Source organism: Pelodiscus sinensis, chromosome 2 (assembly GCF_049634645.1).
Source record: "Pelodiscus sinensis isolate JC-2024 chromosome 2, ASM4963464v1, whole genome shotgun sequence".
Taxonomy (NCBI): domain Eukaryota; kingdom Metazoa; phylum Chordata; order Testudines; family Trionychidae; genus Pelodiscus; species Pelodiscus sinensis.
The window spans coordinates 229,055,871-229,344,126 of NC_134712.1; the positions used below are offsets into that span (position 1 = coordinate 229,055,871).

The following is a 288,256-nucleotide window of genomic DNA, read 5'->3' on the forward strand; positions in this document are numbered from 1 at the left end:
TATTGCTTACAGTTTGAGCAGCCCAAAACAAAGGCCAAGGTCCCACTCTGTGGGCATGAATCCCACTCAGACCAACTTGCCCCTGGTAGACCTGGTAACTTCCTTACAGGTATGACTGTCAACACTGAAAGTGCAGTCTGTGTCAGCAACCCTTGCTCCCAAGAGCTGAAGGACCCATTCTCAGAAAAATTTAGTGGTGTTTGGGGTTACTTATGAGGTTTCTTGAACCAATGCTGTCTCCTCTTCTTGCTTCTCACTTAATTATTTCTTACACATGAAGAGGGCTCATCACTACACTACTCACTAGGGAAGCTGTAGTCTGTGACTACCCTCTGTTGAAATAGTCCAGTACCCTCTGGAGTCCACTGGAGCATTTATTCAGGCCATTGCACTTCTCTTGGATGATACTCACCACACCAGAACCGCAGAAGCCATCATGCAAATGCTACAATAAGGGCCTTGATCAGCTGCCTAACACACGGCCAAATTCTGTTTCCTCTCCATGAAAACCAAGTGGTATGAGGCCATACAGCATCATCAGTTTCAGACTGGGCTGAATGGTGATATAGAGGATGAGCTGATGCAGGTCAAGCCACCATCCCAGCTTCATTTCCTGTTTAACCTACATATCAGATCTGAAGATTACCTTACTGAGCAGTGCCATGAATGTGGCCCAGCCCCTTCAGCCCTGACAATATCCTGCCATCCAATACCTCAATTGCACACCCTGCTCAAGGGCCCTAATCAATGCATGTTAATGAGGACCTCCCACACCTGTCTGAGGTTGAAAACCAATGCATCCTCTATGCATCCAAGGGCACCAACAGACTTTTCAGTTTGAGTTGATTTAAGTCCCACCATACTGTGACCATTCTGGGTCATTTCCCATGACCCCTGAATACATTGACAGGAAGGGACAGCATGCTTTTGCTTCCACTGCTGCTAACTATTCTCATTTTCTCAGGCCAAAGAGAAAACAAGTATCCTCTGCAGCTTATGTCATCATTTGGAGAATCCTTGCTGTGAGGGAAGAGGTCCACAGAACTGTGTACAGCCTTCACTGTTCAGCCTTCTGCTGCTGAAATATCTCATAAGCTGTCAATGCTATGACCTTGGAGGTGTATTTCTCATGGGAAATATGGACCCCGAAACCACAAATGACTGCTCAATTGACCTTCGGCCAGGCACTGAAAATCCCTATGGTTGCATCAGTCCCCTACCTGAATCAAAGCTTAAGGCCCTTCATATCTATCCGCAGGGGAATCTGCAAAAGGGGTTAAACCAGCATCTGCCTCTCTAGCAAGGGCCCCCATCTTACTCGTTAAAAAGCAAAGTAGATTAATGGCCCAGTATTGTCTACCAGGCCCTCAATAAGATGATGGTTTGGAGCCATTATCTGCTTTCTCTCATTCATGAACTCCTAGATTGATTATGATCGGTGTGAATTTTTACAAATTTAGACCACTACAGAGCCTATAACTTGGTGTAGGCTTGAGAAGGAGATGAGTAGAAACTGCCTTTCACACCTGGTATGGATAGTGAATACGTGACCACGCAGTTTGGTATGTGTAATGATTCCGCAACCTTCTGGCACTTTATCAGTGATATTTTCTGGGACATAATTGATCAGTTCATTATTATCTCTCTTGATTACATGCTTTTTTTTTCCAGGTGACCAACCACAGCACAATCAGCATGTACTGAGCATTTAAGAAAGTCTTAGCCAACACCATCTATATTCCAAGCCAGAGAAATGCCAGTTTGTCAAGGACACAGTTTCTCAGCTACATCATCTACCCCGAAGGACTGGCCATAGACCTAAGCAAATTGATGGCCATCACAGAGTTGGCTGCATCCATGAATACCCAGAGTATGTAACACTTTTGGGACTTTGTCAAGTTCTCTACAGTTCATCAGAGGTATCTCAGAGATGGGTACCCCAATCATAACCCTATTGCAAAAAAGAGCCTGTTTTTCTTGAACCGCAGAGGAACAAGCAATTTTTTAGCACCTAAATTCATATCGGTCCCCATTTTCATTCACCAGCCAGGAATCAATTTGTCTGTTTGAAGATGTCTACCTTCATGGTTTGTCCACAAGTGTAATAGCTGACTAGAGGTTCCAATTCATTTCTTGCATTTGTCAGGAATTTCTGTGCCTCCTGGACATTGCACCTCACACCTTGACTCCTTACCACCTTGTACTAATGGGCAGGCAGAAGATTCAATTAGATCCTGGAGCAGTATCTACATCACTTTCTAAATTATCACCGGGACAACTGGCTAGCACTTATTTCCCACACCAAATTTGCCTGCAACAATACAATACATGTTACAGTTCACCAGACCCCCTTTTCTTTGTGAATTATGGGTTCCACCCTCCGTATCCTCCCTCAATTCATCATGCCCACTGTTGCTGACTTTCTTACCAAGTGCATGAAGAACTTAGGCACTGGTTAAAAGAGGATGAGAGAGTGTACAAGTGCCATGCAGACTGACACAATCAGCTAACACCCAACCTCAAGGGTGTAAGGTTTGTCTATCCAAAACCTATGATCTGTCCATTCTTCCATGAAGCTGGACCACAAATACTTGGTGCCATTTGCAATCACAGAATAACTTAATCCAGCAGTCTTTTGACTCCAGCTGCTAAAATCTCTCAAGAGCCACTCTGTGTTCCACATGTTTCTTCTTATACTTTTCACTGAGAATCCCTTCCCATAGCGCACTACTCCTCCCCTCTACCAATTAACTGTGCAGAGTCAAGAGGAATAGGTGGTCCTGCAGATTCTGGACACCCACTGAGTCTAGGGAAGAAATTAATATCTGATTGAATGGTGGGATAGAGCCTGCAGGAGTATTTGTGGGAACCCATGGATAAGCCTAAGGTTTTACCAAGGATATTTTTAGTAAAAGTAATGGACAGGTCTCAGGCAATAAACAAACATTCATGGAAGCTATGACCTGTCTGTGACTTTTGCTGCTGTGGCTCCATGGTTTCCCCCACCACTGTGGTAGCCAGAAGCTATGGGGTTCCTCTTCTGCCTATGGCAGTTGGGAGCTGCAGGGTGATCATATTTTCCAAAGAGAAAAGGTGCTCGTCCAAGATGCACTCCCTCACCATAAAAGACTGTCATTTGTGGCTGGAACTCTGCCAGGGGCCCACTGAGGAGGCTGTTGCTTATCACTGGAACCCACCAAGGCCCCGCTGACTGCCAATTCCAGTCCCACAGGTCCTACAATTGAAGCAGAGAATATCACAGAGATCACTTGAAGTCATGGATTCCATGACTTTCATGACCTCTATGACAAACATAGCCCTACTCATGGAACATGTCCAATCCCAGACCTCCTACACACCTTCTACTTGGCCTACTCCACAATACTTGTCCCAAGTCTTCTGGAAGCTGGCCCCAAAAGGAGAGGGATGCTGTCAGAAACCAAGCCACCTAGGACCAGCATCTACTCCCTCACTGACTTCACTCTTAAGTAATCAGTGAGCCCAGGCACTTTGCCTTGGATTTGACAGAACAGTCACAGACCCTTGACAGTCCTGTTCATAAGCCTGGCTCCCCCAGTAGATCTGCAGCTGCTCAATATGTATCAGACCTACAGCTGCACTTGCTCTGCTTTCCTTTGGTTTCAGACCTCTGGATTTGATCCCCAGCTCTGCATCTGGTTTATACTCTGGTTGACCTTCTAGTTCTGGCATTGTTTCCATCTCACTGGTACTGATCCCTGGCTTCAACTGTGGTTTACAGCTCTGGTTTACCCTCTGGGTCCTCATTTAGCTTCTAGCTCCCTGAGACAGAACCTTGGCTTGTATCCCCACTGAGACCCAGGCCTAAATAGTAGGCTGAACTCTTGCTGCCACCATTATCTTTGACCACCCATGGCTGAGTTAGCTACTCTTGGTCTCCCCTGGCTGGCTCTTCATTTGGTCTCTCTCTCCTCCTCCTCCTTGTCTCTAGTTGTTCCCCTGTAGCTATCACCTCTCCACACTGCCTCTCAGTCCCAACCTCTGTGTCTGAACACCCTATTGAGTCGCCACCCTGCCCCTAAGCTAGTTGTCTCAGTCTTTTTGCCCAACCAAATCCCAATTCTTCCTCCTCACTCTGGCTTTTCGTCAAACATGTTCATATGTTCCATCCCTCAAGCTTCCAATTCTAGTCTTCTCTTCAGCTGTTCCTCTCAACTTAGTCTCTCCATACTCACTGGCTCTTGTCTAACAACCCCCATTTCCCTCCTTAGCTACTAGTACCTTTGCCTGGTCATTCCCAGTCCTCCTCAGTTCTCAGTATCAGTTTCTCTCTATCCGGATCTGCCTTGAGTCCCCAAACTCCTCCTCCCCCTCCATTTTGTGTCCCCTGCTCCCCATCCATCTATTACCTCTCTGCATTCAAATCAAGTAGCATCCTCCTCCATTCCTCCTTTGCACTCCCTGTACCCAGAAAATGTTGACAACACAGGAGAGCATCTACCTGTTCTGAGTTCTGATGGCCTGTCCTGGCTCTGGTCTCAGCCTTGGCATAGCCCACCTCAGCCCCAAGCTGCAATTTCAAGCAAGGTCTGATTTTGCTCCAGTCTCCTTGCTTAGCCAGTTCCTGTCTTCCTCTCTGAGGTCTCCCTCTGAATTCAAGTTACCCCTGCTCCCACTCTTTCTGTCTACACAGTCCTAGCCTCTCCCTACCAGCTGCTAGTCCCAGTCTCCTTGCCAAGTCAGTCTAATTCCCCCTGCTCACTATTGGCTCCTCATCTAATCTTAGTATTCCCCTATAATCATGATCCTTGTCCAAATCTACTCCCTCCAGCACTTGCCCTTTGTCTTGCTCTTATACCCTGTCTCCTCAAGTCCAGAAGCGTTCTTGTCTACACTGCCCAGGCATCAAAAAGAACACAAGACAGACAGTCTTTTTGCTTTCAGTTCTGGTACTAGAAGCCATGGTGTATCCCAGCAGTGGTGACCACTGGTTGCAGGGAGAGTCCTGCTTTTCCTCTGTAACCCTGGATTGGTGCATGCTCACTGCAGTGGAATCTTCAGAGACTTTATCTGCCAGATTCGAACAAGTTTTATTGCCCATGTGTGAACCACAATTTTGAAGCATTCTAACTTGGCTGGTTTTGCCAAATGTTTTATGTTCTTTCATAGGAACAGTTGCCAGATATGACAGTGACTCCTCTACAAAATTAAAATCCCTTGCTCTAAAGCTTAACAAAACAGTTGAAAATGTTTTGTGGACAAAATAATGCATTTTCCTCTCACCTTGCTTCTGGAAAAGCCTGAAACATTTTTGCTGAAATTTTCCAAACAATTCAGCCTCAGCTAGTCCATTAGCATGGAAAATTTTGAACCAAATTATAAAAATTTGGCAAAGTTGTACATATCTGAAATTCACTTCAACCATAGGAAGCCTGACTAATAAGACTTTGTACAGATGAAGTGTGGGAGGGTTGGGGAGACAGAATCTATCCGCTAAATCTGAGGTTGGGACGTGCGGCTGTGATGTTGCTCCAAACCTTCCCATAGCTTCTTCTTCACTTATGGTATGGAGTAGGAGCTACAGATACTTCATATCACCTATGTGTGGCCACTTAAAGTGTGATTACACTGGCCCTGTAGCACTTTCCCCCATTCCGCACAGAAAGCCAGAAGATTTTGTGATGTTTGAAATACTTTTATCTCCAGTTATTTTTCTAAAAAGAAACATCACTAAAAAATAAGAGTTAAATATTGTATTAGTACATCATTAAATTTGAGAGTTCTCACATTCAAGTCTGGAAACTCCAAGCATTATGATTTCTGTGGGAATGCTATTTTATCCACAAAGTTTCAATCTGTCCATTCCCAGTTAAATATAACCCTCAGTGTATTGCTTTCTATTATTAACCACCAAACATACAGAATGTGCAATGCGGCTATTGCTGGAGCAATATTGGAATCTCTCAGTCGAAGCTGGTGATATCTGAAAGTGGGTAGACAAAAGCAAAATGCAGAAATCAGAGCCAATGATACTGTGTTAGGCTTAAAACTAGATAAAATAAAAAAATGTAATATTAAAGTTGGGAACAACCAATGAAGATTCTCAAGAAATTCTCTAAGCATGATCTTTGTCTTTAATCTATCAGAATATAGGTTAGTAAAGGTTCTGATGCTCAGAATTCTGGTGAAATGTTCTTAGAGCCAGAACACTTCAATTCTACTCTTAGTCTGTGTATTTATCCACCTGGAACAACAGCCCCATAACACTGTGGAGGGTATAGTATAAGACTATTTCAAATGAAAAATAAATAATTGCCAAGCCATTGAACACTGAATGGCTTCCATTTTCAGCAATGGGCAGAGTCCGTAGTCCAGGGTTGTTTCATGAGAATACTGACATTACCAGTGCTTTGGAGATAATGATCCAGATCCTCTGGTCTGATCTGGATGCTTTGCACTTTTAAGCAGCTGTAAGCTGACTTAGCTATCTAATGGGCAATTGCCCTGCCTAGGGGAATCCCTGGATGACATTAAGATGCCATTGTAGCTCCTATACTACTTTTATGGATCCCAAGGAAAGGAGACAACATGTCCCTTAGAAAAGGTTATGGTCAGCAGTATCCTTAAATTCTAGCTACCCCAGACTGTTAAAATAGTCCCATGAAGCCTTTGGGAGCCAGATGTAAATTACAACAGCCCACAAGATCCAACCTGTAGTGGGGGCTTGTTTGCCCTGTTGCCCACAATGGCTTGCCACATTTAAACAGAGTTGAGGAGCTGGCCCAAGTTGTAAACATGTTAGTGGCTACTTTGCTAGGGACCTGCTATTACAGAATAGGTGGTGTGTATTTCACCCTCTCTTTATAGATACACTACATTGTTACATACCACTGTAAAACCCTGTCCTCAGTTACTTTGGCAAGCTATAACCACACAAACTGAAAAGTTCCATGCTATGTATCTGACTCAGATTGAAATGTTTTGGAAAACTTCAGCAAAAATGGTTCAGTCATTTCTGGGAACAAGGCTAGTGAAAAATCCACTGTTTTTCCATGTTAAGAAAATCAGACATTTTGAGAAGCGCTAATGTCTTCACTATTACTAGTGCTTTTGAGCTACTTTGATGTAGCTGGGCAAAGGCCATTGTCTGACCAGATTTGGCAGGTTGTAAGAGCAGTGTTCACACTGGGAGGCTGCTCTTGCTATTAGAAGGGGGCTCCGCTATATCAAAGACTGTGAAAGAGGTATTTTCTAATGAGAAAAACGATACCTTTAACATTGAAGTAATTCTGACTACCCCTTCATGAAACTAAATGGCATCTTCTGTTGGGGAAGATGTTGAGGCAATTGCTACATTGTCATCAAGAGATGTCTAATCATTAGGCTCTAGAATCATGTCCTGCTATTTTATGGTCCTACTGGTTCATCCTCTGAGAGTGTATCTGGGACTGCCATCAGTAAGTGCTCTCTAAACTCCAATGGTGCAAATACAAGAGCACCAAATCTAATATATTGAGGTTCCCATGACCTCTCTGAGATGTGTCCCTGTAAGAACACGTGGTCAGCATCCTGATAAGGGGAATTGCTAATCCTTCCAATAATCTGCATCAGGATCTCTAACACAATTTCGATTAGTTTATGGGTACAGTATGTGTCTATATGAACTGCATGGAACAGTTGGGTAGTGTTTGCCCTGGCACACTTTCTTTTTAGGTAATGGGAACTAATGTGGTATATTAATGTGTCTGTCACAATGCACATGACTATGAGATTGTGAATCTGGTTCTGAGGCAGTAAAGAAGAAACTTGTGGCCTTGGTATTCTTAACACTGAAAAGGGAGAGATGCACTTCTCTGTTGAGCCCATTGGGGTTCAATGAAGGAGTGTAAGGTCTTGAGAAATTGGAATGTGCTATGTGATATTTTGTCTTTTCCTCCCAATAGGGAAGTAGAAGGAAATGGCCCTGTGGTTTTTATACTGTTTTCTTTATCACTCCAATCCAGGGATTCTGGAATCTGGGATACCTTCAGAGATGATTCTAAATGCAGAGTTGAATGCTGTACCTCAGCAAATACCATTATAGTATATGCTGATGGGACTCAGGGCTTGGAAGCAACATCCAGAACCAACAAGGTCATCTCAGTTCGGGTATGAGCCTTCTTAAGGGGTTTGTTTTGTGCCATGACCTTAACCTCCAGCATAGATTTCAAAGGTGTTTTGGGAACTGACACTGATGCATCAGAGACAAATCCAGACCAGCATTTAGACCTACTGACTAAAAGAACGAGAAATCCTGTGGCACCTTATAGACTAACAGATTTATTGGAGAATAAGCTTTTGTGGGCAAAGACCTACTTCATCAGATGCATGTCGAAGTGGGTCTTTGCTCATGAAAGCTTATGCTCCAATAAATCTGTTAGTCTATAAGGAGCCACAGGACTTCTTGTCGTTCTTGCAGATTCAGACTAACATGGCTACTAACAGGACTCATATCTTATGTCATACTCCTATGAAGAGTTAGAGGTATTGGATCCAAAGACATGCTCCCATGAGGATTATCTATTCTAACAGAAACTGACACCTGTGAGAGTCTGCTGTGTCTAGAAATGGGATCCAGCAGGATAAGATTCTTAGGTTTTGCCGTAATGAAAGTAAAAGTCAGTGGGGCTACGTCTACACTGCAGGCTTCTTGTGCAAGAAAACTTGCAGAGTGTCTACACTGCACACGTGTTCTTGCGCAAATAAATATACAGTAAAGCGTCAGAACAGAGGGCTTCTTGCACAAGAATTATTCCTCTCCCTATGAGGAATAAGCCCTCTTGCGCAAGAGCTCTTGCGCAAGAAGGCAGTGTGGACGGGCAACAGGGGTTTCTTGCTCAAGAAACCTGTATGGCTAAAATGGCCATCAGAGCTTTCTTGTGCAAGAGAGTGTCCACACTGCCATGAATGCTCTTGTGCAAAATCACATCTCTTGCGCAAAAGCACATGGCAGTGTGGACATGCTCTTGTGCAAAACCTTTTGCACAAGAACGCTTGCGCAAAACAGTTCTTGAGCAAGAAGCCTGCAGTATAGACATAGCATGGGAGTTTTTGTTTCTTGAGAGATTAGAACAGATATGGGCAAAATACAGCTCAGGGGCTGGCCCAACAAACATTTCCCTCTGGCCTGCCATGACTCTCTGAGCTGCTAAAAGTCTCAGGGTGCAGCAGGGTGCTCAGGCAGGCAGTCTACCATGGCCTGACCACACCACTCCTGCCAGCAGCTGGCTGTCACTAGTAAAGTATCTATGTTCTTCTATGCACCCTTTGTGGAGGAGGGGGAAGCAGGTCTCTCTGCCCTGTACTGCAGTCTCATTTCTCCTTCTCCCAACTGACCTTCAGTTTACTTATGGTTTAGCTCTACCCCCTTTCACTGAAAGCTAATTAGCTATTTACCTCCCCAAATGCAGAGCATGAGGTGCATTTGATAGCCTTCCAGGTGATGGTGGTTGTCTTTTGAAAGGGCACAAAGAGCACTGCAAAGCAATTGCTATATGAAGCTTTTCACTATCAGAGCTGCATCAGAGGCACAGCCTATCAGCGTGAATGTTCAGAGGCCACTTGGAAAATGAGTGGATACTTTTGACATTCATCTCTGTGCCTCAGTTCCCTATCCATAAAATCGGGGTGATGATAATAATAGCTCCTTACTTCATAGGTATACTGTGAAAATAAACGAATTGTGACACACTCAGGGTATGTCTAGACTACATGGCTCCATTGACGGAGCCATGTAGATGAGTTTACCAGACATAGGAAAATGAAGCGACGATTTAAATAATCGCTGCTTCATTTACATCAAAATGGCCTCCGCACTGTGCCGATCAGCTGTTTGGCGGCACAGCGGGGCAGTCTGGACGTGCCACGGTTGACAAGGGAAGCCTTTGTCGACTGCTCCGGTAAACCTCATTTCACGAGGCATACCGGAGCAGTCAACAAAGGCTTCCCTTGTCGACTGTGGCACGTCCAGACTGCCCCACTGTGCCTCCAAACAGCTGATCGGCATAGTGCGACGGCCATTTGATGTAAATGAAGCGGCGATTATTTAAATCGCCACTTCATTTTCCTATGTCTAGTAAACTCATCTAAATGGCTCCGTCGACGGAGCCATGTAGTCTAGACATACCCTCATAGTGACAAGAACCATAGGGGAAATATAACATAATATAATATAGCTGGTTGGAAAAGTTTGATGGAAAAGTTTGACAATGAAACTTGCAATACTGTCAAAATCAAAACAACACCAAGAAACTGTTTTGGTTTTGTCTGTATTTTGGAAAAAAGCCCAGGATAAAGTTCCATTTTTACGTTAATGAAAAATCAAAACATTTTTCCATAACAAGTTTGTTAAATTGTGGTATTATGTTTTATTTTACATTTATAATATATGTCAAAACTGAAATTAAATAAAGAAATTTTAAAATTTTCTTTCACAGAGAGCTTTGAATTGTTCAGGTTTCATTCCAAATCACAACAAAGCTAAATTTCAAAATCTCCAAATCCAGGCTGCATTCTGGCATCTTCTGAGAGTTTAACTTTCTCAACTTCAATGTTCTTTCAGTGTAGCATTTGTATGTGTTTATCTGTACATAAATCTATTCAATAATGGATTTGCTATAGTTGTTTACTCATTAAAGTATTAATTAAAATACACTTCTTTTTTCAAGGAAGAAGTTCTGCTATATAAAACTGATGAGCACAAGAAATGTACAGCAGCAGTGATATATTAACCAATAGGCCAAGGCTTTGCACAGCAGCAAATAAAAGGCAGCCTATCATGGCAAGAGAGGACATGAATACATAGGTGATTTTGCATAACATATTTTTATTGTGATTTTTGTGTGTTCTTGTGGTTCTTTTGATGACCCCTGGGCACTTGGACACTGCATCCAGTGCATTCTTTTATATTTTTGAAGAGTTGCCTGTTTGCTGAATTTTGCATCCAGGAGGTAGGTTTGTTTATTTTCATTTCTTCTTGTCCAAGTCAACAGCTAAGGGTAATCCATCACTGCACAGCAGGAAAGAAACTAGGAAAAGAGGTGCCAAAAGCATTTGTCTAGGATTGGCTCAGCTGCACATCTATTTGGAGCGAATGGAGAAGCAACTCACGCACTAGCACTTGATGTAATGAAGATATAAAACTAATAGCCTTAAAATGTAAAAACAAGCTGTAGTTGAATAACCTAATAAATACATATAGATGTCAAATTAAATTGTGGATTGTTCTGTTTTCCTTAAATAATGAGGTAAAGAGAAAACTATTTTAATTGATTTGTTGGAACTGACAGTTCTCTGAAAAAAATCCACTCAATGTACAGTGGCAATCAACAGTTAATGTTGGGAATCATTAGGAAAGGGATAGACAATAAAAGTGAAAACATTATATTGCCTCTATATAAATCCATGGCATGCCCACATCTTGAATATTATGTGCAGATGTGGTCGCCTCATATAAAAAAAGATGCACTGGAATTAGAAAAGGTACTGAAAAGGCCAATAAAAAAAAAGGTATGGAACAGCTTCCTTAGAAGAAGAGATTAATAAGACTGGAACTTTTCAGCTTGGAGAACAGACAACTAAAGAGATACCTTGGTACTGCTCATTTACACAACTGAGAATTAGGCCCACTATGTTTAATACCTTAATGTTTCAGCTCGTATCTCATAAATTTGGCTCATACCTATTATACTGTTCTTAGTCTTTTTGTACAATGATTATTTTTTGTCATTTTTATGAAAAATACCAAAATCAAACAATTCAGACTTTTATTGATTTATTGTGGAAGTTATATTCCTTTTTTGATTCTCTTTATGCTAACACTGTTTATTCATGAAACATGCTATAAACTCCAAATCTAACAATTTTGCATATTTAGCACTTTGCATTAAAAGACAAAGAACAAAGGATACCTAGCAAGAAAATGTTTCAGAAATTTTAAAAAATATAAAATGAGAAAACTATATTGTGAAATAATCAAGAAACGAATTTTAAGTTTGTATTTAAAGATCCAAGTAAGCCAGCTGTATAAATATCACAACAAATAGAATAACTCCAAGTGAGAGCCATACAAGCAATGGCACAATATTTTGAGACAGGAAGAAGGTGGGTAATAAACTATTAATTCCTAGGTTCCTAGCTGAAAAATCATATTACAAGATAAGGACAATAATATCGCCTAAAAATACTTTACATAAATAATAAATAACAAGGGGGCTGCTCCCACTCCTCGCTACGCTTACCAACCTCCCTTTCTCTGGGGGTAGGTGTGTGGTTGGGGGGAGTTTGCAAGAGTAGGTTGGGGGTAGGTGTTTGGCCTGGGGGAGGAGGCAGGAGTGGGCTCGGTGTGTGGGGTCTTAGTGTAAGAGGTGAGGGCTGGAGTCAGGCTTAGATGGCGATGGGGAGGGGGACAGGTCAAGCTCAGAGAGGACATGACACAGCCCAACGTTGGGGGTGTGGGTTTGGGCGGCGGAGGGGACCATTTTTTTATTTTTAAAAATATAATATGCGAAAACTATATTGTGAAATAATCAATAAAAAATTTTTAAGTTTGTATTTAAAGATCCAAGTCAGCCAGCTGTATATATAACACAACAAATAGATTAACTCCAAGTGAGAGCCAAACAAGAAATGGCACAATATTTTGAGACAGCAAGGAAGAGGGTGGGCAATAAAGCTAAATCAGAAACAGAATGCAAGTTACAGGAGGAAACAAAAATGAACCATATGGAAAAATATTCATAACACATTAGTGTTTAATTAAATAATATGCTGGAAAGGACACTCCTGCAAGTCATCATAAACATAGAAAAGAGTATATGAAAATGTGCTGCTCATAAAATTGGTTATAATTAGAGGGCAAGTGGATTAATTTGAGCATTCACAAGTTCAGACTAAGGATGTTAAGGACTAGATGACTAGTCGGTCCCCCCCCTTACTACCTCTATCAGATAGAGGCAGCAAAGGTGGGGGGAGGGGGTACTTCAAAGGGGCAGCGCTGCACTGCTGAGCCTGGGCTCAGCCAAGGTGGCTTTTCAAAGGGGCACTGTGGAGCCTAGGGTTAGCTGGGGACTCCCCATTTTCTGGGAAAATGCCTTGTGGAACCCGGGATCAGCTGGAGAGTCCCCAGCTGATCCTGGGTTCCACTGAAATGCTGTGGGGAGCCCAGGATCAGGCTCCGTGCAGCATTTCAAATCTGCAGCACAGCATGGAGCCCAGGATCAGTGGGGGACTCTGAATCCCCTGCTGACCCCGGGCTCCATGCTGTGCTGCAGCTTTGAAATGCACAAGAACTCTTGCTGGGGACTCCTGTACATTTCAAAGCTGGCACACCATGTGCAGCCCGGAGACAGTGGGACTTCTCGCTGGCCCTGGGCTGTACGCGGAGTTCCGCATTCCTCCTTTGAAGAGCCCAGCAGGGGCTCTTGTACATTTCAAAGGAGGAATGCAGAAGTGCCTATCGACTAGTCAAGTACTCGATGGAAATTCCATCAACTACTCGACTAGCCAATTAACTGATATTTAACATCCTTAGTTCAGACATGACTGTAATATGAAAGTAATTATATTTTGATACTTTACTTTGCTACTGTAAATCATGGACAATACATTAATAAATATCAATGTGCTAACTCCAGGGTATTGTAAGAAAGAGCTACTCATCATCCAATATAGGAGCCCAGAACTAAAAAAGAAAGAAAGGTAACACCTCTCAAATAGAATGTAGTTGGAGTAGTGGTAAAACTTCTTAGATTGCATTCCTCCTTTCCCTAAACAGCAGTTTTTTTATGGAGACTTTTGTAAATCTACATGGCTGTTCCATACATTTTACGCACAGGGCATGGATCCCCAGAGTAAAATTGGTGTAAGACTTGAGAATTAGATCATGTTTGTCCAATTCATTAAATTTGTACAATGAAGTAGCACAATTATACCCTCCTACATAAAATCACAAAATTGGCATATAGCACCAACATGGATTAATTGCCTTCTAACAGGAGACCCATCTGTGACATCACTAGGAATGGATTGGGAGTGAAAAGTACACAAGACAAACAATATGGTAGAGAAGTAGTCTAGATATGTATAATTCTTCATATGTTTACAAAGAAAATTTCTAAAAAAAAACCCACACAAGACTGACCACCCCATGGAAGATGTATTTTATACTAGTGGTGCTTCGTGGCAGTTAACCTTAGTTTTCACTATGCTTAAGAATTATTGAGGCTGTGTTTAGACTACAAAGAAAAGTCAGAAAAAGATATGCAAATTGAGATACGCAAGAGAATGTCATCTACACTGGGCCAAATGTCGGGGAAAAAGCCTCTTTCGGAACATCCCTTCTTCCTTGTAGAATGAGATTTACTGGGATGCCGAAAAAACATGTCTGCTTTTCTGACATTTTTTCAGAAAAGCAGACGCGTTCCTTGGACATGGCACAGCTTTTCCGGGATACCTCCAGTATCCCAGAAAAGCTCTGCAGTTTAGACAGACCCTGAGAAGTCTCTTCTCATTCACTTGAGAGATTTGCATACTTATTTAGTTATTTTTATATAAATTGCATGTGGCATTTTTTCAGGCTCTGATAGAGGCTGCCGGGAAGAAGGCTGGGACAGGGGCTGCTACCATGAAGCAACGCTTGTCCATGGCCACCTGGGTTGGCCATGAACAGTGGCTGCTACATGGTAGCCTCCCCTGCTCCACCTTCCCCTGCACTGCTGTCTCTGATAGAAACAGCAACATGGGGAAGATGGGACAGGCAGCACTGAGATGGTCCTGGGGAGAACTGGCTTTTAAGCCAACTCCCCCCAGCACAAGCTCCTGCTTCCCCCTCTTGCTGCCTCTGAAATAGAGACAGCAAGGGGGGAGGGGAAATGCAAGTAGTTGACTCGACTACTCACTTATATCCCTAGTGCAGGGTGAGGTTGATGGCACTGGGGTACTACACCCCCACCAGCATGATCTGGCTGTCACCAGGTGGTGTTGGCCTGGTTGTAGTTAGTGAGGAAGGGGACACTGTGCTGCAAGTGGGACTGCGTGGTGCTGTACAGGTGGCAGGACTTGGTGACCCAGGTCATGCTGGTCTACATGCAGTACTCCTCAGCCAGCGAGCTCACATGTTGGTGGCCACCACAGTCATGTTGAAGGTGGCATTCACAAACTCAGACATGTAGTGCTGCAGCCGCCTGCTTGTCTCGCCTGCACACTCATCCATGGCAGCAGTGCAGCGCCCGGACAGCTCCAAAAGCAGCCAGGACAGTGCCCCGCAACGCATCCTTAGCTGGAACCAGCAAGGCCCTGCTGCCCGAGCAGCTCACATGGAGAGCAGGATGGGGCATGAGACCTGGCAGCAGTTGGCACGGGCAGGAGGCACGCAGCAAGAGGCAGCTGAGGACAGTGAATGCTCAGGTGGCTCCCACTGCTCTGCAGCTGTTTGGGCAGAGAGGAAGCAGGCCCAGCTGGAGGAGCAGGAGGCACAAGGGAGTGGGGGCTGGGTGTACAGTGCAAGCTGGGAAGTAGCCAGAGGAGGGGGACTTGAGTCTCAGGAGCGCGTGGGTGTACCCAAGGTGCTCTGTCCTCCAGAATGCTTGGGAGGGCAGACAAGCCAATTAGGACATGCAGGAGCCATGCTGAGGTGGGAATGGCGCAGCGGCTACAGCCTGTGGAACCTGTACAACAGCCCCAAAGAGAGAGGGCTGCACTCCATGCTCAGGATACAGCAGCAGGTACTCCCCTCCCCCCAACTTGTGGCAAGGCCACCCCAGCAGCATTACTGCTCAGAGAAATCAAACCCATTCAAACTCCATTTGAGTGAGAACCCCCCTCCCTGTGCCGCACTCCATGATGTTCACCCTCCGCTCGCTGTAGCAGGAGGCTGCAGCAGGAGACTGCAGGCTGCTGGACAGCCTCCCTTCATCAGAGTCTGCAACCAACTGTCCTCCCCCTGTGCCTGCTTAGCAAGGCACTCTCTGGTCCCAAGCTTCCCCTCTGGCACAGCCTGTTGATGCAGGTGACGTGATGATGTCATTCTATCATCCAGCAAGTACACAAGAAGTACTTGACTTTGTAATTATTTTCTTAACATAGTTTGCATCCCCTCAGAACAAAAGATTTTCAGTCCTAAAAGTTTCAAGATATTAGGTCCATAGTGAAAATTAAATTCATATTTAACTGGAATTAAATTTTTATAATATCATATGGAGCTGAGGACTAGATATTTTATGGTAGCTGGCCACTCTTTGGAACTCTTTCTAGAAAGAAATACACTGACAAACCAGGCTATGTTTAGGAAGAGCCGCAAAATACATCTCTTTGCCCAGACCATTACAAAATCCTAGAAAAGTACTCCATAAACACTCAGGACAAACATCATCTGTAGAATTACAAGCATTTCAATTTATTACTTGTGTTACTAATATCTTAGGGCAGTGGTTCAACCTATTTACCACTGTGGGCCACATAAGCAGCTCTCTATAGGCCACATCTACAGAATATATATGCTACCTGTCTAGCACTGAGGATGTCACCTGTGCCAAAACTGTGTGCTGATTGGTCCGCAAGTGGCTCAATGGTTGAGAAGCACTGCCTGACTTGAATGGTGCTCCCTATGGCTGGACGGTTGCTTGTGTGGAACAGCTTGCAGCACTGGGTTCTTAGACAAAATTAAAACCCTGCCTTATTTTTCACCATTTACATTATTTTACAATTTGTAGTTTACTCACTTTTAACAATAATATTTTACTAAAGGTTTTACTTGGATTTAATAATCCATTTCACTTTGTAATGATAAGGTACCATTTTGGGGGAGTTTCAGAAACTTATAACTCATAAAATGATTGCTATTATGATTTGTAATCCTTTTTTTAAAAGGCCTAATGGGCAGATCCTCAGCTGGCATGAACTGCCATAGTTTCATTGAACTCAATGGAGCTCTGGTAATTTTTACCAGCTAAGGATCTGTTCCTAAATGCTGAGCCTTAAAATATGCACTCTCAAACAATGCTAACACATGCCTCTAAATGAAGGCTGTGGCATATTTAATCATGTGAACACATAAATCTATGACTTACAAACACTTTTGAGACTGTGACTGTTCTGTACTTTTAATGCAATGAACAGAACAAATAAACAGTCACAAAAATTATTTTACATAGATCAGTTATGATAAAGTATTTCAAAAATCTGTGTAAGCTCATGTTTCAGCTTTCTCTGTCACTTTTCAGTTAGGAAGCGGTCATTTCAGTTTCTATAAAATGAGATGAGCATACGGGCTACCTAAAGGGATGTGACAAGGTAATTTAGGCCCCAGATTTAGTACTTTTTAAATTAATTTTTAAAATCTAATACAAGTAGAAATATTTTCTCTGAAATTTGGTTTTGTTCAGATTTAACCATTCACAGAAGTGTTGGCAATCTAAACATTATAGAACTGGTTGAGAGCATGAGAATGAGGAAGTCAGAATAACTAGACATAAGAGGGAATCTAACTTATTTTTGTTCTCTAAACTGAGTGAAATGTAAAGTGTAAACAAATAGCATAAATGGCAAAAGACCAATTAAATGCCTAAAATTTCCATTTTTAATAGCATAAGGTGTTTATTAAATAAAGAAATATGCACTTTATTGTATATGTTTATGAAATATGTTTTTGGTGTGTATAACCTCTCCACTCCTATGCCTCCCTTAGTAAAGCAGAGAATATAGTTTATTAAAAAGATATTTGACAAATTCTTTACATTGTGGAGACAGCTCACTTTTCTTCCAGATTTTTCTTTCTTGATTAGAGACCTGTAATAAAATATCAACATCGTTTATGTACATCATCTTATATTAACACTTACATTATATGTGCCTTTGAAGTACATGACAAATCAATCATTTACACTTCGTACCTCTTCCCATCAATTACATCAGCGTTTCCCAAACTATGGGCTGTGGCCTTGTACCAGGTCGCGGGAAAAAAATACTGGGCCTTAGCATGCCCGGTGGCTGCCAGCAGGGCCGAGTTGACCAATTTGATCGAATTGGGCCTCGCGCCCATGAACCCGGAAGTGCCAGCGAGTTACAGAGCTGGGGGCCCTGCTCCACCAATATGTGGAGCTGGGTCTCTCCCCCGGTTCTGCCGGGAGCAGGCCCTAACCCGTCCCTGCTGTGCACAGCTTCTTCTCGCCGGCTGCTGCTACCATGTGTGGCGTTGAACGTGGGCGGGGAGGACGCCCGGGCGTGATGTAAAATCACGGCCCGGGATTTTAAAACTCTTTGGAGGCACATTGCGGGGCTGCCTCTGGGTTCGGCCTCTGGGGCCTGAGCCTCCAGCCCCACAACATGGAAGGCAGAAGGCAGGGAACGGGCTTGTGCGGCAGCGGCGGTGGGGGAGGGAGAGGAGAAGGCGGCAGCGGTGGGGAAGGGAAGGGAAGGAGCTTGGGCTTGGGTGGATGGAGAAGGGGCTTGGGAAGGGAAGATACCAAGGGACAGGGTGCAGGAGAGACAAATGCCAGGGGGCCAAGTGCAGACAATGAGGGAAAGGGCAAGAGGGGAGGTGTCAGTGGGAGAGGGGACAGGGTGATTCTGGGAGAGGAGAAGAGAGGGGAAGGGCATTGGGGGCTGGAGGAGGAGGTGCTGGGAGAAGGCTTGAAAGAAGGGATGGGCATGAGAAAGGTGGGGATGGAGCAAGGCATGTGTGAGGGCACAGAGGGGCAAGAGGGGAATGGGGCAGAGAGTGGTGAGGAAGTGGGTATCAGGGGAAAAAGGGGGTAGGGGCAGTAAGGGAAGGGGGAGGCACCAGGAGGGTGCAGGGCTAAGGGAAGGTGCAGGTGCCAGGGGATTCTGGGGTGAAGCAGAAGGGAAGACACCTGCAGGGGAGGGACCAGCACCAGAGGAGAGAGGCAGGACAGGCGTGTAGAGGGAGGTGTTAGAAGAGGGGTAGCTTACATGATCAGAGTGGGGCTACTGGAGGAGTGGGCATGGGGGGGAGAGAAGGGCTGGTGATGGGGGGCAGGTTGCAGGAGGGCTGAGGGCGGTGAGACGGGCAGGAGTGAGGACAGCAGAGGAGGGTGTAGAGTTGGGGGGCAGCAGGCACCAGGGGAGATGATGGAGCAAGGAGAGGAGACATGGCAGCAGAGAGAAAAGGTAAAGGTTTATAAAATATTTATTAATAACTTAGTATGCTGCCCACGGCCAGTTTGTTTGTGCCCCGCAGTATAGTTTGGGTTTATGTGGGGATCAACACGTGGCTGGTGAGTGGAAGCCGAAACAAAAAAGTAGTCAGTGTAATGATCTTCTGTTGATGTGTTTTAGTAGTTAAATTCTTTGACTGTCATTGCGCATGAAAAGTGCTGTCACATCGGTAGAAATCGTATAAATATTGAATTTTATTAATATCAGCAGAACTGACTTAAATGGGGCCTGTGTGTTGTGTAGTCTTGCCTTAATCTTTGTATTCATGCCTGTCAGTGTAAGAGAAGCTATTTGTATATATTTCCTTGCATATGCAACCACACTTAAGTTGAGGCCCTCAGCATCAGTGTGGCCCCTGGGGCTTCCAAAGTTGAGTTGCCCTAGCTCATCTCTGACAGGTGTCTATCTAACCTGGTCTTAAATATCTCCAGTGATGGAGATTCTACAATCTCACTAGGCCAGCGTTTCCCAAACTATGGGCCGTGGCCCGGTACCTGGGAGTGGGACTGACCCGACCATATGTAGATCTCGGAGCGCTACCCCCTCCCCAAAGCACAAGTTAGTCCAGCCCAGGGATTCTATTGTCCCCTACCTCCCGACCCCCCCACACACACCCTCAAGTAATTGCGAACTGTCTGGCTGGTAGACACACTCATGCAGCCTGAGCACAATTACCAGCCAGGCAGTTCGAAACTACAAACTGATACATCTAGTAATAATAAAACTTACCTAATGAGTAAATACCAGACATGTTATATGTCTGGTATTTTCTCAGTTTGTTTATGTGTTTATATTTTTGGACTGCAAAAAACAGTGCTGAAAAAAAGGGTTCCAACTAAAGTAAAACGTTTGGGAAACCCTGGTCTAACCAGCTTTCTGTCTGTCTTACAATCCATTTATCCAATCCATATTCCTTAACTTGCTGGGAAGAATATTGTGGGTAACCATATCAAGCTTTGCTAAAGCTGGCACTGGGGGTTTTGGGAGGACTTAGAAACAACTTATTTGAATATTCATCATTTGATTAATAAATATTCAAATATGCAAATAAATGTTTCCAGTCCTCCAAAAGTTCATGAATGGATTTACTGGTCCCCGTGTCAAAAAGTCTGGGAACCCCTGAATTACATCACCATATAAATAAGAGAGGTCATGGAGGAGGAAATGACAAATATGTAATATACATTATGATTTAAAGGTGTTATGAATACAAGAGGAGCTTCTCTGCCATTTTGCACTTGGTATGTCTCTTCTTGGCCTCAGTTAACCTTTTATTTCCTAACATAAAGTGCTTAATTTAGTAAATCGGTTCATCCTTCTGGCTTGCACACCAAACAAATCCATACTTGCCAAATCTCTCCAGCTATTTCGAGGGTGATAGTGTGTGTGCCTGTGTTTGAGAGAGAGAGATGTGGAAGACAGGCGGCAAGACCTGCCACTAGTACTGTCTTTAGGGAAGGAGACAGGCCCATTTTGCGAGGGAAGCAGACTCCTTCATTGAATGTAACTTTTAAGCCAAGTCTCTCTGTTCTGCGGATGACTGGAAGGGGATTTTGCTTCGAGAATTTTGCTGTATACTTTAGTATCTCTGCCCACCGCATACCCCTCACACACAGTGCCCAAGAAAATCCCCCGACCCCGCTCCGCACGGTGCCCGGGGGGAAACCCCCTCCCGCACACTCATGCATGCTCCCAGGAATCCCCGCCTCTGGGGATCCCCCGCCTGCACACCCGGGGCCCAAGGGCATCCCTCTCCCTCCCACCCACGGGATCCTCCGCTCCTCCCGCATGCCCCGTACGCACGGGGATCCCCCTCCCGCACACACCATACCCAGGAGGATCCCCGCCCCGGTAGGGATCCCCCTCACACACCCCGAACTTACGGGGATCCTCCAGCCCCTTTGGCTGCCGATCTTCTACTCGGCTGCACAGCGCGCACCCCTCCCCGCGCACCCCTACTCCGGCACCTGAGGCAGGAACTTTTCCCTCTTCCCCGTTCAAACGTGCTGCCGTAAAGCACTCGTCTCCCCTGGCAACAAGGTTCCGGCCGAGAACTAGGTGTAGGAAGGTGATGTAAAAGTAAAACCACCCAGTGTCGTAAACCAGGTCCGGGGGGGAGGGGTGGGAGGGGAGGGAGGGGGAGGAGGTGACTGGAGCATTTAGACACAAGCGAGAGGATCATGGCGGATGGCCCCAGGTGTAAGCGCAGGAAGCAGGCGAACCCGAGGCGCAATAACGGTCAGTCAGCCCGCAGGGCAGCGGCCCGCTCCGCGCCGGCCCGGCTCCGGGACCGGGCTGGGCCGCCTGGAGTGCAGGGGGGACGGGAGAAGTAGAAAGTAATTTCCCTGCTGCGCCTCGCTGGGAGCCCGGCTCCCTCTGCACCGTTATATCCGCTACCTGGTGCCTCCCTCGCTCCCTCCCTCCGTGCTCGCTCCCTGCCTCCCTCCTCCGCCTAGTGGTGCCTCCTCGCTCAGCCGCCTGTCCGGGACCGTTACACGCTGCCTCCCCCGCCCGCCAGCGGCAGCACCAGCACCTTCCCCTGCCGCCCCCGGGGTGGCGGGTCCCCCCTCGCGGGGCTCCGAGCCTTTCGGGGCGCAGGGGGAAGGCTCGGTCGGTCCTAGCAACCCAACTCCCAAACTTGTTACCTGGGTGCGCGAGAGAGCGGGGACAGGCGCCTCCGCCCTGGGCTGGCAGCGTGCGCGCCCCGGCCCGGAGCGGGGCGCCCCCCTCGCTGCTCCTGGGGCGGGTGTCTCTCCCCCGCGGTACTTTCCCCGCGGTAGCGGCCCCGCTTGGTCTTGAGGAGGTGGGGGGAGCGCTGGTGTGAGGCGTTACCTGGGGGTGCCCAGGACCCTGCAGTGGGGTGACAGAAGGGGCTGCTAGCGCTCGGGGGTGGCGGGGCTGGCCCCGGCGGCCAGAGGGGAGGCACTGTTGCTTGCTGCAGTGTGTATCGATTTGTGTTGATTTGCGGGGAAAACATCCCCCCCACCTGCCCGGGGGACCGCAGTGAAAGGGGAGCCTCTCTCCCTCCCCCCAGAATAGCCCGCTTGCTACTTTCGGAGCCGCTTTTCGTGCCTGCAGCGCAAGTTTATTTCTGTTTGTGGCCGTTGCCTGTGTTGTTTCTCCTCCCTAAAAAAGTCCCGATGACTGCAGGATTGTCGGGACAATTAGGTTACATAGGAGTGGCGGGGAAGGGAGGGATTCTGTCTGTGTGGCTGGGGAGGGATTGTGATTCGATGAAGTTTCTTCCCTTCCTTTGGCTTTGGAGGTACCTGTTTGTATAATAATGGGTGGTAACGGTTTGGCCGGGGCCCCTCGGCTGTGTGTGTCTGAACTGCTGCAGTCTATATAAGGCATTACATTTACATTTCAGACTTAGGGGCTGTTTTTTGGTATGTGTGTTACTTTAAAACGCATTTTGAGGCTAAATGGGGGGGCAGTAAATGCTCATAACTCCTACTCCATGTTTAGCTTCAGAAAATAAGGAAACAGCTCTGTTACCGCAGTAACTCTTTTTAATAGGATGTTAAACGAGAGGTTTTGTAACCGTCCTTGGCAATTTTAGGTTTTATGTGGCATTTCCTGTGCAGGGTCAGGGATAGGAAGGGTTTCAGCTGTGCTTCTTACCGTGTGAACAGTTTTTTTTAATACATATATAAGTTTGTCAGGGTTGATGTTTCTCACTGCTTCGAATTGTTTAGATGTATAAATACGTATGTAAACATTGGCCTTTTAAGGGGCTACCGAGTTGATTTGATCGTCTGAACTCGTGGCTCTCCTATTTCTACTGGATCGAGATGTTTTGATTATGGCTAGTATCGGTGTATTTAAGATTGCAGTTTTTAATTTCCTGTCTTGCGTCAGTGCTTATATTTAGTTGATGATGTGGCTTTATTAAAGGTAAGTTTAGAAAGTGCTTTTCTCCTCCACCTTATTTAAAATGTTGATGATCAGAGAAAGGGGCTTTTCTTGTTGCTGACGACATGTGTGTGACATGTGAGTCTGAACCACCCAGTGTCTGTGCAGGAGCAGTAAACATGTTTACCTGAGAAGGAAAGAAAATGGATTTTATCTCAAAGATCCTGTGATATGAATATCATACTCTTAAAGCATATCAACAGATGACTTGAGAAAGGGGGGGGATTTTTCCCCGAAAACCTAGCTTTTGGAATCAACGAGAAAAAGAGGTTCTTGATCGCTGCAGCAAATGGCAACTTGTGCAGGTAGAAAAAAAAGATGGTGTTTAGTTTTCTCCTGCATGCATGTCAGCCCCCTCCTGTCTGCTGCTTTCATTCTCCAGGGAGGGATTTATTTACCACGCTTGCTGTCAAGTGTTTTTTCCTTTGTGCTTAATGTTAGAAAAACAGACTTAAATCTGTTTAGCACAAAACGTTTTGTCTGCACCGTGCATCGTTTGCAGAAAACAAAAGGTGTGTGATACCATTCAGGTACCTTGCATCTTCATCACTTTTGGCCCTCATCATTGCATCTTTTTTGTTATCAGAGTCCCTTTGATTCTTTTGTGTATTATCTTTTTAATTTTACAAATTAAAATAACTTCTTGAGCTATTGTGTGTTGAAGCATGAGATAGATTAGATGCTGGATAAACCCTCTGCTGAGAAATCTCTGTTATGTCTGACCTGCTAATGTTTACTGAAAAAAAAATGTTAAACCTTAAACCTTTAGCACAAATAAATAATTTGAGTTGTTTCTGTGGAAAGCTTCTAAATGCATTGTAGTCCGATAGTTAAATCTTCTTGTTGTTCTAAGATTAATGAACAGTAAATATTCTAGCCACTGTATTACTGGTCATGTGCAGTAAATTAATTTTTACTCTGTTCCTTTCTTCCTCTACATCTCTTCCCCCTGCAGGGCATTTATTAGATGTCAACAGTATATAGTTAGAACACCAAACTGTGTACTGTAAACTTTAAAGCTGTTGCTTATGTAATGGAGTCACACACAAGCTCTAATTGATAGTATCAAAAAAGTCATGGTAAATCAATTATGTAGTTTTTTTTAACACTTATGCTTTTCGTTTTTCTTCCCCTAATGGGAGTCCAAACTTAGGACTGCCATTCTGGTACATTAACACTGGACAGAAAGACAGCTGTACATCTTTCTATCTCTAGAGCTAAATCCTTTGCTGCCTTTTTGTACTCTGCTGCCAGTGATAGCTCTGTAGTAAACCAATATTTGACACTTTTAGTTAATTTCTCAATAAACCATTGGTTAAAGAACAGCATAACACATGTGAAAGGATCTAAAGAATAAATGTCTGTGTAGCGTTTATTATTAGAATTAAATTGCCAGACTATAAATGGTAGCTGTTTTTCATTTAGCATTTTTATGCTGGGGAGGGTGGGGGAATCAGGAAAAAGGTCCTGATTCTTCAGTCTCACCTTCATGGACATAGCTTTACAGCTGTGTACAAAGCCCTTTAGGAGCGAGTGGGTCTTGTGTAGACGCAAGACCTACAACAGTGTGGTTCAGATGAAAGGCTCAGGGCCTAAGCATACTGTTTTGTCCCATTAGCTTTAGGTGAAACCTCTTCAATTAAAGGCCTTTTTAGTATATTTAGCATGCATGTTTCTTAATTCTGATTTAAATACAGTAGAGGTATGGTTGTTGTTATAATGGTTGAAGGTGAATGTCTTTTCAAAGTAAAAGAAAGCAACAGCTATTACTTATTTCTGTCACACTATTTAAATGAATTTCTCCTGCTGGAAGGCTAACAGTCAATCAAAATACAGTAACTTTTGAAAAATGAGTTCAGGCAAAACTGCAGACACCTTGAGAGTGCTACATCTTGCATTGAGTACTTCTACAATTTTTTTCATGGGGTAAAATATTTTTCCATTTTAAAAATAAGTCTTGCTCCAAACAGAGACATGTGTGGAACTAACTAGCCACACAGTTTGGTCAAGTTTACAACATTTAAAAAGAAGGTGGATTTTTCTCTAGCCTTTCAGTTACAATTAGTCTCACGAAAACTTATGCCATAATAAAATTGTTAATCTTTAAGGTGCCACCAAACTCTTTTGCTGAAGCAAACTTAACATAGCTACACATCTGAAACCTTTCAGTTATAGTATTATATATTACTTCTAACAATAACAGACATTTTCAGGAGATCATTTTTACTTTAAAAAAGTTGATAATGACTAACCATTTTGCAATTGTTTTTCTTCATTTACATTTCATGATTAAATTTACTTTATAAATCTTCAGTATGTTAAAATACAGATTAAAAATAGCACTGCTTCCAAAATATGGTAGTCTGTTAACTTTTAAGGTGTTAACTGGCAGGATGTCAGGTGCTAGTGATACTTGGGATACTACATTATTTTTCATGCCTTTCTTCCCTTCCCCCTTTCCCACTAGGTATCATGTTTTCACTCCAACATTAAATTAAACTTGCAATTTGGGAATTGAAGAATGTAGCCCAAGTTAAAATTCTAAGTAAAGGGAACAGGTCTGCACAACTAGCTGAGTTAACTCTTTGAATCCAAAGAAATCCTGTGTCTCATTCACCAATATACAATTTTTGACATTAGGAAGACAAATACTGCAATTTAAAATCAAATCTAGTTTTCTCCTTTTTAACTTTCTTCTGGATTCTTTGTGTCTAGTATCAGAATGGCTATGGAGCATATTATTTGAAGATAATCAACTTATTACTTCTAATAGTAGAAATATTTTCACTTTAATTTTTAGAGAGCTTCTATAAGTGAACTAGTGATTTAATCAATGAGAACTGAAAGCAGACAGAACTTCTATGTAGAGGGATAGAAGTAACTCTTCTACATTACAGAAGCTTAAATTAACTTCCTCAGCTTAGCATCAGAGGGTTTTTTTGTTTTTTGTTGTTTTTTAATCAGGAGTTGAGATGTTTGGGGGAAGTGGGTGTTGAATTTACTTGAATGCAAACCTTCTGTTTTGAGTTACCTTTCATCATGTCAAATATTCCTCCCCATTGAGAGCATGATTGGAGACTGTCCATAGATCTCACTGAGCTTTGGATTAGGCTCTGTCTGAGTGTCCCATCTTCTGCTGTCTCGTGAACTTGGTTGTCAGTGGTTATCAGCCTCTTATCTGAGTCTCCCTAATAAATTAATGTAAAAAAAGCCTGAACTTTATTAAGCTATTGGTAAACTTGTATTCTGTCTTGGGGAGGATGTTAGAGAGAAGGTAGGTGAGGTAATATCTTTGTATTGGACTGATTTCTGTTAGTGCGACAGTTTCAAACTACACAGAGCTGTTCCTGTGTTGATTAATCTACTCTTAAAAGTATCCTCTGTTAAGACTTGTATTTTCATATTTTCTCTTCATTTTACATATTTCATGTATTGTGCCTTTGCACATGTGGAAACAGCTACAGAAATATGGGCTATTCAGCAAGGAATGGTGATGATGATTGTTAAACCATTATTTACAGTTAGGGATGTTACATTCTTCCATTATATCTTTTAAAAAAAACCTCCTATTCATCTGAGTAGGATTACAGTGACTGCGGTTTGGTGGCTAACTTTTTAAAAATTCCTGAGTAAAATATTTGCTTGAGCAGCTAGTCATAATATTGACTGAAAGAGACACTGTAAAGACTGAGGCTAGCCGGGTCTGCACTATACCTGGAAGGTAAGGTTAAGGTATGCAACTCCAGCTATGTAAATAACGTAGCTGGAGTCGACATACCTCTTGGTAGCCATCTCCATAGTAGGAGGTTGATGGGAGCTTTTCTCCTGTTGACTTCCTTTACTCCTCATGTCAGTGAGGAGGACCAGGCTGCCACTGACAAGGACTGACTCAGTGTTCGGTTTAGCAGAACATTACTAGATCTGCTAAACTGAATGCCAGAAGATCAATTACTGCAGCATTGATGTTCCCACAAGTGAAGACCTGGCCCAAGACTATCCAAACCTGCTGGTTTAAAAAAGCAAACAAAAACAAATCTCCCGGTGCTCAAACTTATAACTGTAGCCCTTATGCTAATAAAATGTCACTTTTAATTACTTTTTTGTTGTATTTTTGCAAAGACTTAGACAAATGAGAGTTGATTATGCACATCAAGTAGTATGAGGCACACCTTCCTTTGATCATAGAAGTTCATTGAGTGCTATTGAAAATAAAAATTATTAATGTTGTAGTGCTTAAAGGTCCAGGTTGTGGTAGACTGCACACAAACATGAAAGACAGTGTCTGCTCCCAAAGAGAAAGGACTCTGGAGAATTGGGTTCAGTTCCTAGCTTTGCTACACATGCCTTTGTGACTTTGAGCAAGGTGTCTAAAACTAGATTTTTAAGTATTGAATACCCACAAATAAGACCACAATTTTAAAAGATTATTTTTAGGTATGTAAACAAGAAACTTTTTAAAAGTTGCTCAACACCTAGCAGTTGGTTTTTTTTTTCCACATATAACGCAACTTTAAGACCTCTACAGTTGTTATGCTGACCTGTTTTGAAAATTGAGCCACTTCATATTGGTACCTACATGGCAAGTGAGCATTCTAGAAAAATATAGCCTTAAGTGATTTGCCCAAGGTGTGTCAGGTAGAAATGTGCAAGAATTGAATCCAAGTCACTTGAATGTTAATCCATGTTTTGCAATCATGAACATGTTTCCTCTTTGAAGGGAGAGCTTTTAAAGAAAAATGGTGACTCTGGAATAAAAATTCAGCAAATGCCTATTAAGTCAGTCAAAGGGGCTTCCTGAAGCATTTACTATTTGTATGTATTTAAGGGCCATTTGCACATCAATGTGCCGGCATTGTACATGTCAAGCTATAGTACTTAACTGAAAATAATTATTAAAGGAAAAAATTAGAATAGTTTCTTCATGAATCACTCTTCCTACATTTAAAGTCAAGGTGGAAGGAATGCGGAGCAAAAGTCACAGCATAACAAGCAATAAATCTATTGCAAAATAAAGTGTAGACTGGGACACCAATCAAATAAAATGAATGAGGAAACTTCACTGTAAAGAATGCTAACCAGTGTTGTATAAGTCTTTATTTAGGCAGTTAATATATGAGTTACACTGGGAAGGAGATTGCTTGACCTGCCCTTAGCCACAGTCCTTTGCTGACCAAGAAGGAGAATGCTAGCTTGAGACAGCAGCTGCCAGAAAAAAATGGTGGACAATGGTGGCAGCTATTTCCACCACGCTTTTTATAGTGGGTTGCCGACATAGGGGAACTTTCAAAGTAGTAAGAAAAATAACATTCCAGAATACCCACCAACAAATATGGTAGTGATTTAAAGGAATAAGGAGTTGGGGGAAAGCACTCAATGCAATGAGATGGCTTAAAGAAGAGACCAGGAGAAAATTGAGGTGGAGAGTCGAGTTATTTTTGTAAGATGAATGTGGCAAATTGGACTAGTAGTTCAAAGAAAATATTCTCCCTAAACCTGCGTCAAAAACCACAATGTGGAATTTTTTACCCAAAAATGTTTGAGAGTGGGAGACACATTTAATTTGTGTCTGTGTGCAGCTTCTCTTCATGCTGCAGTCTCTGATCTGAGCCCCGCAACCCTGCTTTCAAGACTGATTCTGGAGATTCCTTTATCTTCATTTTGTTCATTTTCCAAGCTTACACATAACAGTAACCATCAGCCAAACTAATTCTGGATTTTACTTAATCCAAAACTGGGCAAACATTTTCTTTGGTCTTGCCTCCTGCTCTGCTTTGCCCCAAAATAATTTTGCCTGAGTCTCTGTTGCTCCTGGTGTTATCTAGCACAGTTGGTTCCCAACCTTTTTTATACTGCGGACCAGCAAACTCGTTCAGAAATTTTTGGTGGACCAACATAGAAACATTTTATTTGCATATTAATTATGGTAATTAATTTTAAGAGGTCACATGTTGTTTTACATTACATCTGTATGCACACAATACATGTTGTTGTAACCTTTTTTATCCCCCTCCAAAATATTCATTTTCCACCTTAAAAAAACATACGTAACACATCGTTTGCTACCCAAAGTATTTTATTTCCATCACTGTTCAAAATCATACATAAGACATCGCTTCCAAAAGTATTTTACTTCCACCACTTCCATCTTTTAGCTGTTGTATTTGACAGCAGTGACTAGACACGATTGCCGCTGTCCAATTTAAAGAGCTTATAGCACAATCATTGGCTAAGTGAGGACATTCCCACTGAGCCAGTCATCAAGGCATGTACGTGGTTCCCAGGCTGAGGCACACTGCCAAGCAAATGGTTCGCATCCCGGTACCGGCCCACAGTCCAGTGGATGGGAACTACTGATCTAGCAGCAGCATCAGGAGTTGCAATCAAATGGAAATGATGTTCCCTCTTGGTAGACTTATTCTGCCATTGCTGCTAGGAAGCGATACAAGTAGCCAAAGTGAATCTCCAGAAGCAATTGATTCCTGTAGCAAATGGGTATAGCTAGAAGTAAATACATGAATATCTGTTTGTCTACCCATTAACATTTTCTCCTCTCAGAAGGGAATTTGATAGGATCACAATTTTCTTTCCCCTGTTGAGGAAGTGCTCTAGGTTGTAGCAGAGGTGAGGTGTGACCTTCTATGAGATTGTTGTGTAGCGGAATTTTAGAACTTTTGAGTTGCGGAAAGGAACCGGAAAACATAATTCCCACTGCAAAGTGCAACTTCAGTGAGTCATCCACAGCTATACTTAAGTCTTTTGAGAGATTATAACTAATTTAGATACCATTTGGTTCTAGTGTATATGCACTGTATAGTCTCAATTTCTTGCTAGTAATTATTTAAATTTTACAATACAATGTATACAGAAGTATTTCTGCTAATATCCTATACCTCTTAGCTCATCAAATAAGAGAGTGGCTTTAACTCCATGTATGACAACATGGGTAAACTATACTTGATCTGTTGGTTACAGGTAATGATACTAAACAAACCAGGACTCACTACTTCCATTTACAGATTTCTGTTCCAATTCTTTGGGGGTGTCAATTCAAAGACCTTATAAAATTCTACCTGTGCAGTGATGTGATTTAGTAACTTATTTAACACATGGTGATGAGTTGTGACACTTTTTTCTTTTAAGCCTTTTTCTGGGAAAGAGAAACTTTCCATCCTATACTTAGTGGCTTTCCCTACCTCCTCGCATTGTATACAGGAATAAATGGCTTGCATTTTTTTCTTGCAAACAGGCCTTTATGTGGGATTGGTGGGAAATATTTCCCTCCTAAATTGTGGAGCTTGAAACTGTTTTTTGAATGTTTTTAAAATCACCCCCAGGAAGTTCAGGGAATAATACGTTTCATATTGTAGTCTTTAAGTAATTTTCTTTAGGAGACTGTCCCTTACACTTCAATCTCTAACCTATCCTATTTGGAACTTCAGATTTCTCTACAGAAAATTCCTGAGACTCCATCTTCGGCATCCTACAGACATTGCTTCTTTTGTTCTCGTATAAAAGTCTTTGATATTTACAAAACTAAGGGAAACTTTTAATAGTATAGACTGAATGAAAGTTCTTTAAACCTATATCTCCTACCAGCCTCCACAAAACTAGGTATGGTAGCAGGAAACAACTAGACAGGCTTCTCTTAGTATTGAATAGTCCAGCAGACACAAGAACCAGCAAGTATTGAAACCCTCCCTTCTCCCCCCCCCCCCCCCCCCCCCACACCTCCCCTTGGCTGTCTTTCTACAATAACTGTTGGCTGGCAATATCAACAGCTTCAACAAATGGTTCTACTGCTGCTAAGCATATAAGAAGCTGTTTTTAAAGATAAATGACAAGCCTGACATTAAAAGCAGCTTTAGACATAGCAGCTTGCATCTAGTTCATTCCTTGTTTTCTGGCTTTCTTAATATTGAGTAAACGTTACTGTCTCATCTTAATCTGAGGAAGAGCTCTGTGGAGTTTGAAAGCTTTTCTCTATTACCAGAAGAAGTTGGCCCCATAAAATATATATTTTAGAGACAACGTGGGTGAGGTATAAAGCACTACCCCATCAGCTTCTTTCCATTGTGAAAAATAGCCGTCTTTGATCTTATTTCTCTTGCCCAGTTTTCAAAGTCTGGCAGTAGATTTATTTCAACTCAGTTATCAGTTTTTTTTTTAAACAGGATCTCTTCAAGACTATATCAAATATTTTGAAAGTCTAAATCTACTAGTTCCCTTTAATCCACTAATTTCTTCGTTTTAAAAAATGAAATTTAACTGGTAGACACTAAAAGCACCATGGCTTCTCTGTTGTGCCAAATGTGCTAGGTGCTTACAGACTAAACCAAAAATTAGGTCTTTGCTCTTATGCTGCTACGTTATTAATGAGTATGGAACAAACAAAGGACGGCAAGAGTAGCCTGATAGTATGGTTAAATAGAGCTGTCTTATTCCTCTTTAATTTAGCACCATACTGTCCAACATGCTAGTCACTAGCCACACATGACTATTTGGCTGCTTGAGTGTGGCTAGTTTGCTATAGCACGCTACTGCTTCATAACTGGTTGGGAAGCATGGATTTAGCGTTTTGATTACACAGTGGTTTATCTAATCCCACAGCTGGAGATGTTAGGATTTTATAGGCCTTTTGGAAGGCGAATCACAGGGAACATTTTGGATTGTGGTCACTGACCCACAGAAGGAAACAGTTGGGGGGGGCACATACAAGTGGGAAGTATAAAAGAGAAAACAAACCCTTACTGATGTGGCCCGTTGACTGAGAAGGAGAAAGACACTCCCTACATTCCCTTTGCACACCAGAGTATAGGGGGCCCACCCCTGGTGTACTGGATCCACCTTCAGGAATAGAAGCCAGAAGCATGGTGTAGTCAAACAGGTACTCGGGTTATGCAAAGAAGTCAGGGAACCAATAATTACTGGTTGGTTAGAACAAAGAAGTAGAGGGGTGTGCAGAAATACCCAGGAGTCGCTATCATAGGGTACCAGGTTGGATTGTTTAGACTGCAAAGACAGTAAGTCAGGGTTTCAAAGAGTTGAGCATTTTCTGCTGCCTATGTTCTTCCTAAGCAGGCTTTGAGGCAGGCTTGCTGCAGTGTACAGCCAGCACACATTCTGCTGTAAATGAGGGCGCCTTCCTGGATCTTGCCCCCACTCACGAAGTGAGAGCAGTATATTTGAAACAAATACAATTCTCATTTGAACGGGAAAGTTAACATGAAACAGTTTGGTGTTTTATTATGGAAGGACTCTTGAGACTTGAAAAATTTTGTTTCCAGTGTTTTCATTCACCTGAATAAAACTCTTGTCTGTCTTGGCATTTTGTTTTTATCCCTTTAAACTCTCCAGAGCTTTTTCAAATTTCCACATTGAAAAGGATAGCGTTTAATCATTTAAACTCTAGTTCATTGTCATTTAAGCACCAAGTTCTTGTTGTTGTTATAATATATATTTGTAACTCATATTTTAGTGGTATTTATGTTTTTATTTATCTCTTTGACAGGTATAGTTGATCATCTTCTTACTTCCTTGCTTCTTTTTGTTGGTCTAATCATAATTATTGTCATTCTGGATCCATCATTTTCATGTACATATGACTTTGAGACCCTTCCTGATTTCATTTACCTGGCTTAAGTACCTCTACAACAGCTTTTCCTTCAATCCTAGACCCTATTTTTATATAATCTTTCTCTGCCTCAAAATTCAATTTTTTTTCAATTTTTAAAAAGTGAATTTAGAACATGGACCCTATTGTTGATCTGTCTGTGGTCCACAGAAAGCTGCCAGGTGACTTGGTACTGCCTCCACCTCTTTCCTTAGACTTATTTCTACAGACATCCAGGCCTTTATGGTGTTTGAAGAGCCTGGCTGTGAATAAAAAGCTAGAGTCTAGAAAGAAATAGCCTAGATGCCTTTTTTGGAGCAGTGGCTTCTAGTGAGGGCGGGGAAAGTAGGAGGGGAACTAAAACCACTCTTGGAGACTATATCAGTTATTGAAACATTAAAAAAAAAACTTTTTTCCACATAGGAAATTGATGCAGCTTACATGGTCTCAAATGTAAACAGAATGATTAATATGATCATCATGGGAAGAGGGGTTGCCAATGAGACTCTCTGTAAAATGTGAGCCAAACTAATGAACTCTTGTGTTGAAGCCACAGTAGATTTCTGTGAATGACAGGTTTAACACTTATGAATGTGGCCAACTTATGTTTGTTACTAAAATCTCCCTACTTCTCAAACTGAATTCGCACTCCAAGACAGGAATGGGCAATAATTTTTAACGGGGCCACTCCAAGGTTTTGGAAAGTGGTCAAGGGCCACACTCTTCCAGGGTATTAATGGAGGAATTCTGGGGTCTGGGATGGAGGTTGGGTGCAGAAGGGAGCTTTGGGTAAAGGATTGGGGTGCAGAAGGGAGAATGGGGTCTAGGAGTTTGGGTGAAGGAGGCAGTTGTGACCTAGGGCATGGGACTGGGATGCAGGTTTTGGGATGTGACCAAGGATAGGAGGGGACTGTGATCTGGGGCAGGAGATTGGGGTGCCAGATATGGGAGGAGGTCTGAGTGCTGGAGGGGCCAAAGGATTTGGGTCTGTGGAGGGGGGGCAGAGGGCTGGGGAAGGGAGGGGCTGGGGTGCTGCATGCGGTTCGCTGCTCCACGTGGCTCCGCTCTGGGTATGAGGGGGAGGGGGAACGAAGAGAGGGAGAAGGCTTCCTACACTTCCCCTGCTCCCAGCAAAAATTCTTGGCTTATATTGGTTGGACACCAAGAGATTGGCTGATGAGAGCTAAGAGAGTTTGCTGGGGAGCAGGAACAGCATGAGAAGTCTCTCTTCTCCATTCCTAGCTGACTGGAACGGAGAACAACTGGCTTTATAAAATGTGAACTGATGTGAGGCAGCCACGGGCCAGATCCGGTGGCCTCAGCGTCTGGATTCAGCCCGCTGGCAGCCTCTTGCTCACCCCTGCTCTAAGACATGAATGTCCCAGTAGACTGAGTCTAGGTAAATGCGGATAGGGGTTGGGGGGGGGGGGGGGGAGGGAGGAATGTCCAAAGGCAGCTATGATCTTCAGGGGGAGTTGAATATGAGGGGGTAATAATTCTATAACTATTTTTGGATGTACAACTATAAAGATCACATGTAAAACTAGGGAGGTGGTAATGCTGCTTAACATAAACCTGGTGTATGTGGTTTGGGTTTTGGAATTGGGTTTTTTTGGTTTGTAGAACATTGTGCTGTGGTCCTCACAATTCAGGATGCTTATAGAAACTGACAATACCATACACATGGAAAGATCAATTGTCTGAAGTTTTTTAAAAACTAATATTTTAAAAAGATAATGGTGGAATACTTACTAAGATACAATCACTGCAGATACTAAATTTGTTAGTGGGAATTATGCAATGAATAAACCTCTTGTAAAGGAGGTTAACAGTGGCGTTTTCTGCCCAGGCCTCTTATTACTGACATTTCTTTTCTCCTCACTACATACAAAATGCAAGGTCACTCTGATGTAGCTGAAGGTACTGTGGGGTGTACTGTGTGATGAGTTCTTTCTCAGTTATCTAATCTCCTAAATGCAAACCAACTTGCTATGGTGCCTTTCAGACAGAACTACTGCATTTGTCAGTCTCTCATTGCAACTGACAAATTGGAGTTTGAGAGTACTGGGTTTTTTTAAACTTTATTTTCACACTAGGTTCTGTCCATACTGGCTAGTCCAAAACAGGTGAAAAACTAGATTTGCTGAGATTGTAAGATGCAGATACAGTAAAACTCTATCCTTGGTCTGGTCAGAGTAGGCTCTTTCAAACTATATAGCTTTTGTGGTGTTCTTTTTATGCCATCTCTGTGATTATTATTTTTAACCTGGAAATCTATTTTAACTCTACTGCCTTTTTCTCTTAAATCATAAGACTTCTAAATTTTGAATTTAGCAAGTGACTCGGGGTGGCTGTAAAAATATGCTCACTAGCATTTTTAACCTGAAAAATACAATTAACACCTAACTGTAATCCCTACATAGATGACTCATGCCCCCCCATCCTAAGGGTGAGAGATAGGACAGTCTGAATGGGAGGACAGGTCTCCTTTCCTGCCCCACCTTACTGTTGGGGGAAGTTCTGTCCTTCTGTTGCACTGCTCCCTGACATGTTCAGCTACTCTCTGTGGCAGCCAGGCATGGGTGGGAAGTGGGATGGAGTTAAAGCCAGATATTCTTGGGTACTGCCTTTGTGCAGCGCAGCAGTTACCTGCAAGAAAGCCTGTGTTGGGGAGGGGCTGTGGCCAGCTCCCTACCCAAACTCTGCCATTGTGGACAGGGGCCAAGTGTGCTAAGTGCGGAGGACCCTCTGGCTTGCTGGGCCCAAGTCCCTGGCAGCTGTGTAGGGGGAGAAGGGGAAGGGGTCACTACTTCTGAACAGAGTGGTGTGCCAGTAGGCATAAGAGATGGCTCTGCTCCTACCCCTTTTGCTCCCTGCCTGGGATAGTTCCTAGGGGAAGGCATTTGCTCCCGCATCCAATGCATAATTTTTACCAGCCACTCTATATCTTTTGTAACCACTTTGATCAGTTGCAAATTAGTGAGCTGCTACATTGGTCTAACCTAGGTCATAGCTTTTGTTTGTTAGTACAGGGCTTTGAGATCAGTTCATCATCAACCAATTTTTTTTTCCTGAATGAGTGATGAAGTTTTTTGGCCATGTTGTCTGTCCCACTGTTTTTCTGTAAAAATGAGACAATGTAGAGAACAATATACAACACCTTCTCCTAGTCTAGGACTAGCATAAGACATTGTTTCCGAACTGCTATCCCATAGCGCGTTATTTTTGAGATCTTCACTGCACCAGCAAGGTGTATAACTATCTTAAAATAAATTATCTGAGCTGCATATCAGCGGTTATCTCCTTTTTGTTCTGATATATTCTTTAAGATTGCATTACAGTAAACTTTGTATATTATTGTTTAAGTACTTGTGCTGGTGAAATGGGTTAGCAAATGGTTTCTTGTTTTGGTGTCACGTGGATTTATGTATGCCAGTTGGGATTACCACTTTTTCCTTTCCTCTTTTTCCCCCTCCCCTATTAGCCTGAAGTATAGTGTCTGTCCTCCTATTCTAGAGTGATTGCTTTCTATATGCAAAAGGAAATGGAAAAGCTCTTGAACTAGAATAGTGGAGAGAACTGCTTGTGGTGTTTGCCAAGAGGTAGGAATAACAGTGGATGAAATGGAACAATACTACTTGGGAAGATAATTGTTTCACTTTGTGATTCTTAATGAAGATGCTGAATCATTAAACTCTCAAAAGTAATCCTTCTGGAGAAAATTGAATCTACTGGGCCATATTCTAGCCTTTCCTCAAGCAACATATGGAGTTGCAGTGTGTGAGGAATAATTTCCTCATTATATGGCTGATACAAGTGACTCTGCTGCCCAACAGAACTCTGGGATTCTAGAACAAAGAGTGTGCTAGGGGACAGGAGAGGGCATTTTCATAGCATGCAGTCATATGCGGATTCTGGGCTGCAGAATAGCTTGTTAGGCTATCTTGAGTTAAAACAGCACACTGGTGCTTTAATTTATGAAGAAGCCAATTTAGTTCCTAGCGCAGTCTAGAATTTGGTTTGTGTAAAGCTGCCTTTCCTTTCTTAATCTTGGGCTGCAATGTCTATGCTGCATTGTTCAGGAAATGCGATACAGAATCTAGCTTATTGTAGCCAAACGCTATAGAAATTACATATTTAAATAAGGCCTTTATGTATGTACATCTGGCATCCAAAACTTATGCTTAGAATATTTTTAATAAAATTTGAATGAAGTCACTTTTAATCTGGAATAGAAGCAAATCAACACTTGAGGTTCTTTGCTCAATTAATGACTGGTTTCAGGGAACAATCTTACAACTGTCTGAAGTAACAGCTAGACTCACACCTGTGTCTTTGGTGGAGGGGAAGTGTGTGATTTTTAAAAAATTAAAATAATTAGTTTTCCTGCATAACTTGTGAAGGGGAAAAATAATCAGTTGCCATTTCCCCTTCTCTTTAACTCTGTAGCCATCCAGACAGTTAGGGTATGTCTATCCAGCAGGGCTAAACTCAAAATAAGCTATGCAACTTGAGCTACACTAATTGCGTAGCTTAAATTCAAATAGCTTATTTTGAATTTGGGCATGTCTACATAGCACTTATTTCAAAATAACGGGCTTCTTACTCCAACTTCTGTAAACCTCATTGTATGAGGAGTAAAGGAAGTCAGAGGAAGAATGCTCTATTTTGAAATAACGGGCTTGTGTAGATGTGCAGTACGTTATTTCAGAATAATGTCCATTATTCCGAAATAATGTTGCTGTGCAGGAATGCCCTTAGTGTTTCAAATTTGCTCTCTGCTAACTGGTTCCTTCAAAACCTGTTAAACAGTTTTGTAAAAATTGACATTTGAGGGTTTTTTTTTGTAATTGGCTATAGTTAGAAATTAATGTGGTGCAGCTGTGCATTTGTATCAGAGTAACAAAAGTCTGTCTGATAAGTCAGGATAATTAAATATGAATTGATCCAATTGACTAAACTTTAAAAATGAAAGAAAATGCTTTCTGTATTCTTAAGGAGAAAAAAGGCAGTTATCTATTCAGGGCCTGCCTTCCCCCATAATATTAGTTGTTCCATAGCTGAACTGTATTCATAAAAATTGGGATAACGATTTTTATATATTTCAGTTTTCATTTCATTTTTAAGGGGTCTTATTTGGGGTTTTCATTTGCACTTGGAGACAAATGTTGCCACTTCCTAAAAAAAGAAATCTAATCTTGCTACTTGATTTAAATGAGATTCTTTGTATTAAACTCTACCAAACATTTCATGAAATATTTTTGGCCAGCTCAAGCTCCCATGTCAGTGTCTCCATTACTGTAAAGAGGGTTAAACTAGTCCCATTTTAAATCCCAGTAAGCAACAGCTGAAATACTGCAAAATGACCTTTGACATAGGAACCCATGAATGCCCCAAGTATGATTTCACTTTCACCATGTTCTTTGTGAACCTGAATGCTTGTCAAATCAGATGTGTGTTTAGACCTTTTCACTGAATGTGCCTGGAGGGGGAGAACAAAGCACTGGGTCAGCTTGGCATAATCCCCACGTTTATCTTTATTCTGTTATAGTGGCTTGTGGGGGATGGGGTATCTATTCTTCCTAAAGTGAAAGTGCAAGCAGAGTGTAGTGAGGCTATCAGTCTTTTTTTTTCTAGGCTTTTTCTCAACAACCTAGCCGGTCTCCTGTGATTTACACACACTAACCTATAGCAGACTAGATAGGTTGCTGGTTGATTGAACAATTTGAATATCTTATGTGACTTTCTTTATAAAGACTTGAGCAACTTTATACAGTTAAATGGATATTATCTTAATTACATTTCATTTTGCAGGTTGTTAGTCAACTTTGAGTAAAACTAGTTTTAATTTTCAAAGCATGAGAGGTTTTGTCATGAAGTTGAATAGCAGAGCTCCTATCCTACTAAATTATTACATGGCTCTTAATAGTATTTGGAGACTTTACTCCTATTGTAGATTCACTTTGCAGTAAAGGATATTGGTTTCAGTATTGAGCTTGAGTAGTCTGAATCTGTAAACGAGCAATTGTTTGGTGAAGTATGAGTGGGTGGAGAAACTATACGACAAAGGGTCTAGTTACCTTTACAGTTTGTTCGCTGTACCTTGTACACTTTGTTTCAGAAGAAAAGCGCTATTCAGTGTCTTGTGTGAAAGACTGCTTCCCTACACATAGCTTGTGGGAAATTTCTCTTCAGCTTGTGGGTTTTCAACTTATGTAGAGCTACACTGAATGCCTTTGGGACGTGACTCCAAACAGCTGTCTTTTTATATAAAAACACCTTTAGACTGAGCATTTCCTAATTTGGCACTTTGATAACAAAAACAGAAATCAAACATCAAGAGATGGAACATGTTAGTCATTAGTTCTTTTTAAAAACTTACTTTTCAGAAAAGTGCCTTTCCAAGGCACTACTAAAGTAGCAAATTACTTTCACTGAGTGTTTAAATATCTTGCTTTACTTCTAGGAGGAAGGAAACGTGCTTAAATATAAAGAGTTATTTTAAGTGTTTTAACTCCTTCTGGAAAGAAATGGAATCTTATTGTTGTCCTCATTATACCTGATAGTTATCTTCACAAACATAAAAATTTACACATTTCAATACTGTATCTGGGTATTTAACTACTATTGAAAACAAAGGGATAATTTGTTTATCTACATTGGCACAACAGATAATTAAAAATTTTGTAAATAGAAGCTTTCAGAAGAATAGGTATACTTACGAGGTATATTTCACTCAAATTTAGATACTATTTTATACCCTATAATAGTTAACTATTCTTTCTCTGCGCCTACAGTCACTGATTGGTTTATTTTATTTATTTACTGTGGTCTTTTTTCCCACTGAAGTGGGAAAAGGTGTGGTGGGGAAAAGAAAGCTAGGCTCATTCCTGGCTAGTAGCTTCCTTCAAGAACTTAAGGACTTCTCTACACTGGCAAGTTTTGTTGAGGAAAAGTGCCTTTTGTTGACAAAACAGTGTGAACATTCACACTGTGATGCAACATTTTGTTGTGGGGAAAAACTGCCATTTTCATCTACAGCTTCCAATTCCATGAGGGACTTCTGTCTCTTTTCCCCCTCCTTATGTTGTCAACAAACATAGTGTGGACACATCAAGGCACTTTGTCACTGATTCTGGTCCCCAAGAAGTGGCCTGCAATTCCCAGTCAGTCCCTTTGGTCAGCAGTTTGAACTCTGCCACCCAGCAGCCAGGTGACCAATTACCCACTTCATCCCCTTGTGAGCCTTGCAAAATTTAAATCCTTTTTTCTGCTTCCTGAGCACCTGGAACCCTGTCCTCCCGAGTGTGCTGGCTCAGCATGCAGTGGTCCCCTGGCATCTTCCAGCAGCCCATGCCTGGCCCTCACACCAATGCTCCCCTGCTTGGACCCCCACGGAGCTTTTGGATCTGATCCATGTATGGGGAGAAGAGTCTGTCCAGTCCCAGCTGCGACTGATCAGTGAGTACTGAGACATGTATGGGCACATTTCTGGAACCTTATGTGAAAATGGGCATGAGAAGGACATGCTGCAGTGCAGAATGAAAATTAAAGAGCTCAGAGAGCCTATCATAAGGCTTGTGAAGTGAACAGATGTTCTGGTGCTTCACCTAAGAAACAGCAGGGCTATAAGGAGCTGGATGCACTCCTCAGAGGAGACTGCACCTCTACCACCAAGACCTACCCCAGAGGATGAAATTGTAGATGAGGACCAGAGGCTTCCCCCAGGGTTGCTGACATGGGTGGTTGGTGAAGGTAGGGCTGGGAGAGCTAAGTCCTCAGCCCCACCCCTTCTGCTGATGCCCTTTCCTCTCTTCTTCCTCCCCCCCCCCTCGGGGGAGGGGAGTGGGCAGGCGTGAGCGTGCCCCAGCTTCCGTGATCCTGGAGGACTGGGGGAAGTAGGAGGGAAAGTGGCATAGCCCCAGCTCTGGAGCCCCGGGAGAGGGGAGGGTGTGTGGTGCAGCCCCAGCCTTTCCACCACCAGGGAAGGAGAAGGGTGGGTGCTGGGGACAACAAAACTCCTCACCCAGAATGTCTACAGTGGGTCTTCTGGGGGTAGAGTGTGGGCTGGCAATTTGTTGTAGGAGATTTGCCTGTACCATTCATTAATCACTTGAACAGGAATCAAGACAGAGCATGGGTGGATTGCATAAGGAGCAAGGTGAAAGTCACAAGCCTGGAGAAGTTGTGCCCCGGTTTCCTGGCTTACTCTGAGCAGGGACATGTCCACAGACAGGTAATATTGTGGCAGGCAATTGTGGCATAATTAGGACCCTTTTTTTTTTTTTTTACTGGAAAGGGAATTTTCTAGCCCCACCTGCAATTCATTGCCTGTATGGACAGATTACACCACCCCATTTCCCCTTACTCACCATGATTAAGGAGCTTGGTGAGATGTATTACTTTTTAAGGGACAGTGAGTGAAAATGGTGGGAAAGGCATTTGTAGACATGAAAGGTTACAGCGTAGGTAGGATTTAATTGTCTTTCTGTCTTTCTTTCTTTCTGTCTTTCTTTCTACTTTGTGTCTAATATCAGAGACCTTGGCAGCTCCATTGTGCACTGCCTTGAAGTACTTGCTAAAGATAAGGTAAATGCCTTTGCAAAAATAGAGAACTTGGTTTGTGAGGTGCAGATGTCATGAACAGCACTTGGAAAGGGAACTCAGGACTTGCAAAGACAACCAGGCCTTTGCCAGGTAGGCCACTGAATGCATAACATTAGTTTCCTTCACGCAACTCAGTAGTGTAGATATACTTTGACCCTTCGGAGTCCTGTTTGGTCCAAGTTCATATGCCTATTTGTACCAGTAGCTGCTTTTCTTGTCTTAGAGGGTAATTCTGGGAAAGGATTAATACTATTAGGCTTTAGGACATTTCCCAGAGGAGGCTGATTAAAAGAAATCCAGCCAATTTCTGAGGCAGGCCTTGGCTCCATAAAAGCCCTTACTGTTTTTTCTCATTGATACTGGATGCTCTCTGAATTTACAAACCTTACCTCAAAACTACTAACCTAAGTTCACAAGCATGTGATGTTCTGACTTAAAGGAACGTAAGCCATAGTGCCTTTGTAGAACACCCGAATAACTGCCTTTACTCATTCATATCAAAGGTGCTTCAGATTATCTTTTCTATATTAGTAGGTCATGGTAAGAGAAACAGTGTCTAGTAGGTAGGGTTTCTGCAACAACAAAAAACCCTATTAAACTTAATTTGAAAACTGAAGGCAAAGAGCACTGGTTTTATCTGTTTGTTGTAAGAATGCTGCTGCTTACTGCATTCTGCATCTGCCTCAGTTTAGTCTTAAGCCAGTATTATGTGGGAAAATTACATTGATTATGTTGTGAAGATTTTTTTGTTCCTTAGATGCATTCAAACTAAGAACAATTGTTTAAAGTTTTGGACAAAACCACAAACCTTTCAATTTGTTAGTAAAAGAAAAGAACAAGCACATGTCTGGGTGAACCCATATACAGTTTTCACACATCTGCATTGATGTGGAGTGGTTAGCAATCCTTATATTCTGTATTTTGCTTGTGGATTTCCTGGGCAGCTGACTTGGGTGAACATTGCTGAGTTTGTTAGGTACTTCTACAGTGACTAGTTTGATGGTAGACAAGGGACAAGAGTGCTGCTTTGGTGGATGTGGCAAGATGATGGGTATCAAGGATTTTTTTTTCCTTTATATGTGTGTCTAAGCCATTCAGCTAGATTGGAAGGGAATACATGCCTTCTGTGTGCTGGGTCAGTGTAATGGCACACAAGATTGTTGCAGATCCAAAGCATGAAAGCTGCAATGCCAGCAGTATCAAGTATGTTTGAAAAAAAGAACCATTAAGTGTGTATTTATCTTGTGGTTGCAGGAGTACATTCTTACAAGATGGTACATGTTCTTGATACCACTTAAGTGTCATTGTAATGGAGAATTATGTAAGGTTTCTTTCTGTTTCCCTCCAGCAACCTTGTCATGATGCATCTGTAATAGAATTATTACTGACTTGCTGTTCTTTGACATATAGGAAAACAGGGTGAATGGCCCAGTAAATCTAAACATTTTACTATATTTCTCTGCTTTTGTTATGGATTAATTTCACTGATTGTACCTAGGTTGTTTTATTGGATTATTCCAGCATAATTTCTTCACACCAGTATTCACTTTGCTGAAGATCTACCTCAACAAAAATTTGAGTTCTCTCCAACTACATCTCTTTAGATATTTATACCGGGTCTGAACGTGAGCTACAGATTTTTCTGAAGATGAAAAGTCAATAGATATGTGGTCTTCCTTCTCAGAACAACTATTGATGTAATCTGGCGCACAGTCACTATTAACTAATACATTGTTGTCATATGATGATTCACTTTCAGAGTTGCAGATCATTTTTATAAGATCAGAAGCAGAATATTTTGCCTATTTGTTCACCATATTGAATTGTGCACCATAGAAAACTCCCTCAAGAGTTTCCTGAATCTTCAGTGTCTGGAACAGTATACTGTACTTACATAGAAAATCCCCTTGAGTGTTAGATATGCTCAACGCAGGGTGTGGACCGATGCTGGCTCTCTTTGCCTAACAGGCCTGAAAGGACAAACCTCACTGGAATACCTTCTGTGAGGACCAAGCAGCAACCTCTGTCATTGCAATACACTATCAATTAGTTTATGCTGACTACTACAATTCAAGATACTTTACTAGAAGCAAATATGTAGAGAGAACTACTGTAAATACTGGGTAATAGTGCAGCATGTTTCAGGTACACTTGTTTATCATATACCTCTGGATGCAGCTTTTTTTCATGTACATAATTCTGAGGAATAACATTTATATTTGCCTACATGACAGTGTCCTGAAATAACGTAGTTGGAGGCCATTAAGTCATGAGTTACTGCAATGTATATGCTTGTGAGGATACAACATTACCCTGCTAATGTGCATGAGGTTACAGTTATAGACTCGTGCAAAACATTGCAGTAGTACAGTCTTAATGTGACAATGGCATGATTGACAGTCAGCCTTCTTCTAAGGGAACGGTAGCTTCCAGCTCATACACTGAAGAGAAGAAAAGACTGATATGCCCACTGATCTCCTGATAGCAGCAGAGAGTCCAACCAGATCCCTAGACTGTAAATCTGACCAACAAATGACAGACATACAGCCTCAATTAAGGGAACAGGTGTTCTTGTCCTATCAAACTTCTTGCAACGATTTCCTCAAGAATCTTTAGTGTTTGCATGCTTTGAGGCATGGACTTTGACATTTGGTATGTGTTCTCTGTGTGGTAGGGATATGCTTTGAGTGTGCCTTTTGCTGTTCCTATGAAAAAAATTGGCCAAGTTATAAACCTATGAAAAATCAGTTGGTTTATGCTTAGTAGATACTACTTAGAATTCAGCAGCTAAATTTTCCAAAGAGTCCACTGTACTGAGCATACTCCAGCCCAGAGCTACAGGGGTTGAATAGAACTCTTCCTGCAATAACTGCTTCTGACTGCCGTAGTGCCAAGCCACTAAAATTTAGAGCAGGGAGATTTATTTTCAGTACTCTCCATGCTGCCTTATTTGTTTCAGAAGCTGGAAGGTGGCAATAAATGAGGCAGGGACAAAGGGTGGCCTGATGGATAAGCAGTTGGATTGCTTCCCTGGAGAACTGACTTGTATCCTTCAGTCACAGGGTTGCTATGTTAGTTTCTTAAACCAAATTTCACAAGTGATTGCAAATTGTCTTCCTCATTTTCTGGGTGTCTTAATTGAGGCCATGGGTTCTGACTTGTAGTTGAAACTGAAGTTGATGGGAACTGTGTTTTGAACTTATGAAGTACTCTAATACTAAGTACACTGAAAAATCTTGCCCTAGGTGTCTCAGATTAGGCACCCAAAATAGGTTTTGATCTTCATCTCTTTTCTTCGATTCCCCTTCTGTGAAATGTGCATAGTATCTCCCCTTCATCTCACTGTGGCATTGTGGAGATGCATTCACTATGGCTACATCTATACTGCACCCTTTTTCTGCAAAAGCTTATGCAAATGAAGTGTGAAGTAGAATATCACCACGCTTCATTTGCATAATTAATTAGAGGCTGTTTTTGTGCAAGAGGCTTTTGCGCAAAAAGGAGCTGTGTAGACTCCTTTTTGCGCTACCCCTCCCTCCCATCTTGTGCAACAGCCGTTCTTCCTGAAAAAGAGGAAGAATGGCTCTTGCGCAAGAGGGGGTTTCTGTGCAAAAAGGAGCCAAAAGCCTCTTGCGCAAAAGGCCCCTAATTAATTATGCAAATGAAGCGTGGCAATATTCTACTTCATGCTTCATTTGCATAAGCTTTTGTGGAAAAAGGGTGCAGTATAGACGTAGCCTATAAAGCACTTGGATATTCTAGTGATGATTGCCACATAAAAATCCCATGAGGAAACTTATAATTCTGTATTCAGAGCAGGGTTTGAATAGTATGAAGTAAATAAGGGATGAGATCACATAGAACAACAGTACTCCTGGGGGAACTCTGTGCCAAAAAAATGTAAATTCTATGTACAATACTTTACATTTTGCATATTTTGTCAAAAGAACGCTATATAGTCATGCCAATTTCAAATTATTTTGGTAATTTTGTTTCAAAATACTTGTCAACAACTGTCTATAACAATGTGGACAGACAAAAATTCCCCTCCTTGGGAGAATATTTTAAATAAATCCCTATGACAACCTGGTTCCTGTTTCTCGGCCTGCTGCTCCTCACAGCCCAGCTGAGCATGGTGGGGAGGGTCAGAAACCCACTGCCCATCTTCCCCAGGGCCCAAACAGCTACACCCCGCCCCCTCCAAAACCCAGGGATCCAGAGGGAGAAACAGCCTGATACTGGGTTTCCCAGACTTGTATGTCAAGATGCCTTCCTCCTTTATGATGTGCAGGAAACCCTCCAGCTCCTCCTCCCCACCAGTGTCTTATATTTATGATCTGTGGAGCTGGGCTCTGCCAAGTTCAGCAGCCTCTTCTGGTAGCTAGCAGCTCTGCTATGCCAGTTTAGGGTGGGCAAGAAAATTCTGTGCAGAACATTAATTCTGCATTGCACAGTGGTGCAGAATACTCCCAGAAGTAAATGAGGATAAAACAAAATATTGAATAGTTGCTTCTTCAGTGAGCACAGTTCATCCAGATCCCAAACTGATCAGCATTCCTTTGAAAGTCAGTGTGTGATCATGTAATGAAAGACCATATAATTATGCATATTCACAACATGGCCTTTTTATGGTTAAACGGCTTAACTTTTATTTTGGTATTTTCTAGACTTGATTGACTTTGCAACCTTAACATTCTTTTTAAGTAGTTTTTTGGAAATGATATAATTATCATCATGGCAGTTACATACTAAGAACAGTGGGGAATTTTGTGCAAAGACCAGTACTAACTTCCATGTATGTGGAAACATTATAGCTCATAATTTTAACTTTTCTCACAACTTTGTGTGTGCTGGGAAAGCTATTAATCCATTAAATCTTTTCTACTACATCATTTAAAAGAAACCAGTTTACTATTAACATTAATGAGCAATCAAAGTGATGTTCCGTTGTCTCTTTCCTGTTCAAATCTTGTGTTGTGAATATTTTACTTTGGGACCTGATGCACGTCAGTAAAAAACAAAGGTAGTACTTATTCTGTAGAGGATGCTTCTTTGTGAACCTGTTCTTGCCAGCCAACTATCTTCTGCTACTGTGTATAAAAGGAGTATGAACAGTGCCTAAGTTTCTGTGAACTATTGCATTTGTATAATGTAGGCCTTTTAACGCACAATATTTAAATCTGTGTCCAGCCTGCTGGATAAATAAAAAGGGCACTTGTAGGCCTCCTGCCATTTGTAGAGGCACTGCTATCCAGGCTACATCTAGGCTGCATCCCTCTGTCAACAGAGGGATGCAAATCAAGCATGTTGAAATTGTTAATGAAGCAGGGATTTAAATATCCCGTGCTTCATTAGCATAAACATGGCCGCCGCTTTTTTTCGAAACGGATCTTTTTTGAAAAAAAAAAGCAGTCTTGACTTGGATCTGTCTAAAATAAACCCTTTGTCGACAAAATGAGGTTTACAGAATCTGTTGAAAAAGGGTTCATTTTCGACAGATCTGCCGAAAAAGCTCCATTTTGGAAAAAAAGTGGTGGACATGTTTATTCTAATGAAGTGCAGGATATTTAAATCCCTGCTTCATTAGCAATTTCGACATGCCTAATCTACATCTCTCTGTCCATAGAGAGATGTAGTCTAGACACAGCCCCAAAGTATTTCCTCTACTAATAAGTAAAAACTGAGCTGTCTGTGATCTCTCTGGAAATGACTTAAACTTAATTAAAAATTGAATATATTTATAATCAGAATTGTTCAGAGTATTTATGTAATCAGTTTGATAATTAATACAAAACAAAATTGTAATTGGGAAAACTAGAAATATGGATAATTGAAGTGTACTAAGAATATAGCTGGAAAACCTTTTATACAACACTAAAATGGCATCAGGTGTGGAAGTGGAATATGACCGCCCTTATGCTGCCTGTGTGATAACGGTTCAATTATTCAGAAAGCGATAAAACTGAGGGAACTTTTGTTGATAGTCACTTAGTCAAGGATAGGCTAGCTCAGTGTTTCTCAAACAGTGGTATGAGTACCCTTGGGGTACTCGAAGTCGGGTGGGGGGACGTCAAAACAACAGAAATTTGGAGAAAATTGAATTTTTGTGTTTAAGTTTTACAGCGACTTATTATTTTTTGTAATTTTTACACCCAAAAATTTCATCACCTGCCCAGCTACGATTAAATTGTTTAAACAGATATGTTGCAATAGTAGAAAAAATTGTCTGAAAACTGTAGGTACTGGGGGTATTTTATTTAAAAAAAGTTGAGAAACGCTGGGCTAGCTAGTACTACTACTGCAAAATGCATTTATTTATTTTTAACCCATGTATGGTTAGGGCTTCTATTTCTTGTTTCCTCTGAAAGACACCACCTCCAGTACCAAAGTGCCCATAAGACTGTGCTGGGGAAGGAAGGGAGGAGAAGCAATTGAGTGGCAAAAACTTTTTTCTGAAGTACTTTGTTTTTTTGGGTTTTTTTTAAAACTAGGTATTTGAGACCGGGCCCTCAGTAGTTTAAGCTGTTTGAACATGAGAGTAAGGTTGCTGCCTTTCAAACTGTCTAAGCCCACCTAACAGAATGAGTAGAGGAGGAAGCCTGGCTAAGGTGGGAACACCATGTATCCTCCGCACTGAACCCCTCATCTCCAGCCCTACTCCAGAGCAATGATTTAAATGAAGCATGTACATTTTCATTTTATTTTCCAAAAAAAACAAAAAAAAAATTGAGTTAAAGACCCAAGCAATGCCAGATGAATCTTCTTGTTTAATATAAAGCAAAAGATAAATCCCATCTTTAAATAAAAATGGAGCTCTTAGCTATATTCATGAGCATGATTCATAATATCACATAACAATTAAGATAAGACAATAAAAGCTGCTACTCTGCAAATATGTTAGCGCATTTTACTCTCAAATGAAAGATAAGTACAGAATTTCCACACAAGAAAGGAAGAATTGTGTTAACTGTTAAAGCACTGAATTAGGATTATGGGGATAATGATTAAATTCCTGGTTCTGTTACAAGCTTGTGTGAGCTTGTTGCTTCAGTTCCTTATCTGTAAAATGGGACTCATGCTTCCTCTGTCTACTTACAGCTGGAAGTACTTTTGGTCAAGGGCTTTATGGCTCAGCACCTAGAAGAACTGTGGATTTTTCATTAATGCTAGTATGTCAGAGAAATCCCAAGATGAGTAGCAGGACTGACCATTTACAAGTGGAGGAATATATTTTTTTCTGAGTGGTACAGGTTTCACTTCTATAAACCGGGACTCTCTGATCCTGCTGGACATGGATATTTCAGGATCAGCCGAGAGACCCAGAATGCTGTGGGGCATGAGGCAGCAGGGAGCCCAGTGTGTGATGCAAGGAGATAGGGTGGGGTAGGTGGCTAGCACGCAGCCTAACTGGAATGCTTGGAGGGGTGGGGGGGGGGGGGGGGAGGCGGTGACAGGAGCCAGGAAACTGCAGTGCTGCTAGGGGTATAGGAGATGGATCTGGGAGCCAGCACACAGCTAAGATGAGCTGCAGGATGGGAGGAGGAAGAGAAAGGGGAGTGAAAAGCCTGGTGCACAACCCAGCTGAGCTGCCCAAGGAAGGTGGGAAGCCTGGTGGGGTGGCAGGGCTGTGGATGGATCCAGTAAAATCCTTCATCCGGGACCAGTCAAGTCCCAAAGGTGCCGCACCAGGGACATCCAACCTGTAGTGATCTAGAAATCCACTGATCCAAGAACCTCTTTCAGGGTATGTCTACACTACAATGTTAGTTCGAACTAACATTCATAGGCGCTACACTAGCGCTCCGCTAGTTCGAATTTAAATCGAAATAGCGGAGCGCTTAGTTCGAACTAGGAAAACCTCATTTTATGAGGATTAAGCCTAGTTCGAACTTACTAGTTCGAATTAAGGGGTGTGTATACATTTACATGGCTGCCGCCCTGAGCCGATCAGCTGTTTGTCGGCTCAGCGCGGTAGTCTGGACGCGCGGGGGTCGACATCAAAGGCATTTGTCGACCTCCCAGGTCCACAAGAGCAGATATGCCTCATCCCAGGAGGCATACCTGGGAGGTCGACAAATGTCTTTGATGTCGACTACTGCGCTGAGCCGACAAACAGCTGATCGGCTCAGGGCGGCAGCCATGTAAATTTAAATGAAGCGGCGATTATTTAAATCGCCGCTTCATTTTCCTATGCCTGGTAGCCTAATCGACATGCCTCTGTCGCCAGAGGCATGTAGTCTAGACGTACCCGTAGTGGTTTGACCCCAGTATGCTTTCTGAAAGCTGACTCAATCTAGTTACTGTAAATGATCCTATTTCCTCTCTTCCTCCCTCCCCCAAATTCTGTGGAGTCACTAAGTGCTATGGTATACCAAAACCTTCCAAGTGTAATGTGCCAGGTATACCATGAGAGAGAAATAAGTGCTGGAAACACCTTAAGCATTTAGTATTTAGTTTCTAGCATCTGGCACACTGACAGATACTAAGTATTCTTAATTTTTAATAGGAAAGGGTGCAGTTACTGTAGATTCAAATTCTTACACATGGGACTAAATTGCATATATAGCTTTTTCAAAGTTCCTAGACAACAGTACATTAGCCAATTATAACAAATTTTGCCACTGAGAGCAAAATTGAATACAGTACTCAAGCCAAAGGTGTGGTAAGTGTATCTGTGAACAAGCACACAATTACATTTTAATAATTTCAGTATTCTGTTCTCTTCCTGATGTAATCTAACATCTTAGCCTCTTTGTGTTCTATTTTACCGAACACTGCTGTATCCTGAGCAACAAATGCAAAAGATTAAGCCCTACACAGTAGGGCTTAACTCGAAATAAGCTATGCAAATTGAGCAACATCAGTTGCGTAGCTTATTTCGAAATTGGGAGTATCTACCCAGCATTTATTTTGAAATAGAGCACTTTTCCTCCTACAATGAGGGTTGCAGGAGTTGGAGTAAGAAGTCCTCCAGCTTGATAGTATTTTGACATTATTTCAAAATTACTGCCTGCTGTGTAGTTGCTGACTGTTATTTTGAAATAACTACTGTTATTTCAGAATAATGTTGCTGTGTAGACATACCCTAAGTGATGTATAATAATTAAAACCACTCAGACGAAGTTTCTAGGTAACTTTCAAACTAGGCATGGTAGTGTGTAGTCATTTACACGATTAAGTAATAAGCCTGGGCTTAGTGGTTAATTCTAAGTATTACATGTGCACACACACCCTTACTGCCTCTATCAGTTGGGGTACGTCTAGACTACATGCCTCTGTCGCCAGAGGCATGTAGATTAGGCTACCAGACATAAGAAAATGAAGCGGCAATTTAAATAATCGCCGCTTCATTTAAATTTACAGCTGTTTGTCGGCTCAACGCGGCAGCCATGTAAATTTAAATGAAGCGGCGATTATTTAAATTGCCGCTTCATTTTCCTATGTCTGGTAGCCTAATCTACATGCCTCTGGCGACAGAGGCATGTAGTCTAGACGTACCCATGGTTCCCACAGAGCCCCTACACCCCGCTTCCCACAGAGGCAGCAGCATGGGGGAGAAGTGGCAAGCAGGAGCTGGTAAATGCAGAGTGTCGGCTTTGAAGCTGGCTCCCCTCAAGCCACATGTAAATGTGTATTTGCTGAAAATTTCAGTGGATACACGTTTACACAAACACATTTTAACATTCCTACTTAAAACCCGTCTGAGTAGTCCATATCTTTCCAATATATATTATCTTGCACTTACCAACACTGAAATCCATCTGCCATTGTGTTACACAGTTGTGCTCCTTGGATTTGTAATGAGACTTTTTGTCTATTTAGAACACTTTCAGGTCACTTGCCATTGCAGCCTTTCTCACTAATGGGCATCATGGCTTTCCTCCTTTTGTACCTTAGTTGTTCCTTTAGGCCATTTCCCCTGCTGTCTTACTCACCTAGCTTCTCTTGCATTGAGCTGCCCATATCTTTGGCTCTTCCTTAAGCATGCACCACCTGCATTTCTCAGATCACCCCTCTAACCTATAACCCTGACTTAGACTTTCAGTTCTCAGGTGAATTATGGAGGAGGACTTTCTGTTGTCTACTGATTGGATTTCTAATAAACCTTTCTATATTTAGACAAATTCTTAATATTATCTAACATTCACCTGACCCCTCTGTACAGGTAGAGAGCTTTCAGATCTTTCATTCATCTGTTGACCCATGATACTCTCTAACTCCTTGGTAATGCATGTGCTTGGGAAGAAGTTTAGCCTTTGAGGGTATTATTCTAGCACCTGTCTCTAAGCATAGTACTCTTCCATCTAAAATTCTTGTATATTAGAGGCAAAATGACACAGCCAATTAGTTTTGAGGTAACAAAGCTAGTTGGAAAGAGTCCTATATTACAAAAGTTGGTTTATTTTTAGTGTATATGTTTAAAGACTAAAACTCTCCTGCTGAACCTGTAATCATAGTAAGTATTTGGTAAGAAGTATATCTTTTAATCTTTTTAATAGGGAAAGCTACTTTGAAGTGTGGTCTATCAACATGAACTATGGTTTTTAATAGATGTAAATTTTTAAATTTAATGGCTTTGAGCTCAGTGTATTTAGAGTAACTTGATGGATGTTTTAGATCAAGGAAAAGTGAGTTCATTGCTTAATTGAATAATTCACAAGGTACAAAAGCAGCTTTTCTTACTCTCCACTCCTTTCTCCCTATTTATATTCTCCCTTAATGGTCCCTTCAGAGTAAAAGAGAAACTTTGTTTGAATGTGCAAAAAGCTTGGATATGACTGCAGATCCAGCTTTAACAGACTACAGGCAGTCCCCGAGTTACGCGGATCCGACTTATGTCGGATCCGCACTTACGAACGGGGCTTTTCTCGCCCTGGAACTCGTGGGCGGTGGGACCACCCAGACGCGCAGTGGTCCCGCCACCACGTCCTCCGGGGCAAGAAAAGCTGCTCCAGGTGTCCCTGGTCTGCTAGGGACCCCTCCCAGCAGGCCAGGGACACCCGGAGCAAAGCCTTGGAGGGAGACCCCTCCCAGCAGACCAGGGACACCCGGAGCAAAGCCTTGGAGGCGCGGGACCCCGCTGCCTCTGCGGTTTTGCTCCGGGTGTCCCTGGTCTGCTGGGGGGGGGGGGGGGCGCAGCTAGTGCATCCCCCCACCCCCCAGCAGACCAGGCTTTTGTTGTGGGCGCCTGGGGTAGAGCAGCTGGGGTGTTGCCGGGTTGGTCCCGGGGGGACCTACCCGGCAGTGCCCTAGCTGTTCTGTCCCAGCTCCAGATTCAGCCGCTGTTGAAACTGATCAGTGGCTGATTCCAGGAAGCTGGGGGCAGAGCAACTCTGCCTCGGGCTTCCTGTAGTCAGCCCCTGGTCAGTTTCAGCAGCAGCGGCTGAATCTGGAGCCAGTTCCGAGTTACGTACAAATTCAACTTAAGAACAAACCTATAGTCCCTATCTTGTACGTAACCCGGGGACTACCTGTACATGGTAGTCAGAGAAATCTGTCTTGCACTGGTTCTATTAAACAAGGAAACTTAAATTGTGCTTAAATGCATATACATTTCATTATGAGATCCTAGTATTTCAGTTTATATAAAGTGTTGTTACTGATACTTTCAGTGGAAATACTATATTCTAAAAGTCTTCCCTGTTTATATTATATGTTTCATACAGCATATAGAACCTGTGTCTAGAGCAGGGGTAGAACTAGCACCACTTAATCCAGTGGTCCCCAACGCGGTGCCCGCGGGTGCCATGGCGCCCGCCGGGGCATTCATGTGCGCCCGCCGACAACCTGGGCCAGCCCCGCCCCCGGTGCACGGGAGGCGCCGGCCCCAGGCGCGCAACACGCACCGGCGCTGGGCGCGCGGCGCTCGGGCGGCCCCAGCCCTGGGGCACATGCGGGCGCGCGGTGCTCAAGCGGCGCCGGTGCCGGCCCCAGGCGCGTGGCTCAGGCGGCAACGCCAGCCCCGGGCCCACGGCACAAGGCGCTCGGGCGGCCCCAACCCCGTCCCTAGGGCACACGCCAGCGCCGGGTGCAAGGGCATCCCAGTCCCCTGGCGTGCCCCCAGGTGCCCGGCACGTGAGTGGCCCCCACCTCCTGGGCGCCCGGGAGCTTCTAAAGGTTGGGGACCGCTGACTTAATCCAGTTCTTATTGAGCCACTAAATTTTTTTCGTAGTGATCTTTAAGAACACTATAGGCCGAGGGATCTGAGATTTTTAAGAGATTGAATTAAACCGCGCGACTTACTTTTACCCCTCTCTTCAGACACCAGTTGGCTTTTTAGTGACCCAATGACTTTTCTGATAAATGAGACAATTATCAGAGTGCAAATGGCCTAAATTCATTCCTGACCTCATAAAGCTCTGTCAGAATGCTTGAGTTCTGAAATACAATGGCCACTCCTTATATTCAGTTTTCCAATTTAAGTGTCACAGATTTCCACAACATCAGTTTTTTGTGGACCTACCTTAGTCTGTAGAGATTATAATTTTAAAATTAAATTTCTCTCACACATTACAATTTAGTATACCCATAAAAATCTGATGCTTTGGATTGTTGAATGAAAGACTTGTATATTCTTTCCTGAATAAAATATATTAAATAAATTACTCTCTTACAAAACAGTTTAAATACTCCAGCTTCCAAATGTCTAATGCCTTCTCTCAGAACTCTTCTAATCTCCGGTCATTGCTTCTGACCTCAAGTTACTTTTTTAAAAATTAAAGTGTGTGTGTGTGTGGGGGGGGGGGGGGAGGGGGGGAGGGGGGAGGAATGTTTACTCTCATCCTCCTATTGCCAAGTGTACCCAAAAATCTCCTTGACAGTGTTCCAGTCCTATCCAGCTAGGGCCTTTAGGGATTTCCACCAAGTTGCTGCTGGTGTCTTTTGTCAGCCTTTTCAGGAAGCTGTATCCAAAACTTTGAAAGCTTCTTCACATTCTGTGTAGATATGTATACTGGTTGGACATCGTAACACTTACTGTCCTAAAGAAGCACTTAGTACACAGTTTATGGGGGGCAGGAAAGGTGCATGACAGCCAACTTATGCAGAGCTGGTTGTCTGCCTCTTCAGCTATCAATAACGAAGAGTTTAGCAGACATCAGCAACATATCTTGTACATAATCCCCCATCACCTCTCTGCAGCAGAAGCGTGCTTCTATTCAAGGGGAAAAGGAGTAGTGATTTGGACCAATTCAAAGTCTATCTTTGAATCCTTGAGGCTATCTTCACAGGACCTGTTGCTCTCTCCCTCAGCACATTTGGTGGTACTCCCTGATGCTGCAGCATCTGTTGTTGTGTTGCTTTCTGGTAGTGAGGATGGGGTAGCTCAGGTTTTATGCATTGAAAAATGACTTGGACCACCATTTTTTGGGATATGATTGCGTCTTTTATCTAAGAGGAAGGAAGGATGGCACTTTTGAAACTGAGGTGTTTTATGTTAGCATCAAATAGTGCTATTTTTCCCTGATGGCTTTGAGAAGGCAATTTCCCACAAGAGCAGATAGCATGAACCCCACTGTAGTTTGTCCAGTGTTGTCACTTCTTTTATGGAGGAGGCTCTTCATATGTGTCAGTTGTCTTTCTTGCAGGCATGGCAAGATAAGTACTTGGCTTGTTCCTGTGTCATCCTTGCTTATTAGCTTTGGGGCCCCAAAGAACTGCAGGATGTCCATGATCAGCCATTGGGAGGATGACAAGTGGACTTTGTGTGACTCTGCTTGTGTAGAACCAGGGATGTAGTAGAATGTTCGCATTACTTCCTCCTGCACTTATGAACTTTTTTCCTGTAGAAGGTGGAGTTTCTCCTGGCCACTGCCTCTCTGGCAGCTTGGTGTAGATTCCTGTAGCTATCTGAGTGGGTGGCTTGCTGCACAGGATGAACAGACATGGCTATGGGTCTTCCTGGGCATTGACAGCAGTGACTGCATCTTTTCAGAAATTCCCTCACAGCCAGTTTGATGCAGCTGCTAAGGCAAGGGATATGCCAGAGGACACCATTGCATGCTGCATTTGTGCTACTTTTGTATACTGTCTGTTGTTGCAAACCTAGCAGAGAGGACAAGGTGTCTTATTCACTTTGCTATGACAGCATGTAATTTACAAAACATTCTTGGCGGTATGATGTTTTTCAAATCCACATGTGGACAGTGTGCTATACTGACAACATGGACATTTTCAAGTGATGGTGCTGCTTCTAGTCCTTTAGTGATGTGCTGCTTGCTCAGACCATAACAGATATAGTCCAGTGTCTGTCTGACCATTGGCCTACATGTCAGTTGTTGGGTGAGCTCAACTATTGGATTGCATGTTGTCCTGAAATTCTCACACCATCACACAGATCTGGACACAGCTGATCTGACCATCCTACTGCTTTTTCCATAAAACAGTTCAAATACACCAAGATCCAACAATTCATTGGCAGCTACTCTGTTCATGCTAGTGTGTGCAAACAGACTGCTGCATGGAAGGGACTCTTGAAACAGCTGGCAGTGGTCCTGGCAATAGTACATGCCAAAGGAGTTTCCTGGGCTGAGTGCTTACTCCTATCAGCAGCAGTCTAATATGCAGCTACTTTTGCCCCTGCAGTTCCTCATAGTTGCAGAGCTCTGTCTGTTTTATATCTGCAGATACTCTAGTCCGTGAAGATAAATTTTGAATCCATACAGGGTTCTAGCCATGGTCATACTTTTTCCCTGGTGGTGGTGAAGAGCTTTAGATGTCTTACAAGCCCAGACAAGCCCACTATGAACTTGACTGACTTGCACAACACTCTGTGTAGTGTTTTTGAAATAATTCCTATCTGAAGTACATCTTCTTGAATTTGTTTCTATCTTGATTTAAAAATCTCTAGTGATGAAGATTGTGTGACAGCTGTTGGTAAGTTCTAATTGGTAATAGTCTTCACTTAAAGAGTTTGTACCTTATTTCTAGTATAAATTTATCTAATTTCAACCTTCACTTGCTAGAACTTGTACCTTTTTGTCTACTAAGCTCACTAACTTCCCATTATCAAGTTAGTTCCCCATAAGGTTGCTTAGAATATGATCAAATATCCTCCTCTTCTCTCTGATCAACTAAATAGGTTTAAGGAGCTTGCTTAGTCTAAAGCATATTTTTCAGTCCTTTAAGTATTCTCCTGGTTTTCTGAGCCCTCTCCAATTTATCTTTCTTGAATTATCAACATGCTACTAGACTACTGCATTTAATTCTAGTCACACAAGTGCTACATGCACATAATCTTCTCCCACTCAATATTCCCCTGTTTATGTAGCCAAGGTTCACATTAGTTCTTTTGACCACAGTGTCACAATGAGAACTTGCATCCATTCTGACATCCAAGTCTCTTTCAGCCATTGTTTTCCTGAATAGAATCCTTCATCCTATTTGCCTGTGTTCTTTGTTTCTGGATGTATGACTTTGTTTGCTTGTGCCAAGCTTACTGTGCAGTTTGCATTGCTCTGTACTGGTGATGTGTCCTCTTATTTGGTTATTACTCCTCCAGTTTTTGTATCCTCTGAAAACTTGATCACTAATGATTATTTCATTTCCAACTTTAATGCTAAATAGAATAGAGCCCAGAACCACTCCCTCTGGGACTTCACTGGAAATGAAGGGTCTCAAGATGTACATGGGAAATCAATCTGTTAGCTAGTTTTACTCCTTTTTAATTAGGGATGTAAATGAGTAGTTGAGTATACGATTAATGGAGAAGCCTAGGTTTATTGGTTAATCTTCTGGACTACTCACACTTCCACCCCACCCTTGTCTTGCTGCCTCTGATACAGAGCAAAGGGAGTGGGGGGAAGAAGGAGCGGGCGCTAGGAGGAGCCGGCTTAAAAGCTGGTTTCCCCCCAGCACCAGCTCTGTGGTGCCACCTGCCCCTGCTGCAGAGGCAGCAGTGTTGGGGGGCCGGGGCGGGAGGGAACAGGGGAGGCTGCTGTGAAGTGAGCCTGCTTCATGTCAGCAGTCCCTGTCCATGGGGGGGCAGGTCCCAGCTCCTCACAGATGGAGGCTGGAACAGCCTCTGGGAACCCTCCACCCCCCACGGACCGGGGCTGCTGCCATGAAGCAGGCTTCTCCCCCACACCCACAGCAGCTTCTGTCCATGGGAAACAGGGAGCCCACGCAGACAGGGGCTGCTGCCATGAAGTAGCCTCTGGCTGGGCCACCACAGCCAGAAGCTGCTTTGTGGCAGGCTCCTCCCCCACCCCCACAGCAGTCTCTGTCCTTGGGGAGCTCAGAGCCCCGCAGACAGGGTCTGCTGCCACCCTGTGCTGCTGCCTCTGTATCAGAAGTGGGTTGTGCCCATGAAAGCTCATGATACATGTTTTGTTAGTGTCTGTTGTATCATGCAAGCAAGGTAGTAACAAACTTCAACAGGCCTTTATTTAACAAAGGTGAAACTTCTGAACAAAGCTGCTGCTGCTCCCTTCTGTAGCTCTCACTCAGGCCTGGCCTATCTCCTTCCTGTTTCCTGTGCTTCCAGATTCCCAACAGCCAGTGCTCCCAGTTCTAATAATTACAAGCAGCATCTAAAACACCACAGTGTCTAAGGTGCTACTAGACTATTTAAGTTTTTCTTAAAGGGACAGTGTGTCTCTCTCACTTTCTGTGTGTGTGTTTGCCCTGTTGCCACTTTGGAAAGATGTTGCCTGTGTAGCCATGCACAAGCTGTACAGGAGAGCATGGTGCTTTCCAGTGGGATGGTGTAGCTTAATCATCTTGTTCAGTTTCTGCAGTGAAGTGTTTTCAGTGCATCTATTGTTTCCTCCCTCCTGCCTCAGTCTATGCTGCCTTGGAGAGTGTGAAGCTACTAACTACAGTGTGTTAACACTGGAAGGCTCAGCCAAATGCTAGTTGATCATTTTTGTACCAAGACCGTCTCTGGGAAATATTCCACCATCTCAACCAAATTTTGCAATCATCGTCGCTGTGTGCAGTATTAAATTGTTTTAAATGTATACTGCATATGTATATACTAACTTGTCCACTGAAAAAATTTCCCTGGAACCTAAACCCCTTCTCTCCCCCTCCCCTCCCAATTACATTTATTCTTATGGGGAAATTGGATTCACTTAACAGCATTTCACTTAAAGTAACATTTTTCATGCACATAACTACAGTGTTAAGCAAGGAGTTATACTGTATAATCTTTATTACTTCCTGGGGTTCTCAGTGCAGAGTTTCCACAACAGCTTCTCCAATGAGCAAACCCAAACCTTGGGAATTGGTTGTCCCTTCCTAACCTGTTTCGTAGGAGCAAACATAGATGGACACACAACATTTAGGCCACAAAGCCTGGAAGCACAGGGCCATCAAAACCAGGGAGGTCAGGGCAGCAATGTCCTGTCCACAGTCCAGTTGTATAAGTGCCCACCCACTTTCTAACTTAGGCAAAGTAACCTCCAGCAGATGTGGAGCAGTGGCAGCAGGAGCTGCACTTTCCAATCGTGTAATGAGCTCCCCTGCCAGGCTGTAAAGCACAGTCCCTGTTAGCGGCAAGAGCCTCTTCCTGGGGAGGGTCAGCAAGTGGGCCTTAGCCCTCACTCTGGGGCTCAGCCCCCTGCTCTTCCTCTTCCTCCAAGGCCCTGCACCTGACCAAATTGGAAGCTGATTTGGGCCATAATGAGTCACCCAAGAAGCCAGGTCTCTGTAGGAAATCCCAGACCCATGCATCTGCCCTGGGCAGCATGTTACAGGGGTTGGGGAGCCATCTTTCAGTATAGGAGTTGACTTTGTGAGGTGAAATTAATGAGAGATCTAGTGCCTGTCAATATCTGATGTCTTTTGCAAAAGACAGTGACTGAACTAACCGAGCCACTGCTTGTACTACAAGTTAAACCTTTCTGGTCTGGCAATATCTATGGTCCAGCATGATTTTAGTTAGCCAGATGTCTGATTATTGTGGATGTGGCCAAGTTTTTCATGGTCCCATAAAGTTTGTTTAGTCACCAATCCTGGCTATCAGTGTTCTGTGATATTATTTATAATATCTACTTTACCCCTAAATGTCTAAGAGCCCAGTAAGCAGTGGAAATGTTGGTAATGCTGCTAGACAATATTGATCTCTTGTGGTTTGGAAATTCACTGGTTCAACACCAGTCAGGTCCCAAGGGTGTGGACAAGATAGAGAGATTCAGCCTATATATTACATGGACATAAACTGAATCAATGTGTGCACTAATGCAATGAAAGAACATGCAAGACCAATCACTGTGTACAGTAGACTTTTTTCACATCCAGTCAATTAAGAAAGTAAAAACTAGTTCAATTTCTATTTGTTTCAAAATAGATATGTTCCCACAAAACATTTTGCTATTTTGGCAAAACATCATTTTCCAATTCAATTATTTTGTTTTGTTGTTGTTGTTTTTTTTTTTTTACCGTCTCCTAAACTGAACTTAATGGGTCTAAAAACTTACCAAATTGTATTCTTTTGTCTGGTATACTTTTATTTTTTTTTAAATGGGAGAAAGGTACCACAACTAACTTGTCAAGAGCAATACCTGCTGTAGCTTTTCACATCCCGTCTCATATGGCAGTTTCCCAATGTACCAGTTAGTGATATCAGGCACTTCCTGAGGGGTAAATAGCTTGTCAAACAATTATAGCAATGAAAAAGGGTTAAACTCAATGCACTATGAAATTATCTTCTGTCAGATGGTTAAGGTTTAATGTAAATAAAGTTGTAAGCAGAGTTCCTTGTAAGCTGTGTGCTCAGGAGAAATTCAGATGCTACCCACCTGATTAGCAGAGTGCTCACAGCTAAGTTTTTGTGGGGTTTTTTTGTTTGTTTTTTTGTTTCTGTTGGTGGTGTACATTTGCACTTGCTTCAGTGCACATAAAAATTATTCTGCATCTGGATGGAGGAAATATTGGTCCTAACTTTAATTATATTTATAGTAACTACACTATATAATGGAAAAAATACAGAAAAGGACACCTAGCTCATATGGAAAAAGTACAGGTGTCAAGACCTAATCAGAACACAGTGGCTACGTCTGGACTGGATCCCTCTGTTGGCAGAGGAATGCAAATCAAGCACTTTGAAAGTGCAAATGAGCCCGGGATTTAAATATCCCGGGCTTCATTTGCATAGTCACGTTCAGTTGCCCTTGTGAAAGTAAAGTCTAGCTGTGGTTCTGCCGACCAGCAGGAAACTTTTTCGGTAGATCCTCTATTACTCAACTTTACTTTCACTTTCGAAAGGGCTTGTGATCGGCATAGCGCCCGAACATGAGTATGCAAATGAAGCCTGGGATATTTTAATACCGAGCTCATTTGCACTTTCAAAGTGCCTAATCTACATCCCTCTGTTGGCAGAAGGGTGTAGTTTAGACACACCCAGTAGTAAATGCTAAAAACACAAAAGAGAAAATAGGAAAAGATAAGTCTTATGTTGCACCCCTTTCTTACACCTAATTTTGTATGTTTATATACCACCACAGGTATTCTGTTGCTCTACAGACATATGAAGATAATTCTTTGCCCAAGAGAGTTCACATTTTATTTTGAATGCATTAGATTATCTTATCCTGAGACATAGTTTTCTTTTGGAAAACTTGAAGGGCCAGAGTAATTTTGTAGTTGAAAGATGACTTGCTAATTACAATTGGGTCTTCTAAATTGGGTTCAAAGATTCAAAATATAAAACTTGCCTCTATTTTCAACTTCATTTATAGTAATAGAACTGTGGCCTTTTCATATTTAAGAATGTGACTAGATTTGTTTAAATCACTATGTGATCTGCCCTTCCATCCCTTGCCATGCAAATTTCAGGTAAATTGGCTTCTTTTTGCCTAAGTGATCAAAGATGCTCTCAGTGAGAACCCAAGATAGTTTGAGGTTAGTCTGATAGAGTATGTGGGAGACATGAGTTCAGAATAAAGGGCTGTTCAGTATTTTAGATGTTTTGTAGAAGTATTTTCCAATTTATCTCACAACTGTCAAGCCAGTTGTATGTGAGGGGAGAAGGGTTGTGAATATGGGGGAAAGGCTAAAGGACCATTGACTTAAACTTTTTTGTTTTTGTTTTTAGAAATTAGGTACTTTTTTATATTTTGAGTTAAGTTTATTACAACATGGAATTTGAGGTCTGAAATAATATGAATGATATTCTGAAATCCACAGCTTTTTCCTAAATTCTATAGTCAAGTCATGAAAGTATATGTGATTTCAGACACCTGTTGCTGAAGACTCTCTCCATAAAAGCTTTCTAAGAACAACTACCTTAAAACATCAAGAGGAGTTAAAATGTCATAGAACTACAGTAAGGATGCCTTTTTCCTTGTCAGTCCCAGTTGCTCTGTTGAATTAACTGATGGGATTTCTATGGTTCCTCCTTTCTTTTTTTCCCTCTTTTAGAAACCTTAATTTAGGATTTCCTAGCTATTTAGTGCGTCTGTAAAGGATTAGAATGTCGTAGGAATTAGTTTTTAATATATGAAGCCAATTGTTATATCAGTAACTATAGAATTTCAAGGCCAGTCACTAACAATTTTTTTTTTGTAGAGAAATTAAAAGGAAAGGATTAGTGCAAGACTCTTGATAGGTGAGCAGTCATCTTGCTAGTCTTTTACTATATATTAATTTGATGTGGTTTTTTTATCTTTTCTACATGCAGTGCTTAGACTTCATTATCCAGAAATGCCATTATCTCTCAATATATTTTAGAGCGTGTCAGTGTGTGTCGGTGAGTCGGTTTGTTCAAGACCTCCTCCTAAATGGTAAGAGCTAGGGCCACCACATTTGGTATTCAGCTTCCTCTTTTCCAAACTTAAAGCAAGGTCAGGGTTTGGTTGTGCCAGGACAACTGGAAGCCTTGGGAAAAGGACTGTTTACCATAACATTGTAAAAGGAAGGGCTGTTTGGAGGGATGCAATATGAAATTGGCCACTGGAGGCAGCTATACTTCAGAGTCTACTGGGTGGCAGCTGTACCACAGTGTACACAGTGATTGGTCAAGCTCTCTTGCTTGCCAGTGCTCTAAGTAGGTCCCCCCCATCCCAACCCCATTTCTCACCTCCCCCAACCCTTGGTCACAGTGCTGGGAGGTGGGGGAGAGGGAGGAGAAGTCTCTCCCCTGCACTCCAGGGGCCTTTCAAGGGCTATACTGAATGGGACTCCCGCCCTGAGCCTCTCTTCAACTTTCAACCCTCATTCTTGTGCCCCACCCCACCCCCAAGGCCCTGTCCTGACTCCTACACCCCCTCACACTACCAGCCCCCTGCTCTGAAGGACCCAGGCAATGCCTGTAAGTCTGCTAGTGGATAGATAAGCAATTTATTTTAAACCTAGAATTTCCTGGAATGGTGGTTTAACATAGTCAAGCATCTATAGCCACAATAGAAGTGCCAAAGTTCATTGAGCTGATCCTGACTTACTGGAGATAAAATAGCATACTGTTTGATTATAATTGAACATAATGAATTACCAAATAAAAATGACTTTTAAGTATATTCATAGCAAAGAGCAAACATCACCTCATTGTCTAGTGATGTATTTTATAAATTTTATGCAATACTATTAAAATGCTTTTTTTGGAAAGCATTTTCAAAAGGTATGTAAGTACAAATGCAGTTCTTTTGAACAGACATTTTAGAATAGAATTATATATATACATATATATATATGAATTTTATAAAACAGTTTCCTGTCTGCCTAACATTTTAAAGGAGATCTTTTTTAAATGAAAAGGTACTATAAGGTACTATGGGTGAATGGAATAGCTTGTGAATTTTGAATCCACTGGTTTTGCCAGATTTAGGTATCTCCGTTGGTAGTCATATAATAAGTTATTTGGTGGCTGAAAGAGCTTCACAAATTTGAAACTTAAAACTGTGTACTACATTCAATTACACTCTTCAGAATTCAGGCTATCACTATATTTAGATTACTAGTGTACTTCTTTGCATGTGTAAGTTTCTTAAATGAGGTAACTGGTATCCATTAGTTTTGTAGTACACTATGTAATTATTGAATTCAATGGTGGAACTGGAATTCAGCCAAGGGTACCCATGAGTACGTTATGGTCTAATTCAAGTAATTAACCTACCTATACTAGTTGCTTACATGACTCATCATGCCATGGTAGAATTGTCATATTTGCAATGCCCTCAAATTTTCTGCTGAGCTCTGAAGTTACTAATTTTACTGTAATGTAGAAGTTTCTATGGAACTTTAATACAGGTTGGACCTCCCTGGTCCAGCACCCTTGGGACTTGACCTGTCCTGAACAAGGAAATATGCTGGATATGGGAAGGTTCCCTGCCACTGGCCCCACAGCCCGCCACTTCTCCCTGCCTCCCCTCCCCTCCCCACCACTGGTTCTGCTTCTGGCTGTGGTTGGCCCACTGCTTCTAGGTGGCTGTGCTGCCAGCCCTGGCTGGGCTTTCTGGACACTGTTTTCCCCCATCCTCCTCCCACAGCTAAGGAGCTCCTGGCTGTACCATAAGGCACCCTTCCACACCACTGCCCCACCCACCACAGGGCTCCTGACACTCCCTCCCCTCCCCCCCTCCCTCCCCCGCTGGACCAGAGTGTCCTGTTTAGTGAGATAAAACAGAAGAAGTGGCTGAGGAGTTTCGTAATACTGCAGTCTTTCATCTCCAAGTCATGGGCATAAATGTGGAAAGGATAGTAGTGACCAAAGCTAGCTGTCAAACACGTTCATTGGCCTCTGTGGAACCAGATGATTTTAGTAGAGCTCTCTCTCACAATTGCCACTATATTTATTGTTCTTAGCAGAGAGACTGAAGAGTGCATTGACTTAGTTAATTATTCTCGAGCCAAAAGATGGTAGTTGAAGATTGCGGAGTGGAGGTTCATTGGCAGGGCATTGTAGGGAAGCTTACAATGCTGATGCCTGCAACTAAATATGCTCTCCAACTCATTTATGAAGTGCTATTTGAAAAAATGAAATGTTAAATGTTCCTTGTCTTCCCCATACCCCCTTACCAATATCTGTCACAATAGTTGCATTTAATGTTTTCCATTGTGTCCAGGTTTTAGTCAGTGAAGTTTTGAGAGAGAAATAAGGTGAATTTATGTCTAAATGAACACTTGATGGCAGGCCCAGCCTTTGGGCAAGGTGAACGAGTTGGTCACCTTGGGCCCTGTGCATTCAGGACCCTGCAGCTCCACGCATTCAAGGCCCTGCGCTGCCCAGCTCCTGGCCCCGCCCAACCAGCCGGGAGCTGCATGGCCGTGTGCCTCAGCGTGCTGCCTTTGGCTCCTCACACTCTTTGGCTGGGCCTGCTTGATGGCAATAGAATTGCACTAACCGTCTAGCTATCTTGTGGTATATATGTATGTCTCTCCATCCTTTTTGCTCTAACAAACTACTCAGTTCCTGAGAACAGTTAAGATGTTGAACTTTTAGTTTACACTAAACTTTTGCTAACATAGCCGTGATGTGCGATAAACGTAGCAGTACTGGCAAATGCCTGTAGTTTAGTTCAGGGGTTCTCAAACTTCATTTCACCATGCCCTCTTTCTGACAAAAATTACTTCATGGCCCCAAGTGGGGGGACTGATGTCACCCAAGCCCCATTGCCTTAGGTGAAGGGGCCAAAGCTTGAGGCAGAGGGGCCAAAGCTGAAGCTCAAGGGCTTCTGTCCAAGGTGGAGGATGAGCCTGTAACTTGGGCAGTAAGCATTGGTGGTTGGTAATGTACACAGGGGAAGGCAAAAACTGCCTACACGCCGGACCACCTAAGGCTGGGGCCGCCAGCGGGAAAGGCTGGGGCTGCAGTGCAGCAGCTCGGCTTGCCCTGCCCACCAGGGAAGGCTGGGTCCATGGCCCCAGAGGCTCTCCATTTGGTTAGGAAGGATCAGGCTGGAGGTAGGTGGGGCTTGGCTCCAGGGGCAGGGGTTTGGGCAGAAGGGGAAAGGCTGGGACTTACCTTCCCCAGCTGGGCTTTCACCTGTCGCCCATGGCAGTGGGCTTGGGCTTCAGCAATTCTAAACCAGCCTTGATGACCCCATTGAACCCAGAGTTTGAGAACTGCTGATTTAATTGCAGATACACTGGCCGAGATGCTTCCACTTTAGTAGCAAGGGCGATTATAATAGGGTAGCTATACTGGCAAAACCTTCCAAGTTGACCTGGCCTTACAGAAAGTGAAGCAGAATTTCTATGGAATTACATACCTTGCCCGTTTATAGTTCTGAATGCAGAAGATGGCATGACGTGCTTTTGCTAACAAAAGGAGAGAGAGAAAACTAGGTGTTAATGGTAATTTTTTTATCTGATAATTTAAAACTTTTTCAAGCTCCAGTCCTTATTTTGGAGAATAGGGTTTTGTCTTCCAAGGATGAGAAGATCATTTTACATTAATTAACTTGAGCCTGTTGCTAATAATTTTGACTTTTTTGTATACCCTCTCCTTCATTTATTTCTATTGTGATTAAAGAGGTGCAGATAAGTATATTTTACTAAATTTAAACAAAAATAACCTTGATTTGGTCACTTTTAAACTTCTGTATCTAGCTGTACTTAGTTGTTAGCAGCAATTAATGGCTCATGAGAGGAAGGGTGTGGAGGAAATGTGATACAGCTTGACAAATGGACTGTAACCCTTTTAGACTAAACCTGCTAGGACGTATGCATACTCAAGGCCACATGCTGCTTAAATTTTTATATATAATATATATATATGAAAGGAAGAGCAGCTGGTATATGTAGCTAACATAAGGTAGTTTGTGGAGCTGAGTAATAAAAGTTTTCTAGTTTTGAACCCTTAGGCTTCTGGAAAACTGCTTAGCAACTAAAGTTACAACCTGAATTAAAATAGTGCTTTGAATCTGTGAGGGGGAAATGAACTCAGACTAGGATTTTAAAATTAGTTTAAGAAAAACAATTATTTGATTAAATTACATATACTTTATAAAGCCTCTTTTTGGAGAAAACTATACATGGTGGAAAGTACAATTAAATAATCTTATACATGTTTAAAAACATAGGACAAATTTGTGTATTTTTCATTTGGAAAAAAATGAGTTACAAGGCTTGTATAAGAGGAGGGTTATTGTTTGGTTTTTTTAGTCAGAACTAGAGAACCTAAAATCACCATTTTCTGACAATTTGATTTCTTCAGTATCATACTAATAAAATTGACTTTATCTGACTACTGCCATTTTCTATTTTTGGCTAGCATTTTGTCACTGCTATATGATATAGACTTATGGATGTGCATAGTATGTCCTCATTCATTTGTGGTGCTTTGGAGGTAACAGGACTACCTTTTAAGGCATAATGCTGGCAGTACGTTATTGCAAGGTTAAAGGAAGCCATCACTGTTAACACAGGTTATATAAATGTCTTAAATATTTAATTAAAATAAAATTTAAACATTGCCAAGAAGCTTCAGCCCTGACTCATCTCTTGGCAACTGCCATTGTGAGGGTCAGGGAACAAAGCAGGATGCATGTCTCTATTCTGGGGTGTTGCTAGAACAGTGCAGGCAGAGGGAGCCACCTTCCCAGCAGAGTACAGGCCATACATTTCACAGTTGTGCCCCAACCCTGGAGAAGGGTAGGGGCACAAGATAAGATACCAGGTGTATAGGGTATTGTGGCCAGAGACTCCGTCCTCCCATTTGTTCTTTCCTGTGTAGTCTGAGCAATGGAAACTTACCAATGACGTTGGATGCTTGCTTTAAGCTATGTTGCTCTATAGAATCAATTGTGTTCATCCTTATGAATATGTAACCTGTCAATGTATGAAGTGCATGAGGAAGTGTGAATGAGAAAATGCCAATCATAAGTCAGTACAGCAGTGGTCCCCAACGTTGCGTAGCTGCCGGGCGCCTGGGGGCAGAGCCACTCACGTGCTGGGCACACAGGGGCGGGGCCACGCATGCGCCGCGCACACGGGGGCAGGGCCACCAACGAGCCACGTGCCCGGGGTCGGCACTGCGCATGTGCCACGCGCCCGGGGAAGGGGCCGGCAACGCACCCCAGGCCGGCACCACGCATGGGCCGTGCGCCTGGGGCCACCCACGAGCCACGGACCCCAGGCCAGCACCGCACATGTGCCCTGGGGCAGGGCCTGAGGCCGCCCACGCGCCCCAGGCCAGCCCTGACCATGTGCCGCGCGCCCAGGGGAGGGGCCGCCCATGTGTCCCGTGCCTGGAGCCGGCACCATGCGTGTGCCGCGTGCCAGGGGCGGGGCCAGCCCAGATGTTTCAGCGGGCACACACAAATCCCCTGGCGGGCACCATGGCACCCGCGGGCACCGCGTTGGGGACCACTGCAGTATAGCATATACAGTAATTCCTCATTTAACACGTGCCCGCTTAACACATTTGCACAATACATGACTTTTTTTAGGGAACTTTTTTGAATTACATGACCGTTCCCAGGATAACACGATTTCCCCAGCTGGCCCGTTGCCGGCGGCTGCGCAGAGCTTGCCCTTCCTCCCTGCAAAGCGGCGGAGGCTTCGCCACTCGCTGCACTGTTCCCTGCTGACTCTCCCTTGCCGGACACCTTGCCCCCTCTCCTCCGCCCCCGCTTGCAGACTGGTGGCTGGGTTTCCCCAGCCGGCCCAGTGGCGGCGGCTGTGCGGGGCTTCCCCCGCCTCCCTGCAAAGTGGCGGAGGGTTCGCCACTCACCGCATCGTTCCCCGGCCACCCGCCCCCCCCCCCCTTGCCAGACGCAGTGCGGGTCCCAGCAGACCCGTCACAGGGGCATACTTCCCAACCCAATCCCCTCCTCTCCTCACCTTCCCTTCCCCAGAGCCAAACACCTCCCCTCCCTGCTGTAACCCAGTCCCTTTTCTCCCCCAACCTTATGTCCTGGTCTCAACAGACACCACTGCTTGAAACGCAACCCCCACCTTTTCCATTATTTTCAGTGGGAAAACTGACCCTGCATAACACGTTTTCACTTAACACGATCATTTTCTGAAACACATCTATAGTGTTAAATAAGGAATTACTGTATTCCCTTTTATGGCTATAAGGAAGAATCCTGCAAAGTGCATAAATTGATGTAACGGGCAGCCACGTGTAGCTTTCCTCAGAAAAGATGTAACAGTATGCCAAACTCGAGACCAGACTGGAAGCAGTAGAGCCATCCTGCAGATCTGAAGGGACTCTCGCAGCCAATCTCCAGGTAGCTGTAGCCTGGTCAGCCTCAACCACCTGTGAAATCGAAAGCAATCTACCTTGCACCCACAGCCTGCATTCAAACTGCCAGCATGAATGTAATGGGTGGGTGAGTATTGCTGTACCATTAAGAATCTGCACCAATAAACAAACCTTAGGGCTACTCTAGTTCACCCTTTGTCTGGGCTTATTCCTTGGCTGGTTCTAAGGACAGGTAACAGGTACCTTTTAATGTTTATTTCAAAACAGCTAGCTTTTTAATATAAACTGATATCAGTATGTGAAATGAATCTTATGAATAAGGCTATGTTTTAGTCATGAGTATTTTTAGTAAAAGTCATGAACAGATAACAGGCAGTAAACAAGAATTCATGGCCCGAGACCTGTCCAAGACTTACTGTACTGCCTCTGAATAGAACTTGGGAAGTAGAGAGGCAGCCCTGAAGGTGCTCTGAGTGCTCAAAATGGGAGGTTGGTGGGACTGGGGCAGGCTACTTACCCAGCTCCTAGGAGGTAACAGCCTCTGGGTCCTACTTCCATGTGCTGCCTTCTCTGCACCTCAAGTCTGTTATACAGCTCCAGTTGGCTGGGGGCAGTGGCCAATAGGAGCTGTGGGGTTGCGTCTGTGGGCAGAGGCAGCATGTGGTATATGTGCTAAGAGCTGATAGAGGGAAATAGCTGTCACTTTTCCAAGAAACCCGGTTCCTGTTCTCCCACTCCCAAATTGCTGCTGGGCAGCAGGGTGTGGTAAGACTGCCCTAGCAGCTCCTGCGGCAGGCCCCTGCAGAAGTCATGGAGGTTATGAAAACTCATGGAATCTGTGATGTCTGTCACAAACTCAGAGCCTTACTTCTGAACAACGAGCAATAAGCATATACTACAGTTCTATAGATATAACACCTGTTAAAGCTGACAAAATGGAAACAGATTTTATGGTCAAAATTTCTGAAATATGGTGCATTGTGCGTTAAAAGAAAATATTTTGTGTGTGTCCCATATATCCATCTTTCTTTTACACCAAACTAATAATCAAAGGATTAGAAAAAATAAAATCAACTATATCTTAAAAGATCAACTGATTTACTTTATGTAAATGTTGAGGGTAGCACAATAAATGTAAAAATTGTAACAGACTATAAAAATACAATTCTTCATTCCCTTTTAAAATTTAGTGTGTGCTTGAATAACTTGTTAAATGCACAATTACAAATTGTTTGTGACCTAGCATTCAAGTTTAAGTTATACATTCAATTTGGACTTAAACTCCCTATTTGGATCAGCTTGATAACAAAGGTTAATAGCTAACTTCACATCAGGAATGTTTGGGAGTTGTCTTTGCTAGACCTCTGAAAGAAGTAGTTAGTTAAGCTTCATTGGCTATTGAATAGGGTTTTAGTGAATTGTTTGATTGCTTTATGTGTGAACTATGACTTTTATGACCTGTTTAAAACTAATTAACATGTTATGCTTTACTGGAAACAACTTGTGATTTTTGACTTTGAAAAGAATAGTGTAGTAAGAACTAAACCAATTTTATAGTAAGATTGCTTTTTTTTTTTAAACCAGAAATATTAAATCAGCACCAATGTTTCACTGTCTGGGATTTCCTTCTTGGAATTGCTGGCTGTGTAAACTTAATTTACTGTGTGAGTAAATTCACTGTTCTCTGGCAGCAAAGTCACAATAAAAGACTTTTTTACACCACTCTGTGCCCTAGAAGAAGTGTGTTTGTGTTTTTGTTTTTTCCCTTGCACAGAAGTCTTGTGTTGTGTTACTTCAGAATCAGTTTGTTAGAAATGAGTATCAGTTTATTCTTACACCATACCCTAGGACTATAAGAAGCACCCATTCTGTGGAACCCAGTCTTTTTTTTTTTTTTTTTTTTTTCTTTTTTCCTTAGCATGCTCCAAATCAGAGGTGGGCAATAAGACGGAGGCAGTTCACCAGGGTTATCCCCTGGAGAGCAGCCACCACTGTTTACCTGTGTCTCTGCAGGTGTGGGAGCTTGCAGTTGCCATTGAACAGAAATGGCAATTCACAGCTAATGGGAGCTGTGGGAAGTCACATGGACTGGGACACTGCTTCCCACAAATCCCATTGGCCAGGAATAGTGATTTGTTGCCAGCAGAAGCTGTAGGCCTCCATATTTGTGGAGGCTTAGGTAAATACAGCAGCTGTGGGCTGCCAGGGTTTAACTTCGGCAAATGGCAGACTGGTTATTGACCACCGCTACCCTAAACTGTCCAACCCCTTTTAGGATACATTTTAACCATGAGTCTTCTGTTTAAAAGTATAGCTTGTGTATTCGTTGCTGTTTGTTTGAACCACATGGCTGTACAGTATTTTAAGAAAGTTGCACATTCATTTTTCTGTAGTACCCATTCTCTCCCTTTCTGGATATCTAAAAATGCATCTAGCAACTAGCTACAGCATTTGAAGTGTTGGAAGATTCCCTTACAGGTGACCAAAAGTGCAGAATCCCAAAGAATATTGTGTATAATTATGCATTGTATGAAATAGCTGTTGTATGGAAATACTATCTCTACTTTAGGAGAAAAGGTCTCAAATGAAGAGATCTTGAAGCTGATGAGAAATAGCTGACTGAGTCATAATCTTTGTTAGGTCACCTTGCCATTTGGGATCTTTTAAAGTGCAAACTTCCTGTTTTTTAGCCTGGGGAAGATTACCATGGCGGATGGTAATCTTAGCAAATTGAATCTGCCACAAAGCAGATTAGGCCATTTTACCAAATTTAAAATTATAATCGGTTTATGTTATGATTTGGGAAATACTATCAACACAGTAAATAAATACAGACCATAAAGACTTAGGGTTTCTAGCTAGATTTTGCACTAATGTGTTTATGGTCTGTACTTATTTGTACTGTTAGTATTTACCAAATCATACTTTACATTTAAGGAAAGTGTTAAATTGACATTTTCATTATCAAAGGAAAATAGCACATTTTCCTTTGGGCTATAGAGCATGTAATATTATGACTACTGAATGTTTAAAAACATTTTGGTAGGGCGCCTGTGCCTTGATATTTAGCACATCATTTTCCTGTTTAATTGTGTGACTTTAAAAAAAAAATATTTATTAAATAGGGTTTTCCTAGACAATCTTTCTAGAGTGGATACTGGGGAGAGTTAGCACAAATTGCTAACATATATGCTAAGAAGACCAAACTTGCCACACTAGCATAGAGTATGTTATTGTGGTGACTACCTACTACTTAAAAGAAATCTGATTTACTGTAACTGGTAACAGAGCAAAGAAATTTAGACTCAAACTGCAAAAGCTAAGAATGATGGGTAAGAAACTCGTGGGGGTGGGAAGAACAGGCATTTGAACAGAGAAGAAAAACCATGTCATGCTTCCAATTTTGACATTGATTTAGCAAGTAAATGGGAGTACGTTTTTGGGAAACATACAGCTAAAATAACTTGTCTACTTGCAGAATATATTCCATTTCTTTGGAATGCAGGAGCCCATGACACTTCCCTAGTTTAAATTAAAAGGAAATCATGTAAAGGTCACGGGCTGTGATTCACTTGTAATGTTGTATACATTTGTTATAAATGAATTTTATCCCTAACATGCATCAATTGAAACAGCCATATGAAGGTGTGACTACTATTACTCATACTTCTAAAGCAGATGTCTTAGCACTGTCAGAAAGCTTCTTGTATGTGAGGTATTGTTATCTAGAGAGAATGCAATTATTTTGTATATGTGATATGTTTATCAAGACACAGTGGGTGAGATTTGTTGTTGAACTCAGTTCTGTTGATGGGAGAGACAGGCTTCTGAGTTACAGATTTCTTCTTCTGGTCTGGGAAAGTACTCAATCTCACAGCTACATACAAGGTTCAACAGAAAGTTTAGCATGAGGTCTAACAAAGTTATGAATTTAAATTCCCAGGTTTGTCTTTTGAAGGGGTTGTCCAGGTTTCCTTTGAGTACTGATATAGAATAATAGAGCTGGAAGAGACATCAGGAGGTCATCAAGTCCAGCCCCCATGCCCAACACAGCACCAATCCCAATTAATCAACCCAGCAAGGGCTTAGTCAAGCCAAGACTTAAAAACCTCTAGGAATGGAGGTTCTACCACCTCCCTAGGTAACCCATTCCAGTGCTTCACCACCCTCCTAGTGAAATAGTTTTTCCTAATATCCAACTTAGACCTATCAAACCTAGACCTCTCCCACCGTAACTTGAGACCATTGCTCCTTGTTCTGTCATCCGTCACTACTGTGAATAGCCTTTCTCCATCCTCTTTGGAATCTCTTCAGGAAGTTGAAGGTTGCTATCAAATCTCCCCTCACTCTTCTCTTCTGCAGACTAAACAAACCCAAATCCTTCAGTCTCTCCTCATAGGTCATGCACTCCAGCCCCCTAATCATTTTGGTTGCCCTCCACTGGACCCTCTCCAATGCATCCACATCCTTTCTCTAGTGGGGAGAGGAGGCAGAACTGGACAGAGTGTTCTAGATGTGGCCTCACCAGAGCCAAATAAAAGAAAATAATCACTTCTCTGGATCGACTGACAGTGCTCCTCCTAATGCACCCCAATATGCCATTAGCTTTCTTGGCTACATGGGCACACTGGTGACTCATATCCAGCTTCTTATCCACTGTAATCCCCAGGTCCTTTTCTGCAGAACTGCTACTTAGCCAGTTGGTCCCCAGCCTGTAACAATGCTTGGGATTCTTCCATCCCAAGTGGAGGACTCTACACTTGTCCTTGTTGAACCTCATCAGATTTCTTTTGTCCCAATCCTCTAATCTGTCCAGGTCTCTCTGGACCCTATCCCTGCCCTCCAGCATATCTATGTCTTCCCCCTAGCTTAATGTCATCTGCGAACTTGCTGAGGGTGCATTCCATCCCCTCATCCAGGTCATTAATAAAGATGTTGAACAAAACCAGTCTAAGAACCGATCCTTGGGGCACTCCACTAGAAACTGACTGCCAACCTGACATCGAGCTATTGATCACTACACATTGGGTCCGACAGTCTAGCCAGCTTTCTATCCATCTTACAGTCTATGTATCCAATCCATATTCCCTTAACTTGCTGGCAAGAATATTGTTGGAGACCATATCAAAAGCTTTGCTAACGTCAAGGTATATCACATTCACTGACTTTCCCAAAAACTACAGAGCCAATTACCTCATCATAGAAGCTAATCAGATTGGTCAGGCACGACTTGCCCTTCATGAATCCATGTTGACTATTCCTCATCACTTCCCCTCTTTCAAGTGCTTCAAAATGGATTCCTTGAGGATCCCCCCCATGATTTTTCCAGGGCCTGATGTAAGGCTGACTGGTCTGTAGTTCCCTGGATTGTCGTTCTTCCCTTTTTTAGATATAGGCATTACATTTGCCTTTTTCCAATCATCCGGGATCTCTCCCGATCTCCACGAGTTTTCAAAGGTAATGGCCAAAGGCTCCACAATGACATTTGCCAGCTCCCTCAGTACTCTCTGATACACAAATCCATGGGCTCAGATTTAATGCATGTTTAGCTTTTCTAAATAGTTCCTAACTTGTTCTTTCCTCACCAAGGTCTGTCCACCTCCTTCCCATCCTGCATTGCCTAGTGCGTTTCTCTGGGAGCTGAAGACGTGAAGACAGAAGCAAATAAATCATTGAGTACTTCAGCTTTTCCCACATCATCTGTCGCTAGGTTACCTCCCTCATCCAGTAAGGGCCCCACACCTTCTCTGATCACCCTTTTATTGCTAACATGCCTGCAGAAACCTTTCTTGTTATCCTTCACATCCCTTGCTAGCTGCAATACCAATTGCGCCTTCCTGATAACTCCCCTGCATTCTCGAGCAATATATTTATATTCCTGCCTAGTCATCCGTCCAAGTTTTCACTTCTTGTAAGCTTCCTTTTTGTGTTTAAGCTCACCAAGGATGTCCCCGGTAAGCCAATCTGGTCGCCTACCATATTTTGCTTTTCTTGCTGCGCATCAGGATGGTTTCTTCCTGTGCCTTTAATAAGGCTTCTTTAAGATACTGTGAGCTCTCCTGGACTCCTTTCCCATTCATGTAAGCATCCCAGGTAATCCTGCCCATCAGTTCTCTGAGGGAGTCAAAGTCTGCTCTATATGGAATAGGGATATAAGCAAATACTTGAATAGTTGACTACCTGAGTACTCGTTCTCCCCCTCCCTCCCCTTGCTGCCTCTGAGGGAAACACTCCGTAGGGAAACACTCTGAGGGAAACACTGTATTTGTTTTTTCGGAGGAGGTATGCAAATAGTGCTTGCAGTCGCATACCCAGTAAACTTCATTTTATGAAAGGGGGCTTTTGAAAGAGGATTTGCCCCCGCAACATTTGGGTTCGTGTAGACAGGACCAAATGATGGAAAAACCTCTTCTTCCGTTTTTTTTCCCAGAAGGTATGCAAATGTGAGCACTATTTGCATACCTCTTCTGAGGGGAACCCCCCCCACAATATAGCCATACCCTGATAGAGGCAGCTAAGGGGGGATTAGGAGAGGTGCTGGGGGTAAATGTCTTAGAAGCCAGTTCCCTCGAGCACCATCTCCACCGTGTGGGTGGGGGAGCAAAGGAGGCAGAGCCACAGTAATCCTGGCTCGTGTCATCTCTGGGAGCTACCCCTGCAACAGCTTTGAATTTTAAATATAAGAACTGGGCTGCCTTTGTGCCCGGCTCCTATTACCTTTAAACTGCAGAGCCACAGCGGGGGTACCGAGCACCTCCCCTTATCGACTAATCAGATAGTTGACACAGTTTGTATCAACTACACGATTAGCAAATTACCTGCTTCTTAACATCCCTAATAAGGAATGATCACTGTGAAAATTTTTGACCCACAATTGATACGTTGTTTTGCCTTTTGTCATTTTCTTGTGAGAGTACATTCAAGAGCATTGTGGGTGAAACCAGTCACTTAGTTGTTGCTGGGGCATTTTGTGAGCTTGGTGAGGTACACTATATCTTGCGAGATGCATGTGCAGGACTTGTGGATCTTGAAAGATATATTGCAAGAGATGTTGAACATTGTAGCAGTGGAGATATGTCTGCAGGTTTTGAATCTGTTGTTCCAGCAGGATCTTGTGTGGCTTTCAGTTGCTGTATTTTGTTCTGTGGGGAGTTTGCTTCTGATGATTAACCTGGAGATTTTGAGAGTTGTTTGAAAACCAGAAGAGGAGGCAGTGTCAGGATGGACTCCCCATGGAGTGTGGGTTAGTTCTTTGATACCCTATATGTGTTCCAATATGACATGGTACATGACTGAGGGAGCGGGGGGGGGGAGAAAGGAGGAATACAACCTTTCAAAAGACAAACCTGGGAGCTTAAATTTGTTACTGCTAGATATTAAGAACGACTGTCTTTATTAGCACACTGGATTTATGGTTTATTACAGCAATCTGGAACCCACTAACCACCTTTTTGTCTTGTGATTAAGGTGTTAACAGGCTACTTCATCTTGAATAGTCCCTGAGAATATGTGCTAATTTTGCATAAGTAGTTACCTCTTCGACCTTGTAGTCACTCCTGAGTACATTTTGCAGGCTATGTCTACACTACGGAGTGTTTCCAGAGGTATCCCGGAAAAACACCACTGCATCCAGGGAATGCGTCTTTTCTTCCGCCTTTTTTTTTTTTTTTTTTTTTTTTGCGGAAGAGCAGACGTGCTCCTTCAGGAGCCCTGTCTTCCTCCTCTCCCGAGGAAGAAGGGCTCTTCTGAAAGAGGAAGCATTTCCGAAATTTGGCCTATCGGAAAAGGTACGCAAATTGTGGGGGTGCAGTTTGTGTACCTTTTTCCGATACATCAGTGTAGTGTAGACATAGCCTCTGAAGGGAAGAAAGCTTTTTGTCTGAAAGCTTTTCTCACCAACAGAAATTGATTCCATAACTGATATTACCTCACTCTCTTGTGCCTCTGATATCCATAGCTACAACAACATTGCATATAACATGTTTAGGAATTTTTTATTTTTAGTTATTACCTTCATCATGAAGAGCAAATAAGATTTATTTTAACTTGCTTTTAAAGACTCAGACCTCACTTACAGCTGTAATACTCTATTTTTCCAATATAAGAGTTCAAAGGCAATTTAAAGAGTATATCTAACATCACTGATTAGAACAGAGTTGGACAAAATATGATTTGTGGGCTGCATCCAGCCCATGAGAGCCTCAGCCAGCTCTTTGTCTTCCCCGCCCTTGCTCGGCACTCAGTGAAGCCAGATACTGCAGGGCCATGTGCATCTCTAAATGCTGAGAGCTTGCAGGAGGGGGCAGAGACTTCTCACATTGCTTCCACTTCCATTGGCTGGTTTCTGGTCAATAGCAGCTGCCTGTTTGTAGGACAGGCAGCATGTGAAGTGCCCCTCTCCCCCTCGCCTCCCAGGCTCACAGTGCTTGCAGCACATGGCCTTTAGCTATTGTGAGCAGTACAGGGGTGTGGAAGGTAGGGACCTTAGTTAAGGAATCTGTTGGGCTGCTGGGTAGGAGCCACTCAGGGAAGGTCTCCTTGCCAGAGCCTACTTCTCCCTCCAACACTTTGCCCCCCCTCCTGCACACCTACCCTTGTAACCCAAATCTTCTGCACCCCCTGCTTCAGCCCCCATACATCTTCCCGGACACAGCATCTTCTCTTACACCTCTCCTAAAGTCACAACCCCCTTCTAGGCCTCACACTCAATCCGCTATCCCTGGTCACAGCCCTAATCCCTGCACCGCCTCCTGCACTCCTGCCCCAAGCTATGACCCCCTCCCAGAACCTGCACTCCCTCCTCGTACATCCCTCCCCCAAGGCCAGGATCCTCTCTTGCCACCCATACCCCAGGTCACAACTCAAGCCCCTGCATCCCTACCCCAAGTCACGCTCCCCTCCCAGTCCCTGCACACCCTCCTGTACCCCAGTTTGCTGCCCCAGGTCATAATCCCCTCCTTCACCCAACCTCCATCCCAGACCCTCTCACCTCCTTCATTAATATAATGGAAAAGTGCAGCCCTCGACCACTTATCAAATTTTTGGAGTGGCCCTTCGCCAAAAATTATTTCCCACGTCTGGATTAGGACATATTAGGAACTGCAAGAAAAATACAAGTTCAGTAGAGTTGTGACTTTTTTGAAGTTAATGCAACACTGAAATTAGTGAATAGATATCTTTAAAAATGTAGATGCATTTGTCCACTGGAGGGCTCCCATATTTTTTCCATTTGTGCAATAGAAACCTAATAAGTGAACTGCAATATGTTAAAGTTCAGATTTCGTACACTTCTTTGTTTATACTATGATCTGATCATAAAACTTAATGAAAACCATAGTTAATTTACTGTGGTAGTTCAACAGATATGTGTGATGGTGATCTTTTTTCCCCCAGAAGTCTTTAGCTATAAATTCTAGCCATAGATAGGACACATCCCATATTTTGATTTTTATAAAGTACTGTATGACTCTGCATGCATTCTTGCTAAGATGAAAGACGATGTCATGGTAGAGTCTTATTTAAAATTCTTTCCTGTTAGCAGGGGCAGATGACTGTTTTGCAGGGCCCCGGGCAGCGTAACTCTGCAGGGCCCCCCCTTTGCCACGGCGCATGCGCGGGGCTTTAAGCGCGGGGCCTGGGGCGGCCGCTCCGTTCGCTCTGCCCTGTATCCGCCCCTGCCTGTTAGAATGAGCAGTTCTATCACTAACTAGACTTGGAGATGTTAATGTGACTGTTAAGTGCCTGTATAACTTTTTCTAAAGTTGAGACTCCTTCAAGAAAACTTAGACAAAATAAGGGAATTTAATTTCAATAAAGTCTAAACTCTGGGTTTACTTACAATTATGATCTTAGTACTGACCTCTCCTATCAGCTACATCTTACACTATGCTAACTTGCCAGAGGATGGACTGTATTGCATGTAAAACATGGAGGGGATTTTGAAAATTTTCTGTGTTTTTTGCAGTAATTTTTACCACTAGATGTTGACAATACAGACAGACAGTTGGGGTATCACAGATCCACTCTTTAACAGGAAGATGGAGCAAAAAGCATGTCAGTCTCTCTTTGGCATTACATAAGCTGAACTTGCCTTTTGCACAAGTCCTTGTGCATTTTTTCCCGCTTGTGCTTATTTACATATATGGGATATCTGTGCCCCTTGTGACTTCCTCAGTAGCAGGATCCTTTTGTTTTGCATCTGATGAGATTTCACATTGAGACTCTCCTGAGAAATGGTAGCTTGAAGGCCTCATCTTGCACTTCTCAACAGATGAGAGAGAAATGTTTCTGGGTATAAGAGGGCACATTTCCTCTTCATCTATGCACATGCAGGGCTGGTTTCATTTTTAAACAAATCCCCTATAAAATATCCTATGTTCAGAAAACAAACCTATTTAGGAGTCACAGCTAGCCTCTCTGACTCCTGTAATCAGATAGTCACCATCCCATTTTACATCTGTCTCTTCTCCTTAACTTACATTGAAAGAAGAATAGGAGCCTTCTTAAAAATCTGTCCATTTTGTCCTAATTTGTGGGGTGGGGGTTCAACAACTCTGTTTTCAAAAGAAGAAGGCCTATTGCTTGACAGTGGTGACAGTAGTCTTTTTGGGAAAGGATAAAACTTCAAAAACTTGAAGGCAGAAATGAAAGTCAGGTGAAATTTTAAGTCACTTAATTTTACAATAGTCATGATAAAATCATGACAGCCAGCAATACGGATTTCTGATTGAGGTGTGGGAATGTAGTGAAGGACATTTTGTTTGTTGATTATTAAACCAAGAGCTAGGGGGCACCAAATGAAATTAATAGGTAGCAAGTTTAAAACCAACAAAAGGAAGTATTTTACCATACAACGCAGTCATAAGAACATACAGTCAACCTGTGGAACTCCTTGCCAGAGGACATTGTAAATACTCAGAATGTAACAGGGTTCAAAGAGAAACTAGATAAATTTATGAAAGGTAACTCCATCAATGGCTATTAGCCAGGATGGGTAGGAATGGTGTCTCTAGCCTCTGTCAGAAGATGGAATTGGGTGACAGGGGAGTGGAGGGGAATCACTTGATGAATGCCTGTTCTGTTCAATCCCTCTGAGGCGCCTGATTCTGGCCACTGTTAGAAGACAGGCTACTGGGCTAGATAGATCTTTGGTCTGACCCAGTATGGCTGTTCTTATGTTTGATTTACAGCTTTTTAGTTTAAACTCCCCTAATTCGTGTGCTTGAGAAATTAAAGCATAATTAGAATTTATATAATAACTTCCCCAAAACCTGGTTTACTGCTGAGAGCCAACAACTTCTCAGACCACTGCTGCTTTTTATCAGTGCAGAACTTTTTCCCAAATAATGTCCCAGGACTCAATTTTATATTGCTGCCCATATTTAGGAGACACCCATAAGAGCCAGCAATCAATCTTCCACAGAGCTTAGGCCAGCCTAAGTGCCAGCCATATGGGACAAATCTTACTTCAAAGTGAAACAACTCTAAATTAGGAGGATCTAAATTAGCAGTCCCTGACTCATTACCAACTATTTACCCATTCCTTCGGTCTGCAGCAGTGGCAAAGAACCTGTCTCTCTACAGGCTTTGAACTGCTGGGCAACCAGTGGGAATGTTGGGTGTTTTCACAGGGTGGGATGGGCAGGAGCACAGCCTGTTCCAGACTGTCGTGACAGGAACAAGGAGTATGTGCTCAGGGTTGTTTTCCTGCATCTAACAGGATGACTGTCTGGGAAAATAATGTAAGTCGCTAACAAAATTAAGGTAGGTAATGCAAGCACTTCACTGAGGGTATGTCTATACTACCCTCCTAGTTCGAACTAGGAGGGTAATGTAGGCATACCGCACTTGCAAATGAAGCCCGGGATTTGAATTTCCCGGGCTTCATTTGCATAAGCGGGGAGCCGCCATTTTTAAATCCCCGCTGCTTCGAACCCCGTGCAGCGCGGCTACACGGGGCTCGAACTAGGTAGTTCGGACTAGGTTCCTATTCCGAACTACCGTTACTCCTCGTGAAATGAGGTGTACTGGTAGTTCGGAATAGGCACCCTAGTCCGAACTACCTAGTTCGAGCCCCGTGTAGCCGCGCTGCACGGGGTTCGAAGCAGCGGGGATTTAAAAATGGCGGCTCCCCGCTTATGCAAATGAAGCCCGGGAAATTCAAATCCCGGGCTTCATTTGCAAGTGCGGTATGCCTACATTACCCCGCTAGTTCGAACTAGCGGGGTAGTGTAGACATACCCTCAGTGCCAATTTAAAAGGGGTGTGTGTGTGTGTGTGTGTGTGTGTGTGTGTGTGTGTGTTTATCAGTTATGATACTGTGGCTTTGTTGCACAGTTGTATGGGCTACCCTCACTTTCTAGTATGTTCATGTAGTTTTGAATATTCATTACCTTGATGTAGACGGAATGCCTACAAACCTGCCACAGTTGTTGATTTCACCTGATTCATTCATAGGGGAGATTTCAAAGACACAAGTGGGAGTTGAGCATCTAACTGCCCATTTGTTTTTTGAAAATACTCCCCTTCCAGTGTTCCCTATAAGTTGAGTGCTAGGGCAGCCACCAAGGAGCTATTCAAATGCTGCCCAGCTGATTAGCTGAGTGCCCACACCTGGAAGCATGTATTTCTACTTAGTGCACATAATTAATTCTGTACATGTATGGAAAAAATGAGGGAACATTGCCCATCTCCCCAACATAACTTAGATTAATAGATTCGAGGTCAGAAGGGACTATTGTGATCATCTTATTTGACAGGCTATAGAACTTCACTCAATTCCTAAAGCATCTTTTTTAGAAAAACATCAATATTGATTTTAAAAGTTGTTAGCTGCTATAGCAAAGACAAGTGGTTCACAGGCAACAGAATGGGTAGAAAATTATCCTCCTCCCCCCGCCCCCCCCCCCCAAACATCACATAGTTTGGCTATGAAATTAAGAGTTGATACTTCTCATGATGGTTACCACTTATCTCAAAGACACTTACTTCTCAGAGGCAATCAGTATCTGTACTACAGGTTGAACCTCTCTGGTCTGGTACTCTCTGGTACAGCATGATTTTAGTTAGCCAGATGTCTACTTATCATGGGTGTAGCCAAGTTTTGCGTGGTACTATAAAGTTTGTTGACAGCCACCAGTCTTGGCTCTCAGTGTTCTGTTATTTGGCTCTAATCTACCTCTAAATATTTAAGAGCCCAGTTGGTAATACTCTAAGACAATCTCGACCTCTCATGGTCCAGCAAATTCTCTGGTTCAGCACCTGTCGAGTCCCAAGAATGCTAGATTAGAGAGGTTCAACCTGTACTAGGAAGCAAAATAAACAGTCGGTAATTTTGTAACATGATCATGCACATAATTAGGAAAAGGAATGAAATACAGTGAAAGGATGAAAGGTACCCCACATTGCCATTTACATACTTACCTGGCTTAACATACCTAAATATTTGTCTCCATTATAGACACTTCTTCCATACCCAAGAGCTTTATAAATCATTTTGAATTATTCAAATTTAAGTTAGCAACAAAACCAAAATGAGTTTCCATGATAGAGTGTGTCCATTGTGACATGCAGTTTGAACTCTGCCTCACAAAATGGCAATTATTGTTGCAGACAGCAGTACAAAAGTACAAAGAGTTATAAGCTGAAAAGAGAAACAAAACTATAGGTAGCTTTAGATACTAATATATATGTTTCCTGTAAGCCAGAAGTAGGCAATGAAATGGAGGCAGTTCTCCAGGGTTAGCCCCAGCAGGCTGTTGCTGCTATTTTTCCCTGCACCTCTTGTGGGTATCAGCTAATGCAGCTCCTCTTGGCTGCAGATTGCTGTTCCTGATCGATAGGAGCTGCGAGAAGCGTCACAAATGGACACAGTAATTGCAAATATCTGCGGATGTGCAGATAAATATAGTGGCACCAGGCTAACTCTGGGAAACTGGGTGCTGCCTGTTATAAGTTGCATACTTGTGTAGCTGCTGAGGAGAGATTCAGGTGATTAGAAGAGTGTCCATATCTAGGTTTGTGTTCCTACTGGTTGTGCACATTCACAATACCTCAGTGCACATACATTTTATTCTACACATGGATGGAAAAAATCTGCACATGGATAGAAGAAATTTGAGGGAAGATTGCTAGGTGGCACTGCACCAGAAGCATATACTTATCAGCTGTAGGCTGGTTAAATTGCACCTATTTTAAAAGGGGCCACTTTAAATTCAGTGAGGCATAAAATTAAAAGGGTTAGGTTTAGAAGATAGATGCTAAGATACAGGATGGAGTAACTATGTAATCTGCAGATAAAATAATGTGTAGTGTGATGCTTTTTAAGCTGGGGGCCTTCAATACTTCACTTTATAAAAAAAAAAAAGTGCCTTGCTAAAGTGGTTGTAGACTTCCTTGGTTGCTCTGGTAGCACTCTGTTGGTCACTGAAGCAAGTCGTGGATATAAGCATCTGCATGAGAGTGTTTCATTAGCCGAAGCTTTGTGTTTCTACTCTTCCAACGTAAGCTCTGCTTGCAAAGAGAATTTTCAAACCCCATGTAGTCTGTTAGAAATCCCCATCCTGAGAAGCATATAGCTTTCAGATGAGTGAGGCAAATAAAATTTGTTTGCTTGTTCACAGGGCATCAGAGGAGTAATCAGGAAGGAGAAGTGCAAGAAGACACTGGGAAAACTAGGTTTGGGATGAGGAGTAAGAAGAGAGGAAAAAAGTTAGAATTAAGGATGTTAAGGAATGAGTATTTTGCTAATTGTGTAGTCTATACAATTTGTATCAACTACAGGATTAGTTAAGGGGAGACTCGTTCCAGGACTGCTGCACCTCTGTATTTTAAATGTAGTAAGAGCCCGACAGCTCTTACTACATTTAAAATGCAGAGGCACAGCAGTCCCGGACCTATGCGAGCTGGGACTGCTCGGTCCCAGCTAGTGCCAGGTCCAACATCCCCTGTTAGCAGTGGCCTGGCTGGCTGGCCATAGATAGGGACTGCTGCTGGAGCAGCCTCCCCCACCCCCACCCCACTACCTCTAATAGAGGCAGGGGGAAGGCAGGCAGCATTGTGGAGTCAGCTTAAAAGCCATTTCCTCCCCAGCATCGACTCCTGTTTCCTCTCTTCTCTCCCCCTCCTCCACTTGCTGCCTCTCATACAGAGGCAGCAAGTGGGGGAGGGAGCGAATAGTCAAGTACTTTACTCGACTACATAATAAGCTTATGCTTATTGGGTAATCAAGTATTTGACTACTTGCTTACATCCCTAGTTAGAATGGTTATAAATATGGAGAAATGGCACATGTGCTAGGACATGATGAGGGTGCAGAGTAGGGATGTAATAGTGTAAAAGCTTATAGGTTAATGCTATATACTATGCATTTCCCATCCCCGCTCCCCACCTGCCAGTAAATTTTTTTAGCAGGCTGGCCAGTAGCCTGGCTCAGTCCCGGCTAATGCAGGGTCCAGGGCCTACCCCCACTGTAGCTCTGCATTTAAAGTGTGTTAGGAGCCAGGTGGGCAGGCAGCTTGGTTCAGTTTTGGTCCATGCTGGGTCTGGAGCTCAGCCTCTCCCCTGGACAGAGGCTGCTGCCACCTTGTGCTGCGTCCTTTGTATCAGAGGCAGCAGCATGGGGTGAAAGGCAGCTTGTCCGTGATGGGAACTGATTTTTTTTTTTTAACTGGCTCCCCTTGCGGACCAGCTTTCACCTGGCACCCCATGCTGCTGGCTCTGATACAGAGGCAGCAGCATGGAGTGGTAGGGGGCACCTCGGGAGTGGAGCCTGAGTGCACTGGCTTCTGGCCCCACCCCACAGGGACTATAGAATAGTCAACTAACTGATAAGCATTCATAAGGTTAATCGACTATTCAATTAACCAATAGTTAACATTCCTAGTGCAGAGATCCCACCCAGTGATTCATTGCAAAGGGTCTCCAACAAAGCCGGTTGAAACAATTAATATAGAGAAACTAGAAATCACTATCCTTCCATTGATTAATTTCAGCAATGTTTATTGCCACGTTTAAAAGTTTCAACAAACTAATCAGAATTCTAATCTAAATTGGTGCTTTTTATGAAATCTCATGTCCTCTCTTCCTCCTTCAGTGTGCTAGCATTGCTAGTATACATCTACATCATGGTAAAATCACTGGCCTAAATTAAGAAGTGATGCAAGTTACTCACTTGTATTTCCCTAGAAGACCTACTTTCACCTATCTTGCCCATTTGTAAGTGTTAAATTGCACCACTTGCCTTTTCTCAATTAGTCATTTTAACTTTCAGGCTGGGGCCTTAGCTTCATTTTCTGATGTGTGGGAGAAGCAATAATCTCTGTCATGCTCTTGCATATGTACAAGAGGTATTTATCAAATAAGAGTTTAATGCCTCCTTCACTCCTCTGCAGTTCATAATCCATTTCCCCTCTTTCCAGCATTTCAAGTAGGACCACAAGGAGGAATCTAAGGAAGCTGTGCAGAGAAGAGATTTCTGGACAAGCAGAAGAATGGCTTGAAAGGAGGGTCAGATAAATATTTGTATTTAAAGAGGACATCCTCACTAAGAAAGGAAGGGTTTTGTGATGTGGGAGGGGTTCCAACCTGGAGCAGTGGGTTGGGGCACAGGAGGGGAGTTCAGGGTTTGGGCTGCATTAGGCAGTTTGGGTGTGGGTTGAGGCATGGGTGGGTGTGAAGGATACAGCCTCCAGTTGGTGCTCACCATGCCCAGCTCCCGGCAAGTGGCAACATGTCCATCACATCAGCAATGACTACTTGCCTTCTCTCATACCTAGCATGAGTGGCTAGGAGGAGGAACATGAAGGGGGCATCAGTTGACCAACTGAGTGGAAATGTAACCCCCATATGTTCTCCCCACACTCTCACTGTTCCCTCCATATGGCATGTTACCTGGCAGTGGGCAGGCACTCTGTCTTCTTGCTGTGCACTCGTTCATGCAGCTTCTAGCCATGCTGCTTAGCAGCCATCTGGGACAGTACAGCCAGTGCACTTGGCAGCATCCCAGGCAGGCAGCATGACTAGAAGAGGATTCACTGTGGCCATGCCTCTTCACTTCTGGCTCTGCCTGTTAGCTTTTTGTCTCCTTTGGCATTTTAGGGAGGAATATTGGACCATTTATGTCCCTCTCACACATTGCTCATGGCTACTGATAGCTGCTGAGGGACACTTGTGCTGGGAAGCCTCTTCATATCTGTCTGTTGCCCTGGAACTGAGCAGCTGTGAACTTCCTTGTCCACATCTGCAGAATGGAATTTTCTGTCTAGGTGGGGCGAAGAGAGGAACTGAAAAATATACTTTATGAACATACTTTGAATTTAAAGTACTCTTGGACAATCAATCTGTCATGCCTGTTGAGCAACTTTAAAATAAATCTTTATTTCACTGATTCCAATAAGTGAACCCCTGAAAACATGGATGGTTGGTGTTTCTTAACAGGCACAAAGTTGAGGCAACAGGAGGACCACAGTCTTATCTAGGGTATAGCATCTACAATTAGTGAACCAGCCAAAACAAATAAAAAATCCAGGCTGTTATAATGAAGTCAAAGTTTACACTAACTGCAGCTTTCCTTGAGTAACTTCTTTATGGACTGTTTTTAGTAATACAATCAATAACTTTGACTTCATTGACCTTGCTTTAAATTAGGATAAGAGGAAGTTGCATACCAAATATGGTGGCCCTAACTCTTACTGTTTAGGAGGAGTTCTTGAACAAACAAACTTACAGACAGATGTACTCATATATATATATTTTGAGTACTCAATAAAAGAATGCTATAGAATTGGTGGCGGAAAACTTTTAAATTTGCTGACTTTAAGGGTACATCTAGACTACAAGCCTCTTTCGAAAGAGAGCGTCTAGACTACAAGCAGATTTTTTGAAAAAGCGAGCCTCTTTTTCGAAAGAGTCTAGACACTCTTTCAAAAATGCACAGTTTGCATTCAATAGTGCCCTTTTTCAAGAGTACTTTCCAAAAAAAGGCGTTCTTCCTCATAAAATGAGGTTTACCATGATCAAAAAAACCTGCCGTGTTCTTTCGATTTACTTTCGAAAGAACGCGGCTGCAGTCTAGATGCAGGTGAAGTTTTTTCGAGAAAGAATACTCTGTATCCGTGTCCTGTCGTCTTAATTATGTACCAATCTATGATGCTTTCTTGAGGTACCCAACACCATAAACTACTGTATTACTCTGTCTCAGCAGGAGAGAACTTTGCTGCAGATTAAACTGTGTCAGTTCCCTGTCACGCCAGTTTGTCTCCCCCTTCAGCAAAATCCTCGAGACTCTGCAATTTTCAACCTTATCATGCAGGTAACATTCAGTGAACATTACAGTACTTCCAATACCTTTGCAGTATCCAGCTCTTTTGACTGGACACTCTGCTGCTTCCAAAGAGACAGTACACCTCCCTCTTGCCACCACCTGTTAGTTTAGCTAAGGAAGTCCATGTACTTTAATACACAGCACTGAGTGTATGAAAAAATGAAAAATAAGTTTATTAATGAAGAACAGATTTAAATGATAGTAAGCAAGGAGAACAGAAATAGAAAATTATTACAAATAGAGCAATAGTAAACCGTTATTTTTGTAGTGTCTTAGATTACAGACATGGTCTCAAGAAGTTACTTAGCTCTTAGCATTCTCAACACACATGGCTGGGGATCCACCTTTCACAGATTACAAGAGCACTGGCCTCTCTCATCCTTAACAATGGATAACCAGAAATATATAATTTGGTTGCTCGTTCTGTGAAACAAAGTTCATTGTCCTGTCTCAAAAGACAGGATGACCCCCCCCCTTGCGTTCAAACTGAAATCATGCTTTTTGTTTTCCCTTTTCCTGTTGGTTTACCTTAGATGCAAGTATACATTGTTGTCTTTTGTATGTAACCAAGACTTGTCTTTTCCTTCTTGGCCTGTTAGCCTTATCACTGTGTTTTACCACAGATGAAATATATGTATTATCCATTATCTCTGGCTTTCAATTCCTGATGTAAGCAGACTGGCCACTATACATTTCTTTGTCTTGGAAATACCTGGTTTGTCAGCTCTGTTTGTATTGCTTGTTATATACCTATTTTAGTCATCTTTCCAACATCCCTAGATAACTCTTACACACTAACTGTACACACAACACAAGAATATCAAAGTGTAATCAGTTTTCATTATAAGAATATATATTGTGACATCAATGTATTATTTGTAGTGAGTTTGTCAGGTATTGCAAAGGTTTTAGTTTGAGATAGTGAACATACTGAAGGCTCACAGAATCTCTCTCAGCCATAGTTTGTCATCTGTAAATTTTCAATGATGATTTTTATGTTTTCTTCCAGATCATGGATAAAAATATTAAATAGCATAGAGCCAAGAACAGTTGCCTTTGGAACATGTTAATTGGATGCTGATTATATTTTGAGACTGATCAGTTAGCCAGCTTTTAATCCATTTAATATGTACTAACTAGGAATGTAAGCAAGTAGTCGACTAACCGATAAGCTTAGGCTTATCGGTTAGTCAAGTCGACTACTCGTATTTCCCCCCCCCCCCTTGCTGCCACTGCATCAGAGACAGCAATGGAGGGAAGCAGGAACTGGTGCTGGGGAAGCCATCTTAAAAGCCGGTTTCCCCCCTAGTACTATTTCCGCGGTGCCACCTTCCCCCCCGCCCCCCCAACGTGGGAGGAGAGGCTGCCATGAAGCAGCCTTTACCTGGCTCGTGCCGGGTCTGGGACCTACCCCCACTGTGGCTCTACAGTTTAAATGTAGTAGGAGCTGGGCTGCCTGCCCAGCTCTTAGTTCTTTTAAACTGAAGAGCTGCAGTGGGGGGTAGGTCCTGGACCCGGCGCAAGCAGTGACTGAGCACCTTCCCCTATTGACTAATCATGTAATCGATTAAAAATTCTATCGACTACATGATTAGTAAAATACCTGTTCTTAACATCCCTAGTACTTATATAAGTCATATCATCATTACCTTAAACAAACAATCAATCTTTTAATAACATTAAAATATCAAGTTAAATCTCTGTATTTCATAATCTCAGTGATTGGCATTAATTATTTTACTTTCCTTTAATTCTATCTTAATCAAATCCCATATCAACCTCTCCATTATTTTGCATGAGAGTGATGTCCTACTCATAGGTTTCATTTATCCTTTTAGAAATTGGCACACTAGCTTTCTTCCAGTGTTCTGTAATTTCCCTGGTTTCCCAAGATTTACTGAAAATCAGCATTAATGGTCTAGTGATCTTCTTAATCAGCTCTTTTGAAACTTGTGAATGTGAATGATCTAAGGCAGTTTTAAGATCAACAGGTTAACTTCAGTAGCCACTGTTCAACATCCTCCCATGTTACTATTGGAATGGAAGAAGTGTTGTTATCATAGAATATGACCATATAATCTGTTTTCCTCCAAATACAGAATAGGTTTTGGTTTTTTTTTGCATTTTCTCCAATATCCGGGATAATTCAATCATTCCATCTAGCAATAGACCAATACCATTTTTAGGATTATTTTTATTCTTACTATACTTACTGTCCTTGATTCTGCTAGTCATCAACTTCTTTGTGCCCTGTACTTGCCTTATCAGTTTTCTACAGTTCCTAGTTTCTGATTTATATCCATTATTACTGTTGATTTCCCATTTCTTTCATTTGTTAATCTGTCTTCACTTCCCTAGTGAATCAGGCTGTTCTTTAACCATTTTGTCCTTTCCTTAATTGTTGCCTTTTGAGCATCCACTAAATAATTCCTAATTGAACAATACATATTTTCAATTTAAATTCTGTTTAAATTTTGAACATTGAGCTTTGGAGTTCTGCTTTGATTTACTTTTAGGAGCTTTGTCTTAGGAATAGGATTGGCAAAAGCTTGTGCAGGGCTTGCTAGAATATGGCCTGTGGGCCAAATGTGGTCCTCCAATCCACTGAATCTGGCCCACAAGCCAGTGAGCAGCCTCAGGGAGGCTCCCTGCCTGCTCCACCCCTGCATGCTGCTCAGAAAAGTGGGTGTGGGACCCTGATTGTGTTTGAACAGCTGAGAGCCCCAGGGAAGAGGGGAAGAGGCTTTGTGTGCTGCCTCTGCCCCCAGCACACTTGTTTCCGGCCAATGGGAGATGCCTGTTTGAAGAACAGGCAACACACGAAGTATACTTCCCCACTGTCCCTCAGGTTCACAGCTATTCATGGAAGTACATATTCCCACAGTCTGTACAGGGGCATGGAAGACCCCACTTCCCCACAAACCCTATGCCCCCTCCTGCACTCAGACCCCTCCCAGACCGTGCACCCCAATTCTTTGCTCATGTCACAAGTCCCTCCTGCCCTAGGTCACAACCCAAATCCCTGCACCCCTTCCCAGCACCTGCGCTCCAGTCCTCTGCACCAGGTCATAACTGCCTCCTTCAGAGTACGACCCTGACTCCTTTCCAAATTCTTGGAGTGCCCCCCCCCATCAAAAAACTATTGCCCACCTGAGCTAGTGCTTCATCAGCTTTTAGCGTTAGGCACTAAGTGCCATTTTGTTCATGGATAAAAGAATTGTGTGCAAGCTGTATTTGTGTTACGAGTAACAGCAAATAAACACAAATTGATTATTATAATTACTGCTGTTCATGATGGCTTTGGGTATATATTCTCACCCTGCAAGTTCTTTATATAAAATTAACTTGTGGAATAAACAGAGTAAGGGGGGCATTCCCTCAGAGTTCATTTGGAGGCAATGTTTGCCTTTCATTAATATATCAAAGGGAGACCAGTTTCTATTAGCCTGTAGTTATCAGCTTAGTTTGCGGCTTGTTATTTTAATATGCAAATGTTATGAGTTATGGGAAATTAATGTGGTCCAGACTGACATAAAAGTGCCTTTTGAAATTCTCAATATCCTTTCAGCTCAAGTTTCTCAGAAAAGTCATGTTCCTGGTGGCAGAAATTGGCCTCCTTTGCTATTTTTTTCATCATACTTTATTCTACTCCATTTCTAACATCAATGTGGTTTTGTTTCATTGTTACAGAAGATCTTTCCAACTCTGATCCCCATTGCCCAGTAACTTTTATTTTGGGATTCCTCCCTGTCCTTCTCCCTCCCCTGCTGCCAGTGGAAAGTAATTCTGATATTAGTCTTTTGCCCATCTGGCATGTAAATACCTTGCAATGCCAGTTACAGCACCATAGGACGTCTGTTCTCACTTTTAGATGACATTATGAACCAGAACAAGGTATCCATATCCTCTGAAAATGTAAACAAACTTGACTAAGCAATGGGCTGAGTGGACTTGTAGGCTCTAAAGTTTAACATTATTTTATTTTTGAATGTAGTTATTTGTGTACAATTTTTAATTTGTAAGTTCAACTTTCACGCTAATGAGATTGCACTATGATACTTTTATTAGATTAAATAAAAATACTATTTTTGGTTTTTAAAGTGCAAATAAGTTCTGTTATATTTCGGTAAGTTTTCTGTTCTGCTGTGTTGCAAGTCCTCTTTGCCAAATCCTGTCTGTAACAGACTGTGGTCAGTAACAGAGTTAGGTTGTGAAATTTTAAATTTGTGTCTGTTCTCATTTCTCTTGGCTCAGCCAAGTTGTCATGTATCTTGAACAGATGTTTACAATTGTCAGAAGATTTTGCCTGCATCCAGGGTCATTGGGCGTGAGTGAGATGACTCCTCTTTGATTGCTCAAACTTTGACTGGCCACTGCCAGTCAAATTCTCAGTCTGTTTTTGTAATTATGGAAGAAGTCTTGCTCCTTTTTGTTGTAATATTTTGTCCAGTTGTAATTTCTGGGTACCTTCCTCACTGTCATTTCCTTAGTCATAATTTTGTTTTTGTCCCACATTTGGTAAACCTCTTGTAAAGGAATTCATCAAGTGACTTTGCATATTGAAACTGTGGAGCTCTATAGTTGAGTAGCACTAAATGTGGATCTTCTCTTGCTTTTTTGAGCAAATTCTTCATTATACGCTGTCCCTATTCATCAAATCCATTGTTTGAGGCTATCTGGGAGTAGATCTCTCATGATGGAAGTTCTACATTTTAGCAGAGTCCAGGAATTTGCTATTTAACTATTCACTATCAGCTATTACTGTTCTTGGAATTCCCTTATGTGCAAATAATGATGTAATGTGCCCGACAAGTGTTGTTGCTGAGGTATCTGCAAGTCTGACTACTGGGAAATTGAGAAAGTGGTGCATTATAACTAGGTGATAAGTTGTTTGTGAGGTATCATTGGTTCTTGCTGCTGGGAATCTCTGTACTTTTGAATATTGCACACCGGAGCTCCCTGTAAGCCATATGCCCATAGCTAGGTTTTTTGTTTCTATTGGCTGTGTACATTCACATATGCCTTGGTGCGCGCACACCTGTATTCCACAAGCAGCTGGAAAAGATTAGAGGGAACATTGTTGCATACCTGCCCACTTTTTTTATGCCACTATTCATCTGGGGGAAAGAATACAACTTATCTAGCTCTTATTTTTGATTTGGCGATTCCCAGGTATTCTTTATGTATTCATTCCAAAGTTTTCCTTTTGTGCCTTCTTTTAAGAGCACTGAAAGTTGACCTTTAGTGGGAATAGTTAAATGGAAATGGTTCAATTTCCCCCTCCCCCTTTTTTTTCCTCACTTATATCATTACATGCAGCATTTTATCTTAAACTGTTTCTATCTTTGGTTCATCCCATATGCCCAGTTATACATCACGTGATATCATAACAAATGTTCATGTGTATGTTTATTGCTTGTTACAGATCATCAAGATGTATATTGATGGAGCATATGCTCTTGAGTGTATGTCTGCCATTACTAAGCAGCATCCAGGTTGAATTCAAAACCACCTTGACAAATTAGAGAATTGGTTTGAAATAAGCAAGATGAATAAAGACAAGTGTGAAGTATTACACGTAAAACGGGGGAAAAAATCAAATGCACAACTACAAAATCAGGAATAATTGGGTTGGCATTAGTACTGCTGGAAAGTTTCTGGGGGTTATAGTAAATCACAAATTGAATGAGTGAACAATGTGATGTGGTTACTAAAGAAACATTTATCATCCTGGGGTGGTTAACTGGAGTGTCATATATAAGTTATGGAAGTGAATTGTCATGCTTTGCTTAGCACTGGTGAAGCCTGAATTGGTATGCTGTGACCATATTTGGAAAAGATATAGGCAAATTGGAGAGAATCCAGAGAAAAGCCAAAAAAAAAGTTAGAAAACTTGACCTGTGTGGTTTAATGAACAGGCCATGTTTAGTCTTGAAGAGGAGGCTTATGGGATACCTGGCAAGTCTTCAAATATGTTAAGGTCTGTTTGAAAAGAGGACAGTTTATTTGTTCTCCAGGTCCACTGAAGGAAAAGCAATAAATAACTGGCTTAATCTGTACCAAGATAGGTTGAGTTAGACATTAGAAGTTTATCCTAAATATAAAGGTAGTTAAGTACTTGAATTGTACTCCATAGGAGGTCGTGGAATCCCTATCATTAGAGATTTTTAAAAACAGGTTGGGTAAGCACCTGTCAAGGATGGTTCAGGTTTACTTGCTCCTGCCTTTACACAGGTGGCAGATGGGAAGTGTCTTGTAGCCCTACATTTCTGTGATTCTTTGAGACTCCTGGATCCTGTCATAAATTTCTGTATTTTCAAAGGTAGTTATTGTAGCCCTGGAGGTGCTTCTCCAGACCCCTTACCGTGTATTGCAGTCAGTGGTTTGTGATCACTTTCTGATCTGAAACTACAACCATAGTGAAAGTAGTACAGTCTTGTATATCCACATATCAGACGGTGGTTTTTTCTTTCAATTTGTATGTACAGGTTGGACCTTCCTTTTCCAGCACTCTTGGGACCTGCACAGTCCTGAAGGAAGGAGTTTGCTGTTGGCCCCACAGGGATCCTTACTGCTCACCGTCCACCAGGATATTCTGGTCATGCAACATCCATGCTGGACCATGGATGTTGCCGGACCAGAGAATTCCTGTTATGAGAGTTTCAACCTATACTATGTGCAAAGTCTGGGCTTGCACTTCTGCATCTGCTGCGGTTAGAAGCAGAACAATATTTGGCTTATTCTCCAGTTAATTTGCCCTTATGGATTTCATTTACTGTCCAAATTGCCATTTGAACATTTTCCACAAATGTTCAGCTTTCCCCTGATTCCCAGGAATGGAGGGGGACTAAGCTACAGCTGTAGATTCATTTCCAAGTTAACTCTCTTTCATTGCGGTATCTTAATAAGCAGACTGATGTAAGGATAAACCCTTTATTGTTATTATTAAAAATAACTATGTATAAAATTAGCTAACAATTTTCACACTGCCTTGTGTAGCTGCAGCCTGCAGCTGCCCAGTCCTGGAGTTATTTGTTTCTGTTAATCAACAGGAAAAGTCATCAGGGAAATCAAATACTGCGTAAGAAGTGTACAGGAAATGTGGCATCTCTACCCTTTTTGGAGGATTTGCAGTATACAGATTTGAGCATATCATCGTTCTCTTCAAAGCTCTGCGCAACTTGCCTCTACATCTGTGTTAATTTTCTGTTAATCCTATCTTGTGTTGCTTTCCTTTCTTCATGCCCCCTTTTAAAATGTGTGTGGTGTGGTTTTTGGGGGAAGGGTGGTTGGTATACATTTTGCATTTTTCTGTTCATGTATTAGTCTATGGAATCCCTCACATTTAGAACTCTCACTTATTGTATGGGGAACAATCAATTTTTTCTTTAAAAACTTCAAATACTACTTTCTTAAAGCCTTTAGAATTAAATTCAGTTTTAAAATATTTTTTTCTGTCTCTTTATTTCTCAAGTCTGGCTTCGTTTAGTGTTACAAATTGTACAGGCCTCTGCAATAAAAGTTTTATAACATTTATAATATTGTATATGAAGAAGCTTGTAAAGACAGCTGATCTAATTAAAGCTACTCCTTCTGAAATTTCTTCATTGAACCCCCAAGCTTAATCAGAACAGAGTACTAATGGGTTTCGAGGCTGAGCTATAGAAACAAGTGGGGTTTTTTTGTTGTTGTTTTGTTAATTTAAAACACGGTAAAGTTAATCAGTCTCGGTACAGAAAGTTCTTCAAGTGCTTGCTCACATCCATTCAACATAGATGTGTGTTCCTGCCACATGCACTGGTGCTGGAAGTTTTTCCTTAAGCAGTACTGGTAGGGACAGGGATCCCTAGTGCTCCCTGGAGTGGTACATGCATGACTCACTATATAGGACGCCCCGGCCCCTCCCTCCTCAGTTCCTTCTTACCCTCCGTGATGGTGCTTTGGAACAGCTTGCTCTAGCCTTAGCTGAGAAAACTCTCCCTTTGCATTGAAGGTGCTAACTACTTTCTGAATGGTATCCTTCCTGCCTTATGGTCCACTGACTTTGATCTTTATGTACTCAGATTTAACACCCTTTCTCCTGATACATTATGCATAGAGGTAGGGGGTGGTCGACAGAACATCTTTCTCTCTCTTCCCCCCCCCCCCCCATTTATTTCGAGTTTCCTTATCCTCTAATCATAACTCCGGTCATCTGAAGAAGTGGGCTGTGCCCACGAAAGCTCATGATACCATTTACATGTTTTGTTAGTCTATAAAGTGCTATCAGCCCATTTGCTTGCTGTTCTTTTGCATTGTTGATAATTCTCAAGAACTACTAAGCACCTGTAAATTGTTGGACTTCCAATTTCCTTTGAAGAGACTCTGCCTGGGGGATGGGGCATGTACTGCCCTCTGGTTTCAAAGCTTGCGCAGCATGTTTCAGGCCCATGTCATTCAGCTATCAGCATGCTGACTGACTGCATTGACATCAAACTAGCTACAGGCATAAAGGGAAACAATAAGACCTTTTATAAATACATTAAAAGCAAGAGGAAGACCAAGGACAGGGTAGGCCCACTGCTTAGTGAGGAGGGAGAAGCAGTAGCAGGAAACTTGGAAATGGCGGAGATGCTCAATGACTTCTTTGTTTCGGTCTTCACCGAGAAGTCTGGAGGTGTGCCTAACGTAGTGAATACAAGCAGAGAGAGGGTAAGTTTAGAAGATAGGCTACACAAAGAACAAGTTAAAAATCACTTAGGAAAGTTAGATGTCAGCAAGTCACCAGGTCCTGATGAAATGCATCCCAGGATACTCAAGGAGCTGATAGAGGAGGTATCTGAGCCTTTAGCTATGATCTTTGAAAAATCATGGCAGACAGGGGAGATTCCAGAAGACTGGAAAAGGGCAAATATTGTGCCCATCTATAAAAAGGGGAATAAGAACAACCCAGGAAACTACAGACCAGTCAGTTTAACGTCTGTTCCAGGGAAGATAATGGAGCAGGTAATTAAGGAAATCATATGCAAACACTTGGAAGGTAATAAAGTGATAGGGAATAGCCAGCATGGGTTGTGAAGAACAAGTCATGCCAAACTAATCTGATAGCTTTCTTTGATAGGATAACGAGCCTTGTGGATAAGGGAGAAGCGGTGGATGTCATATACCTAGACTTTAATAAGGCATTTGATACGGTCTCGCATGATATTCTTATTGATAAACTAGGCAAATATAACTTAGATAGGGCCATGATAAGGTGGGTGCATAATTGGCTGGATAACCGTAGTCAGAGAGTTGTTGTTAACGGTGCTAAATCCTGCTGGAAAGGGATAACAAGTGGAGTTCCGCAAGGGTCTGTTTTGGGACCCGTACTGTTCAATATCTTCATCAATGACGTAGAAATTGGGATAGAGAGTACGCTTAAGTTTGCAGATGATACCAAACTGGGTGGGGTTGCAACTTCTTTGGAGGATAGGGACATAATTCAAAATGACCTTAGCAAGTTAGAGAAATGGTCAGAGGTAAACAGGATGAGGTTTAATAAAGAGAAATGCAAAGTGCTCCACTTAGGAAGGAACAATCAGTTCCATACATACAAGATGGGAAGCGACTGTCTAGGAAGGAGCATGGCAGAAAGGGATCTAGGGGTCATAGTGGACCACAAGTTGAATATGAGTCAACAGTGTGATGCTGTTGCAAAAAAAAGCAAATATGATTCTAGGTTGTATCAACAGGTGTGTTGTAAGCAAAACTCGTGAAGTCATTCTGCCGCTCTACTCTGTACTAGTTAGTCCTCAGCTGGAGTACTGTGTCCTGTTCTGGGTGCCACATTTCAAGAAAGATGTGGAGAAATTGGAAAGGGTACAGAGAAGAGTGACAAGAATGATTAAAGGTTTAGAGAATATGACCTATGAAGCCAGGCTTCATGAACTGGGCTTGTTTAGTTTGGAAAAAAGAAGATTAAGGGGGGACATGATAGCGGTTTTCAAATATCTAAAAGGGTGTCACAAGGAGGAAGGAGAAAATTTGTTCCTCTTGGTTTTTGAGGACAGGACAAGGAGTAATGGGCTTAAAGTGCAGCAGGGGAGGTTTAGATTGGACATTAGGAAAAAATTCCTAACTGTCAGGGTGGTCAAATATTGGAATAAATTGCCAAGGGAGGTGGTGGAATCTCCCTCTCTGGAGATATTTAAGAACAGGTTAGCTAGACATCTGTCAGGGATGGTGTAGACGGAGCTTGGTCCTGCCTTGAGGGCGGGGGGCTGGACTCGATGACCTCTCGAGGTCCCTTCCCTTCCAGTTCTATGATTCTATGATTGCCTGGGGAGAAGGACATGTCTTGGACAACTGTCGCATTTGCAGGTCCTTCAGTCCCAGAACTATTAGTGAAGCATTCATCTTAAAGCACTGGCACCACAGGATCAGTGGTTGGACTTGGCCCCGGTGCTTTGGTGCACGGTGCACTACCAATGTTGAAAGCTCAGCTCCAGTCCTCGCTCATGGTCCTGGCTAGGCCTGCTAGGAAGCTGGGCAGAGACAAGTCCCCTCATAAGGATAAGGAGACAAAGAGGGATCCGCCAGTGGACAGGCCAGAAAAGCCCCAGAAGGCATCGAGCCTGGCATCTAGGTCACCTTCATCAGTACTGGAGGTCCACCTTCCCTCCATGTCAGAGGCCTTCCAGGCCATATAGGACATAAGTGCTATGCTGGTACCATTCCAGATGCCGATATGGTCCTAGCAAAGCGGTAAATCACTGTTTGGCTCCCAATCTCCTGGCACAGTCCGATTAAGCTCTCCTATGGTGTCTGAGAGGTGGGCATCCTGAAGTCCCTATAGGTCTGCATGTGAGACACAAGGGCACGACGTGAAATCTCCCGTGTCTCCGGAGTCGGTGCACAGACTTGTGCAGGCATGTGCCCCCAGCACCAGAGGCATTGAAGGGACAATGACTCTCCCTAATTGCCACACCAATGTCTGGACTCATCTCCACAGCATCGGAACTATTTGCCATGCTGCAGATACTTGCTGGTACTGAGCCTTTCCAGCCATAGATGCATGTCCCACTTCTCCTGGTCCCCATCCTGGCACCATGGAGCTTCTCTCCAGCATTGTTATCCAGTCATGAGGAGTGGCTTTTCAGTGTGTCATAGCTCCCACAGACACTCTGTGCATTCCTGGTCTCGGAGGTCTCCATCAGTAGCATAGTCCTGGCATTAGAGTCACCGTTCCCGCTCCTCATTGTCGGCATCGGCGAGCATCCTCTCCTGCAGCATGGCTTTGGAGGTGGCCTCCATCCGGCAATTGGAACAACCCTCAGTGCTGTTGACATCAGCACCACTGGTGCCATCCCTGGGCATATTGCTGCCACCATCTCAGTGTCGGGTGCAATGGTGCCCATGGATTCCCTAGGGCTTCCCGGTATAGCCCCAACTTACTCGCTTGGTTGCTGGAGAGTCAGAGCCCCTTTCAGTGCTGCCGGAGTCTCACGAGCCTCGGGGGGACACAGGGATACCAGTTCCCCACTCCCCCAACAGATGGCTGCAACGAATGACCACCTCCTGCCTCATGAGGAAGGTCAACCACCCCTGGCCGCCACCTCTTCATCGAGGATGAGGCGGATTGTGGTTTCTTCCCCGGCAGTGCCCAAGGAGGACTCGAGAGCCCATCAGAACTTCCTAAGGAGGGTGTCTAGTGGCTCGGACCTTCAGGCTGAGGTGATGCAAGAGACCTCGGACTTGTTGTTCGGGGTCCTGGGTCAAATAGGGCCTGGCAGAGTGGCCTTGTGACTGCCTCGTGCAGGGACCAAGATTGGCAAGACACTATGGCAGACCCCCTCCTTCATCTCACCTATAACCCAGAGGGCTGAACAGAAGTACTTTGTCCCTGTGAAGGACCTTTACATCTACTCACCACACAACTCCCTTGTCATAGAATTGGTTACCCTCAGGGAGCACAAGAGCCAATTGGCCCTCACCCCCAAGAATAAAGATGCCAAACAATTGGACTTGTTTGGTAGAAAGATTTATTCTTTGGCCAGTTTTTCAGTTAAGGGTGGTGAGCCACCCAGCTTTGTTTGCCAGTTATAAGGTAAATACCTGGCAGGTGCTGGCCAGATTCAAGATTCAAGACCTCTTTGTCCAAAGCCTTCTGCAAGGAGTATAAGGCCCTGATCGAAAAAGGGTCCTCTGTGGCGCTGGTGCCCTTGCAGGTCGCATCAGATGCCGCCGACTTAGAGGCTCGCAGTATGGCTTCCACAATCTTCATGAGGTTTGCGGCTTGGCTTCTTCTATTGTCTTTCTCTGGGGGCACAGAAGTCCATTCAAGACCTCCCTTTTGACATGGGGCACCTGTTCCCACAACAGGTGGACACACAGTTGCATGGGCTAAAGGACTCCCATACAACCTGAAAACCCTAGGCCTCTATATCCCGGGTTTGAGAGGAAAAGGTTTAAGCCCCAGTCCTCTCAACCAAAGGGCCAGTATCCCCTTCCAGAGAGATCCCCTTCACACCCAAAGCCCTCCAAGCAGAGATAGGGCCACCATCCTCCATCTGGCCAATAATCGAGTAGCCAGGGGCAACCCCAGGGCAAGTGTTTCTTTTGAGGGTGCACCTGGGGACAACATACTGGACTTCCAAGATCCTGTACACCTGTTCTCCTTCAGGCTCCATCAACTTCTTGAACAGTACCTATCCTGGTTGCTCCAGGTGAGAGCAGTGCAGAGCGTACTGCCAGAGTTCGGGTGTGTCTAGACTACATGCCTCCTTCGACGGAGGCATGTAGATTAGCCAGATCGGAAGAGGGAAATGAAGCCGCGATTAAAATAATCGCGGCTTCATTTAAATTTAAATGGCTGCCCCGATCTGCCGATCAGCTGTTTGTCGGCAGATCGGGGGAGTCTGGACGCGATGCCCCGACAAAGAAGCCTTTCTTCATCGACACAGGTAAGCCTGGTTTCACGAGGCTTACCTGTGTCGATGAAGAAAGGCTTCTTTGTCGGGGCATCGCGTCCAGACTCCCCCGATCTGCCGACAAACAGCTGATCGGCAGATCGGGGCAGCCATTTAAATTTAAATGAAGCCGCGATTATTTTAATCGCGGCTTCATTTCCCTCTTCCGATCTGGCTAATCTACATGCCTCCGTCGAAGGAGGCATGTAGTCTAGACACACCCTTCAAGAACAAAGGTTTCTACTCTTGCTACTTTTTGATCCCCAAGGCGAAAGGGGGCCTACTGCCTATCTTGGACTTGTGAGGCCTCAACAAATATTTGGTCCGCCTCAAGTTTTGTATGGTTAACCTGGCTACTATCATTTCCAACCTGGATCTCAGGGACTGGTATGCTGCCCTCAACCTCAAGTATGCTTACTTCCATATCGCCATCTTCAAAGCTCACAAATGCTTCCTGAGATTCTGAGTGTGGAAGAACCACTACCAATTCATTGTCTTTCACAAAGTTCATGTCGGTGGTTGTGGCATGCCTGAGGTGTCAGGGTATACAGGTGTACACTTACCTGGTTGACTGGCATGTCAAGGGCCCATTGAAGCAAAAGATCCAGCACAACATGTCTCCTCCTGGACATATGCTGCCATCTTAGCCTGCTGATAAATGAGAAAAAGTCCTTCTTGGTACCAATTCAGAAGTTCATAGGAGCAGTTCTGGACTCAACCACAGCCGGAGCATTGCTCCCTCAAGAGAGATTTAAGGCCCTGTTGGCCCTCATTCTGCAACTTGAGACCACCCCCCCCCCATGATCACAGCATGAGTGTGTCTGCAGATGCTGGGGCATATGGCTGCTTGCACATATGTAGTGCCCCTGGGGAGGCTCAGAATGAGGCCCCTCCAACTGTACATAACCGTAAAACACTCTCAAGAAAGGGTGGTAACGGTCCTGCACCAAGTTGATAGAATCACAGAGTACTAGAACCAGAAAGGACCTTGAAAGGTCATCAAGTTCAATCTCCTGCCCTTATGGCAGGACCCAGTACTATCTAGACCATCCCTGATAGAAGTCTATCTAACTTGCGCTTAAATATCTCCAAAGATAGAGATTCTACAACCTCCCTAGGCAACTTATTCTAGTTAAGAAGTTTTTCCTAATGTCCAACCTAAATCTCTGCAGTTTAAGCCCGTTGCTTCTTGCCCTATACTCAGAGGCTGAGAAGTATTTTTCTCCCTCTTCCTTGTGACACCCTTTTAGATACCTGAAAAACGCTATTATGTCCCCTCTCAGTCTTCTCCTTTCCAAACCAAACAAGCTCAATTCTTTGTCTTCCTTCATAGGTCATGTTCTCTAGACTTTTAATCATTATTGTTGTTCTTCTCTGGACCTTCTCTAGTTTCTCAACATCTTTCTTGAAATGTGGTGCCCAGAACTGAACACAATACTCCAGTTGAGGCCTAATCAGGGCAGAGTAGAGCAGAAGAATGACTTCTTGTGTCTTGCTGACTACAATCCTGTTAATGCATCTCAGAATCATGTTTGTGCTTTTTTTATTTTTATTTTATTTTTATTTTTTGCCACAGCATCATACTGTTGACTCATATTCAGCTTGTGGTCCACTAGTGATAGAAATGTAGCCGTGTTAGTCTGGGGTAGTTGAAGCAAAATGCAGGACAATGTAGCACTTTAAAGACTAACAAGATGGTTTATTAGATGATGAGCTTTCGTGGGCCAGACCCACTTCCTCAGATCAAATACCCCTAGATCCCTTTCTGCAGTACTCCTTCCTAGATAGTCACTTCCCATTTTGTATGTGTGAGACTGATTGTTCCTTCCTAAGTGGAGTACTTTGCGTTTGTCCTTATTAAACTTCATCCTGTTTACCTCAGACCATTTCTCCAGTTTGTCAAGATCATTTTGAATTATGACCCTGTCCTCCAAAGCAGTTGCAACCCCTCCCTGCTTGGTATAATCTGCAAACTTAATAAACGTACTTGCTATGCTAGTATCTAAATTGTTGATGAAGATATTGAACAGAACTGGTCCCAAAACAGACCCCTGCGGAACCCCACTTGTTATGCCTTTCCAGCAGGATTGTGAACTGTTAATAACTACTCTCTGAGAACGATTATCCAGCCAGTTATGCACCCACCTTATAGTAGCCCCATCTAAGTTATATTTGCCTAGATTATTCATAATATCATGCGAGACTGTATCAAATGCCTTACTAAAGTCTAGGTATACTACGTCCACCACTTTTCCCTTATCCACAAGAATCGTTCTCCTATCAAAGAAAGCTATCAGATTGGTTTAACAAATCATGTCAATTACAAATCCATGTTGGCTGTTACCTAGCACCTTATTATTTTCCAGATGTTTGCAGATGAATTCCTTAATTACTTGCTCCATTATCTTTCCTGGTACACAAGTTAAACTGACTGTTCTGTAGTTTCCTGTGTTGTTCTTATTTCCCTTTTTATAGATGGGCACTATATTTGTCCTTTTCCAGTCTTCTGGAATCTCTCCCGTCTTCCATGATTTTTCAAAGATGAAAGCTAAAGGCTCAGCTACCTCCTCTATCAGCTCCTTGAGTATTCTAGGATGCATTTCATCAGGCCCTGGTGGCTTGCAGACATCTAAATTTTCTAAGTGATTTTTAATTTGTTCTCTTTTTAAATTTTATCTTCTAAACCCACCTTCTTCCCACTAGAATTTACTGTTAGGTATTCCTTCATCATCAGACTTCTTGATGAAGACCGAAACAAAAGTCATTAAGCACTTCTGCCATTTCCAAGTTTCCTGTTACTATTTCTCCCTCCTCACTGAGCAGTGGGCCTATCCTGTCCTTGGTCTTCCTCTTACTTCTATATATATTTATAGAATGTCTTCTTGTTTCTCTTTATGTCTGTATCTAGTTGGAGCTCTTTTTGTGCCTTTGCCTTTCTAATCTTGCCCCTGCATACCTGTATTGTTTGCTTATATTCATCCTTTGTAATTTGTCCTAGTTTCTGCTTTTTATATGATTCCTTTTTGATTTGTAGATCATGCAAGACCTAGTTAAGCCAAGGCAGTCTTTTTTAAAGGGACATTATTAAGGCCCCAAAAGCAAGCTATTCCGCTGCGTAGGAAAGATAGAAAGTATGGCAAAAGACTGTGTTGGCGTAACCAGGTCTTGCATGATCTGCCAACTCTCTTCAGTTGTTTTTCCCCTTAGTCTTGCTTCCCATGGGATCTTACCTACCAGCTCTTTGAGCTTACTAAAATCTGACTTACTAAAATCCATTCTGTCAGCCCTGGCCTGTTGGATGAGCCTGGACCAAGTCATGTTGGACATTCCATACCATGCTCAGCTGCAGTTGAGAGAGCTAATAGCTGACACTTCAGACTGGGGTTGGGGAGCCTATATGGGTCCCTTCACACCCTGGGTATATGGTCTGCTCAAGAGAGATCGCTCCCTCACCTCACAGGCAGGTTGGTGTGTTTCCTCTCAGACAACACCACTGCCATGTACTGCATAAACAGACAAGGAGGGACGTGCTCCCCAGAACTCTGCAGGGAGGCTACGAGACTGGGAGTTTTGCATCCTGCATGGCATAGTGCTAGAAGCCTGTCACCTTCCAGAAGTTTGGAACGCAATCATAGATCATGTTAGCAGAGAGTCCTCATGAGTAGGTTTTCCACCCTAAGGTGACTGTCTCCCTCTTCTACGGCTGGGGCTCTCCTCTAGTGGATTTCTTCGCAATGAGAGACAATGTGAAGTGCAGCTGGTTCTGCTCCTGGTTCGGCCTCAAGCAGGCTCTCTTCCAGATGCATTCTTGCACCAGTGGTTGGAGGGTCTTTTCTACACCTTTCTTTCATTTCCCCTCATCAACAAGGTCCTGCAAAATGTCAAGAGGAACAAGGCGACGGTGATCCTTGTCGCACCAGCCTGACCTCACAAGCATTGATTTGGGACACTGATGAATCTGGTATCCCATACACCCAGGCAGCTGCCACTGAGACTGGACTTGCTCTCCCTGGATCAAGAGTGTTTGCTCTATCCAAACCTCAGTTCGCTCCACCTGATGGCATGTGGACTCATTTCTCCATATGAGAACGGTAGCGAAGGTCATCCCAAACAAAGCTTCCTTTCAGGAAATCCTGGGCTACTTGCTGCACCTGAAACAACAAGGTCTTGCTCTGGCCACCATTAGAGTCCACCTGGTAGCCATTTCTGGGTTTCATCCGCCCATACAAGGTAGTTCGATATTCTCCCATGGTGTCACCTCCCAGTTCCTGAGAGGCCTGGAACGCCTCTACCCTCAGGTCACAGACCTTCTCCTCCAGTGAGACCGGAACCTGGTCTTGGTGCAGCTCACGGGTCCTCTGTTTGAGCTCCTGGCCACATGTTCCTTGTTGCTGCTCTCCTTCAAAGTAACCTTCCTGATTTGCCATCACTTCAGCTAGACAGTTGTCAAGCTCCGAGCACGGACATTGGAACTGCCATATACCCAGTTCTTCAAGGATAAGGTCCAGCTGCGGCTTCAACTGGCCCTTCTGCCCAAGGTGGTTTCTGCTTTCCTTGTGGACCAGGAAAATTTTCTGCTGGTTTTCTACCTTAAGCCTCATGGAAACAATGAGAAGAGGTGTCTCCATGCACTCGATGTGTGTCAGGTGCTGGCCTTTTACTTGGAGAGCACATGTGCCTTTCACAGCCCCACACAGCTGTTTGTGGCCTATGCAGAGTGTAGGCGGGGTTCCCCGATTTCTTCCCAGTGATTGTCCAAATGGATCACTTCCTGCATCTGCATATGCTATGAGTTGGCAGGGGCCCAGCCACTGGAGTTGATTAAGGCCCATTCCACCAGGCTCAGGCTTTCTCGCACGCTTACCTTGTGCATGTCCCAATCCAGGACATTAGTTGGGCAGTGACGTGGTCATCGGTACATAGGTTCACATCTCATTATGCCATCATGCAACAGGCCAGGGAGAATGCTGCATTTGGCAGGGCTGTACTGCCGTCTGCATTCTCATAACTCCTACCCACCTCCGCAGACACTGCTTACAATCACCTATGTTGAAGGGACACAAGGAAGCACTTGAAGCAAGGACAGTTATGTGTTCTGTAACTGGTGTTCTTTGAGCTATGTTGCTCAAGTCCATTTAGCCTGCCACCCTCCTCCCCTCTGCTGGAGTTCTGGCAAGAAGGAACTGAGGAGGGAGGTGCTGGGGGGCACACTATATAGTGTGGCATGCATGCATCACTCCAGGGTGTGCTGGGGACGTTGGCCTCTATGGGTACTGCTTAGGGAAAATTTTTTGGCATCAGTGCATGTGGCAGGTACACACATCTATGTTGAATGGACACTAGCAATACACCTTGAAGAACACTAGTTACAGAACAGGTAACTATCTTTTCACTTTATAAACTTGTTCCCCATCTCCTTGAAAGAGAGTACAGATGTGGCTGTAAAGGCGAAACCCTGACTTCTATATTGTTTTGTATTTTAATTAACTTGTGTTTTAACCTCCATCAATAGTCATAATAGGTTAAGGGAAAGCAAGTTATGTAATGTTTTTAAAAAGGTTTACATGGCATCTAACTCTTCAGTCTGGAAAGGATTTATTGCTAACATAGCAACCTCATTTGCTTTGTAATTTCTTGCTACTCTTTCTCATTAGGAGTTCATCCTCGTCTTGTAGCACATTAACTTTTGAAATCAAAGTGTAAACCATACATTGCTTGGAGATATTTCTTTAAGAGTATGACTCAAACAATATTTTCCCTCAAAGTTGAAGTCAAGAAACTGAAAATTCTACTGTCCAGTTTTATGGTTCAGCATAACATTTCTATAGTCCACATAATGCAGCACATACAGGCCCTCTGTGAATCTTAAAATAGATTGGTTGAGAATTAGAAGTTAATTTGAAAAGGTCAACAGAAAAAAGGGACTTCCTAAAATAAGTAAGGTAAAGAAATATTGTAATATTTTAAGTGCCTTCAAAAACAATTCAACTAGATTTTTGTCCAGTTGGATAAAAGTATTTATTTTAAAATTTTAGTCATCTTACTTGATATAAGGCTGTTGTCTTTCTGCTTAAATTAATCATTCCCATATGAAGTATTGGATGCAAACTGTTCCTTTTTATTACTGAATGATTAGGCAGTTTATTAATATTTAATTGATACAATAATATATCTGCATCTTTGATACTCTGAACTTGTTCATCATTAATACTGTATAATGCTCCCCCCCCCCCCAAAAAAAACCCACCAAAATACTTTTTTTTAACATTGACATGAAATTAAATACCAGATTTGATTTTTAGCTTGAATTCTAGTTTGATGGAAAGTTTAGCTTTAGTTAATGGTAATTTAGTTAATGGTAATAATCCAAGCAAAAGATAAACTTATTTTTTATTCTTTAGAATACGTTGGAACGCTAAGAAATTCAGGAAAATATTTGGGGCGTGTTACTGTCTTTCATGGCTTCTATTTAGAACAATATTTTAAAGATTAAAAACTACACACTTTGGCTAAAATTTTTCAAACCTTTTTGCACACCACTGGGCTTCTAATTCCAAATTTAAGCATCCGGTAGAAAATGTCTGACCTTCTATATGTGTTGCCCACTCTTGGACCTCTTCCCCTCACCCCAATAAAAAAAGGGAGTCCCGAGAACCTGCAATTTCCATTGACTTGTCATTAACCAAGGTATTTTCTTTTTATGTAGCTTTTGCTGTAAGCTTGAAGTTTAGGAAGAGATGGGGGGAGAAGAAACTGTAGCACTATCTCTGCAGAGCCTTGAAACCTTCTGTGCCCAGACTTCAGGGTTTAGATAGAACAAGTGGAATTCTGCCTGTTTGAGGGCATGAATCATGATTTCATAGGCTATCCTAGCTTCATAATTTGTTATAAGTAGATGGCTTCATCTGTGTTTAGCAGACCACTATTAAGAATCGTACTGAAAACTTAAGAAATGGGTTGTTTCACTTACCTGGTAGGAAAGGTGGTTTCTGTGGCAGAATTGTGGTAGGCAGCTATTTAATATTCCCCCTACATACTTTTTCATTTATTTACAAACTTGGCATTCACCAATGCAAATACATCTCATAATTGGGAGATTCACTGATCAGCAATCTATAAGATTTTTCACCTTCTGTCTGTCATGTTCAATATTAAATGTTTTTTTCCTTCAGGTAATGTCTTGGCCATAAGTGGACCTTTTCTCCTTCTCTCCCCACAATGATACTTGAAATGCCACAACAACAAGTTAAACAGAATTTCACCCTACTTCTATTCTCTCATGCAAGAATTTCATTGTTAATTTCTTAATACCATAGCTGAATGAACAGTAGTAAATTACTCCAATTTAATTTTTTTATCTAAAGTTAAAATGAATTAAGTTATTCTGTATAATGGAAAAGTGGAAGGTAAAGCAGTGACAGCAGATTTTCAAAATGAATAACTAGTAACATGAACAAAAATACTTGAATATCCCTTCATCCCCATTTTCAAAACTGGATGTCTAATGTAGCAGCCTCAGCCATATTTAAGAACCTAAATAAGTGACCTGGTTTTCATGAGTATTGAGCAGCTATACCACTGAAGTCAATAGGAATCACCAGTGTTTAGCAATTAGTAAAATAATTTTGCTTATTTAGTTGCTTAACTTTAGGCACCAATTTCTTGACCAATATGTATTCATATTATAAAAAAGAAATGCATATTTTACATGATGGAAGGAATAGTAGAAGAACATAAAGAATGGAAGCAACCTCAAATACATCTACTATGTTAAGAGAATGTTCTTCAAGGCGTGCTCCACCTTAGGTGCTTGGTGAACTAGTGTACCTAGTCAGACATCTTTGGTAGCAGTGCTCTCCGGTAAGCTATGCACACGGAGCAGATGGTGCACACAGCGCCTCTATTATGCATGCGCAGTAACCGTCCCTTCAGTTCCTTCTCTGCCACCAGCAGCCTTGGTCTGAACCACTGTGCACTCCAACTTAGATCCCCCTTTTTTAGAATTTTATAGCTTAGTTACTTATTAGTTTTCAATTATTTTTGTAGTTCATAGTTAAATAGTTGAAGTTCACTTTAACATTATTTTTTTCCTTAAATTTTTCAGTTGTCTAAGGCCAGTTTCACAGCCTTAACAATCCTCCTACCTGGGATGCTGGGTTCCTCAGGCTTCAAACAATTTCTATCTTGTAGGTGCTCTATTCCCATTTTATAGTGTGTTCAGGCACACACCACAGCTGACTGCCAGCATTGTAAGCAGTTGACCTCCCACATGTGGAAGGCCAGAGAGCCTCAATTGAAGCTGATGTCCCTGGAAAGTACTGTAAGGCCAGCCTCCAATCCAGAGTACTCTGTGCCACCTCAGCAGCACTCACCAGCAGCTATGACTGAAAAGGCAGCCCTGTCTACCTCAACTGCTCGAGACTTTCCCTAGATCTTCCCAGGAAGAGGTCTCACCCAGCGAGCATAGGTGATTCTCCCTTCAAAAAAACGAGGGCCAACACCTAAAATACCCCCTGCGTCTGACCCACTCAAGGGCTCAGGACAGGGAGGTACCAAGACCATCATCAGATCATGGCTCCCGAGGATCCAAGGACCTTTCAAAGGTGACTGACAGGGCCCTGGACAAGCCCAAGTCAAAGTCGGCCCTTACAGCACCGTCCGCCTCTGATTCTGCACCCAAAAGACCAAATCTAAGATGCACCACAGAGATACTCTTTTGGCAATGAAGCATACCAAAGTGTCCACCACATCATCAGTAATGATGCCCCCCAGTACCAAAAGCACAAAAGAAGCATGCTGGGTACTCAGTGCCACCAGCACTGTAGGTAGCTCTGCCGGTGTCATCGACACAGGCTCTGCCTCTGCTAACAACAGCTGAAGAGCTCAGATTGACGTTGGTGCTCACCACTCCGTTATTCAGCACCGACTGCACACTTGCCTCTAGCAAGTTTACTTTTCCACCCGGGCATACTCGGCACTGCCTCTGACAAGTGGTGAGGATGAGGAACCCATTATTGGAGCTCATACACTGAGGCACTGTTCACCCAAACAACTCTAGCTGCAACATCACCGTCAGATGCAGCCACCAGCTCCTTAATGGCAGATACTCCAGTGGGTTCCGCTTCCAGTCCCTGTGCCACCTAATTGGCCATATTGGCATCCTTCGGCTCCTTAAAGGACCCAACAGCCTCGGCTCCTGCAGCCTCAACCAACCACGGTCGTACCATCAAACACGGGCTCCATACTATCATTGGAAACTTCCTGTTATCAAGAGGAGGATGAGCCTCCTTTGCATGAGGATGAGTTCTTCACATCCACCCATGCATATATTGGTGTCTTCTCCCACCGATACTCTGATGCCTCACCCTCTTACTGTGGGAGATGACTTTAAATCCTTTGAAGAACTATATAGAAGGCTAGCGGTCATCCTCGAAGTCTCATTAGTTAGTTTATGTTGAGCCAAACGGAGGCTAACCAATATCTTACATGCCTCCCTGGCAGTTAAGTTAGCCCTCCCTATTCACCCAGCCCTCATGTACCCAGCTAAAGCGCTTTGGGAGACCCCAGCTACAATACCACCCATCTGCAAGAGGTCAAACTGCAAATACTATGTTGCTCCTCGAGGTGCTGATTTCTTATTCTCCCATCTGATCCCAAATTCCATAGTGGTCGATGTGGTGAACCAAAGGGGCAAACAGGCTGCGACTAGAACCACCCCTTATGAAAAAGAATGGAGATGACTTGACCTCATAGGGAGGAAGGCATACTCCTCTGCTTCCTTGCAACTACACACCTCGAACTATGCGGCCATGCTGGCTAAGTACACACACCACATTTTTGAGCAGATGACACATTTTATTGAAGCGCTACATGAGGACAAGAGAGACCCATTCAGGGCCAACATTAATGAGGGCACCCTGATAATATGCATGGCCCTTCAAGCCGCACTAGACTCATCTGACACCACTTCCAGATCTATAGAAACCACAGTGGTAATGAGGAGGTTGTCTTGGCTACACCTCTCCGGCTTCCCATGCGAGGTCCAGGCCACAGTCTCCCCTTTCAGGGTTCTAAACTTTTTTGCGGACACAACTGATGCCTTCTTTCACTCCCTGAAGGACTCTCGTGCTACCTTGAAGACACTTGATATTCATGTTCCTGCAATAAAATGTAAACAGGGCAGAAATTTTACTCAAAGGTATAGACCAACACCAAGCTCAGAAATGGTATGACAACAGGAGTGCCAGACAAGGAGACAAGGCTCTGACCAACCCTGCACCTCCCAACTGCCTACCTCAAGACAAACATTTTGAAGCTTAAGTTGATAGTCCGGTAACACTTCCTTGCTCCAGGCAACCTCACCCTTTTAATCTATTCCGGCAACTTCTAGAACCCTTCTATCACCAACGGTGGTCCATCATAACCAACAGATGGGTCCTGGACATTGTAAAGAATCGGTACTGTATCCCTTTTTTCTCCACTCCACCCAGCTTTCCAGTCCCTTTTCAGGGACCCATCTCACGAGACCATCCTTCCACCTCCTGTAGAACACCTACCCCATCTCGGAGCAGTGGAACTGATACCACAACAGTATAAAGGAAAGGGATTTTACTCCCACTACTTCCTGACTGAAAAGAAGTCAGGGAGGTGGAGAGCTATTTTCAACCTCAGGAGACTCAACAAACATATTCAACCACAATGATTGAAATTGGTCACACTTTCCACAGTTATTCCCACCTTGACCAAAGCCGATTGGTTATCAACTCTCTCAAATTTCAGGATGCATATTTTCACGTGCCCATTCACCCCACACATTGCAAATACCTCAGATTTAGAGTCACCAGAATGCATTTCCAATATACAGTCCTTCCATTCGGACTTTCCACAGCCCCAAGAGTATTCTCAAAGGTGTTAGCAGTCGTTGCTGCTCACCTACGCAGGCAAGGAGTCTCCATATTACCATACTTAGATGATCGCCTGATAAGAGCGAGCACAAGCTTAGATACACAGAAAGCAGTCTCTCTCACCAGATTTCTGTTTTACACACTAAGATTACAGATAAACCTCTCCAAATGCAAACTTTAGCCATCACAAATGATAGAGTTCATCGGAACCCACTTGGACTGTGTGAGGGCCATAGCTTCCTTACCTCAGCACAGGTTCCACACTATCAAGGACCTCATAATGGTCTTCCAGAACACCCTAAATAAGAAGGTGAGAACTTGTCTACAACTATTGAGCCACTTGGCTGCAGCCACTTCATTTGTGTTGCATGCCAGGCTGCATATTCAAACAATGCAACACTGGCTCAGGATGGTATACAATCCACAGTAAAATGCCATCACCAAACTGGTGTCTCTTCCAAACAGAATCAAACATACCCCATCCATAACCATCATGACAGATGCATCTCTCCTCTGATGGGGAGCTCACTTAGGCCTGCTCATGACTCGAGGTCAATGGTCACATCAGGAATCTAACCTACATGTAAACATTCTAGAATTCAGAGCAGTATTCAACACGTCAACACTTCCTACATCGAATAGAAAGGTGTACAGTTAAGATTTGTATGGACAGCCAGGCAACAACATTTTACATCAACAGACAAAAGGGTGGCAGATCCTACCTTATATGCAGGGAGGCTGTCCACTTCTGGACATATGGTGCACAGCACACAACATATTCCTACAGGTCTCAAATCTCCCAGGCAAAGATAATCTCTCTGCCGACAGCCTCAGCAGGAATTTGAAATCCAACAACGAATGTGAAATGGACCTGTTGATCCTACATCAGCAGTTTAGTTGGTGGGGCTTCCCAAGGTGGACCTGTTTGCAACTAATACCAACAAGAAGTGTCCATGGTACTGTTCACATGTGGGCATTGGTGAGCATTCCCTGGGAGATGAGTTTGCAATAAGGTGGAACACAACCTTTTCATATGCTTACCCTCCCATCTCCCTCATCTAAAGAGTGGTCAGCAAATTCAGAGTGGAAATACCTGTGGTAATCCTTATTGCCCTGGAATGGCAGAGATAGACTTGGTATACTTACCTGACTCAAATGTCCACGAAACGACCATGGCGTCTCCCTCTTTTTTTCCCTATCTCCTGACCCAGGGGAGCCTGCATCATCCTAATCTTCAGGCGCTCCACCTCCATGCTTGGTTCCTCAGTGGTTCACCTCACTGGAAACAACATGCTCAGAACAAGTACAACAGATCTTACTCAACAATCGCAGAACTTCATCAAGAAAATCTTACCTTTATAAATGGCCCAAGTTCTCACGATGTATGGAACAGAGGAAGTTGGAGCCAACCACATCTCTACTGAATGTTGTTCTGCAATATAAACTGGAACTGAAAGATTCAGACCTGTCCCTCAGCTCTCTTAAGGTCCATCTTGCAGCCATAACAGCTCTTTACCAACCTATTGATAGTAAATCTTTTTTTGCTTGTCCAATGACTAAACACTTCTTGAGGGGTATACAAAATACTTATCCACCTCATAGGCCCCCTACTCCTGCTTGGGACCTGAACCTGGTTTTACGGGCTCTCACAATGAAACCATTTGAACCGTTGGCAATGTGCTCCATGCTCCACCTCTCCATGGAGGTCGCCCTGCTGCTAGTGCTGGCATCTGCTAGGAGAGTTAGTGAGATCGAGGCTATAACGGCAGCCCCTCTATTCACCATATTCCACAAAGATAAGGTAGTTCTCTGTCCTCACCCAAATTTCTTCCCAAAAGTTTCCACTCATTTTCACTGTAACAAGCCCATAAACTTACCTGTACTTGTCCCAAAACTTCATGCCAACACAAGGGAAGCTGTGCTACACACTCTTGATGCCTGTCAGGCAATTGCTTTTCAATTGGACAGAACTAAACAATGTCAAAAATCAAATAAGATTATTCGTCTCCACCACGGAGAGGTCTCTGGGCATGCCGATTTCCACCCAGAGGATATCTAGGTGGATAGTAGAATGCATCAGTTTAGCTTACAGTAATAATGGATAGCCACCTCCTTTCCAGCTCAGAGTCCACTCAACTAGAGCCACCTCGACCGCCACAGCCTATATGCACGGTGTTCCTCTCGTGGACATTTGCAGAGTGGTAACATGGTTCTCCGCTCACACATTTGCAAGGCATTACACCCTGGACAGTTACCTCTCTAGGAGTAGTCACTTTGGACACACTGTCCTTAATACGGTGCACAATATTGTCTAACCGAAGCACCCGCCTATTTCACAGGTACTGCTTTGTAGTCATCTAAGGTGGAACACCCACTGGGATGCTCCCCGAAGAAGAAGAGGGTTACTCACCTTGCACAGTAATGGAGGTTCTTCAGGATGGTTGTCCCTGTGGATGCTCCACCACCTTCCTCCCCTTTGCTTTAGTCTGCTAGATTCTCCTTCAGGGGCAGAGAAGGAACTGAAGGGACAATTGCTGCTCATGAATAGTAGAGGCATTGTGCATGCCATCTGCTCTGCGTGCACAACCCACTGGTGAGCACTGTTCCCAAAATCTCCAACTAGGTGCGCAGCGGCACCCAAGCACGAAAGGTGGAGCACCCACGGGGACAGCCATCTTGAAGAGCCTCCATTACTGCACAAGGTAAGTAACCTTCTCTTATCTCTTATGCAGTAAATATCATAGTACATTACTTGTTTTTCTGAATCAGATATATTAAATATGTTTTTATTAGGAATAAACCTTTCTTGGCTACTTGATATTCATATTACTATTACAGTAAGCATTTACTGCTGTTTGTGCAGGATTTGGACTAATATAGCTGAGTGAAGGATCCAACTCCAACTTGAAGGATCGGATGCTTAGTGCAAGTAATTCATTTCTCATTCATAGAGTTAATATAAAAGCTTTTGCCTACTCTGAAAGAGTGCAGTACAAAAATCAAGTCCTTTGTGTCAACTTTAACTGCACTTTGGTTTTAAGTTTTGCCTTTGGCACGAATTTAAATTTCAAATATACTTAAAATTACAGCTCAATTTCTGCCCCTGAAAACAGATGTACAGTTTTGTAAATATTTTCCTACTTTGTGTTCCGCATTACAGTCTTCATAGTCTGAACGGTTCCAACTTAAAATGTTAATTGCCTTTTTAAAAAATGACTATTTTAGAATTTATTGTCTTTAAAGGCTGGAAGTAACAGGGCTATTAGTAATTTTTATCTTATAGACTGAAGACATAGCTAAGTTGTGGCAGTAATACGGAACAGTAAAAGTAAATCGGTATCAGTACTATGGCATAATATCTGCATACGTTTCATCATAAGCTTTCACTTCACTACTTATTCTACTTACACAAACTTCACGCTGCTGACTCGAACAGACCCTATCTGTCTCTTGATTACTATTTCATTCCTTGTGATTGGTTTACACTAAAGACTTAGGTCACCGTAAGGCAGCTTATGTTGCTCGAATTATGTCAGTGTACACACTACAGCCTTGCTCCTGCTAATATAAGCACCATACTTAACCAACATAACTCCATCTCCATAAGAACTGTAGAGCTTATGTCAAAGTAGGGTGATTCAGTGTTTATGCAGTCACAGTTTTACATACTTCTGCTGTATCAATATCAAGACTCCATGGTATAGCCCTGAAATTGACAAGAAACTCTGTGGCTGTTGGTGGGTACCAGCTAGAGCAGGGGTGGGCAAAAGGGCCTCTGTGGACCAAACCCAGCCTGCCAAGTGGGTTGATCTGGCTCACGGAGGTCCTGCTGTGCCCCATCAAGGCCTAGGGACAGGGGAGTGCATGGCGCTTAGTCAGTCCTGGTGATTGACTCCACTTAGTCAACCCTGGCGGTTGACTCTAAGTGCCACGCACCAGAGGGCAGGGAACAAGAGACTTTGCACTCCCCCTGCTCCCAGGCCAATCAGTGGGCAGTGCTTAGAAGCACCGCGCGCTCCTTGCAGGATGGGGGTAGGGTGGAGGAAACTTCGCATGCTTGATTGGCCTGGGGGCAGGGAGAGTGTGTGAAGTCTCCTTCTGCCCTGCAGGGGCTTAGCATTTAGATTCAGCTGCTGCTCAGCTGTCGGGTAACTCTAAGCACGGTGCTCGCTTGCAGGGAAGAACAGACTTCACTTGTCCCCTGTGTCCTGATTGACCTGGGGGTGGGAGGGAGCATGCAAATTCTTCTTCCACCGCCAGGGGCTCAGGCGCCTAGAGGGAACTGCTAGCTGTCCAGAAAAGCTGACAGTTCTCTCTGGGGGGCAGAGGCAAAGACTTCATGTGCTCCCCAACCCACAGACCAATGAGGGTCTCTGAGCAGAGAAGCACAGAAGTGTCCTGGCCTCGCCCCTTTCAGGGTCCCGGGCCACTTCAAAAACGTCTAAATTGGACCCCGGTCAAAAATGAGTGCCTATCTCTGAGCTAGAGCATGGCTGATCCCCCTTTTGGTTCCCTCTTCATGGCAAGCTCTTAGCCTCCCACACTGCCCTTTTTCAGTTGGTGGAAGCACTGCTGGTGAGGAAGCACACAACCTACTGACAGAGGGTAGTGTGGATATAAGCCACCATAGTAATTATGTGCATTTAAGTCTCAGTGGGGTAGCCATGTTAGTCTGTTTAAAATAAAAAATTTAAAAAACGAGTAGTCCTATAGCACCTTAGCACATGTCTATACTGGGGAGTTATTTAAAAATAATAAGGCGAGTGTCCACTTTACCAAGTCCTTTTTTTTTGTTGAAATAAAGGTCTTGTTATTTTGAAATAGCTATTGCTTGTGAAGAGGAATAAGCTTATTTTGAAATAACTTATTTCAAAATAACTCTCTAGTATAGACATTCTCTCACTCATATATAATCAAGAGCCACTTATCATAACCCACTTATTCCATTTATATCTATATATAAATGTTAGTCGAAGGTGCTACAGGGTTATTTCTTTAAGTTTATTTGCTCTTTTTTTTAAAGAGTATTTGCTTTTAGAAGAGAAGGGAGAAGAACTCTGATACTTTCTTTAAGACCAGCGTTTTGCATATTAGTAATTTATTAATCCGTAAGTTAAGATAATACCCATAATTTTGTCCATGATTTACAAATGTTATTCAGTATGGTGCTTACTACTGTGAGCTATTATAATCAGTGGGACTTCTCATAAATAGTAAACACCATTTTGAGTCGCTTTGGCAGGAGATAAACCTTTAAGTGTCTTAACCAAGCATACGAAGATATGCTTGACTGCAGAGTGTTTCTTCAGTAGCTTGTATAGAACTGTGGGGAGTGGGTGCAGGAAACAGGGGAGAAAGTTATATGATGATCTTCAAGGGCATCTGCATTCCCACATACAGGATATAGCGCATCTAGCATCAAGTTGTAGAACTGTATAACAAAGGCCTGTCCCTGGGTGATGCAGTAGTGTTCTCATGTTACAATAATGCTGTGGGTTCTGTCTATGAAAGGGAACTCCTCACCTACTAAACTGTTCAGTTCTTTTGTTGCTGCAGCAAATTAAACAGAACTAGATCTAATGTCTGCAAGCTGGTTACTTTTTCTTCTTGTTCATTCATTGCTTAGTTATTTATGGCACAGTTAGAGTAGTTTAGGCAACTTTTCCTTGGGTTACCCTCAAGGCTGTCTTTGGTCCTGAACCCTGTAGTAGGTTCAAGAGATATATGATCTGTTCAGCCATCTTTCCAAACACAGTTATACACATTTGATTCCCAGTCTGCTTGAGAGTGGCTAGCACAGTATCTCCGTACACCAAAAATGTAACTAAGCTATTTAGTCCCATTTAGCACAGCAGTTTCTTCTTCAAGTGCTTGCTCGTGTCCATTTGAATGAGGTATGTGCATGCTGCGTGCACAGGTCCCAGAACGTTTTTTCCCAAGTGGTACCCATCGGGCTGGGAGGTTGCCTCCTGGAGTGGCATAGCGATAACAGTGTATAAGTACCCCTGCCGCCCCTCTCCCTCCTCAGTTCCTCCTTACCGCCTGTGATGGTTCTTGGAGCTTCTCATGTTATCTTCTAAACCCAGAAATATAGTTTTGTATTATAAATAGTTCTTCAGTTGTTAGTTAGATTTAACAGTTATAGTTAGTAGAAGGAGTTTGTGTGCTCTCCCCCCATTGGGGGAGGGTGATGCCAGGTCCACACGGATTCAAGCCCTGTGCATCCTGTGCGAAAAAGATGCCATGGTTCTTGTTTAAAGTGCCTGGAGGAAACCCATCTAAGTGACTCCTGGAAAATCTACAGGGGGTTTAAGCTCAGGATGAAACGAGAGATTCCTGCTTAAAATTGCTTTTAATGGAGTCGGTGCTTCAACCGGCACTGGAGAGGGACGTTGTACTGTGTAGTGCATCGACGTTGGTACGGGAAACCCAACTGGGACCCCTCCGTACTGCAGCACCAAAATTTTTGGCACTGAGGCACCGTTCTCAGTCTCCGGTACTGAAGAAGAGACACACCAGAGGGAGATCACTGACTAAGAGAGTTCATGGTAGCCGGCACAGACCCCACACCCCCGCTTCAAGACTCCCCGGGAAGTCGGCGAGAGGACGACACCCAGAGAAGGCATGAAGACCATAGTCTGGGGCTGATCCACCTTCAAAGGACATCCACGCTGGAGACCTTTGAGGTGGCATGAGCTAATTGAACTCACGGCATCGCCTGAACAGTCCTCACCATACCGGGAACATTTACCTGCAGCACCGAAAGCCTTGGCGGTACCTGTAGCAGCAGCTGCACATGGCACCGGGTCAGTACAGGCACCGGCAGTCCCATCAAGCGCAATGGACTCTCTAGGCCAGTTAGCACCAAGTACAGGGATGACCCTGTATGGAGCGCCACACCAAACAATACCGCAGATAGTGACAGTGACGGTAGTTACAGCGTCAGTGCCGTCCCCGGTACTCGCGGTAGTTTCCCCTTCTGCGGTGCAGACGGCATCGGGCACCGCGCCTTTGGCACCGATGATCATGGGCCTCCCAGACATACAGGGAAGCTGGAGTCTATGGAGAGATTCAGGTCTGAACACCTCCATAAGGCCCTGGTCTGCATCAGAGTACTCTTCGAGTCAGAGGCTGAATCGGTGCAATCTATAACTTCGTCAAGGGCCTTGATCCAGCACCAGTCTTGCTCCTGGCACTAGTCCAGGCATGGGGAGTCCAGGCACAGGGAGTTCATGTCATCACAGACTTGGCCTCCCCAAACCTAACCACTCTGGCCCTTTTGGACACCAATGGCAAGGCCCAATGCCACCATCAAGGGGCTCAAGCGCACCCAGGACCAGGAGTACTCCCTCAGCCTCACTGTCAAAGCCCCAGATGCAGAGGCATGCAAATCCCAATGAGACAAGAGCCTGGGAGCGAAACAGGATGGGGAGGCCCCTGTGGTTCCAGTTCCCAGGGAGCCAGTCTCAACCACTCATCCCTCTGAACCACTGCAGGATCAGGATCGCGTTAAGGGGTCTTTGTCATCCTTACCTGATGAAGCTTTGGCAGACCCGGCACCTTCAATGCCGTCTATGGATGCTCGTGCCCATCAAGAGCTCCTTTGCATGCTTGTGATGAATCTTGGGGTCCAAGCAGAGTCGGTGGTTGAGGATGCTGACCCCATGGTGGACGTTCTAACCACTGATGCTCCAGTTAAGTTAGTGCTACCGCTTAACAAGACTGTGGCAAAGATCACAAACACTCTGTGGCAAACTCCAGCATCAATTCCACCAACTCAAAAGAGTGCGAAGACATGGAGCTTGAGCCAGCACTCTGGTCTCTATCAACACCAGTTGGGTTCTTTCAGAGAAGCCTAATTTCCCAGGATGTGCTTGATTAGTAGGGAAGACTGCTGTTAGGATGTTAATGAGCTAACTATCCCACTAACAGGAAACTAGCTGAAAAAGAACACAGAAAGGAAGGATATGCTACAGTTGCACCCTCTTTCGAGAGAGGGATGCAAATGCAGACATTCAAAATTGCAAATGAAGCTGGCATTTAAATATCCTGTGCTTCATTTGCATATTTGTGTTATAACGCTATTTCAAAATAGACGCAGTGTAGATGCGGTTATTTTGAGAGAGAACCCTTCTCAAAATAACCCTTATTCCTTATACAATGAGGTTTACCAGTTATTTTGAGAGAAGGGTTTTCTCTTGAAATGACGGCATCTTCACTGCATCTGTTATTTCGAAATAGCGCTATAACATGAATATGCAAATTAAACACAGGGTGTTTAAATCCCAGCTTCATTTGAAATGTTAAATCTCTACATTTGCATCCCTCTCTCGAAAGAGGGTGCAAGGGTAGACATACCCACAGTGCTTAGAGGGGGAAATAGAGAGAGAGAGAAAAGAGCCTACCTGGGCCTGATAAAGAAAGTGGTTCCCAATAGGGATGTTAAAATGCGGTTAAATGACAAGTCAAGTAGTTGATGGAATTTCCTATGGACTAGTCGATAGGTACTTCTGCATTCGTCCTTTGAAATTTAAACATTTGAAATCTTGTACATTTCAAAAGAGGAATGTGAACTCTGGGTGCAGCCTGGGGCCAGCCGGAAGTTCCTCTGACTCTGGGCTGCACGCAGGTGCCTGCTTTGAAATATACAAGAGTCCCCAGCAGGGTCTCTTGTGTATTTCAGAGCCATGGAGCCTGGCTCAGTGGGGGACTCCCCAGCTCACCCCAGTTCTATACGGCATTTCAGTCCCCAGCTATGCCCGGGTTCTGAGGAAATGGCATGTGGAGCCCAGGATCAGCTGGGGAGTCCATGGTTGCCCCTTAGAAAAGCATGGAGGCACCATTTCAAAGGGGCAGCCGCCACACAGCTGATCCTCAGCTCAGCTGTGTGGCACTGCCGCTTTGAAGTACCACTGCCCTCCCCGTTTGCTGCCTCTATCTCATAGAGGTAGCAGTGGTGGGGGGAATTGACTAGTCAATAAACTATCCAGTAAGGGGGGGTATGTCTACACTACCCCGCTAGTTCGAACTAGCGGGGTAATGTATGCATACCGCACTTGCTAATGAAGCCCGGGATTTGAATTTCCCGGGCTTCATTAGCATAAGCGGGGAGCCGCCATTTTTAAATCCCCGCTGCTTCGAACCCCGTGTAGCGCGGCTACACGGGGCTCGAACTAGGTAGTTCGGACTAGGGTGCCTATTCCGAACTACAGTTACTCCTTGTGAAACGAGGAGTAACGGTAGTTCGGAATAGGCACCCTAGTCCGAACTACCTAGTTCGAGCCCCGTGTAGCCGCGCTACACGGGGTTCGAAGCAGCGGGGATTTAAAAATAGCGGCTCCCCGCTTATGCTAATGAAGCCCGGGAAATTCAAATCCCGGGCTTCATTAGCAAGTGCGGTATGCATACATTACCCCGCTAGTTCGAACTAGCGGGGTAGTGTAGACATACCCTAAATGATTATTGGATAGTTGACTAGTCAGCTATCTTTAACATCCCTAGTTCCCAACCTTTTTTATGACATAGACCGGCAAACCCATTCACAAACTTTTGGCAGACCAGTAACATTTTATTTGTACATTTGCATATTAATTATACAAATAATGAATATGTATGTATACAAATAAAATATTACCGGTGTGCCTAGGTCCAACCCAGCCCCTTGCTCCCCAGTTCCTAACACTCTTTGTCCCTCCACCATTACAACTCATAGAAACACCCATTTGCCCCCACCCCCACACTCCCCAGAGTGAGGCTGCACCCCCCCACCCCAAGGCGTGTGGCAATTACTGTCACACAGGCAGGGGGAGTTGCACTCTTCCTTCATGCCCCCTTCCTCCCCAAGCGTGTTTTGCTTGCTTCCCAAGCATGGCTCCCTAGCCAGCTGCCATTAATGAGGAAGAAGGGAAGCACCTCTTGCTCCATGTCCTCCTGCCGCCACCTCAGCCCCAAGGTTACCGTTGGTAAAAGTCTATAAAAGCGGACAGCAGGGGAGTGCAGAGCCTTGGGGAAGTGCCTCCTGTGCTGCTTCTGTCTGCCACTGCTGGTAAAAGTGGCTACATGGGCTGGGGGAGCAGCCATTGGCAGTGCACATGCGCTCCCTCCCTCAAGTGTGGTGGGGGAGGTGCCTCCTGCTCCACCTCCTTTTGCCGCCACCTCAACCACCCCGGCTGCTGGAGCTGAGCCACTGCGAACAGCCGGCTTGAGCCTCTGACAGCTGCCACAACCTGGCAGCCAGTGGTTTGCGGACTGGCACCAGTTCATGCACCGACAGCTGGGAACCTCTGTGATAAAGGGAGCCTCCTGCATGCAGAAACCTTCCTTGGGGAAGTAAAGCTGAGTGAATATGTAAAAAGTGGTGAGGTGAAGCACTGTAAAGTGCTATCTTCTAAAGGACAGTGGCTGAGCAGTCTGTGTAAGAGCAAAAAAGACAGGCGCTGAAGGCAGTGCCTCTATCACACTGCTGTTATTCAAGAATATCCTTGAGGAAACAAGGGGATTGCCTTGTAATTGGCTAGGCGAGCTCCTGTGATTTTCTGCAGAGAACCTAGTTAACTTTCCTCATCAAAAGCTATATTTGTCAGGGACAACCCAAGGAAGGGCCTCTTACAATTGTTAATGTGGTCCTACATTCAGAAGTCAATGAAGGCATTATTCCCTGCTCTCTAATATCCCCTGCTTCATTAGAATAAAAATGGCTGCCGCGTTTTGCTGGCTCAGCTATTGGCGCAAACCGGCAGTCAAGACAGGTATTGGTCAACAAGAAAAGCCTTTGCCGATCGATCCCTTATGCCTCGTGAAGCAGGGGATATTTAAATCACCACTTCACTGACTATGTCGCTGTTGGCAGAGGCATATAGTCTAGACATACCCTAAATGTCTAAACTTCTATTTTTAGCTGCATTATGTGCAACTGCTTTTCTGCAGCTGAAGCTTTTTTCCTGGGGTGTGTAGCTATACATTGCAGTGAAAAGTGTGAATGCAGCCTGCCTGTGTATGCTGCCTTTTACATATGTGTTAACTACACATGCAGTATCTGTACCGGGGTGGGCAATAATTTTTTGCCGGGGCCACTTAGAAAATTTTTGAAGTGACTCCGGGCCTCACAGGAAGGAGTGGGGCATAGAGTGGAAGGGCCCGGGTCAAGATATTTCCAGGTTTCCCACCCCGAGACAATGATTGGTCTGGGGATGAGGGAGTGCTTTTACCCCCACCCCAAGTTCCCCCAATGTGCCCATTCCCCTGGCGTGGGAGGAGACTTCCCTTGCTCCCCTGCCCCTAGGCCAGTTACGGCCTGGGGGCAGGGGAGCGTACAAAGCCTCCTCTGCTCCCCTACGACCCCCGCGAAGCCTTCTCCCACCCTGCCAGGAGCACATGGCACTTTCAAGTGCCATGTGCTGCTCGCAGGGTGGAGGCAGAGCAGAGAAGGCTTAGTGCACTTCTCCCCCCCCCCCCCCCCACCCTAATTGGCCTGGGGATGGGGGAGCAGCAGGGCCTCCGTGGACCTGATCCACCCACTTGGCGAGCCAAATCCAACCCATGGAGGCCCTTTTGCCCACCCCTAGTCTGTACTCTGTATGTTGCTATACATAGCTTAAACATATAGCCATTAAATGCCAATCTAGGAACTGTAATTGAAAAATGCCTTCTTTAATCCACATTGAAAAATATTTGCAAAGAGACAGTGGCTTTACTATATGGCCCTGATTTTATCAGAGAGCTTAATCATGTGCTTAAAGTTAATCATGGGTATAGTTCATTGAAGTAAGTGAGGTTATTTACATGCATGTAGTTAAATGTATTCTACTGAATTGGGACCTAAAGCAGGCGACGTCTTTTAAAATGTTACCACCTAAGTTCTATAATTAAAGTGCACTGACGTATGCAATGTTGCAAAGCTCAGCTGTTTCAAAGTGTGAATGTGAATTGGGCCATAATGTCAGTGGCAGAATTTAAAAAAAAAAAATTGGTCAGGTATGCAAGATTAAGTTCTAGGGAGCTTAATCTTGGAGCGTTGTGAATAGGGGCAGCTAACAGGGAGTTTCGAGAGGGAGTTCTCCAGGTGAAGGAGGAGCAAGTATTGGACCCTTGAGATAAGCAGCTGTCTGTAGTGTGTGTTTGTGTTTCAGGGTTACTTGCTAGATGTGCTGAGCTTGTGTTTGCCTGTCTGTTTGGAGATTCAAGTGCTAAGCTGTTTGTTTGAAGGGCTGTGGGCTGTGTGCTGTGGCTGGAAGTTAAGAAGCTCACAGCTTCCAACGAGGATTTGAAATCTAGAACCCTCTGTTCATTGTTCGTAGCCAGGGGGTGAGGCTATCAGGAAGGCCAGGGTTTTATAAAACCTGTGACTAAGTGACCGGGAGCTTTGCCACCAGAGGCAGCTAACAGAGTTTGGAGAGAGAGTTCTGAAGAGGAGTTGGAAGGGGGTGAGGTACACTTGCCATTCTTTAAAAGTTTTAAACTAAACTAAAAACAAAACTTCCTTATTTTAAATAAAAGCCGGATCAATAACCTAAGTAGCTGTAGGAGAAATGCAGGCAGAAGTCCAGAAGCAGAGTGGGGACTAGCCTATTTATTGCACTCAATGTAGCATGTACGATTACCTGCCCTATGGACGGGTGGCGTATGTGTGCATTTGGTGCAAGGAGCTCCTGGCCCTCAGACCACATACAAGCTTTGGAAGCTAGGGTGACTGAATTGGAAGAGCTAAGGAGGCTGAGAGGTACATAGATGAGGCTTTCTGGGATGCTGTAGAACTGTCCCACCTCCAGTCAGACAGTCCATATGCTGTTAAGGAGGATGAAAGGCTCAGGGAAGGAGAAGATTAAACTGGAGCAGAGAGAAATGATTCCATAGTTGGGACCCTCCTTCCAGAGGATTTTATGGTATCCTCTCGCACGGAGGACACCTCTCCGAGGGAGGGAACTCCACTGTTAGGAAAAGGCAGGTGTTAGTAATGGGGAATTCAATCATTAGAAACAGACAGCTGGGTTTGTGATGACTGGGAGAACCATATGGTGACTTGCCTGCCTAGTGCAAAGGTTGTGGATCTCTCAAGACATCTAGATAGTCTTATGTGTAGTGCTGGGGAGGAGCTGGTGGTCATGGTACATGTAGGAAGACATAGGGAAGAATTGGAGAGAGATTCTCGAGGCCAAATTTAGGCTGCTAGGAAAGAGATTGAAATCCAAGACCTCTATGGTAGCGTTCTCTGAAATGCTTCCAGTTCTATGCACAGGGCCGGGGAGACAGGCATAGCTTCAGAATCTCAATGCGTGGATGAGGCGATGGTGTAGAGATGAGGGGTTTAGATTTATTAGGATCTTGGGGAAATTTTGGGGATAGGGGGAGCCTATATAGGAAGGATGGGCTCCACCTAAATGAAAATGGAACCAGACTGCTGACACTTAACATTAAAAAAGTTGTAGAGCAGTTTTAAACTAAGGGCTGGGGGAAAGCTGACAGGTGTGGAAGAGCACATGGATAGGACAGAGATATCTATTAGGGGAGGTTCTATTAATAGAGATGCTCTATGTTCTAGTCAGGAGGAGAGGATGGACCAGTTATTGACCCAGATTGAGGTGTCATTAGAAGAGGTTTTGGAACAAAGTGATAAACTTAACAGTATCAAGTCACTGGGACCGGATGGCAATCACCCAAGAGTTCTGAAAGAACTCAAATCGGAAATTTCAGAACTATTAACTATGGTTTGTAACCTGTCCTTTAAATCAGCTTCTGTACCTAATGATTGGAAGATAGATAACGTGACACCAATATTTAAACAGGGCTCTAGAGGTGATCCTGGAAATTAGTCAGTACCTGACAAATTAGTTAAAACAATAGTAAAGAATAGAATTGTCAGACATGTGGATGAATATAATTTGTTGGGGGGGGGGAAGTCAACATGGTTTCTGTAAAGGGAAATCACGCCTTACTAATCTGCTAGAGTTCTTTGAGGGGGTCAACAAACATGTGGACATGGGGGATCCAGTGGATGTAGTACAGGCAGTCCCCGACTTACGCGGATCCGACTTATGTCGGATCCGCACTTACGAACGGAGCTTTCTCGCCCCGGAAGTCGGGGCGAGAAAGCCCCGTTTGTAAGCTGCTCCGGTGCCCCTGGTCTGCTGGAGACCGTCTCCAGCAGACCAGGGGCACTGGGCGGGTTCCCGCGCTTCTGAGGCTTTGCCAGAGCAAAGCCTCAGAAGCGCGGGAACCGCTGCTGCTGCCCCTTGAGACTCGGTGCCTGTGGTCTGCTGGGGACGGTCCCCAGCAGACCACAGGCACCCGGACTGAAGCCGCAGCCGCGGGGGGTCCCGCGCCTCCGAGGCTTTGCCAGAGCAAAGCCTCAGAGGCGCGGGGAACCGCCGCTGCTGCCGCTCCAGTCTGGGTGCCTGTGGTCTGCTGGGGACGGTCCCCAGCAGACCACAGGCACCCGGACTGGAGCGGCAGCCGCGGGGGGGTCCCGCGCCTCTGAGGCTTTGCCAGAGCAAAGCCTCAGAGGCGCGGGGAACCGCCGCTGCTGCCGCTTTGACTGAAGCGGCAGCAGCGGCGGTTCCCCGCGCCTCTGAGGCTTTGCTCTGGCAAAGCCTCAGAGGCGCGGGACCCCCCCGCGGCTGCCGCTCCAGTCCGGGTGCCTGTGGTCTGCTGGGGACCGTCCCCAGCAGACCACAGGCACCCAGACTGAAGCCGCAGCAGCGGCGGTTCCCCGCGCCTCTGAGGCTTTGCTCTGGCAAAGCCTCGGAGGCGCGGGACCCCCCGCGGCTGCGGCTTCAGTCCGGGTGCCTGTGGTCTGCTGGGGACCGTCCCCAGCAGACCACAGGCACCCAGACTGAAGCCGCAGCCGTGGCGGGGTCCCTCCCCTCTGAGGCTTTGCCAGAGCAAAGCCTCAGAGGCGCGGCACCCCGCTGCCGCTGCGGCTCTGCTCCCCGTGTCCCTGGTCTGCTGGGGGGGGGGGGCGCAGCTAGTGTGCTCCCCCCCCCCAGCAGACCAGGCTTTTGTTTTGGACTCTGGGGCAGAGCAGCTGGGGCGCTGCCGATTGGTCCTGCAGCGCCCGTGGGCACTACTGGACCAACCCGGCAGCACCCCAGCTGCTCTGCCCCAGGTCCTGATTCAGCCGCTGCTGGTCAGTTTCAGCAGCGGCTGAATCAGGACGTCTGGGGCAGAGCAGATGGGGTGCTGCTGGGTTGGTCCAGTAGCACCCCAGCTGCTCTGCCCCAGGCGTCCCCAAGTCAGCTTCTGCTGAAACTGACCAGCGCTGACTACAGGAAGCCCCAGGCAGAGTTGCTCTGCCCCTGGCTTCCTGGAATCAACTGCTGATCAGTTTCAGCAGCAGCTGACTTGGGGACGCCTGGGGTTCTTAAGTTGATTCTGTATGTAAGTCAGAACTGGTGGTCAGTTTCAGCAGTGTCTGAATCTAGACGCCAGTTCCGACTTACATACAGATTCAACTTAAGAACAAACCTACAGTCCCTATCTTGTACGTAACCCGGGGACTGCCTGTATACTTAGATTTCCAAAAAGCCTTTGACAAAGTCCCTCACCAAAAGCTCTTAAGTAAAGTCAAAGTAAGTTCCATTTAAGTCACTTATCCAAATAAGACACGGTACTATCTAATCTTAATGTGTATATTTAATACCACCTTTCATATCCCTTTAATGAAAATATTGAGCATTTTAGTGATAACTTTCAACTCATGTTTTCTAACACCTGTATGAGAACTGTGCTTATTATGTAGTTCTGATGTGCGGTGTTGAGGTAGTCTGTCTTTTTGAAGAAAGAGATATTAGTATTAGTAGATAGGTAAAGACTGACATTTTATTGGAGAATAAAGAACTGCCATCAACCTTGCAGAATCTGGCTGTGAAAGGGGGAACTGCATTCTTTTCTGCTTTCTGTAGACTCTCATTTGCATGTGACTTAGGTACATGCTTTAGTTTTTAAATATACATATGTGCTGCCCTAATAGGGAAGCTTTTGTGATTCAGAGCCTCAATTATTAACTGATTTCTTGTTCCTGAGTTCTTTTCCAGCTGTGTTGTCTCCAGATTATGCTTCAGCTAATGACCAACCAAGAGTGAGAGCTCTTGTGCTAGGTGCAGTGCAAAAAGTTGCAGACATCTCTTGCCCCAAGAAGCTTATAGTCTAACTGAAAAAGGCAGACATAGGATGGGGGAAGGACTAGAACATCGAAGCAGAGTGAATAGTGTGATGGCAACAAATGTCACATTAGTTCTATGACTTCTGGTGGGGAGTGATAAGCTAAATGGATGGGAAAGAGAGGGTGGGGATCCAGGGCAGGGGAGAAGAGGGTAAGAGGGGCAGGTGTGGAATGAAGCTGAGGTAAAGAACATAAGAATGGCCAAATAGGGTCAGACCAAAGGTTTATCTAGCCCAGTATCCTGTTTGCAGACAGTGACTAATGTCAGATGCCCTAGAGGAAGTGTACAAAGCAGGGGATCTTCAAACAATCCCTCTCCCATCACCCATTCCCAGCATCTGTCAGAGGCTAGGGACACCATTCCTACCCATCCTGGCTATAGCCGTTGATGGACTTAACCTCCATTAATTATCTTGTTCTTTCTTGAACCCTGTTAAAGTCCTGGTCGTCACAACCTTCTCTGTCAAGGAGTTCCACAGGCCGGCCATGCAAAGACTTCCTTTTATTTGTTATAAACCTGCTACCTATTAATTTTCATTTGATAACCCCCTAGTTCTTATAGGAACAAGTAATTAACTTTTCCTTGTTCACTTTTTCCATACCCGTCATTATTTTATAGAGACTGCAAGGGAGACTGTGAGCATAGATGGTACGTAGATTGCAAATTACTGCCCTAGAGTATTTGTGTGAAGTTTCCCTCGTTGTGAGCCCGGTGGTGTTGCTGGAGATGGTTTGTCTTGGAGTGGGCCCCAATGCATCTCTCTCTGCTTTGGCTCTTCCTGCTCCATTGGCTGGAGTCTCTGGCTGACTTACAGCTATAATACTTTTTAGCTGAGTTTTTAATAAGGAATGGGAAAGTGGCTTCAGATTTTAAAAAGGCAATCCAAACGGACAGACTATGGTAAGGTACAGATGTAGAAGTAGGAAAAGAAAATGAAGGTGGCATCAGATCATAGTTTGACTTAGACCCAGGTTGAGTTTGCTGAAGGTTTAAATAAATCATCTTTTTCACTTGGAAGTTGAGCAATATAGAAATCACTGATGATCAAATATGTAAAGATAACCTTTTCAAAGTCAATTTTGAGAACAGAATTCTACTTCAAGAACTTGTCATCTACTCTACTGAGCTATTACCACAAACATACAGATATTTTTAGACATTTGTTATTAATATACCTTTCCATGAGCATAACCCTAAGCATAAAAGAGAGGGTACTGGAATAAATTGCATTTAATGATTTTTCTTTATATACAAACTTACCTTAAAACATAAATCAATGTTCGTATTATATTTAAAGCAGATAGTTCCTCTTTGGGCCAAATAGTTTTGACCTTCTGATTCAGTCAAATTACATTAAATGCATAATGAATGTTTATTAGTGTATAGCTAATACATCATAATTATCATAATGACCAAACTATGCATGTACAAATATTGAAAGACTCTCCTCCTTCTGACAAAGTCCCCACCCACCATACTATGATGTAAAGTGTGACTTAAAAGTAAAATGCAGAAAGGAAAGAATTTGCAAGAGAAACTGTATAAAGAACTGAGTCTATATAACCTGATGGTGGAAAGAAGGAAAACATGATATTGGGCTGCATTAAATATTCTTTTGCTGCCATAAAATAGCTTTACCCACATAAAAAAACAAAAAGATGATTAATCCAACATCAAATCAGTTTTCCCCTTTAGATTAGACACAATTAGAACTCACCAGTAATACATTTAAGAGGTTTTTTTTTTTTGTCTGAACCAAGGAGTACTGCAACTTGAGCCCAGTTGACTTCTATAAATAATTATTTCTCTTTCAAGGCCAATAAGACACACACTGTTCCTTTCCTTTAAGTTTCCCTTTGCTTGTTGTATGAAAAGACTGCTTTAAAAATAATCTGTTCTGTCTTTGTGGACCTCAGTGGGTTTGAAGAGGCACCTAAGCACAAGACAAATTATGCAAAGTATTCAAAAAGAAACTGCTATATATTTATTAAAAAGCCACCTTAACCTATAGTGAAGTAATAAAATTCAAATATACCTAATCTATTTTTTTCATTTAAATTAATTGGGTGGCAAGACATTTCCTAAATTACAATTTGTATTTAAAATGAAGTTTTGCTAATTTTCCTCTACATGCATCATTAATTGGTTCACAAAAAAAGTAAACTAATACAGACCTATAAGAGTGATAACTAAATGGATTATTTTAAACTGTGATAAAACTGCTACTAGTCAATACCTTATCAAGGAAAAAACTAATTTAAATTATGACAACTTATTAAAAAATGATTGACATGCTTTGAAACTTATTTCAAACAAAAGGTTAATTTATTTTTACAGGGAGATTCAAAATTAGTCATGCCTCCAGCATGTATACTAAGTGTGGTTTGTGAGTCACTGTCACCTGTTCCTTATTCATAGTGTAGAGGTAGAAAAGAGATGACCTAATCCCAGGTGGTTAGAACTGGTTTCTTTCCAGTCTCTCACCCAGTTTTCTCATCTGTTACAATATACATAGAACAACAGTTGCATGGCTTTTCAGAGAAGTATACTTAAAGTTTTGTGGCTTTCCTTTCCTGTTAATTTACATTAAAAGTTTTTCTGATACTAACATTTAATATACTTTAAATGGGCTATGAACTTAATGTATTGTTTTGCAGTAATTAAGATTAGTATCTTGTTGGCGTCTGAATCTTGCCAAGTTTAGTTTTGAAAGAAACATAATGCAAACCAACTATAATAGCTGAAGATCTTATTCTAGGATTGGATCACCATCTCTTGTAATAAAATTAAATGAGGCAATTAACAGGAAGAAAACTTTGTGTATTTTCTCTTTGTGTCTTATATAAACACACAAAACAACTATATTAAAAGAACAAACGTTAAGGTTGAAAATCAAATGCTCAGAAATCAGGAAATTTCAGAAATAAGGGTGCATGCATACCTTAAATTTGCTTCCCTTCTGTGTGTATGCATTATGATGATCTGCAGCTAGAAGATCACATGCTTTTATTCCACAGGCATTCTGCCTCATTTAGTATACTTGATAGATAGTGCACACTTAGTGAGCAGCTATTCACTAGTTTATTTTATGTTCATTGTTCAGTGCATGGCCCTACTGCTTTATTTACTGTACACTATTCAAACCAAGCTCTGAATACAGAATTAACATCCTTATGGGCTTTTCTATGGTTTTTAACCATATAATATTCACAAACATTAATCTTTGCAGACATCCTGTTAAGTGGAGAGATGGTGGTATTGTCTTTTTAAAAATAAGGAAATGAGGCACACCATTATATAAGGTAAAAAGCTTCCACTAATTTTGGGTGTTCAGTATAAGACAATTAACATCTCAGTTTTTTAAAGTATTTAACACTAGATAGCACTTTGAACACACAAAGTACAGCTCCCACTGATTTCAGATGCACCTACAAGGGTACTGCACATTTTCAGTTCTGATCTCAGGGTTTTAAGTTGGGCAGCTAGAAAATGAGGAACACAGTTGCTGACCACCTGTGAAAAGGCTGGTTTAATTGACTTTCTGAAGTAGAAACTCTGTGGCTGAGGCAGGGATAGAATTCAGTTCTCTACGGCAGCATCCAGCTGCCTTAACCATAAAATAATACTTTCTCTTCCTACAGGCACCTATTTCAATCATTATGCACGTTCCAAGTTCTGCATCAAATGAGGCAGGTGTCCTACAAACAATAAATAGTCTCCTCCTTAGACGACCAAGATTTATTCCCAGAGCAGCTCCGTCCTGTGCACTGAACGAGGTAGTGACCCTGTGAGGGGAGGGAGGATGTGGTATGTAATTCAAGACTCTATTTAAATGGATATAGACAAGGGGGCTGAATTAAGGATGCACAGGGTGATGTTTGGGGGAAGGAGTGGAATGAGAGAGTGGGGGGGTGGAGGTGGAGCAGGGGTGGGGCCTGAAGCGGGATGGGGGAGTTGAGCACCCCTGTCTAGGGGGGAAGTTGGTGCCTAGATGGTGGGGACTGTGCTTTAGTAGATGCAGATTCTTTTGTTCTCTCCCCTGAGCTTGAATGCTTCTGATTCTTTCCCTTCTGTCCCAGTCCTGTCTCTTCCTTGATCCTGGGTTTTATCATTCTCCACTCCTCAGGCTTTTCATCCCAGTCCCAAGCTCTTTGCCTAGTCAGTCACAGTTCCTCTTCCTACTCCTCATCCAGTTTGTCTTCCCATCCCATCTCTGGCTTCTTGTCCCAGTCTCTTTGCCAAAAGCAGATTTGTGGGGCGCTGGGCCAGACTAAATGGGGGTCCTGCCCTACTGATCTGCTTGCAGTCACTCCCTCCCTGTGCCCCAACTCTGCGCTCTGGCAGGAGCACTAGGCAAAGCAGGTTGAAACGTGTCTGTGCTCAGTTTTCCAGGGGCCTCCCAGTTGACCGGGTCCCTTGGGTGCAGGCCCCATTAGCCTAATTCAGGAGTAGCCAACCCATTTAACAAAGAGAGGCAAAACAGCAGTGGAAAAATGTCTTTAAGATTGCTGCCATGTTGGGTGCCATTTTTTAAACTCTGCAGCTCCGACCCGGTAAGCACAGAGAAGCTGGGGGCTGGAGGGGAGCCGGCAGGGGTCTGGGGCCATTTGGGGGGGGGGGCGCAGGAGCGGCTTTGTGAGCCATACTATAGGTGGGCAAGAGCCGCACATGAGCCATGGGTTGGCCATGGCTGGCCTACTAGCTAATCTGCCATTGTCTCTTTTTCTTACCAATCTCAGTTCTCTCCATTGCATCTTTCCACTGTCTCTTCCCCTGCTAGTTCCAGTCTCTCAAATTCCTTGCCCCAGTCAATGCCTTTTCCTCTCCAGTGTAATGGCTTTAGTCTCCCCTAAATTCAGATCAGAAAACTTCCCCTTTACAGTGCCTGAGTGCCAACATGAAGGTCACTGAACACAGGAAAGAGAGATGCCCTTTTCTCAGTTCCAGTGTCTAGCCCCATAAAGTCCTAAAGCAATTAGGAGCCGCCATTATAGGTAAAATCCAGCTTTGCCTGTAGCCCTAGGGTGGAGGGAGTATGCTGAGTCACTGTGCAGATGAGGCATTCTCAGTATGAGCAGCACTAGGAGCTGTGTGAGGGTTCACAGATTGTTAGCACTGAACATCTTGGAAATCTTAGCTATTAAATGCTAAGAACTATTTACAGAACATATGTAAACTCTGATTTTTTTCAAAAGCTTATAACTTATCTAAACTTGGATTTTTACAGAAAATCTGACACAAACTCAGGCTTCCCAACAGTCTTGGGTTTTGGAGGGGGCTCTTTGTGGTGTTCTAGCAACTTTGATTGGGAGGTACATGAACTCTGCTCCCTATCAAATATCAAGCCCAAAGCATGGGGGCCTTGGAGCTTTCAAAGAGAAAGTTGCCAGAATTTTTTAACAGGAAAAAATACCTTATTTTGCTCAAAGCTTCTATTCTGAGGAACAGCTACACCATTTTGATTGAAATTTTCCTAAAACAGTTGAGCCTCAGGCAGACCAAAGAATGAAGAATTTCAGCCTAAATGGTTAGACTTCAGCAAAGTAACAAGCAACTAAAAAGAAGGATCTTATAATCGGACATGTCAGGCAACTTTAATAGGTGGTGTTGCCAGCCCTTCCTATAATAATACTGTTCTATATAAGTTATTGCACAGTTCTGTTAGACAGAGAGTGTACTGTTTTCCCACCCCAATAACCAGCAAGACTAAAATCCCTCTCCCTCAAATCTTTGGGATCCTCCAAATGACAGGAGAATCTGTGTGAAGTCCTGTGACTCTGTTCTGGCTCAGACCTCAACAATCCATTTTCTCCTTTCTGTGTTGTCCTTCTACCCCCAGCAACAGAGTTTCATTGGAGTCATTCCATTCAAGGGCTGCCTCTTGGCCCTATGTACTCCAAAACACCTCTTAAAGGGAAAGCCTCTCCAGAAAGATGTATTCTGGCCTGTGCGCTCTTTTCTCTGTGGATTGTGTGTGCCCCATAACCCAGTTTCCAGCTATCATAGGACTAATTCCCTCCCCCCTATCTGCTGGATGGATCCTGGCTTCATGCAGTGCTTTCTTTGAGGTTCATGAAAGAAGAGGCTGTACCATGAGAGCTTTGATTTTTGCTTTCTGTCCTCCTCTTGTGTAAAGAAAGTTGCAGCTACATATATCTATATCTCTTCCCATGTTTTTCCTGCATTGTCAAATTTTGCTTAAAATAAAAATAGTTTGTAACAGCAAATAGAAGCAAGAGTAAAACTATTACAGAATTCCAAAATTTCTCTGAAGTGCTACCTTTTACTTTTAGAAGGTACCAGGTAATATCTGTGCAACTAAAATGTCATCTCATTTCAGAAATATTATACTTAATGTGTGGAAATAATGGACTTTTTTTACACATCTGTTTTTGATTTAGAATTTCCTATGAATGAAAAACTGCTGTTATGAAATGCATATGACACATGGAGAATAAAAAGGAAATATTAGTATGTAACTTAAATTGTGATTTAGTAGCATCATAGAGGCTTGGTGAGATAAATCTTAAGGCTGGACTGTTGGTATAGAGGGGAAAGAACATTCAAGGAATAAAGGGAGGAAGTGTTAAATTATACATCAAGAATATATACACTAATTGAGGTCCTGAATGAGGTGAGAGGCAGACAATTTTAAAGTCTGTGGGTAAGGATAAAAGGTGGAAAAATAGAGGTGATGCTATGCTAGGGGTTTACTATAGGCAATATATGAGCAGGATTAGGCGTTTCTAGAACGCACAAACATCCAAGCCACAAGACCTGGTTTTAATTTGGAGGCTTAACTACTTTGACTTCTGTTTGAGAAGTAATAAGGCAAAACACAAAATTTCCAGTAAGTGCTTGGAATGTATTGGGAACAACTTTTTGTTTCAGAAAGTAGAAAATGAAACTATCACCTAGATGATAATAGTGTTATAATAAATAGCGAGCATGGATTTGTCAAAAACAAATCATGCCAAACCAACCTCATTTCCTCCTTGACAGGATTACTGGCATAATGGATGGGGGAAAAACATAGCTTGATAAATCTTAGTTTTTTTACTAAGATTTTTGACTAGGGATGTGAAAATGTAACCATGTACATGGTTAACCAGTGAGTCTGAGCTCATTGGTTAACGTTCATGGTTACAGACAGGCTCCTGGTATGCACAGGTGATCGTTTAAAAGCGGGCTCCCTATGCACACCTGCTGCCATACATGCAGCCACCCGCCCTCCTCCCCCACATGTAATCATGTAACCTCTGAAAATTTGAGCAGTTAAAAAATGTACTTGATTAAACACATTTTAACATTCCTACTTTTGACACAGTTCCACATGACATTCTCTAAACTAGGGAAATGTAGTCTAGATGTATTTATTATAAGGAGTGTACAACTGTTTGAAAGATTATGCAAAGAGTAATTGTTGGGTTTTTTTGTTCTCAAACTAGGAGTATCTATCTAATGGAGTCCTGCAGACGGTAGTTCTGATTCTAGTTCTGTTCAGTATTTTCACTGATCACTTGGATAGTGGAGTGGAGTGTATACTTATATAATACGTGGATGACAGTGAGTTGAGAGGTGTTGTTTTGAATTCTCCAAAGTGCTAACAACTTTGACAAATTATAAAGTTGGTTTGAAATCAGCAAGATGAAATTCAGTAAAGACCAGTGGAAAATATTGCATTTAAGAAGGAAAAATCAAATTGTCAAACTACAAAACAAGGAACAATAGGCTAAGTAGTAGTGCTACTCATAAAGTTTCTAGGGGTTATTGTAAATCACAAATTCAGTGAGTCAAGAATGTAATGCAGTTGCAAAAAAGGCTATTATTCTGGTATGTATTAACAGGAGTGCCATATGTAAAACACAGAAAATAACTTGCTCTATTCAGCATTGGTGAGGTCTCCGCTGAAGTACTCTGACCAGTTTTGGACATTTTAGGAAGGGTGAGGTTAAGTTGGAGAGAATCCAGAGGAGAGCATCCAAAATTATAAAAGGTTTAGAAAACCTACCCTACGAGCAGTGTTCCCTCTAAGTGTTCCCTTTGCCTGTGTGGCTGTGCACTAAAAATTTTAGGTCTGTACATGTCATTTTAAGAGCTGTGCAGCAGCACTCACCGCTCACCTTCCTGCTGGAAGGGAAGGTAAGTGACGGTGGTGGCGGCGGCAGCAGCTAGTGGCCTGGTGGGTTCCTGGTGGCAGGTGGCTGCCCTTTTGCTCCACCTGGAGCTGGGGTGCATGAGGTCAGGCTGCCCCAGCTGGAATGGGCCTCATGGGGCTGCCACTTTACTCCAACAGGAGCTGGGGCCACCCATAGGGACCAGGACCACAGTACTAAAAATAGCACCGCGGGCTGCCTCTGCTCCAGTCCCGGCACACGGTCCCACTCCGGGAGCAGCTGGGCCAGGTCTTCAGGGGTTGGGATTGCAGTACTAAAAATAGCACTGCAGCCCCAGCTCCAGCTCCTGCAAAACTGCTTTCCATGTCAAAGGTAGAAAGTTAGGGAAGGGGCCAGGGGGAAGTAAGGGGATGGTGGGTGAGGAGAGAAAGAGACTTGTGCTGGGGGGGGGGGCAGGAGAAAAAAGGGGTGGGCATCAAGGACAGGGTGGAGGAGAGACAAATGCTAGGGGGCAAGAGGAGACAATGAGGAAAAGGGCAGGCAGGGAAAGGGGAGGGAAGGTGTCAGTGGGGGTGCGAGAAGGGAGGGTGATGCTGGAAGAGAGAGGGGAGGGACAATGGGGGCAAGAGAGAGGGAGAGGAGAGGAGTGGGTGCCATGAGAAGAGGGGTTGAAAAGAGGGGTGGTCATGAGGAAGGCAGGTGATAGAACAAGTCATGTGTGAGGGCACAGGGGCATGAGGAGAACTGGGGCAGAGGGTGGTGAGGGCTGGACACCAGGGAGAAAGGGCAAGGAGGGCAGGGGCAGTGAAGGATGAGGGAGGCGCCAGGAAGGTGCAGGGGGAAGGGATGGTGCAGGTGCCAGAGGGATTGTGGGGGAGAAGCAGAAGGGCAGACACAGGGAGGGAAGGTACAGGCACCAGCAGACAGAGGAGAGGCAGGGCAGGTGGTTAGAGGGAGGTGTTCGGAGAGGGGATGAGGAAGGGTAGCTACAAGTGATCAGAGTGGAGCTAGAGGAGAAGTGGGCACAAGGGGAAAAGAAAGGTGAGTGCTGGGGTCAAGGAGGATTGGGAGGGGGCAGGTCCCCAAAAGTCTGAGGGGAGTGAGAAGGACAGGAGCCAGGACAGCAGAGGAGAGTGAGGGGTGGGAAGCAGCAAGCACCAGGGGAGCAAATGGGGTGAAGGGAAGGGTGGGAGGCATGGCAGCAGAGGGAAAAGGAAGAGGTTTATAAGATATTTATTAATAACTTGGATGCCACAGTGGCATACATCTGAACAATCGCACATGAACTCAATAGTGGTGCATGAGACAAAACTCACTCTGCTCATGGGTGGAAAATCTTAGAGGGAACACTGCCTAAGAGGAAAGGTTAAAAATGCTGAGCATACTTAGTCATAAGAAAAGAAGACTGACTGGGGATCCCGTTAACACTTCTAATATGTTAAGGCTATTGTGGAGAGGATGGTGATCAGCAGGGATCCTAGAAATCCATTGGCCACCAAAAATGAAGAATTTGTGTTTTTTACAGAGTATCTTTAGTTTGTATATTTTGTGAAAAAATAAAATAGGATATCACTGTTAACTAAACTTCACTAAAAGTACCAGTGTCACTTATTCAAACGGGCAACCTCCCCCTCTGGTGACTGATTTTTGAAGCCACTTTAAATTTACATAGTGAAGCAATGAACTGCTTCTGGTGTGTAAGGGTTACTTTCAATAGCAGATAGGGATTGGTGTTTTAATGGGTCTCATTTTTCACTTCAGCCTCCAGATGTTTGTAACTCTAAGGATCTATTATTGTACTCACATTTCAAAAAAGGAGGTTGTTTATAGCTCTGAAATATTCATAACTTTGAGCAAAGTGGTGTGGTTCTTTCAGAAGTTCACTGCTGAAAACATTGACTTTATATTAATAAGAATTGTTGTTATGCAGAAAAAAATGCTGCTTGTAACATCTTAATTTCAGTGAAATAACAGAAAGTTTCCTTGTGTCAAATATTTTTTTAAATTTCCCTCTATTTTTAGTAGTTTACATATAACACAGTATTTTACTGTATTTGCAATTTTTGTTTTTGTTTCTGCTGCTAATTGCATACTTCCAGATCCAAATAGGGTATCTGTTCATAACTCTAATATTTATAACTCTGAAGTTTTATTGTAATTAAAGTAATGAAAAGATTACAAAAACTTTGAAAGTCACACCTAACGACCATATCACTGAGTTTGGCAAGAACAAATTTCATGTTGATTATATGATGTGTATTGTGTGCAGCATGGCTGTAAATTACATTTGAAGGCAGACAATTGTAGAACACATGGAAAGCTCTAAACATAATCCGAATGAAAAAGAAATGAAAACAACTTGAAACAGGAGGGCCATCAACAACTGTGTAGAGAATCCATGGTGATTAGATCATTCTATTGAGGTTATTATAAGGATTGATATATTGCGTTGGTAGGTTTCAAACTTCCTTAACATATAAATAAAACATATTCCACGTAGGGCCTAAGGAAACAAAAGTTCAGCATTTAATTTTAATTGAAGAAAAAGGGGATTTTTTTTTAAATAAGAGAATGTTGGCATTTTTTTTATCTTTATCATGGAGAAAATAGGATTGCAGGTGTTCCCATGTCCGCTCAAAAGAAGATGAGAAGTAATTGGCTTAATTTGCAGCAAAGGAGTTTTAGGTGAGATATGAGGAAAAACTTTCTAGCTATAAGCATATGTCTACACTGTGGTGCTATTTTGGGATACTTCTGGTATCCCAAAATAGCTATTTCTCATCATTGAAACAAGCCTGTTACTTCAAAATATAATGTGCTCACTAGTCCGAAATCCCTGTAAACCTCATTCCATGACAATAAAGGGATATTTTGGAATTGCAGGGTAGACCATGCCAAATTATGAAATAAGATATTTCGAAATTAACTCAAAATAAGCTATGCAATTTGTGTAGCTCAAATTGAGTAGCTCGTTTCTAGCTAAGGGTACTGTGTAGTCGCACCCTAAGTGTAGTTAAGTCCTTGAAAGACTATTCCTGAAGAGTTGTGGAATCCCTATCATTGAAGGTTTTTAAGAACAGGTTGGGGAAAAAAAGTCTATGAAGGATGGTCTGCCTCAGCACAGACAACTGGAGTTGATACTTACTGAGGTCTCTTCCAGTCTTACATTTTTATGGTTCTGTGATGCTCAGAGTTAAGCACTGAATTATATATACAGGCAATCCCCGGGTTACGTACAAGATAGGGACTGTAGGTTTGTTCTTAAGTTGAATCTGTATGTAAGTCGGAACTGGCGTCCAGATTCAGCCACTGCTGAAACTGATCAGTTTCAACGGCGGCTGAATCTGGACGCCAGTTCCAACTTACATACAGATTCAACTTAAGAACCCCAGGCATCCCCAAGTCAGCTGCTGCTGAAACTGATCAGCGGCTGATTCCAGGAAGCCCGGGGCAGGGGCTTCCTGTAGTCAGCCGCTGGTGAGTTTCAGCAGCGGCTGACTTAGGGATGCCTGGGGCAGAGCAGCTGGGGTGCTGCCGGGTTAGTCCAGTAGCACCAAGGAGCGGTGCTGCGGGACCAACCGTCAGCTCCTCACCTGCTCTACCACAGGCCCGGGGCTTTGCTCCACGTATCCCTAGTCTGCTGGGGGGGCGCACTAGCTGCGTTCCCCCCCCCCCCCAGCAGACCAGGGAGATGCTGAGCAAAGCGAGGAGGACCCGGGCGGGACCGCGCAGCTGATCTGGCTCCTCTCTTCTCTCTCTCTCCCCCCCGCCCCCCAGCAGACCAGGGAGAGGCAGAGCAGCTTTTCTCGCCCCGGAGGACGGGGGCGCTGGGATCGGGCATCCGCCGCTCCCGTCGTCCAGGGCGAGAAAATCCCCGTTCGTATCTGCGGATCCAACATAAGTCGGATCCGCGTAACTCGGGGACTGCCTGTACTTAAAAACCAAACCTTTATGTACTACTGTGAGTTTGTGAAAGTTGATCTCATTGTGTAAGCTTCTCTCTTAGCAATTTCATTCAAGTTAATACAAGCTTCACTTTTTACCAGCACTTCAATGAAGGCCCAATCAGTACTTGAAACCAATAATAAGAACTTTATGTACTTCTCTGTTTGACCTACGCTTATTTTCTCTTCATTTTTTAAAAAATGGTGGAAAGCTGATCCAAACTAATCTGTAGATATCGGGCTGATTTTTCCCAATGTCCATCACCTTTACCCCCTCCTTTATTAAGAAGTTCATTTATAATATTTAAATTTTGGTTTTTCAAACCAACATCTTACACATTTAAGAAACTCCTATTATTGATGCAAACTAATATTGTATATTATTGTCCGTTATTGTGGCATTTGCAGTTGCTGTGTAGCATATTTTGCATCTTTTGCTCTGTACATATCTGTTGCTAATATCAAAGTAAAACTATGTGGATTTACTGTGCTTTTTAAAGCTACGTAATCTGAAAAATATTGCATTTTGTAGAAATTTCAAGTTGTATACCTTGAGTTGAATGCAGAAAATTAGGATTTTCAAATATGCACTAAGTGCTTAAAGGATCAACTACGTCATTAATATACATCAGGATTAGTTTCTCTGTCAGTTTACAGGTAACATATCAACAGAGTTGTTCATCATTAGTTCTTTGGGTCTATCAGTGGTTTCCCTTGATTGGGAACAGCTACAGCCTTTGCGCTGCACCAGACTTTTGGGATATGATGCTCTTGGGCTATTATGATTCAAAATTGGAACAGATAGCTTTTGATGATTCATCTCTTACTTTGGGCAACGTTGTTCTGGTGTTATCTGGGCCTAGAGTCTTGTTCGGCTACAACTCATTTATAACCAGGTCAAGTTGTTGATTAATAAAAGGACGGAGCAGTCACATTTTACCATGCTTCCTGGGGCTGCCGGTCCTGTGAGCTCCCAGTGGTGGCCAGAAGTTTAATTGGTAAGGTTATCCCTACTCAGTCTGCCATTTGTCAGCCATTAGGAGTTATATAATTAGTTACTAGTAGTAATGAAATGAAGTTTATTGTAACTGGGTTTTCCCTCTGATGAGACTAGATGTCCACACAGTCTCTTAACAGTTTACCAGGGTTTGTGACTAGAATGCATGAAGTTCAATTAAGAGGCAGGTTTCTTTCTGTTGCTTTTGCCTGGTTTGCTCTGCCAGGTGAAAAAAGGTCTTTGTCCAAAAAAACTCAAACAACACTTGTTCATTCTTGGCAAATGTAAATTCTTGATATAATCCTATATTATCAGGTGATCATGCAGGAGTAAATTGTTGGTTAAATCAATGAAATTGGTACATTTCTTTGCAGCAGCCAGAACTTTATTGCTGAAATTTTGGTAGCACTATATTGGTCTGAATATCTGATACCAGTTCTGGAGCGGAACCCAAAGTCCATCTTTAGTTCTGGAAACAGAAACTTCAGGTTGATCATCAATGCCCACGCCTCTAGCCTTACCCTGGTGATGGTATGGATGGAGTATCCCTTGAAAGAATGGTATGAACTTTAATTTGTCACAATGGATTAAAGGTCCTGAGAAGATGGGCAATACAGCAATTGGTAGATGAGGGTTTGTAGATAATAAGAGTGAGGTCCTTCGCTTTTATAGTCCTTTCATTAATAACATTATTTGGACATTATGATGCTTCTCATACCGTCTCATATTGCCTATAATGGAAAGCCAGAAATTGACAGCTTAGTACTAGTAGCATTGTGTGTTTCCTGAAGGAACATGACATGCACTTCTCGTTCTCCTGACAGTTGAAAGGAGCAAATCCATTTTGGCTGCTGAAATTCCTCCAGTTTTGAGGTGCAGAACCATGAGTGGTCCTAGTGCTAAGGTTTGTAATATTGACTCTGATATGGGTTCCATTGGATAATGATTCCTTTTCATTGTATTTCTTTTACTTTTTATGATAAGAACTTGAACACAGATTTTGCATTTAGCCAATAGTTTCAAGTTCTTTGTGTGACTCAAGACATAGACAATACATTTTAATCGGGGGAAAAAAGTTAGTACAATCTATTGTCCTTTGGCAATCTGTGACACTATAGCTTGTCAAGTTGACTGCCAAGCTGCTGCAAAATTATTTCTCGCAGGCCAACAGTATGGTTCATTCGAGAAATGATCAGCAACCAAACCTACATCCTGGAAGCTGGGGAGAAAATCCAGTCACCTTAAATGTGTCTTTAATTGTCTTTCCCGGGTCAGTTTAGGTCATATCAACATATACAATTTATCTGAAATACAGAACAAGAATATATGTATGCAAATGATATCTATTTTGATGGCACTGGAAACTGTTTCCATAGAGTTGAAAAAAAAAATCTCAGCCAAGACAGACATTTTGACCACTTACATCCAGCATTGAAGGCTAATCATGAAACCAAGACAGGGCAGCTACTTTCTTTCTAATAGACATCTTGCCAGTCAATCCACCTTGATCGTTGTACTAGGACAGTTATGTTCCATTCTAACCAATTGTCCCATGCTTGAGAGTAAAACTTGACTATAGCCTGAGAAACCACCTGGAACACTTGAAAGTGAGATCTCTTCCTGTGCTGCCTTGATCAAGAAACTCCAAGAGAGGAGACCCTTCAGTCCTTTGAACACGTATTGGCCCTGGGGTTTGCACCATCTGAATTTTATTCTGCATTTTGGGGGATATAGTTGCCAAACTTGTCGTGTCAACATGGAGTTAAATTCAGCCATTCATTTTATTTGTGACTATTTGCGTTATATATATAAATCTCCTAACTTCTGGTTTGTATGTGCTAGTGTATGTTGGTCTGTTAGACTTTAGATAAGATGCCATTATTGTTAATTGTGCCAGGAGATCTGACAAATGAAACCAAACTATTCCACCTCTGGATGAAGCTCTTCATTTCAGTCAGGAACTAGAATTCAGCACTAATTTGAAGTTTTGGTTGTATTCAGAAAGAATTAGCAGTGCTTGTAAGCAAGACATGAGAAGTAATTCTTCCACTCTTGTCAGCATTAGAATGCTTCAGCTGGAGAACTGGGTATAGTTCTTAGCACCACACTTTGGGAGGGATATGAATAAACTGGAGACACACCAGAGGAGAGCAAGAAAAATGATTAAAGTAGTAAAAAAAAAGACCTATGTGGAAAAATTGGGTTTTAGTCTGGGAATGAGAAGACTGAAGGGAGATATTAGTCCTTTAATAGGGATGTTAAATAGCAGTTAAAAAGCTTAATTGAATCATCGATGGAATTCCCATTGACTACTTGATTAATCACTAAGGGAGTTTGCTGCGGCTCTGCTTTTTAATTGTAGTAAGAGCCGCCATGCTCTTACTACTATTAAAAAGCTGAGGCACAGTGTCGGGAATTCAGCTTCAGCCAGGACAGCTTTTAAGTCAGCTTCCCCAGCATCAGCTCCTGCGCCTCCCCCCTTGCTGCCTCTGATACTTCCCCCTTCTTGCTGCCTCTGTAACTAGAAGAGTAGTGACTCAGCTACCTGAAAAGCCTAGGCTTATTGAGTAGCTGACTAGTTGCTTACATTTGTAGTCTTTGATATGTATAATATGATTTTAAAGAGGATGGTGATAAATTGTCCTCATCCACTAAGAACAGGACAAACATTAATGGGTTTAAATTGTACAAGAGGTATTCAGGTTAGATCTTAAGAAAAAATTCCTACTTGTAAGGGTAGTTAAGAACTTGGAACAAACTGCCTAAGGAAGTTGTAGACTCTGTTCTATAAAACTTCCAGTTTAGATAAACAATAGTCAGGGGTGATCTAGATCAGTGGTTCTTGACCAGGAGTACATATACACTTTTAGTAAGCAGAGGTATTGTAGGGAAAACATCAACTTATCTACATATTTGCCTAGTTTTAAAACAAGTTGCTTAAAAAGCACTAGCGCAGTCAGTACAAACTAAAATTTCAGATAGACAATGATTTTTTTATATTGCTCTCTCTATATTGTACACCAAAATATAAGAATAATATATATAATTGATTGATTATATAATGAAAAAGAAAGCAAGCAATTTTTCAGTAATAGTGTTCTTGTGACACTTTCGTATTTTTAGGTCTGATTTTGTAAGCAAGTGGTTTTTAAGTGAGGTAAAACTTGGGTTATGCAGAATCTCGAAAGTTGAGCGCCACTGGTCTAGCTATTAAGTCCTACCCTAGGGCAGGGAACTGGACTTGATGCCTTATCAAAGCACAATCACTGCTTGTGGGTGCTTCTCTGTCCCCTCCTGCTATGCTGCATGTAAGCTGAGGCAGGGTTTCAGGAGGAAGCGACCAAATGGAGGCAGAGCTGCTGGGTGGAGCACAGACGGGACCTTGGGGAAAAGAGACCAAACAGGGACAGGGTCTCTGGGTCCAGCAGTGAGTGAGGCCTTGGAGGAGCACAGGAAGAATAGGAGCGAGCACAAAAGATTAATCTGGTCTTATGAATGCTGGATACCACCTATTTGTTTTCAGTGGGTGCTTGAATCCCAGAGCATCCATGGAGTCAGCATCTGTGAATGTCTCTTCCAGTCCTACATTTCTGTGATCTGGTGGACCCAGGGTGACACATCCCACCTACTCTTAAATAGCCCTTTGCTAAGGCAGCACAAGCACTCCTGGAGAAAAGTGCTTCTGATCTTTTAGCATACAGTACATACTCAGCACTGCTGCTGAGGGGAAGCATTGGTGGGAAAGCATCTAATATAATGAATAATATCTGGAATCCACTGCTGTACGTGCCTCCTTTTTCCATTTGATCATGGATCCTGGACCAGGTTTCAACAGGCTATCCTGGCTCATCCAGAATTGCTACAACTATGTACCAGATTGCTTTCCTCTCTGTGGGTAGTGTTGTAGTCAGCAACTCGTGGTAGAAGAGTGCCAGCTTGATATCATGGCCTTGCCTTGCCTCCCTTCATACAGAGGCAGTCCTTTAGTTACATAGCCTATACACTGAGCTCTTATGTCTGCATATGGGAAGTTACTAGATATTGGTTAGTGGCATTTCTAAAATAGTTGCACGTTGCACATATTTTTCACTAAAGTGAAACATTTCTGGTTTTATCTAAAGATAGTTTTAAACAACATATTTTGGCTAGCAGTAGGCAAGTGATTTTTTGCTTAGAAATTTTGGTAACAATGATGTTTTACTACAATTAGCTTATCTCGTCTTCTAATTATTTTTCTTTTACACTGATGGTTAATTTATAGAAACTTTCTTTCATTGGATTACAGTATTTGAATTTCCTACATCTAATTAAAATGTGATCCTTTTAAACTCCTGATCCAGATGAGCTTTTGCTAGACCATTTGATTACAAAGGGTAAAATGATCCTGTTTGGGCCTGTCTTTGGCGCAACTTCAAATTCTGAAAATTGTCATAGTTGCAGCTTCAGACTGCAAGTGATATGACCATTACAAATCTGGAAAATAGCAGGAAGCAGCTTCTAAAAATAACATTAATATTTCCTTATATTCCCAAGTATTAATCTGTAAAAATCTATACTGCCCTCATCTGTTCTTTGGGTTCAATTTTAAAACATTTATTTAAACTGACTTTTTCTTTTAACTTCTCCATTCAAATTGAATAATTGCAAGCTGGATTTTTTTAAAAACAAATATTCTTATTTCTTTTACCTATATTTGATAAGCATGTCTAGTATAAAGTATTTAGAAAAAGATATTGGCCATATCGCCTATAATTAGGGTTGCCTAATGCTTTCCTTGATAGTCTTCTTTTTGGATGCTTATAACTTTGCCAAATTTTAACTAATTGGACTAAAAATGTTCATGCCTATTACTGTATCAGGCTTTTATTCATTTATTTTTAAAGCCTCACGTTGCTGAACCATTTTGCTGAAAATGAGGGTGGTGGAAGCATTGAGACTTTTTTGCTGATGTTTAAAAATTGTTTTAACTATTTTGAGAAGATCTAGCTTCTCCAAATTTTGGAGCAATTTGCTGGAAGGGTTGTCCCAGAGTAAGAAAGATTAATTTACCAATTTCTACAACTCTGAAAATCATGAGCACATACTCAGAAGAGGTTTCTGAGATTTTAGAAGCAAAATACTCTGAATATTCTGTCAGCACTGGCCACTTTTGATCCTGGATATTGGGCAGGTACATCTCCGGGCTAGTGTAGGTCCTGGGACAACCCCTTTCCAGCCCAGGCTCCTCCTCCATCCTGCTCCTTCTTGACCCGCCCCAGCTGATGCCCCACCTTCATTCCACCCCTTCCGCAAAGCCCCCCACACCTCCTCTCCTGGGTGATGCTGAGAGCCAAAGAGGTGGAGCAAAGCAAGGCTGATGATACTTCCCAGGCCTCGTATCCTATGAGTGGGGGGCAGGGCAGAGCAAAATGGGGCTGATTGTGTTGCCACTGGCCCTTGTGCCACCCAGGGCCTCTATCCATCTAAAGCACAGGGCCAGGGATGGATACCCCAAACTGTCCAACGATATTGGGACTCTGATGTTGAAGCTACTGGGGCACCAGAAATGAGATCTTGCTGTGCTCTGTACTTCTCTTTCTGGCACCTGGGGAGCATTAAGGTTAGAGAGAAGCAGCCTGACCCCAGTGCAGAGAGGTGGAGTTGGAGCAAGGAGTGGTGCAGAGTGAAGAGGTGGGGGGAGAGTGAGATAAGGATTGGAATAGGAGAAGACGGGGACAGGAGCTGAGAAAAGAGGTCATGAGTCTATAACTCTTAGCTTGTGCTCCCTTATGGTACCTGTACTTGAAAGCATGATCCCTGTATCCCAACATTTTTCTGCTGTCAAGCCATTAGCAGTTTACTCCCTGTAGCAAAGTCTTATTCTCCCCTCTAGTAACATACTCATATAGGATGTGTGGATTTCAAGATGGGGGAATAATTCCCAGCTGGAAAAGACATACTGCACTAGCTACTGGCTAAAAAAATAGTATGTAGCTGTGACAGAGCAAATGGCAGGAAGGATTACCCATCCCGTGTACATATCCATCCAAGATGCTACATATGTATTTGAGGTGCTCCCACTCCCTGCTGACCTACACTCTAATTTTAGCACAGAGATAGCACAAAGATCTCTCCTGGAGCTGAAGTTCACATTTCCAATTTGAAGTGTAGATATACCCATAGTCTAATGGCCTCCTGCTGCTGCTCAAGTTATTCAGTTACCTCAAATTGGTACTTGTTCAGTTGATCTAAAGGTTCTAATTTTGAAGATGACCCATGTGGGGATCAGTATGGTTCCATATAATATCATTTATTTTTAAAATTTTATTTTAAAAAATAGAAAATTACATTTAAAAAATGTCAAAAGAATATTAAAGCTGTAAAATCAAACACTCAAAAGTTAACATATACCCAAGCTAAGCAATGTCCGATTGCCAGTCATCTTAATTCAATCCCCCTTGTACATATGCACTATGATAGCTTTTAATTATATGATCATGTTATGTTTTCCATAGGACTTCAGCTTCATTCAGTGTACAAGGTGTTTGGGAATGAATAAGGGTTGGGGACTGACACCTTGGTCTAGATTTGCAGAAATATTTATTGCTCACAATAACTGAAATCAGTTGAAACTGTAATTTGAATTTATAAAGTGCTGTAAAATGCTACATACTCTTAAAAACTAGGTCCTTAAGTGTAGCTATCTCAAGTACAGCATACAAATTAATAGACACTTCTTACAGTTTTGACCTTAATCTCCATGTATTTCAGTTCTCCATCTGTAAAATGGCGATAATACTACCTATTGTCATGGGTATTGTGAAGATGGATTAATGTTTCTGAAGCACATAGGTATTATAGTGATGAGCACCATAAACCAAGCCCATGATCAAATTAACACTGTTTTCAGTGTAGGAGTTGGATAGTCTGCGGAAAATAAGACCCGAGGCCACACATCAAATGAGGCAGATAAAAAATAAATATTGATTAGCAACCTGTTCAGCAAGCATGCTCTTTGTCCTGTGCACTGAATGATGCAAGAGTAATGAAGAAAAATAGTATGTGATTCATGTAATTAAAGACTGTTTCATAATGCATGCATGCAAAGGGTCCATATTAAGGTTCTATGGACAATCTTAATTTGGTGCTGCCTAGTTTGTCTGCAACCTCAATATTCTTTTAAGCTAATTTTTTGTATGTAGTTTGTACTAAGTTGTGGTTTTTACTGTTTGTTCTTATTACAGTGTCTTTGAGTATTCTGTTATAATTTGTCAAGGTTTATATAGTTCACAGTGTTCAGAAAATGTAATTTGGAAAATCAAAATCACAAATTGGCTTTTTAATCTTCATCTAGTCACATGAAAGTCCAAGTCCTGCCACCATTCTTAAAGCCCTGTCATGTTTCTGCACGTGCAAAATTTGCATAGCTCATCTTCTGTAACTGAAAGCAGTACATTACTACAGAGACCAGCAAGAGAGAGATGGTTGACTTTTTTTTTCAGTAAAAATAGGGTGATTTAAAAAAAAAAAAAAAAAAAAAAAACAAACCTCCTTCATCTCTTTCCATTGTTTTAAAAAAAACTCTCTTCCTTTAGTTCCCTCTTCATTCTACATCCATGGTATTGTACTTTGTTTCCTCATATACTTATTACTACAGTCATTCCTCATTTAACACGTGCCTGCTTAACATGTTTTTGCGATAGCGTGATTTTTTTTGGGGGGGGGAGAGGAACGTTTTTTGAATTACACGACCATCCCCAGAATATCACTATTTCCCCAGTTGGTCCATTGCCGGCAGCTGCGCGGGGCTTCCTCCGCCTCCCTGAAAAGTGGCGGAGGGTTCACTGTTAGCCATGCCGTTCCCCGGCAACCCTTCCCCCCCCCACCACCATATGCAGTGTGGGTCCCAGCAGACCCGTCACAGGGGCATACTCCCAACCCAATGACCCTCCCTTCTCCCCTTCCCTTCCCTAGAGCCAAACACCACCCCTCCCTGCTGTAACCCAGTCCTGTTTCTCCCCCAACCTTATGTCCCGGTCCCAACAGACACCACTGCTTGAAACGCAACCCCCACCTTTTCCATGATTTTCAATGGAAAAATTGACCCCACATAACACGTTTTCACTTAACACAATCATTTTCTGAAACATATCTATAGTGTTAAATGAGAAATTACTGTACTTGTGACATTGCTTCAAGAAATTGGGGTTTGTTACAGTCTCAAACTAAAAGCAGCTATTTCAGGATCTGAAATTTTCATATACCAGAAACGATTTCCACATAGTACTGTATTCTTTCTTTTTAACATGCTAAACTGTTTCTAACCATTGGAGCCACTAACTCCTGTATTCCCTGATAGTGTCATCCAGGATCTGTCCCCCTAGTATTTCTAGCAGTGCTATATTACTGGTTACAATGCTATATTTAATTTAGTGTCTTGTAAATAGAATGCTGGCTTGTGATATTGGAATTTATGCCACAGAGGTCTTCAAAATCCTAGAAAAAACAATGAGGGTGTTATCTTTTTCTCATGTATATTTTTAAGAGATTTATTTGTACATAAGGGTTCCGCAAACATAATATAACGTTAGTGATGTTTCGTATCCACTAAGGGTCCCTAGAAACTTCATTTAACTGATCACACATTGAGATATAATGTGTTTATATAGAACTTTTCATTTATTTCATTGATGGAATAAATACCTATGTATTTAGGGTTTTGTTGAGATCGTTTCACCTGGCTCTACATCCCACCTGATAACATCTTTCTTCTGAGTGTCACTTAAGAGGATGGATGCTTAAGCAGTAGGGAGAGCCACAAAGAGAGAGTGCTCTGTTCCTTCCTCTCTTCTACCATGCTGCTTCCCCAAAACATGCTCTATGGTCAGAAAGAGCTATCTGCCCATCCTTTGTGGTCTCAATTTTCCATCTGGAATGGAAGGGGGTGGTCCACAAAGAGTCCCTGGCATAGGCAGATGGGAGAATGGAGGATCCTATTACATAGGGAAAGGAAGAGTAAAAGGCTAATTTTGCTGTTACCACTTGAGAGAAATTTTGGAGTCATTGTGGATAGTTCTCTGAAAACATCCACTCCGTGTGCAGCAGAAGTAAAAAAAGCAAACTATGTTAGGAATATATAAAGCCATGGCAAGCCCTTGTCTTGAATACTGCATGCAGATGTGGTCACCTGATCTCAAAAATATATCTTGGCTCTGAAAAAAGTTCAGAAAGAGCAACAAAAATTGAGGGATAAGGAATGGCTGCCATACGAGGAAAGATTTATAATACTGTGACTTTTCTGCTTAGAAAAGAGGGGACTAAGGGGTGGACTGTGATAAAGGTCTATAAAATCATGGCTGATATGGAGAAAGTAAATAAAGGAAAAGTTATTTACTCGTACCCATACACAAGAACTAGGGGTCGCCAAATGAAATTATTAGGCAGTGGATTTAAAACAAACAAAAGGAAATATTTCTTCATGCAACACATGTGAAAATCCTTGCCGGAGGATGTTGTGAAGACTGGGATTTTAACAAGGTTCAGAAAAGAACTAGATAAATATATGGAGGATAGGTCCATCAATGGCTATTAGCCAGGATGGGTAAGAATGGTGTCCTTAGCCTCTGTGTCAGAAGCTGAGAATGGGTGGCCGTGTATGGATCATTTCATTACCTGTTCTGTTCATTTCCTCTAGGGCACCTGTCATTGACTAGTGTTGGATGACAGGATACTGGGCTAGATGGAACTTTGGTCTGACTCAGTATGGCTATTCTTAAGTTTTTAATAAGCAATAAAAGCAGATTAATATTTACCAAAGATTATTGATTTTATACAAATAATCCATAGTGCCAAGTAAGACTACAGAATAACAAATTAACAGAGTTTTCAAAATATAATTGTTTTAAACATTTTCATATGTATGTTGATGGCTGCTAAAATAGCTTTGCTTTATTTTACAGTTAAAACTTAAATTAAATGTGTGTAAGAAAAAGGCGTTTCTGTAAAAAGTTCTTAGCTAGTAGATGCATTGTATACTAATATAACTGTCAATGGACAGTGCTTTCCACTTTTAAATTTGTTGAATGCAAATATGAAATAAAGTATAAAAATATGTATAATGGCACAAATAAATACCATTAACTGGCTCTGCTGGTCTGCTTGGTGAAAAGTTTTATGAAAACAAAAATGTTATTTTCTGTTACAATATAAAACATAATGACCTAGACACTTAGCATTCTATTTAAGTATATTATTCAGATGTCTGAGAGATATTATTTCCCACTTATCAACAAGCATAACTGAAGTGTAAAGGCACACATGTTTCCTCTGTTATATTTGTGAGATTCATTCTCTACTGTCGTGTTTGTAACATCAAGATGTCCTTGAAGATACTGACTCTATGGATTTTATTCATGCATATAATAAAACCTTACCCTTCATTCTAGTTGCTGTTCTTTGCATACATTTTTTTTATTTATTGAAATGTCTTGTCTGACAATGTACATACACGTGTTACTTTTAACCATCACTGTAAGGACTATACCTTTATCAATTGAAATTAGTGTCATGATTGTCTTTTTACTGTTTAAAAATTGCTCCATCCAGTCTTAATAGTTGCAGTAAATTAAAGCCTTGATTTCCAAACCTAGATTTTTTTTTTTCCCTCAGTAAGCCAAGCTTAAATATTCCTTCTAGTTGATTCTAGCTGATATTTGGGTAATTTTTTATTGTTAATAAGCTTTAATATACACTTTAAATGTTCAATTTTAAATTTATAGTTATACAGTTAAATTACTTTCCCTATTCTTGCAGTAGACTTTGTAATGTAACCAGACTGCAGTGGGAGGACTTCTAATGGTTTTACGACTACAATGTAATATCTACTGGCTGTTAAAGTTGAAGATACTAATATAGATGTGAGATTGGGTACTTTACCCATCACCCTTCTTATAACAGCGCATGGAAAGCACAAACTTCTGGCTACTGATCATGTCCACTGTCTGCTCTTTTTGTTCTAGACACAGTTTGAAAATTGTAAGGATTTCTGCATTACTAAGTTAGAAAAACAAGACCGCTCATTTTAAGGATTGAAGTCCAGTTGTATTCTTAAATTTTTAATGCATTTAAAATGTAAAAATTATTATTATTTTATTTTATTATTTTACTTTCTAAGGTTTTAATATGCCAGGTTCTGGGTTCTCCTGCAGAAGCTGTATTTAATGGGGTCTTGTTTTGTAAGGCTTTTAAGATAGCCTGATTCTACTGCATAAATTGGCTAAATTGAAAGAACAACAATTGTGTTCTCTCATCAGTAATTCCTATAAGTAAACGTAATACAGATCAGTTTTACTGGCAGTTGGATTATTTGAATATCATCTTCTGCAGTATATTGACCTCATACCTGTTAAACTATACAGTCTTTATTATTTTGATTTCTTAAATTATTTGTATTTTCTTTTATCAATTTGAGCTGAATTAATTTCCAATGACGTTTATTTTAGTTAAGCTTTTTCAAAATTTCTTATTTCTCCTCTTGCCTGTAACACTTTTTTGTGTTTTTTGTCTTTTGATAAAAAATTTTTTTTTTTTCTTTAAAGAAAGAAGGGTTCTGGTTTTAGACCATAAAGTTTCTTAAATTCTTTTCTTCCCATTTTCATGGGAGATTTACCATAGAAGCTGACTATCTTAAAATGTTAGGTGGATCTGTGTCTCAATTCTGTATTGTGGTTTTACTCTGTTACATATTATTTGGCTAAAAACTTATTTTTGAAACCTAATATATCATCCAATATGAGAGAATTTGATTAAGGGAAACATTTAATTATAAATAAAGGTTTAATATATACATACTGCTTCTTTAAAGTGTTCCTCCTTTTTGATATGTACTATTCTTAGTCTATATCTTGTATTGTTCATTATACAAGCTTTAAATCTGATAATGCAGCATGAGATTTGGTTGTTAAATAATTTTCAATTGTGGAGTGCCCATCCAATTATCCTGTAAATGTATACTTGTTTGTATAGACTGTGCACACATTTCCAACAACAGCAAAAGGCTTTAAAATAATTACAAAAGTTTCAGGGAAAAGGCTGCTTTTTCCTGAGAAACACTGTTCAATGCTTTGAAAAATGCAGTTAGTATGCCTTCAGTTTTCCTTGCAAGACCAGGACAGATGAGGGAAGAAGCCACAGGAAAAAAAATGCTTATATTCAGCAATTTCAGGTGTAATTGAGTCTTCAAAATATGGATGACAGTTTCAGGCCTGTGAGCAAAATGTTTAATAGTGCAGTTAATTGAACCTGGGGTTTTTCTGTTTTGTTTTTTGTGAAAAGGGAAATGTTTACCATGCTGTAATGTTTGACATCCATAGAAATGTACTGTGCATTAGAGAATCAAGTATTCTGCATCTTCACAAAATTGAAGTCCAAAACATTTTTATTTGTCCAGTAAACTATACATTAAACAAATGTAGTTCACTGACATTCTGCTACCTTAGTGATGAGCTTTTTATTGGCCATTTGTGTATTTTAGTATATTAACTAATATTAGCTCTAAGATCCTTTTTGTAGGAACCAATAGAGACCATCTATTTCTAACAGCTTCATTTTATGGAGTCTAGAGATGTGCAAATATTACTTCCGGGGATACAGTGCACCCAGAATGAATTCCATGTGTTGCAAGAGTATACTTTTTAAAATATGAATTATTTAAAATGATGCAAAAATAGCTTTTTAAAAAATGTCTCAATTTTATATTTTAAAAGGGTAAAAATTGAGGGAAATAGGCATGCAGACATATAAATAGATCTAAAATTATGAAAAAGAAACTGAAGTTTCACTTATGAGTGATCATCCCTTTCTTACAAACATATGAAAACAAACCTATTGGTTTGTACCTAATTCAAAATGATTTTAGAAAGCAAAATAGAACTCTCCATATATACTTTCTGACAATTTGCTCTCATCTCTTCAGGTTATTGACAAAAACACACATTAATCCATTCTACCACTAATCTAATTCTAATTCTTTCATCTGATGAATTAAACTATAAATCCTCCCGAAAGAACATCCTTTAACTAAATAGAATTTGTATACATATTAGGCCACATTCAGCTGTTCTGTCATACAGAGTGAAAGACTTGGTAAAACATACATTATCTGTGCTATAAATTTAGATCAGTCTTATTTACTGGAGAATTAGATGGCTCAAAAGGGAAATTTAATACCACATTTTGTTCATCAGTTTTCTGGAGCAACTAAAAGCTATCTGTTGGCTCTCTAGCAAATATGAAATTAGTTGTCTAAGCCAGTTTCCAGTTGATATGTGCATACAACTGACACTCATGTTGTCTCCCTCAGCAGAAGTAACAAACTGCACTTCTGACCTCAAAAAGTGGTCTCTGTAAGTAAAATTAGAGCCACGTTAGTGTATTATTAAGGGTAAGCTTGCAAGTAAACAAAACAGAACTCAGCATTTTCTAGGTTTCTACACTTTTAAGAGATCCTTGTAATCCATTAGAACCCTTAATTATGCCTTTTTATCTTTTTGCTTTGACGTTCTTCATAGTCACTCCTTACTCCTCACGTATGTGTCTACTGTGACCTCTGCCAATCATCCAAAGTACTCCTTGTATCAGGGAGCCATGAAGTTCCACGGGCCCTGTAAATAGGGATGTTAATTTGTATTTGTGGATCTAGAAAAATGGCTACTTTTTGTCAGAGAACTTAATTGCTATGTACTCAGTTACTGTATCACCCTAATGGAGGCAGAGTTAAGACTGGTTCTGTTAATTAAGAAGTGGAGCCTTCCCTCTGGTGTCGTAACAGAAAACCAGATCACACAATGCCAATTTAATTTTAAAGTCAAATTGATTTTAAAGAGGTTTGAAAATTCAGGTTTACATCAAATCGTTGTTGCATGCATAACTGGCATAATATAATACAATAACACAAGACTTTTTTAAAGCTATTGATCAACCAGTATAATTTTGCTGCTCTGTTGCCTTCAAGTTGCCACTGCTTGACCATTCTCAGGTGTAATTTTTATTGGTGATACGTAATACAATGCAGCATACACATTTGTTGCCTAAAAAATAAAATGCACATTACGTACCTTGCATAATTCAATACTTGGGATCAAAGGGAACATGTATAGGAAGATTCAATCTGATGACCATTTTACGAATCACTTTAGAGTTCCTTTAGTAAGCTTTTTGATAATATGAAGTCAGACAAATGCCTTGAGTATCTGGATATTCAAATGCAAAACAAAAAATCCATTATTCTTAAACATAAGGAAAATTCTGACCTCAATTTAGAAAGAATTGAATTAATAAAAATTGTGCAAGATAAATGTACAAGATTTTCTACATAAGAGCCTATTGTATTCCTCTGACACATGTTGTAGAGGATGGGGGAGGGGACAAACTCAGGCAACATCTTTTTGATCATGGTTTTTGGACCAGGTTATCTAATATAAATGTCCATCTCAGGAAGAGATCCCAAATGATCGTGAATGTAATGGTTTGTGACTAATTAGGGATGTGAAAGCGTAACCATGTAAATGGTTAACCGATGAGCCTGGGCTGATTGCTTAACATGCATGGTTACATGCAGGCTCCTAGTACACATTGGAAGCCAACTTAAAAGCTGGCTCCCAGTGTGCACCAGCTCTCAGGGAGCTGCCTGCCACCCCGCACTGCTGCCTCTGTATGAGAGGCAGCAGTGTGGGGCAGTAGGAGTGAGCCTATACATGTGGGCTCCATACATCCGCTCCTAGGGAGCATCTGCTGCTTTGCATTGCCTCCTCTGATACAGAGGCAGCAGCGTGGGGCAGCAGGCTGGAGCTGGTACATGCAGGGAGCCAGCTTAAAACGGGCTCCCCATGTACACTAGCTCCCAAGGTGCCAACTGCTGGCCTGTATGGAGCCATGTAAATTTTCAGCAGTTACATGGTTACTTAATTACATGTACTTGGGGTATTAAAATACTAATAAGTATAAAAGGCTTGAGTCTGATCTCACTGATCACAACGGGGCTCAGAGTGTATGGCAACTGAAATTTCCAACTTTGTCTTCCTCATTTGTATTTTTCACTAAGAAAATATATTTTGAAGAACAAGGCTGTGTCCTTGTATCATATTACACAAAACCATCAGAATGAGGGTGATGGGACTTGGAAAAAGTTCATTTGCAACTGATTGTTTCTTTTAGTTTTATTTAGTTAACATGATCAAAACTAAAAAAGAAATCACTGCTTTTAAATTATACACTACAACAAATTAATTTTAATTTTCTGTAGTTCAAAAACTGCTTTCTTGTCCCTCTCTTGGACATTAGTCCTGAAGCTTTAGATACTGTGGGAGTTTTGCATGCTATGTCATGAATACAATCCATTCGGTATTTCTTTCTGTTTAAAATTTTGTTCAAAGTGAATGTAAAACACTACTGAATGGGAATTATTTGTATTTCTTTAAAAACAATGAGATTTAGACTTTATAAAGTCCTACATTTTAAAACACGAACTCAGCTATTATTTACATGTTTCTTACTAATTAGTTTTCTTCCTTTATCTCTTCAGTTTACACACTCCTCCAGAATAATTTCTTCAAGTAGCTTTTCTTCAGTTGTTTGTTTTTATGTAATTGGAAACTGAAGAAAGGTAGGTAGAGCCCCTTCCCTTCAGCTGGAATTTTCCTTATGCCCCTTGTTTAAGATTTAAAGCTCATTAGAGGCCAGCATGGATTGCTGAATATGAAAAAGTGATGTTTGGAAATGTATGTTGGACAGCACAAACACGATTTGTTTTCAGAATCCCACTTGATTGGGTTAGTAAATTGCTTTGAATAAAAATACTTGATCTGTGGTGTGGCATTTGGACATATTTTCCATAACCTGAAATACTTAAGTCTTTATGCATGCTTGTCCTTCCCCTTGTACTTCCCCTTTTATGATTATCAAAGTCTTAAGTTTAAAAGCGGTGTGTATTCCCAAAGTAATCATGAGTTTAGGCTAAAAAGATTCCACACTAAGAATTCTACTTGTAAACTTCTTAAAATAGTTGCTTATTAACAGTATAACTTTTGAAACCCCTCTTTTGATTAGCAATCTTAATTCTAACTAGGAAACTGAAGACTTGTGGATGTTATAGCTGAATTCTTACAGCTAATGACAGTTCTAGTGTTTATACCTCAATTCAGATATCTGTACTATCTCTGTATTAGTTTCCGGACAAAGTTTAAAATGTAACTCTGAGAAGTTTCAGAGGTGTAGCTGCATTAGTCTGTAACTGGAAAAACTTAACTAATAGGCTTGCAGCACCTTAGAGACTAACAAAAATATAGTTGGTATTATGAGCTTTTGTGGGCACAACCCACTTTAGCATGGACACTAATTGATAATTTATTTTCCCTTTTTTTCCCTTCTATTTCCTTCTCCACACACACCCTCCACTCCATGCTATTTATTTGAAAACTGGACTCCTTAAACTCCATTCATCTGAAGAAGTGGGTTGGGCCCACAAGAGCTAATGATACCATCTACATGTTTTGCTAGTCTCTAAGGTGGCGCAAGACTATTTTTTGTTTTTTTAAGTTTGTCCATTCTGAAAAGTGTATATTTTTAAAATGGTACCTTTAGTGCTTAACATTTCTGTTCTATTAAAGTAGTCAGTCATCCTGTCTTGGTTTCAGTGACAGATAAGGGGTTTTGTTTTGTACTGTTTATTCCTTTTGTTAGTAGTGCAGATTGAACGTGGCTAAGAAAAAATGCACATCTCTTAGCTTCTTTTTGCAGAAATCTTTTCCTTATACCCCAATCTCATATCTCACAAACCTGCTTCTCTCATTCTCTCTGAGCTTGTCAGCCAACTTCTACTTCCTTCTGTCCGTCACACATTTTAAGATGCATCTTAAAGTCAATTTAAGTTAGGCAGTTCCAACTACATGCATAATGGCACTGGAGAAGTTGATTTACCATGATTTCTACATAGCGGGGAGTCAACAAGAGAAACTCTCCCATTGACTTCCCGTCCTCTTCTTGTCTATGGTAGAGTAACAGCGTTGACGGGGAAGCAATCTGCAGTTGATTTGGCAGGTCTCACTAGATCCACTAAATTGACCACCTGTGGATTAATCTCAGAGCATCAATTCAGGCTGTAGTGTAGATGTAGCCTAAGATTGTCACCTTTGTAACTGCTGGTAAACAGAACTCCTCCCCCCCAAAGTCTTATCTTCATGCCCTGCGCTCCCTCTTCTTTTCATATCCCCAAAAGCCTCCATGCACCCTTAGAGGAAGAAACTAATTTAACTTCAGCTTCCTCTGCTTTTCTCTCCCACCTCAAAGATCACCATTCCCTAGAATTCTGTTCCCTGACTTAATCATCATCTACCCCTACAAGGATCTCCTCTCTCTTCCTACTGCTGTCCTCAGTTTACCCCATCCTCTAACAAGAAGTCACTTGTATCTCCCTTCATTCATTCCCCTTTTTCCAATGTCTTCCCATTCCTCCATTCCAAAATATTTCCCTGTACGTCATCTTCCTTCTAGAATCTCCCCATTTGACACTTTCCAAGACTGAGTCACTATATAGGGATCTGGAGCTGTAGGATACAGAAACAGTACTATCATCTCTATTGAAGCTGAAATTTAATGGGGACAAGTTTTTTATCCATCGTTAAAGTTACTCTTCTGCTTTTGCTTTTGGATAACATGAAGTAGTAGTGAGCAACATTTTCTGGGAGAATACAGTAAGGAGCAGGGTGGCTTTTGTCCAAAAGTACTCCCTATGTTTCTTCATCACTATAAATAACCACAATAAATATTGATTAGGACCAATGTTGTGATAACGTCTCATCAGGAATGGACCTAAATACAGCAGGTTCTTTGGTGTGCATAGGGGGAGAGGGGAATTTCAGACCGCTTCATACACTGAACTTTAATGTTTTCTTGAAAATTGTACCCAGCAACTCATAGAACGCGTTAATAGCTTCAATAAGCAATGAAGGGTATTAGAGAGACATCAGAGCACATTATTGATGAGAATTATTAATGCTTTCTTTTGGAAGGGCAAACTGCCAGACATATTTTAGTAAAAAAAAAAAAAAAACACAAAACAAATGGTCTGGTAGCACTTTATAGACTAACAAAACATGTAGATGGTATCATGAGCTTTTGTGGGCACATCCCACTTCTTCATATGCCTGGAGTTATGAGTTTAGGATGTGCACACCCAAAATAAATAGGAGAGGAGAAGGGGAGCGGGGGAGGGGGGTGGGGAAGAAAGGGGATGGAAGACAGAGCTAGAGGGAATCAGTAAGTATCTGAAGATTGGGTAGTTAAAACTAAGCAGATAAGAATCAAAGTCAATAGATAGTATCTTTCCTGACATGGAGTCTACACAAAGAGCTGTTTCCACCTTCAATGGCTGTTAAGTTGGTGGTGTCCCAACCAACTTTCATCATAATTGAATCCATTGGCATGTGAATTGAATTTGTTGATAAACTCTAATTCCAACACTTCCCTGTGGCTCTGGCTTGTAGAACTGGTTTGTGACAAGACAGCTACCTGAAGATCTTTTAAACAGTGATTTGGAAGATTTTAGTCACTCACTCAGAAAAACATCTTTGAATGCTAACAACCTTGCCAATTATCCTATCTCCTTGTGAAGGAGCTCATTTGAAAAAAAATGGTGATAAACCAGCCTTGGCCCCAGCTACATCTGATTCCATATAATTCTTTGATTTCTGCCACTCTGCTAGAGACAGATATGGAATTGATACACCAATCATCCATTTGTAATGACCTACTTCTGTCACCCAACATCAGAAAATACGAATATCTGTTCACTGACTGATATCACTTCTCCTGATTGCTGATGCTCATTGTTTTGAACCTATTGGCAAATAACCAGAGAATTCCATGTTGATTTCCAGTTTAGCTGGTATAACACTTCACCAGTTATACCTTCCATTGGAAATGATCCAGAGGGTAGTGCTGGCTAACTTTCTCCTCTCTCTAAAATTGTGCATGGTTCCATTTTATCACCTGAGGAAGTTTGGCTGCATTGTTATCAATATGCCAGAGATACATAGCTCTTTAACTTCGGTTTGATGAAAATGAGACATAGTTTAATATCTCACCAAAGATGTGATCTGGCGGAAAGCAAACTTAGTTGAGACACAACATGAACAATACTGAAGCTGTTGCATGTTGGAGGAAATAATTTGAACTACTCTTACAACTAACTGGTTTCTAAAATTAAATATATGAACTCAGGAAAAAGAACCTCTTCATTGTGCCATTCAAGGAGGAGCTCCATTCAGTGTGAAGCACTGCATTTTAGAACAAACAACAACATATTAGAATGGATAAGGAATAGAATAGAGAATAATATGGAAAATAGCATAATTCCATTATATAAATCAGGAGTACATTTTTACCTGGAGAAATGTTCAGATCATCTTAACAAGCATATAGCAAAAAAAGGGGGGAATTTAGAGACTGACAAGAAGAATGATTGATTAGCAGCACAGGAAAACTGTCATATGAAGAGAGATGAATAAGAGGGAACATAAAAATAGATAGTGGGAATGTCTGTTTGCCATTTCACCTAATACAAGAAATGGATGAAATTGAAAGGTGGCAAATTCTAAACTTATAAAATACTCTTTTGCACATTTAGACTATGGAACTCAATGGTATGAAGTGATGAGGTCAACAGCATAGCAATTCTTTTTAAATGTACATGTATGTGGATAACAAGAGTATCCAGAGATATAAAAACAAATATTTTTAAAAGAGCTTTGAAAAGGATATAAATCTTCAAGCTTTGAGATTTTGAGTAATTACTAAAGGTTAAGAAGAAACTTTATCTCGGGGAAGTTTATCCCATAACTGATTAAGAGGAAGAAACCCTATCATAAAGTGTCTGGTACTGATCATTATCAGAAAGCCCTGGACTAAACAAATCACTGATGTTCCTATGGTACTTGTTGATGAAGGGAAATATTTTTGGTAGTCAGCACCACTGTTAAGGACCTATACCCACATTTTGCTGAAATGGCTGAAAGTCTTGGGGGCCCTAACGGATCTGATTAGAACTACTGGGTTTTTAGGGAACTGTACCAGCTAGTAAAGTCTGTTCATGACTGACAAGAAAGTTATGCCAGGTCGTCTTTTTTATGAGAAACTTCCCATGGTCATCCATAATGTTTTCATTTCCCTGGGTAAATTAATATAATGCACTCCAGTTGGGGGTACTCAGCCGGTCCGGAGGCTAGTACTGGTGCAGAATAAAACTGCTGTTGTCCTGAGTAGAGCAAGATGGTATGTACACCAAAAAAAATTGTGAACAAATCTTTGAACTGATATTTGTTTACTTCTGGGTGCAATTGAAAGTGCAGATAATTTATAAAACTCTTCATGATCTGGAAGCCAGTAATCTGAAAGATCATTCTTCTCACTATATCTGTTAATGGACTTCTGAGAGGCTCTTGCTGCCTGTTCTTATAGTCAGAAGCTGGAAATATTAGAGTTTCTTTTTCGAGGGACTCATTTGTTCTGGTCCATTCCCTTTGATATTCAACAGACTAAGTTAATACAGAACCCAATACAAAATGCAAATGCATGGTTTCACTTTCATTATTTTAAAACTTTTTATAAATAAGTGCTTGGCTGCAATGGTAATTATGTTCTATAAATAATAACCTAATAGGAGGAAAGCTTTCTAAAATCTTTTGGAGTTGTGATATAACATTTTGGTATGCTTCAAGACGGTGTCACTCAGATGCAACATTTTTGCTTATTTTTTTCTCCTCTTCCCCCTCCCCCCCCCCAACTTTTCTTAGTTAATTTTATACCAACTTTACGTCTGGATTTAATTGTATCTATTACAAAAATCAAGGACACATATACTTATTCCTATTCTTCTGTGCCCCTCCTACTTTTTGTTTTCTGTTGTGGTTTGGTTTTTGCTACATATTGTCAACTTGTATTTATTTTGGCACGTTCTTTTTTTTTTTTTTAATCAACTATTTTTCAACTCTAGGAAAAGGAAGAGGGTTTTATACATTCCCATTTGTTCTTATTCTGTCTTCTGTCTCAATTTAAAGTCCAATGATATCATAGAGTAAAAAAGAGGGGTTTATATAAATCATAGAATACTAGAACTGGAAGGGAACTCAGGAGGTCATTAAGTCTAGTCCCCTGACCTCCCGGCAGGGCCAAGCACCATCTAGATCATCCCTGATAAATGTCTGTCCAACCTGTCCTTAAATATCTCCAGTGATTGAGATTCCACAGCTTCCCTAAGCAATTTATTCCAATGTTTAACCACCCTAACAGTTAGGAAGTTTTTCCTAATGTCCAACCTATATCTCCCTTGCTGCAATTTAAGCCTATTGCTTTTTGTCCTATCAGAGGCCAAAGAGAGCACTTTTTCTCCCTCCCGTTTAGATAGTTGCAAACTGCTATCATGTCCCCTCTCAGTCTTCTCTAAACTAAACAAGCATAATTCTTCCAGTCTTCCCTCAGAGCTCATGTTTTCTAGACATTTAATCATTTTTGTTGCTCTTCTTTGGACTCTCTCCAGTTTCTCCACATCTTTCCTGAAATGTGATGCCCCAAACTGGATACAGTACAGTAATTCCTCGTTTAACACGTGCCCACTTAACATGTTTTTGCAATAGCACGATTTTATTTTTAGGGAACATTTTTCGAACAACACGACTGTCCCGGCAATAATACAATTTCCCTGGCCGGTTGCCAGTAGCTGTGCGGGGCTTTCCCTGCCTCCCCGCAAAGTGGCAGAGGCTTCCTGCTCGCCGCGCCGTTCCTAAGCGACCCCCCTCTGGCCGGATGCCTCACTCCCTCTCCTCCCTCCCCTCTTGCAGCTGGCGGCTGGGTTTTCCCAGTTGGCCAGTAGCCAGCAGCTGCGCAGGGCTTTCCCTGCCTCCTTGCGTCCGGCGAGGAGGGGTCGCCGGGGAACAGCGCAGCGAGCGGCGAACCTCCGCTGCTTTCCAAGAAGGCAGGGGAAGCCCCGTGTAGCTGCCGGCGACCGGCCAGTTTAGGAAACCCAGCCGCCGGCTGCAAGCCCCCTCCCCTTTCCTTCCCCGGAGCCAAACACCTCCCCTCCCTGCTATAACCCAATCTCCTTTCTCCCCCAGCCTTATGTCCCGGTCCCAGCTGCTAACAAGTGCAGGCTGGAGCTGTGAGCAGAAACACAACCCCCACCTTTTCCATTATTTGCAATGGGAAAATTAACCCCGCATAACACGTTTTCACTTAGCACGATCATTTTCTGATACGTATCTACCGTGTTAAATGAGGAATTACTGTATTCCAACTGAGGCCTAATCAGTGCAATAGAGTGGAAGAATGAGTTCTCATGTCTTTCTCACAACATTCCTGTTTGCATCCCAGAATCATGTTTGCTTTTTTTGCAGTGGTGTCACACTGACTTATTTACCTTGTGATCCACTGTGACCCTGCCCCTAGATCCCTTTGTGCAGTATTCCTTCCTAGACAATCACTTGTCATTCTGTATGTGTGAAACTGATTGATTGCTCCTTCCCAAGTGGAGTACTTTGCATTTGTCCTTATTAAACTTCATCCTATTTACCTCAAACCATTTCTCCAGTTTGTCCAGATCATTTTGAACCTATCATCCAAAGCAGTTGCAACCCTACCCAGCTTGGTATCATCTGTAAACTTAAGAAGCATGCACTCTGGGCCAACATCAGTATCTTCATCAACGATTTAGAACAGAACTGGTCCTAAAACAGACCCCTGTGGAACCCGTACCAAGCTCCGTGTGGCACTGCCAATTTGAGATGCCGAGACAGTGTTTCAAAACAGTGCAGCAAGGAGCTGACCACGGGCTCCATGTGGTTCTGCCCCCTTTGAAACGCTGCCTCGGTATTTCAAAGCAGCAGCGCCACACAGCTGAGCTCAGGCTCTGTGGCTCTGTCCCAGAGGGGGCTCTTGTACATTTCAAAGGAGGAATGTGGAAGTGCCTATTGAGTAATGGATGGAAATTCCATCGACTAGTCGACTAGTAAATTACTTGATATTTAACATCCTTAGTTTATGGATAAGAAGGTCATGTGAAACCATGTCAAATGCTTTACTAAAGTCTAGGTATACCGCATCCGCCGCTTCTCCCTTGGCCACAAGACTTGTTATCCTATCAAAGAAAGCTATCAGGTTGGTTTGTGGGAAGGGATAGCTCAGTGGTTTGAGCATTGGCCTGCTAAACCCAGGGATGTGTTCAGTCTTTGAGGGGGCTATTTAGGGATCTGGGGCAAATCTGTCCGGGATGGTACTTGGTTTCTGTCATGAGGGCAGGGGACTGGACTTGATGACCTCTCAAGGTCCCTTCCAGTTCTATGAGAGAGAGAGAGATCTCCTGAAATGAAATGATTTGTTCTTTACAAATCCATGCTGGCTGTTACTTGTCACCTTATTATCTTCTAGATGTTTGCAGATGAATTCCTTAATTACTTGCTCCATAATCTTCCCTAGCACAGAAGTTAAGATCACCAGTCTGTAGTTTCCCACATTGTTCTTATTTCCTTTTTTATAGATGGGGGCACTATATTTGCCCTTTCCAGTCTTCTGGAATCTCTCCCAACTTCCATGACTTTTCAAAGGCAATAGCTAAAAGCTCAGATACCACCTCTATCAGTTCCTTGAGTATTCTAGGATGCCTTTCATCAGGCCCTGGTGACTTGAAGACATCTAACTTTTCTAAGTAATTTTTAACTTGTTCTTTTTTTATTTATGCTTCAAACCTACCCCATTTCCAGTATCATTCACTATGTTAGCCATCCCATCACCATCAATTTTCTTGGTAAAAAACAAAACACAGAAGTTGTTAAGCTCCTCTGCCATTTCTAAGTTTCCAGTTATTGTTTCTCCCTCTTCACTGAGCAATGGGCCTACCCTGTCCTTGGTCTTCCTCTTGCTTCCAAGGACCAGGAGTTTACTTAAATTAACTATCTTCTGCTTGTGAGTAAATGTAGAGGAGCGGGTTTTTTTTAGTACCTTTATACAAGATCTTTGTCTTATGTAGTAACTCAAGTAGTGCTTGTAATGTTTAATTGATTTTGTATTATTTAATATTTGTAAATATTGTCTCTAGGTTTGGGGGTATGAATTAAGGACTCCGTCTGCAAACTAGCATAATTTAACTTTTTTTATTATTATTATTATTGAGCTGACATAGAGTACAAACTTGCTATTGTTTATACTAGTTAATAAAAGGATTTGTTGGCTTTCTTTAAACTGAACATTTGAGAAATGCAGTTCTGATATGCTGTAGAATTTGAATTGCTTATGTACTTGGAATATTTACTACCGCCTTTGTTGTTTCATTTCAGAATGACCTTATTTAAAGATGTATGAGGCTATTTATAATCGACTCTGTGGCAGTGATTAAAGAGGTGTGAATAATAGGTTATTGGAAGTTGACAGCTCCTTGTTTACTAAACCAGTGTTAGAACATTTATGCTGCTTAGTTCTACCTCATTTTTCTAAGGTGGGATCTGCATTTTGACAAGTCCATAGTATGGATATGTGTGTGTTTTAAATGGCTGCCTGTGTATTGGTTTTTGTTTTTTTTACATCTATGTAAGATTAACAAATCACGCACTGTGTACCTAATAATCATTGTACCATATATTAAGATAAGCATAAACAAATTAGTTATTTGGCTTGCAGAATGCTTTTCAAATAATTGTTCTTCTCGCATGGAAATCTAGCTCAGTGGTTTGAGCATTGGCCTGCTAAACCCAGGGTTGTGAGTTCAATCCTTGCAGAGGCCATTTGGGGCAAAAATTCATCAGGGATGGTATTTGGTCCTGCTGAGAAGGCAGGGGACTGGACTTGATGACCTTTCAAGGTCCCTTCCAGTTCTAGGAGATAGGCAATCTCCATTATTATATTACTGAAATCCTTCAGATGTACTTGGTCAAATAGTCAAAAGTCTTTCTGAAAAAAGTAATGCTTTTCATGAATGCTTCTGAGATTTTTATCTGAAATACAGGTATTTTTAATATCAGTTTAATAATTCAACTCCAGCATAGTAATATTCAGTAATCTTCCTGATTGCTTGAAAGCAAGGTAAAAAACCTGTTTTGAACAGGAGGCTGTGACTTCATTTATTTGTTTTTTATCTTTAAGCAATTCAGTAGTTTGTTGCAGTGTCCATAAGGATGTTATAAACATTAATAAGCTTATGTTACTGTCAGTTATTTATCCACACGGTTGTAAAGCACAGGTAACTTCAGTTTCCCTCTGCTCTCCTGCTATTAATAACGTCTTTCGACATAGTGTACCCCTTTAAAGGTGACCATTAATTAAAGCTCCCTGCTATGTCTTGTATCTTTATTTATTGGAAATAGACAGTTCCCTTTATGACTCTAGATACTGTAATGATGGGCAGTAGCATAAAATGTTAAGATAATTGAAAGGGACAAGGCGATGTAGTAATATTTTATCGGGACAACTTCTGTTATGGAAGACAACTGAAATGACTCTGGATGGCAATTGATTTGGGAGGCAATGGAGAACTTCTAGAGCGTATGCCATAGACATATTGTAACTATCAATGGAAAATTGATAAATAGATGCACTATTCTTCATTGAAGTGTTTTTGCTCCCAGTGATGAAGCTTATTTAAAATCTCTTCATGCATTTTTGAACTATTATCCCAGAAATGGAGGAGGAGGGTATATTATTCACAAACTTATCTACTTCCATATTTTAATATCTGTATGTTACTAATGAGTAATATATTAAAATAATGGTTTAGTGATAGATTACTAATGACATGAGTGAGTTATAAGAAAGATTTATGATTCTTGCTAGTTTCTTTTTGTCTTTATATAGTCTTTTTAAGGAAATAGAAATAAGTAACCCTCATACTACTGCCTTCATCTGTAATCTCGTTAGTCACACAGGATTTACCCTGGCTAGTACCTAGATGGAAAGTCCCAGATACTGCAAAAATAATTATTGACTCAGTGATCCTGAAAACATTATGGGCAATGTGCTGCTGTAGGTACTACATTTTAGATATGAGATTCAGTGTAAAATTGAGCCCATTTATACTGCTGCTTTCAAAAGGTAAATTGCATTTTTTATAAAAATACTGATACTAACCCGTTTCCTGGTCATGTTTAAATTATGGCAGTTACATTCTCTCAGTAGTTTTAGTGATGTTATTCTTCGTTCTGTCTCCTTAAAAATGTGATGTTGTTAACCTGGCCAAAAGTGAGCACTCTAGAGTGTTACATTTTAGTGCTGAGTATTACAGCCTTAAATACTCAGTTCAAAGAATTTTAAGTCCTCCTGTATATGAAAATCCAATACAGCTTGATATGGGGAAGAGGACCCCAGAGAAATATACAGTCTTCTACAATTTACAGAATTTTTGAAGACTTCTGGATGTCTTACAAAACATTTTGGAACTTAGTTGTCCAGCTTAATTGGAATGTAATAAAATGAAGTACATTTGTTATTTTAAAAATAGATTACTGTAGAACTGAGTACCCTAAGAAGGATTATTGATACATAACACTTGGGTTTTTTTATTTCTTCAGGGTCCCCTTCATATTTTCCAGGCCTTCTTATTGAACTTTTGACCTCACTTGTTTAGCTGTGCTATTTCTGAATAATCACCTCTAATGTTCTTTCGCTGCACTATTGATGATGCTTAGTAGACATATTACAATTTGATTGACTAGCTAGTGGGAGAGATTTTTCCTAAGCCGGTTAGGATGGCAAACATCTTGAAAGGAAAATGTTGGAGCTCAAATGTCACTTCTCATTGAAAGTTATCTCTGTTTTTACTATAGATACAATATTTTTTTTAATTTAGTACTCTACAGTTATGGACAATTTTAAATTGCAATATTTCCTTTAAAAGAAAACATTGCTCCATTTACAGTTGTAAAATGGCATTTATGTAATATGCTCATTAATACTACAACTTAAGAAGTCAGTGAAGGAGTTCTGGACTAAAGCCAAGGCAAAGAACGCTCACATGTGTTTTTCAGCACTGTGCAGTACTGCAGAAGCTAGGAAGGATTTCATTAACTTTTTTTTTTTTAACTGTATGCTTGTGTGGCCTAGAGTTTGTAAGTTGACAGGCTTCACACGTGTTCCAGATAATGTATTCTTACAGTATCTTTTATGGCTGTTGGTTTCCGGAGTACAGTGATTACCTGCAGTGGCCAAAACTAGTTGCTTCCTGTTATAGGTCAGTGGTTACCTAATTGGTCTAAATTTAGCTGGTAAAACAAAGTTGATCTGTATTTGCATGGTAGGCTTTCCTAAGTCGTGAAACATTTAACCTGTAAAAAGTGCAATGCATTTCTTTGTAATTTTTTTGTAATCCTAATTTTTGCTCTTTTACGCCAAAAATAATTAAACTGTTTTAAAAATAAAAAATGTTTACTAATAAATATGGTGTGTGTGTGTGTGTGTGTGTGTGTGTATATATATAATTAATTAATTAATTATTTAATAATTAATTAATAATAAATTAATTAATTACATGGCCATCCCATGTTAGATTTTTTTGACATAATCTATAATTAGGGTTGCCATGCATTCAGTTTTTTTACCAGAACACCTAATCAAAAAGGAACTCTGTCAGCTCAAGTCGGCACTGCTGACCAGGCTGTTAAAAGTCCAGTTGGTGACACAGCAGAGCTGTGGCAGGATCCCTGCCTACCCTGGCTCAATGTGGCTCCCAGAAATGGCCAATATATCCAGCTCCTAGGCACCCAGTGGCCAAGGGGCCTCTCATCAATTCACTGAGCACCAGCTTCATAGCTCCCATTGGCCAGGAAATATGGCCAGTGGGAGCTGTGAAGGCAATGTGCAGAGTCCACTGTTCCCTCTGCTTAGAAGTCATACATGCTGGGGATGCTTCTGGGAGACACTTAGGATAGGTGCCACCTGGCTGGAGCTTGCACCCCAACCCACTACGCCAGGACAGAATCCCGTCCTGCACTCTAAACCCCTCTTTCTCAGCTGCATTCCAGAGCCTGCACCCTCAACTGAAGTCTGCACACCTCTCACACCCCAACCAGCTCCTTGGCTCTGGCCATACCCCCAGCTGGAGCCCTCACCCCAGCCTGGAGTCCCTTCCCGCACCTCAAACCCCTCATATCTTGCCCTATACTGGAGTCCTCACAGCCTCCCGCCTGTCTGTGGCTGGCCCCACGGGCTGGAGCAGCCCCCTGTCTGCGGCAGACAAAAAGTTGCTCCAGCTCCCACCAGTTTACTGGAACTGGTAAGAATCACCTATTGAGAATTTATTTGTCTGCTCTTCTATTGGTACCAGTGGGAACTGTATATGCTCATCTCACTGAAGATTAGGTGTCTTATATTTAGTCCCTAATTATACAGTTTGGAACCTCACCTTAGGTACCCATCTTTAAAAATGTGGTTCTTCAGTGTTAGAAATGACAAAAGGAGGATTTCCAGCTTTCTGTTGAGAGAAGACTTGCTTCAAGCCTTGAAGGCTTCCATATGAACATTAAAATCATGGCATTCTTTCTTATAGGAAAAATGTTTGAGCTATTTTAAATGTATTGTGTTCTTTTCCCTCTGAGTTCTGTATATGTTGGACTTGTGAAATTGTGACAACATGGTTCTACAGATGGAGCAGTATATAGTAAAGGACCATCCACTCTACAGTTAGTTAAGAACATCATAGTGAAACTGATTTTTTCAGACAATTAATCAAGTATCCAAGTAGTAGACAAAGTAGGATAAAGCTGAAATTCAGTTGTAACAATACTGTATGAATGTTACTGGACAATAGTCTTATTTTAATGAAGTGCATAACCTTAATTATATTTGCATCTATATATGTAGATACAGCAAGGAAATTTTTGTGCAGTGTGACATAAAATTATAAAAGTAATCATTAAGTAAGAGGAAGGAACAAAATAATAAATTAAATACCCAACAATTGTTTTGCAGTATGAGACAGTAATTAAAGGAATTCAACAATATTAAGATGCTTTAAAAAAATACGTTTAGCCAAAATCTAGTCAATAAAATGACCTAATTGCTGTAAGGATGTAAGGCCAGATTGGGCAACTAAAGCCAAGCCCATAAAATAGGGCAATGTGGTGCAGAGCCCTATCAGGCTAGGAAAGCTTTCTGAAGGCATTAAGTGAAATCCTGGCCCCACTGAAGTCTATGTTAAAACTGTCATTGACTTCAATAAGATCAGGCACCCTTCACCTATTGTAATGTAGGGTTGCACAGTACCCTTGGCAATCCTGGGAAATACAGCTGTACTTCTTTCTATGTCCATACATCTCTGGTGGTCTGTGCTAGTGGGCACGCTCTCCATGCCTTCTTGGGAGTGCCTGGCAGTTGGGAAATAATAGTCCTGTGAAACCTCTGGGCTCACAAGAGTGCAAATGCTGCAGCTATGGCTAGTCTCAGCAAGGGTGCAAAAAGGAAAGGCTCCTTTATGCCCACAGCTGTACACTTGAACCTAGTCTGGGCTAACCACAGTCTGGCCTTTAGAAAACAGAAATCCAAAATCATCTAAATACTGAATGTTCAACCACAATTCAGTCACATGGTAGCTTTGGAGCTCTATTCTGTATGTTCTAGTTTTAGCACCATACATAAGTTTTTGGGGGTGAGTATTTTATTTAAAGTAAGACTTCAACCTTTTGTGTAAGAGGGGAATACAGTTTATTCTCCTCAAACTTATAGTATTAATTTTAAGAACAGAATTAATTATCTGATAATTTACAAGCAAGGCGGAAGTCAAGTAGGGAATAGAAGCCCAAGGACCTCTTAAACCAGTGGTCCCCAACGTGGTGCTCGGCGCCGCGGCGCACGGGCGGGCGCGCAGCACATAGGCATTCCTGGACACGCGGCGCGTGAGCATCCTTGCCCCCAGATGCCCGGCACGTGAGCGGCTCCGGCCCCCGGCAGCCCTGAAAGGTTCGGGACCACTTTCTCAAACTGACCAGTATCTTTAGTTACTGTCTATAAAGATGATGTATGGACCAAAATACTGACAATTGTTTGTGGTGATGGAACAATGATGCTTAGTAGACTACTACAAAATAAAATCAGAATTATTAAAGCTTAAAATATTCCCTGTGTAATTTTTCTAGTGAAACAAAATTGCCTGGAACTTCTTAGCACAAAAATATCATGTAGCACTCAAACTGATCCAATAGATAAAATGGGCTCCAAATGGGGTGATTGTAGACTAACAAACCAGTTGTCCATGAACCAAGAAAAATGTACTGGATATATCACAGGAGTTTTTGCTCTTTGATTCCACAGAAGGTTTCTTTTCAAACAGTATCTCCATGTGGATTTACAAAATGGACTATTAGAGCTTCAGAGAGCTTTAAGAAACAGATCTCTTTTTCTAAACTATCAGAAAAGATTGAGCCTTTTCTGTCTTATTTGGTAGCAATCTTATTTCTATTAAGGAAATTAAATAGTACATTCAATTAATAATGTCCTCTACCTTATCAGTGTTACAGGACTGAGCTACACAACTCCTATGTTGTGCTGTCTAAAATACATGTAATACTTTAAAAATGTTGTCTTTAGCTCGCAAAGTCAGAAAATTTACCATGTGTTGAGTGAGAGAGTGAGCATAAGTACTTAACTCCAATAGGGCCAGCCTGTCCTGCTCTTTTCCAGCACGGTCATTTGCCTTATTTTCAGTTCCCAACTTGTTCCAGTAAACACTCCACTGTTTCCTTTCTACCCCTGCCTATTGGCTTTGTGTGCAGTTAACTTTTTTGGCCATCTCCTACCATTGCAGTGCTATCAACAGTTAAGAGGATGTTGCCTCACATTTTAATGACCATGTTATCTGTCTCTTCTAAGAGCACATCTGAGAGTTGCTGTAGTTAACTCATCAGCAGCCAGTCTTAGAATAGTTTTCCTACTTAATGTTGCTACCACTGGTGGTGGTATTTTGGGAAATCTCCCTTCATATACTGTATACTAGAAGTTCTCAAACTTAATTGCACTACGATCCTCATCTTATACACACAAATTTTTACTCATCAGCAGGCGGGGGACTGAAGATTCTGCCTTCCCCAATCCCCGCAAGGGGGCCAAAGCTAAAGCCCAAGTGCTTCTGGCCTGGATCATATAACCTTAGCTCTGGATGGTGGGGTTTTGGCTTCAGACTTACTGAGTCCTGGGGCCAGCAGAAGCTTTGGGACCCCTTTAAAATTGGATCATGACCCACTTTGGAGTCCCAACCCACAGTTTGAGAACCTCCACTATAGACATAGTGAGCCCTACAATCTTTTTTCATTACCGTGTGGAGCCTTTAGTTTTCCTGACTTCATGCCATACTCTTAACGTTATTTTTCCTTTTTAATGCACATTTGAAATTATTTAATACAATTTATTTGCTCTCTGCTGTATACAAACTGCCTTACAGTTCACTTTCCTATTTCAGTACCTTAATCAATATTCCATTGGTACATATTGCTTTTTAAATTAGAATTATGCACCTTCATACATATTTTCTGTATTTAAGGCTGTATGTGAATACAGAAATAGAAGACTGCAATAAACAATATATTTCTGGGAATTTGTTTAGTACATTAGCTCTAAAGCAGTGAAAGCATCAACTAAAAATATTCATTTACTGTATAAGGTATGATGTGCTCTAGCAAGATTCAATTTTTAAAATGAGTAAGACAGAATTTCAATTAAAATTCAGAAGATATATTCCTCTTGGCATTTTTAAAATTATCTTTATTTGGCTAGATAATGCCATTAAATCATGGATCTGTTTTAGTTTATAAGTATTTATATTCCATAATTTACATAATTTACAGGCTTGTGGGCTGGGAGATGGCAGGCTTACATTGGGTAGAAGTGGCAGCAGGGGAGGGAGGAAGGACTGTCCTATCTCAGTCCATCAGGCTCACAGGTTGTGAGTTGGTAGGCTCATGCTGGGGCAGCATAAGGGAGGCTGCCAGCTCAGGTGGGAGGTAGTGCCTTCTCCCTTATACACACCCCTCTGCTTCCACACCCTCTGCATGACCCATTAAGAATTATGCTTACCAGGTAACCGGTTACCTGTTCACATCCCTAGTGCAGTACACACTTGTGAACACTATTAAATATCTATTAAAATCTATTACAAAACAGTTATTGAAAGAATTAAAAACAGAAATATGATTTGGATCTAGAACTATTTTATAGCAGTGGTTCACAACCAGGGATGCTTGTGTGCCCATTAGGGTACACAGATGTCTTCCAGGGGGTACAGCATTTCATCTACATATTTGCCTAATTTGACAGGAGGTTACATAAGAAGCACTAGTTCAATCAGGAATAGGGAGGTAATAGTGTAGTCTATTAACCAATAAGCAAAAGCTTATAGGTTAATACTATAGACTACACACATTTCCTCCCCCACTTCCCACCCGTTCATTTTTTCTTAACAAGCTGGCCAGCAGCCTGGCTCAGTCCTGGCTCGCTGCAGCTCTGCAACTGAATTGTATTAGGAGCCAGGTGGGCAGGCAGCCCGTCTCAGTTCCAGCTCGTGCCCGGTCTGGGAACTCAGACCCCCCCCAATCCCCAGACAAAGGCAGCGATATGGGCCAACAGGTAGCCAGTCCATGAGGGGAGCTGATACAGAGGCAGCAGCGCAGAGTGGCAGGGGGTTCTTTGGGAATGAGGCCAGAGTGTGCTGGCTGCCGGCCCCACCCCCAGGACTATAGAATAGTCAAGAAACCAATAAGAATTCATGAGGTTACTCAACTATTCCATTAACCAATATTTAACATCCCTAAACAAGATAAACAAAAATAAGAAAAGAATTTTTTTCAATAATGGCATTAGGATTGCTAACTCTTAATCTCACAAAATTGTCTCACCCCTTTCCTGAGGCTCTTCTCCCACTCACTCCATTCCCCCATCCTCTTGTTGCTCACACTCTTACCCTCACCGAATTGCACTGGGCTAGGGCAGGGGGTGGGGATACAGAAGGAGGTGAGGGTGCTAGCTGGAGGTGCATGCTCTGGGGTGAGGACAGGGATGAAAAGTATGGGGTGCAGAAAAGGGTTCAGAGCCAGGTCAGTGGGCTGGAGTTTGGGGAGATGTGGGCTTTGGAATCTGAGAAGGTGCTTGGAGAAAGAAACGGATTCCTGGTATGGGCAGGTGGTTGGGATGCTGAAAGGAGTGTGCACCCTGGGTGGGGGTGCTAGGCTCTGGAGTGAGGTTGGGGAAGAGGGATTTAGGCTGTCGGAGAGTCCTCCAGGCTGAGGCAGGGGGGTTGAGGAGGTGTGGAAATGAAGGCTCGAGCTGGGAGTGTGGGCTCTGGAGTGGGGCTAAGGATGAGGGGGTTGGAGTACAGGAGAGTGCTCCAAGCTCGGACAGAGGTTTGGAGTGTAGGAGGGGGTGCAAGGTCCTGGCAGCACTTACTGAGGCTCCCAGGAAATGGCCATCAGGTCCTGTAACCCCTAGATGTACACCCGGTCTTGGAGGCTTTGCGCCATTTGCATACATTCAGTAGAGATTTCTTAGAGGCTGGCAGCAATATGCTCTGAACAGTCCATTTGTACTAAATAGCCTCTAGCCTGGGTCTGCACATGGCTTTAAATGTAGCTACTCTTGGCTATCAGTGACCATTGTGGTGTCAGGCATCAGAACAGAGCACAGGGAGACACTCCTCTTCTCTGAATGATCCCACACCTTGTGCCATTGCAATGTGGAAGGGGAGCAGGAGGAAGTACTGCTATTCAGATATAGGGTTAGGAACAGAGTGGGAGCAAGATTAGACTGGAGCATGAGAATAAGGTGAAACAGGAGAGACTAGAAGTAGAGACAGAACAGAGGGAGCGTGACAGGGACAAATTGGGTGAGGAGTGGTCAGAGGACCAAGCCTCGGCCACCTCAGACAGAGGATGCTGCATGGCAGCCTCTCCTGGTGTCCCCTCCCCTCCCCACCCTGCACTGCTGCCTCTAACAAAGGCAGAAGCACAGGGGGGCTAGTAGCACTGCAGGATACAGAGGCAGCAGTGAGGGGAGGGGTAGAAGCCAATATGTGTGAGGAGCTGGCTTTTAAACAGGTTTCCCACAAGCACCATCTTCTGCCTATCCTCCTCTGAGCTGCTACCTCTGATATAGAGGCAACAACAGGGGGATGGGGGGGAAGTGGCTCCGTAGGAGCCAGTACGCACCGGGAGGCTGCTTAAAAGTCACTAAAAAGCTTAAAACAGACTTCTCATCCTTAGTCATGTATTTTATTGTCTGGGCCCAACTGAGACAGCTGGGGACTGATCCGAAGATGTGCTGAGCACAACTTCAACCGGAGTGAATGAAAATTGTGCTTTGAACATATAAAATGCTGAGTACTTGAAAAATAAGGCTCTTGGCATCCTAGACAGGACATAGACAATTAGTGGATACTTTGACAGTTTTGACCTTACTCTCTCTGCACTTCAGTTTCCCCTTATGTAAAAAGGGGATAATAATACCACTTCCTTTTGTAAAACTATTCCGAAGTCAAATTCATTAACAATTGTGAAGCTGTGATGTTGAGCACTGTATGTGGAAATATTCTGAATTCAGGACAGGGTTTTGGATAATGTGTAGTAAATAATATGTGGAAACCACCAATTGAATGATGAGGATAAAAAGAATTATTGATTAGCTATCAGTTCAGTGGCATCTTCCTAGCTTGAGCAAATGAAGCAGAGATGGTACAGACAACTTGGTTCACTACACACATCTGATTTGTTTCCTGAGCACCATCGATTCTGTGCACTGGATGAGGGAGAGTTTCTGTGGAAAAAAATGTTGTGTGATCATGTCATTAAACACTTTGTTGTAAGGCATGTGCACAAGGAGGCCAAATTAAGATTCTACAGGCAACCTTTAGACTCAAATGTTCTAATTTTTCAAGGCTTCACTTTGTCCAGTAATGTTCTTTTTGCTTAATTATTGTATCGCTTAAAACATGCTGTACACTTTCCAAACATACTCTTTTGCCTTGCGTCTCACAGTTCTCCAAAGAGCAAGAGGTAAAACCATGAAAGAGTGGTGTGCATATTACATTTTATGAAAATAAATTGTGCCTATATAAAATGTGATGCTTTTTAAATTCAAAAAATTTTAAATTAAAAAAGGTTTTGTCATGCTGGTGCATATTTTACATGGGACACTTTTTGTCTGACATGAACTTAACTAGTGGTTTGGTGATTTGTGATTAAACTTTTTTTCTTTGCCTAAATAACATTTTTAAGTGGTTAAAATATTTACTTTAAAAAAAAGTTGAATACAAAAGAGCAAGAATCTAGCATTCCATTTATTTTAATATGCAGAATTTCAACTGAGAATTAATCTGCTTTCTGGAGTATTAACAATGCAAATAGCATAGGTGTGCAAGTATTCTTAAGTAGCAAGATTGCATGCATGAGATATGTGATTCTCTTAACCTCTGGAGGAGTTTTGCTGGCTCATTCATTGATAAATATTTGACTTTAAGTTCCCTTTCTGATTCAAGGTATGTCAGGGTACTGCATGATACATGAAAATTGTGCAGTGAGCATTGATATGTAATATGGATATGTAGCAGAGAATTGTACACCAAAAAAGTATAAGCATAAATAGTTTTTATTTTAAAATGTCAGTATGTGTAATGTTTCTACAGGTTGTAGAAGAAAGAAATAATCTTTTTGAATAAACCAATTATGACAATTCCAAAATAATATCTCGTCTGCATCTTTTGGACTGTTTTTAGTTATATCTACGTCCATGTGATGGAAATACATATAGCACTGTACAGCCTTTTCTCCACAAGTCTCTTATCCTATGTCAGAATAACTAAGGCTCTTAATATTTTAAGATACCAAGTGATAGTGGAAGATATTGTGTAACATTTTCCTTGTAAAGTTGTCACTAGGCTTGTTTTGTTTGTTTTGCTTTATTTGTTTTAACACTTCAGTTCTGTTGGGATCTTATATGGCATCTAGGCTTGTATGTGTATACTTGTGTATACTGTCTTCTAAAAAGAAGAATGTACAATACCTGCTGATCTCACACTAAACATCTCACGAAATATGCTGTATGTACTGCAGCCATGCCTCTAAAGATACCATAGTTTGTCTGAAGTAAGAGTTTTTGTTAATTTTATTTTTTGCTTTTTGTCTCCATGCAGTTACCAATTACAATAATGTGGTAGAAACAAATTCAGATTCAGATGATGAAGACAAATTGCATATTGTGGAAGAAGAAAGTGTAACAGATGCAGCTGATAGTGTGCCAGAAGATGACTTGCCAGCAGACCATACAGTATTACCAGAAAACAGTGAAAAAGAAGGAATTACAAACAGTTGCTGGGAAGATGAAGGTACATTCAGTTTGGGTGACAATGCTCTGATTAAAAAATGGAAACATTCACTTAATAGAACTTTTTTTCTACATTTTATCATTAATGTGTACTGTACAGTAGAGCCTGGATTCACAAAGAGATATATTGGCATGATGACTCTGAGAAAATCATTGAGATTCACAAAGCTTGATTTTGGTGCTTAAACCCCCTTTGACTGGGGAGAGAGAGGGGTCCAACTGAGATTCACTAAAAATAGTAGGTTAGAAGCATCTTGCCTAAACTAACAAGTGGGAAGTGCCTCTTTCTCAAAGAGAGATTCTTAAGTCAAGGGTGCAGGTGCTTCCCTCTGCTTGGGAATCTACTGTAAGCCGTCTCTTGGTGGTATGTACCTATGCTTTTTAGTAAGAAGCTGGGTGGAAGGTGAGGATTTCCCTAAAAACTTTTAATCCAGTGACTAGGGTACTCATCTGTGTTGTGGGAGATGGCCAGTTCAAGTCCCCTCTCCACCTGAGTGTGAGAGAGGATTTGAACTAAGGATCTGCCACTTATCAAGTGAGGTGCGCTAGCCACTGGGCTGTTGGGTATTCTGTTATACTGCTCCTTCAGTCTCTCCTGTTAAAACTGTTCCAATAAGCATTTATACATTTAAAAAAAAGTTAATTCAGGGCCTCCCATTTTGTCAGGTGAGTGCTCTAACCATCAGGTTGCATTGTAATTTTAATACAGGCAGTCCCCGGGTTACGTACAAGATAGGGACTGTAGGTTTGTTCTTAAGTTGAATTTGTATGTAAGTCGGAACTGGCGTCCAGATTCAGCCGCTGCTGAAACTGACCAGCGGCTGACTACAGGAAGCCCGAGGCAGAGTTGCTCTGCCCTGGGCTTCCTGGAATCAGCCGCTGATCAGTTTCAACAGCGGCTGAATTTGGACACCTGGGACAGAGCAGCTAGGGCACTGCCGGGTAGGTCCCCGCAGCGCCGCACCTCAGCACTGCGGGGACCAACCCGGCAGCACCCCAGCTGCTCTACCCCAGGTGTCCCCAAGTCAGCCGCTGCTGAAACTGACCAGCGGCTGATTCCAGGAAGCCGGGGCAGAGCAACTCTGCCTCGGGCTTCCTATAGTCAGCCGCTGGTCAGTTTCAGCAGTGGCTGACTTGGGGACGCCTGGGCAGAGCAGCTGGGGTGCTGCCGGGTTGGTCCAGTAGCGCCGAGGAGCGGCGCTGCGGGACCAACCCGGCAGCGCGCCAGCTGCTTTACCCCAGGCGTCGGCGGCGAGAAAAGCCTGGTCTGCTGGGGGGGGGGGGGGGGCATTAGCTGCGCGCTTCCCCCCCCCAGCAGACCAGGGAGACGCGGGTGGCGGGACCGCCGAGATGCGCCGCGGTCCCGCCCGCATCCTCCGCAGCTTTGCTCCGCGTCTCCCCCCAGCAGACCAGGGAGATGGGGAGCAAAGCCTCGGAGGACACCGGCAGCGGGACAGCCGCGACGCGTCTGGGCTGTCCCGCTGCCCGCGTGCTCCGCGGCTTTGCTCCGCGTCTCCCTGGTCTGCTGGGGGGGGGGGCTCCCGCCCCAGCAGACCAGGGAGACGCGGAGCAGCTTTTCTCTCCCCTGAGGACGCGGGCAGCGGGACCACGGCACATCTGGGCGTCCCGCCGCTCCTGTCCTCTGGGGCGAGAAAAGCCCCGTTCGTAACTGCGGATCCGACATAAGTCGGATCCGCATAACTCGGGGACTGCCTGTACTTGTTTTGTTCCTTTTTAGTCAGATGTTAAAAGTATTCCATGCTTTCTAGAATGGGTCCTGCATTTCTCCCATTCCTAAATCAATGAGGGCAGGGATGCTGGAACGCAATAGGCTAAGAGTAAGACCCACCCAGCAAGCCCAGGCAGCTTTGAAGAGTAGGCAGTCTGGGGGGGGGATGGGGATATGGGATGGGCTGCTTTCAGGCCCCCACCCCAGGTAAGTAGAGGGGCCCAGACTCCTTGATCCAGCTCCAGCTTCCAGATTGGCCAGGAGGGTCCTGAAAGGAACAGGGTCTCCTACCCCCACCTTTAGGAAGAATCTGTTGCTCCTGATTCAGGAGCTTAGGCATTCATATTTCTAGGAAGGGACTTCAGTTTGCACATTCAAAGGCAGAAGTACAAGTGCCTGGGAAACTTTTACTGCAAAAATTTAAGGCACAGAACAAGCATAAGTACCTCCAGTGTTTGGGGTCCATTTGGATAGGGACTTTGTGAATCTGTGGGGTCTGATTTTGGGGTTTTAGGTGCCGAAAATGGCAGCTAAGTGTCTAATCTCTCTTCTGTATGTAATCCTAGAGGTGTAGTTACCACTTAAAGTTCACATAGAAAGCAGTGTATCTTCAGTGAATCTTCAGTGAATGCTTGAAAACCAAATGAGTAAAGCCCTATTGGAGCTAGGATGGAAGCTTCACAAGCTGGTTCATATACATTGCCATAAACTGAGAGTCTGAGGTAGCATACTCAAGTATGATGGGAGGCACTCCCTTCCCTACTATGCAATGTCCCCTGAGCCTTTTTGCGTACAGGTGTGTTCCTCCCATGCTTGCCAATCAGAGTCTTATGCCTATGCAGCTGCATCTTAGGCGGCTGGCAATCAGCAAGCAGTACTAACAAAAGTAGAACTTGGGGTAAAGAACTATTGCTAGGTGTCTGCTAATGCCATTAGTTACTAACAAAAGACAGAGCCAAAAATATAAATTTCAAGTGAGGAGAAAAACAAAACTTTAGAAAAGTAATATTGGGGGTTAGGAATATAGAGATGTAAGGACTGAGGAAAGGGAGATGGGGATGGAAAAGCATCAGAAAGGAAGAAATAAATAACTGTGGTGGTTCTAATATTGTGGAACCCATTTTAGAAGTGAGCAATCATAGTGTTCATTTTGGGAATCCAACAGACTGTTATATCATAAAGTGATTTTTTTTATCTCTGCTCATTAAATTAATTGTGGAATATAAGAGGGGCATTACATTCTCAGAATCCCCAGTTTCTGCTTTTAGCCCAAGCCCCCAGGATAATGCTGATGCTTACCACCATCTTTCCTAAAGCTTTGGTGTAAAACCTACTGTCCTGTGCTTTTCTGTCTGTTTTCAAGAACATTGATAAGTTTCACAAGGAATACCATTCAGTCAGAGGGAAGTTATTAGGATTTTCTCCATTGAAAATGCAAAGGAATATGCATAGTTTTCATCTTATGACAGTAAGAGATTGAAAACTTCCTCCACCTATTTGTAATCATTTTTTTTAGATGACCATTTTTAGCCATGGATTCCTGTACTTTGATAACATTAGGAAGAGAGCTAATGTATATATAACATTATACATTTGGAAACTGTAAAATTGAAGCATTCAGAAAATAAATTAATTTTTTATGTGACATGCTACTGAATTCCATAATATCACACTGCATGCGTACATTGGAGTTGCACTGGGACACATCTGTGGAATTCCTTCATTCCGTATTGACCATGCCATACCTTGGTAAATACACCTCCTTTTTTAACATCAGAACTTCATTCATGCTGTGCTTCCTCAGAGGCCTAGATGCTTTTACTGTTGTTTAAAATATACCATGCAACCTTTCAAATATAGCTGACAAAATTGAGCAGCTGAACTAAATTGTACTTTGGTATGTGTGCAAGCATGAGTATGAGAGACAGGTGGCTTAGTTTTTAAGCTTAGCTCTAAATAGCCCCATATGTGTACATTTGTAGAAAACCATGACTTTGGACTGGGCTCAAATATTATTAACTTTACAATATTTTTATTTTGACTGTTGTAATTATATTAAGTATGCAGAAAATGATTGTGTCTACATCACTCATTTTTACTAACAGACTTTCATAGCTGATTGGACAGCTAATAGACTTAAACAATTCGTATACTGCGCTAAAAGTTTTTACCATTCAGTACCGAAATATGCATACTGTAATGCAGGGCTACTCAACTTTGGAAACCCCATGGGCCACAATGATACTCTCCGCACACGCAGAGGGCCACAACTTAAGTGTGGTTGCATATACATGCAAATATATATGCAAATAGCTTCTTTCACACTGACGGGCATGAATACAAAGATTAAGGCAAGACTATACAGCAGGCTCCATTTAAGTCAGTTCTGCTGATATTAATAAAATGCAATATTTACCCAATTTCCACTCATGTGACAGCACTTTTAATGAGCAATGATAGTCCAGGAATTTAGCTACTAAAATGCATATCAACAGAAGACTATTATATTAACTACTTTTTCGTTTTGGTTCCCACTCACGGGCTGCATGTTGAGCCCCATGTAAATCCAAACCGCACCGCAGGCCACAAACAAACGGGTCACAGGCCGCATGTAGCCCACGGGCCATGTGTTGAATAGCCCTGCTCTAATGCATTCTTACAGTGAAGAGAAATCAGTTTTCTTGGGTTTTTTAATATGATTCATGTAAGTGTGTGATTTGATCATTTCACAAAAGCTAAATCAGAAAGGAGGAAGAGGATAGGGTAGTTTTACAAAATTTTGATTTGCTATGTATTTGTTTTTTTATTTGTCAGAAAGTCAAACTACAAGTATTTTTGTGAATGTGGTTGTATAGCATAGGTCTAAGGAAATGGTACTTAAATACATATTGTTTGCCTTAAAGAGGAAAAACAATACTGTGGATAACTGTAAAGCACTGAGAATATCACCAGAATATTTTGTTGTGTGTGTTTTAAAATACCTGTGCTACAGCATGTATACTAAGTTCCATTGCTAACCTGCACTGAAATTTATCCTGCATATCTGGACTTGGTGTAGTTTTTGGTTTTCATCTAATTACATTTTTCTGACCTGATCAAAATAGATGCAACTTAAACTACATTTCATTATCAGATCAGTTTCCTTCCGTTTCTAGCAGTTCTAACTGAAGTTCTAAAAGACCTTCAGAACAGGTGTCTCACATATAAGGTGTATATTTCAAGAGGTTTAACTGAAACACTCATACAAGTCTGAACAAGTGAACCACGTGTACCTCATATAAGTTGATGGCAATATTCCAGAATTGATGTGTGTTGTGATTCTATAAGGTTGTCTTTTTCCTCTTTTAGTTTAAAGTAAGACCTACATTATATTTAAAACAAATATATTATTATGAAATAAAATATTGCCATGGAAAATATAGTGTTAAACTAAAGTTTGATACATTTCCAAATAAAAAAATATAGACAATTCAGAAAATGCACATTTTGCTCCTCTTAGTTTTTTTTTTCAGGTATTTAAAAATTGATTGAAAAATTCTATTAATGTTGGATTTCTATATAAGTGTCTTAGAATGAGACAAGATTATTTTATCGTTCTCTACATTTAAAAAAAATAGTTCAAACATTTGAGGAATCCGAATGCATTTAAAAATTAGTTCAGATACATTTTGTGTAATTCAAAAAAACATTAGGTATAAAATGGCGTTCAACAAATAATCAATCCATGACCTTCCAATTAATAAGTATGGTTACTAATGTCAGGCAAATGATGTTTTCTCACCATTTCCCCTCTACCCTCCTCATCCCAAAGTGGGAAAGCTAGATTTGGTTTTTATTTTTTTTAAATAAAATTAAAACTAATATGCTGTATGTTGCTATCCAGAAAACCCGTGTTAAAGTGAGTCTTGCTTTTCAATAGGGAGATATAAGGTTTGTGATTATTCTTAGTTTCTGCAAGAATGTATTCTACAATCTTGGGCCAGCCCTCAAAACACCTTTCTTTCCTAAACTTATGAGCTTTGCTTCTGAAGTATGCAAAGTCATCATTTCTGAGGAACCGAGCTGTTGAAGGTGGTCAAAGTCCTGAAGGATAAAGACCTCCTATAACTAGGCCATGATAGTTTTGATAGCTTAAAACTGACAGCTGAGAATTTAAACTTCAATTCATGTTTTCTAGAGCAACTTTGAAGATAAACCAGTACAGGAATTATGTTTTTTCAGTAACCCAGGTTACTGTGCTGCAGCATTCTCTGCATTAGTTGCAACATTTTTCAGGCTTGATGCTTGCAAGCTCAGGGTAAGCTGCATGATGTAATCAAGCTTAGAGATAATGATGGTGCGGTATGATTCAAAAGAGTTTATTCTCAAAAGTACAGATCCTAGCCAGTAAGAGAGCAGATCAGTTTGACTCTATAGACATTTCTTACTATGTGCCTGTTGTGACCTATAGGTAGAATTTATCTCTTGTGCATATCGTTGGCATTTGAGCCCCATAAAATCTCTTTTTCTCCGAGCAACTGTCTGAATACAATAATTCCTCATTTAACACTATTGTATAGATGCGTTTCTGAAAATGTTCATGCTAAGCGAAAACGTGCTATGCAGGGTCAATTTTCCCATTAAAAACAATGGAAAAGGTGGGGGTTGAGTTTCAGGTGGTGGTGGCAAAGTCAATTTTTTCTTGGTGCTGGGTCGTCAATATCAACATTAGCTATCTAGCAACTCAAGTCACTGCGGTTTTTCAAAACACAAAGATAAACTCATGAGTGAGTGGAGGAGCACTGGGACCATGTGTATTCATCCACTCATGCATTTTACCACTGTTTTCACCAACTTATACTGCTGCGTGAAGTAATCTGCCACTTGATTTTTTTCATGTTATTTCAGGGACAGTCGTGTTATTTAAAAAACGTTCCCTAAAAAAAATCGTGTTATTACAAAAATGATGTTAAGCGGGCACGTGTTAAACGAGTAATTACATATTGAAAAGGAAGGGAAAAGAATGGAACTGCATAGTACTCTGCAGATCAGGGCTCGGGCAATAGAGGCACAAATGCCTATCACTACCTTCTGGGACAAAAAACAGGACTATGTAGCACTTTAAAGACTAACAAGATGGTTTATTAGGTGATGTGCTTTTGTGGGCCAGACCCACTTCCTCAGACCAAATAGTGGAAGAAAATTGTCACAACCATATATACCAAAGGATACAATTAAAAAAATGAACACATATGTAAAGGACAAATCAAATTTCAGAACAGAAGAAGGATGGGGAGGGGGAAGGTAAATGTCTATGAGCTAATGATATTAGAGGTGATAATTGGGGAAGCTATCTTTGTAATGGGTAAGATAATTAAAGTCTTTATTCAAACTTAGGTGTAAAGTGTCGAATTTAAGCATGAATGACAGTTCAGAGGATTCTCTTTCAAGTGTAGTCTTAAAAGTCCTTTGAAGCAGGATGCAGGTAATCAAGTCGTTGAGACAGTGTCCTTTCTGGTTGAAATGGCAAGAAACTGTTTTTTCTTTGTGATCCTGTCTGATATCTGTTTTGTGGGCATTGATCCTTTGGCGAAGTGTCTGAGACGTTTGTCCAATGTACATGGACGGACACTTTCGGCACATGATTGCATAAATTATATTTCTGGATGTGCAGGAATATGTGTTCTTGATCTTATAACTCACTTGTTTAGGTCCAATAATGGTATAAGCAGAGTGAATATGTGGACAAAGCTGGCAACGGGGTTTGTTGCAAGGGAATACCAGGGTTGGTATTAGTGTGGTATGTCCTGTGGTTGTTGGTAAGAATCATCTTGAATACCTAGAAACCATCTACTTCAAGACAGACCCAAGAAAACCAACAATAGAACACCACTTGTCATCACCTACAGCCCCCAACTTAAACCTGTCCAACACATTATCAATAAACTACAGCCTATACTGGAACAGGATACTAAACTCCAAGAGGCTCTGGGAGACAGACCCATAGTCTCCTATAGACAACCACCTAACCTCAAGATGATTCAACCACAGGACATACCACACTAATACCAGCCCTCACAGACATTTACCTCCCCTCTCCCCCATCCCTCTTCTGTTCTGAAATTTGATTTGTCCTTTTCATGTGTGTTCATTTTTTTAATTGTATCTTTTGGTATATGCAGTTGTGACAATTTTCTTTGACTATTTAATCTGAGGAAGTGGATCTGGCCCACGAAAGCTCATCACCTAATAAACCATCTTGTTAGTCTTTAAAGTGCTACATAGTCCTGTTTTTTGTTTCAGCTACACCAGACTAACACAGCTACATTTCTTGACCTTCTGGGAGTGATTCTTGAGAAACGTTTCACACCACTTTAGAGCTTCTGTATGAACCTCTGCTACTTCTCTTAGATTTGATAGTGGTAGTCTCTGGTCAGCCATGTTAAATGTTGCAGAGAGATCCAAAGTAAGACTATCCCTTTATCTATAGATAGCATGAGATTTTTCAACTGCATTACCAGTGTTCCATATCCTGGCCTGTCACAAGACACGGAATACTGCAGACCAGGTAGAACAGCACCAAGAATCTGACCCATGTTCTGGTGTCCTCATTTAGGGTGTAATGAGTACCAGATGCCCAAAAAAGCCTTTAGTCAAAGTGCTACAAGTCACATTTAAAGGGACTTTTACCACTAAGTTGAGACTACTTCTTAATAGCAGAACTCTGCATTCTTCTCCCTAGCACTGGGTATTGTTTTCTCCTTTCTGCTCCCCCATAGCTATGTTTGCAGCATAGACTTTGACTCCTAAATACAAGAATGCAAGGTAAAGTAGTCATCCATGCTGCCATTCCTTGCTCAACAAAGTGATTGTTTACAAAAGTGTGTTACAAAGCTAAGAATGTAACAAAGAAAATATACGTATTCTGTTTAGTAAACATCTGCTATAAATGAATGGGGGATATGCAAAGACTGAGTTAAATATGTATATCTTTAGGACACAGAATACCTTCCTACTTGAAGAATTAAAATAAGAAAGATAAAAGCTCAGTAGGTGGTTTATGAAATTACTGCTGTTTGTTTACTGTATTATGGTAGTGCCCAAAGGCCCAGTCAGGATCAAGGCTGTACTAGTACACAGGAAGGCATGGTCCAGTCCATGAAGAGTTTACAAACTAGAAATTTTAGATTTTTTTTTACCTTTTGCGAAATTAAATCCTGTTGCCACTGAAATCTTAAATTACTCAGGATCACCTTGGCTAATACACTTGAACTTTTTCATCAGGCAGCCTTAATATTGAATATTAAGGAATTTTCCAAATCATGGGGGTTTATTATAATGAAGGGCGATAGGGTGGGAGAGTGGAGTCTGGTTGTTAGAGTTTACAGGAACGCACTGTGGGTGGAGGCGCAGGATCTGGGAGGGAGGTAGAGTGTGTGAGGGGAATGCTGGTATGGGAGTGAGGAGGATGGGGATGGAGGCTTATGTGGAGTCCCACTCTTTGGGGCACACATGGCTCTGCGCCCTCCACCACTTCTAGGCACTGCCCCTTGCCACTGTGGGAACAGTGAGGGAAAAGCCTCCAGACCAGCACTTTGCTGTACTGCTGATCCTGCAGCTGGAGGGGAAGGAAGAATGGCAGCGCATTCCTCCTCCTCTTCCTCCAGGGTTTGAGCCATCTGTGTTCCGAGATCGGGGACATCTGTATTAGGATGGTTCAAGTGTACTATTTTTGCCTGTAATGAAGCCAGAGGAGTTTGCTGTAAATGACTCCTTAAATTAAGGATGTTAAGGACTATTTAACTATCCAGTAAGCAAATGGGTACTTCAAAGTGGCAGCAATGCACAGAGCCTGAATCTGGGCTCCGTGCAGCACTTCTGCTTTGAAATGCTGTGGTGGCATTTCAATGGGGCAGCACTACACAGCTAATCGAGGGCTCAGCTGTGCAGCTCTACTCCTTTGAAACGTTGCCTTGGTGTTTCAAAGAAGCGCAGGATGGAGCTGACCCCAGGCTCCATGCGGCGCTGCCCCTTTGAAATACCACAGCATTTGCATGTAGCCCAGGGTTGGTGCCCAACTGATCCCGGGTTCTGGGGAAATGCCTTGCGGAGCCCTGGGTCAGCTGGGGGGTCCCCAGCTGGCCCCGGCTCTGTGTGGCTTTTCAAAGTGGCAGCGCAGCATGGAGCCCAAGGTCAGCGGGGACTGAGTCCCCTGTTGACTCCTGGTTCCATGAAGACACTTCCTCTTTGAAATGCAGAAGCGCCCCCACTGCTCTTGTATATTTCAAAGCTGGCACCCCACATGTAGCCCGGAGTCAGCAGGACTTCCCACTGGCCCCAGGCTGCATGCGGAGTTCTGCATTCTTCCTTTGAAATTCAAAGGAAGAATGCAGAATTGCCTATGGACTAGTTGAGAAGTCAATGGAAATTCCATCAACTGCTCGATTAGTAAATTACTCAATATTTAACATCCCTACCTTAAATTGTTAAAAATAACCAGTAAACTTCATTTATATTCTGAACTTTCCAACTGATCCCATTGTTCTAATGAGGAGCCCATTTCATAGTAACAAAACCATGTTTTTTCCTATAGGCTGTTTTAAATAAACTATTTATTTGGCTTTAGTGGACTTAGAACATGTAAAGATTTTGGACTTGCAGAACATGACAATTACTGTTGGTGGATTGGCTCAGACCGAAAAAAGAAAAACATGGATTTGTCTATGGCAGACTTTTTAAAGGTGATGGTCAAAATTAGAGTATGATTAAAGTCCTTAATTATACATCTTGTTTCTGAAAATATCTGCATGTGCAGGCATACTTCTGGCAATCTTCATTGCCTATTCTATAGACTTCTGGCAATCTTCATTTCTATTGTCTCTAGTACTGGAGTAGTTAGAATTGCCACCCTTTTTCTTTTGGAAAGACCAATTTAGAGTCAGACTTATGGTAGTCCTAGAAGTTCCTGGTTTAAGTAAAACAGAAATTGGCTTCTGTACTAATTAAAAAGGTAGAATGCTCCTTGCTTTTTAATAACTGCTACAAATTATAGATTCTAGAAATTACAACACTTCAACTTCACTTCTGTGGAAGCATAACAACCTGGCAATTGTCATTTCAGATTAGTTCAGTAGTTGATGTAGCCTAGTACAGATATTTTCAAACTCTGGGTCATGGCTTGTAAATACAAGCTACTAGCTGGGTTTATTTACCTGTGCCACAGGTACGGGTGATCTCAGCTCCTGTTGACTGCAGATCATGGTTCCCAGCCAGTGAGAGCTGAGAGGACTTGTGTCCTGGCCTGCACCACTTTTTGCAGCTCCCATAGAGTAGAAATGGTGATCCGTGGCCAATGGGAGCTGTGATTGCATACCTGCAGAGGCATATGTCAACAAAGCATTTTGTGGTCAGCTAGCAACTTACCCTTACAAGCTGTGACTTAAAGTTTGAAAACTCCTGGTCTAGTATCTTGTATTTAAAAGAGGGCAGTATCCAATGGTTTTTCTTTTCCATTCTATTCTATATATAGGTATTATGCCATGCTTATCATTGCAGTATACGTGCCTTCCAGTAGTGCATCTGTCATGTCTTGTTCTCTCATTTTCTCCCTGAAGGGAGAAGCATGTTCAGTGGAATGTTTTGTTTTAGTGGTGTCCTTTAAAAAAAAAAAAAAAAAAAAAAGTAAATAGAAACAGTGCAATGCGTATATTTAGAGAAGGCAAAGTCAAAGAAATGTGGTTTCTCCTTGGAGCAAAAAGTGATGAGGTCTGTAATGGTCCTGAGTTCCTAGGGGAGTTCATTCTACAATTTCAGACCATCCCCAGAGAAAATTCTGTCTCCTTGCATGGATGAGCTTTACACTTATTGTTGAGAATCCCATTGTGCCAGGGGAGTGTAGAGAAACATGCTAGAATTCCCATAATGGACAATTATAGAATCATCTATTTAACCCCAACCAGCTGGCATATGCTTTGAAGCACTTGTATTTTTGTCCCAATTAATATAACGGTGGATTTTCTCATTCATGTAATGTAAATGATCCGTTGCCTTGTTTAAATGCTTCTAAGTTCTTAGACTTGCTATATGTGGCAGTTTGTCCCACAGGACAATTATGGATAGTGCAAAAAGCAGTTGCCTGGAATAAAGATGTTGATTCCTCTCTTCTGATTTTAGAGAACCAAATATATTTAAAGCATTTATTTGGTACCTACAATCAATTACTCATTCCTAAATTAGAAAAGGATATTTGGCATTAATCTTGAATACAGCTTCATATGAACAATATCTGACCAACTAATTTTCTGTTTATTTGTTTTTCTTTTTGGTATTATTTATAGTTCAAGGTGACCTTTGGGTTGGATAATTCTATAGATTTTGATGGCCTTGGATAGACACTGAATTCAGATCCACATTCTGCACTTAATACTAAAACGTGTACTAAATAAGAATTCCATAGTTGAGCGTGTTTGATTATAATGGCAAGTACAAGGTTACCATGTTTTTATCAACATACACTGCTCATTCCTGAAGTGCCACTGTATGCCACAGAACACAAGGGTATTAGACAGCTGGTTAGCTCAAGGGAGAGATAGTGGAATATGAGGATATTTATGTTCACTGCCAGCTACTAGCTTAAATCAATGGGAGCTGCATCTTGTCATTAACTGCAAGATGTTTAGTAGCCTGTATAAAGTGAGTTGGTCACCTTAGGCAAGTTCATACTGCACATGTTTCCAAATTTTAAAGCCAACCTAACCTTTAAGACGAGGTGTATGGGAACCTCAGCTGTCAGTGTCTATGCTGTATAGGTTGTACCTTCCTTAACCAGGACTCCCTGGTCTGGCAACATCCGTGGTCTGGCATGGACCATGGATGTTCCTGGACCACAGAACCCAGGAACTGGGAGGTCTGGTGGCAGGGCAGGAGTTCAGTACGGGGCATTAACAACCCATTGTGTGTTTATGGAAGGGGGGAATGGTGGCACTGTGGGGAGTTCTGGCCTCAGCAACAGCCATAGAGCTCCAGCCTCAGCAGCATCTAGGGAGCTCTGGCCTCAGCCAGGGAGCTCTTGCCCTGGCCCTCCACTCCAGTCCTGGCTGTGCAGCTCCAGCCCTGGCTGTGGAGCCAGGTGGCTGCACAGCTCTAGGCGGCTGCTCTCTACCCCAGCAACAGTGGGGCCAGAGGCATCTAGAGAGTCTCGGGGAGGCTGGAGCAGCAGCAGGAACAGGCTGGAGCCCTAAGCTTGTGGTAGCACAGGCCAGGAGGGCCAGGACCTTCCCTGGTCTGGCAAATCCACTCATTTGGGACTAGTCAGGTCCTGAGGATGCCAGACCAGCGAGGTCCAACTTGTACTAGATTTGTAATTAATAATTGTGGACCCTGGTATAGGACTGATATTCTAGTGCCTTCACCAACCAAAACTTCACTTAAACTCCCCCTCCCCCGCAAATCTGAAGCCACTGTTTCTAGACAGAAAACAGTAGACAGAAACAATAGGTTGTCACCACTCTCAATCATTTGGTGAAAACGTGGGGCTGATAATGAACGTTATCTTCCAGTAGTGAGGATCACCATTCTGAAATGGTGTGGAGAACACTATGACCCATAGAACAGTTACACTGTATCTCATGCCATGCCTAGATTCAGTCTTAAAACTCATTTAAAATGAATAATGATGGTGATTACTCATTGCTGAGTGTGATCATTTTCCATGGCAGTTGTGGACCCTCAGGTGGCTGATAAGGCCAATCCTTGAACCACAAGTTCTGCTACAGTGAGGACAGATGCCTCCAAGTACAGCAGGAGGTTGTTGAGCATGACTAAAAGCCAGTCTCCCCTTTCTCTTGTGCCTCTTCTCCTCCTCAGCTCATCTGCGGGCAAGTTCAAAATACAGGGAGCCATTGTTCTATTTTGAGCAATCCTGGGCAAGTGTCTCCCAAGTTGCATTTCTTTAAGTTATCCTTTAGCAAGTCCTTATAACACTTCCATTGTCCTCCCAAGTTACAGTATCATTCTTTCAGCTGAAAAACAGGACTTGTTTTGGGAGGTGATGATGATCTGGCATCTGAACAACTTGACCAGTCCAGTGAAGTTGCTTACAGATGATGATCTGGTGGTCTTTGCCTGTTCCAGAACACCGATGTTAGTGCGCTTGTTTTCCCATTTGATTTTTCAAGATCTTGCGGAAGAAGCGTTAGTGGTACCTCTCAAGGACTTTCAGTGATATCTGTGGGTTGTCCAGGTTTCAGATCCATACAATAGTGTTGGGAGAAGGATGGCTTGATAGACAAGAAATTTGGTGTCTGTCTGAATGTCATGTTTTTCAAAAACCATGTGCCATAAAGAAGCAAAGACTGCAGTGCCACAGCTTAGACGGTTGGATTTCTTCATCAATATCTGCTTTGGAAGAAAAATAACTTCCAAGGTAGAGACAATGATTGACATTCTCCAGTGCCTCTCCATTGATTTTAATAGTTGGGGCTTATGGTACCTCATTTAGAGAGGGTTGAAGGAGCACTTTGGTGGTCTTGATGTTGAGGATGAGACCAAGTCTTACATAAGCATCAGCAAACACATTCAGGATAGTTTGAAGATCTTTCTCAGAATAGGCAAAAACTGCATTGTCATCAGCATTCTGAAGTTCCACAATAGATGTGGTGGAAATCTTACTCTTAGTTTTCACAGACTTTAGTTAGACCAATAAAAGCCATGTGCAATGGTCGGTTTTTCTCCCGACACTTCTCTTGCAGCTGCCGTGCAATGAAGATCATATCTACAGTTCCGCAACATGGTGGGAAGCCACTTTGTGGCTCCGGTAATATTTCTTCTGACAGGGTCAGAAGACAGATTGTGAGGACATGTGCCAGAACTTTGCCTGCAACCGCAAGGACAGAGATACCATGATAGTTTCCACAGTCTGCTTTCCACGGTCTCTTTCTTAAAGAGGGTTACAATCAAGGTGTCCCTCATTTCAGTGGGTATCTCCAGCCAGACTTAGTCTTAAAACTGATTTAAAATTAGCCCATAAATATCAGATCATGAATTTGAAGTAAGTCCTGTTTTGTGGAGATTATTTGTGAATTCTTCAATAAATTATGTGTTAAATGATATAATCTTACAGGCATCCATATACAGGCAGTCCCCGGGTTACGTACAAGATAGGGACTATAGGTTTGTTCTTAAGTTGAATTTGTACGTAACTCGGAACTGGCTCCAGATTCAGCTGCTGCTGCTGAAACTGACCAGGGGCTGAATACAGGAAGCCCGAGGCAGAGTTGCTCTGCCCCCAGCTTCCTGGAATCAGCCACTGATCAGTTTCAACAGCGGCTGAATCTGGAGCCTGGGACAGAACAGCTGGGGCGCTGCCGGGTAGGTCCCCCCAGGACCAACCCGGCAGCACCCCAGCTGCTTTACCCCAGGCGTCCACAACAAAAGCCTGGTCTGATGGGGGGGGCGCACTAGCTGCGCCCCCCCCCCCCCCCCCAGCAGACCAGGGACACCCGGAGCAAAGCCACAGAGGCGGCAGGGTCCCGCGCCTCCAAGGCTTTGCTCCGGAGCAAAGTCGCAGAGGCGCGGGACCCCGCCGCCTCCAAGACTTTGCTCGGGGTGTCCCTGGTCTGCTGGGTAACCCCCAGCAGACCAGGGACACCCGGAGCAGCTTTTCTCGCCCCGGAGGACGCAGTGGCGGGACCACTGCACGTCTGGGTGGTCCCGCCGCCCGCGAGTTCTGGGGCGAGAAAAGCCCCGTTCGTAAGTGCAGATCCGACATAAGTCGGATCCGCGTAACTCGGGGACTGCCTGTACTAGAGATACGCACTTGTGTCACTAATAGTACTTTTGTATATGTGGTGGTGTGGTCAGTACAATACACAGAGAAGCAATTGGTAAAACACTTAACATTTTTCACAACTGAAATATATGCTCTAATTTGGTGCCAATATTTTCTTATTTTCTCAATTCTGTAGTCATATCACTAGCAAGAACTCTCATAATGATTTTTGTTTGGCTAAGTTTAATAGGCTCTAGATGTCTGCAGGCAATTGTACAGTATTATATGATTATTGCAAATAAGTTGGAGTAATTATTGATGTTTTGCTAGTTAGAGAAAGCAGAGCAAATGTGTTAATCTTACAATAAATTAACCTCTGAAAGACATAATCTAGTGAATTAGATACTAAGAACATTTCATTCTAAGCAGCACACTTTGTACTTGCCAAAAAGATACTTGCACTACAAAAATACCATATTTGGATATGTAACAGTGGTCCTTACCCTATTTTTTCCCTGTCTTCAAATAATTACATTGGTTTTATGTGGTGCCTTCTATTACGTTTAGTTTCTTTTTCTTTTAAAGTATTTGTGACCTGACAGATTCTATAGAGCTAAAATCAAGAGGGATCCATACTTTTAAAAGGATATGAGATATAAATGTCTCTTTCCCAAACCGTAAAAAATATAGAAATGCTTAAGAAACTAAGGAAACTTTTGTAGTATGCAAATACAAATATTTAAAAATGTTTATTCTTCTTCTTTGAAATATTATATTTCAGCTGGAAAAGAAACAAAGGAAATCCTGGGGCCTGAAGCTCAAGCAGATGAAGCTGGATGTACAGGTATTTGATTAAATTCTACAGTCTGTGTCCCTTATCCATAGAATGTTCTTGGGAGTGGAATAATTTAATATTCCTGCAAATCTTTTAGGATTTCCCCCTCTTTCTTTTTAAATAGCTTTCCTCTTCTATACTTGCAAACACTGTTCTTGGTGAAGAAGACTAACCTGGGCTCTCTTTATATCTCTTCAGTCTTGAGGTTTTGCTGTCAAATGACACAATGCAGTCCCTGTCCCTGAAGGGCTGACTGCAGTGCCTCTGCAGAAGCTTACCCTGACTTTAGAAGAAAAGAAAGTATGAGGACTCTATCACTGATGTTTCACATGGTAGTACAGAGCACTACTATGGGTCACTAGACAGAGCCTAAAGTCATAGTCATTAAAATGAGCTAGAGTTGATATAATTATTACCTCTTCTGTTAATAGTAATATTACAGAGTAGATAAAATAGAATGTGTGTCTTCATCTTCAATACTAGGCTATAAAATGCATGGCTCCTTTTTGCTCATTGTACTTCAGTAATGTTGAAAATAGTCACTGTGTAATTTAAGGGAATCTATATGCTTTTTAAATGGTCAGATAAATTAATATATGCTTATTGCTCAGTACTTTGGTACTACAGGGATAAGCATTAAACTGTGGCTTGAGAGCCGAATGTGTAACCCAGTCACTTACTGGGTGTAGTTCACTGTCCCGTGTAATGGCACTTAGACCACTTACAGCAAGAGATAAGAATGAGTGAGCTCTGCAGCCTGGCTTTATACAGTAAAATTCCATTAGTCCGGCATCCAGTGCTCCGGGACTCCTGATGGTCCGGCACCATCAGGAACCCGGAAGTGCTGGGGCAGCCGGACAGGCTTCCCCCATTCCGCTGCTGCTGAAACTGACCAGCAGCTGAATCGGGGAAGCCGGGAGCAGAGCAGCTGGGGTGCTGCCAGGTTGCTCTGGTAGCGCTGCCCCTTGGGGCTGCGGGACCAACCCAGCAGCACCCCAGCTGCTCTTGGGGACGCCTGGGGCAGAGCAGCTGGAGTGCTGCCGGGTTGGTCCCGCAGCGCCAAAGGACGGCGATGCGGGACCAACCCAGCAGGACCCCAGCTGCTCTGCCCCAGGGGTCCCCGATTCAGCCGCTGCTGAAACTGACCAGCAGCGTCAGTTTCACCAGCAGGCTGAATCCGGACGCCTGGGGCAGAGCAGCTGGGGTGCTGCCGGGTTGGTCTTGTAGCGCCGCCCCTCGGCGCTGCGGGACCAACCCGGCAGCACCCCAGCTGCTCTGCCCCAGGGGTCCCCAAGTCAGCCGCTGCTGAAACAGATCAGCGGCTGATTCCAGGAAGCCTGGGGCAGAGCTGCTCTGCCCCGGGCTTCCTGGAATCAGCCGCTGATCTGTTTCAGCAGCGGCTGAATCGGGGACCCCTGGGGCAGAGCAGCTGGGGTCCTGCCGGGTTGGTCCCGCATCGCCGTCCTTTGGCATTGTGGGACCAACCTGGCAGCACTCCAACTGCTCTGCCCCAGGCGTCCCCAAGAGCAGCTGGGGTGCTGCCGGGTTGGTCCCGCAGCCCTGAGGGGCAGCGCTACGGGACCAACCGGGCAGCACCCCAGCTGCTCTGTCCCAGGCGTCCCCAAGAGCAGCTGGAGTGCTGCTGGGTTGGTGCCGTAGCGCTGCCCCTCGGCGCTGCAGGACCAACTCGGCAGCACCCCAGCTGCTCTATTGCAGGCATCCCCGATTCAGCTGCTGCTGAAACTGACCAGCAGCGGCTGAATCAGGGACTCCTGGGGCAGAGCCTGACTATCGTAAAGGGGGGGCTATGAGGGGTCTGGGGTGGCATCCCCTCCCACCCCACTCCAGACCCCTCATTGCCCCCCCTTCTGATAGTCCGGCATATCTGATAATCCGGCACCCCCTGGGTCCTAAAGGTGCCGGATTATCGGAAGTTTACTGTAACTCAAGCTATAGAGCAGTGGTCACCAACCAGTAGATTGGGATCTACCAGTAGATCTTGGAGCCTCTGACAGGTGATGCTGACTGGTTTGGCCAGGAAGTTATCAAGCGCTGGCATTTCAGTTGCCCCTCCACCCACTGTCATGCTGCTCCTGCCAGCTATGCAGAGTATGGGAGGGAGAATGTGGGGAGTACTGATGTCAGGGTGTCCCTCCTCTTCCCTCTCCCACTTCTGTACCCTATCTCCACACACAGAGAAGGGGATGGCGGGAGCTTGGCAATGCAAATCTCTGTCACTCTCACATACTGTGTGAGTGTCTCTGTCATTCTCACAAATACACACTGTCTGTCACTCTCCTCTCCTGATCCAACACATACATAGGGGGTTGTTACTACTTTTACTGCTTACAAAGTCTGTTGTTTTTGATTTTTTGAGAATTTCATAATTTTCATTTCTCTCTTTAGCTAAAATTTAATTTTTTGTGTAGTGAGTTCTAAAATGCCTAACCTGTCATGACTGGAGTAATTATTCCTATCGCAATTCCTGCTCCTGGAAGTGGTTGGCATGTCCCTGCAAAAAGCCCCTGAGAGAGGCAGAGCAGGGGGTCTCCATGTCCTGTCCTTGCCTGCAGACATCACTTCTGTAGCTCCCATTGATCAGTAATGGGGAACCGTGGCCAGTAGAAGCTGTGGGCTCAGTGCCTGTAGATCAGGGGCAGCACATGGCGCCATTGCTATCCATGCCAGCTGCTTTCAGGAATGGTGTAGGACCAGAGCAGGAGTAAGCCTGCCTTAACTCCACTGCTCCACCACCCAGAAGCCATCTCAGTTAAACGATGCCCAGTCAGAACCTGCTTCCTGAACCCGTCCCAGCCCTGAACCTCTTCCTGTACCAAACCTCCTGCCCCAGATGTGAGTCCCCCTGTATCCAAACTCTTTTCCAGAGCTTGCACCCTGAACCCCCTCCCCCCCCCCCCCCCCGGGCTCCAATTTCCCATCCTGGGCTAAGCCTGGAGCCCCTCCCACACATTGGCCCAAAACCAGAGCCTGCACCCCAACTCCCTACCCCAGCCTGGTGAAAGTGAGTGAGGATGGGGGGAAAGAGGGATGGAGTGAGCAGGGTGAGGCCTTGGAGAAGGAGTGCAGCAGGAGTAGGGCCTCAAAGAAAGGGTGGGAAGGCAGCAGGGCAAGGATATTTGGGTTTGAGGTAGATCTTACTTGACACTTAAATTGAAAAAGTGATCTTGAGTTTAAAAAGATTGGAGATCGCTGTTGTAGAGGCTCCTATATTAAGCTTCAGAGGACCCAGATTCAAATCTGCTTGCAAGCAATTATACATGCATCCCTTTACAGTTAAAATATGGCTTGTGGAGCTTCCCATTTTGGATCTTTCTCTCTCTCTCTCACTCACTCACACACACTCACACTCACACACGCATTCTCCACTTACTAGACAATGGGTACATTGCCTTGTAGAAGGTTAGTGGATATGGGCTTCTGAATATTGGGGCGGGGGAGAGGGAGGTCTCATGGTTTCAGCCCTGCAAGCCATACTTTCTGGGGCTCAGGACTCCGGGCTCTAGCAAGAGCAGGGTTGAAGCCTGAAACTCTGGTAGGCGTCTCTAGGGTTGCCAGATGGTTTAACCAAAAATACCGAACAATCCCCACTCCCCCAAAAGAAAAATCACCAGGAAAATAATTCTGTTTGGGGGGGGGGGGGGGGGGAGAGAGGAGACCAGAGTTGTTGCAGGGGGGACAAAGAGGACCCTAAGAGTTAAGCAAAAAAATAAAAAATAAACCAGCATGGCCCCTTTAAGAACAGGCTAGGTTCTGCCTCTCCTAACAGGCAGCAGGTAGCCATCTTGTCTCCCTGCTCTGGGCCAGACAGCTCCCCTGCAGAACCAGGGAAGCAGGGGGAAGGGGCTGGAACCAGTTGCTGAATGTAGGGTTGCCAGTTGTCCAGTATTGACCCGGACACTCCAGTATTTTCATCTCCTGGCCGGGGAAAAAAATCAGAAAATACCAGACATTTTAGGTGTCCAGTATTTTCTGAATTTTTTTACCATCCAGGAGGCAAAAATACCAGACTTTCCGGGTCAATACTGGACACCTGCAACCCTAGGAGCCTCCTAGCTTTCAAACTCTGAAGATTGTCATATGTGACTTAAAGTCAGTAAGTTTGGCCACCTTGCACTATATAAAAATGTAGAATTATTCAGAAATAACGTCTGCAATTTTTTTAAATCTTAGAACACACATTTTAACCATAAACCCAGGAACAAAGGTGTGTGTGGTGAAAACTGCCCTATGTCTTTAATAGAATCTAGCACTTAGACTTTAAAATAGGAAGACCAGTATGAAACTTCACACTGGAGAGACAAATGGTAGCACTTTACCTTCCTCTTTGAAATATGCTCCACATTAATAATTGAGACTGAATTGTAGATGGTAATTTACAGTCAAAGCTTTTATAGACTGCATTTTGCATAGCAGTAAGTATAAGCTGCATGAATAATATATTCCAACAAATATTTATTAGCAAATATGTCATGTTATGGAATATGTAAAATATTTAACTGTATTTTTACTAATAGTGAAATACAGTTTTAATGAAGATAAAATGTATGTGATCATTGAATGCTCTACGTTTAAACCTAGATGATTTGGAATAGTCCTAACTAGGGCTGTCAGCTGACCTGCATTAACGCCTGCAATTAACGCAGGACAGGGTTAACGCATTAAAAAAATTAATGCGTTGATCACATGCTGCGTTAACTCTTTGAAGTACAGCTGGGAACTGATCCCTGGCTCTGCTGTTGCAAAACGTCTTTGCAACAGCGGTGCTGGGGATCAGCTGGAGTCCCTAGCTGATTCCCTGCTCCACTTTCACTGCCCCTTTGAAGTGCTGCTCCAGTGCCTTAAAGGGGCTGCGCTGCATGACACCCGGGGTCAGCTGGGGACTCCAGCTGACCCTGGGCTCTGCCTTGCGCTGCTCTTTTGAAACGCCGCAGCAGCACTTCCAGGGGGCAGCGCTGCATGGAGCCTGTGGGCAGCTGAGAACTGAGAACGCCACCCCGGCGTTTCAAAGGGGAGTTGCACGCAATTAATCGCGATTAAAATTTTTAATCACTTGACAGCCCTAGTCCTAACTAGATCTGGAGAAAGTTATTTGACGCTGAAGGTGAAACACTGGTGAAGAAGCTACTCAAACTCTCAAGATTACTGCATTTCAGCCAGCAAGCATGCTTTTCAGTGAAAATCTGCATGAATGTATCCTGTGGGTTTGCAGTAATGAACAAACTTTAAATATAACTAAAAATCATGTCTTGAAGGCCTCAAATTCAGCTTGGCAATGGCAGGCCCAAAATAGCTGCAGAAATGGCAAGTGCCATTCAGAATAGTATCACTGAATCACAATCAAGAATCCTTAAAAAACAACAAATAGTCTAGTAGCACCTCAAAGACTAACAAAACATGTAGATGATATCATGAGCTTTTGTGGGTAATTTGTTGTTTAAGTTTTTCCTATTACTACAGACTAACTCAGCTATCCCTCTGAAGCTTTTAATCATTTATTGCAAGATTTTGGAGAAGTTGAGTGGAACAAATGAGCGAAACTTGGGCAAACTTAAGACTTCTTTTAAAATGTCCTAATTTTTTATGTTACCTCCCCTTTTCCCTCCCTGGGTTACTCAGGAGCAGGTCACACTTGTATGTGTGGCTGGGCACCTGATGTTTTTAACATAAAAGGAGATCCTGAGTGCCCCAGTGGTGATGTTGTTTAGTTGGGGATTCCCTATCCACCCGCTTGCTGCAGTCTCTTGCTCCTAAAGAATATACAAAGGCGGTGCGTCCACCTGGCTGGCCCTGGACGCACTTAATGGTGTGTCTTCGGAGCGTCCAGGAATAAGATTATTCTAGTAATAATTTGGATCTAACTCCAAGACAACAATATTAAGTAATATATATCTAATTGATTAAATTAGAATTAACACACCTTTACTTAACAATTTAAAGAAACACAGTTTAACAGATGAAAAGTGAATAAAATCAATTAACAAAGTACACAAAAAGAAAGGAAACTCCTCTATCTGGCATTTACATTGCCACCACTTATCCCACCCCAGAGTGTGCACTCCTCTGGATTCAGAGTCCCAGACACTTGCTTGTGTGGGCACGCTTAAAGGTCTGCAGTAAGGATGTTAAAATGCAGTTAATTGACTAGCTGACTAGTCGATGGAATTTCCATCAACTAGTTAACTAGTCAATAGGCACTTCTGCATTACTCCTTTGAAATGTACAAGAGCCTTCTGGGGCTCTTGTACATTTCAAAGGAGGAATGTGGAACTCCACGTTTAGCCTGTGGTGAGCGGGATGTCCCATTGATTCCGGGCTGCACGTGGGTGCCTGCTTTGAAATACACAAGAGTCCTCAGCGGGGACACTTGTGTATTTCAAAGCTATGGAGGCCAGGCTCCATGCTATGGCTTCCATGCTATGGGCTATGGCTTCCATGCTATGGGCCACCCTGGCCTCCATGCTATGGGCTCCCCTGCCCCTTTGAATTGTGTGGAGGCAACAGTTTCAGAGGGACAGCTGCTGCTCAGCTAATAAGCTGTGCGGCGGTTGCCCCATTGAAACTGCCACCTCTGCACAATTCAGAGGGGAGGCAGGAGAGCTTGGGCTCAGCTGGGGACTCTCCAGTTGATCCTGGGCTCAACTGCAGCTTCCCCTTTGAATTGCACAGAGGCAGCATTTTAAAGAGGCAGCCCGCCACACAGCTGATCCCAGAATCAAATCAAATGCTGCCACTCTGATGTATTCCTTCCCTCCTCTCCCTTCCCCCCTTTACTGCCTCTATTTCATAGAGGCATCATTTTAAAATGTTTTCATATGACACTGAGATTCCATTAAGAAAGCTTTTTTTTTTAATTTTAGCAAAAGAAGATGAATGTGATTCCGAAGCAGAAAATGAACAAAACCATGATCCCAGTGTTGAAGAATTCCTTCAACAGGAAGATACAGCTATTATATACCCTGAGGCACCTGAGGAAGACCAGAGACAAGGCACGCCAGAAGCTAGTGGTCAAGATGAAAATGGTAAATATTATTTTGCTAATTAGACTATTTATAAACTGAACTACTCTGAACAGTTGTCCTAAAAATTCTCTGTTTTAGAAAGATAAGTATCCAGGAATCTATTGTAGAAAGTGTAGCTTTTGAAATAAATGGAAATTGAAAGCACAAATTATTATGAAATTGGGCTATAATCAAGCAAAAAATACTGCTAAGGTTTCTGAAACTTAGATATCCTTACTTTAGCTTTGACTATTTATTTTATGCTAGATTTCACTTATACATTCTATTTCCTTTACATATCTTGTGTGAAAGTTACAGTTGATAGATGTGATAATTAAAACATTTGGGTTTGGATTATTTCTACTGGGAATTGTTAAATGGAAATGCTAATCTACAAGAAAATAAGAGTGTAAAATAACAGTCTAGAATTCCATTTGATAATATATATAAGGACATAATAAACAACATTTAAATAAATGTTTGACTCAATCCATTTACAAGCACACTTTCTATAAAAATGACTTTTATCTCTGTAAGTGGTTATTTGAGAATATTATTATCACAATTATTTTTATCACAATTTGAAAAAAATGTGATAAAAAATAAGATGATCTGCTAGATAATGGTTCATTGAGAATCTAAATAAATTATAGTAAGTTCCATCTCAAAAGAATAATAAGAAAACAGGAAATACTGGCTTATATACAAAATGATCTCCTGGAATAAAAAGAGGCAAGGCAGTAGGAAAAAGTAACAACTAACGTTGTTTTTCATAGTGGAAATCATTTTTATCCATCTTGCAAATTACTACTTACAAAAAATTAAATACAGTTATTTAAATTTAAAACCATTTTAGTTATAAATCAAATCTGATATCATGTTGCTAGTTCTTTCTTCCCATTATAACCTTACATTGCAAAAATGATGGTTTATGCTAATTTTCTTAATTAGTTTCCTAATAGCAAAATTTCAGGTTTTAAACAATTATTTTCTATTAAGAAGTTTCTTAAAATTCATAGCTATAACGAAAAATGCTGATCTGAACTAAAAATACAATTCCAGAGTTGTATTCAAACCCTTCCATAAGAAGACAAACACAATAATAGATAAGCAAGTAGCCCGTGATCTATTTACAACCAACTTCACAGTCTTGAGAACTGAACCTCCACAAGTCAAGCTATGCTCCTCCATCAGCAATTTGAAGTGAGTGGGACTTGTACTCCTAAAACACTAAAGGTGGAAATTTCAAAAGCACTTAGGAAGCTATGATTGGCTTTATTGCCTAAATATATGTTCTGGTTTGTTTTATTTTGTTTTTGTTTGTTTGGGTTTTTTTTGTTTGTTTGTTTTTTAATTATGGACAATCTGTATTAAAAAAAAGTTGTTACTATGTTAATCTAATAAATATAAATAACTTCTTGTTTAACACTTAAGTAATTTTTGTTCTGAAATAACAATGATTTTATGCCATGCAGGGAGAAATTTATTGTTAGTAATAAAAATAAAATATAGGTATTAACCTCTGATGTTGCAAACAGTTGTCAAATATGCCTAGTCTACTAAGAACTGCTGCAGCCACCAGAATTACGATGGCTGATGGTTGTGACACCAAGCATCATGTAGTGAAATTCCCAGATCTGGATCAGTTCTGCAAATCTGTGAACACTTGGGGCAGTGCTAGATAGTCAGTCAGGGCATGCACCTCTTTGCACTTTATACTAAATGAAAAGCACTAGTGAAATCAGTACAAATTAAAATTTCATACAGACTTGTTTATTGTGCTCTATATACTATACAGTGAAATGTTAGTATGATACTTATATTCCAATTGACTTATTTTATATTCACATATAGAAAAATGACCAAATAAGCAATTTTTCAGTAATAGTGTGCTATGGCACTTTAGTATTTTTATGTCTGGTTTTGTAATCAAGTAGTTTTTAAGTGAAATGAACCTTAGAATATACAACACAAATATGACTCCTGAAAAGGATGTGATAGTCTAGAAAGGTTGAGAGTCATGGGCCTAAGTAGCCCCTGGAATCACAGTTGAAGTTGTGTTCCTTCCCTTCCCCAATCAAATGGCATGCTTGCTAGCAGGTTTGGAATTCGTCTCTCCTCTTCTCACCTATGCTCTGCCCTATTAGCCTGTCTGGAGCTGCCCCTTCTTCCCACATATAGAAGTCAAACTATGTCTGTGCCTTCAATTTTGAACATTTACCCTGAAAATGCAAAGGCTAAGAAGGGACTTAGCTGAGAGATGCACCGCTCTAAGGAACGAAGTGAAAAATGATCTAAGTCTCCTCTTTTCCTTTTCCCTCTGTGCAAGAACAATGGAACACTAGATAAAACTGGAAGGCAGTAAATTCCAAGCAAACAAAAATAAATGCTTTTTTATAGAGCAAATAATCAACCTAAGGTATTAACTGCCACAAGTAGGTCATCAAGATAAATAATTTATAAGTATTTTCAAAGATATTAGCTTTTTATGAGTATTAATATTTGTACTTATGCAAGTTAAAATAACAGTCCATGGAAATTTACACCATATGCTTCAGGGTATAAGATTATAATCAATGGGGTTCAAGTAGAAATTCTGTCCTATCCCTTGCAGTAGATCTGCACGATCGGATAATTGCATTTTGGCAGGAATTGCCTTCCATTTCCTTTGACGCATGAAGAATTGGAACTGCCAGAGGCTCAGGGTAACACACTTTATAGATCAATAGTCTGATCCAATATGGCAAATCCTACATTCCTGAAACCAGATTTTAATTCATCTGAACATAGAATGAGACTTTTGAAGCAATATTTTATTTTTTATTGTTAAATAGGTAAGAATACCAGACAGGATGTTTACAATGTTATTCACAAATTACTTTCTGGATAAGATAGTTCTGTATAGAGATCTTGAATAAATGTACTTACATATAAAACCATAAACATGTCTAGTGTGAGTCTAATTATAGAATAATTCTGATTTCACTTTATGCTGGTCTAAACCACAAATAACTCTGTCAAAGTCAATAGAGTAACACCAATGTGAACCTGGTGTGAGATCAGACTCAAACTTGGTTTTTCTCTGCCTTGTTCCTTCTTTTCTCAATTGCAAATTAGAGCCATCTGTACTCCAAGCAATGAGTAAGTACATGCTAGGAAAAATGGAAATAACAATTCTTATTCTGAGGTATAAGTTCATGTAAATGCATAATTAAATTACGGATTTACATTAACTCACGAATGTGAAAATACATCTCCAACTTGTTTGATCATTTTAGTAAATTAGATCTCTTATTTTTATTTAAATGAAGGTTTATTGTCTGTCCTTTGCAGGAACACCAGATGCATTTTCCCAGCTGCTTACCTGCCCATATTGTGATAGAGGTTACAAACGCTTTACCTCGCTGAAGGAACACATTAAATATCGCCATGAAAAAAATGAGGATAACTTTAGTTGCTCGTTATGCAGTTACACATTTGCATATAGAACACAGCTTGAACGCCACATGACATCACATAAATCAGGAAGAGATCAAGTAAGTGGAAATTGTTTTTAATTGTATATTGATTATAAATGTTGTTACATATATGATTAAGACTTATTTATGTTTGCAATAACACAGAACTAACCAGATTACCTGCATACTAAAATCCTGATCCTGTGGTCTTTGCTTGGGCAAACTTGCTGTTGAAGTCCTACTTTTCTATAGGTATTAAATCTGGGATTAGACCAGATGCCTTCAGCAACATTAAGTACAATAATTGAATTTCTTGAAGTTTTTCGTTGCCTTATATATGTTGTTTTCTTGAAATTTGTATCAATTAGCTATTGATTTATGAGCCTTGTGACTGTACCAGATGGTCTCTTAAATTTTGTCATCAGCCAATCGCATTTTTTCTTTCACAAATACAATTTTATGATTTTGAATCTTCAAATGCATTTTTCTGGATTTATTATTTCAGGCTCCTCATGGGCATTTGAGTAATGAAAATAATTGTACATAAGTAAAATTAAGCAATACTAGAAAAATCAACAAAAAGGCCAAAATTATTCTACACGTTTTTTTGATCATGAAAGGTGCTGAAATCTCACAATGTGTGCTTAGATAAATGGGACTTGCAAGTAACTTTGCTCCTCTGTTGCTCTTGTATGATGGACCCTCAAGGTTGATTGTCATATGATCTTGGTATAACTATTATGTTGGAAGGTTGTAAGTAACTTTCCATTTGAATTTCACTGATTCATAGATTTTTTTTTATTAGGCAGAAGGGATCAGTAGGATCCTCTACTCTGACCTTCTGCATAAGACAAACTAAACTTTCATCCATTCATTTCTGCATCAAGCCCACAACTTCTATTTGAGCTAAACTATTCACTCTTGCTTTAAAGACTAAGTCACAGAAAATTCCTCATATCTCTCGGTAAGTTGTTAATCACCATTATTGTTAAAACACTACACCTTATTTCTGAATTTGTCTAGTTTCAGCTTGTGACCATTGGATCTCAATTTATCCTTTTCTGCTAGATTAAAGAACTGTCTGCTACCAGAAATCTCTTCTCCATGTAGGTACTTGTGGACTATGATCACGTCACCTCTTAATCCTCTCTTCAATAAGAAGCTCAACATGTTTAGTTTAATTCTATGACTATAAGGCTATATGGCTCTCATTATTTTTGAGTGCTCAAATAATAATTATAGCTTTTTTAATCCTCTCCTATTTTTGAAGTGTGGACACCAGAATAGGACACAGTATTCTAGTAATGGTCACACTAATACCATATACAGAGGTAATGTTCAGCTGGTTATAGACCATTACCCCTAATTCCTTTTTAGTGTTATTACATTCCTATCTTGTAATTGTGGACTATGTTCTTTGTTCCTACATGTATGGTCTTTCATTTGGCTGAATTAAAATACATATTATTAATATGAGTTCACTTTACCAAGCCCTCCATGTTGGTTTAACTGACTTGTCCCCATCATTTACCACTAATCCAAATTTTGTATTGTCTACAAATTTTACCAATAATGATTTTATTGTCTTTCTTTCATTGATAAAGATATCGAATAGCATTGAGTCAAAAGCAGATCATTGTGTAACTCCCGGAGAAACACCCTTTAAATTTCCCCCATTAAAATTTCCTTTTTGAAATTAAATTTAACAAGTTTTAATCTATTTATTATGACTGACATTGATTTTTTTTGTATAGTGTTAATCTTTATCAGAATGGTATGGAGTATCAAGTTAAATGTCCCATAAAAGTATATTAGGTCAGTTACCTTTATTAACTAAATTTGTAATATCATCAAAAACTGTATACAATTTGTTAACAAGACCTATTTTTCATAAAGCCATATCGATTGGCATGAATTATGCTACCATTCTTTAAATCCTTATACAGTTTTTTCTGAGATCAGTGTCAGACTAACTGGCTTGTGATTATTCAGTGTCCTGCCCCACCTCTAAGGGCCAGCAGGGAAGTGCATCATCAAATGAAACTTGTTGTTAGGTTCCATCATTTTGCACTGGGGGCTGGCCTCCTCTGCCCTGCCACTTTGACCCAAGGCCTTGCCCCTTCCTGGAACACAGAATAGTGTAAAGAAAGGTAAATGGAGCGCTTCTGTTTACTCTTCCTCATAAGTTAAAGACCAAAGAATAGCCCATTCAAATGAAAGGCATCAGACTTAAAAATGATTGAAGGAAATACTTCTTACACAATACATAGATTAACTGCAGTGCTAAAAATACCTAGGGTCCAAAAGCTTTAGTAGGGTTTAAATATTTAGATATTTATATAGATAATAAGAGCATCACATATCAGAGGGGTAGCCGTGTTAGTCTGGATCTGCAAAAGCGACGAGGAGTCCTGTGGCACCTTATAGACTAACTGAAGTGTAGGAGCATAAGTTTTCGTGGGCAAAGACCCACTTCGTCAGATGCATGTAGTGGAAATTTCCAGAGGCAGGTATAAATATGCAGGCCAGGATCAGGCTGGAGATGACAAGGTGGATCCAATCAAGGAGGATGAGGCCCACTTCTAGCAGCTGATCTGGAGGTGTGAATTCCAAGAGAGCAGAAGCTGCTTTTGTAGTTAGCAAGCCATTCACAGTCTTTGTTTAATCCAGAGTTGATTGTGTCAAACTTGAAGATGAACTGTAGCTCAGCAGTTTCTCTTTGAAGTCTGGTCCTGAAGTTTTTTTGCTGCAGGATGGCTACTTTTAGATCTGCAATTGTGTGTCCAGGAAGATTGAAGTGTTCCCCTACAGGTTTTTGTATGTTGCCATTCCTAATATCAGATTTGTGTCCATTGATTCTTTTACGTAGGCACTGTCTAGTTTGGCCGATGTATATAGCAGTGGGGTATTGTTGGCACATGATGGCATATATTACATTGGTGGATGTGCAGGAGAACGTACCAGTGACAGTATGGCTGATCTGGTTAGGTCCTGTGATGGTGTTGCTGGTGTATATATGAGGGCAGAGTTGGCACCGAGGTTTGTTGCATGGATTGGTTCCTGAGTTCGAGTTATTATGGTGCGGTGTGTAGTTGCTGGTGAGAATATGCTTCAGGTTGGCGGGTTGTCTGTGGGCAAGGACCGGCCTACCTCCAGGGCCTGTGAAAGCGAGGGATCGTTGTCCAGGATGGGTTGTAGATCACTAATGATGTGTTGGAGAGGTTTTAGCTGGGGACTGTAGGTGATGGCCAGTGGTGTTCTGTTGGTTTCTTTCTTGGGCTTGTCCCGTAGCAGGAGGCTTCTGGGTACACGTCTGGCTCTGTCAATCTGTCTCCTCACTTCCTTGTGTGGGTATCACAGTTTACAGAATGCTTGTTGAAGATCTTGTAAGTGTAGGTCTCTGTCTGAGGGGTTGGAGCATATGCGGTTGTACCTCAGTGCTTGGCTGTAAACAATGGATCGTGTGGTGTGTCCATGATGGAAACTGGAGGCATGCAGGTAAGTATAGCGGTCAGTAGGTTTTTGGTATAGGGTGGTATTGATGTGACCATCACTTATTTGTACTGTGGTGTCCAGGAAATGGACCTCCCGTGTAGATTGGTCCATGCTGAGGTTGATGTTGGGGTGGAAGCTGTTGAAATCATGGTGAAATTCTTCCAGAGTCTCCTTCCCATGGGTCCAGATGCTGAAGATGTCATCGATGTAGCATAGGTAGAGAAGGGGTGTAAGTGGACGAGAGCTGAGGAAGCGTTGTTCCAGGTCAGCCATAAAAATGTTGGCGTATTGTGGGGCCATGCAGGTGCCCATAGCAGTGCCACTGGTCTGGAGATATATGTTGTCACCAAATCTGAAATAGTTGTGTGTGAGGATAAATTCACAGAGTTCAGCCACCAGTTGTGCTGTGGCATCATCAGGAATACTGTTCCTGACAGCTTGTACTCCATGTACATGTGGGATGTTTGTGTAGAGAGCCTCTACATCCATGGTGGCTAGGATGGTGTTTTCTGGAAGATCACCTATGCATTGTAGTTTTCTCAGGAAATCCGTAGAATCACGGAGGTAACTGGGAGTGCTGGTGGCATAGGGTCTGAGCAGAGAGTCTACATAGCCAGACAGTCCTTCAGTGAGAGTGCCAATGCCCGAGATGATGGGGCGTCTGGGATTTCCAGGTTTGTGGATCTTGGGTAATAGAACAACCCTGGTCGGGGCTCTAAGGGTGTGTCGATTTGTTCCTGTGCTTGTGTAGGGAGTGTCCTGAGCAGATGGTGCAGTTTCTTAGTGTATTCCTTAGTGGGATCTGAGGAAAGAGGCCTGTAGAATTTGGTATTGGAGAGTTGTCTGGCAGCCTCCTTTAGGTAGTCAGGCCTGTTCATGATGACAGCAGCACCTCCTTTGTCAGCCTCTTTGATTATAATGTCAGAGTTGTTCCGGAGGCTGTGGATGGCATTGCGTTCTGTACGACTGAGGTTACCAGGCAAGCGATGCTGTTTTTCCACAATTTCTGCCTGTGCACGTCGGCGGAAGCATTCTATGTAGAGGTCCAGACTGTCATTTCGGCCCTCAGGAGGAGTCCATGTGGAGTTCTTCTTCTTCTTGTGCTGTTGGTGGGAACGTATCTGTGTGTCAGTGCACTGTTCAGTGTTGTGTTGGAAGTATTCCTTGAGACGGAGACGGCGAAAGTAGGTTTCCAGATCACCACAGAACTGTATCATGTTAGTGGGGGTGGCGGGGCAAAAAGAGAGTCCCCGAGATAGAACAGATTCTTCTGCCGGGCTGAGTGTGTAGTTGGAGAGATTGACGATATTGCTGGGTGAGTTAGGGGTACCACTGTTGTGGCCCCATGTGGCAGGTAGGATTTTAGACAGCTTACAGTCCTTTTTCCTCTGTAGAGAAGTGAAGTGTGTAATGTAGATCTCCTGTCTTATTTTAGTAAAGTCCACTTTGCAGAAGGTTGGTGTTTTATGAGACACTCCAGATTGGAGAGCTCTTTTTTGATGTTTTCCTGTTTGCTGTACAGGATGCTGATCAGGTGGTTCCTCAGTTTTTTGAATAGTATATGGCATAATCTCTCACTGTAGTCTGTGCAGTATGTAGATAGCAATGGATTTTTCACCTTCAGTCCATTGGTATACTGTCCATCTGTTTGCATTTGGAGAGAAAGATGATATCTGTTTGTACTTGTGCAAGTTTCTTCATGAGGTTGATAGATTTCCACTCCATACAGCTTAATGCAGTGCCTTGCATGGTGTCAAGTATCAGAGGGGTAGCCGTGTTAGTCTGGATCTGCAAAAGTGACGAGGAGTCCTGTGGCACCTTATAGACTAACTGAAGTGTAGGAGCATAAGCTTTCGTGGGCAAAGACCCACTTCGTCAATCCTTGCAACAAACCTCGGTGCCAACTCTGCCCTCATATATACACCAGCAACACCATCACAGGACCTAACCAGATCAGCCATACTGTCACTGGTACGTTCTCCTGCACATCTACCAACGTAATATATGCCATCATGTGCCAACAATACCCCACTGCTATATACATCGTCCAAACTAGACAGTGCCTACGTAAAAGAATCAATGGACACAAATCTGATATTAGGAATGGCAACATAAAAAAACCTGTAGGGGAACACTTCAATCTTCCTGGACACACAATTGCAAATCTAAAAGTAGTCATCCTGCAGCAAAAAAACTTCAGGACCAGACTTCAAAGAGAAACTGCTGAGCTGCAGTTCATCTTCAAGTTTGACACAATCAACTCTGGATTAAACAAAGACTGTGAATGGCTTGCTAACTACAAAAGCAGCTTCTGCTCTCTTGGAATTCACACCTCCAGATCAACTGCTAGAAGTGGGCCTCATCCTCCTTGATTGGATCCACCTTGTCATCTCCAGCCTGATCCTGGCCTGCATATTTATACCTGCCTCTGGAAATTTCCACTACATGCATCTGAAGAAGTGGGTCTTTGCCCACGAAAGCTTATGCTCCTACACTTCAGTTAGTCTATAAGGTGCCACAGGACTCCTCGTCGCAAGAGCATCACAATTACATTAAATACTTCTAGAGGAATTCTGCACCACCTTGCATGCACAGAAATTATGCTGCTCTGCAGATCTCTTTGCTTCCCTGCAGAAAATGAAAAGGAAGCAAAGAGAAGCTTCAACAGTGGTTACAGACCCTTCCCAGAAGTGCTGGCACCTCATTCAAAGCAGTAGTAAATCACTGAGGGGACAGTGCCCCACCCCCCAAACACAGGCAAGGTATCTGGGGAAATGTGTAATTGCTCCCCCCCCTCTTCTGCAGGCACAGAGCTGCCAGGGTTAGAGAAGGTGGCCATTTGGGTTTCCAACTCTACAGCTAGATGCTACCTCCTGGGTTCTAGTGCCAATCTACTTCCCCTTCTGTGTGTGCTAGGTGGTTTTGTGCAGTGCTGATTACCTGTGGTTAAGGCAGGGCAAGAAGGATGGAGGAAGTGAGGAAGAAGCAGTGAGGACAAGATAGGACAGGAGGTTGTGGGAGTAAGAGACATCTCTGGCATGGAAGGTCAGCATCCCACATGCTGATTTTTGTTTTTACTGTATATATGTTAATTTATCATTTAAGTAAGTTATAATTCTTGATTAGTGTCCCTATGGGCACTCCACTTCAGATGTGCCTGGAGTCTGTGCCTTTTGATCAGTGATTTATGGCAACGGAGCCCATTTCGCCCATGTATGTCCCCCCATGGTCTTGTGCCGCACTCTGAGACTTACCTGGAGAAGTATGAGTGAATGGCTTTCTGTGCCTTCTCAGCCATCTTTATCATAGAATCATAGAATAATAGGACTGGAAGGGACCTCGAGAGGTCATCGAGTCCAGCCCCCCGCCCTCAAGGCAGGACCAAGCTCCGTCTACACCATCCCTGACAGATGTCTATCTAACCTGTTCTTAAATATCTCCAGAGAGGGAGATTCCACCACCTCCCTTGGCAATTTATTCCAATATTTGACCACCCTGACAGGAATTTTTTCCTAATGTCCAATCTAAACCTCCCCTGCTGCACTTTACGCCCATTACTCCTTGTCCTGTCCTCCGAAACCAAGAGGAACAAATTTACTCCTTCCTCCTTGTGACACCCTTTTAGATATTTGAAAATCGCTATCATGTCCCCCCTTAATCTTCTTTTTTCCAAACTAAACAAGCCCAGTTCATGAAGCCTGGCTTCATAGGTCATGTTCTCTAGACCTTTAATCATTCTTGTCGCTCTTCTCTGTACCCTTTCCAATTTCTCCACATCTTTCTTGAAATGTGGCGCCCAGAACTGGACACAGTACTCCAGCTGAGGCCTAACTAGTGCAGAGTAGAGCGGCAGAATGACTTCACGAGTTTTGCTTACAACACACCTGTTGATACAACCTAGAATCATATTTGCTTTTTTTGCAACAGCATCACACTGTTGACTCATATTCAACTTGTGGTCCACTATGACCCCTAGATCCCTTTCTGCCATGCTCCTTCCTAGACAGTCACTTCCCATCTTGTATGTATGGAACTGATTGTTCCTTCCTAAGTGGAGCTCTTTGCATTTCTCTTTATTAAACCTCATCCTGTTTACTTCTGACCATTTCTCTAACTTGCTAAGGTCATTTTGAATTGTGTCCCTATCCTCCAAAGAAGTTGCAACCCCACACAGTTTGGTATCATCTTCAAACTTAATAAGCGTACTTTCTATCCCACTATCTACATCATTGATGAAGATATTGAACAGTACGGGTCCCAAAACAGACCCTTGAGGAACTCCACTTGTTATCCCTTTCCAGCAGGATTTAGAACCGTTAACAACAACTCTCTGACTACGGTTATCCAGCCAATTATGCACCCACCTTATCGTGGCCCTATCTAAGTTATATTTGCCTAGTTTATCAATAAGAATATCATGCGAGACCGTATCAAATGCCTTACTAAAGTCTAGGTATATGACATCCACCGCTTCTCCCTTATCCACAAGGCTCGTTATCTTATCAAAGAAAGCTATCAGATTAGTTTGGCATGACTTGTTCTTCACAAACCCATGCTGGCTATTCCCTATCACTTTATTACCTTCCAAGTGTTTGCATATGATTTCCTTAATTACCTGCTCCATTATCTTCCCTGGGACAGACGTTAAACTGACCGGTCTGTAGTTTCCTGGGTTGTTCTTATTCCCCTTTTTATAGATGGGCACAATATTTGCCCTTTTCCAGTCTTCTGGAATCTCCCCTGTCTGCCATGATTTTTCAAAAATCATAGCTAAAGGCTTAAGGTGGAAGATACTGCGTGCCCGTTTGCTAATATTTAGCTTTTACCTCAAACGTTTACCTTATTAAAAAAATAACAAATGGTCTGGTAGTACTTTATAGACTAACAAAACATGTAGATGGTATCATGAGCTTTCGTGGGCACAGTTCACTTCTTCAGATGACCGGAGTTACAAGTTTAGGATGTGTACACCCAAAATAAATAGGAGAGGGGAAGGGCAGCGGGGAGGGAAGAAAAAGAGAGGGAGGTGGGAGATAGACAGCAGAGGGAATCAGTAAGTATCAGAAGATTGGGTAGTTAAACTGAAGCAGATAAGAATCAAAGTCAATAGATACACTCCCATGTCAGGAAGGATACTACACAAAGGCTGTGTCTAGACTGCAGGGTTTTTTCTAAAAAAGTAGCCTTTTTTCGAAAAAACTTCACCTGCGTCTAGACTACAGCCGCGTTCTTTCGAAATTAAATCAAAAGAACACGGCTTTTCTTTCGACGGCGGTACTCCTCATTTCACGAGGAAGAACACCTTTTTTCGAAAGTGCTCTTTCGAAAAAAGCTGTTCTTGAATGCAAACAGGGCTTTTTCGAAAGAGAGCATCCAGACTGCCTGGGTGCTCTCTTTCGAAAAAGCGGCTTGCTTTTTCGAAAGTACTGCTTGCAATCTAGATGCTCTTTTTCGAAAAAGCCTCTTTCGAAAGAGGCTTGCAGTCTAGACGTAGCCAAAGAGCTGTTTGTACCTTCAATGGCTACAGTTGTTGGAACAATTCTTCCCTTTGGTTTTTTTTTAAATGTCCTCTTTATTCATAAAGATTGTTATATTGTTGAGAGGTCCCCTGCTAGGGGTTAAATTTTCTTTAGTTTTCCTTGAGAATGTTGGGTTCCCTGGGACTTAAGAGGTGTCTCTCTTATCATGAGGCTATTCCAATAAGTCAGTTATATTCCTCGGACCTCCACAGTCTGGACAATATTCATATCCCCAGAATGTGCAAGATCTGCATCCTGAAAAAATAGAGAAATTAAAGTTTAACTCCTAGTGATTGGGCAAGCTTTGTGTCCAGCTTCATATCCAGGAGCAGAGGATCCCTCCTCTCACATACACCTTGTCCACATTGACATCTCAATCACCAGGTACTGGGAGAGAGACAGATAATACCACAGCACTGAGTAAATTTACAGTACTAAAGTCCTCATCTACATCTGCCCTTAAACTGATGGAACTAAGGAGTGGATCACAGGTGCTTACCTGGATGCAGTGAAAGTCAAAGCATATGTATCATCCAGCACATTTCTCACATTAGCAAGAAACGTAGGGCAGTCCTCAAGTAACAATAAGATTTTTGCTGGGACACATGTTGTTCAGATCTCTATAGTGCAGCATGCTAGATTGACTACAAGATCTACAGGGATGGCTCTGAACAGTTTACAAACCAAGCACACACAGTCTATGAAGGTTAATTTCTGTTCCCCAGGGGGTTCTGCAGTCACTCAACTAGTAGAAGGACCCCACCAAAATAAGCACAGGTGTTCCCTCTCCCTTAGTGATAACATGAGATACTCACTATTTGTGGGGGACACACCTGGAATCACACACAGAAAAGGAAAAGTGGTCTCTAAAAGAGCAATTTCTCCTCCTCAATTTTTGATTTGCCTATATTTTTTACTACTAGTCAAATCAAATTCCATAAAAACAATGACAATATGACATGCATGCATTCAACCAACCATCAGGAAGGCACATGTTCCCCTTTTCTCTATGACAAAGTGATAACATTCTGAAATTGGTGGATAGCTAATCACATAGTTATCTCAGTTTCTTACTTTTCAGGTATTCAGAGCACTTTGGCAGATGACATTAGGTGACATTTCTTTCTAATGTATGAATGGGAACTGAACTCCAGATCTTCCACAATATATTTTTAGTCTGGGAGTTACCAGAGGTCAATCTGTTTGGCATGGCATTCAGAGTAAGAGCATCAGGTATTGTTTCTGAGAGGGGGTTGATCCCTAATCCATAGGAAATGTATTCCTCGCCTGTTAGACAAAGGAATTTCTCAGTGCATATCCAGAACACCTTTACAGTTAAAGGCCCTCAACAAATCAAATGTGCAACAGTCTATTGCTTGCACATGGCCAACACATGCCTAATATCCCTATTTGATGAGACCTATCTTTCACCCTTTGTGAAGGCTTCCAATCTGTCCTTGCTTACTGACCCATGTTGCCAGTTGAACCCTTCATCCCAATCTCCAGAATCTGAGAGTTCCTCATTGCCTAGGGGAATAGAGATACCTTGTTTGACAGAAGTACAACACATTTTATTAAACAGTAAAAAAGAATCCACATGAAATTCTTGCCTCCACAAATGGAAGCAATATTATCTTTGGTGTAACAACCGTCAGATTTCACTGACTCGTGCACCTCTTCCCAAAGTATTGGATTATCTATCAAATTCCATTAGGTTCATTTTGCAGCAATAACAGTTTTTCATACAACCATACAGAGTTTTGTACTCTTCCCTCAACCAAGTACAGCAAGATTGTTAAGAGGTTTGTCGAATACTCCTGACAAAATGAGAGATCCTACCCTGAGCTGGAACTTGTACCTAGTATTTACTTGCCTTATGAAACATCCTTTTGAGCTACAACATACATGTACTTCATTAGATTTATTAATGAAGACAGCTGCCAAAACATTCCACGGGGAAGCATCCAAGGCATGTAGTACTTCGGCACGTAGCCTCGCAATCTCCTCTGTATTGGGGCCAGCGTCGCATGCGCCACCCCTCCCTGAATTGGCGCCAGCACCACAAGGCCAGCCGGCACTGAGAGCCGAGGCCCGAGCTGGCACCATCAACAGCACCAAGAGCTGAGCTGGCACCAAAGGGACATGCGGCACCGAGAGCAGTGGCGTGGGGCAAGCTGACACCGAAGGCTCAAGTGGCACCGGGTGCAGCGCTGAGACCCGAGCTGGCACCAAGACCCAAAGCGGCACCGAGGGTGGAGGCGGCATGGAGAATGGCACGAAACACAAGCTGGCACCGAGAATGGATACGGCACCAAGAGATGAAGCTGCACCGACTGACCGGAAAGACTCATCCATTTACTCAGCACTGGAGCCTGTTACTGTGACACCTGGGCCTTCAGTTGTACACCCGGCACCGACATCACCAGTGCCCAGATCACCGTCTATAGACTGGGGCATATCAGACATGGTCTCAGTGTTATCCGCACTGGCTAGGCCTATACCCGTGGCTCCTCCTCCACCATCAAGGCCGACCTTGCCAACCAAGGCACAGACGAAGATTCGGCATGTGCGTACACCATTGCCCAGCCCTGATAGGGCTGTGTTTTCTCCTGAGCCTTCCTCTTCTCCACATCATTGTATAGAGAGGCATGATCATAGGCGCTACAGATTGCCACCATGGCGCTACTGGAGATCCCCACAGAGATCCCGCATGCCTCCACGATGCCATCGTTCATACCGTTCCTGATCTCCTTCTCATTACATAATATGATCGGGATTTTCAGTGTCCCTACCACGCTCATGCTATTTCCGCTATAGGAATGTGAGTTCTTATTCTCCTCGACGCTCCCCACATCGCCACCATGGTAGTCATTATACCTACTACTTCCGGGACTCTACACGCTCCTATAGTGCTGCTTGCTCACTGTCGGTCTCACCAGAGCATTCTCAATCTCATTCGCCACACCTTCCCACCCAGGAAATTCTCCCTCCATGGCAAGTTCCCCCAACACCCACAGGTAACGCCCCCTCAACTTCCACCCAGCTCGAGGGGGATGATAATCAGTCTCCCGTTTGTGAGGAGCAGCTCATGGACTCCCCTACCGACCAGTTGTCTTCCATGGAGACTCTTCCCCGGTAGTTGACTACAAACAATTTGAGAACTTGTTCAAAAGAGTGGCCCACTCTCAGAACTTACGTACCTCAGATGTGCCACAAAAACAACACACCCTCCTGAGGAATTTACAGCACTCAACCAAACCCAAAATTGGCTGTGCCTTTTGATGAAGCCGTCTTAGAAATATCTAACGATATCTGGCAAACTCCAGCTTCTGTGCCCCCAACGAACAAGTGCAAGGATAAAAAGTACTTTGTTGATGCCAAAGACGCAAAATTCCTGTTCACGCATCCCCAACCCAACTCCATCGTTATGGATGCAGTACAACAGAAGTTGAAAACAGCACAGGGCAGGGAAGCAAAGCTCCTAGATCTGCTGGGTAGGAAGGTTTACTCGGCCACAGCAGCCCTCAGAATGGCCAACTATTCAGCCCAGCTGGCCAATCATGATTTCGACAATTATTCCAAGTTGGTACCTCCTGTTGGAATATTTGCCCGAACCCAAGAAACAGATCCTCAAGGATACAGATCAAGTCTTCCATTCCGGGAAGGACTCTCGCACCACCCTGAGGATGCTCAGGATGTATACAACGCCGTTCAGACGTAAGAAGTTTGGCCCGTATAAACTCACTCGAGAGCACTCTGCCTGGAGATGATAGACCTGTGGCAGTTCTGTATCGAAGAGAACATCACCCAAACAGATGTCTGGACTTGGAGTCCAGAACTGCTTGTGGATCATTTCAACAGGATTTTCTCTCCAAGGCACAAGTGGTCTCTATAGTCAGAGATCCTTTAGATGATATTCTCAATGTGGGGCATCCCATGATCAACCTCTTTGTTGACAAGAGGAAACAGTACCTCAGTTCAGGCTCCCTTTCTGACTCTCCTCTGCAACTGGAAGTCAACCCTACTGTATGCATTCCCTGGTATCCTGGTTCTTCTGCAGGTCGTCTCCAAATTCAAGGTAGATCAAGCCAGGCTCATCCTGATTATCCCAGCAGCACTGATTCTCAGATCTTCTTACTATGGTTCAGCCTTCCATGCTGCTTCCTCTCCGCCCTTACTACCTAATACAGGACCACGGCCACACCCTGTATGTAGCAACCCCTTGCATTTCCCTGCATTGCTACTACATGGCTGAGTGTGGAGGAGGGGCATTGCTCAGAGGCTGGATCCAAAGGTCCTAATTAACAGTAGGAACAGTTCCATTAGAATGGTCTAAAGTGGAAGCAATTTTTCATGTGGTCCTTGGCCTATGAGACCTATCTGGTGGAGGCTTCCATCAAGGACATCTTAGAGAACCTGTTATACCATTAGGACTGGGGCCTAGCACTCAGTTTATTGAAAATAGCAAACAGAATGTTGGGAAGCATTAAGAAATGGATAGATTATCGTAGAAAATATCATATTGCCTCTCTGTAAATCTATGGTACCCCCACTGAATTCTGCAGTTATGGTTGCCCCATTTCAAAAAAAATCTATCAGCATTGGAAAAGGTTGAGAAAAGGGCAATAAAAATGATTAGGGTATGGAATGACTTCTGTATGAGGAAAGATTAATAAGACTGGGACTTTTCAACTTGGAAAAGAGATGACTAATGGGGCATATGATTGAGATCTATAAAAACATGACGGTGTAAAGAAAATAGGCAAAGAAATACTATTTACTCCTTATCATAACATAAGAACTAGAGGGTCACAAATGAAATCGGTAGGCAGCAGATTTAAAACAAACAAAAGGAAGCATTTCTTCATACAACCCGCAGACAACCTGTAGAACTCTTTGCCAGAGGACGTTGTGAAGGTCAAGACTATAACAGGGTTAAAAAAATTAGATGAATTCATGGAGTATATGTCTATCAATAGCTATTAGCCAGGATGGGCAGAGCTGGTATAAATAACCTTTGTTTGCCAGAAGCTGGGAATGAGCAACAGGAGAGGGATCACTTGATGATTATCCGTTCTGTTCATTCCCCGTGGGGCACCTGGTTCTGGCCACTGTCAGAAGACAGCATTACTGAACCTTTGGTCTGATCCAGTATGGCCATTCTTATAGCTCTAATGGAGCCTTCATTTGAGTTGCTTGCTTCCTGTTTGATGCCCTCGGTCACAGAAAACTGCATTCTTGATTAATATTACCTCTCCCAGGAGGTTGTAAGCATTACAGGCCCTGATCACTGGGTCTTCTCTCATGCAGCTCTCCAGGAACAAAGTGACACCCAAAATTTGTTTCCAAGGTGGTTTCTCAGTTACGTTTGAAAAAGGTGGCATATTTGCCTCTGTTTTTTCCCAGGTGGAATGCCTCCTTATGTAACCCTTCTGCCAGGCCGAGTTAATAGCAGCAAGGGCCGGGTTCAGTATATAGGGATCTCCTCCAAACAATGTAATACAACACTAGCTCGAGCCCCCACCCAGTGACCTGGGAAATCTTACACACATCCCTGGGCATCTCAAAGAGGCAATTCTTCCCCTCTCGCAATCACAGAGCCTCGGTATAACAGCGAATCTTTAATAACATGAGGTAACCGACATCAGCATTAAATTGGGAAAACACCACAACTCGGATTCATAGACCAAACATGAGCAAAGACCCACCCCCCAGCCAGGAATCACCCAAATACCCCAAAAGTCCAACACCCCAAGAGTCTCTTGAGTCTAGCAACCCAAAAAGTCACCCAAAGTGCCAGTCTGACACCCCAAAAGTCTCTGACCCGGGTCAGTGCCGCCCCAGGATTCAAAAGTTCACCAGCAGAGTTTTACCATCCCAACCAGGATGGAATGGAGGGGACGGGGGTTGATGCACCTTATGTGGTCCGCCAACAGCTCCGCCTCTCCATAAGTTCTGCTGCCGCCGTTAACGCAAATCACTCTACACTCCACCTGCTGTCCCGTGAGCCACTCCAGCCATCCCACAAACTGTCCTGCTCCACCAGCCGTCTCGGTCCATACCTCTGGCTGCCAGCTGGTTGTTCCTGCAGCTGCTCCACTGGCTGCCTGCTGCTGCTCCTACCGGTCGTCCCCACCAGCCGCTCCGCTGGCCGTCTGCGACCGCCGGTTGTTCACGCAAACTGCTCTGCTAGTAGCTCAACAGTATAGTTTCAGGCTCCCCACAGCACACAGTGATTTCAGCTCATAGTAGATTTCAGCTCTTCAGCAATATAGCTTCAGTCTCCCCCCAGCACACAGTGATTTCAGCTCTTCAGCAAGTTCAGCTCATAGTAGAGGAGCCTCTGTGCTAGTGCACCATTGGCCCACAATGAAGTCAGCTCAGCAGCTTGCAACTAGACTCCTAATGGAATCTAAATTAGCTCTGATATTCCACAGTGGAGAGAGGAGGAAGAGGTGCAATTGGGGTTTTTTTTAAGGCCCTCAGCCAGGGCTCCACCACCAAGTACAAATACCTGCCCCCAGCCTCTCTGTTTGACTGGGTTTGGAACCCATGCCCCTTGATTAGCGAGTACTACTTAGTTTATGGCGAATCCCTCTGTCATAAAACAGTTCCACTATTCCACTGTCCTTGATTCACATAATCAGGGTAACAAAACTTTATCCCCCCTGCCTCAATAACAGAGAGACTGGGGATCCCACAGTGGCCAAAGTGACCATTTGGGCTGCTGTGAGCACATACTAGGTAGGGTGGGTGTGCCTATGCAAACGAGATCAGCCCTGAAATCTTTTTGTACCACTCCCCACAATTCACCACCAGATGTCAGGATAGAGCTTATCCTGACCCTGCTTACACTTAGAAGAGCAATACTTCCATTCTCTCGGGGGCTGTGTCTACACTGGTGCTTTCTTGCGCGAAAACTTGCCTCCTGTCTACGCTGGCCGCTCGTTCTTGCACCAGTAAACTGACGTTGTACTCCAGAAAATCAGGGCTTCTTGTGCGAAAACTTGTAAGCTCCCTCTCAGGAATAAGCCCTCTTGTGCAAGAGCTCCTCCAGAAGAGGCCAGTGTAAACAGGCAACATGAATTTATTGCGCAAGAAGCCCCTATGGTTAAAAGGGCCATCAGAGCTTTTTTGCGCAAGAGAGCGTCTACACTGGCTTGGATTCTCTTGCACAAAAGCACATGCCAGTGTAGACACTCTCTTCTGTAATTGTTTTTCCAGAAGAGTTCTTTGCGCGAGAAGCTGCCAGTGTAGATGTAGCCTAGCTGTTAGACACTGTCTAGCCTTCCCTCTGAGCAGCACTGAACAGTTTCATGCTTTGCTTTGCCTGTTATCATAGGAGGACTACTTGAAAGGACAAGTGGTCTCTGTCATGAGTGTATCTCAATAAATATTACTTTGCATCAAGACTGCTTAAGAGATAGAATTGGCCATACCACCTTGTCAGAAACAGGTAGATTCACTGAGAACATGAGCAACATCAGTGGCTTTCTTCAATGACATGTCCATATTGGATATTTATAGGGTGACCACTTGGTCCCTGATTCATACTTTTTCAGACCATTATGCAATCACTGCTTCTTTCAGGGTGGAAACTTATGTTGAAGAATGGTTCTGCAATCCTTAGGTAGACTTCAAGGCCAGCCTCCAATTGGGGAAATTACTTGCTAGTCATCTACTTGGAATACACATCTGCATCTGCTTGAAGGAGAAACAGTCATGTACTATGGTTCTTTGACATGTGTTTCACACATGTATTCTGTGACCCAGGATTCTGCCTCCTCATGTAGCCAGGGGAAGGACTGAGGGCATGAAGAGTGAGCACCACCCCTCTACATGTACTGCTAAGCAAAGTCTTTGACTCTGACACATGGGATGGGCACTAATGATGTGAAAATGCCTGTAAATAAGTAACTGTGCAACAACTGAAAATTTCAGCAGTTACACACGGGGTGGCAGTCAGCTCTCTGGGAGCCAGTGGGTGCAGAGAGCCAGCTTTTAAGCCTGCTCCCCATGTGTACCTGGCTTCTGCATGTAACCACAAATATTAACTGATGAGCCCAGTCTCATCAATTAACTGTGCATACAGTTGCCTGTATCACATCTCAAAGAACCACATTTACAGTAAGTAACCATTTTTTCTTCTGCAAAAGATTCCACAAAGAACTGCAGTCTTTCAAAACAGATGCTATTCTTAATGGGTTGAAACCACAGGTGACTACCTGAAGCCCAGAAGCGTGAGATTAAAATAAGCTACAGTTATCTTAATGATATGGAAGTACAAATGCTATGGAGTACAAAGCATGTGGAGTACAAAGCAGAAAATCATATTCTCTCCAAGACCCATGAAGGAAGGGTTTGAAGAAGAGGATTCATAGTTTGACAGATTCAAAGGCTGGATGGAACTACCACTACCATCCAGCCTGATCCCAAGACCCCATATTACACATATGGGCTGCAGAAAAACACTTAATCTTAATTTAAAAATTCCAAGCAGTGGTTAGCTCCATAGGTAAACTATTAATATGTTTAATCCTCCTCACTGCCAGGAAATTGTATCTTACCTCAAAATTTGAATTTGTCCCAATTTTAACATTAAGCCATTTGGATTTTGTTGTACCTTTATCAGCAAATTGAAAAGCCCACAATCATGATCCTTCATCCTTTATAGGTAACTATACACCTGAATCAAATCACCTCTCAAACTTCTCTTCAATAAGCTGAGGAAGTTGAGCACTGTGAGCCTCACTTTGTAAGTCTTGATTTCCAGCTCCTAGATAATTTTTGTAGCTCTCCCTTCAACTCTTTCCAGTATTTCCATGTCCTCCTTAAAGCTAAAGTGTCATCAGCCAGTATTTGCAAAGAACCAAGGGCAGATGAACAACACAGTGTGAAATAGTATTGTGAAGCCTCAAATAGAATATCTTTTACAGTTGCTAGCAAAATATATAGCTGCATCTAAACGGTGGTGTTAGAGAATCATTGGTCTAATTTTTTAAAAAAAATAAGTTTGCTGCAAATATGTTTTATATAATAAACTAACTCAGTTTGCTCCCGGAGTAAATGTTCCTTTCCTCTCTTTCTTACCTTTTTATGTTGAGGATTAAACAGCTCTGACTATATTTTCCAAAATAATATACTTGATCAGTGTTTAAATATACAGGCTGGACATCTCTGGTCTGGTACACTCAGGGCCTGACCAGTACAGAACAAGGAGATTTGCCAGACCGGGGAAGTCCCTCCCCTAAGGGCCATTGCTGCCCTGCTAACCCCAGACTAGGGCTCCAGCCCAGTCCTCCTGCTGCCCCAGCACCCTCAGGGCTCTCTAGCTGTCACTGGCTCAGCTGCTGCCAGGTCCAGTGCTCCCTGAGTCTGCGGCCGGGGCTGAAACTCTGCAGCTGCCTGGCTCTGGGGCTGGGGCTGGAGCCAGAACTCTGTGGCTGGGGCCGGAGTTCCCTAGCTGCCACTGGGGCTGGACCTCCCTGGCTGTGGAGCTCCAGCCCTGTTCTGGCCTCAGCGTCAGCCAGGAAGTTCTAGTCCTGTTCCCAGCCATGGAGCTCCGGCTCTGGCCCTGGTGCTGGCTGCGGAGCCCCAGCCTTGCTGTGGAGTGAGGCAGCTGCAGAGCTCCAGTCCCGGCAGTAGCCAGGGAGTTCCACAGCTGTGGCTGGAACGAGAGCTCCCTGCCTACTGCTGGAGCTGGAGCTCCCTGTATGCTGGGGCCATAATGGAGCCAGAGCTATGCGTCCAGTGCTGGAGTTCCCTAACCATGGCTGGGCCAGAACTCCTCGCTGCATCACCTGCTCCCCTCTCCCTCGACATGGGACTCTCAGCTGAGTCGCCAGCCCCCTACCATGCTCCTGCCCTGTCGCCAGACCTCCCTGTTCCTGGGCTCTCTGGTCCAGGATCGTCAGTGATTCTTCCAGACCACACATGTTGTCAGATGAGAGAGTCCTGGTTTAGGGAGGTAACCCTGTATATATCAACTAAAATAAAGGTGTATTTATTTAAACTTATCCTTCTTGGCCTTTGCTTCTTTAAAAGAATTGTAATGAAAATAAGGGTAAAATTATGAAAATACTTCAATTTCATAATGTTATCACAAGACAAGGCATAATGAAAAGATAGTTAAGTGGCTTCAATACCATTATTAACAAGTATGAATGTTAGGTGTTTGAGGAATCAATTTGTTATATTGCATATTTTAATGTAAACTTTTTGCATTTGTTTTGAGAAAAAAACGTGACTGAGAATGCCTTTGTTGTTACTGAACCATCTTCTCTTCAGCAATCGTGTGGTGCCATTACATAAAGAATCTAAGTCCCAACAGTAAGAGCCAGAAGCATGTAAATGGAAAAATCAAGTCAACTGATTAAATGTTAAACTATCTTTAAATGCTTTAATGTTTCTTTCTTGTATTCCATATCTCTTGGATGATATTTACATGATATTTACAAACAGAAAAGGAAATATTTTACTAATAGTTCTTAAGTATGTAACTTGACTGTGTTCCCCTTACCTGAAATTAGGTTAGAGAACATTTTTTTTAACTGTACCAAATACACAACACTTATTTATATGGCTCCATTTTCTAACATGTCAGCTGATCTGTTTCCTTTTTTTTTTTAATAAGTAACCCATACAGCCCCCAATTCCACAAAATGATGATTGACTTTTTCAGTTTTGAATTATATCTTCTATGCTGAAATTTGAAATACATGCGGTTTTCCTTACGCTATTTGTTCATTACATTTGAACTCCTTTGTGCTCTGAATGAATTTCAGATTTTCTCTTACAGAGACATGTGACTCAGTCCAGTGGTAATCGAAAATTCAAGTGCACTGAATGTGGAAAAGCTTTCAAATACAAACATCACCTAAAGGAGCATCTACGAATCCATAGCGGTAAATTTTTCATGTCTTGATATATTAAAAGAACATTATGTTTACTCTGTATTGCTTTGTTATAAAAGCAATTTTGTAATTATAAGTTTAAAATGTAAAATTTATATTTTATTTTTGGAGGCACTGTAAATTCTGGCCCCAGTACTCAGCTGTGCTCCTGGAACTTGCAGCGCAACTCAAGAGGGTTTGCAAAAGTGTGTTTAAGTTGAGTCATTTAAGCAAACCTTCAGCTGTGGTGGTAGAGTTCTGGCATGTGTAAAAGCACAGATGATGGGAAAGAATTTGGGTGTGATTTGTGCATGGTATATGTATGTGTATATTTTTAACGTTAAAAAGCGAGCAGTCTTTGCCTTTCATGTTGTACCTCTTTCCCTTGTTCTTTGTTGTACACCTTTCCTCTGTCCTTTGCTTGTTTATCTTTTTCAATTGTATCATTTTTCTGTGTTTGTAGAATACCTAGCATGTTGTGATCACTAATAGAAACAAATAATTTATAGTAATAATAATAAATATGATTGCCAGCCACCTACCTACCTTTTATTGCACTGGTCTATAGCACCATACAAGGATAGTAGCAATGAAATAATGCCCCAAGCAAAGAAGGTGATAGTACCCAAGATTTTTGTAGATTCTCATCTCTGCCTTAGAGATGTTACAATGTATTCAGTGTTGAATTATATCTTCTATGCTGAAATTTGAAATACATGAAGTTAATTTTGGTCATTTAAAATTATCCCCTACTCCTCTTGTTTACCCATTGAAGACAGACCAAAAAGAAGTAGAAATGAAGGTTTCACTTTACCCTTTTCTAATATTTTGCCATCTGAAACAAAGAAGCAGCATTTGAGAGAGCTCTGGGTTTTTTTCCCATCTGAGTACATGTTCTGTGCTTCCCTTTTGTTTCCTTTCCCAACTAACAACACTTCATCTCCTCACTCTCAATGCTAACTCTGTCTGTTGGTGGAAGAGCCTGCGCTGGCACTCTTCTATCCCTGAAAAGAAGCAGAACTATCAGCTTATTCTCCTAACAGCTATGTTAAGAAATCAGTGCTGCCTCTGGGCTTGACCACCATGTTGGCTAGATTGTAAGGAAGCTGTACAACTGATGTTCATCTCCGACACATGTATATCTTGTGTGTGTGCTCTCTTTCCCTTTACTTTGATGTATCTATTTGAATATAGTTATGGGTAGATAGATGGCTAAATAGTGTTTGTGTGCTTTTGTAATGCTGACCGGTGGAACAGAACCTGGGACCTCTGGTGCTTTGTTCATGAGTCTCTACCACTTGAGCTAAAAGCCAGCTGCCTTTCAGCTAAGGCAGTAGAGGAAACTCACTCTTTCTCTCTGTAAGTGGTCTAAGTGCCACTACATGGGATAATGAACTACACCCAGTAGGTTTGAGGGTTACATTTACTCCCATAAAAAATTATAGGACATTACCTCACCATTTATTATGTTTATATTACAGGCAGTCCCCGGGTTACGTACAAGATAGGGACTGTAGATTTGTTCTTAACTTGAATCTGTATGTAAGTCGGAACTGGCGTCCAGATTCAGCCGCTGCTGAAACTGACCAGCGGCTGACTACAGGAAGCCCGAGCCAGAGTTGCTCTGCCCTGGGCTTCCTGGAATCAGCCGCTGATCAGTTTCAACAGGCTGAATCTGGACGCCAGTTCGGACTTACATATAGATTCAACTTAAGAACCCCAGACATCCCCAAGTCAGCTGCTGCTGCTGAAACTGATCAGCGGCTGATTCCAGGAAGCCCGGGGCAGAGCAATTCTGCCTCGGGCTTCCTGTAGTCAGCGCTGGTCAGTTTCAGCAGCGGCTGACTTGAGGACGCCTGGGGCAGAGCAGCTGGGGTGCTGCTGGGTTGCTCCAGTAGCGCCGCTCCTCAGCGCTACTGGAGCAACCCAACAGCACCCCAGCTGCTCTGCCCCAGGCGTCCTGATTCAGCCGCTGCTGAAACTGACCAGCAGCGGCTGAATCAGGATGCCTGGGGCAGAACAGCTGGGGTGCTGCTGGGTTGGTCCAGTAGCGCGCAGAGCGGCGCTGCGGGACCAACCGGCAGCGCCCCAGCTGCTCTACCACAGGCTGGAGAAAAGCCTAGTCTGCTGGGGGGCGAGCGCACTAGCTGCGCCCCCCTCCCCCAGCAGACCAGGGAGACGCGGGCGGCGGACCGAGATGCAGCGCAGTCCCGCCGCCCGGGTCCTCCTCAGCTTTGCTCTGCGTCTCCCTGGTCTGCTGGTCTCCAGCAGACCAGGGAGACGCGGAGCAAAGCCGCGGAGCACGCGGGCAGCGGGACAGCCCAGACACGCCGTGGCTGTCCCGCTGCCGGCGTCCTCTGAGGCTTTGCTCCCCATATCCCTGGTCTGCTGGTCTCCAGCAGACCAGGGAGACGTGGAGCAAAGCCGCGGAGCATGCGGGCAGCGGGACAGCCCAGACACGCCGCGGCTGTCCCGCTGCCGGCGTCCTCCAAGTAGACCAGCAGACCAGGAAGATGGGGAGCAAAGCCTCGGAGGACGCTGGCAGTGGGAGAGCCACGGCGCGTCTGGGCTTTCCCGCTGCCCGCGTGCTCCGCGGCTTTGCTCCGCGTGTCCCTGGTTTGCGGGGGGGGGGGGGCTTCACAGGGAGACCAGGGAGATGCGGAGCAGCTTTTCTCGCCCCGGAGGACGCGGGCGGCCGGACCAGGGCACATCTAGGCGTCCCGCCGCTCCCGTCTTCCGGGGCGAAAAAAAACCCGTTTGCAACTGCGGATCTGACATAAGTCGGATCCGCGTAAGTTGGGGACTGCCTGTAGTTATTTTCTTTGGATTTTGTCATTGTTTTAGTGTCCTGCTTTATCATTTTCTGGAGTATTTTATATTCGCTACCATGGAAACAAAGTTATTTTGGGGGAAACTTAATGAAGTCTCTTATATAGTATAAAGACAGATTATATGTTGGTTAGATGCTTAAACCAAGGTTTGGGAAATGCCAAATTTTAATATGGCCAAATGGAGCCTGCTCTATTTCTAGTGCACGCACAATTTGCATTGAAATTCATGAAAGAAATGCCTGATTAAACATGCCACCTTTGTGCCTATCTATATTGTTTAATTGAGTATAAGGGATTTGTTATCGAAGTCATGTCTGGGGCCGTTTGAGAGGAGAGAGATTATTTTCTCATTATTGTAGTATGATAAAGATGAACTCTAACCTAATCAGCTCTCATTTATGTTTTTTTTAGGAGAGAAGCCATATGAGTGCCCAAACTGCAAGAAGCGTTTTTCCCATTCTGGTTCATATAGCTCACACATAAGCAGCAAGAAATGTATTAGTTTGATGCCCGTGAATGGTCGAGCACGGTCAGGGCTCAAGACATCTCAGTGCTCCTCCCCTTCCCTTTCCGCATCACCAGGTAGCCCAGCAAGACCACAGATACGGCAAAAGATAGAAAACAAGCCCTTACAAGAACAACTTCCCATTAACCAAATTAAAACTGAACCTGTGGATTATGAATTTAAGCCCATAGTAGTTGCTTCAGGAATCAACTGTTCAACCCCTTTGCAAAATGGGGTTTTTACTAGTGGTAGCCCATTACAGGCAACCAGTTCTCCTCAGGGTGTGGTACAAGCTGTTGTTCTACCAACAGTAGGTCTCGTGTCTCCCATAAGCATCAACTTAAGTGACATTCAAAATGTACTTAAAGTGGCAGTAGACAGTAATGTAATAAGGCAAGTATTGGAAAACAATCATGCTAATCTTGCATCCAAAGAACAAGAAACAATCAGCACTGCATCCATACAACAAGCTGGTCATTCCCTCATATCAGCTATAAGTCTTCCTTTGGTTGATCAAGATGGGACAACCAAAATTATCATCAACTACAGTTTGGAGCAACCTAGTCAGCTTCAGGTTGTTCCACAGAATCTGAAAAAAGAAAATTCTGTTCCCACAAACAGTTGCAAAAGTGAAAAATTACCAGAAGATCTTACAGTGAAATCAGAGAAAGACAAGAACTTTGAAGGAGAGACTAATGATAGCACTTGCCTGCTTTGTGATGACTGTCCAGGAGATCTTAATGCACTTCAAGAATTAAAGCACTATGATCCCAAAAATCCCACTCAGCTTCCTCAGCTTAGTGAAACAGAAGTTGAGAAGTCGGAATCCCCTGTTCTATCAGATACAGGGGAGAGCAACTTATCTCCTGGCCAGCCACCTTTAAAAAATCTTTTATCTCTTCTAAAAGCTTATTATGCATTAAATGCACAACCAAGTGCAGAAGAGCTTTCAAAAATTGCTGATTCTGTAAACCTACCACTGGATGTGGTAAAAAAGTGGTTTGAAAAAATGCAAGCTGGTCAGATTTCTGTACAGTCTTCTGGACCATCGTCCCCTGAACAGGGCAAACTAAGTAATCCTACAGATAATGATAATCAAGCAGGACCTACAAATCCAAGTGAATCCCACAACTCCTCCAGTAATTCACAAAACTCCCTCAAGATAATTAAGACTTTATCAGTGGGATTGACCCTGAATGATTCACAAAATAACACGCCACCCCCATCACCACTAAATCTCTCTTCATCCAGAAATTCACAGGGTTATATGTACACAACGGAGGGTGTACCAGAAGAGCCACAAATAGAACCTCTTGACCTTTCGCTACCAAAGCAACATGGAGAAATATTGGAAAGATCTACCATAACTAGTGTTTACCAGAACAGTGTTTATTCTGTCCAAGAAGAGCCTTTGAACTTGACTTGTGCAAAAAAAGAACCACAAAAGGACAGCAGTATTACAGACTCTGAACCTGTTGTAAATGTAATCCCACCAAGTGCCAACCCCATAAACATTGCTATACCTACAGTCGCTACCCAGTTACCCACAATTGTTGCCATTGCTGACCAGAACAGTGTTCCATGCTTAAGAGCTCTAGCTGCCAATAAGCAAACCATTCTGATTCCACAGGTGGCTTATACATATTCAACTACCGTTAGCCCTGCAGTTCAAGAAACACCACCAAAACAGATCCATCCTAATGGAAATCAGGTACCTAACCTTGTGTGTATTCTTCTAGGTACTGGTGTAAAGGTAACAGAGAGGTAGCCGTGTTAGTCTTATCTTGGTAAAAGAAAAAAAGCAGTCATGTAGCACTTTAAAGACTAATAAGATGGTTTATTAGGTGATGAGCTATCGTGGGGTAGACCCACTTCTTCAGATCATATCCTGAAAGTGAAATGGTGTGACCATTATATAACAGAGGGATACAATGAAGAAGTAAACAAATTATACAGTAACAAATCAGCTACATATTATAGGTGGGGGCGAGAGGACGAGGGAGAGACAAGGAAGGAGGAAATTGCTTATCATAAGAGTCAATTAAGTGGCTAAACTGAAGTTACTATGAATATCAAAAGGTGGAGGGGGCTGTTTTTATAATGTGTAAGGTAATTATCATCTAAATTAAGGCCCATTTGCAACATGTTGAATTTTAGCATAAATAAAAGTTCTGAAGTTTCCCTCTGTATCTGGTGTTAAAGTCTCTTTGAAGTAATGATAGAGATGCAGCCATGTTAGTCTGGTCTAGCTGAAACAAAAGAAAGGACTATGCAGCACTTTAAAGACTAACAAGATGGTTTATTAGGTGAGGAGCTTGAAGTAAGACATGTTGTCAGGTCTTTAAGGGTATGACCAGTTTGGTTGAAATGTCAGCTAACAGGTTTCTCTGTGTGGAGATGTCTGATTTGTGAGCATTAATTCTCTGGCGAAGTGACTGAGAAGTGTGGCATTATACTGGTCATTATTTTTATTAAACTAAGAAACACTTTAATGGTAAAAGAAGAAAAACCAAAATTGGTTAAAATAGTATTTAAATTGCTGATATATTTATTTTGGTTGCATCCTAATACATGGATGTTGGAAGTTATTGTAACTTTTTTTTATTTGAAACCAAGCTGCAACATATAGAGACTAAATAGTTGTGTCAGATTTTCAAGACTAGTTTTCAAATCCAAATAATAGATGCAGTATATAATTACAAATTCTGGTACCCGTGGTTATAAACCAATGGCTCCCAGTCCCCTCCAAAAATAAAGTAGGAGACTGTGTGGGACATCCTGACACTCCGCTTTTGGAGACCCTTCTTTCCCCTCTCCCTCTCCCCGGCCCCCCGCCCCATGTCAGCTCCCTCCCCCAGTATTATCGTGATCAGGTGGGTAATTGAACGCTTCCTGTACCATAATGGAACCTGAAATAAAACTCAAACAGAATTTGTGCTTGCCCCTTACATGTGTCATTGATGTACACTGCTCTCTTTCTACCTCTATAAATGTCAGAATCAATCCCATTCATAGTCATACACCTATTATTGAGGTAGGAACAGAGCCAAATTTTAAAAAAAGGATACATGGAAGGGATAAGATCTTTTCTTGCTTGAATCCTTTTAAGAAGGGTTGGAAGCTAATGTAAACTCTTTCCTGTACAGTTGGAAACAGGCCAGGCTGGGTTTGGACTGACACAAGGTACGTGTATGTTTGTTTCATATTTCACTCATGCATTTTGAGGTAGCTAATACATATTTTATTTGGATTTGAAAACTGGTGCCAAAAATCTAATACATTGTGGTGTTTGTGACTTGCTGATACCATTAAAATATGCTTTTATGCTTCCTGAGAATTAATTTAACAGATGAATCATCTGGGGCTACAATAAGAGTATTGTGGTATTATAGGTACAGTTTTTTGTTCATGGAATAGTCGCATTCCCTTTCTAGTTTAGTTTACATTTTTGTAACAGAATTATGGGAAGGAAGATAGCCAGTTTTGCAGAATTTAACACTAATATTAGTATATTATTAATTTCCGTAAAATTGGTGTAACATTTAGATGCAGATGGTGCATTTTGATATTCCACATTCCCATGTCCTTTTCTGTAGCTTTTCATTCTATAGTCTCCTTTCCCTCCCTTATCTAGCTCTTACTTGGTATGTCTGTGCTCCTCTAAAGCTTAGCGTGAAGCCAGATTTTAAAACTCAAACATTGCAATTCTGCTAAGTACTGGTTTTCAAGGCCTTCTAGTTTTAGCATATCAGGAATGTTAGTGTTACGAAGATGGAGCATTTTCTTGACTATGTAATTGATAGAATTAAACAGTGGTTTTAGTCTACTTATTGAAATTAAGTGAAGTTACGAATAAAACTCCAGGATATAATTTATAATCTTGCCTATTGTGTCCATGAAATTTGCACTAGGTTTAATATTTGTATGTAATTTTCTTAGGATGAAAGGCAAGATACTAGTTCAGAAGGAGTCTCAAATGTGGAAGATCAAAATGATTCTGATTCAACACCACCTAAAAAGAAGATGCGAAAGACAGAAAATGGGATGTATGCTTGTGATTTATGTGATAAAATATTCCAAAAGAGCAGTTCACTATTGAGACATAAGTATGAACACACAGGTATGTCATAGTAAATATAGGTTTTAAAATAGTTTCCTTATTTTAATTTATTGGATTTCATGCTTCAAAAAGAGCATATAATATGTCAATGGTTGGAGGTTAGAAAAGAAAATAATAACTTTGATTGTCATTGTGGCTCAATGCACACCTATTTCAGTAAACCTACATTTTTTATGTTTATTCAATTTTCGTTGTAATTCCAGGAAGTTCTTGTTATATTTTTATATGTAAATACCTTAAATGATCAGGCATCTTTTCTCCGTCTGGATCATGCTCATCTGACAGCCCTTCTAATTAGGGACTCATTTCCCACCCTCCAGCTCACACTGCTGCCTTTATTATCATTATTTATTATTTTCTCACAAAGCAGCTTGTACGTGTGAGAAGCTTTACATTTAACTAAAAGGCAATGTCCCTGCTCCCAGGTATTTTACAATCTAAGAGTCTAATCTAAAATCATTTGGAAATCAGTGGGAGACTTCAGTATGCTTTGCCGGAGGGGACTCGGGTTCAGGTGTGGCGTCTAGGAGGGAGTAGACTCCTTTCTTAATCACCCAGTCTTTCACCTTGAGATATGTCATAATCAGATTTTACATGGATTTATTTCAATCTATTATTATTTTGATCTGTTAAATTATCTAAATATTTAGATAGTTAAGTCCAAAGCAAACTGCAAAGAGTTACGAAGTGGTCTCACAAAACAAGGTGACTGAACAACAAAATGACAGATGAAATTCAGTGTTCATAAATGAAAAGTAATGCTCATTGGAAAATATAATCCCAACCTTATACAAATAAAATTATGGGCTCTGAATTTTTTGTTACTGGGCAAGAAAGAGATATTGGAGTCTGCATGGATAATTAAAAAAAGTAATGGTGGAACCATTAGGAAAAAGATGATAAAATCTCATAATGCCATTATATACATCTACGGTATGCCCACATCTTGAATACTGCAAGCAGATCTGGTTGCCTCATGTCAAAAAAGATATTAGAATTGGCAGCGAACAACAGCAAGGGTATGTCTACACTACATGGCTCCCTCAACGGAGCCATGTAATGTAGACATACCCTTGTTAGTGCGGGAGTCTGGATGCTCGGTGGTCGACATCAGAAGGCTTTGTTGACCGCCCCGGTAAACCTCATCCCACGAGGCATGACGGGGCGGTCGACAAAGCCTTCTGATGTCGACCGCCGAGTGTCCAGACTCCCGCACTGTGCCGACAAATAGCTGATCAGCATAGCACGGCAGCCATTTTGATGTAAATGAAGTGGCGATTATTTAAGTCGCCGCTTCATTTTGCTATGTCTACAACCCTCATCTACAGAGCCATGTACTGTAGACATACCCCAAATAATTAGGGGGATGAAATAGCTTCCCTATGAGAAGACTTGGACTTCTAAGCTTGGAAAAGAAACAACAAAGAAAAAAATCTTGACTGGTACGAAGAAGGTAAATAAGGAAGTGTTATTTACTCCTTCACATAACACAAGAACTTGGGGTCACCCAATGAAATTAATAGGCTGCAAGTTTAAAACAAACTAAAGGAAGTACTTCTTCACACAACGCATAGTCAACCTGTGGAACTCATTACCAAGGGATGCTGTGAATGCCAAAACTACAATAGGGTTCAGAAAAGAAATAGAAGAGTTCATGGGGGTCCTAGTAATTTTTCATGCAGTTTTCAAAGTTAGAAGCAAGTTTGTAACATGAAGCAGGTTTAGCCAGGATGGTCAGGAATGCAAAACCATATTCTGAGTAGTCTTTAGCCTTGGTTTGTCAGCCTCTGGGAGTAGAAGACAGGGGATGAATCACTTGATGAGTACCTGTTCTGTTCATTGCTTCTGAAGCACCTGTCATTGGCCATTGTTGGAAGAACAGGATACTGGTCTAGATGGGCCATTGATCTGACTCAGTATGGATGTTCTTATGTTATATTCTTAGGCTTTTTTAAAAATTCTGAAATTAATGACCCTCTGAAAAGAACACCTTCTTAAATAAATCTTCCAACGGTTGTACTAAAATTCACATGTGACTACCCTACTTTTCAGCAAATAGTCTCCACCATCCATAGATGTTATGGAAACCAGTAATAATCATAAAAGTGTGGAAACTAAAGTTTCACATATTTTCTTGTTATTTTTTAGGTAAAAGGCCTCATGAGTGTGGAATCTGTAAAAAGGCATTTAAACACAAACACCATTTGATTGAACACATGCGACTGCATTCTGGAGAAAAGCCCTATCAATGTGACAAATGTGGAAAGCGTTTTTCACACTCTGGGTCTTATTCTCAGCACATGAATCATCGCTACTCCTATTGCAAAAGAGAAGCAGAAGAGCGTGATAGCACAGAACAGGAAGAGACAGGACAAGAAGTCCTAAATAATGAGCATGTTGGTGCCAGGGCATCTCCATCGCAGATCGACTCAGATGAGAGAGAAAGTTTAACAAGGGAAGAAGAGGAAGACAGTGAAAAAGAGGATGAGGAAGAGGAAGACAAAGAGATTGAAGAACTTCAGGATGAAAAAGAATGTGGAAAACTACAAGAAGTAGTGGAGGAAGAAAGGAAAATTGAAGGTAACACAGAGAATGAAGAGGCTGTAAATCAAGTGAGCAATGTAGAACAAGAAGTTATACAGAATGATGAGCGGGTGTGTGAAAAAAATGAAGCTTAACTGATAGGTTTTTTTCTATAAGGAAAACAACTAATTGCTAATGAAGTTTGTTCTATGCTATACATGCTTAACATAGAAACACAGTAGTGTGCATACTGTGATTTCTGTTCACTACTGTGTAAAAAATAAAATAAAAAAATTATAGTAAAATAAGAAAACGAGAAAAAAAAAGAAATCCAGGTGTGCCTGAACCTCAAACCTAGTAATTTTTCATGAAGTTTTCAAAGTTAGAAGCAAGTTTGTAACATGAAGCAGATTAGAAAAATACAGTGACTCTGAAAGCAAAGATTTAACAGGTTGTAGGAAACCTGATTTATTAGACAAGCATCTGGCATCATTTGTTTTATCAGTATTAATTTTCATCTTATGTTGATTAATTTTAAGCTGTACAATTGGGAGAGATTTATATGATTTTTTTTTATTGGGAAAACAGTTGCTAAATCCGCTTCAGTATTTTATTATGTTTTAAAAATGTGAGAACTTCTGCACTACAGAATTCCGTTTAGCAGAAAACTATAATGCAGTTCCAAACAGTGCTTGACTACCTTTGTAAATTCAACCTAGAAGGTAGCAATTATAACATTAGATGTCGTAGTAGAGCATATTATCATTTAAAGTGTATTGTTAGCCTTAAGAAAGCAGCTGATAGAAGAACTGAAGTTTCTTACTCATGTGGTTAAAAATGTAGTTGAAAAGATTGTTGTTGAGTTCTGATTGCAGGGACTAACAGTGTTAATACTGGTAAGGACAGCAAAGTCGTCAAAATCAGTGTTTGTAATTGTGTTTTGAGTATGTAGTAACAATATGAAGGATATGATATGAAGCTTTGTATCTCCTTTGGCCTTATGCAAGACCTGTGTGCTGTAAGTGCCATTTATCAGTATTTTAAAGGCTCTGACCAGCCTTTATCTAATGTGTGGCCTACAATAACTAGCATTTGTTAATTTGTATCAAACTTCTAAACTAAATCATGGGGGGAAGAGAAACACTCAACCATCCAAGAACAACACTGGTACATTTCATTATTTAATTCTTCAGTATTATGTTTGGTTGGTATCTAATTTGCCAAATTTCTATATAATAATTGCAAGGGAAAATTTCTAATCTGCTTTATTGGTTTACTTTAATTTTAGACACATACATGACATGTTATCTGGCTCATAAGTGTTTCCAAATGTTAGTTATTATGGACCCCATTTATTAACAATGTTACCTGATTTTTACCTATCAGTATTATTTTATTTCTTTTAGTTTATAGATCTGTGCAACATTTTGTACTGTATGTCTTCAAACCCGGCAGTATTAATACCCTTCTTACTGACATATGTACCTTTTTAGTTTTAGAAAACTTTTATATTTATGTGTCTTATTTTTATATTTCTTTATTTATTACACAGTGTAGTGTATAATACTGTAGTTTGTATTAATACAATAATATATTTTAGTATGAAAATTTGGAAAGTTGATAAGATTTAAAGTAGAGATGCAATTGGTTCTCTTGCATTGAGATTTGATTTAACAGTGTTATGTTAACATTTATACTTGCCTTGGACTGTAGAACAGAAGAATTAAAATGGGAATGTATTAATTTTACAGTTGCAATCAATTCATTTTACCTTTACCCAGTTTTTAATATAAAGCTCTTACATTTTGAAATTCACTGTGTGACTAATAGCATGATGCTCTGCAGTTTTATTAAGAACTTAGCCTAACCTTAAAACTCTCATTTCCTTAGGAAGCCAAATTAGAATAATCTTATAAACAGTGTTGGGAACAATGTTTAACATTTTTGTGCCAATTTGTTCCTGTATTCATGTATGTAAGTTACAAATCTGAATTTTCATTTTTAAGTTCCTTGTTACACCATGCTCATTTTCTAGTTTTTTACCAGGCTCCCCATCTCACAATAAAATGCATCAACAAGTCTGACTTACTGTCGTTATTCCAATAATATAAGATGATTATGTTTTGATTTTTTTTAAGTCATGCAGACTTCACTCGTTGCTTGGACACACGTACTCCACTTGAGCTGTGTGTAAGTTACAAATAAGTATGAGAGAGGTACCAAGAACAGAGAGAGATGTTTTAATGATTCAGTGGCTTCTACAAACGTCAATATACCAAAGGTTCTGGTTTCAGAATCAAACCACGTTGTTCTCTTGGATTTTTGTTGCTTTGAAATTTATATTGTATAATTTAAAATATATATATTAACATTTATTGTAAAGCAAAAAGTTTTATAAGTGTTTTCTTGAACTAGCAGTAGGTTCAAGTATATGTTCTTGCTGGACTTTCTAAAAATATTGAACTGACATCTCTGCTGCAGAAAAGCCACTACTGTAAAATTAAGGTTTTATTTTAAATTACAGTTGAATTTTCATTACATTGCATATGCTGTATGTAAAAAGAAATGTACTGTGAATACACTAGTGTACAATGTTCAGCTGTCTTAATGATCTATAAAGAGGATTTTGATGTGAAGGCCATGTATGTTGTCAGGGCCAGATTAGGAAAGGGGCTTAAGGGGTTGCAAAGCAGGGCCCTAAGATAAGGGAGGGAGGGCTCTTAGTGCAGGGCTCTAGGACACATCAACTAAAGCCCCTGCAAACTGTGGTCCAGATTGGCTCTGCCTGGCAGGGGGGAAGGCGGCTCCACGCACTGGTATTCTCCCTGCCCCCCAAACTGGAGCCACATGCATTGCCAATAGTGCAGGGAAGCTCTCTGACCCTGCTAATGCCTGCAGCCTTTTCCCCTGCCACTCCCATTGGCTAGAAATTATGGCCTATGGGAGAGGTGGGGAAAGATGCCTGCAAGTGCAGGGCAGAGTGGAATTACCTGATCCCCTCTCCTCCCCCCTTGCCAAACAGGAGCAGTGCCAAGTAAGCACTCCAATCTTTTGCCCCCACCGCATCCTCCCTCCCTCCCAGATCACACACCCTCAGCGCAGCCGGTTCCTGCACCTTACCTCCTACTCACCCTACCTCCCATCCAGATCTCCTGCACCCTACCTCCCATCCAGATCTCTCCACTCCCAGCCTGCTCCCCAACAGCCCCAACTCCACACTGAATCCCTCATTTTAGCCTCACCCCAGAGACGATGGCAGCCCCACAAAATCTACTAGCTCCAAATCCCCAGAAGAGTTAATCCAGTCCTGCATATTGTGCTTTACATTCAAATATCTAAGATTTGAAATATTCTAAATCCTATTACAACATGACTCTTCACCATTAATACATATAAAGGATTGTTCTTATGTAACAGGTTTCCCTATAAGATCACTAGCACTTTGTCTGTATTTCATCACATAATATACTAAATATTGCAAGATTTTAGTGAAGTAAACTGATTATTGATCAGTATATCAATCAGACAAACCTCAAGTTATAATGATAAAGACAGATAAATTGGCTTTTAATTAATTTTTATTGTAACAGGAAGCTTATGACTTCTCTCAGAGAAAATTGATTTATAGCTAAAGATCCTTTAAAGCATAGTCAACAATGCCCCTTTTAAAGACAATTTTAGAATAAGCATTTTGGTACCTCCACAATTAGGATTCATTTTTACCTCACTTGTCTATAAACCCAGTGAAAGTTGATTATGTGGAGGAAAGAATACTTGCATTTGAACTGTAAAAATTATATATTATTATATATCATGTCTCGTGATAAAGATTCAGTTATACAAATCCCAGTTGCATGTGAAAGGCCAATAGCTTTCAGTTGCAGAACCTCAAATAAAACAAAGGAAAACTATGTGCAGCTAGAAAACAGGTTCTGAGTAATTTGGAATGAGGAAATTCCATTACTTTGTTAGAAAATTTATATTGATTACCAACTATAAACCATGTATTAAAATTCTTAAGGCAAAAACAAGTATATCAGGTTTAGAATTTGTTAGATTTCAGAGATAGGCTCTGATGCTACTGTCTTATTGTTTTGCCATTGTGCATCATCCATCTGAGGAATTCAGATGCATTACAGTAAATCTAATGCATTATCCTAAATGCAATTAGAAGAGTAAAAATCACTCGTGTTTTAAGCTTTGTTTTTTTTTAGAAGAGTAAAATAAGCTGCAACAAATTGGAACTCTGGAGCACTAGATTGCATTCCAAGTTAGGTCACCATATATGACCATAGACAAGTAATTTAAACTCTCTGGACCACAGTTTTTATAATAGTAAGATGGGGATTATAGTTGTTGATATATATTTCACAGGGATGCTGAGTTTAATTCTATAAATGTGTATCTAAAATATTTTAGATCAGAAGATGGGGAGGCAATGTGTAAGCATAAATCATTATTTTTGATTATTTCCTTTTTAGAAGTACTTCTCATTACTCCAAAGTAAATTACATTGAAGACTGAAAAATAAATGGTAGGAAAAAATAAAACAGCTTACAGTATTTTCAGAATCTCATGAAAGCCACACTGGAATCTTTAGTATGAAAGCTGTCTAGTAATCAAGGCCCATCTTGTAAATCATATGTAACTAAACTGTACTTACCACAGAGCCCTTGTCTACTAATTGAGGAGCAGTTTGTAATATTAGGTGCCACGATCAATTCCAGATATAGAGCTGGTGAGTGCACAACATTATGTGTGTGCACACAGCCATGCTTTGCCACTACATGAAGCTGTCATCCTTGGATACGGCTCAGAACCCATGGCAAAGGGTTCCTTTTTTACTTTATGGAATTTTACAGTCGTAAAATGGCATCTTAGAGCATCTTACTGTCTTCTCCTAAGACAGTAAGTGGCAAAGTGATTACAGGAAAAACCAGAAATTGACAGAAATATGTAAAAGGGTAAGATCTGAATATATATTTTCTTTCTCACACTTGTTAGTCAGAGATTACAGGGGGAGAAGTTAAAGTGGAATAAAGGTTCACTAAAAGGGAGCTTTATCTTATGATCTGTGTTGTGGTTATAAATGGAAAAGTGATCCAGGTGAGTCAGTCTCTGTAAGATCACAGGCTATAGTCTGGGCCTGGTTTTTCCTTAAACTCTGCAGCCATGAGATGACTCAGCCATTCTGTCCCATAATGTGGAGAACCACCAAGCAGTTCAGATCAACAGAAAAGGTAAGACTTGTTTGGAGGCACTGTGGCTTGATGGGATAATGATACTTACCCTCTTAATAAAGTACTTTGAGATCTATAGAAGAAAGGTGCTATACAAGAGCTAAAACAAAAGGAAAAACTGCGTAGCACTTTAAAGACTAACTAGATGGTTTAATAGATGATGAGCTTTTGTGGGCCAGACCCACTTCCTCAGATCTGAGGAAGTGGGTCTAGCCCACGAAAGCTCACCACCTATTAAACCATTTAGTTAGTCTTTAAAGTGCTACGCAGTTTTTCCTTTTGTTTTAGCAAGATCGGATTAACACAGGTACCTCTCTACTACTATATAAGAGCTAAGTATTATTATTACATATTATTATTGACGTATAGGGGAAAAAAAGATCTGGGCTCAAAGATTCAAAGAGGGCAGGAGTAGAGTGTGAACTGGAAATAGGAAGGGAGCAGGAAGGATCACGACCTGCTTCATTTCTTCATCATCATTTCCCAGTATATGCATATTTTGCATGTTTTTATTGCATGCAATATGCTGTGATGTTTTGATGCAGTTTTTACATTTGCAATTGTGAAACAGCTTTTTAATTTCTGACTTTAATTGTAGTATTAGTAAAGTGAACACTGACACTAACCATGAAATGTGCATAAGTCGTGAACACTTCTGATGACCAATGTAGGGGCTGGTTCTGTGGCTGTGGTTATGCAATCAAGATATGATTCCAGATATTTCTACAATAAAGCTAGTTCAGGTATGTCTACATGTGCTACAATGACATATTCTGAGTTTGAGTATTATAGAATATCAGCTTTCCAGGCCAGGAACCATCCTCATTTTGTATCCTGCAAAGTGCTGACCAAATTTTTGTCACTGAATGAGGTGCTTTAGATAGTGTCTTCAACCTGAGAATATAGGAGCTTTGAAATGCATGTACACTAACCAAACTTGGCTTCTTCAGAATTTTGTGAACTTCAGAATTTTTTTTTTTACCTAGAAATGAATGGGAAAGGTTTAGTTAATTTGTTACAACTGATATTGTAGCTTGCATTTGGGCTTAATCCTACATCTCTTGGGCACTGGCAGAATGCTGAATTGGTCTGTCAAAAAGGAGAGAGCTGTGCATAGAAGGGTGCCGAGGCGATGCGTTCTAACTTTTTAGATGTTTAGACTGCTGTATGCAACTTTCATTCTTTGGAATCTCTGTTTAGACCAAATCTTGTGTGATTGACTACATAAAGCTCTGTGAAGCTCTTGATTTCAATAGGCCCATGTATGTGAGTCAGGCTCACAGGATTTGCCCTCTTATGTTTAATTATCTCCAGATGAGTTTTTGTTCTTTCAATATAAAAAATGCATTTTGATACTTGTAACAAATTATGACACTGAGGTTATGTTTACATTTGATTTGTATACCCTTGAGAGACCTGTATAATTTTTCATGGTAGATCAGCCTTAACTTGCAATTAAACAACTCTCTAAGGCTCTAATTACACAGCAAAATGATTTTTTTTTAACCAAAGTAACTCGGCTGATTTAAAAATGAGGTATCCTATGGCACCTTCGAGACTAACCAAGATATACAGAATCATGAGCTTTTGTGGGTAAAACCCACTTCATCAGATGAACTGGAGTGGAAATAACAGAAACCAAAAGATACGTAAAACAGCAGAAAAAGTTCCGGTCAATTGAAGGACCTGTTTTAATGAGGCTAATGAAGTGGGCTGGATGTGTCCCATACATAGCTGTAGATGTGGAAATGCAGGTGTTAAAGGCAGGAGAAATTGACTCTGTAAGGCAACAACTTGTTAATGTTTTTGTTCAAGCCCAGAGTAACCAAATGTAAAATCTATAGATGAATTCCAGTTCTGCAGACTAGACAATTGATTTAGTTGAACTTGATTGACAACCACCCCTTCACATATATGTTAACACAGTGTAACACCTTTTAGATTGTTTGCATTGATAGGTCTTTAAATCTGGCTATGTTGTGGCTAACACCTTATAGACTATTTGAAGTGGTCATGACTACAACATGACCAGCTCAAATGACCTAAAAGGTGTTACAATGAGGCTGCACAGTTGTTAAGGGGATTTGACAATCCATAAAAAGACTCAGTTAAGCTAATGCACCTTTTTCCCCATGTAGACATGGTCTAAATATCAAATCCTGGATCTAGCACACAGCTCAAAAACAGTCATGTGCTTTGGATCCCTGTTACTGCAGCTAGCAAATATTTTTTTGTAGCCTACAATCACTATTGTTCTCTCCATTTGGGAGCAGAGGAGGCCAAGTATTATTCAATTATATTAAAGATTAACAGGTGACTTGGTTGCAGTGATATCTACCTGCATAGGGAGGAAATACTGAGCATTAAATGGCCTTTTAATCTAGCATAACAGGGCACAATAGGAAACCATGGCTGGAAGCTGAAGCCAGACAAATTCATATTAGAAATAAAACAGACATTTGTAATAGTGACGATGATCAACCACTGGAGCAAATTACCAAGGAAAGTGGTGGATTCTTCGTCTCTTCATGTCTTTAAATCAAGATCTGATACCTTTCTGGAAAACATGTTTTGTCAAAACACAAGTTACTGAGCTAAATATAATAGAATCATAGAACTGGAAGGAACCTCTAGAGGTCATCAAGTCCAGTCCCTTGTATTCATGGCAAGACCAAGTACCAGCTAGACCATCCCTGACAGGTGTTTATCTAACCTGCTCTTGAAAATCTCTAGTGATGGAGATTCATAACCTCCTTAGGCAATTTATTCCAGTGTTTAACCACCCTGATAGGATGTTTGTTCCTAGGCTGAGTTTACCCAGCACCCTAAACTCAAAATAAGATATGCAAGTTGCACTATGCAAATTGCATATCTTATTTGGATTGAATTTTGAAACATGCTATTTCAAAATTTGGTGCATCTCCAGAGTACCAAATTTCAAAATAACACACTATTTCGAGACATCCCATAACCCTCGTGGAATGGGGGTTACTGGGATGCCAAAATAGCACGCTGGTTGTTTTAAAAAATATTTCAAAATGACGGGCGCTTGTGAAGACATGGGATAACTATAGCTTTGCACTGTAGATATACCCCTAATGTCCAGCCTGAGCTTCCTTTGCTGCTCTTTAATTCCACTGCTTCTTATCCTATTATCAGAGTTTGAGGAGAATATGTTTTTCTCCCTTCTTGTAACAACCTTTTAGGTACTTGAAAGCTGTTATCATGTCCCCTCTCTTTTTTTTCCCCCCCAGACTAAGCAAACCCAATTCTTTAAATTTTCCCACATAGTTCGTGTTTTCTAGACATTTAATCATTTTTTTTTTTACTCTTCTGTGAACCTTTTCGAATTTGTCCACATCTTTACTGAAATGTGGCACCTATTACTGGAAACAATTCTCCAGTTGAGGCCTAATCAGTGCAATATTTTATATCAATCAGCAATGTGGTGCTCTCCCCATGCAGGGAATCCATCACCCTGCGCGACCTTTGTATTTCTCTGAAGCTGCAAGCCTCATACCTCCTGGGAATGCAAATAACTTTCACTCTCAGGAGTGATCCCTTCTGGCGGATGTGGCTCTCTTCATCTTTCAAGAATGGGGTCATCCCCAGGTGGACCTGTTTGTGACCCGCCTGTCACCCTGAATAATTAAGTGCATCAAACTGTGCTATGACTTAGTCAAAGTGCTGGCCCCACCTATTACGGTGGCTCTCTCACACAAGTACCAATTTAGGATACCTACAGAGTGACTACATGGTCCCCAGTGCATACCTTCACAATTCATTACATCCTCACCCAGCAGTCCTGGATGATGCAGCGTGTGGCAAAGCTGTACTGCACTCGTTAATGAGTTGAGATCTGACCCCTCCTCTGTATAAACTGCTGGTAAGTCGCATATTAGAACAAACACAAGCAAACATTCCAAGAAAGGATAGCTACTTACCTTTGTAACTGTTGTTCTTTGAGATGTGTTGCTCACAGACCCACCCGCCTCCCCGTCAGACTATTCCAGCAAGAAGGAACTGAAGCAGGAGTCAGATTGGTAGGGGTATGAATATATGCGATGTCACCACAAGGGGTGCTACAGCTGACCTAACGGGTACCACTAGGGAAGTCTTCTGATGATCATGCATGTAGTGGTTCGCACACGCACATATTGGAATGGACATGAGTAACACATCTCAAAAAACAACAATTACAAAAGTAGGTAGCCATTCTTTCTTCAAAATGTGTTGCTCATGTCCACTCCAAGATACACCGCTCTAACTCTGTCAGAGCAAAGTGGGTAAGAAGGAACTGAAGTGGCAGCAGGTTGGCAGGGTCCTATCTATAGCACCATAGAGGTGCCTGAGCTAATACGATGGTCACTAAGGAAAAAACCTTCCAGGTACTGTACATGTGGTGACATACACCTATGAGGAAGGCCAGGGAACTTTGCGAACAGGGTCAGCTAACGGAGTTCCGAGGGGGAGTTCTCCAGGTGAAGAAGGAGCAAATAGGGGACCCTTAAGGTAAGTGGCTGTCTGTAGTGTTGTGTGTTTCAGGGTTATGTGCTAGTTGCCTGAAAGAAACTGTAGGGTTGGGTTGGGTTGGGTTTGGTTCGTTGGTTGGTTGGTCGGTTGGTTGATTCAAGTGCTGTTTGAAGGACCATGTGCTTTGGCCAGCAGTTGGAAGCTGTGAGCGTCTTAACAAGGATTTGAAATCTAGAACCCTCTGTTCATTGGTCAAGCCTTTGCCAGGGCTTTATATTTCCCATTAGTAAGCAACCAGGGGCAGCTAACAGGAAGTTTCTTTAAAATGTTATACTCAAATAAAAACAAAACTTCCTGATTTAAATAAAAACCTTATCAATAACCTAAGTAACTGTAGGAGAGAATGCAGGCAGAAGCCCAGCAGCAAAGTGGGGGGCTATCCTGTGTATTGCATACAATGTAGCAAGTAGGATTACCTGCCCTGTGGATGAGTGTTGTATGTGTGCATTCAGTGTAAGGAGCTTCTGGCCCTCAGAGACCGCATATGGGCTTTGGAAGACAGGATGGCTGAATTGGACGAGCTAAAGGAAGCTGGGAGGTACTTAGATGAGGCTTTTCTGTAGAACTGCCCCACCTCCAGTCAGACAGCCCATGTACTGTTAAGGAGGATGAAAGCCTCAGGGAAGGAGAACATTCAACTGGAGCAGAGGGAAATAATGCCATGGTTGGGACACACCTTCCAGAGGATATTATGGTATCCTTTCACACTGAGGATACATCTCTGGGGGAGGGAACTCCACTCATTAGGAAAAGACAGGTGTTATTAATGGGGAATTCGATCATTAGAAACATAGGGTATGTCTACACTACCCCGCTAGTTCGAACTAGCGGGGTAATGTAGGCATACCGCACTTACAAATGAAGCCCGGGATTTGAATTTCCCGGGCTTCATTTGCATAAGCGGGGAGCCGCCATTTTTAAAACCCCGCTGGTTCGAACCCCGTGCAGCGCGGCTACACGGGGCTCGAACTAGGTAGTTCGGACTAGGCTTCCTATTCCGAACTACCGGTACACCTTGTTCCACGAGGTGTACCGGTAGTTCGGAATAGGAAGCCTAGTCCGAACTACCTAGTTCGAGCCCCGTGTAGCCGCGCTGCACGGGGTTCAAACCAGCGGGGTTTAAAAAATGGCGGCTCCCCGCTTATGCAAATGAAGCCCGGGAAATTCAAATCCCGGGCTTCATTTGCAAGTGCGGTATGCCTACATTACCCTCCTAGTTCGAACTAGGAGGGTAGTGTAGACATACCCCTAGATAGCTGTGTTTGTGATGACCGGGAGAATCGTATGGAGACTTGCCTGCCTAGTGTGTACATTGTGGATCTCTCAAGACATTTAGATAGACTTATGTGTAGTGCTGGGGAGGAGCCAGTTGTTGTGGTACATGTAGGTACCAGTGACATAGGGAAGGGTAGGAGAGAAGTTCTGGAGACCAAATTTAGGCTGCAAGGAAAGAGATTGAAATCCAAGACCTCTGTAGTAGCATTCTCTTAAATGCTTCCAGTTCCACTCACAGGGGCGGGTAGGCAGGCAGAGCTTCAGAGTCTCAATGCGTGGATGAAATGATGGTGTAGAAAGGAGGGGTTTAGATTTATTAGGAACTGAGGAAACTTTTGGGATAGGAAGGATGGGTTCCACCTAAACCAAAATGGAACCGACTGCTGGCACTTAACATTAAAAAGGTCATAGAGCAGTTTTTAAACTAAGGGCTAGGGGAAAGCCGACAGGTGTGGAGGAGCACATGGATCAGACAGAGACATCTATTAGGAGAGGTTCTATTAATAGAGATGTGCTATGTTCTAGTCAGGAGGAGAGGATGGAAGTATGGATCAGATCAAATGAGACACAAACAAATGAAAAAGAGTCTAACACATCAGGAAATGGCAGACAGTTAAATACTGATAAATTATTAAAGTGCTTATACGCAAATGCTAGAAGTCTAAATAGTAAAATGGGTGAACTGGAGTGCCTAGTTTTAAAGGAGGATATTGATATAATAGGCATCACAGAAACTTGGTGGAATGAGGAAAATCAATGGGATACAGTCATACTAGGATACAAAATATATTGGAAGGACAGAACAGGTCATGCTGGTGGGGGAGTGGCACTATATATGAAGGAAAACGTAGAATCAAATGAAGTAAAAATCTTAACCTAGTCAAAATGTTCCAGAGAATCTCTATGGATAGTAATTCCATGCTCCAATAATAAGAATATAGCTGTAGGGATATATTATCGACCACCTGATCAGGACAGTGATAGTGACTATGAAATGCTATGGGAGATTAGAGAGGCTATCAAATTTAAAAACTTGATAATAGTTGGGGATTTCATCTATCCCCATATTGACTGGGAACACATCACCTCAGGATGAGATGCAGAGATAAAATTTCTTGATACCTTAAATGACTGCTTCTTGAAGCAGCTGGTTTTGGAACCCACAAGGGCAGAGGCTATTCTTGATTTAGTCCTAAGTGGAGCGCAGGATCTGGTTCAAGAGATAACTAAAACTGGACCACTTGGAAATAGTGACCATAATGTAATAAAATTTAATATCCCTGTGGTGGGAAAAACACCTCAGCAGCCCAACAGTAGGATTTAATTTCAGAAAGAGGAACTACACAAAAATGAGGAAGTTAGGTAAACAGAAATTAAAAGGTACAGTGACAAAAGGAAAATCTCTGAAGGTGCATGGAAACTTTTCAAAGACACCATACTAGAGGCCCAACTTAAATGTATACCCCAAATTAAAAAACACAGTAAGAAAACCAAAGAAGTGCCACCCTGGTTTATCAACCAGGTTAAAAGAAGCAGACACAGATAAAAAGCTATCTTTTAAAAAGTGGAAGTCAAATCCTAATGAGGAAAATAGAAAGGAGCATAAACTGTCAAATTAAGTGGAAAAAATATAAGAAAAGCCAAAAAGGAGTTCGAAGATCAGCTAGCCAAAATCTCATAAAGTAATAGCAAAAGGTTTTTTTAGTACATCAGAAGCAGGAAGCCAGCTAAACAACCAGTGGGGCCCTTGGACAATCGAGATGCTAAAGGAGCACTCAAAGATGATAAAGTCGTAGCGGAGAAGCTAAATGAATTCTTTGGTTCAGGTTTAGGAATCCCCCCAATATCCTCAGCAGTGAAGACTGAAGCATTCTCAGATTTATCACCTTAAAAGGAATTGTCCCAGATTGATGTGTCATTAGAAGATATTTTGGAAGAAATTGATAAACTTAACAGTAACAAGTCACCAGGACCGGATGGCATTCACTTAAGAGTTCTGATAGAACTCAAATCGGAAATTACAGAACTGTTGAATGCGGTTTGTAACCTATCCTTTAAATCAGCTTCTGAACCTAATGATTGGAAGATAGATAACGTGACATCAACATTTAAAAAGGGCTCTAGAGGTGATCCTGAAAATTACAGACTGCTAAGTCTAACGTCAGTACCTGGGAAATTAGTTGAAACTATAGTAAAGAATAAAATTGTCAGACACATGGATTCATATAATTTGTTGGGGGAAAGTCAACATGGTTTCTGTAAAGGGAAATCATGTCTTACTAATCTGCTAGAGTTCTTTGAGGGGGTCAACAAACGTGGACATGGGGGATCCAGTGGATGAAGTATACTTAGATTTCCAAAAAGCCTTTGACAAAGTCCCTCACCAAAGGCTCTTAAGTAAAGTAACTTGTCATGGGATAAGAGGGAAGGTCCTTTCATGGACTGATAACTGGTTAAAAGATAGGAAACAAAGGGTAGGAATAAATGGTAAGTTTTCTGAGTGGAGAGAAGTAACTAGTGGGGTCCCCCAAAGGTCTGTCCTGGAACCCATCCTGTTCAACTTATTTGTAAATGATGTATAGAAAGGGGTAGATATTAAGGTGGCAAATTTTACAGATGATACCAAACTTCTCAAGATAGGTAAGACAAAAGCAGACTGTGAAGAGCTTCAAAGAGATCTCACCCAACTAAGTGATTGGACAACAAAATGGCAAATTAAATTTAATGTTAATAAATGTAAAATAATGCACATTGGACAAAATAATCCCAACTATACATAGAATATTATGGGGACTAATTTGGTTACAACTACTCAAGAGCAAGATATTGGCAGTCATTGTGGATAGTTCTCTGAAAACATCCACTCAGTATGCAGTGGCAGTCAAAAAAGCAAATAGAATGTTAGGAATCATTTAAAAAGGATAAAGAATAAGACAGAAAATATCTTATTGTCTCAATATAAAACCATGGTACGCCCACATCTTGAATACTCCATACAGATGTGGTTGCCTCATCTCAAAAAAGATATATTGGCACTGGAAAAGGTTCAGAAGGAAAACGATTAGGGGTTTGGAATGGGTCACACATGAAGAGAGATTAAAAAGACTTGGACTTTTCAGCTTAAAAAAGAGGAGACTAAAGGGGGAATATGATAGAGGTCTATAAAATCATGACTGGTGTGGAAAAAGTGAATAAGGAAAAGTTATTTACTTATTCCCACAACATAAGACCTAGGAATCAAATGAAATTAATAGGCAGCAGGTTTTAAACAAATGAAAGTAAGTTTTTCTTCACTCAGCACACAGTCAACCTGTGGAATTCCTTGCCAGAGGAAGTAGTGAAGGCTAGGACTTTAACATGGTTCAAAAAAAAGCTAGATAGATTCGTGGAGGTTATGTCCATCAACAGCTATTTGCCAGGATTGGTAGAAATGGTGTCCCTAACCTCTGTTTGTCTGGAAATGAGTGACGGGGGAGGGATCACGTGAGAATTACTTCTTTTGATCCCTTCCTCTGGGGCATCTGGTATTGGTCACTGTCAACACACAGGATGTCTGGGTTAGATGGACCTTTGGTCTGACCCAGTATGGCCGTTCTTATGTTCTAATGGATATAAGCAAAACATTTTGAAGAACAACAGTAGGTAGGTAACCATTTTTCTATTCTGTTAATCAAAATGGCATGTAGTACTAAGTCAAATATCCTATAGAAGTCTGTGATATATCAACACTATTACCTTTACCAATCAAAATTTTAATCTCATAAAATCAAATTAGATCGGATCTGTTTTCCATAGACCTATGTTGATTAATATTAATTGCATTACTGGCTTTTAATTCTTTAGTGAACAAGTCCCATATCAGTTGCTTCATTATCTTGCCTGGCATCAATGGATCGTATGGTGTGTTCTCACCCACAATTATTTCCAGTTTGAGAACAACTTATACCTCCAGATCAGCGGTACACGCATGGCCCCACAGTATGCTAATATCTTTATGGCTGACCTAGAACAACGTTTCCTCAACTCCCGTCCCCTTTTACCCCTTCTCTACTTATGCTACATCGATGACATCTTTATGATCTGGATGCATGGCCAAGAAACACTGGAGACATTCCACAGAGATTTTAACAACCTACACCCAACCATCAATCTCAGCTTGGACCATTCTACACAAGAGATCCATTTCCTGGACACCACAGTACAAATCAGCAATGGAAAATTAGACGCCACTCTCGACAGAAAACCCACTGACTCATACAGTTACCTACATGCTTCCAGCTCCCATCCAGAACACACCATACAATCCATCATCTATAGCCAATCCTTTTGATACAACCACATCTGCTCTAATCCCACTGACAGAGACCAGAAACTTCAGGATCTCTACCAAGCATTTATAAACCTCAACTACCCACCCGGAGAAACAAAAAAGCAAATTGAAAGAGCCAGACGAATACCTAGAAACCATCTACTTCAAGACAGACCCAAGAAAACCAACAATAGAACACCACTTGTCATCACCTACAGCCCCCAACTTAAACCTGTCCAACACGTTATCAATAAACTACAGCCTATACTGAAACAGGATACTAAACTCCAAGAGGCTCTGGGAGACAGACCCATAGTCTCCTATAGACAACCACCTAACCTCAAGATGATTCTTACCAACAACCGCAGGACATACCACACTAATACCAACCCTGTTACCTTCCCTTGCAACAAACCCCGTTGCCAGCTTTCTCCACATATTCACTCTGCTAATACCATTATTGGACCTAACCAAGTGAGTTATAAGATCAAGAACACATATACCTGCGCATCCAGAAATATAATTTATGCAATCGTGTGCCGAAAGTGTCCATCTGCTATGTATATTGGACAAATGTCTGACACTTCGCCAAAGGATCAATGCCCACAAAACAGATATCAGACAGGATCACAAAGAAAAAACAGTTTCTTGCCATTTCAACCAGAAAGGACATTGTCTCAACGACTTGATTACCTGCATCCTGCTTCAAAGGACTTTTAAGACTACACTTGAAAGAGAATCCTCTGAACTGTCATTCATGCTTAAATTCGACACGTTACACTCAAGTTTGTATAAAGACGCTACTTATCTTACCCATTACAAAGATAGCTTCTCCAATTATCAACTCTAATATCATTACCTCACAGACATTTACCTCCCCCCATTCTCCTTCTGTCCTGAAATTTGATTTGTCCTTTTCATATGTGTTCATTTTTTTTAATTGTATCCTTTGTTATATATGGTTGTGACAATTTTCTTCGACTGTTTGATCTGAGGAAGTGGGTCTGGCCCACGAAAGCTCATCACCTAATAAACCATCTTGTTAGTCTTTAAAGTGCTACATAGTCCTGTTTTTTGTTACTTATATGAGTGATCCCTACAAGTAGAAATAATGCATATCAGGATTACTCACATGAGTTAATATTTACAGTGTCTCACCTCTACTTTGCAATTAGAATCTTCAGAAGTATCATTTAAAAAACACAGTATTTTCCTGCTGTACTATAACTTAATGGGAACTTTCTAACTAGCTCATTATTCCATCTTTACAATCTCTATTTTTGTCTAAGACTGACATTAATTGTATTACTCATGCTATAGTAATGGAAATGTATACAATATTTTAAAATCTGTATCCATTCAACACACAATTTTGGAACCTTTTAATTTAAACTAGCTACTGAATCTGATATCTGAATAAGCATATGCTTCATGACCAAAAGTGTGCTTACGTCATAGACGTTTTATATTCCTGATCTTAAAATATATGGAAACAAGCACTGTTAAATATATTCTGTTATCAGAGTAAGTAATATGATTACATATTTGTATCTGCTATCCTCTATTATTGTTTGTACAGGGTGGATCTCTCTGGTCCGGCATGGTCAGGGCCTGACCGTCCTAAGTGACGAAATTTGCCAGAACAGGGGAAGTGTCCCCTCCCATGGGCTCTGCACCAGCTGGCCCCCTGCCTCTGGTCCCCTCTACCCTGCTCTGCTGCTACCGACCCCTCTCCAGCCCTGGCCCACGATGCTATGAGGAGCCAGATTTCCCCAGCCCTGCACTGCTGCAAGTGGCTGGGCTTCTCCAGACCCCAGTCCCACACTACCATTGGTTGTTGGGGTTCTCCAACTCTGTGCTGCTGCAGGCTGCCACCGGCAGCCACGCTTCTCCAGCCGCCAACTCTCCCCCGCACATTGCCGTGGGCACCCAGGCTTCAACAGCTGCTGGTCCCATGCTTCCGTGGGCACTTGGGGTTCCCCAGCCCCTGGCTCCACACTGCCACAGACTGACAGGGTTCTCCAGTCCCTGGCCCAAACACTTCTGTGGGGCTCCTCCAGCCCTGCTGTCCTCAACCCCGACCGGGCTTCTGACCCTCCTGCCATTAGCTCTGGGGCTCTCTGGTCCAGGAACATCCATGGTCATTGGTCATGCCGGATCATGGATGTTGCCGGACTAGAGAGTATCGGTTTTCAGGGGTACAACATGTATTGTAAAGAGAAAGCACTTTACAATACCAGAACAGGAGCTCACTTTTATCTTTGTCACAGTGGAACCACATTATGCAATCAGCCAGCTGCATCTAACTCGCACCTTAATTCACAGCAACAGTCTTACATATTTTTCATGCCAAATTATTTAGTTTACATAACTGAAACACCATTAAATTGGCTGCCTTCTATCACTTGGGAGGTGTTCTCTTCCCTGTTGTCTCTTTCATATCAGGTTCAACACCATTGCATTTCAGATGTTAGCTGCTATGCGGCTTGCCCAGGCCTGCTGCTTAGGAGCAACTGCTCCAGGGCCTGGCAAATCAAAGGGGCCTGGAGCTTCTGGCCACTGCTACTATGGTAGCAGCCAGAGTCCTAGGCTCTTTCAACTGTCATTCCCAGACCCTATCTATGTCAGGGGTGGAGGACCTTATGCCCGGGGGCCAGATGCAACCCTGGGTTGCTTAGATCCAGCCTCCAGCACCGGAGAGCCCACGCTGGTGCTCCAACCCCTCCACCCTCCAACCATGGCGCTGGAGCACACAAAATCTGCTAGCCAAAATCCACTAGCCTGGGCCCCCCTAGGCTCTGGTGTGCAAGGAAGATGTGGGGATTGTCTTTCTCCTTCTCAGTCTGGGGCCATGTCAATGAGGGTTTGGGTTTTGTTTTGTTTTGTGTTTTTGTTTTTGTTTTTGTTTTGCTTCTCACTTACCAGAATATGGGCTTTAATCTAAATGTTTGTAGGAGATTTGCATGAAGTCCTTTAATACTTGCAAAAGCAAAATAAAATCTGTTTATGGCACTAAAAAAACTCTCCTTCCATTTCAGTCCTGCATTGCTGCCTAACTTTTGACAAAAGAGAGAGATATAGTCTTGTTTTAAAGAACTCAGAAGCTCTTTGGCAATATGCCATGAAATAGCATTAACTCAGTATAATTACAGATTACGAATGGCTTAACCCTGGCATTCTAGCCCCCCCCCCCCCCCCCCCCCCCCCAGTTTGTATCGCTTCTGCACATGACATTTCCTTCACTTCCTGCTAAATTTCACTAAATACTGGTGAGCTACCCTGATGGAGAGAAATATTTATACTTTTCACACAGGCTATTACATGAAACCATTAGACTAGATGCTTCTTCATTCTTTTAGCTATTCTGTATTTCAGCGACAGCTCGCATAATGAGCTGAATGTGAATGGTTTTTGTGTTTGTAGTACAGACAATCTCTGGAATAAATGGAATAGGGGAGGTAAATCCCAGACTAAAGTCATCACATAATGGTACAAAATAATGAAAACTGCCATTGAGCATGTGATGAGGCTTATTAATACCTGTACCTTAAAGTGCTTTGATTTTTTTGGAGTAGCAGGAACTTTAGAACATTTTATTTTATTTTATTTTATTTTATTTTATTTTATTTTATTTTATTTTATTTTTATTTGTTTAGTGGGCTGGTAACATTACTTCTTATTGAAGCTACATGACACTTCCAATTATAAACCCCCTGTTTTCAGTTGGTTCTAACTTTGCCAAACTGGAAATATTTGGGTCTTTGCGCATGATTGGTAGAGACTTGCTGGAGCTCAGCAATTAAAATCTCTGACGATTCCATTCTTACTGAGCACGCTTAAACCTCTCTCAACTCTAGAACTGACCTGTTTTTGAGTGTGCCACTCACACAGAGGGATTGAGTGTGCTCCAACCCACCTATGAGGTCTCTGAATAATTTCCCCTCTAATGACTGCTACTAGCTGAGGTCAGGTACCAGAACTGAGAGCAGTGATCCTGCCATTCTTATGCTAACCAAAAATCTCTCTGCTGGGGCTGAAGGCAGCATGAAGAAGGAAACTGATTTGAATGCAGAGAGAAGAAAAGCCAGAGCAGGGGGGAGATAAAGGAGCAGATTGGTACAAGGAGAATGGGTCTGGAGAGAAACATAATTGATTGAGCAAAGCTAAGACTGGGACGAGAAGCCTGTGGAATGGAGAGTATGATTAAGACAAACAATAAGAGGTGGGAAGAGACAGGACTGGGATTGGGATAGGGACATGAGGGAGAACAGTCAATGCAGAAGGTGTCAAGCTTGGGGGAAATGGGTGGAAGACTCTGTGCCTACTAAAACATACTCTTCTCCAGAGCCTCGACTGAAACCCAGACTTCTAGCATCTCACTGTCCCTTGGCTATCTGTAACTATCTATGAAACTCACTGGCAAAATGTAAATGTGTATCTCATCGCTCACATAAAGGATGACAACCTACTATTGCTATCAGTTACCCAACAGCTCAAGTGGCAGGGGTCACTGTGGTGGCTCTAAAGTTTCTAAAACTGTTCATGAGCCATGCAGGGGGGGTCAGTAGTATGCCACATTGTGAAATTTCTGATTCTTCTGTTTGCTTTTAAAAAAAAAAAAGAAATGAATCACAAAAAGCTATACAGTAGTAAAGAAAATTATGAAGATTGCACATCAAGCATTCCAGTGTTAGATAGTTGGGTTTGTGATGGCCAGGAGAACTGCATGGTGAATAACCAACTGGGAGCAAAATGTATAGACCTCTTGAGACATTTAGGCAGACGTGTGCAGTGCTAGGTAGGAGCCAGTGACTGTGGTACATAACATATAGGTGCCAATGACATACGAAAACATAACAGAGGTGTCTTGGAGGCCAAATGTAGGCTACTAGGTATAAGATTAAAGGTCTGTATTTCCAAAATGGCATTCTCTGAAATGCTTGCAGTTCCACACATGGAGAGAGGCAAGCAGAAATGTAGGGTCTCAATGCATGCATGAAATGATGCTCTTTGCTGGCTGGAATGATGTTAATTAAGAACTAGGGACCCTTTGGAAAATGAGCCTATACAGGAAAGATAGGCTTCAGCCAAACTAAAACAGAACCAGATTGCTGGCATTTACATTTTAAAAAGTTGTAGAGGAGTTTTTAAACTGAGGGCTAGAGGAAAGCTGACACGTGCAGAGGAGCACATGGTTTTGACAGATACATCTCTTAAGGAAGGATTTATTAAAGGGGATACTCTACGTGCTAGCAAAAAGGAGAGGATAGAAGCTGATAAAGTATGGTTAGGAACTGAAGAGAAACAGTCACATGAAAAAGAACTCTCTTCAGTTGCATCACATGAAGGCAGACAACTCTTTATTAACACTTTTTATAAGTACTTGTAAACAAGTATTTAGCAAGAAGTCTAACTACTAAGGGTATTTACGTGCCTGCTATTACATGAGGATATTGGTAGAATATCTTTGTTCAACCAGGTTTCTGTGTTGCCTAATCAATGAGACCTATTAATTTCAGGATCTAAGATATATAGGAATGGCAAGGTTGGTTGCACTGATAGAGGTGGCACAGTATTTGAAAGAAAGCATAGAGTAAAATATAGTACAAATCTAAATAAATCAAATTGTACCACAGAATCTCTATGGTTAGAAATTCCATGCTTGACTAATAAGAGTAAAACAGTAGGAATATACTACTGACCACAGGATAGTGATGGTTACTTTGAAATGTTCAGGAAAGTAGAGAAACTACAAAAACAGAAAACCCAATAATAACAGGGGATTTTAACTATTCCCCCATATTGACTGAGTTTGTTACCTCAGGATGGAATGCAGAGAAAATATTTCTAAACACCAGGAGTGACTGGTTAGTGGAATGGTTTGTTCTAGAACCCGCAAGTGGAGCAGTAATTCTTGATTTGGGCCAAATCCTATGATCCATTTAGGATTAAGAGAGTAATATAGCTGACCTGATTGATAATAGCAATCATAATGTAATTCAATTTAAACATCTGTGGAGAGGGGGAGAAACTCATCACAGCAGCATTTCACTTCAAAAAGGGGAAGTACACAAAAAAAGAAGGAACTCATTTAAAAGAAACAGTTCAAAGAGTGAAGTGCCTACAAGCTGCATGGAACGTACAGTGTTTTAGAACCCCACAGTCTGAAACTACATGTGTACCCCTAGTTTAAAAAAAAACCCAGTAAGAGGACCCCTCCCCTCAAAATACCATGATTGCCAAATAGCAGAGAAAGTGATAATTAGTGGGGAAAAGACATCTTGTTAAAATTGGAATTCAAATCCTATTGAGATAAATAGAAAGGAATATAAATTCTGGCAAGTCAAGTACAAAAATATAATTAGGCAGGTCAAAAAGAATTTGAAGAGAAACTAGAAAATACACAAAATCAACATACATTTTCTAAAGTACATCAGAAGCAGGAGGCCTGTCAAACAATCACTGGAGCCCTGAGCAGCTGAGGTGCTAAAGGGAAGTCAAAGGAAGTACTCAAGGAAGACAAAGCATTGGCAGAGAAGGTAAGAACATTCTCTACAGAGGATGTGAGCTATTCTTGTTAGGTGACAAATCTGAGGAGTGGCTGTGGCTTCAGCAAAGGAGATTTTGGAACAAACAGTGGTAAGTCACCAAGACCACACAGTATTCACCCAAATATGCGGCCAGAACTCAAAACAAGAAATTGCAGAACTACAGTAAAATTCCAGTTGTCCGGCATCCAGTGGCCCAGCACTCCTGCTAGTCCGGCACCACCTGGAATCCAGAAGTGCTCCAGGCATCCGGACAATTGGAGCTGCTCTTCCCCGGGCTTTCTCGAGTCAGCTGCTGGTCAGTTTCAGCAGCGGCTGACATGGGAAAGCCTGGGGCAGAGCAGCTGGGGTGCTGCCAGGTTGGTCCCGCAGCACCGCCCCTCCCAACCCAGACCCCTCATAGCCCCCCCTTCCAATAGTCTGGCATATCTGATAATCCAGCACCTCCTGGGTCCTAAAGGTGCCGGATTATCGGAAGTTTACTGTACTAAGGTTACATCTAGACTACAAACCTCCTTCGAAAAAGAGCGTCTAGACTACAGCCAGTACTTTCGAAAAAGTGAGCCGCTTTTTCAAAAGAGAGCACCCAGGCAGTCCAGATGCTCTCTTTCGAAAAAGCAGTTTGCATTACATAGCTCCTTTTTTCAAAAGAGCACTTTCGAAAAATGGCATTGTTCCTTGTAAAATGAGGTTTTCCGCAGTTGAAAAAACTGCCGCGTTCTTTTGATTTACTTTCAAAAGAACGTGGCAGCAATCTAGATGCAGGGGAGGTTTTTTCGAAAAAAGGCCACTTTTTTTCAAGAAAACCCTGTAGTCTAGACACACCCTAATTGTGGCATATCTTAAATCAGTCAATTAAATCAGTCTCTGTACCAAATGGCTGGTCTTTTTGAAAAAGGCTTCAGCAATGATTCTGACAATTTCTAACTTTAGTATCAGGCCAAGAACAAAGTTATCAGATGTGAACATGATGTGTTGGGTAAGAGTCAACACAGGTTTTGTAAAGTAGGATCATGCCTCATAAATCTATTAGAATAGGGCGGATGTCAACAAGTATGTGGATAAGGGAGAACAAGTGTGTATCTCGTACTTGGCCTTTCAGAAAGCCTTTAACAAGATAACTCACCAAAGGCTTTTAAGCAAAGTAAGCAGTTATGGGATAAGAGGGAATGTGGTCTTATGGCTTAGTAAGTGGTTAAAAGATAAGAAACAAAAGGTAAGGATAAATGGTCAGTTGTCACAATACCGAGTTGTAAATAGCAGGGTCCCCCAAGGATCTGTACTGAAACCTATCTGTTCAACACATTCAAAAAAGGAAGGTGGTCCCTGTGATCCAAAAAGACAGCACGCTGGGGGGAGCTACTTGAGCTAGCCAACGGGACAGGCCAACTACATGGAAATGTGCTAAGCCCTTTCCCATCTCAGAAATAGAAGCAAAGTTCAAGCTTCAGGGAGCCACCTAACTCTGCTTGTGATCCAGGAAAGATAGGCATTGGGCTGCCTAAATTGAATGTGAACAAAATGGACCAGGTCCTCCCTCATAATATTTAGCCTAAGAGATGACTCATTCAGAATTTAGCAGTCACTATTCAAGCTCTCCCCCACCCCCTTTAAATGGGAGAGAGGATTTGAACAGGGTTCTGCCATCTTAGGTGAGTGCTTTAGCCATTAGGCTACAGCAGTGGTCACCAACCAGTCGATCGGGATCTACTGGTAGATCTTGCAGCCTCTGACAGGTGATCCTGACTGGTTTGGCCAAGAGGCTATCAAGTGCCAGCACTTCAGCTGCCCTCCCCCCCCACTGCTGCTCATCTCCTGTCCTTTGCCTTGGAGCTGCCCCTCCCTTTGGGGAGTCTCCTGCTTTCTGGGTAGGGCAAGGAGGGAAAGGAGGGGTGCTAATATCAAGGTGCCCCCTTCCATTCTGTATCCTTTCTCCACAAAGCAGAGAGGGACACAATAGGACTTAGGATGGAGTTTGCTGGCTGCTTTTGGGAGTGGGGCAGGGTCAAGGCAGGGGTGACTCTGCCTTAGCCCCACTGCACCACCACCCAGGAGCCACTTGAGGTAAGCAGTGCCCAGCTGGAACCCACATCCTAAAACCCTACCCCAGTCATGACCCCCCTCATGAACCCCAAGTCCGTGCCCTAGCCCCGAGCATGCCTGTGTTCCAACTGCCTGCCCCAAGAGCAGCTCAGAACCCCTCTCACAATTCAGATCCATTAATCCAAGACCAGATTCTGCACCCTAGCTCTCTGCCCCAGCCTCATGAAAGAGAGTGAGGATGGGCAAGAGAGGGAGGTTGGAGGTAGCAGGGGTGAGGCCTTGGAGAAGGGGCAAGAGTATTTATATATGAGGTAGATCTTGGATTGCACTTAAATTCAAAAAGAGATCTCGTGCATAAAAAGGTTGGAGACCACAGGGCTACAGTATCCTTTTAGCTCTTTCACTGGGCCAGTTAATATTTAATTATTCAATTGTGTAATTGAAGTGGCATAACCTCACTAGATGCAACCCCATATCAAAATAGTCCATGCACAGCCTTAGTTCTGGCGTTTCCAAACTTCTAAATACTTGACTTTGAAACCTTAACAACCAGTGTAGGTTTTTTGTGTTTAACTGTATGTAGGATCACTACTCTTAAGAACATTTTTGTAATCCAATCTGGAGCAATAAAAGTGATTGATTCTCCCTTTATGCCATTCTTTGTTTTGGAACTGGCAAACTACAGGCTCCTTAATACATACTTATTAACTACTAGAAGACTTGCCCATCTTTTTCCCAGGGCAGGAGAGGGGAGGGGCAGCAGGAAACCTGCTGGTTTCTGGGGGAGGTGGGGCATACAGTTTGCTTGCTGGCTTCTTGGAGGGAGAGGGGCATGCAGGCTGCCCTCTAGCTTCTCCCACAGCCCGGGGGGGAGGGGAAGCAGGGGAGGCACAGGCCCCCCCGAAGGCAGCCAGGAGTGTGAAGGCCTGGAGGTGGCCTAAGCTGCAGGACAGTTAGCAGCTGCTCCCCTAGACAAACTAGGGTGGCAGAGGTCATGCTGCCGGGCCAGAGACTGCTCCCTAGGGCTGGGGCACTTGCTGCCCCCTTGTGGTCATGTGTGAGTATAACTGTCCCCCGTGCTTGCTGCCCTCGTATGGTCTCTCACTTCTCCCTGTCCATTTGTTATGAAACAACCACATTCCATGCACATTCCATTGTCTTAGCACAACCAAGCCCCGAACTTGCTTTATAATAAAAAGGAAGCTGCACACCAAATTGGGTGGTCCTACCTCCTACTGTTTAGGAGGAGTTCTTGAACAAACAGACTCAGACAGATGGACTCCATAAAATTTATAGTAGGGAGTGTTAACTAATTATTCAAGCAAAGAGCTAGGTGTTAATACTTATGGGTTATTCCTCTTTCTGTTACTGATTCATTGTGTAAACTTTGACAAGTCACCATATATCTTTGTGCCTCAGCTTATTCATCAGTAATATGTTTATTATTTACATAACACCAACCCTAGACCTTCTAACTGTGCTTTACAGTTATGTTGTATAGTCATCAAGTATAGGTGACACACTCAGTGACAGTAAAATACAAAATTTAGCAGCTGGAAAAGTAGGAGTATGATATATCTGAGTGTTTTTCTAGATCCTTTGTTACATTCCTTTCTTTGATAGGATAACGAGCCTTGTGGATAAGGGAGAAGCGGTGGATGTCATATACCTAGACTTTAGTAAGGCATTTGATACAGTCTCGCATGATATTCTTATTGATAAACTAGGCAAATATAACTTAGATAGGGCCACGATAAGGTGGGTGCATAATTGGCTGGATAACCGTAGTCAGAGAGTTGTTGTTAACGGTGCTAAATCCTGCTGGAAAGGGATAACAAGTGGAGTTCCGCAAGGGTCTGTTTTGGGACCCATACTGTTCAATATCTTCATCAATGATGTAGATATTGGGATAGAGAGTACGCTTATTAAGTTTGCAGATGATACCAAACTGGGTGGGGTTGCAACTTCTTTGGAGGATAGGGACATAATTCAAAATGACCTTAGCAAGTTAGAGAAATGGTCAGAGGTAAACAGGATGAAGTTTAATAAAGAGAAATGCAAAGTGCTCCACTTAGGAAGGAACAATCAGTTCCATACATACAAGATGGGAAGCGACTGTCTAGGAAGGAGCATGGCGGAAAGGGATCTAGGGGTCATAGTGGACCACAAGTTGAATATGAGTCAACAGTGTGTTGCTGTTGCAAAAAAAGCAAATATGATTCTTGGTTGTATCAACAGGTGTATTGTAAGCAAAACTCGTGAAGTCATTCTGTCGCTCTACTCTGCACTAGTTAGGCCTCAGCTGGAGTACTGTGTCCAGTTCTGGGCACCACATTTCAAGAAAGATGTGGAGAAATTGGAAAGGGTACAGAGAAGAGCGACAAGAATGATTAAAGGTTTAGAGAACGTGACCTATGAAGCCAGGCTTCATGAACTGGGCTTGTTTAGTTTGGAAAAAAGAAGATTAAGGGGGGACATGATAGCGGTTTTCAAATATCTAAAAGGGTGTCACAAGGAGGAAGGAGAAAATTTGTTCCTCTTGGTTTCTGAGGACAGGACAAGGAGTAATGGGCTTAAAGTGCAGCAAGGGAGGTTTAGATTGGACATTAGGAAAAAATTCCTAACTGTCAGGGTGGTCAAATATTGGAATAAATTGCCAAGGGAGGTGGTGGAATCTCCCTCTCTGGAGATATTTAAGAACAGGTTAGATAGAAATCTGTCAGGGATGGTGTAAACGGAGCTTGGTCCTGCCTTGAGGGCGGGGGGCTGGACTCGATGACTTCTCAAGGTCCCTTCCAGTCCTTTGATTCTATGATTCAACACTCAAAAATATATGTTCCAGGAATTCACTGGGAAAGGAGAAAACAAGAATCTTGTTATCAAGCAAGCAAACAGAATGAGTTCTAGGCTGATTTTTTGTTTGGCTTTGTTACCATGAAGGTAAGAAAGGAGGATAGGACCACCATAATATGTTTGTTTCTTCTTCTTAAACCCTTGTACTCTGAGTGGAGCATAGGTCATCTACAAATCTCCTCCACTTCTTCTCTCTGTCTTGAGACAAAACTTCTAGCTGACTCCAGGAGTACCCCAGTTGTTCTCCTTCAATCTCAGTAGATCTTCTCCACATTGTCTGAGGTCATCCTCTTTTGCATTTTCCTTATGACGAGTAACGGTAGTTTGGAATAGGAAGTCTAATCCGAACTACCTAGTTCGAGCCACGTGTAGCCGCGGGCACAGAGTCCGAACGAGCGGACATTTAAAAATGGCGGCGCCCGGCAATATGCAAATGAAGCCCAGGAAATTCAAATCCCGTGCTTCATTTGCAACTCCGGTTGCCTACATTAACCACCCTAGTTTGAACTAGGATGGTAGTGTAGACATACCCTCAGAGAGTTGGTAGGTAAGATTCCAGGGAAGCAAGTATAAGCAGAAAAACAACTGAAGACAGTTGGCAGTTTTTCAGACAACATTATTAAGGGTACAAGAGCAAATTATCCCACCTTATAGGAAATATGGCAAGAGACCGCCCTGGCTTAGCCAGGAGATCTTGAACGATCTAAAAAAGTCTTACAAGAGTTGAAACTAGGTCAAATTAAAAAGGATGAATATAAGTAAATATTACAAGTATCTAGTGACAAAATTAGAAAGGCCAAGGCACAAAACAAGATCAAACTAGCTAGAGACATAAAGGGAAACAAGAAAACATTCTTCCAATACATTAGAAGCAAGAGGAAGACCAAGGACTGGGTAGGTCCATTGCTCAATGGGGGTGGGGAGGAGAGAGAACTGAAAATGTGGAATTGGCAGAGATGCTTAATAGAAAAAGAACAAACTAAAAATTAAGTTAGATGGATTTAAGTCACCCGGGCTTGATGAAATGCACCTTAGAATACTCAAGGAATTGCCAGGCCCTGGGATGGCTGCCTATTTGCCCACCCTATACACAGTCATGCATATATACAAAATAAGAAATAACAGTCTAGGAAGGAGTACTGCAGAAAGGGATCTTGAGGTCATAGTGGATCACAAGCTAAATATGAGTCAACAGTGGAAAAACTGCAAAAAAAACCCAAACCCTAAAAAACATAATTCTAGGATGTATTAACAGGAGTGTTGTAAATAAGACATGAGAAGTAATTCTTCTTCTCTACTCTGTGTTAGGTAAGCCTCTTCTAAAGTATTCTGCTCAGTTCTTGGTGCTACATTTCAGGAATGATATGGACAAATTGGAAGAAGTCCAGAGAAGAGCAACAAAAGCGGTTAAATGTCTAGAAACAGTGACCTATGAGGAAAGACTGAAAAAACTGGGTTTGTTTAGTCTGGAAAAGGCAAGATTGAGAAGGGATATGATAATTTTTAAGTATATAAAAAGTTGTTACAAGGAGGAGGGAGAAAAATGGTTTTTAACAGGACTGGAAGCAATATGCTTAAACTGCAGCAAAGAAAGTTTAGGTTGAAAATTAGGAATTTTCCTGAACTGTCAGAGTGGGTAAGCATTGGGATGAATTGCCTAGGGAGGTTGTGGAATCTTTGTTAGGAGAGATTTTTAAGAGCAGGTTAGACAAACACCAGTCGGGGATGGTAGATATTTAGTCCTGCCATCAGAGCATGGGACTGGACTAGATGCTGCACATTAGAAAGGCTCCCGAACTATTCACCCATTCAAAAATAGTTTTAATATAGCCGAATATGAGGTTCTGCAGGGATCATTCCCAGGTTTGATGCTATTCAACATGTTCATCAATAATCTGGAAATAAATATAAAATTGCTGCTGCTGAAATTTGTGGATTGTGGATGGTAAATAATGCTGAGGACAGGGCACGCTACAGAGTGATCGGAATCTCTTGGTAAAATGGGCCCGTTCAAACAATATTGTTTTAATGAAGCCAAATGGAAAGGAATCTAGAAACAAGAAATGCAGAATGGGGGACTATATCCTGGAAAACACTGACTTTCAGAAGGACTTAGGGGTCCATGAAAAGCAACTAAGTGTAATGCTGCAGCAAAACGGGCTCATGTAAACCTGGGATATATCAACAGCTAAGTAGGAGTAGGGAGAGGATTTTATTACTGTACACAGTATTGCTGAGGCCAGGGCTGGAATACTATCTACCATTCTGGCATCTACATTCAAAAAAGTGTGTTGGAATCATGGAGAAGGTACTGAAAAGAGTCCAGAAAATGTCTTTGTTTCTCACTAAGAGCTCAATCTGTTTAGTTTATCAAAAAGAATATTGAGAGATGACCTAGTTACAAGTGTACCTTCATGGGGAGACAACACCAGGTACAAAAGGGCTCTTTAATTTAGTAGAAAAAGGCATAACAAGACCCAGTAGCAGGAAGCTGAAGCCAGACAAATTCAAATTAGAAATAAAGGAGAGTTTTTAGCAGTGAGGATAATGAACTTCTGGAACAAACTACCAAGATAAGTGGTGCATTTGTCATTTCTGAAAGATATGCTTTAGCCAAACAAAGTTATTGGCTCCAATACAGAGATGAATGAGTGAAATGTAGTGACCTGTGATGTACAGGATAATAGACTAAGTCATCTAATGGTCTGGTTTGGCCATAAATTCTATGAATCTCCCACATTATCGTACAGAAAGAAGAAATGAAACAATGGGAAATAAAAACCTGTCGCAATTTAGTTTTCATTTGAAAAGAAGCAGCATTGCTTGTATAACATTGCTACAATAGTACCTCATACTAGTGAGGTAAGCTGAAATTTATTTAGGAACCAGTTTCTCCATTAAAACTTACTAAAAGGGAGGCAGATAAGTAGGAATGGGGTTTGAAAGTGTTCTAATACCATTGACTGGTACAGACTAAGAACCTGACTTGTATAGAACAGTGTCTCTTCATAATATAAAGGCTAAGCTGGATCCTAGAGAGCTCAATAGCAAAGCTGCCATTGACTTTGAGATGGGGGGCTCAATGAGGCCTATAAAGGATTATCGAGACTCTCTATAGAGTTTCTAAGGTGGGATTCCCATTAACTTTACAGGAACTAAGATCCTTCAGTTCTCTTTGAGAAGGTAACCCAGAGTGCACTGACTCTTTTTTTTTTTTTAACCTGGTATTTCTCACTTGCTGGTGGCTCCTTTGACTCCTGGTGATGGGTTCATCGGGAACTAGAAATGTGTTTACATTTTGAAGGGTTTTGTTACTTTATTTAATATTTGAGTGCAACTTCTCCTTTTCTCCCTTTCCTCCCATTGCCTATGAAAATTCAGTTGACATAAACCCACTGGATTTATATCAACTTCATTAAAACAGGCTGTAAACAAGCACTGTGGAGAACATATTGGGCTATCAGCTATGTAACATATGTAAGGGAATTAGAGGGTCACCTTAAAATATGTTAATGGCCTCTCTGTGCCCTGACCTTTAAGTGGGAAATGAAGAAAATGACTATTCAGTTGCCAGCCGCTGCATGGCTTGTGTCAGCTGGACCCTCTCCAACAGGGAACTGTTGAAGCCATATGTTCTTACTCCATAGTGCAACAATATGCATGTGTATATTCTCTATGAATACAAGGAGAGATCTGCAGTGCATGCCCTAGTATGGGTCTGAAGAGAGGTTACTGTCAGCTTTGATGATTGGAGATCATTGCTGGGTATTCCTGAGAGCAAGCATAGAGTATAGAATTCAGAATAAAATCAGAAATTGTTCCAAGCCCCATTCCAGACACCTGAGATAAAACCTGGCCATTATGGACTCTGCAATGCAATATCACATCACTTGATATCATATTGGTGTCTTGATGCCATTCCAGAACACCTCTAGATCTCCAGAAAATTATCCTCAGAGCACAGGGAGAAGGAAAATGACGTTTCCTTCCCTGTGCAGCAGCCTTCTCCACCCATCCTCAATGTAGTCTGGACCAATGGGGCAAACAGATGATGACACATGCATCTTGCAGGTGCACCATTAATATCATTGTGTTGTAATGCGTGCTGAACTCAGGTTCATGTATGCAGAAAACAAGCCTCTTTGCTCTAGCTACTAAAATAGTCATTCTCTACGTAGTACAAAGTGTAGGAGAGCAAACTTCCTCAGGATGTTTCACACTAGTCCTCTTACTTGTCACAGAACAACCACCTCTAGTCTACTATATATTTTAGAGAGTTGTCCATTTCTTCAAAAACTCTTTGTAATGGGTAACAGCTAGGGCCACCAAATTTGGTATGCAACTTCCTCTTATAACTTAAAGCAATGTCAGGGTTTGGTTGTGCCAGAATGGGATTGTTGTGTGGAATGGGATTGTTTAGCATCAAACTGAAAGGTCGGGGGGGAGGGGGGAGAGCAGGAACAGTTACTCACGGAGGACCACAGGGGAGAAGCAAGCACAGGGGACAGTTACACTCATGAATGACCACAGGGGCGAAGCAAGCACCCCAGTCCCAAGCAGCAGCTACCGGCCACCCCATACCATCCTGGACCACTGTTCCTCCATAATATAATATATTACACTGATTCTTTGGCGTGTAAGATGTTAGCCAATGCTATACTTTGTAGGTACAGTTGGGTTTTTTCCCCTTGAAAATCATCTTCTCTCTCTCTCACATTTACTTATTTGTATTGCTCTGAGACTTAAGGGTTCATGAGAGTACGATAGATGTTCCTCATTCCTTCCTATCAACCTAACTCCTCTTTGTGTCAACAGGGTCTTGCATTCATGTGGGCTTGACTAAGAGATCTAGTTTGTCTGTTTCTCCTCTTAGCTCCTTCCAGCACTGGTGGGTTTTGAAGTTTCTGGAATGAGATGCTTTGCTTAACTTCCATCACCCTTTCAGCTTAGAAGTTAAAAGAGAAGAAAAATTGCTAATGTTTTCTGAAAATATGTTAAATGGTTCTCAACCTCCAGCACTAAGCAGTGGCTCACAATTAATTATATTTCTCTACAAGTGCTTATAGGACATATTGAACTAATATATCATGGGAAACTGACAGGGGAACAGTGAGTTTGGACTTAAGTGAATACATTTTTGCCTTGCTAGCTCTTGGTACATGGCCAATAATAACAGATCAGGAGCGAGTTTGAAAAGACTACAGTGAGCAGGTGTGCTCCAGACATTGCTGGAAATACTGAAAATAATACCGTTAGGTAGCACGCTTCTGCTTAGTATCTTTAAAGTAGTTTTAGTGGTAAGTGTGCAACCCTTGTGAGTGTCATGAACACTAAAATGTTTTCTGATTCGTGATCATTGTGCTTCCCTGGAAAGGATCATGCTGTAATGCCGCCATGGTGTGGGGAAGTTGAAAAATTGAAATTGTACAAAATCAAATGTGATAACTTTCTTTGTATAGCATACTATCTGCCAAGAGTCAGAAATCCAAAGCTCCATTAAGTGAGAGATTTGCTTTCTTCCATACCTTAGAAGCAGTCAGCCATATAAACTATTGTTACCTGCTAGCAATACTGACAGCATATTTTTTTTCATTCCCCAAATTCCACACTATTGCTCTATAGACAAGCCAAAGTCAGCAATATATTCCCCAAACCAGAAGTCATGACCTTAATTTCCAGGCAAACAGCTACTACTGTTACAAACCCTGAGCCACACTGCCTGCTGCCTGAATCCAAGAAAATCACTTCATTGTGCTCAGAAACCTTTTAATCTTCACACCATTAGTCTAGGCCTCTTGATTAACTAAAAATCTCAGTGCCCAATGTTGAGAGTTGATGATTCCTAGATTCCCCTTGAAGTCAATGGGAGTTACAAGGGCTTGGTACCTCTGAGGATCTAGTTGTTTGCATTTTAACAAGGTCCATACCCTAGGACTGTATATTTCCCCCAGTGCCTATAATTTCAGACCCTGCACTTGCTGCAGCATGTGTTTCTCATCTGAAGTAATGGTGTATAAAATCACTTTGATTCCTGATACTTCAATTGAAACCTCATCCCCACACATCACCACCTTTGTTGAAAGATGAATTAACAACACTTGTGTTTTATTCCATTCCTGAACATTCTGATACTTTGCTAAGAGCCTCCAGCACACACTCAGGGCAGGGAGCTCACACTGTACAAGAAAGAACAGAATTAAATTAAAGGCAAATTACCTCTTAAACTTCAGGGGCTGTGCAAAGCTAGAAGAGTTAGGCCAACAGAGTTCTTTTGAGAAATAAGACAGTCTTTAAGTATTGTATTTTAACAAACAAGCCAGTGTAAAAAGGCTTACAGACTATATCAATTAGCCTGATATCTGCACTTACATTATTGAAAGAAGTGTCAATCTTTATGCTTCAGGTCATATGATTACCAAATGAGGTCAGGATGCAATCTGTTGATATAATTGAAGTTTAGACTTACTGCTGAAGCCTCCAGCATTAGCCATGTCTGCAGAAAGGATGCTAAGCAAAATTGGCCCTTGCAGGTATGGTAATTCCTATTTTCCAAGAAGAACAGAGCTTGCACACAAGGACTCATTCTATGTGAAATGTTTTATACATCATGTGACCAAAAAGAGACCAAATTAGATTTATCAGCTTCTTTGCCTCTGATTGTTCTGTGACTTTTAAATCATACTCATTCTCTGAGTTGGGATTTCTTTTTAAAATTACAATGTGACTATAACCAAAGGAACAACATATAAGTTATTTAAAATCTTACCATATTTTTGAAACCTTGTCTCTTAAATGTGTCAGTGCAAAAAAAAAAAAACCCCTCTTTTAAAAAAAAAATCCTATAAATGGTCCTGTTCACTCATATTCCCCCTTGTGATGGGAAGGAAAAGGGATATGGCAGGACTTACAGGAAGATAGTTTCAGCTAAGATGTGTATTGCAAAGATCTATGGAGGAGGGATGGGCGTAGAAAGGTAGTCAACATCAGAAGTATGAGAAGAATGAATCTTACTCATAGAAAATATGCTTAGGGAGTCCTATGGAAAGAATAATTCCATCAGAACCTAAAAGGTATCCAAATGAGTGTCACATTTGAGGCGATGGCCCAGAATGCAAGTGGATTGCTTCAATGATCTGGGCTCTATGCTGAATGAGAGCTGCAGCAGATCCTGGGAGAACCAGAGGAAGCTGGCACTAGATTAATCAATTATGACATCACTGAAGTCTGGGAAGATCAAAGCATTCCTGAAATTGAAAAGCTTAGGCTTCCCCAGTCTCTTTGGTCTGCACTAATCTGACTGTCTGTGATCTGTGTCATCTGATGAAGTGGGTTTTGCCAGAAAGCTGATGATATAATGTATTCATTATTCTTTAAGTTGCCACAGAACTGCTTGTTGTTTTTATGTGTGTATGAACAGGCAAGTGAGAGGGAGGGAATGAAAAGATGTCATTTGAGACCTTTGAGAAGGAAGTTGGTGGAGCCAGCAGAACTGCAATTAGCAAAAACTTACAAGGTTCCTGAAGATGAAGAAAAATCCTGACTAAAGAACAGTTTAGGTTCAGAATAGGAAGATAACTTCAGCTTCTAGGGTGAAAAGTTCAAGACAAGCATCAAATCAAAGAGACCCATCTTACGCTCAGCAGTTACTTGAGCTATGAAGGCTGTAAGGATAGAAGAGGTGCTTCTCCTCCATGTAGCATAGGGTAAAGCAGCAGTAATATCAGTGTAGTTACATGGATGTAAAATAGTGCAAGTGAGAGGTAAACCAGGCCCAGAGGTCCCTGTGCACCTATATTCCCATGTGAGAAGTTTCAGCCAACAATTCCATTCTCTTCCTCTTATTAAACCAGTGACTAAAGTTCCCTGTATTCTGGAGTAATAGCCCAAGACACTGCTGTGTTGCTATCATAAATTGTAGTGATTTGAGTTATTATTGTAGATTACCTATAGTACTTTTTAAAGGGTCACTATTCTGCAGGGGAACCAACAGACTCATCAGGCCCCTTGGGCAAGGGGTGTGTGTGGGATGGGGATGGGCACTCCCAGAAGGGGCAATGCCACATGCAGCCAGCCCTCAGCACTGCTCAGAGTGTGCCAATCCCACCCCACCTTCCCCAGCTCTCAGCCGAGGGCTCTGGAGTGCACTGCATGGGGTTCCAGCAGCAATTTAAAGGACCACAACAGTGCCACAATAGTCTTTGTCCCTTTTGAATCACCAGGCTCTGGGGCAGTTTTCCCTTTTCCCCCTTTCCCCTGCCCCCCCCCCCACACCCCCAGTTGGCAGAGGCTGGAATTGTGCAATTCTAAGGGCTTCTGCTGTTAGAGTGGTGCCATTGAAAGGGAGACTTTTTTGTGTCCACCCGGCCAGAGGATGCTATTGCAGTGGTGGTTTGGCCTGGCTTGTTGAACGTATGACACCACTTTTTCCAAAGGGATAGAAGTGAACCATGCCATCTTCAGCAGGCTCCTCTGTGGTGGAAAAATGTCTGGGAAATGGCCATCAAACAGGAAAATGTGGTTTAAAAAACCATACTTCTTCCTGTATCTTGGCTGACACTGTTCTTTCCAAATGCCTCTGTGGGTGGGTTGTAGGATGTCTCTATTTGGAAGCTGCTTGTTCCAGCAGCATTAAGGATCAGAGCTGAGTGGCTCCTTAATTATGGGGGCAACACTATGCTACAAACTATATAGAAACCTATCCTGCAGCAGAGGTATATACATCGTCATTTTATTCATTTTCCCCAAGAAATCAAGTTCACTTTCAAACTGTCCATTAACTTAAAATAAGGGTTTAAGTTTGTGATAAAGGTTTATTAACTACTGGATTCTAAAGGAATGAGTCTTTACCATACCTCCCATATTGGTTCAAAAAGTATGTCCAAGGCAAGTCTTATTCCTATGTAGGATATGCAAATGGATGAAATAAGTTGCCCGAAGGTGAAGCTACCCGTGACAAATATTGCAACCACATGTTTGGGAACCACATTGTATTAAGTTTATGAGCAGTCTGTTTGTCACTTGCCCAACTGGGAGGTGTCCCAGGTAAGCACCTTCCACCCCAACCCCTTGTGCCAGCCTTGAGCTTTCTCTTCCACCCTAATTTCCTCCCAGACTTCACACCCTGACCCAAAGCCAGAGCCCTGAGCCTAATCCAACACCCTTGCTTCCTCCTGGACCCCAGTCCTGCACCCTAACTCCTGCCCAGTGCCTACACCCCCACCCCAACCTCTTGCTCTGAGGCCACTCCTGCCCACTCCAGAGCTACACCACCAATGGGAGTCCTCACACCCTCCTGCATCCACCGACCTGCCTCAACCCACAAGCCCCTCCCACATACTGAACACTTAGATTATTGTAGGACCAAAATTAATAGCCCTAGACCCTCCTCCCCAGATGAGTTCATCTGGCCCTGCAAATAATGTTGCTACTCACATGCGAGTACTGCCCTGCGAGGTTCAGTTTAAATTGACTCAGGGCCTTCTTTCTTATCCAGCAAACAGACAGGACCTTCTGTTCAAAGGAGCCTCCAATCCTTGCTGAAGAGTTGGAAAGTCTTTGGTCCATTAGGGTCCCATAAGACTGTGCAGTCTCTCCTGTGATATTTAGTATGTATTTAGACTTGTTTATTGTTTTTAGTATTTTTCTCTCTCTCATGCTTTTATTTTAAGAATAAATGCCCTGTATTGAGAAAAAGCTGCATAATAACTTGTTACTAAGAGCCCTAAGGGATGAGTGAATGCCCCTAATAAGATGGCATTGCTGGGCAGATTAGGGTTAGGTGACCCCACTTTTCCCACCTTTCCTTTTCCCGAGTGTAGGATAGTGCCAGAGGCTGACAACAGCCTCAGAAGTGAAATTAAAATGGTAGACACACAAACGCTGGCACTCCTCCCTCCAACAGTGAGGGTATAGACTAGAGGCCCTGTGATGTGGCAACATGCTAAAAAAGATAGGCAAAGGCGAGGAAAGAAGGTCTATAGGAGGAATACTGCATGCATTAAAAGATTACAAGTAATAAAAACCAGCTGGAGAATGAAGGCACTCAGATTTATGGAGAGATCTGTAGAACTACCCAGGCACAGCATGCTGGTAAGATAAACCTCCTCTTTCCAGGTCAAGCTACCACTAGATAAATTGTCTTTCAAATACATTCATGAAATGCAACAGTGGCTTTATATTGCCAGTTCAGTTAATGCCTAATGTCCCAGACAGACTGCTGTCTCAAGCCTTCTTTCCCATTTGCAGTTGTCTGAATATGAATAATGTAATTATAGCTTGGGCACCAAGGTCTCCATGTTTCTAAAAGCAAAGCTTCATTATGTTGTATAAGTGGTGGGGATTTAGAGCCTGATCCTGGGAGAGAGGTTGAACACTGCTAGCTCCCATAAAATTCTGTGAAAGTTAGGGATGCTCCAACAGGATCAGATCCTTGAATTTTGCAAACAGTGTTTGTGTATGAACTACTCCCTCCTTGCTAGATGTTAAATGACATGTGATGTCTGTTTTTCATCAAAAGGTTAGGCTATTTTGCTGCCTAAATGTCCCAACATTTTTTTTTGGATGCTCCAGAATTAACCATTATAACGTCTTTGTAGCTTTGGCAAAGCATGTACTGTTGTACAAAAAGAAAAGAGTGTGGTGAGAGGAGGAGCACGGGTTTTAGCAGCAAGGGTGATTATAGTTATGTGCTAGAAATTCTTTTTGTATGAAGTGACTAAAAAGCTGTCTAATGCTGATTCACAGTTGCAGCTGTAGTTTCTGTTTCATTTGCTTGAACTTTCAGGCATCCCCAGTTTAAAATTTTATTTTAATTTCATTTGTTTTAAATCTGAATGTAAAGGGCTTGGTCACTTGACAATGTAAGAGAAAGTGACACTCTTCATAGTATTACTGAAGAAATAGCTAGGCCTTTCTAGAGCACTGATCAGCAGGGAATGTAGGTGCCAATAATAAGAACTGAAATCTGTGTCAGCTTGAGAGGACCATTTTCTCTGTTTCTCCTTTGAGATGTGTTGTCATGTCCATCTTACTGGATTCAAGTCATATACTTCTAAAATTTATTAACACTGAACTTACCTATTCTTCAAATAGGGGAGTTTCATTGCCTATAGAAAAGAACGGTTACTTACCTGTAACTGTTGTTCTTTGAGATGTGTTGCTCATGTCCATTCGAATTAGGTGTGCACACCGTGTGCACTGCGTCTTCTGGAGCGTTTTCCCTAGTGGTACCCCTGGAGTGGCACCGCCACGATGGGGCGTAAGTACCGCTGCCGGCACTGCCCCACCTCAGTTCCTTCTTGCCGGATGCTCCGATGAAGGGGAGGTAGGGGGGAGTTGAATGGACATAAGCAACACATCTCAAAGAACAATAGTTACAGGTAAGTAACCGTTCTTTTCTTCTTCGAGTGGTTGCTCATGTCCATTCGAATTAGGTGACTTCCAAGCCAACCCCACTTCAAGGACGAGGGGTTGGAGCACTCAGAAAGAGAAGTCCACGAAAGTTGAACAATCCAAACAAATTTATTCAACCAAGCGAACACAGAAAACTGTAGAAAGTGCAATGTGATACAGATAAACATACATATTTACAACACAGAGCTGAGGACCGCAGAGCCCAAACCTGCGTCCTCCCTGGCCTGCTGTGCCAGTGCGTAGTGTGCCATAAAGGTATAGAGTGACGACCACGTGGCCGCCCTGCAGATTTTAGTGATTGGAACCTGCGCCCCAAAAGCTACAGAGGATGCCTGCGCCCTGGTGGAATGTGCTGTAACCCGGGGCGGGACCTTCCCGGCCAAGGCATAACACTCCCTGATACACCCCATGACCCAATTAGACAACCTCTGGGTCAAAATGGGGAGCCCTTTCATCCTGTCAGTGACAGCGATAAACAATTGTGTGGATTTGCGAAAGGGTTTAGTCCTATCAATATAAAAGGCTAGCGCAAATCTAGCATCCAGGGAATGGAGCACCTGCTCCTTAGGGGAGGCGTGGGGCTTTGGAAAGAAAACTGGGAGATAAATTTCTTGGGGAAAAATGGAACGGTGACACCACCTTGGAGAGAAAGGCCAGGTGAGGGCGGAGCCTCACATTATTGTCAGAAAACACTAGGTAGGGTGGGTTTACAGTTAACGCCCTCAGCTTGGAGACCCTGTGTGACGTAGTGTGAATACCTTGCTGGTTGCTAGGCTTGGACTGTGAGTGACCTCCACTGGCTGCTGTCAGCAGCACGGCCCAGCAGGGCAGGGGATGAGTCATTATGCAAGGGGGCTTCGAACCTGTCTGACCAGTTATCTCCCAAGGAGTGGAACAATGGGAAGAAGGGGAGTGGAGCCCTGGCTGGGGGCAGGGCTGGAAGTCAGTTAGGGAGGTTTCTGGCTGGTATCATTGGAGGAAGCAGCCTAGGCAACGGGCTGGGATTTAGGGGCCCAGGCTCCCCCAAGGGGACTGAGGCATCCTAGGCCTGCCATGTAACTAGATTACATCTGTGCTGTGCTGTATCCTGGAGAAGCAATAAACTGCCTCCATTCTACTGGCTGGTGCAGTCTGTCCGTGCCATTACAGGGGTGCAGAAGACGGGAAAACCCCAATGCGCCGTCACACCCTGCGAGCTGACGTAATGGCCACAATGAACACAACCTTCATAGAGAGGTGCTTCAAAGAACACGAGGCCAGCAGCTCAAAGGGAGGTGACACAAGTCTAGACAACATGAGGATGAGGTCCCAAGAGGGAAGAAGGGGTCTAACCGAGGGATACAACTTATCCAAACCCTTAAGGAATCTTTTGACCACAGGGTCAGAGAACAGAGAAACTCCTGCTGAACCAACATGGAAAGTGGAGAGAGATGCCACATGGACTTTGATAGAGGAGGTAGAGAGGCCACTGGACCTAAGTTCAAAAAGGTAGTCCAGAATGGACGGGATGGGTGCACTCCCCTTCTGGACGCCCAAGACGAGAAGCGCCGCCACTTGGCTGCGTACGACCACCTAGTAGACGGTTTCCTACTGCTTAGGAGCACCATCTGTACCTCCTGGGAACATTCCCTTTCTGGTTGGGTCAGCCACAGATAAACCAGACCATCAGGTGGAGAGAGCTGAGATTCGGGTGAACCATGGTCCCCCCCGTCCCAAGGTTGGGTCAGGAGATCCTGAGCTGGCGGGAGCATTATAGGCTCCTCGCTGAGCATGTCCACCAGTATAGGTAACCAGAACTGCCTGGTCCACCGAGGGGCTATCAGGATGACTGTGGACCTGAAGGTCTTGACCCTGGTCAGAACCCTGGGAATTAGGAGAAACAGAGGGAAAGCACAGAGGATGCCCACCAGCCACGTCACCGTCATGGCATCCCCCCAGGAGTGTTCCCCCAGCCCCAACAGGGAGCAGTAACTCTGACACTTGGTATTGTGTGCAGAGGCAAACAGGTCTAATAGGGGACAGCCCCACCTGCGGAAGATCTGACGAAGAGCCGAGTCCTTGAGAAACCACTCATGGGCTCCGAAGGACCTGCTCAGAGCATCGGCCAGCAAGTTTTTGCACCCTAGCAGGTACTCTGCCTGCAAAACTATGTCATGCTCTACACACAGGTCCCAGAGGCACAGGGCCTCGCGGCAGAGGGGAGGTGACCAGGCTCCCCCCTTCCTGTTGAGGTAAAAGACAGCCGTCGTGTTGTCCAAGCGGACCAGGATAGAGCGGCGAGAGAGCTTTGACAGGAAGGTCTCGCACGCTCTCCTGACTGCCCTGAGCTCCCGGACATTTATGTGCAGAGCCCGCTCTGCAGGGGCCCAGAGACCCTGGGTCCTGTGACACCCCAGATGTGCTCCCCAACCCAGGACTGAGGCATCTATGACCAGTGTGAGCGAGGGGGGAGGTACGGTGAAGAGAACCCCGCTGCACACCACACACACCCCCCCGAGTCCACCATTGTAAGGAGGCTATCCCCTCCGGAGGCACTGTGAGAATCGTGTCCCAGAGACCCCTGGACTGGTTGAATGCCCTTGCCAACCAGGTCTGCAGAGGCCTGAGCCTCATTTGAGCATGGCGTACCACATACATACATGCCGCCATGTGACCCAGTGACCTTGAGCAGACCCGAGCGGTTGTGATAGGGAACCGTGTTAATTCGGAGATCAGCTTCACTATGGACAGGAACCTGGTTCTGGGGAGAAGTGCCTTCACCACCCTAGCATCCAGGAGGGCACCTAAGAATTCGAGGTGCTGAGAGGGAGTCAACAATGACTTTTTCTCGTTTAGCATGAGTCCCAGCCTTACGAAGAGGGCCCTTGTGAGGGACACATGGGCCTCCACTTGTTCGTAGGAACAACCGCGAATTAGCCAGTCGTCCAGGTACAGAAACACGTGTACACCTTTTTTGCAAGGAACGCCGCTACGACCACCATGCATTTTGTAAAGACCCTTGGTGCTGTTGAAAGGCCAAATGGGAGCACTGTAAATTGGAAGTGGCATCAGGAAACAATAAAACAGAGAAACCTCCTGTGGCTGGGTCTTATTGCCACATGGAAGTAAGCATCCTTGAGATCGAGAGTTGCGTTCCAGTCTCCTAATTGTAGAACCGGAATGACAGAAGCCAGGGTTACCATTCTAAACTTGGATTTCACAACCGCCTTGTTGAGGTCCCTGAGATCTAAGATGGGACGAACCCTGCCCTTGGATTTCGGGACAATGAAATATCGGGAGTAAAACCCCTTGCCCTCCAGATGTAAAGGGACCCTCTCCACAGCTCCCTTTTGGAGGAGCGCCAACACTTACTGGCAGAGTGTGCCTTCATGAGAGGTGTCCCTGAAAAGGGACGGGGTGAGCGGGTTGGAAGGAGGCGGGCCCAGAAAAGGGATGGAATAGCCACTCCTGACTATCCTTAGGACCCAGGCGTCAGCCGTGATTTCTGCCCAGGCCTGAGCAAACCGGGATAACCTGGCCCCAAACGGGGGGTCAGGGTGGGGGGCTGGTGCGCAACTCTCTAGCAGCCCGTCAAAATTGGTGCTTGTGCTGCTGGGAGGGACCTTGACCAACCCCATGGGGGTTGTCCCCTCTCGGGCGACGTCGACGACCCCTTGAGGACAAGGGGCCTGCAGCCGCCCCGCACCCCCACTGGGGGCACAAGGACAGCGTCTCCAGTAATCCCCACGGGGGACCTGGGACTGCGGTCTCCCCTGCTGTCTGTTGGGCAGCTGATGACACTGAGGAGCCAGCGTGTGGATCCCCAAGGACCAGAGGGTAGACCTTGTGTCCTTGAGCGTATGGAGCCTTGAGTCCATATGCTCAGAGAATAACGCCTTGCCATCAAAAGGCAGATCCTGAATAGTAGTCTGGACATCAGGAGGTATTCCAGATACCTTCAGCCAGGCTCCATGGCGCATAACCACACCTGACACCATGGTGCGGGCTGCAGAGTCAACAGCATCCAGGGAAGCCTGGAGGGCTGTGTGGGCGATGGCTTTACCCTCAGAGGTCATGGCTGCAAACTCCTGACCGGCCTCGGCAGGCAGTTTGTCCTTAAACTTATCCACGGCCTGCCAGGTATTAAAAGCATAATGACTCAGCATCGCTTGCTGATTAGCAATGTGGAGTTGCATTCCACCAGTGGCATACACCTTACGGCCCATCAGGTCAAGACGCTTGGGCTCCCTAGCTTTCGGGGATGGCCCCGGCTGGGGAAGCTTCTCCTTTTGGGCTGCAGCCTGAACGACCAAAGACCCCGGGACAGGTTGGGAGTACAGGTGTTCATGCCCCAACTGGAGAACGTAGTAGCGCCTCACAACTCCTTTTAAGGTAGGGGTCAGGGTCGCCGGCATCTGCCACAGGGAATTGGTAATTTTGGCCACGGTCTTAAGTGGCAAAGCCAAACGGGCGGGCGCATCGTCCGAAAGGATGTCAATCATGGGGTCCGTGTCCTCCACTACTGGCTCCACAGGGACACCCAGATTGGAGGCCAGACACCTAAGCAGCTCCTGATGCACTTGGGCATCCATAGTAGGCAGCGCCAGTGCGGGATCTGCCAAGGCTTCATCAGGAGACTATGATGACGATGACTCCTGGATCAGTGCCGGGCCCAGCATAGGAACCGGTTGAGGCGCCGATTGAGCAGGCGGTACCACTTGTGGAAGCGGCTCCGGTACCGAGGCCTGTGGCTCAGCCATGGCAAGCAACCTCTGCGGGGAAGGAGGGGGATCACAACAGCGATGCCGATGGTTGCGTTCGGCGACCCGAGGATCCTGACACCACAGAGGAGGGCACAGGCCCCTGCCACTGGTGGTAAGCACACAGCATCCAGAAAGGCCACTGCAGTTGAGGCGGCCAAGCCTGCTGCACCCACAAATGATCACGTCGGTGCCGGGAATGAGATCTATGAGCCGAGGAAGCTCCCGAGGACTCCGACCTGAACGATGCCGCATCAGAATCTGATGAGTAATCAGACTCTGGCCAGGGAGGCACAGATGATGAATGTCCTGTCACCGATGGGAGGGGCAAACCTGGCCATGGACTCGGGTTTGCCCGCGTGCACCCAGTGAGGGCATGCCGACACCGGGAAGACCAGTGCCAGTGCTGGTGCCATTAACGGTGCCTGTTGTGGCACCGGGAGAACAGGTCCCGGTGCCGGGAGTGGAGTTGGTTGTGGCACCGGGTAAACTGGTCCCAGTGCTGAGGGTGGAGTTGGTGCCGGAGGGACAAGTCCCGGTGCCCGGGGTGGAGCCGGTTGCAGAACCGGGAGGACCAGTCCCGGTGCTGATGCTGGTTGCGGTGCCGACACGGAGCAAGGCTGCATTGCCGAAGCCGGTACCGGTTGTGAGATGAACCCTGAAGAAGCCGACGTCACCATCGATGGCGGTACCGGCAAGGTCCACAGGGTCGATGCCGGTGCCTGCGATGGTGCCAAAATGTGCATCGGTGCTGAAGAGGCTGATGCTGAAGGGCCCGGTGCCAACGAATGGAATGGTACCCCTGGAAAGCTGCTCAGCACCGGCGTCAATGATGACGGTGCCGTAGATGTTGCCACAAGGCTAGAGTGGTACGGCACCGGTGCAGCCAAGACGGGGTCTGGGAGAGGTCCTAGCACCGAGGACGGTTGAGCCCAGTTGGGTGCCAGGTGAAGCCTGACGGCCTGCGTCGAGACCGGCACCGATGAGGAGGCAAGTGTACTGGTCCCACAGGGGACGGTCCCGCTGCATAAGTGTCCGGAGCCATCCGGTCATGCCGGTGCGGAGGCGAAGCCGGAGCCAACACGGCCTCCGGCGTAGGCGACCTCGACCCTTCCGCCTCAACCGATGACGGAGGGGAGGTAGTGAGACTAATGAGGTCTTGCGCCACCTCAAAGGTGTCTGGCGTGGAAGGGCTGTGCGAGGGTAGCTGTCCTGGACTAGACAGATGTCCCGCTCACTTACGCCGCACTGTGGAGGATGAGGATGTGTGCACCGCGGTGTAGGCTCGACTTGGCTTTCCAGCTCGGAGACCTACCATGAGATGTTCTTGACCTCTTCAGTGTTGGAGAGTGAGATCGGGGCCGGGCCCTCGACGCCGAGGCCCGGCCTTGGGATGGAGCATCTCGTGTGGACGCCAGTGCACTGAGCACCGCAGAGGGCCCAGTCGGTGCCGGCTGTAAAGCCACCTCCATGAGGAGAAGTTTTAGACGAGAGTCTCTCTCCCTCTTAGTGCGCGGCTTACATGACCTGCAGATCTTACAGGTGTCTGTTAGGTGGCCCTCACCCGGATACTTCAGACAACTGTCGTGAGGGTCTCCTTTGGGCATAAACTTTGTGCACACAGTGCACGCCTTAAAGCCTTGCGGCCCTGGCATTCCTCACCACCGAAGGGGAAGAAGAAAAAACAAAGAGACACTAACTATCTACAATGCTAAGAGAAACGGGAACCATTAACTGATCTGAGAGAGAGACATGCTCCAATGACCATCACAGGCTGTAAGAAGGAACTGGGGTGGGGCAGCGCCGGCAGGGGTACTTATGCCCCGCCATGGCGGCACCACTCCAAGGGGTGCCCTGCTGTCGCTATGGGTACCGCTAGGGAAAACGCTCCTGAAGACGTGGTGCACACACCTAATTCGAATGGACATGAGCAACCACTTGAAGAAGTGTATTATGCTGGTAAAGTACAGAATACAGCACTGACCACTTTTAAAATCAGAAACAAATATAATTTAGTGCTGCGGAAAGATGCCATTTAGAGAGTGTTGGTCCTCAATGTCTGCAGTTCATCCAGAGGCAACAGCAATATAAGAATGCTGACACTTCTCTGTCTGTACAGATTGATCTCATACACCTTCACTTCCGGGGAGTTTAGAGTCAGGGCACTTGATCATATGGACTGAGTTTAAACTACGTTGGCAGCCAATGAGCAGACATCATCCGACACGAACAAACTTTTGTTGCTATGTGGTGACTAGGGACGTCTTAGAGGGAGCAACACATCGAGTCCCAGTATGATCTGCAGTTCTGAACAAAATGCTTGCTTGTGGATACAGCTGTAATAAGTAATGAGTGTGTTACTGATGCAAGCTCAGCCTAGCAGGGGCAAGAGGGGCAGAACTTGGGAAAGAATTTACAACTCTCTGATCTATTCATGGCTCGCTAGCTGAGTTTACGTACATTCTATAGTCTCAAATCCACTCTGAGGAAAGCTCCTTCCTAAGAAAGCTCTTGACAAAGCATTATTCACATTGTATTAAATGTGCAGTGGGGCTTTCATTTATACCCGATCTAGGCTTGATTGTCTGCTCCTGGTGGGAGGGGGAGGGAAGCAAGATCACTCTTTATTCAGAGAGGATGATGAAGGAGAAAGTCTGGGCTGTATGTGAAGCTTTTTACCACCTCCGCTTGTACATTCCTGAAATCTGACACTGCCAGTAATTTTTTTTTGTTTTGTTCCAAGGTGCTCATACTTCAGACACTGGTGTCTTGACATTCACATCCATTATGTGAACGGATTGTGGAAATAGCTCAACTCGGCACACTCTCTCCCTCTCTCTTTAGGATATTAATCCGTTGTTGCATTCTGGAATTGAGTGGCTGTCATTTTCTTCCCTGGTTCATAGACACACTGAGCTGCCCACATGCTCCCCGGTAGCTAGAGTGCTAGATTATGAGGAAGGCATTAAAAATTAGGCCGCCTCATGGTTCAAAGGTGAATCCACATCAGCATCTTGAGAATTTCACCCAGCTGATCAGCTACAAGTGCTCTGGGTAAAATATAAGAGCTTTATTCTGATGGTTGCTACCACAAATATCACATTATGGAAACCAGACTGCCTTCATTTGGCAATGGCTGAAAAATGTACAAATGAGATGAAGTCAGCAAATTTTAAAACTACAGTTTCTGTTACTGTGGCAAAGAATGATTAGCTTTTGGGGGGGGGGGGCATGTTGACTTTTAGTGCTTGCATTTTTCATACAAACACTGAAGGCTGATTCAAGCAATGCAAACTGTAGTAATTACTCCAGTTCTCAATCCATCACTCCTTGGAGCAGATGTCCTTAGGGAAAGAACCTGCAGAAGGAAAAGAGAAAATTAGAGTAATTGTACATTAGTGAAATAGGATGCCCATCTGGATTGGGGATTAGCACTGACAGAATACACAGTTGCTACACAGGATTTTGTCATGCTATTGTGCTGTTTGCTGCAACCATTGGGTACTTCCCTGACTACTGGCACTTAGGAGAAAACATGTCAGATGGGGGAAATATCAAATGTTGGAAATCAGCTACTTCCTCTGCTCAAGTATTGCTGGAGCCTGAACACTTGATTTTCTGTAAAAGGCATCAAAGAGTGGGGGTGGGAGATCAAAGGGGGAAGACCTGAACTACACCAAAAAACAAATACCATGGAGCTGTCTACATGAAAACCGAAGAGGAATCCAAAGATGCACTGACAAAACAAGCCAGAAATCTGAAGGCCCGGGTTTTGAAACACGTATGGTGTGTGTTGTTCTTACCGCAAACCAAAAATATGTTCCCGTTTGAAATGGTTGAATCCACAGCTGTTTTAAAATCCCTCGGTACTTCAGAGACAAATGATCGAAGTCAGACTGTGCTAACAGGGTCAATTTTAGAGCCAAGCGAGAGCTGTGACTGATGCAGAATCACTGCAATTCCAACCCTTTTCACATCAATCATTGCTCAATGAAAATCCTGTGGGGCTGCCGTACTTTCTTACAATGTTGTTTACATTAGAAAATGATGTAAAGCTTCTCCAGTAAAACTCTGCTGTTGGATTATGATCCTCACTAACGGCAAGACAGCTAAAGTTACCGTACTATGGCAGCTGCAGGACAACACTAGGAGATGCTACCGACCATTGCCAGATTCTCACCTCCAAACGCAGGCATTCACCTATATAAATCATACCTGGCAAATTTAATTCCTTTATCCCAATGATTATAAAGTACCTTGGGGTGAGTCTGCAGCCAACATGCTTTCTGAAGTAGCCAGCATTGATATTGCACTAGCTGAAATGGCTTTAATACATTCCTTGAGAGTAGCTGTTTTAATTCTGAAAGGGCTGGCTGTCAGGAAAATATTATTTTTCTCAGAATCACACTTGAGGTCAAAACCTTGCCCCCTGTGTCAGAGCAAATACATCACAATTTTCTTTTCAGTGCTTTTTGAATTGCCAGGACAGTATTCACCAGAAAGATAAAAAGGATCTGCAAGGGAGTATGCACCATAGCAGGGAGGATGAAGAATCAAATCAGGAAATAAACCCCTCCAGCAATATACTGTAATCACACATTTGGAAGGGGAGGTTCACAGCTGTTCCAGCTGTCAGACTTTGCTAAAGAAAGATTGTGCACCTGTTTAATCTTAATTGAAAGATCTCAAGTTATGATCGCTATGCTCTAATAAACCCTGTTAAATATTTGCATATTAAAAACACAAAAAAGAAAATCTTTTTAAAGTGACAGTGAATGAATAATGTCTCTACTTCCTTTGTCCTCCAAGACTCTGCTAGACAGGCTAATGCTTATTTCCTCCCTCTTTTCAACTTAGTGATTCAATGCTTAGCTGAATTCTTCAAAAGGAACAAATACTCTGGAGAAACCAATGGTACAGAATGGTCACCATTTAAAAACAAATAAGTATCACCCTATAGAATTGGAGATCTCATGACCTTTCCCTGTATTCATCTGATAGTGCATACAAACCCCACACCAAAAAAGAAAGGCTTAGGCCCCATCCTGCCACACATCAAAGGCTATAGGGATGGAGGAGGAGCTCAAAAGGAGACAGACCAGTTCAGCAGCTAGTAGAGATGAACAGCCCTCAGGCTCCAGGGAGTGAGCACTGCTGGATGTCTACTCCCTGGGACCTCTGCCTATTTGACCCACCAAACCCACAGAGAATGGGACACTTGAAGCTCAGGAGATCTGAGATTTACCTTTGTTTTAATGTGTTTAAATGTCTTTACCCAGTGGGAGAAGTGGACTGACAGGAAATAATTTGCTGAAGCAGCAAAACAAGCTGTTTGAAGGGAGCCCTTAGGTATGGGTCTGGATTGGAACCCAGTGGAGAGCATGAGCCCAGGTGCTCCTGCCAACCCAAGGGCACTCACGCACAAATCTGAAACTAGGGGCTACAGCTCTCAAAACATAGAGCCCCTTGGTGACACCTTACCTGTGCACAGGGCTTCACAAAGCCTGAGTTAGCATGTGGGCTACTTTGTACAAGGAATGGGGAGAAAGGAGAGTGGGCTCTTTAGTGGGAATTACAACAAACAACATGGTAGGCAGGACTCTGCTTAAACTAGTTACTGGCAAATGCCAGGGAGAGGGGTGTGTCCTTAAGCCCACCCCTCTCAGGGCGTCAGCCCTGTAAGTTCAGGCTGCAGGGAGGCCCCATCTGTTCTTGGAATACACAGCTGTGAACCCTGATGCGGAGGAAATACCAGCATAGGTGCCTAACAAGAAGTGTGGGAGAGAAGGAGCTCCCTCAGCTTCCAGCCCAGAGGGTAGGGTACTCACTCACAGAGTGCGTTTAAGTGCCTGTGGTGTTCAGCAGCAGCTGGCTGGGAGTTTTGTGAATTGCAGAGAAGTCTGATTTTGGGCTGTAGGCACCACCAGTGGCAGTTGGACACCTATCTCTGATAAATGTAGCCCTATGCAATTCAACCAGAGGCTTGAGCCTTTGGAGCTAGTCCTCACAGGTAGGACTCTGAACATGACTGTTGGCAAGCAGATGCTGTGCCCAGACAGGGGAGTTGACAGCCTCCGTAGGCCCCTGGGGAAGCAGCCTCATGGTCTTGGAAGGGATGGGGGCTGCCAGCCCTCCACACCTCCCATCGTATGACACACACACCCTGCCCCCCAACACTCACGGCTGCACAGAGCGTACAGTGTGGTGTTCTGGCAGAAATGTAAAGGGCCCAGTGCGCTGGCTGCTGCCACTACCACAGTAGCAGTGGCTGGGAGACCAAGGCTCCTTTGAATTACTGGCCCCTGGGGCGACTACCCTCTCCTGCCCCACCGTTGGTGGGCCTATGTCCAGATGCTAGGAGTCACCCAGGCCACAAGTTGCCTACTACAATTCTGAACAGGAAATAATGCAGCACCTCTAATGCTGCTGAAGTTTTAATGGTGATCACTATAATACGCAGGGTCAAGAAGCTTCATTATCTTGGCTTTCCTGATACCAAATGCCCAGTCCCCACACCCCCTTCACTACTGGAGAGGAGGTTGGCTTCCTGAATTCGGAACCCCTTAGTCAAAATTAGATTTATTTTTATACTTGAACTGATCATCCCTGGCTCTGTAGTCTGCTACACCCCTGTAACTCATGTGAGGGACATTTTCAAATCCTACCCTGGGTTTCAGAGTAATTAGATGCAGAAAAAATGTCTTTCAGGGCCACTCATCAGAAGAGACGTGGACCTATTTGTCCCCCTCTTTTAATCAGGCATATGTCCATAAAATGTGTGTGCCCACCTGCTGTGCATGCTGACCGTGGAACATTCCCTTCTGATATCACCTTACATGCTCTCATATACTGCATGCAGTGTGCTAGCAAACTGCCTCGCATTAACTTGCAAATGCTGCCATGGCAAAGAGAACAGAAGTTAGGCCCCCGCTGAACTTTTCTATTTCATATTGTAATGCCCAGATTCTCTCCTGGAAGGCTTTTCATCATGCTAATAAAGAGCCACATTGCTTAATGTACTAGCAGGTGCTCGGATACTAAGGAGTGAGGAGAATATAAGAACCTATCTAAGAGAACCAAACTCACTTTGCAATATTTTCTGAAGCTTAGCTTGAAAGCTGTACTTCACGAAATGGCTCTATTCTGGTCCAGAGGATAGCAGGAAACGTGCTCACATGAGCCATCTTGCCATGCATGTTTGCCAAACTTACCTTAAAAAGAAGGGCTCAGATGTGGTTTTTGAGGTTGCTGATGTCTGGTTGACATGGTCTGGTTTTAGATGTGGTTTCAGAGGCAGGCCTCTCAAGTGCTCCTCCTTTTGCAATGTGCTTGTCATATGGGAAAAGAAACTGACTGTGCTCCTGCTCCTCTGGCTGGGCCCAGATTTGGCAGAGTACTTAAGCATGTGCTTAAATCTGTCTGATATCGGCAAAGCCCATAAGCTTTGTCTGGGTAGGTCTCTCAGCAATTTCCAGCCTATGGGCTGTCCTTCTGGTTCTGGATCCCTTTTACAAAGAGTGTGAGCCACTGGATGCTCTGCTCTATCTCCTGCTGGACGTAGTGACCCTCTCCAGGCCCTTTTGTGCAGAACTATTCTAGAACACCCCTGCTGTGGTATACAGGGACTACAGCTGCCCTCTTTGTGTGGCTCTTTCCCCTATGGTCCCTATACAGCCCCAAGGCATGGTTCACGTGGTATGGAGGAGCTTACATGGAGCCTTTACATAGGATACATTTCACACACAGAGTGCTGGCTTTTTTTTTCTTATTATTATTGTGGAACAGACAAGGGCCATAGTGTCACTTGTCTCTTCATTTACATAACCTGTAGGTTAATGAATATCTACAAATTCTCCAGACCCTGCTGAGGAGTGAGCACCGCATCACCAGGGAAAGCACTCCTGGCTCCTGGAAGCGTTTAAATTCCTTTCATTTGCAAACATACAGCAAAAAATCACTCAGGTCCTGATGTGCCTAATTGCCCAGCAGTGGCAGAAAGTGATTTGGCAGCATCCTCTTCAACCTGCACAGACTGTTCTTAACCTTGCCATATGTCTGCTCAGACGCTTGCTACTTGCCTGAACAAGCAGCATGACAGCCTGGAAATTCCATAAAAACCATGAATGTTTTTCTAGAATGGCAAATACAAATAATTCCAAATGCTCAGGTTTAATTTGTGGCTATGCTGAAGGATAAAATCATGTTTCTAATACTGCTTCCCACTCCTCCCCACTGTCCTTTTTGTGTAAACCTTGCAGATAGTGGGAATGAAATCTGGCTTTCTTATTGGTTACCATACTGATCTTTATGTGCTAAAGAAATACTGGTACCATAAACCACAGTTGGCCTTTCCTATCACTATTTGCAGATTGGGTTGGTTTGTTTCAGGCTCTAAACACATGCTGCCAGTCATTAACGTGCAGGAAGTGCCCTTCCTGTCAGTCAATATTGCTTAATGGTCATGCAGAGGAAAGGTCTCTGATTATCAGTAAGAATGCTGCACAAATACTTTTTCTCTGCTCTTCAGTAGTTTTCAGGATCTATATAGGAACTATACAGACTGCAGATCTATGCATTCTGATAGGCAATTGTCCTCATGCTAGGAAATACTGCTCTGAGCCCAAACCACTTGCCGTATTTATCATGATTGCAATCTGTGGTGTTCCGGATCATCACAGAACACGACAGGAGACTTTTACAAGGACAATCATATTTCTACCATAAACACAGCAACTTCAACTTCTTACTTTATCCTGCTCCTAAGAGAAGAACATCTGCAAAGTATTTAATCATAGGCATTCTAGTATAATGATACCATCAGGATATTTCCTTTTGGGATACTGGTAATAGTGAATCAGACTAACAAGTGCTTTGGCATAGGTATCTTGTACATTTCTCCTACTCCCTATTGAATTGGTTTCTCAGCAACTAAAAGTTGAGAAACACCTTCCTCTAAATCCAATGTCCTGTTACTGCTGCATCAGGCAGAAGAGACTGAATTGCAGCAGTCTCAGCCCATTGCCCTAGGAAATTAAATAAAAAACATCATGGGGATATAGAGGCACAAGGAATCTTATTTGATATTGGTACTTGATGCTATGAAATTAATTCCTGGTCAGTCTGTATCCTCTCCCTGCTGTAGTCTCAGCTTCTTACCCCTTTTTGTGTCATGCAGTTGTTAGATATAGATGTCCCTTGCTTAAATACAAGTCCTTCCATGGGCAAAGCTATCAGTGACAGTTCTGCAGCAGCAGAGACTGAATCTCTCCCTGGTCCTAGGTGTATTAGGCAGAACGTTAAACCCTTAGCAGACTCATTATACGTGTGCTCCCAGGGATGCACAGGAGAGGCTTAATGTACCGTGTGTTGTCAGATTTCCTTGACTCCTTTTTCCAGTATTGCTCTCCCCAGATACACAGGCGCACAGAGTACATGCTAGTGAGCTGGAATTCAGATGTCGTCTTGTACTGTCTTCTGAGCACTGTATGTGTATCAGGAAGACAGAGGGAGAAGACAGGCACATAGTGTTCGAAAGGTTCTGGAGGGGAAGGTGTGCATATAAGCTATCACCACTCATAGGCAGCCAAAATGGATATTTAGCCAGGACTGTTGGATCCCTGTCTAGAACCTGGCCAGCCAGAGGGGGGAAGAATACTGTGCAAAGACAGCAGGAACTGGGTACTCAGTCTAGTTCCTGGGCCAGATTTTGTCCTGAGAGCTACACTTATTTATGTCAGGGATGCTCTTTCCCTAATGGCAGCTACCAACTGAGAATCCTTGGAACAAATGAACTCTTCCATTGTTTGCCAGAGCCTTGAATCACCCCTGTACAACTCCTTTGGCCGCTGGAGTTGCAGTCTTGTTCTCCTCTCCAAAATACCTGCTTTAGTCTAAGAAACTGTCTTGATTGTCAGCTGTGAAACTACCAGCCTCAAAGCAATCCAAATGGCAGTTACTTTATCAGTTTGAACGACCCAGCCAAGGTCAAGGGAAACTCAGACGCGTCAGCATTAGATTGAGCTTTTCCTAGAAGTTATATTGCTGTATATGTGCAGGACAGCTATCAAAATCAAGACACTGGTCTCTTTTACATCGCTACCTCTTCTCTAGCAGTCATTTGCCATAAATATTACTGATTGCATTCCATAAATGGTAAACACTGTAAATACATTCTTCCTAGGGCTGTGTTTATTCACTCTTTAACATGCACACTTCACACAGGAAACAACCATCCTCATGTCTTACATCAATCCCATTTGCACTTGCTTATGTGATATATTAAAAGGCTTACCGGCAGTGTCTTGGCCTGCACTAAGGGAGCAGGATTAAGCCATGAAGAAAGCAAGTGGGTTTTGAAGTCCTTTCCTCCTCATCTTAAAACAGAGGTGTTCTATTTTCCTATAAAACCGAAAAGTCTTGAACTCCATAAATTCTGCCTCATGATTTTACTTCTTTGTTTTTATAATTCTTGTATGAATTTACTGCTCATGAAAAGTAAGGGCTTGGCTGCCCTGGTGAGCAGATGCCTTGATTTAACAGAACAAGTACAACTCTAGCTTCTCTGCCAACATGCTTCAACTCTGCTTCAGAAGAGCCATCTTGTTGCTGGGAGTGGAGTTCAGGTTCCATGTCCAGCAATCCTCAGCCTGCCACTGAAAAAGCTAATTAAAGCCACCTAGGCTGATGGTTTTTCTACTGGAATAACTTATTTATTTATTATTCTATGCTTGTCTTACTTCAGCCTCCCTCTCCCCTGCGGGTTTATTTGTTTGATTCCCCTGCTATTTGGGGCAGGCACTTTCACTTACTGTACGTTTGTACAACACCAAGGTTGCTGAGCCAGTTCAGGCCATAGGCCCTAATGCATTATAAATTATTGATAATAAAATAATAGTTTTTTCTTCTTGAACTAAGATTTCCAATCCATTTCAGCAAAGACCAATCTCATGGTTATGACTTATGGTCATACTTATAGTCTAACTTGGATTTGAGCTGGTGAGCTAGAAGTGAAGCTTTCTTCTTATTATTATTTGTACAGGTTAAACCTCTCTAGTCCGGCACTCGCTGATCCGGCAATATTCATGGCCTGTCATGATTTTAGTTAGCTCTATGTCCATTTATCATGAGTGTAGCCAAGTTTCACACATTCTCATAAAGTTTGTTTATAGTCGCTCTCAGGTGTTCTGTGCTGTTAGTTAGCTCTAATTTACCTCTAAAGCCATGGAAGTGTTAGCAATGCTGCTAGACAATATTGACTTCCCGTGGTTTGGCAAATTCTTTGGTTTGGCACTGGTCAGGTCCCAAGGATGCCAGACTAGAGAGGTTCAACCTGTATTAACACACAGTGCTGAGGAGCCCTAATCATGGAACAAGATCCCACTGTATTAGGTGCTGTACCATCACAGCAGAAAGAGATGGTCACTGCCTTGAAGACCTTACAGTCTGTGTTGCAGCGCCATCCAGATCTAACTTTGATTTATTCATTTAAAATTACACCCTCTAGGCTAAGTCCTTAGGAAAGCCACAGCTCATTTTCAAGGGGTTCCAGAGAACTCTCATAACTGAATAAATTAATATATTTAAAATATTAAAGCAAGGTTTTTCCTAATTAGATGATTGATAAAGTACACAAAACATTAAATGAATCCAGTCATTCCCTATGGATATGTCTACACTTGCACCCTAGTTCGAACTAGGGATGCGAATGCAGGCATTCAAAATAGTCAATGAAGCGGGGATTTAAGTATCCTGCGCTTCATTAGCATGATCTCACCGGCGCATTACTCCGAATGCCAGCTGTTTCGAAAGTGAAAGTGTGCACCAGGACGCATTAGTTCGAACCAACCCCTTGATTTGAACTAATGTTACTCCTTAAAAAATGAGGGGTTTGGTTCGAACTAACGTGTCCTGGCGTGCACTTTCACTTTCGAAACAGCTGGCATTCGGAATAATGCGCCGGCGAGATCATGCTAATGAAGCACGGGATATTTAAATCCCCGCTTCATTGACTATTTTGAATGCATACATTCGCATCCCTAGTTTGAACTAGGGTGCAAATGTAGACATACCCTATTATACTGTACATAAGCACTTTTGTTTCTATTACATCCAGCCCAGTCTTTTCTACGAGAGTTAACAAGTTTGATTTAAAGATCTGGGATGCATTTGAAAACAGGTGCCTTATGGCTTTTTTCCTATTGTTTGAAATATTACGAATGGGCCAGTGCCAGAAACCGCGTACCAGATTTGATGGGTCAGTCTGACTCTCCTTTGTTCCTATTTTGATCTCCGGTGGGACTGAATTCCAGTCATGGGGGGATGTTTTTGCCAATTAATATTTACTAAGTCTCTCTACTCTGGAAATACAAAATTGAGAATTGGTCTAGAATTAGCACTTTAAAATATATCAGGACATTTCCTCCTTAACGCTGAAACAATAAAAATACTGCTGTGATTCACATATACTTTTAAGATTCTACCATTCCA

General features: G+C 42.7%; 1 protein-coding gene and 1 long non-coding RNA gene across 5 annotated transcripts; one reads left to right on the top strand and one right to left on the bottom strand.

Moving 5' to 3' along the window:
- Positions 1-14,587: 14,587 nt before the first annotated feature.
- Positions 14,588-21,973, bottom strand: LOC112544566 (uncharacterized). Its single transcript, XR_003087903.2, has 3 exons — positions 21,837-21,973; positions 21,075-21,245; positions 14,588-17,802 (listed from the first exon to the last, which is right to left on the bottom strand). It is a non-coding gene; the product is annotated as an uncharacterized LOC112544566 (long non-coding RNA).
- Positions 21,310-234,902, top strand: ZEB1 (zinc finger E-box binding homeobox 1). 4 transcript variants are annotated; one of them, XM_075922647.1, is made up of 11 exons: positions 34,163-40,177; positions 40,838-40,952; positions 61,945-62,047; positions 175,955-176,146; positions 192,403-192,465; positions 199,335-199,496; positions 202,809-203,011; positions 222,746-222,851; positions 226,082-227,886; positions 230,115-230,295; positions 232,444-234,902. In XM_075922647.1, exons 1-11 carry the CDS (start codon positions 40,089-40,091, stop codon positions 232,971-232,973), a joined length of 3,549 nt encoding a protein of 1,182 aa, XP_075778762.1. In that variant the 5' UTR covers positions 34,163-40,088; the 3' UTR covers positions 232,974-234,902. The 4 variants fall into 4 exon arrangements, with proteins under 4 accessions (XP_006110745.2, XP_075778763.1, XP_006110746.2 ...); XM_075922648.1 differs by lacking the exons at positions 40,838-40,952; positions 61,945-62,047 and adding an exon at positions 22,332-22,456 and having other exon boundaries at positions 39,999-40,177; XM_006110683.3 differs by lacking the exons at positions 34,163-40,177; positions 40,838-40,952; positions 61,945-62,047 and adding an exon at positions 21,310-21,429.
- The last annotated feature ends 53,354 nt before the right edge of the window (positions 234,903-288,256 follow it).

Excerpts from the sequence above, each read along its gene's own strand:
- ZEB1 (XM_075922647.1), top strand. The coding sequence starts at position 40,089 with ATGCTCCCCTGCTTGGACCCCCACGGAGCTTTTGGATCTGATCCATGT. Across the intron at positions 40,178-40,837 it reads GTCCCAGCTGCGACTGATCA|GAATCAAGACAGAGCATGGG; the intron begins GTGAGTACTGAG and ends TCACTTGAACAG. Across the intron at positions 176,147-192,402 it reads CAGTTGCTGGGAAGATGAAG|CTGGAAAAGAAACAAAGGAA; the intron begins GTACATTCAGTT and ends ATTATATTTCAG.